The sequence below is a fragment of the Sus scrofa genome, chromosome 1 (genome assembly GCF_000003025.6).
Source record: "Sus scrofa isolate TJ Tabasco breed Duroc chromosome 1, Sscrofa11.1, whole genome shotgun sequence".
Lineage (NCBI taxonomy): Eukaryota > Metazoa > Chordata > Mammalia > Artiodactyla > Suidae > Sus > Sus scrofa.
In genome coordinates this window covers 261,090,143-261,295,089 of record NC_010443.5, presented here as the reverse complement: position 1 = coordinate 261,295,089, position 204,947 = coordinate 261,090,143, and the positions used below count along the sequence as shown (strand labels likewise).

At 40.3% G+C, this 204,947-nt stretch overlaps 2 protein-coding genes across 10 annotated transcripts; one reads left to right on the top strand and one right to left on the bottom strand.

The window, feature by feature from the left end:
- Nucleotides 38,177–66,978, top strand: RAB14 (RAB14, member RAS oncogene family). 2 transcript variants are annotated; one of them, XM_005660403.3, is made up of 8 exons: nt 38,177–38,534; nt 49,042–49,100; nt 50,488–50,541; nt 53,184–53,361; nt 57,708–57,774; nt 62,662–62,749; nt 63,107–63,137; nt 64,087–66,978. In XM_005660403.3, exons 2-8 carry the CDS (start codon nt 49,049–49,051, stop codon nt 64,262–64,264), a joined length of 648 nt encoding a protein of 215 aa, XP_005660460.1. In that variant the 5' UTR covers nt 38,177–38,534; nt 49,042–49,048; the 3' UTR covers nt 64,265–66,978.
- CNTRL (centriolin) lies at nt 67,980–161,514 on the bottom strand. Of its 8 annotated transcripts, XM_021068190.1 has the most exons (45): nt 161,356–161,493; nt 152,813–153,069; nt 150,128–150,258; nt 146,687–146,817; nt 144,651–144,792; nt 141,875–142,061; nt 139,476–139,669; nt 133,474–133,530; nt 131,278–131,397; nt 130,171–130,399; nt 127,674–127,783; nt 125,338–125,532; nt 119,083–119,236; nt 117,863–118,083; nt 114,199–114,375; nt 109,149–109,283; nt 105,511–105,656; nt 104,157–104,364; nt 103,490–103,669; nt 101,507–101,686; nt 100,672–100,788; nt 100,244–100,388; nt 99,352–99,500; nt 98,074–98,254; nt 96,704–97,017; nt 94,602–94,807; nt 92,150–92,342; nt 88,325–88,455; nt 88,045–88,185; nt 87,819–87,945; nt 86,249–86,413; nt 85,201–85,360; nt 83,696–83,811; nt 83,395–83,612; nt 81,054–81,211; nt 79,452–79,525; nt 78,614–78,802; nt 77,962–78,187; nt 75,326–75,531; nt 74,287–74,427; nt 72,435–72,707; nt 72,194–72,256; nt 70,595–70,801; nt 68,951–69,036; nt 67,980–68,416 (listed from the first exon to the last, which is right to left on the bottom strand). In XM_021068190.1, the coding sequence occupies exons 2-44, from the start codon at nt 153,027–153,029 to the stop codon at nt 68,977–68,979; spliced, it is 7,074 nt and encodes a 2,357-aa protein (XP_020923849.1). In that variant the 5' UTR covers nt 153,030–153,069; nt 161,356–161,493; the 3' UTR covers nt 67,980–68,416; nt 68,951–68,976. The 8 variants fall into 8 exon arrangements, with proteins under 8 accessions (XP_020923849.1, XP_020923855.1, XP_020923877.1 ...); XM_021068196.1 differs by lacking the exon at nt 133,474–133,530 and having other exon boundaries at nt 161,356–161,514; XM_021068218.1 differs by lacking the exon at nt 144,651–144,792 and having other exon boundaries at nt 161,356–161,468.

Below are 204,947 nucleotides of genomic sequence, written 5' to 3'. Positions count from 1 at the left end.
AATGCTACTTCATAGTCACTCTCTTGCATCTTCCTGTACATCATCTCCATACACCTCCCTTGCCAAATCCTGTCAATTCTGCCTCCTAAATCTCTTGCGAAATAGTTCCCCCTCACCACTTCCAATTCCTCAAAACTTACCTTATCTTCAGTCTGGAGTGTAGCAACAGTCTCTCAATTGGTCTCAGTTCCTCCTGTCTAACCTCATTCGAATCATCCACAAGCCAGCCTCTAAATGATCTTTCCTACAAATATGTAATCTTACCATTCCCCCCACCTCCTCTGCCCTGTCACCTTCTGAGCTTCTTAGCACCACCCTCACGGTTCTTTTCATTTTAGCAACAGCTTTATCTGCTCTCCTTTCCCTAAAAACCAAGACTTTCACCCATACTGTCCCTACTAGCAGTTCACTTTCACATCTTCTCAAGCGTTTGCTCTCTCTGTTCCCTCTGCCTGGACCCTTTCCTATTTCCACGATCTCCATCTGGGGATGCTACTTACCTTTCAAGGTCTAGTTAAATGTCCTCCCTCCCTCTGTAGTCCCTGCACGTTGTGTTCATCTTTAGCTCTGGTTACATCTGTCTCCCTGCTTTCACAGCAGTAATTGAGCTCATTTATCCTTAAATCCCCAGTTCCAAGCCTTAGAGCCTGACCCACAGTAGGAATCAACATATGCTTCTATGGAAGGATTTAAGAAGGGGAAAAAAGTACAAAGGAATGGGGGAGAGAAAAGGAAAGAAGGGATGAAGGGAACGGAAGGAGAAGGAAGAGAAGTGAAGGAAGGAGGGAGAGAAGCGAGGGGAAGGGAAAAGGAAAGACTAAGGGCTTGAAGTTGCAACACTTATTTCTCATCTATTTACCACTAATTTGAAAGGTCATGGCACTTTCTGAGACTCAGTCTCCTCCTTTATAAAGTAACATCTGTCCAACTAACTCACAAGCATATTGGAGATCAAGACTTCCCGTTGCGGTTCAGCAGTCATGAACCCAACTCATATCCAGGAAGACACAGGTTCAATCCCTGGCCCTGCTCAGCGGGTTAAGGATCCAGCATTGCCTTGAGCTGTGGTGTAGGTTGCAGATGGGATTCAGATCTGGTATTGCTGTGGCTGTGGTATAGGCCAGCAACTGCAGCTCCAATTCAACACCTCGCCTGGGAACTTCCATATGCAGCAGGTGCGGCCCTAAATAAATAAATATATATATAAATAAAATAAAAAATAACAAGCTTATTGGAGATCAAATAAAGGAATATGGGAGTTCCCACGGCGGCTCAACAGGTACCATGACAGCACCAGAATGCAGGTTTAATTCCCAGCCTGGCATGGTAGGTTAAAGGATTCAGCTGCAGGGTATGTCACAACTGTGGCTCGGATTTGATCCCTGGCCTGGAAACTCCATATGCCTCAAAGTGGCCAAAAAGAAAAAAAATTTAAAAATAATAAAAATAAAACAAAGGAATATGGAAGATTGGCATTCCTTAGGATCACAGGGTAACAGGTGTATAAATTTGATGACATTATTCTCCTTCAGATGTTTTTAACTTATTTTATTTTGGTTTTTGGTTTTATTGGCTATGCCCAAGGCATGTGGAAGTTCCCAGGCCAGGGATCGAACCCTTGCCAGAGCAGCAACCTGAGCAGCTGCAGTGACAGTGTTGGATCCTTAACCCACTGTGCCACAAGAGAACTCCTTACCATATTTTGAATCTTAGATGCTCTTTTTCTCCTGAGTGAAATGAATAATATGGAATATCCACAACCATTGGCCATTATTAACAATTTAAATTTAAATCAAACATTTTCTACACACTTTGTTCTCAATCTTCTGGATCAGGTTGGTCGGAAAGTAGCTTGAGCCTGACAATGCAAGAGGAGAAACTGCTTCATTTTGCAACCACTTCTCTGTGTGAATCAGGATTTTCTCAATACTATGTAACCAAAATAGGAGGCAGAAGGAACTTAGAAGCTGCACAGATGGAAGTTTACAGTTGTTATGTTGCACTTGTCGGTCAGGTGGGGCTTGTTCAGGCCTGAGGGCATGGTAAGAACTAGAACAATGATATTTTCTAGAGATTAAAGGTATCCCGCGTTCATGCAAATAATTCCAATTGAAATGGAGAATTACAGTTTTCAGTTAACTTCAATCCTAATCTGTATCTCTAAACGGAATATCTCAGTTCTCAGGAACACCTACGTGATTACTCACTTTTACCCATAATACACTATTCTTTTGTCTTTGGATACTTTCCGCTAAGGATATAGTCAGATGATGACGATTTAAAGTCACTCAAAGCTGGAGTTCCCTGGCGGCCTAGCAGGTTAAGGATCTGGTGTTGTCACAGCTGTAACTCAGGTCACTACTGTGGCATGAGTTAATCCTTGGCCTGGAAAATTCTTCATGATGTGGGTATGGCCAAAAATAAAAACATAAATAAATAAATAAAGTTACTCAAAGCCTTCTCTGTGTGATTATGTCATCCACTGAATCCATAGTTAGGGTCATCTGTATTTTATTTTACTTTTAATTTCGAATGACTGCTTTTTAATTTTTTTTTGCAAATTATATACATTTTTTGGCAATTATATAGAATACTTACCTGGGAGTTCCCATCATGGCTCAGCAGAAACAAATCTGACTAGTATCTGTGAGTATGTGGGCTCGATCCCTGGCCCGAGTCAGTGGTCTAAGGATCCGGAGTTGCTGTGAGCTGTGGTGTAGGCCATCGGCTATAGCTCTGATTAGATCCCTAGCCTGGGAACTTCCATATGCCGCGAGTGCAGTCCTAAAAAGAAAAAAGAAAATACTTACCTGGCTTCAAAGTTAAATCTACAAAACAAGATGGATTTTGTTTTGTTTTGTTTTGTTTGTTTGTTTGTTTTGGTATTTTTAGGGCCACACCCGCAGAATATGGAGGTTCCCAGGCTAGGGGGTCCAATCGGAGCTGTAGCCACCAGCCTATGCCACAACCACAGCAACACCAGATGCAAACTACGTCTGTGACCTACACCACAGCTCACAGCAACACCAGATCCTTAATCCACTGAGCTAGGCCGGGGATCAAACCTGCAACCTTATGGTTCCTAGTTGGATTCGTTTCTGCTGCGCCACAACAGGAACTCCAAGGTGTATTTTTTAAGGTGTAAATTCTATCATATCTTTTCCTCTCTAGTCCTTCCTTCTGCTACAGTAATATTTTAAATTTTTATAGCTTTTAAATTTGTAGATAAATGATTACATACTCTACACATTTTTCTCTTTACTTAAAAAAAATGTATCTTGAAGATCATACCATAGAAATAGAGAATTTTCTTTCTTTCTTTCTTTTTTTTTTTTGTCTTTTCTAGGGCCGCACCTGCAGCATATGGAGGCTCCCAGGCTAAGGGTCCAATCGGGGCTGTAGCCGCTGGCCTACGCCACAGCCACAGCAACTCAGGATCTGAGCCATGTCTGCAACCTATACCACAGTTCACGACAATGCCGGATTCTTAACCCTCTGAGCAAGGCCATGGATCAAACCCGCAATCTCATGTTTCCTTGTTGGATTCATTAACCACTGAGCCGTGACAGGAACTCCAAGAGAATTTTCTTATTCCTTACTATAGCTGTATAGTATTCCATTTGGGGGCTGTGCCATAGTCTCTTCACTTGGTCTTCTATTGATAGGCATTTGGGTTGTTTTCAGTCTCTTGCACTTACAGAGCTGCACTGGATAACCTTGTATATGCATCTTTTCACCTGTTTGCCATTGCACCCCTGTGATAGATATCTAGAAGTGGAATTGCTACCTCACTGCAACCCTATCAAAATGGCCAAAATTAAGAGAGAAAAAAGTAATAATTCCAAATGCTGATGAGAATGTGGAGCAACTGGAACTCTCATACATTAATGGTGGGACAGTGAAATGGTACATCACTTTGGAAAACAGTTTGGCAGTTCCTTATAAAGTTTAACAAACATTTACAATATGACCCAGAAATCCCTTTTCTATATTTACCCAAAAGGAATGAGAACTTATATTCATATAAAAGTTGTCTGTACCTTAACATTTAGAGAAGCTTTATTCATAATTGCCAAAAATTGGAAATGGCTCAAGTGTCCTTCAACTAATGAATAAATTATGACACATTTCTATAATTAAATGCTAAAGAGCAATAAAAAGGAACAAAGTACTGACACACTACAGCATGGATGAATTTCAAATACATTCTAAGAGAAAGCTGTCAGATTTTAAATGCTACATACTTGATAGAGTTCCAGTCATGGCTCAGTGGTAACAAACCCAACTAGTAGCCATGAAGATGCAGGTTCAATCCCTAGCCTCACTCAGTGGGTTAAGGATCTGTCGTTGTGTGGGCTGTGGTGTAGGTCACAGATACAGCTCAGATCCTGTGTTGCTATGGCTGTGGCGTAGGCCAGCAGCCATGGCTCTGATTTGACCCCTAGCCTGAAAACTTCCATATGCAGCCCTAAAAAGCAAAAAGCAAAAAAAAAAGGCTGCATCCTTGGGAGCTCCCACATAGCTCAGCAGGTTAAGGAACTAGCATTGTCACTGTTGTGGCTCTGGTTACAGCTGCGATGCAGGTTCCTGGCCCAGGAATTTGAGCATGCCACAAGTGTGGCCCAAAAATAAGAATAATAAAATAAAATGCTACATACTCCATGATCCCGCTTATATGACATTCTCCAAAATGCAATACCATAGGGACAGAGAACAAATCAGTGGTTGCTAAGGACTGAGGTGAGGGGATAGTTTGATGCTTAAGGGGCTGCATGTTGAACTTTTAAGGAGTGATTGAGCAGTTTGATATCTTGACTGTGGTGGTAATTATTCAACTGTATGTGTTTGTTGAAACTCACAGAATTGTACAAAAAAGAGTGAATTTTACTTTACGTAAATTTTACTGCAATAACACCGACATAAATAAATAAATACACAAGCAATTATGCTAATTAGTTTCAAATCTCCTCTGTGATAGAATGGTTACTGGCTCCCACAGATATCCAGGTCCTAATTCCTGGAACCTGTGCATGTTACCTAATACGGCAAAAGGGATTGGGCAGGTGTGATTAAGTGAAGAATCTGGAGTTGGGGGAGTTTCTTGGATGATCCAGGTAACCCTAAATACAATCATAAGTGTCCTTATAAGAAAGAGACAGAGGGAGACTTTACCATGGAGGAGAAAGCACTGTGAAGACTCAGCAGAGAGAGACTTGAAGATGCGGCATTGTTGACTTTGAAGATGGAGGATGGAGCCCTGTGCCAAGGAATACAGTGATGCTCTAGAAGACGGACAATCCAAGGAATCCCTGTTGTGGCTCAGTGGGTTAAGAATCCAACTAGTATCCATGAGGAGGTGGGTTTGATCCCTGGCCTCACTCAGTGGGTTAAGGATCTGGCATTGCCGTGGCTGTGGCATAGGCCAGCAGCTGCAGCTCTGATATGACTCCTAACCTGGGAACTTCCATATGCCACAGGTGCGACCCTAAAAAGAAAAAAAAAAAATAGCCACCATTTATTGAGCATCTACTACATTCCAAGAACTTCATATTTATTATCGCATTTAATGCTTGAGTCTTCTTGATAAGGTAGATATTGTTACCCTCATCTAATAGATTTTGAATTGCAGGAAAAGAGTGAGTTAGCCAAGGTAAGTGATGGCACTAGAGTTCAAACTGAGATCTGTGAAGACTCCAGATTCTTTGCTCTCAAACTCATAAAGTCCAAAACTTTTCGTTCTGCAGATGGAATATGACAACATAGAGTGGTTGGGGGTGGGTGGAGAAGAGATGGGTGCTGAGGGGACAGTCATGAGCCTTCTCCGGTCATGTGACCAGGGAGTGGCCAAATGAATGAATGACTGTCCCTTGGGTGTAGCAAGCAGCTCACAGAGCTTTTCTCTCTCTTCCATGGGAATCAAATATTTACAAATCATCTTGTAACTGAGTTTTATAAGAGAAAAAGTGTTTGTCTTTTTGCAAATGAGAGCAAAATGGAGACTTTTCTCCTTGTGATTGTCGCATTTATCTGGCATCATTGGGGGATTACAAAAAGATTATAGGTGTAACATGAAGAGTGCCTTACAGTTTATAAAATACTTTCAAATCTTCTCTCTCTCTGTCTCTTGGCTGTGCCTGCAGCGTCTAGAAGTTCCTGGGCCAGGGATCGAACCCATGCCACAGCTGTGACAATCCTAGACCCTTAACCCTGGGCACTATAAGAGAACTCCCTCAAATACTTTTTTTTGTCTTTTTTGCCTTTTCTAGGGCCACACCCGAGGCATATGGAGGTTCTCATGCTAGGGGTCTAATCAGAGCTGTAGCAGCTGGCCTGTGTCAGAGCCACAGCAACGCAGGATCAGAGCTGCATCTGTGACCTACAACACAGCTCATGGTAACGGCGGATCCTTAACCCATAGACTGAAGCCAGGGATTTAATCTGCAACCTCATGGTTCCTAGTCAGATTCGTTAACCACTGAGCCACAACGGGAACTCCCTTCAAATACTTTCTCTTATATGATCCATGCTTTAGCTCTTGAAGCAGAAAGGTATGTTAATCCCACTTCACAGATGGAGAAAGTAAGACCCCAATAGGGGACATTAGTTAACAAGTTCTCACAGATCAGTAAAGGGCAGGACCAGAATCAAAACCTGCACCCTGTCCCTTGTGAAAGCTTGTTGGCCTTGAAGGACTGATGTGTAAAGACAGGGACTTTTCCTGTGAATTTGGACTCATATTTTTGACATTTTTTGGGAGGGAGTCTTTGTTTTTTTGGGTTTTTTTTAGGGCTGCGCCCATGGCATATAGATGTTCCCAGGCTCGGGGTCAAATTGGACCTGCAGCTGCTGGCCTATGCCACAGCCGCAGCAACGCCGGATCCTTAACCCACTGAGCAAGGCCTGGAATCAAACCCGCATCCTCATGGATACTAGTCAGATTCTTAACCCACTGAGACACAACGGGAACTCCCTAGGCTCATTTTCAAGTTTAAACAACTTAATATTTTGATTGGCTGAGGTGATGGGGTAGGGGACTGAGATTTTTTCACTGAATAAATCAATTTACAGAGAGATAACATCCTTTTAATCTCAAGTCTTCCCATCCTTTGTCTTTTATGCCTCCAAGGCCAATCTGATGTTTTTTCTGAATAAAGACCTTTTTTATTTTTTGCTGAGTTTATGCCTTTACAAATTGCCTTGATAGATAATTTGAATAACAGCTTTGGTTCTGTGATGCTTTTCTTCTAATGGATTTCTAATGCATTATTTTTTATTTCCAGTTAGTGATCTGATACTCGGTTGAACATTCCTATTGGTTCCAAGAGCTCATCTGTTGATTCTCTTCAGTTTCCAGAATAGAATTATGCCATCTGCAAATATTTTAAAAAAATAAAACCTGCTCTCCTGATTTCACCATGAGCACTCCTTTTACCACATGACCCGGGATTTTTTCCACAACTCTGCATTTTCCAGATGACTAAGTGGCTCCTTTGGGGTGCCAAAATATTTAAAAATATAACTGCCTGCACTGAAAAATCTTTCTCAAATGAATTACAATGTGTAGCAAACAGCTGTGGTTTTGCCTGCAGAACACATTCCGCCCCCATCTGTAGGTAGCAGTCTCCTCTTTCTTTTGAGGCACTAAGAAAGTTCCTCCCTCACTCCCACAAGGTCCCACCAAGACTCTCCCACCCATCTCAGATCCCTAAAGAGGCCCTAGTTTCACTATAAGCTGACCCAACTGACTCTTCCAAGAATGCATTTCTTAAGAGAAAGGCCACTTAGCCAGAAGGATATTGGAGCCAAATTCTGTGGAAGGCAGATCCCTGAGAGGCCCTTGAGCTTTTACCTGGGGCTGTCCAATTCAGATTCTGCCAAGGCTTTCTCTCCCAATGCCGATTTTTTTTTCTTTTTTCTTTTTTTTCTTTCTTCTTCTTTTTTTTTTTTTTTTTTTTTTTTTTTTTGCTTTTTAGGCTGGCACCCGTGGCATATGGAGGTTCCCAGACTAGGGGTCCAACCAGAGCTACAGCTGCCGGACTACACTGCAGCCACAGCAATGCAAGACCACAGCAACTCACACCACAGCGCACAGCCATGCCAGATCCTTAACCCACTGAGTGAAGCCAGGGATCGAACCCACAAACTCATGGTTCCTAGTTGGATTCGTTTCCACTGCACCATGGTGGGAACTCCCCAAAGCCAATTAAGTGCTCCTTTGAGAATAGGATTGACCCAATATTCTTCTGATATATTCCGTTTGTTTGTTTAGGTTTGCTTTTTTCACAAATGATAGAGATATCAGTGCCCAAGAGTTGGTTGCAGACAATATATCTTATTATAGGTTGAATTGTGCCTCCCCTCAAAAAAGTTATGTTGAGGGAGTCCCCATTGTAGCTTATATCCATGAGAATGTGGGTTCAATTCCTGGCCTTGCTCAGTGGGTTAAGGATCTGGTGTTGTCACAGGCTGTGTCACAGACATGGCTCGGATCTGGCATTGCTGTGGTATAGGCCGGAAGCTGCAGCTCCAATGATTTTACTCCTAGCCCGGGAACTTCCCATGCCATGGGTGTGGCCCTAAAAAGACCAAAAAAAAAAAAAGATATGTTGAAATCCCAACCCCTAGTGCCTCTGAATATGGTCTTATTCAGAAATAGCATCTTTGCAAAGGTAATCAATTCAAAATGAAGTCATTAGATTGAGCCCTAATCCAAAATGATTGGTATCCTTACAAAGAAGAAATTTGGACACAGAGACAGACATATACAAAGGGAAGAAAATGAGGAGACACAGGGAGAAAGCCATGTTTTGGTTTTTTGGGTTTTGTTTTGTTTTTGTCTTTTTTGTCTTTTCTAGGGCCACACCCATGGCATATGGAGGTTCCCAGGCTAGGGGTCTAATCGGAGCTGTAGCCACTGGCCTATGTCACAGCCACAGCAATGTGGGATCTGAGCCACATCTTGCAACCTACACAACAGCTCACAGCGACACCAGATCCTTAACCCACTGAGCAAGGCCAGGGATCGAACCCGCAACCTCATGGTTCCTAGTCGGATTCGTTTCCTCTGCGTCATGATGGGAACTCCAAGAGACAAGAAATTTCTAATATGTTAAGCCACCCAGTCAGTGGTCTTCTGTTATGACAATCCTAGGAACCTAATAGCCTCCAAGGAAATATGGGGTATTGGAATGAGGTATGGAAGAGATTGCTAGCTGTTCACCAAACCCCTCTCCCCCTTTATGCCTGCAAGTGGACTCATAGCCAGTGATGAAAGACAATTCATATTTTATAGCAAGACAAGACAAATTTATTTATTTATTTATTGCTTTGTGGGGGAGCACCCATGGCATATGTAAATTCCCAGGCTAGGGGTTGAATTGGAGCTACACCTGCTGGCCTACATCACAGACGCAGCAACACAGGATCCTGCCCACATCTTATAACAAACACCACAGCTCACAGCAATGCCAGATCCTTAACCCACTGAGCAAGGCCAGGGATCAAACCCTCAACATCATGGTTGGAATTTGCTTCTGCTGTGACACAATGGGAACTCCAAGACAAGACAAATTTAAACATAAAGTTTTCTTTTCTTGTTTGGGCTTCCTCTCTCCTCTTTATTGTGCATCTACATTAACCAGCCCTCCTTAGGAGATAACTTTCTGAATTTTCTAAGGGGTTCTGCACAAAAGTCGTGCTCACTTTGTACTTGCAGATCTGGACTGTATAAACTGTCAATATGTCATTTGATATATAACCCTTTGTCTCAAAAATTTAAATAACTGTGCTTTGACCTCTAAGAGGTAGAACAGTCTTTTTTAAAAAAAATATTTTATTTATTTATTTTTTTGTTTATTTGTCTTTTTAGGGCCGCACCCACCGAATATGGAGGTTCCCAGGCTAGGGGTTGAATTGGAGCCATAGCCACCGGCCTACACCACAATCAGAGCAACTCAGGATCCTTAACCCAGTGAGTGAGGCCAGAGATCAAACCTGCATCCTCATGGATGCTAGTCAGATTTGTTTCTGCTGAGACACAACGGAAAATCCAGTCAGTCTTTTTGAAAGACTGTCTCCCAGGTTATAATCCTCAGGTTGTCTGGAGTAAAATTTTCCATTTTTCTCTTAGATTGACTAGGGGTTAGTTCTTTTGTCAACCTATGAATGGCGGAGTCAGCTGGATATCCCACCAGATACCCATCCAGCCTAAGACACCCACCAGAGGACACCTGGAGTTTACCCTGAACCAGTGCTTGGTCCAGCCTAGGCCCATTGAGCCCCATTAGCTTCCCAGAACTCCTCAGGTGTTCCAATGAGTTCTCCTGATATCTGGATTTCACTGCTTTTGTGTGTGTGTGTGTGTGTGTGTGTGTGTGTGTGTGTGTGTGTGTGTGTGTGTGTCTTTTTGCCATTTCTAGGGCCGCTTCTGTGGCATATGGAGGTTCCCAGGCTAGGGATCGAATTGGAGCTGTAGCCGCCGGCCTAAACCAGAGCCACAGCAACGCAGGATCCGAGCCATGTCTGCAACCTACACCACAGCTCACAGCAATCCTTAACCCACTGAGCAAGGCCTGGGATCAAACCCGCAACCTCATAGTTCCTAGTCGGATTCGCTAACCACTGAGCCACGACGGGAACTCCAGGATTTCATTGCTTTTAAGCAATGATCCTAAACACTTTATTAGAGCTGTTTTTACTTAAGACTTGGAATCTTGGAGTTCCCACAGTGGTGCAACGGGATCAGCGTTCCAGCCCTGCACAGTGGGATAGGGATCCCGCGTCACCCCAGCTGCAGCATAGGTTGCAGTTGCAGCTCAGATCTGATTCCTAGCCCAGGAACTCTATATGCCAAGTGTCAGCCAAAAAAGAAAAAGAAAGAAAAAGATAAAAGACTGGGAATCTTAAAGGGCACCAGCGCATTTCCTAGGCAGAGACCTTGGGGGATCTGGGCAGGAGGTCCAGGGAAACACAGGTGACTGGACTTTTGTTAAATTGGGCTTAAATTGGAAAAAAAAAAAAGTTGGACGTTCCCATTATGATTCAGTGGTTACAAGCCTGACTAGTACCCATGCGGACACAGGTTTGATCCCTGGCCCTGCTCAGTGGGTTAAGGACCCTGTGTTGCCGTGAGCTGTGGTGTAGGTTGCAGATGTGGCTCGGATCCCGCATTGCAGCTCCAGTTAGACCCCAGGCCTGGGAACTTCCATATGCTGCAGGCGTGGTCCTAAAAAAAAAAAAAAAAAAAAAAGAAAGAAAAATAGAGGAAGGAAAAAGAAAAGAAAAGGAAAAAAAAGCAAATGCTGTTTGGTCTGAACAAAACTTTTGCTAGCAAAATGAGAGGCTGAATTATTCATCTCCAGAAAACAGGGGACATTTGCTCCCCTGGCCACAAGGTGTCCTCAGGCAACGGAGGACTGAGCGGAAGTGTCTGAGGATTGATCCCTGTGAGGTGTAGCAGTGCTGCAGTGCAACCCCACTGCAAACATTTAGCAAATACTGCTCTTCCAGGAAAGCACGAGACAAGGTCTCATCATCCAGTGCTCTGAGTCCCCATGGTGGGTTTTATACTGTCAGAGGGAGAAACCAAGATACCATAAGAGTTGAACCTTCCACAGGTAACAAGACCCAGAAGCAGCACACATTCAATCCACTGCACTCTCCTCAGAAAGTTGTTGAGATCATATCTTGTATCTGCATTAGACTACCAAATTAGGAGTTCCTGTCGTGGCGCAGTGGTTAACGAATCCGACTAGGAACCATGAGGTTGCGAGTTCCGTCCCTGCCCTTGCTCAGTGGGTTAACGATCCCGCGTTGCCGTGAGCTGTGGTGTAGGTTGCAGACGCAGCTCGGATCCCGCGTTGCTGTGGCTCTGGTGTAGGCCGGAGACTACAGCTCCAATTCGACCCCTAGCCTGGGAACCTCCATATGCCGCGGGAGCGGCCCAAGAAATAGCAAAAAAAAAAAAAAAAAAAAAAAAGACTACCAAATTAATCACGGGAAATTGTGCCTCCAAGGTAAAACAGCTCCCTGGCAAAGAGCCCCCTTTGGGGATTCCAGCTGGGTTTACCTATGCTTGCAAGAGCTTACTTAGTTGGAAATTAAAAGAAATCCTGCCCCGAAATGGCAAGGATGGGGCTTTTTTGGCATTCCAAAACCGATTTGTGTGTGTGCTGTTAAAGCCAGCAGAAGGTAAATTCTTACCATGCAGTCAGTCTCCTGGAATCCTGCCTGCAGGGCCTATTGGAAATAAAAGTAGCAAGTTTTGGAGTTCCCAGTTTCGACTCAGTGGGTTAAGAGCCGGATTAGTATTCATGAGGATGCTGGTTAGATCCCTGGCCTCGCTCAGTGGGTTAAGGATCTGGCATTGCTAAAAGCTGTGGCATAGGTTACAGATGCAGCTCAGATCTGGTGTGGATCTAGCATGGCTGTGGCGTAGGCTGGCAGGTGCAGCTCCAATTTGACCCCCTAGCCTGGGAACTTCCTTATGCTGTAGGTATGCATATAAAGAAGAAGAAAAAAAGAGTAGTAAGTGTTTCTCTTTTCTAAAATTAGGTTAGCAGGAGAAAATATTTGTAGGTTTAGCTCCTAGGATCCTTCGAATTGGAAAGATGCTGAGGACAGCTCTCCTCTTAAAATACTGTACCAATTTTAACTGGTATGCAGAAGCCCCAAGAGGCTTCATAATTCCGAAATAGCCTCATTGAAGAATTGATTATTGAAGGCTTATGGAAGATTAATGATATAAAAGGTAACCAAAAAAAAAAAAAACCTTTAAGACTAGTGTAATTTCTCTTTCCCTCAATCTTCCTTTATTTGAATACTCATTATAGTAATCCTCTGTCTAAATTGCCTTCCCACTCTGAAGAGACTGTTAAATGGTTACCTTTAGAAATGGGATGGCCCTAGGGTATAGGCAGCCCTCTTCAGATCAAAGGCTGAACCAAGGCCCTAGTTAAAGAATTTCTTAAACCCAGGGAGGATCCTCAAAAGCTTTTGTAAATGAATTATCACAATGAGAGGCCACCAGTCTGACCGTAACTGATATTCAGAGCTGATAGGAATTTTTTTTTTTTTTTTTGCCTTCTCTCCTAAGCTAAAGAGGGAAATAAAAACATTCCAACATAGATGGAAGGGTATGTCAGTTCTTTAATATCATAAGGTGGCAGTCCAATTCTTTGAGGAATTAAAAACAGCTGTCCTGGGAGGTCCCATCGTGGCTCAGTGGAAACAAATCTGACTAGTATCCATGAGGACGCAGGTTAGATCCCTGGCCTTGCTCAGTAAGTTAATGATCCAGCGTTATCATGTGCTGTGGTGTAGGTTGAAGATGCGCCAGGGATCTGGGGATCCGGCGTTGCTGTGGCTGTAAGGTAGGCTAGGGGCTACAGCTCCGATTGGACCCCTGGCCTGGGAACCTCTATATGCCATGGATGTGGCCCTAAAAAGACAAAACAAAACAAACAAACAGCTGTCCTTATGTTACAAATGTAGTTTTTGCAGGACCAGGGGTGTGGCTCCAGAAACAATTCAAAGTCCACCGAGAATTTTAACCAGTCTCCAAATCTTCTCTATTTATCTTAAGAGACTTGTATGTTAAAAAATCTTGCTTTGGGGAGTTTCCATCATGGCTCAGTAGTTAATGAATCCAACTAGGAACCATGAAGTTGCAGGTTTGATCCCTGGCCTTGCTCAGTGGGTTAAGGATCTGGCATTACCATGACCTGTGATGTAGGTCGAAGACACAGCTCAGATCTGGCGGCTACAGCTCTGATTCAACCCCTAGCCTGGGAACCTCCATAAGCCGAGGGAGCGGCCCAAGAAGTGACAAAAAGACCAAAAAAAAAAAAAAAAAAAAAAAAAAAAAAAAATCTGGCTTTAAGGGAACAATGTCTTCCTAGGAGGAACTTGCATTTCTCCTTTTATAGTAAATGTTCTACCTGCTCTTCTCCAGAAACACTGAGCCATCTTTTTAAAATGCGAATTTCAGGAAGATAACTCCTATCTAAAGAAAAAAACAAAAGGGGGATAGGTAAGTTGGAATTTGATTTGTCAAGGTCAAATACAAATCTTAAGTGTCTTCTCCACAAATAAAAAGGCTTTAGTCATCTAAATAGGTAACCTTGATTTGGTCCACCCGCCAGAATCCCAGTTTGGTCCACCTGCCAGAATCCCAATCCAACCTCTTTGGTAACAGATGGGTTTGGTAATATGGTATCTGATTCATGGGCTAAAATTTGGGAATGGAACAATGGAGTCTCTGTGTCTGTTTGCATGTTTGTACGTGTAACCAAGCTAGTGCCCTATGTAGCTCTGGGGCACACAAGCCTTTCTCTGTCCTCCATTTCTTGTTTTCAGGGAGTAAGCTTCACCCTTCATGACCTTCGCTGAGTTCCAAAGGGCGGTTGCTAATCAGAACCAGTCCTAGGGCCACTAAACACCAGCTTTGAAACACCATGCAAGCTTGCCTCTACCCTGATCCTTATCTACAGCCCAATTTTCCATACCCAAATTATAAAATCACCTCCTAATCTCTCCTGGGGTGGGACCGCAGGCACAGTCCTTAAGGCATTATTAGCCTGCTGTGGTCCCCTTTGCCTGGCAAAGCAATAGAGCTATTTTTTCTCCTTCACCCAAAACTCTGTCTCTCCATTGCTATTCAGCAATGGCCAAGAGAGACCGAGTTTTGGCAACGAATTCTGGGGGCTCATTTGGGATCTGCCTGTGGGCAGGCAGCCCCTTGGGGCTCCCCATTTGATCGATCGCTCTTAGGCTTCTCTCCATGCCAGTCTCCCTTCCAGTGAATGGAGGGTTGGAAGGCCCTTTCGGAGGCCAGATTGCTGAGAACTTCCTGTGGCAGGGCCGGCCCCTGAGCAGACCCGATTGGCCATCTCAGTAGTTGGAACTCCAGGGTGGAAAAGTGGTTGGATGGCAAAAACCATCCCAGCAGCTGCAACATTGCTCTTGGGGGAACTCCTTCCTTTCCCTCTGCTCTTGCAGACCAGAAATTTCCACTTCAAGAAAATTTTCTGGGAAGAAGAAAAGTAGCATCTGGGACATCACAGCACCTCTGCCAGCACCTGGGTAAGTCCGCCCAGCCTGCACTCTGAGGCTCCTTGGACCTTGCCTGTCTGGGGAACCTTTGGTTCCCATTTGAGGATTTTCCTTTTGGGAGATGCCCTTTGTAATTCTGTGGCTTCCTTTTGGCTGGCGAGGATTTTGGTTTTGCTTTCAGTTTTGTGCTCCAGTATTTAATTCCATCTGATGGTACCCTAGGAAAGATTTTGACAGAGGTTCTAGCCTAGGCCGGTTTTGCAAACTAAGGAAAAACAAAGCCAATATGGGAAACGTCTCTGAAATTCCATCAGGTAGTTCCCTGGGGAAGATTTCAGGCAACTAGTCAACATATAAACCAAAGACTAAAATATCACGGCTTGCTTAGTTGGAAGAGACTGAGCGGTCTGGGCTGTGTGAGAGGCTGAACTGACGCTTTTCCTGTTTGGCTGCCTTCATGGAATTTGTCGGGATAAAGGTGAAGGTATTAGATGAGAATGTTTGCCCCAAAGAAGAGGGACAAGACTCCTCCCCTCCTGCTTACGGTTTCCTCAGGTGACAGAGAAATTTAACAAGGGTGGTGGAGACCAAGCACTCACGCCCACAGTGGTCCCAGAGGGAAACCCGCTCATTCATGAAAACATGCTCAACCAGAGACGTGAATAAGAACTGGCCATTCGGCAATCTGAGCACCCATGGTGTCCTAGATGCTACTGAGATACCCGAGATACTTAAGAGGGAGCTGAAGCAACTGCTGGCTCTCTTTTGGAAGTTAGCCATACTCAGATTCCCAAGCATGATGCAATTTCCTTGTGTCTCTCTTTCCAGAACTCAGAGGAAGGGCAGGCACTGCTAACAGTCTCCCAGTAGACTTTTCCTACCTAACTTACAGACTTCATACCTGGGTGTATGGCTGCCCAGGCAACATGTGCCAGCCTTTCACTTTTCTAGTGATTAAGTGACATTTATATTTCAAGGCAGGGCAAACAAATTTAAACCTAAAATTGACTCTCTCTGTCCGGGCTCCTCCCTCCCCAACATGCACTGCCGTGAGCTGTGGTGTAGGTTGCAGATGCGGCTCGGATCCCCGTATTGCTGTGGCTGTGGTGTAGGCCGGTGGCTACAGCTCCGATTCTACCCCTAGCCTGGGAACCTCCATATGCCTCGGGGGTGGCCCAAGAAAATGGCAAAAAAAAAAAGTGTGTCACAGAAAGAGCCAAATCTCCTTGACAATTGTGCTATCATCAGGTCTCTAACTATGCTTTTAAGTCTTTTGTCATTTGTAGACAGTTAGTGTCTTACTCTGATGCTTTTACAAAAATGCTTGTGGATGACTTGCTTTTACGCCCCAAAACCTCCAAAACCGAATTCGGTGTGAAAGCAAAAGGACTTCCTCCTTGTATGGGACTATATCAGCAACGGCTCTCTTACCTAAAGGTTACTGAAGAAATAGTAATGGGATGTCCTTTAACTATTTCTTTCCCACACTTGGGTTGAGTCTCTTCTAAAAACTCTCACCAAATTCAGCACTATTATGAATGCTAACCTCTTGTGAAGTATTACTGTTCTCTGCACCTCATATTTGGTTTGATGTAATAGCCTTAACCCTGAAACTTTGCTTCTAGTACCACAGGAAGAAAACAATCACAACTGCATCTTATTTATCAATTATCTTGCTCCCAGGAATGATTTATAAGAAGCTCCTGTTGATAACACTGATCTAATTTAATGTAGATCTTACTTAAGGGACGAACAGGGATATTACTGAGCTGGATATGCCATAATGCCCACAGTGGACATAATTGAAAGCTCTTATTTACCAGAAACAAAGTCAGCACAACGAGCTGAATTAATTGCCTTACCCTGAGCTTGTCAACTAGCTAAGTACTAGGTAACAAATATTTCTACTGATAGTTGCTATGGCTTTGGAGTGGCACACGACTTTGGAATGCTATGGAAACAACGAAGGTTTTAACCTCTCCAGGACAACTTATTAAAAAATGAAAACAGGCTGCAGAATTATTAACCAGTATACAACTGTGAAAACAGCAATTATTAAACACCAGGGCATTTTAAATCTGACACTATGGAAGTTAAAGGAAATCAGCTTGCAGATGCTGGGGCCAAATAGGTAGCTTTAAATACTCATTCCATCCAGTCTCAAAAATGCCTATTGCACTCTGTTAACCCTGCTAACCCAGTAAAGGTTTTCTTTCTATAAGCTCAAGAAGTCACCACTAAAGGAGAGAAACAGATACGGCAACAAAAAAAAGAGAAAGAGAAATTTTGACACCACACAAATGTAGTTCGGACCTCATTTTAAAAACAAAACAAAACAAAAACCTATAGGGGAGTTCCCATTGTGGCTCAGCAGAAACGAATCTGACTAGTATCCATGGGGCCTTGCTCAGTGAATCAAGGATCTGGCGTTGCCATGAGCTGTGGCACATACACAACTCGGATCCTGGGTTGCTATGGCAGTTGTGTAGGCCAGTGGCTACAGCTCCGATTTGACCCCTAGCCTGGGAACTTCCATTTGCCGCAGGAACGGTCATAAAAATACAAAAACAAACAAACAAAAACACCCCCTATAGTGCCTGTCTCTGGCCTCCTTCAATGGATTAAGGATCTGACGCTGCTGTGGCAAAGGCTGGCAGCTGCAGCTCCAATTTGACGCCTAGCCTGGGAACTTCTACATGCTGCACGTGTGGCCCTAAAAAGAAAAAAAAAATTTATAACTGCTGGAGGCAGTTTAACTGATGTTGTATCAGTCATCAAATTGCTCAGTCAATGCAAGGCCAATATAGGCACCTTATAATTTCTGTCAACCTCTTTTCAGTGATACTAAACTGACACCCATGTTTCACTAATGTTACCAGTTGCTTAGATCAACCTACCTCTGGCCTAACCTTCCAGGCCCAAATTCTCCAATATATTAACACGTCCATCCCTTGTCTGACACTATCTCCAGATTATACCTTCGGTTTGGCTGAAATAAAATTCTCTTTTTTCTTCTTAATATGATTTAATGGAATTTTTTTTTTTTTTTTGTCTTTTTTGCCTTTTCCTAGGGCTGCATCTGCGGCATATGGAGGTTCCCAGGCTAGGGGTCCAATCAGAGCTGTAGCCGCCAGCCTACGTACGCCACAGCCCCTCCAGATCCAAGCAGAGACTGCAACCTACACCACAGTTCACGGCAATGCTGGATCCCCAACCCACTGAGCAAGGCCAGGGATCGAACCTGCAACCTCACAGTTCCTAGTCGGATTCATTAACCACTGAGCCACGATGGGAACTCCTGATTTAATGGAATTTTTGTTGATGCTAGGAATTTGGAATTGAAAGTCCTGAGCTTGATCACAATCTCCGAAATATTGTAAGGAGCAAACCATTTCATTTTTCTGAGCCTTGTTTTTCTCTTTAAAATAAGGGTAGGGAGTTCCCTTCGTGGATCAGCGGAAACCAATCTGACTAGCATCCATGAGGATGCAGGTTCGATCCCTGGCCTTGCTCAGTGGGTTAAGGATCTGGCATTGCCTCGAGCTGTGGTGTAGGTCGAAAATGCAGCTCAGCTCTGGCTTTGCTGTGGCTGTGGCGTAGGCCAGCCTCTATAACTCCAACTCCAATTCGACCTGTAGCCTGGGAACCTCCATATGCCCCGGGTGCGGCCCTAGAAAGACCAAAATAAAATAAAATAAGGGTAAAAGGTGAGCCTGGAATGTCTTGTTGTGCCACAAAACAAGAACTGCTCAAAGCTATTGGAGACACACTGAGGCACACAAGAGCTGGCTCAAAGTAGCTCCAACCGGTTGAATTTGGGACACTTTGAACATTAATGGATGATGGATTGCTATATATTGGATGAAAAGGAAAGATAAAAGAACTGAGAGAGCTCTAGTATACAGAAGATTGTCAGCTTAATAAATATAGAAGTTAAATATCACCATTTTGCAACCACCATATAAACAATTGATTCAAGTAAGATCATCAATGGATGCTAGAACCATTGGGTGAAAAGTTGTTGGGAACAGAATAATTATAGAGTCCTTAATTCTCTCCCCAGAAATTACTTATTAATTATAAAGAGAAATATATACCTTTACAATAGACATCTGGTAGACACTCCCTTAACCAAGTTGTGTAAGAAAACTTCGGTTCAATCTTCTATGTCTCCTTTCCTCCTCCCGCAGAACATTTTACTTCTGACATTCTGCTCATCAAACACGTTTTTTCCTCCACCAACTAATTCTCTGCAACACCGGCTGGGTGTCCTATGATTTAACTCAATTCTGACACTATCTACCTGGAGATAGTGTCAGATCCCACAGGTTAAGGGCTCAGTCCCACAGGACCGCTCCTACCCTGCTTCAGATGCTAACGACCTGTACTAGGTCCCCAGATTATTCACAACCTCTATCCAACTTGGCTACAAATCGGAGGTTCCCAAAACCCCCTCCAGAAGTTTGATTAATTTGCAAGAGGAGAGGGGCTCACAGAACTCAGGGAAACATGTTTGCCAGATTATTAAAGGATAGATAAAGAATACTGCAGGAGGAGTTCCGGTCATGTCTTAGCGGAAACGAATCTGACTAGTATCCATGGGGACGCGGGTTTGATCCCTGGTCCTTGCTCAGTGGGTTAAGGATCTGGTGTTGCCCTGAGCTGTGGTATAGGTCTCAGACATGGCTCAGATCTGGTGTTGTTGTGTATAGCTCCAATACAATCCTTAGCCTGGGAACCTCCATATGCTGTGAGTGCGGCCCTAAAAAGACAAAAAAAAAAAAAAAAAAAGAATACTGGGGGAGGGAATAGGAGGGACTGGGAATTTAGGGTTAGTAGATGCAAACTATTACATTTGAAATGGATAAGCAATGAGATCCTGCTGTATAGCACAGGGAACTGTATCTAATCACTTGCAATGGAACATGATGGAGGATAATGTGAAAAAAAGTATATATATATATATATATATATATGCGCATACATATCTGAGTCACTTTGCCGTACAGCAGAAATCAATGTAATAAAAAATTTAAATCAACATAACAAAAAATTTTTAAAAAAATACTGAGAGCCAGATAAAGAGATATATAGGATGAAGTCTGGATCCTGAGCGCTGGAGCTTCTGTCTCCCATCTTCTAATCGTGGCTTGGTTTTTGTGGTGACCAGCCCTCATCCAAGAGCTACCCAGGAGCCTAACCAGTGTTGTGCCTCATTAGAACAAAGCATTCCTACCACCCAGGAAATTTCTGCCTCTCTCATATGCACACTGGTTTCCCCAGGACCTGCACCTTGCCCAACATGCACAGATGCAAAATAAACATTGTTGAATGACTGAATTAGAGGGTTCGGGAAATCTGTAAGTTCTCAGAGAAAAGAATGAAAAGAAAGCAAACATTTAAAAAAAATTGGAAAAATGTAATTGTAATGTATTCATGTAAGGATAACTTGATCCCCTTGCTGTACAGTGGGGAAAAAAAAAAAATTGGCTAATAGGTGTCAGGTTTTGTGCCGGGCAAATCACAATCACGATCTTGTTAATTCCTCAAAAAATCCTGAGCTGTGGGTATCATTAGCCTCAGTTTACAAGTGAGGAGAGGATTTGAGCTGTTATACACCTTGTCAATCAATGGACTGGCAAATGCCAGCAGAGCCAGAATTCAAATCCAGTGTCATCAGACTCAAGGGCTAGGCACTGAGGAAAAGTGATTGCGAGAAACCCCCAGAGCTCTCTTCATACTTGCTCCTGTGTCTGGGATTTTCCCTACAGATTTTGGCTGCATCACTGGAAATCAGAAAGATCATTATGACAGCCATGCTGGCCAACAACTGTGCCACACTGATGAAAAATGCCTTTGCGGAAGCCCCAATCACAGGCACTGTCTTTCTTAATCCAGTAATTGGTCTAATGGTGGGTGCCATGTATACATAGATACATAATGCCTATGTATCCTCTGGTATGTGTTTATTTAAAAGAGTGGGATCTTGTGTAAATTCTCCTTTTGTCTTTCAAACTCATTTGTAGTTGGTTATTGTTGCTTTAGGATTTTTTTTTGGTTTGTTGGCTTTGTTCTTTGCTTTTTAGGGCTGCACTCGAGGCATATGGAAGTTCACAGGCTGGAGATCCACTCTGAGCTGCAGCCACTGGCCTGTGTTACAGCCACAGCAACACAGGATCCAAGAAGCGGCTGGAAAAGAAAAAGACACACACACACAGACACATACAAAAAAACCAATGTTGCATCTATTAGCAGATTTATTCCTGCATTCCTAATTGCCAGTATATACAGTGTATATACTATATATTACATCTATATAGTATATATACTATGTACTTATACATATGCCTATTACTATATATAATATATTTCTATAACAAAACTAGTTCAAAGGAGAATCTGATTAGCAAATATATATTCATTAATTACTGAGATAAATAATTTTTTTTTTTTATCTTTTTGTCTTTTAGGGCCTCACCTGCAGCAGCACATGGAGGTTCCCAGGCTAGGGGCCGAATCGGAGCTGTAGCCACCAGACTACACCACAGCCACAGCAACTCGGGATCTGAGCTGTATCCACCTCATGGATGCTAGTCGGGTTCCTTAACCACTGAGCCACGACAGCAACTCCATTTTTTTTTTTTTGTCTTAAATAAAATCTTTGACAACTGTTCATTTTTTATTTACCTGAGTCCTGATTTTATCTTTAAAAAGTTATACCAGTATTTCTAGTATGATCTCATCTTTATTATAAATATATATGTATATATGTTTATATTGCTTAAAGAAATCCTAGAAGGATGAACACACAAATGTTTATGAAGGATGTCTCAGGCAGGATTAGATAGAGAACATTACAGTTGACTTTTACTCTCTTTTTTATTCATTACTGTATTGTCCAAACATTTTTGTGCTGAACATCTGTTCTATGGCAAGTTTAAAAAAAAAAAAAAAACCACAATCTATTTTCCTTTTTAAAAGAAAAAACTGCAAATTCTCCTGCTGGAACCCATGATTTGGGATGGGAGGAGCGTTATGAAAGTTCAAGTGTAAACAGCTTCCTGAGTCTACAGGGCTTTGCTGTTGGGAATTTAGGTAAGGAGACCCCATGGAAAGCAGGGAGGACAGCTTGCTTTCCAACAAACCTGCTCTTCCTGATATGGGGCACTCAGGCATAAAACAATGTGAAGTGGTCAAGTGGCTGGTCTAGGGGTGGTCAAAGCTGAGAGCTGGATCTCAGCTCTGGCTCTATCGGCCTCTTTGCTCTTGAGCTACAGCACTTGGAAGGACAGCTTGGGGAAAGAGTCACCTAATGGGATCCCTTCCTTTTATCCATGAGAAACCTGAGGCCAGGAGAGGGAACCCACAGAGGTCACCCAGCAAATTAGGGGTCACCCTAGCACTAGACCAGATATCCAGAGTCCTGGCCTGAAGCACTTTTATTTCCCTAGTAATATTGGGCTGACCAATAAGAAGGGCCTGAGGGCCACGTTGCAAAGATTGGCCCAAGAAAAAAAGGTATGTTTGAATGGAACATGCTAGGGCCAAGGTCAGAGCTGCGTTTAGGAAGAATTTTCGCTCAGAGCAGAGAGGATCATAACCAACCCCACCCTCTATCTGGGGGCCAGCCAGGGGTCTAGTCTCAGGACCTGATGCTCTACCAGGCCTTTAACAGACTGCCATTGTCATTTAATTGCATTTTCATTTGAAGGGGAAACTGGCTGCTTTTTTTTTTTTTTTTTTGCTTTTTAGGACCGAACCTGCAGTGTATGGAGTTTCCCAGGCTAGGGGTCAAATCGGAGCTACAGCTGTCAGCCTACACCACAGCCACAGCAACATGGGATCTGAGCCGTGTCTGCAAACTACACCACAGCTCAAGGCAACACCGGATCTTTAACCCACTGAGCAAGGCCAGGGATCGAACCCGAAAGCTCATGGCCACTAGTTGGCTTCATTTCCACTACACCACAATGGGAACTACTGCTGTTTTTGTTTGTTTGAGGAAAAACAGTGTCACGGAATTTTGTTACACAAAGAGCATTGGAAATCCCTCTTGAAATGGAGAAGTTGGAGTTCCTGTGGTGGCGCAGTGGTTAACGAATCCGACTAGGAACCTTGAGGTTTCGGGTTCGCTCCCTGGCCTTGCTCAGTGGGTTGAGGATCCGGCGTTGCCGTGAGCTGTGGTGTGGATTGCAGACGTGTCTTGGACCCCATGTTGCTGTGGCTCTGGTGTAGACTGGCGGCTACAGCTCCGATTAAACCGCTAGCCTGGGAACTTCCATATGCCGTGAGTGTGGCCTTAGAAAAAGACAAAAAAAAAAAAAAAAAAAAAAAAGAAGAAGAAGAAATGGAGAAGTTTAGTTTACAAGGCGGCTTAAAGGGAAGGCTGTTTTCCCTGTGTGTCTGGAGTATTATGAGGTTAACTGGCTTTTGGGACTGGAGCTGGGTTGGGTTGAGGGAAACGAATCCAACTAGGGACCATGAGGTTGTGGGTTCTATCCCTGGACTGACTCAGTGGGTTAAGGATCTGGTGTTGCCTTGAGTTGTGGTGTGGATCGAAGACGCGGCTCAGATTCCACGTCGTTGTGGCTGTGGTGTAGGCCAGCAGCTCTAGCTCTGATTTGACCCCTAGCCTGGGAACCTCCATATGCTGCAGGTTCGGACCTAAAACAAACAAACAAACAAACAAACAATTAAATCAAGAACTGTTATAGGGAGTTCCCGTCGTGGCGCAGTGGTTAACAAATCCGACTAGGAACCATGAGGTTGCGGGTTCGGTCCCTGCCCTTGCTCAGTGGGTTAACGATCTGGCGTTGCCCTGAGCTGTGGTGTAGATTGCAGACGCGGCTCGGATCCCGCGTTGCTGTGGCTCTGGCGTAGGCCGGTGGCTACAGCTCCGATTAGACCCCTAACCTGGGAACCTCCATATGCCGCGGGAGCGGCCCAAGAAATAGCAACAATAACAACAACAACAACAAAAAGACAAAAAGACCAAAAAAAAAAAAAAAAAAAAAAGAACTGTTATAGGCTGAATTGTGTCCCTTCCCAAATTCATATGTTGAAGTCCTACACCCCAGGAACTCAGAAAACGACTATATCTGGAGATAGGGTCTTTAAAAAGGTAATTAAGCTAAAATGAGGTCATGAGGCTGGGTCCTAATCAATGTGACTAGTGCGGTTATAGGAAGAGGAAATCTAGGACACAGACACACACAGAAGACCATAGGAAGGGGTTTATCTGCAAGCCAAGGAGAGAGTCCTCAGAAGAAACCAACCCTTGATCTCACACTTCTGGCCTCTACAATCATGAGAAAATAAATTTCTTTTGTCTAAGCTGTGCAGTCTATGATATTCATTATTGAAGTCATGTTAAAGAAATTCAATGACACTTGTTAAAAAAAAATGTCTGGAGTTCCCGTCGTGGCTCAGTGGTTAACGAATCCGACTAGGAACCATGAGGTTGCAGGTTCGATCCCTGGCCTTGCTCAGTGGGTTAAAGATCTGGCATTGCCCTGAGCTGTGGTGCATCTTGCAGATGCGGCTTGGATCCCACGTTGCTGTGACTGTGGCATTGCTGTGACTGTGGCGTGGGCTGGCAGCTACAGCTCCGATTCGACCCCTAGCCTGGGAACCTCCATATGCGCAGGAGCGGCCCAAAAAATGGCAAAAAGACAAAAAAAAAAAATGTCAATGACAGATGGTAGGGTAGACTTTATTTGGGACCATAGTGATAGGTATAGGGATTGCACTGGGATTTTACACTGTGGGAGAGAGACTGGGCTAAACTCCATATACAGTACAGGCAAGTGGGAATTTATAGTCAGGGAGCAGGGTGGGTTTAGTAGATGGGACGATTACTGGGAGGAAACTTCAGGGGTAAGAGAAATTCGGAGTAAATCAACCTAAAGGATTTATGCTGCAGGCAAGCCAGGATAATCAGATCACTTGAGAGATAGCAGAGGATAAGGAACCTGATCAGATATTGAGGCATAGGGCTTTGAGTTAAACCGACTTACCAGGGTACTTGGTAGAACCAGAATTTACAGGGACGTGCATAGATGTATAGATGTGCCTAGGAGAAAATTCAGAAGGCTGACTACAGTTTAGTCAAGCAAAGGATCTTTGTCACAGCCCTGGCAAACTAATACGAGGATCAAGGTAATATCCAGACTTTTGGGAGCTCCTATCCTTGTGGGAGAAGCAGTTACAAGTACAACCTGGGAGTTCCCCTGTGGCTCATTGGAAATGAACCCCAACTGGGGTCCATGAGGTTTCAGGTTTCGATCCCTGGCCCTGCTTAGTCGGTTAATGATCTAGCATTGCTGTGCGCCATGGTGTAGGTCAAAGACACGGCTTGGATTCTGAGTTGCTGTGGTTGTGGCATAGGCTGGCAGCTGTAGCTCCGATTCAACCCCTAGCCTGGGAACTTCCATATGCTACACTAGCATCCCTAAAAAAATAAATTAAAAAAAATAAATTAAAAAAAAAGTACAACCTCACTATGATACCAGGAAGAGTGGGAGAAGTGCTGCAGAATGCAGAAGCAAGATCCTCTGGAACCTGGGGGGGGGGGGGCGGTCAGATGATACTTCCTGGTAGGTTTCACAGAGGAAGTGGCCTCACAGCTCTGCCTTGAATGAGGAATAGCAGAGAAAACAGGGGATTGGGTTGTTGGTGGTAGGGAGTAGGGCAAACGGGGACTGCTGGAGGAAACACAGAAGCCAGCAGTGAAGGTCTCTTCTGGGCCAGGTTGTTAGGGGAGTTATTACACCTGAGCATAGGTTTCACCAGGGTATGTGGGGGAGATACAGCTGGAAGCGTTTGTTGAAGTATCCATTTGTCAGCTATTGCCCATCATAGAGGGAGTAACATCATCATATCTGCTTAGTAGAAAGACCACCCTGAAGTCCATGAGGCCAGGGTTGAAAAGCGATGGCCCAAGGGCCTTTCAGGTCCACGGAAATGTCTTATTTGATTCACCCAGCCACTAAAAAAAATTAATTGGCCGTTCTAACAGTTCATAAATTATAAATAATTAACTTAGATATGTAACTTATTTACTGATGTATTTTGAATTTAGGTAAGTTATATATGTATTGTTTTTTCCTTTTTCTTTTTAGGGCCGTACTGGTGGCATGTGGAGGTTCCCAGGCTAGGGGTTGAATTGGAGCTGCAGCTGTCAGCCTACACCACAGCCACAGCAACAGGGGATCCAAGCCATGTCTGTGACCTACACTACAGCTCATGGCAACACCAGATCCTCAACCCACTGAGCGAGGCCAGGAATCAAACCCATATCTTCATGGATAATAGTCGGGTTCGTTACCACTGAGCCACAACAGGAACTCCTAATATACTGCTTATAGTATGTTAAATTTATATAAACCAATACATTATAATTATGTTGATATACTTTATTTATAAATATAGGTATTAATAAGTTGGAAGAGCTCAAACAATTTCAAATTTTTTGAAAAAATTTTTTTTTTGTCTTTTTGTCTTTTGTCGTTGTTGTTGTTGCTATCTCTTGGGCCGCTTCCACGGCATATGGAGGTTCCCAGGCTAGGGGTTGAATCGGAGCTGTAGCCACCGGCCTACGCCAGAGCCACAGCAACGCGGGATCCGAGCCGCGTCTGCAACCTACACCACAGCTCACGGCAACGCCGGATCGTTAACCCACTGAGCAAGGGCAGGGACCGAACCCGCAACCTCATGGTTCCTAGTCGGATTCGTTAACCACTGCGCCACGACGGGAACTCCCTGAAAAATTTTTTAACAAGTGTTGTGGGTTGAATTGCATTCCCCTCCCCACAAGATATGCTGCCATCCTAACCCTTGGTACCTGTGACTTCAACCTTATTTGGAAATAGGGTCTTTGCAGATGCAATCAAGATGTAAATTAAGATGAGGTCTTATTACATTAGGATGGGGCCTTAGTCAAATATGACTGGGTGTCCTTATAAGAAGAGAAGGGACACAGATACGAAGAGGGAGAGGCTATGTGACTGATGATGGAGGCAGAGATAAGAGTGATGCAGCGATAGGCCAACAATAGCAAGGACTGACCCCCAGAAGCAAGAAGAGGCAAGAAATGATTTGACCCAACCTCAGTGGGTGCAGGGCCCTACTGACACTTGACTTCAGATTTCTAACTTCCAGAACTGTAGGAGAATACATTTCTGTTGTTTAAGGACCAGCTTGTGGTCCTTTGTCACAGCAGCTGTGGGAAATTCATACAACAAGGAACCTATATGCCCTCCTAGCAACAACTGGCTGGAGCAAGGAAGGCGCCCCCTGGAGGTAAGCCCCAGTCAGGTGACAAAGCTCCTTCCTCCCAGGATGCAGACTCTGTAGTAATAATCTAGGCGAGAAAAAAGGTCACAACTAATGCCGTAGCAAGGGTGTGTGTGTGTGTGAGTGAAAAGCTTTGTTCTTAGAAACAATTTTTCTTTACTTCATGGAAGGGGATAAAAGAATATTTATCATTATATACTGGGTTTTGTACAATTACCATGAGCCAGGCTCTATGTTGAGGGCTTCTTTGTGTTATTTAATCCTCCCCACAATGCTATATAAAATCCCCACTCTGTAGGTGGGAACACTGAGGCTGGGAAAGGTCACATGACCTAGACCTAGATATTAATAAGAAATAACATCGACTAGGTGCCGGGCACTGAGCTGAACACTTTATGTCGGAGCTCATTAAATCTTCATAACACTCTATGAAGTAGGTACTGTTTGATCCCCAGTTATTCTCTCCTTCCCCCACTGAGACAAGGAAACCGAGGCACAAGAGGTTCAAGCAACTTACTCAAGTGAGTCCCCACGGAAGCTAGATGATGAGTTCGTGTTTGGAATGCAAAGTCCTTGCCGGCTTATCTTTTTATTCATTCATTCTTTTTTTCTTTCTTTTTAGGGCCGCACCTGTGGCACATAGAAGTTCCCAAGCTAAGGATCAAATCAGAGCTACAGCTGTCAGCCTATGCCACAGCCACAGAAACACCAGATCCGACTGTGTCTTCAACCTACACCACAGCTCAGGGCCGCTCCGGATCCTTAACTCACTAAGCAAGGCCAGGGATTGAACCTGCGTCCTCACAGATTCTAGCTGGGTTCATTATGTTTGAGCCACAGTGAGAACTCCTATTTTTAAATTTTTTAATTGAAGCATAATTGAGTTAAAAATGTTGTGTTAATTGCTGCTGTACAGCAAAGTGATTCACTTATACATACATACATATAAATATATATATACACATACACACACACACACACATATATATAGACACACATGGTGGTGTTTTTTTATTCTTTTCCGTAATGGTTTATCATAGGACACTGAATATCGTTCTCTGTGCTATACAGTAGGACCTTGTTTATGCCCTCCATGTATAATAGCCTCTATCTGCTAACCCCAACCTCCCACTCCATCCCTTTCCCAACCCCTTTCCCCTTGGCAACCATTAGTTTGTTCTCCTTGTCTATGAGTCTCTTTCTTTCTGTTCTATAGATAGGTTCCTTTGTGAATATTTTAGATTCCACATATAAGTGATATCATATGGTGTTTGTCCTTCTCTTTCTGACTTATTTCACTTAGTATGATAATTTCTTTTCTTTCTTTTTTTTTTTGTCTTTTGGGCTGAACCTGTGACATATGGAACTTCCCAAGCTAGGCATTGAATCGGAGCTGCAGCTGCCAGCCTACACCACAGCCACTGCAATACCAGACTGAGCCATGTCTTCGACCTACACTGCAGCTCATGTCAATGCTGGAGTCTTAACCCACTGATCGAGGCCAGGGATTGAACTGCCATCCTCAGGGATACTGGTCGGGTTTGTTACCACTGAGCCACAACGGAAACTCCCGGTATGATAATTTCTCGTTCCTTCCATATTGTTGCAAATGACATTAATTTGTTCTTTTTTAATGGCCAAATAGTATTTCATTGTATGTACACACCACATCTTCTGTATCCATTCATCTGTTGATGGACATTTAGGTTGTTTCTATGTTTTGACTATTGTGAATAGTGCTGCTATGAACATGTGTGTGCATGTATCTTCTTGAATTATAGTTTTGTCTGGATATATGTCCAGGAGTGGGATTTCTGGATCACATGGTAATTCTATCCTTAGGTTTTTGAGGAACCTCTATACTGTTTTCCGTCGTGGCTATACCAACTTACATTCCCACCAGCAGTGTAGGAGGGTTCTGTTTTTTACCCACATCCTCTCCAGCATTTGTTATCTGTAGACTTTTTTTTTTAATGGCTGCACCAGAGGCATATGGTAGTTCCTGGGCCAGTGATTGAATCTGAGCTGCAGCTGCAAACTATGCTGAAGCTGTGGCCACACCAGATTTTTAACCCACTGCACAGGGCTGGGGAGCAAAGGTACGCCTCCGCAGCAACCCGAGACACTACAGTCAGATTCTTAAACCACTGCACCACAGTGGGAACTCCTGTAGATTTTATTTTATTTATTTATATATTTATTTTTGCTTTTTAGGGCCAAACTTGCAGCATATGGAGGCTCCCAGGGCAGGGGTCGAATTGGAGCTGTAGCTGCCGGCCTTTGCCACAGCCACAGCAACACCACATCCGAGCCGTATCTGCAACCTGCACCACAGCTCAGAGCAACGCGTGATCCTTAACCCACTGAGGCCAGGAATCGAACCCACAACTTCATGGTTCCTAGTCAGATTCGTTTCTGCTGTGCCATGAGGGTAACTCCCTCCTGTAGACTTTTTAATCATGACCATTCTGGCCATTGCGAGCTGACCATTGTTTTACTGATCAATCTTAAAGGTCCCTTCTTGTACCAAGAACCTGTAATTCATTAATTCTCTGGCCTTGGGATTAATTTAGCACTTATTAATAATACAACAGCTCAGAATGTTAACCCATTTGCCAATGTCTCAGTAAATGACAAGAGCCAGGATTTTTGTTTTGTTTTGGTTTTTGTCTCTTTATTTGTTTTGGCATGCCTGGGTGGCAGAGCCAGGATTTTAATCCAAGTCCATCTGACTCCTAAAGCTTCTCCACTTCCTCCTGGGTCAGCAAAAGAGAACCAAGAAAGAAACAGAGGAAGTGCTCCTGAACCAGACTTCCCTGAGCTACTAAGTGGGACCAAGGCCAGGAGTTCCTACAGTGAAACTGGCCTGGCGTGGGCCTGTGACGCCCTCTTGTGGACCAGGTCTGAAATGCTCTGCTTTGCCAGCTTTTTCATTTTGATGCTAGAATAGATGTTGGATTTGGAGGACACAGGAAGAGGTTTTCCCTCTAGTTTTTAAAAACCAGTGACCCCAACTGTTATCTTAAAATGGAGACTGCTTGAAGACATTGGGCACTTAGAGAAGCCCAGCTGCCTATGTTCATTTATTGATGAAACAGGATACTTTCTGTTTCTGTTTTTACATCTTATATGTACTTGTACCAACTATAAAGCAGTAAAACTCAACAGAAACGGCACAACTTTTCTCCTTTGAGCTCAGAATCAGAGAAATCAGACATTAAACCTATAAAACCCAGCGTAACTATACAGGCAGGAAAGAATGCTTCTTCCTTCATAGACCCGTTTCTCTTTCAGTTTCTTTCCAATATCTTGAAGGACAAGAACAAAGAAGAGAAAGATTTTAAGCATAGTGATTCCTTAAAACATCTGTCTGCTCTCAAAAGTTTCATTTTTTCACAGATACTATGCTCTGGGAATTCTAAAATAATTAAATCCTGGGAGTTCCATCCTGGCGGTTAATGAACCCAACTAGCATCCATGCGGACACAGATTTGATCCCTGGCCTCGCTCAGTGGGTTAAGGATCTGGCATTGCCACGAGCTGTGGTGTAGATCGCAGACGCCACTCGGATCCTGCATTGCTGTGGCTGTGGTGTAGGCTGGTGGCTGAAGCTCTGATTCCACCCTTAGCCTGAGAACTTCCACGTGCTGTGAATGCAGCCCTAAAAAGACAAAAGTAGAAGTAAAAAATAAAATAACTAAATTCTCACCTGCACTGAGGCATCACAAGGAAGGGAATACCCCCCTCCTGTCAGTGAAGCCAGGAGCAGCACCCATAATATACATTGAAGGCTGCAGGAGTTTCTTCCAGGAGGGAGCTGACCCCTGGCAGAGAGAGCAGAGGTGTGCCAGTGAGTGGCAGGGTTGGGGGTTTTGGTGGAGAAAGATTTTTATATGCATTTCTAACTTTCATAACAATCCAATAAAGGTGGGACCACCATACCTACTTTACAGATAAGGAAACTGAGACCCAGAGAGATTAAGAAGCATGCCCAAGTCTCCAAGCTAGTAATAGGCTGTAGTGTTGGAATCTGAGTCTCAGAAGAGCAATAGATTAGGAATCCAAAGTCCCGTTTCCAGTTCCAGTTCTGAATACACTTGCCGAGTTGGGCAAGTTAGTTAACATCTTGGATCTGTCCTTTCTCTTCTGCTTAGTGGGGGATTGATCAGAAAGGCATCTACTGACTTTTCTCTTAAAAAGACCTGAGCAGAAAAACCCTGAGGGGCTCCAGTGGGAGGGAGGAGACAGAAGCCCAAGTCCAAGTCCAACTATCAGTCACTGATGAGTGTGTCACTGTTGCGGGACTGCCCAGTTACCTGTGATGTGTGGTCCCCCGGCAGCTCTCCTGAGTGGATCCCACAGCTTTCTCAGTAAGAGAACACTGAACATAAGAGGCCTCAGAGAGTCCCTTACCCAGATGATTTTTATTTTATTTTGTTTTATTTATTTATTTTTAAGGGCCACACTTGCAGCATATGGAAGTTCCCAGGCTAGAGGTCGAATCGGAGATGCAGCTGCTGGCTACACCACAGCCACAGCAACATGAGATCTGAGCCGCATCTGTGACCTACACCATAGCTCACGGCAACACTGGATCCTTAACCCACTGAGCGGGGCCAGGAATCAAACCCGCGTTCTCATGGATCCTAGTCGTGTTCATTACCGCTGAGCTACAATGGGAGCTCCCTCCAGATGATCTTTAAAAGGCTTCATTGTCTCTCCTATTAGACCCTTCCTAGTAATGAAACCCCCTTGTGGGAGTGCAGGACTTGTTTACAAATCACATGCATCTCCGTGGTCTCATTTGAGTTCTTCCCCCTTCTCTGTGAGGTTTACAGGAGAAGTACTACTGTCTCCATTTCACACAGGATAAAACTGAGGCTCAGCTAATAAACAGCTCTCCGTGGCTCTGTCCCTCTGGCACTTGAGTATGGCTGGATGGGGAGAGGGTCTATGGTGGTAGACGAGGCTACCCTTTACCTCTATTTGCCTCCCGAGAGGAGGAGGATGTGCCCCAGCTCTGCCATCATGAGTCCATAACACTTGCTGTGGCCAGTGAAACGTCAGTAGAAGTGATGTGTGTCACCTAGCATGTTGTTCTTATGTCTCTTTTCCTTCTGCCATGAAATCTGGCAATGTTCCAGAGAGAGAGGGAGGGAGAAAGAGAGAGGGAGAACAAGCTCTCCCAGCCTGCATCCTGGAGTAAAGAGCATGTGGAAGGGAGAAGTAGTTGACCCATCAAAGACGTAGGGATGAGCAATAAATAAACCTTTGTGGTTTTACATCACTGAGATTTGGGGTCATCTGTTACACAGCAGAACCTAGCCTGTCCTAACTAATACATCTATAAAGATAGTATCTTTTCCTGGGAACAAGGACTAGTAATGTCAGATGCTGGGTGAGTAATGGCTTATCTATGGTTGTGTGTGTGTGTGTGTGTGTGTGTGTGTCTGGGCTGGCACAGTGGATACAGGAAAGGGGGAGGCCTAGCTGAGTTTGCTCTGGCCCCTATTCCAGTAAGTCTTTCAAACCAGCTATGCCTGCAGGTTGTGTTTTCCATTCTTCTCCTCTCTCTCCCCAATTATTTTTGTTATTCTGCAGAAAAACTTTGGATCTCTGCTGAATTCCATGATAGCAGATAAAGGGTTTTTTTTTTTCTTTCCCAATTTATATGGGAGACTGCTTCAGGAGCTATTGATTGGATCTCAGAAATAATAATTGCAGCTACTGCCTCCCGAGGGCTTGTTCGTGATCAGGCATTCCTTAAGAGCTTTCATTCTTTACCTCATTTTCTTTCACAGCTACCTGAGGAATTAGATCCTACCATTTCCTCATGGTAGAGGCAAGGAAATGAAGAATTAGAGACCTTAAGGAACTTATCTGAAGCCACACAGCTACTAAGAGTCAAGGCTGGGAGGGACTCAAATCCAATTACAGTGTTGGGTAATTTCTGACCTGTCAATTTGGGTCTTTCTTGTTTTTGCAGACTCTATTATAGCTGTCTCCTCTATTATTTCTAAACCTCAGTCTTGGTTCATCATAGATGCAAGAGTAAAATTCCCTTTACCCTTTCAGTGAGGAAGGGTTTTTTTGTTTTTTTTTTTGTTTTTTTTTTGTTTTTTTTCCTGAGCACGTTCCCAGCTCTTCTCCTTTCTTTATCCATTCCTTTTCTTAATTAAAAAAAAATTTTTTTTTCTTTCTGTGGCTGCACTGGTGGCATACAGAAGTTCCCAGGCTAGGGGTCAAATCGGAACCACAACTGCAGGCCACAGCCACAGCCACACTGGATCCATGCCACATCTGTGACCTATGCTGCAGCTTGTGTCAGGGCTAGATCCTTAACCCTGAGAGGCCAGGGATTGGCAGCACCTCTGTAGTACTGGGACACAGGTTTGATCCCTGGCCTGGCACAGAGGGTTAAAGAATTAGAGGTTGCTGCAGCTACAGCATAGGTAGCAACCATGGCTCGGTTCTGATCCCTGGCCCAGGAACTCCAAATTTTGGGGGGAAGCCAAAAAAAATTTTTTTTAAGCTGGAAATGTAATTCTCAAAACCATATTCTTTCTTCCATAGCAAACCATTTACTCACTTTCCACTTCCACCAAATATAATATAAATAACATAATACAGTCTTGTCTCTCCATGGGTCTCTTGTGTTTTTGTACATCTCGTGAGCAGAAGCACTGATTCTTCGTTCCTCCTAGGCTATCTTTACAAGGATGTCTGAGAGCAAACAGCCTTCAAAGATAAAGTGTTTCCCTCCAGAGCAAAGAACAGAAGTGCTTACTCCACACTATAAAAGATTTGGTTTCTCTAAGCTCAGGGTGGGAGTTCCTGTTGTGACCCAGTGGGTTAAGAACATGACTAGTACCCATGAGGATTTGGGTTTGATTCCCCGGCCTTGCTCGGTGGGTTAAGGATTCTTGGTGTTGCCACAGGCTGTGGTGTAGGTCACAGATGTGCCTCGGATCCCACATGGCTGTGTCAGCAGCTATAGCTCTGATTCAACCGCTAGCTCAGGAACTTCCATATGCCACAGGTGCAGCCCTAAAAAGAATAAGAAACAAAAGGTGGACATGACAAAGAATCAGTACCTGCCATGATCCCATGCACCTCCTCTAGGAATGGGTGACCCCTCATACGTGTGTTGTATCGTCCAGCTGACTGCCAGCTTGTGTCAGTCATCACACCTAATGATAAACATCTTTTTGCTGTGCTCCAATCTAGGACTGGCTGGAAAATTAAGGCCTGTGTGGGTGTGGTAGGGACAGTTTCAGTGCCCCTCCACCCAGAGCCCTCCACCATGCCATCCAACGCCTCCTTCCTTGTGGTATCTCTTCATTTGTGTTTTCCTTTACTTGGGAAGCAATGGACAGAGCAGATTAGTAAGCAACAGACACCTGAGAGTTGCCAGTTTCCTCTTCTTGCAGGCTCGCCCAATCTTCACTAGTGATTCTTTTGGAGCCCTTCTCCCTTGATTCTAAGAGGGATACAACCCCCATGGAGAGAGGGGAAGGGATGGGTCTCTTTTCAGAAAACTGCCTTTGCCCACAAGGCTGGCTTCCCTCCTCTCTCTCCACTCTCCACTCTTTCTTTCCACTGCTTAGTGGTGACGGTTTATTTGTGGGGAGAGGGGTGGGAATGGGGAATAGGTGGGGAGTAAGAGGAGGAGGGATTGATGGAAGGGCTGGTAGAAGAATATATATGTGTGTGTGTATGTAAGACAGGCGTATATATATATATATTTGTCTTTTAGAGCCAGACCTGCGATATATGGAGGTTCCCAGGCTAGGGATCCAATCAGAGTTGTAGCTGCCAGCCTATACCACAGCCACAGCAACGCAGGATCCAAGCCACATCTGCAACCTACACCACAGCTCACGGCAATTCGGGATCTTTAACCCTCTGAGCGAGGCCAGGGATCAAACCTGTGTCCTCATTGATGCTAGTCGGGTTTGTTAACCACTGAGCCATGACGGCAACTCCTAGGAGAATATGAATGGCTCTTCAAATGGCCTGTTGGAAAACAGCTGTGGCCAATCACTGGCAGTTCTGTAAATGCAGCATGTGGTCTCCTTATGGACTTCGTGGTTCAAACTTTGGGTTTCAGCAGCAATGTCAGGATAACAGTAACGAAAAGCCCTCTCAATGTCCAGTTAGACAAGAATATATGCCAAATTCTCTCTTATAGTTTAACCAATGTTCGCATGCCATTTATTTTTCTGCATCTTGTGCTTTTTTTTTTTTTCTCCACTTGAAGTATTTCCTAGAGATTATGCCATATCAGGACATGGACATGTGCCTATTTAAAAAAAGCTGCTGCATATATTTCCACAATACGGATATACTAAAATTTATTACAACAGCTCTCTAGTGATAATTAGTCTCTAGTCTTTTGCTATTACAAATAGTGCTATGATGAGAATTTGTGTACACATCTCTTTTCATATTAACAATTTTTTAAAAAAATTAAGTAGAAACCCGGACAGATGTTTGGCATCCAAAGGATGTGCAATTAGTGACACAAAGCCTCTCCCTGTTCTGAAAATTCCGCCAATTATTACAAGAATTGACAATTTCTACTGTCTTCAGTTGCATTGCTTCACATGTGACAGGCATCCTACACTCACAACTATGTTTCTCTTCAATGGCAGATCAAAGCAAGTCCTCTGAGAAGTCCCCAGTCATCGTTGTGGCCCAGCGGACACAAATCCGACTAGGAACCATGAGGTTTCCGGTTTGACCCCTGGCCTCGCTCAGTGGGTTAAGGATCCGGCGTTTTCGTGAGCTGTGGTGTAGGTTGCAGACACGGCTTGAATCCCGTGTTGCTATGGCTGTGGTGTAGGCCGGCAACTGTAGCTCCGATTCTACCCCTAGCTTGGGAACCTCCATGTGCCGTACATGCGGCCCTAAAAAGACAAAAGACAAAAAAAAAAAGTAACTCCTCTGACACAGACTTAAGTAGCATTAGGGATCTACATTTAAGTTGCTATATGTGCAAATAAAGGATGAAGTACAAACTAATGTTAAGGATGGGAGATCGGAGGTCATATGTGCTTGACTTCAAATCCTGATACTGTGAATTTTTACCTGTATGACTTTTGACCTGTACAACACTCAGTTTTCTCATTCATAAAATGGAGTGAATATAGTACTGACTTCATAGGGATCTTGTAGGGATTACATCAGGACAATTCCAGGAACATAATAAGTGTTCAAGAAGCCTTAGCTGTACCTAAAGTTTTCAATTCAGGTGACGTATTTATATATAGAAACTGTCTAGCCAGACATAAGTTCATAGCTGGACAAGTAATATCAATTGGTTCACAGCTTTCTCCTTCATTTGGTGGAAATTTCTCTTTCTTTCATTGTCTTTTGTCTTTTTAGGGCCACATCCAAGGCATATGGAGGTTCCCAGGCAAGGGGTTTAATCAGAGCCCCATCTGCCACCTATACCACAGCTCATGGAACACTGGCTCCTTAACCCAGTGAGCAAGGCCAGGGATTGAACCTGCATCCTCATGGATACTAGTTGGGTTCACTAACCACTGAGCCATGAAGGGAACTCCTAGCAAATTTATTGACTTCAAAAATGTTAAATTGTGACCATGAACAAACTATACTTATTGGCATTTTGCATACATTATTTATTTTTCCCAAGGACTCATGCGAGATAGATGTCATTATTCTTATTTAGCAGAAGAGACTGAAGATCTGCGAAATCAAGTGACATGCCCAAAGGTATCATTACTAAGTTGTAGATTAACACTCAGGCCTTTATTTTCCAAGATTCACATTCAGGTCTTAATTTTCAAATAAGATATTTGAAAATTCCCATACACTTCCCTGATGAAATCTTACTTGTCCGCGGCAGAACCAGCAGAACCAGCTTATGAAAGGTCTTGAATGCCAAAAGCAAGCTTGAATTTCATTTTAGAGGACCGGGGCAGTGCTGTCTTATTCATTAGGCACAACAGGCAGAATGCTTTTAGCGGCCCACAGTACTTTCAGCTGCCTGCAAAAATGTTTGAAGTCCTTTTAAAATCAGAAAAAGGGAACTTTTAGTTTGAAAAAAATGATTTACTATGTAACATTAATATATTCATCAATGCAGTTGTAAAATACGAAACATATTAAATTTATCTATTACATAAATACATATAATACGTATGCAAAGAACAAGGCAAAATTGCCTAGAGCCCACAAAAGTCAGATTGTGGTCTTGTATCCGGGTGCGCTAAACTGTTGGCAGAGGTGATAACAGCAGACCAAGCTGGGCGAGGGGAGGAGGTTGTGGACAAATTGTGAAAAATGTGGTCACAATCTCTCTCCTCTTATCAAAGGCACCCCAAAAGTGAGGTTATAAGGGACAGAGGTGAAACACAGGGCAGAAAGTGTCATTTCCTAGCTGCATGATCTTGGACAAGTGACTTGATCAATCTGAACCTTCAATCAAGTTTCACCATCAATAAACGGGGATCTGTACCTCCTGGGGTTGTTGGACAGGGACCTAGATGTGCCTTGTTTACCGCTGGGTATGAACAGCTTAATACATACATGTTGAATGAATACAGTAAGTGTGTGCTTAGCACATTGGCCTGTGTACGGTAAGTCTCTAGTAAACTGCATTCACCGGTATTAAAAATAGTAAAAAAATCTCCAGAGCCACAAGCCCAAGTTCGGCAAGATCCAGACGCATCTCAGCACGTTCTCCGCGAACGTGCGCAGTACCTTCCCCAGGAGGGGAAGCCACGCGCTGCGCTGGCGCATAAGCACTTTCCTCCGCCCCTTCGGGCAGCGTCGTGACGAGCCCAGAGGGGCGGACTGAGGAAGGGGCGTGGCCAGCAGGCCCGGCCCCGGCCACCTTCTTCCGGGCTCCTCCAGCTGCGCGCGCATCCTCCTCCCCCCTTCTTTTGTGGTCCGACCCATTGCGAGGGTGACAGGAAACCCTGTGCAGGGAGCGCCGCCATCTTGGACCTGCCCGAGGAAGATCCTGAGGGAGCTGCAGGAGCAGTCGCCGCTGCTACCGCCACTGCCGCCCGCACGTCTGCAACTCCTCGGCCAGCCCGCTACTTGCCGGGCCCTTGGCCTACCGCTTCCGCCCCTCTCCTGCTGCGCCCGCCCTCCTCTTCCTCGACCTGACGCCCCCCTCCCGCCCGGAAAGCTGCCCAGCCACCAGCAACCCCCAGGTAACCCAGGCCTTCCGCAGTGTCGGGCCGGCCGGGGCCTCCTCGCCGGGCTCTCCCGGGGGCCGGGGGTGGGGATCACGGCGGGCCCGGGCCGCGGGCGGGCGGCGCCGCCGGGCAGGCTGTGTGAGGCCGCAGCGAGCCCGGGGTCGGCGGTGGGCGCCGCGGCGCCGGGCCTGACAGGACTCCGTGCGGGGGCGAGCGTGTCCCCGCGCGGCGCCCGCCGCAGCCCCGCGTCCTCCCCGCCCAGCCCAGGGCTCCGGGGCGAGGCGTGGGGAAGGGTGTGTTCGGCCTCGCCTTCCCCGCCTCCTTGGCCGGCCTGGGCCGACCCGCACCTCCCGCGGGCCCCGTCTCCTTGCCGCCGCACTCGGCAGTCCCGACCTCCCCCGCCGAGTTTCTCCGCGCGAGCCGCGCCGCCCTGCAGCCCACGAGCCCAGGACGTGGCCTCCCCCGGCCCATAGGCCGCGTCTGTCCCCCGAGCACAAAAGGCAGCAGCCCGCAGTCGCGCCGGCATCTTGGACCGGTTCCGGCGCCCTTGTCGATGTGGTTAGACTGTCTTGGACTCGGACTGGGCAGGGGTCTGGGGGTCCCTGCAGGCGAGGTTCCTGTTTGAGTAAAGTCCTGTAAGGTCTGTGGCATTCTGTGTGGCCCCGATCCCAGGTACCGTCTAGAAATAACGAAGATAAAAAGTTTTAGCATTTCTAGAATTTAAGAAAAGAAGGCGGAACAGACGTGTTTTGGTGGTTTGCACCTGACAGTGTGCCAGACACTTACTTAGGCGTCTTCCTACAGGTTTATCTTGCTTCACATTAGCCCTTGGTAGAGTGTCTGCATCTCACAAGTTGAGGAAACTGAGGCTTGAAGTTGCGATGTGGCTGGTAAATGATGGTACCTGCAAACTCAAGTTAGGCCAAGATGATAGACATAACTATTTGAAATGTAGCTACAACTTAATTCCTTTTGTTCCTGTGTTTGCATTGGAAGACAGCTGATTACTCTTTTATAACCCACTCTGTCGTGTCAGCCACTGCAGTCAACTGCCATTCCTAACTCTCATAACCCCAGAGGAGAGATGGCAAGATTTCCATTTTATATTTGAAGAAGAAGCTGGGGTGTCCAGAGGGCAGATGCTTTCCTGGTGGTCCCAGAGCCAAGTGTCAGAGTTCAGATTTGAAGTCTTGCAAAGTTTACAGCTCACTTCAATACTGTCACAACTACCTTTTTTTAATTTAGATGTGGTTATTGAGAACACATTTGACCTTGCAACAACCCATCTCTCACTCCTCCTTCCTCAAGACTTCCCCAAATTTTTCTTCAGAGTTCTGCTTACACCCTTTTTCTTGGTCATGACTTGAGATTTGTGGTGGTTAGGAGTTTTGGAGGGTTCCCACTCCAGTTACTGCCACTACCTAGACAAGTGACTTTAATCAAGTTACTTAACCTTTCAGACTCAGTGTTCTTATCTATACAAGGGCTAACTACCTACATTTTAGAGTTGTGAAGATGAAATGGGATTTAAAACCTTTAGCACATTGTTGGGAATATAGTAAGTGCTCCATTGTCTCTAACAGTGACAGGCATATTGTGTGTTTTTAGTATTTGTTGAGTAAGTGAGGGGAGCATGGCTTTGGAGAACGGTAGAGTTAGACCCAGGCCTTTGTCTTAGCTTTCTCTTTAATAGTATATGACCATGGATGTATCTTCTCTCTGGTCTGTTTTCCTTATCTGTAATATGAATTAGTTTTTAGGATTAGAGATGGCTTATGAAGTGGCTGGCATATATTAGGCACTCAGTAAATGGCAGTTATTGTAAAGATGCAAAACCTTTAGATTTCAATAACCTAAAAAATTGCTAAAGCTAACATTTTTAAAAGTTTTTGTTTTTTATATTTCATGTTAAGCTTTATAGTTGTATACTTCAGCCATGCATAGAATCTTACAACTGATTTTTATCAGTATTAAATATTTTTGCATAATTTTAATAAGATATAGTACAAATACAGGAAACTTTTGGTTAAAGCAAATGAGGTATTTTCAAACTAAGGCTATTGAGAGGAGTTTTTTTTTTGAAAGGCTTAAAGCTTTTTTATTGATTAAAAATGCTGAGCATCCCTGGAAACAGCATTGAACTAATAGAGGTGTCAAAGATACTATACTTTCAAAAAAGTATTTTTTGTTCTAGACGATTTTAAACATATACAAAATAGAGTAGTGTATTGAGCCTTCATTTACGCATCAGCCAGTGTCAACAGTGTCAGTCTTGTTTTATCTATATGCACCTGTCCCCTCTCCACCAAATTATTTTGAAGCAAATCTCAAACATCATTTCATCAGTAAATTTTTTACTATTGGTAATCCTTTAAACTCTAATAGTAAGTACAGAGTTTTAATCTAGTTTTGTTTTCCTAAGTACTTTTCTTCTTAGGACAGAGGTGCAGTGCAGTATTAGAGTGCTTTTGCAGTACTGTATTAGAGTGCTTTATTCATGGCGTGACATAATTAGCTGGAAAGTTTTGTCTTTCTCTTGACACATAAAGGAATCCAAGTTTTTTTTCTTATCACTTTTTTTTTGGTCTTTTTTGCCATTTCTTGGGCCACTCCCGCGGCATATGGAGGATCCCAGGCTAGGGGTCGAATTGGAGCTGTAGCCGCCAGCGTACGCCAGAGCCACAGCAACGCGGGATCCGAGCCTTGTCTTCAACCTACACCTCACGGCAACACCAGATCCCTAACCCACTGAGCAATGCCAGGAATCGAACCCTCAACCTCATGGTTCCTAGTTGGATCCGTTAACCACTGAGCCACGAAGGGAACTCCTCTTATCACTTTAATTTATGTAAAACTGCAACATAAAATATCTCTTAAAAATGAGGTTTTTTTTTTAAGCAGGTCTCAGAAATGAGTGAATTATTTTCAGAGGTTACATCACTGTTGAAGAAAGGAAACTGACCACTCACTTGATTAGATTGGTATAATTAACTACCAAAGTTTTGTGTTCACTTAATTGACAAATCAAGTGGGCTTGTAAACAAACCAAAATGCTTCTCTTCTTGAGTTCCATGAAGGGGGATGTTCCTGAGATGCACGCACACGTGTTGAGACACACACACACACACACACACACACACACACACACACACACACTTATTGTATTGTCAAAGCCTGGTGTAAATCTTTGCGCTTAGTAGATAATTAAAATATATTTTTATATTGGAATCACAAAAGTGGTCTATTTTGGCTCAGGTGTTTTTTAACAGTGTTTTGCATGTTAAAAAATTTAGTAATTAATCTTAACAATAAGGATCAGAATTTAAATCCCCTGGAATATTTGGGGGTTGTTTTTTTCCTTTGTTGTCTTGAATCAGTTATGCAAAAATTACACAGTAACATCTTATGTTCTAAGTGTAGAATAAAATAGCTATGTAGCAGTTGTGAAAGGATTAGTCAGACATAGTGCATAAGTCAACACAGTAAAGAGTCATGCCATTAAAAAAAAAAAATGAAAAAAATACCCTCAATTATTGGGGTTTTTATTGTTCTTTTTTTGAGTCTGATCACATGAGTGACTTGATATAATGTTCCCTATATTACTGGTAAATGTGGAAGTAATGTTGGAAATGTTATGAAAGGGATTTTTGGTTTTTCTTTGTTTATTCTTGTTTGTATTAGAAATATATAAAAGTGTTTTAAAATATTTAATACCCCTTTGTTTTCTCTACTTTTAATGTTTTAGAGAATTACCAATGAATAGAGTATATGCTTAGTGTCAGCATACAGATATACAAAGAAAGTTAGTAATTTCCCCCCTTTTTTTCCCTCTCAGCCCATGTACTCATTTTTCACAATTTGGTGTGTATCCTTCCATATTGAATGCATGTAGGATTCAATGTGTGTATATGGTTAAAAAATGGGGTATGCTATTTCATAAAACTCTACATGTTTTTTTTTTTCCATTTAAAATCATGGGTATTGGCGTTCCCGTTGCGGCACAGTGGTTAACGAATCCAACTAGGAACCATGAGGTTGCGGGTTCGATCCCTGGTCCTTGCTCAGTGGGTTAAGGATCTGGCGTTGCCATGAGCTGTGGTGTAGGTTGCAGATGTGGCTCGGATCCCTAGTTGCTGAGGCTCTGGCGTAGGCCAGCAGCTACAGCTCCAATTAAACCCCTAGCCTGGGAACCTCCGTATGCCGTGGGGGCGGCCCTAGAAAAGGCAAAAAGACAAAAAATAAAAAATAAAATAAAAAAAATAAAATCATGAATATTATTTCCAGGTTAATATGTATGTCTAAATGGTTTTTAAACTAAATGCATATTATTTCATAGTATGGGTGTACTTTATTCAGTCATTTCCCTGTTGACAAAGGTATAGATTTTTTTCCAGGTTTTTTTGCTGTAGAAATGATGCATTAAATGCATTTGTACCTGTAACCTGTGGACTGATGTTTTTGTTTTTGTAGGCTACTTCTAAGTGAGTTGCTTGGCCAAAGGGTGATTTGGATTGTTTTTAAGATTTTAAGACATACTGATTACTTCCCTAAAATGTGGTCTTTCAGATTCCCCCAAGCAGAGCATATGAAAATGTCTACCTTCACATCTGTATCTGTACATTTCAGAGCTAGTCATTTATATGTATAGTTTTATGTGGAAGATGTCTGATTCAGTATATAGAGACAATGTTATTCTATTTTGGCACAACAATGATTAGTGTTTAATGTGCATTTAGTAACCATTTAGCTCTTATATGTATTTGTCTGGAAGTATATCCATGATACTGTTAAGTGAAAAAAGCATGTTGCAGAGTTTCATGCAATAGCTTATCCCATTTTAAATATATTTGTCACTTTAAAAGTAATATGTTTCGTATTAAAGAGATGAGGTGGAGAAATCCTTTGTTAAAGCATCATTAAGCTAAGTTAATTTTTAAACAGGACCACCCAACAGTTATTAGTATTTAATATGCATTTAGTAAACATTCTTCTTGACAGCCAGGAAGTTAGAACTAAATTTTACATGGACTGATAGTAAAACTATTACCTCATAACTTTTAGTACCTTTTTTTTTCTTCTTTTTGTCTGTGCCTGCAGCATGCAGAAGTCACATGCTAGGGATCAAATCCATGCTACAACAGAGACTATGCTGGGTCCTTAACTCACTGTGCCACCAGGGAACTCCAAAACTTTTAGTATTATCCTCCATCTTTCTCTGATTTTTATTTTTTGCTTTTATTTTATTAACCTACATATATATGCTGTTGATATGCTACTTTAGATAGAGAAAATCACGGGAGTTCCCGTCATGGCGCAGTGGTTAGCGAATCCGACTAGGAACCATGAGGTTGCGGGTTCGATCCCTGCCCTTGCTCAGTGGGTTAATGATCCAGCGTTGCTGTGAGCTGTGGTGTAGGTCACAGACGCGGCTCGGATCCTGCGTTGCTGTGGCTCTGGTGTAGGCTGGTGGCTACAGCTCCGATTAGACCCCTAGCCTGGGAACCTGCATGTGCCACAGGAGTGGCCCAAGAAATGGCAAAAAGACCAAAAAAAAGAAAGAAAGAAAGAAAATCATATTCTTGGGAATCAGGCCTTGGTTCAAGTTCCACCTCTGCCATTTACTGTCCTTGTTAATCAGCCAAATTGATGAATTTCCTCAAACTTAAGTTTCTTCAGTTTTTACATGGACATAATGTTAATGACTCCACAGAGTTGTAAGGATTATATAAGAGCGTATAGGGGAAGATAGTGCAAATCATCACATGGTTTACTCTCAAATGTTAGTTCCCTTCAGAAACTTTTTTGTTAAGTAGATAGAATATGAATTGTTATTACTAGTATTATCATTTATCCATATCTACTCTTCTTATCACAGTGCATCCTGCTTATTCAGAATATTAAGTTAGAACCCAGCGAATGAACTGGGAAGATTGTGTCTCAAAATACCACTGTGTAGTTTCATGGTGCATCTCATAACTGTGGAGGAGATCAGATAGTACAGTGATTAAGAGTTGGTTCTTTGCTGTCAAACCAGTCATAGGTTGAACACTTAGCTGTGTGACATGGGCATATTATCTATTGGGTCTTTCATTATCTGTAAAGTAATAGTCACTATTTTATAGCGGTAGTAGTGAGGATTAAATGAAACTGCATGTAAAGTGTTTAGCACATTGCCTGGCATACGTTAAGTGCCCAGTAAATGGCAATTAGTTTACAAATTCTTTATAATATATTTAATGATGCTTGTTTGAATGTAGAACTCTTTTCTTTAAGAAAAAGGTATTAAGGGAGATTTTATTTCTATGTGAATTTTATTCAAATTTTTTTTTGTAAAACATGGGACAAAGTGCATTTTATTCACACCAGTAGCTGCTGTGCACAAATTACAGAATATTACCAAGATTTTTAAGTTAGTGGGTGTTGTATTGAGTGGACTCCTGTTTTCACTGTTTGAACTGGACCAACATTTCTTGCTCTCCCTCCCCCCTCCCCCCCATTTTTGAGTTTTCAAAGTAAGTAAAGCAGAAGCACCCTTAAGTAATAGTGGAGAAACTTTTTCCACCTTCCAGAGCTAGTTAAAAATATATTCCTCACCTTAATATTGGTATGTTTCATGTTCAAGAAATGAGGTTGAGGAGTTCCTGTCATGGCACAGGCACAGTGGGTTAAAAATCCAACTGCAGTGACTCCAGTTGCTGTGGAGGCGTAGGTTTGATCTGTGGCCCAGCACAATGGGTTAAAGGGTCCGGTTGTTTCTGCAGCTGTGGCATAGGTCACAGCTGTGGCTCAAATTCAGTTCCTAACTGGGGAACTTCCATGTGTCTGGACGGGGCCACAAAATTTAAAAAAAAAAAAAAAAAAAAAAAAGGAGGTTGAGAAATCCTTTGTTAAAACAGTATTAAGTTTAGTTAATATTTAAAAGGAGCCACTTGAACATGGTTCTACTGCAAACACATAATTTTGAGTGAATGATGTCGATAAACTATAGGAGTCCATTTAAACCCAGCTAGTATCTTATTTTAGAATAAGAAAAGGAGGGCCTGTTGTGTTACTGGCTACAATCCTAGATATTTTTGCCTTCCTGTCTGCTGAAATTACTAAGAGTAGTTTTCCTTTGACTCTACTTATTAGGATTTTTGTTAATAATTTTTAAGAAACTTGAACCAGAAAATTGTATGGTGAGGTGGAGACAAGGTGCTGGTATTCAATCTAAAATATCGATCATTCCTTTTTTTTTTTTTTTTTGTCTTTTTGCCATTTCTTGGGCCGCTCCCGCGGCATATGGAGGTTCCCAGGCTAGGGGTCCAATCGGAGCTGTAGCCACCAGCCTACGCCAGAGCCACAGCAACACCATATCCGAGCCGCGTCTTCGACCTACACCACAGTTCGCGGCAACACTGGATCCTTAACCCACTGACCAAGTCCAGGAATTGAACCTGCAACCTCACGGTTCCTAGTCGGATTCGTTTCTGATGTGCCACAGTGGGAACTCTGATCACTCATTCTTATTTAGAAACAGTTTATACTAATTAATGCTTGGTAATTGAAAATATTTCTTCAAAATTAGTCATCTCAGTACATATTTAATTAATGAATGCTTCCGTGATACAAGCATTTGCAAGAACACAAATTAGTACAACTAGGATTGGTTTATAATTTCATGATTAGCTTTTAGAGCATTTCAAGTGGAAATTGGAATTGTTAGAGGCCATTATTTTAACGTAACAAAATGAAGGGAAATAAAGTATGTAACAGCTACAACTTTCAGTTAGAAGAGGGAAAGGGAATAGGAAAATGAAAAGTGGGAGAGCTTAGGAGTAACAGTAATTTAGAGGTGACTAAATAGTTAACTTTTCCCCAAGTTTGAATGGGGAAAAAGAAGTTTAACAGGAGTTAAAAATTAATTAGGAGAGAAGAGCCTGGGAGGAATGCAGCCCAAGAAGAAATTAGTAATCTTTAAATATCTTTTTTTTTTTTTTTAAGGTCCGCTCTTGTGGCATACGGAGATTCCCAGGCTAGGGGTCAAATCAGAGCCACAGCCTCCAGCCTACACCACAGCCATGGCAATGCCAGATCATAACCCACTGAGTGAGGCTGAGGCCAGAGATGGAACCCAAAACCTCATGGTTCCTAGTCAGATTCGTTTCCGCTGTTCCACAATGGAAACTCCTAAATATCATTTTAACTGTGAGATACGACTTTTTTCCCTTGTCTTTAGGATCTGGTTCAGAGATCTGATGAATAATACAGATCAATTTGAGCCTCAGGACCAAGTGCATTCTTAAAAATTTGAGTCCTCTCTTTCTGGAAAAAGGGAATCAAATTTGTATGATATTCAGAATCAGAGTTAGTTTAACTAGAAAAACTTCCTTTCCTGAAAGAAATTAAGGGAGTTTTCTGTGGTGTCGAAGACATTATAAATGTTACATGTCCTACTTTTGTTGATTATAATTCATACTGCTAAGTGAGAAGACTGTATTGAATGAAATGCTTCTCTAATAATTTATTGTAATTAACAACTTCCTCTTCTCTGATAACAGTAATTCACTTATTTTAAATATGTTCTTTTTCTACAGGTTAAACTTTATTACATAGAAATTTTGTTTGAAGTATGACTTATAGTAAGGTGTTAATTTCAGTAAATATATTTCCCCAGTGATATTAAATGTCTGGTTTGTGTATGTGACAGTTGGCCAAAACAGTAAAAACTAGTTAAAAAAAATACTAGAGAGCAAATTTTTTTTAGGGCCGTACTCACAGCATATGGAGGTTCCCAGGCTAGGGGTCTGATTGAAGCTACAGCTGCTGGCCTATGCCACAGCAACGCCAGATCTGCAGCCTACACCACAGAGTCTGCAACCTACACCACAGCTCACGGCAATGCCGGATCCTTAACCCACTGAGCTAGGCCAAGGATTGAACATGCAACCTCATGGTTCCTAGTTGGATTCATTTCCGCTGTGCCATGACAGGAACTCCTAGAAGGCAAAATTTTTAAAATGGGGTTAAACCTTTATAAAGAATTTTTATCTTTCCTTAAGCTGAAAACTGCTTTGAGAATAAACATTTTCTTTCTGTTTTATTGGGGAATAAATTTTATTGTAAGTTATTACCAGTATTAGAATTCACTTCTTGTTTCTCCAGCACCCTGCACTGTGTCTGACGCATTCAAGGCATTCATTTGAATAAATTGGAGAATTATTTTTTAAGTTATTAAAAAGTAGGGAAGAAATTAGAATTCTTTAGATTGGCTTTTCTGAGGGTAAGTAATGGATGGACTTTGATCTTTTGAAATATCTTCCAGTACATAAACTTCAAAAATTTGCAACTACAAGTAGTGTTTTATGTCACTATTTCTCTTGGCTCCTAGAATAATATGTAGCAGGCATTTAGTATGTTGTTAATCTTCAAATCTTATATTAGGTAAAGCCATATGAAATTGTCAGTAATTTTTTTTAATCTGTAAGAACAACAGTTTCAGAGTTCCCGTTGTTGCTCAGTGGAAATGAATGTGACAAGAGTCCACGAGAACTCGGTTGTGATTCCTGGCCTCGCTCAGTGGGTTAAGGATCCACCGTTGCCATGAGCTGTGGTGTAGGTTGCAGAGGTGGCTCGGATCTCTCGTTGCTGTGGCTGTGGTGTAGGCTGGCAGCTACAGCTCCAATTAGACCCCTAGTCTGGGAACCTCCATATGCTGCAGGTGTGGCCCTAAAAAGACAAAAGACAAAAAAAAAAAAAAAAAAGAACAACAGTTTCATGTGATTTCTAATTCTTACATTTATTTGGTTTAGACATAGTATGATTGCTCTTTCTTTGGACGCTATGCTAAGGGATGATTTTTCAAGTAGGATAAAAAGGTTATTTTGTGTTTATGTTGGTGGTCACTTTTTATAACATTCTATTGTAAAAAATCAGAGTTCCAAACAGACCATTAGTAATTTACTTGATCAGTTAATGGGGATAGGGGCCTTAGTAGGAGTAGACTATTTATAATGATGATATTTAACATAAATTTATAAAGATTTCCTTGTTTGGGAGTTCTTTTGTCGTGCAGTGGGTTAAGGATCTGGCATTGTCACTGCAGCTGCTTTGGGTCACTGCTGTGGTGCTGGTTCCATCATTGGCCCAGGAACTTCCATATGCCACAGGTGCCACCCTCAAAAAAAAAAAAAAAGAAAGAAAGGAGTAAAGATATCCTTATTTTGAAATTTTTCAGAGTAACACTTCTTATTGGAGGTTTCCTAAAGTGAAATCTTGGAACTGTTTTAATATACATGGTTTCTTATATTTCTATGGAAAATAAATGAGAATGTTAAAGCAGTGTTCATCCAAGAGAATTTGTGTATTTGATAAATTTGGGAAAAGCAATTTTGCTTTGGTTTATTGTAACCAACATTTTGTTTAATTATAATCCCTGTGCTTTATTATTATTATTATTTTTGTATCTAAAGGATAGCAATGATCAGCTTGGATAACTTGTGTATACTTTTTTCCTAAGTAACATAGTTTTCTTTGTTTTTAGTGCCACCATGGCAACTGCACCATACAACTACTCTTACATCTTTAAATATATTATTATTGGTAAGTTTAACTTAACACTCTTGTTTGTCAAAGAAGGTTAAAATGCAAAATATTTATATGCTAATGCTTAATGTAGTACTTCAGAAGAAGTGAATGATTTTCTTACTGCAAAATTAAAATTCCTTTGCTAAGATTTTTGAATCAACGATGTACCTTTTGTGTTGTGACATGGGATACTTCTAGTACAAAGCTGGGTACCTTTGAAGTGATGTTGGTTTCCCTTGAGGCCTACCTGAAAGCTTGTTAATACTGGGAATGAGGTTAATTTCCTACAAGATGCATTTCAAAAATATCATGAAAGCTCTCAGAGCCCCCTGGATTCCAAAAATTGATAGAGAGCACTGGTCCAAAATAACTGTGTTCAAGATACATACATGGGGGTTCTTGTTGTGGCTCATTGGAATGAATCTGACTAGTATCCATGAGGACACAGGTTCGATCCCTGGCCTTGATCAGTGGGTTAAGGATCTGGTGTTGCCATGAGCTGTGGTGTAGGTTGCAGACACGGCTCGGATCCCAAGTTCCTGTGGCTCTGGTGTAGGCCGGTGGCTGCAGCTCTAATTTGACCCCTAGCCTGGGAACCTCTATATACCTCGTGTGCAGCCCTAAATAGACTAAATAAATAAAAATCAAAGAAAGAATAAATTTTTTAAAAAAGATACATAACATAATGGTGGTTTTTTTCTTAAGTTTCAGGAAGATTTAGCTCAAATTAAGACAATGCTGTTTATCCAAGTATAGTTGGAAGAGCTCAGTTGCAAGTATACGTATTTTAAATTAACAATTTAATTAATATTTTAATTCTTTACATTGAAACAGTTTGGTTTAATGTTGAGCTTATGTGGCTGTATCGTAATGCTTCCCTTCACCAAAGGTTAAATTGCTCTTAGTACAGAGATGATATCTGTTCTGTTATGGTTTTTCATGTAACGCCCATTCTTTTATGGAATTCTACAAGAAATATATGATGGGATCTAGTGACTCAAGCTTCCAAAACTGTATTATTTGTGCTTGTTATATGTTTCCCTGTTGGTCATTCCTAGGAGTCTTTGGCTTTTATGCATTGGTTAGGGGAAAAAATAATACAAAATGTTGAAGTAGCCTAAAGTAAAAAAAATACTATTACAATAGCTTCTCTGTTAAGCTCTTCCCAGCTGGTGTCTATTTATTAACATAGTTCATTAACTAAAGGTTCAGAATAGTCAATTTATATATCACAGTGAAAACTGACCTTTATAAACTCATTATAAATTGTGGAAATAAAACTTCCAAGTGTCCCAGAAATTTGTGATGTGATATGTTTAAAGGGGTATAGTAGTCTTGGCATGTAGGAGTATAAAATTGAGAAATATAATTACTACTTGAAACTTTTTTTTTTTTTAAACAGGGGACATGGGAGTAGGAAAATCTTGCTTGCTTCATCAATTTACAGAAAAAAAGTGTAAGTTCAATATGTAAGATAAAACATAAGTAAATTTTTTATTCTCACTTTCCTACCATTTAAAAAGTGTCATTTGCAGTGTATTCTGTATGTAACCTTTCCCAACATATGCACTTTTGTCTTAAGGGAGTGATTTTTTTTTTTTTAATAGGTGCAGATAAAATGAAATATACCTGTATGTATAGAGTGTTGATTTTTATTCTAATTTTTTTAATATTTTTTAAATTAAAAAATATTTTAATTTTTAAAATTAAAAAAAATATTTATTTTTGCTTTTTAGGGCTACACCTACGGCATATGGAAGTTCCCAGGCTAGAGGTCGAATTGGAGCTGCAGCTGCTGGCCTGTGCCTCAGGCACAGCAGTGCAGGATCTGAGCCACGTCTGTGACCTACACCACAGCTCAAGGCAATGCTGGATCTTAACCCACTGGGTGAGGCCAGGGATCAACCCATGACCTCATGAATGCTAGTTGGTTCATTAACTGCTGAGCCACAATGGGAACTCTTGCAGTGTTAATTTTTATTTGCCATATATAATTTGACCTGTTTAGATTTTTTTTTTTTTTTTTTTTGCTATTTCTTGGGCCGCTCCCGCGGCATATGGAGGTTCCCAGGCTAGGGGTCAAATGGAGCTGTAGCCACTGGCCTACTCCAGAGCCACAGCAACGCAGGATCCGAGCCGTGTCTGCAACCTACACCACAGCTCACGGCAACGCCGGATCGTTAACCCACTGAGCAAGGGCAGATCCCGAACCCGCAACCTCATGGTTCCTAGTCGGATTCGTTAACCACTGCGCCATGACGGGAACTCCTGACCTGTTTAGATTTTTTTTGATGATAATACTATAATATCAAATTTAAGTAATCTTTTCATTCTTTGACTTTCTGTTATAGAAGTTATATTAGGGGAAATTTGCTCATATATCTTTTGCTAATAAGTAAATAATAAGAGATTAGATATTTAAAATGGAATTCTTTCTAAATTCAGGACTGGTTGATTAAGATTCAAAGTACTACTCTATCTTGGGTGGTAAAAGAAGAGACCACTTTATTTTATGTAACTGATAGGCTAAATATAATTGAAATTGTTTTTATATAATTGAAATTTTTTCTATGGCACTTTTTGGCTTAATGTAACATTTTATGAATTATCTGTCAGTCTGTGTACTTGTACAAGAGAATAATAGCTGGTTTAGGTTTTCAGTGGCCTAATTATAAGGAAAAGACTAATGAACTTGTCCTATTGGATTAGACATATGTAACTTGCCAATTTTATATAATTATAAATACATACTAAATGTGGTAACTTTTTTTGAGGCATTGATAGCATTTTCAGGATAAATATTTGACCAGAAATTCCTATAACCCTAAAACCATTGATTAATTTGTTAATATTTAATGATTGTCAGAAGGTTAAATATCTAATGTTGGTGTTAGGAAGAGTTTATTAGGAGTTCCCATCATAGCGCAGTGGAAACGAATCTTGACTAGGAACCATGAGGTTCTGGGTTCGCTCCCTGGCCTTGTTCAGTGGGTTAAGGATCTGGCACTGCCATAAGCTGTGGTTTATGTCGCAGACTCAGCTTAGATCCCCTGTTGCTGTGGCCGTGGTGTAGGCCAGTGACTACAGCTCCGATTAGACCCCTAGCCTGGGAACCTCCATTTGCCACAGTCCTAAAAAGACGAAAGGACCCCCCCCCAAAAAAAGAGTTTATTAAAATTTACAATAAATTTTTTTTTTTTTTTAATCCACACCCATGGCCTGTTGAAGTTCCCGGGCCAAGAATTGAATCCAAGCCACAGCTGCAACCTACAGCTGTAGCAATGCTGGATCTTAAACCTGCCTGGCTGGGGATTGAACCTGCACTTCAGCAGTGACCTGAGCTGCCACAGACAATGCTGGATTCTTAACCCACTGTGCCACAGTGAGAACTCGTAAAATTTTTATTTTTAATTTTCAGATTCTTTTAGTTTAGATAATAACAACCTGTGGGCCAAATTCAGTCACTCCCTGCTTATAAATAAAGTTTTGTTGCAGTGCACCCATGCCCATTTTACATATTATTTGTGGCTGCTCTTGTGTTTGAGCAGATTTGAGTCCTTGTGACAGAGCCCTTTTGGCCTACAAAACTTAAAATATTTATTATTTGGTTTTTTAACAGAAGTTCGCTGACTCCTGTTCTAGTCCAGTCACATCTACGATGTCTTACTTTGGGTTTTTGCTAACTTTTTTTTTTTTTTTTTTTCTTTTTAGGGCCACACCTGTGGCTTATGGAAGTTCTCAGGGTAGAGGTTGAATCAGAGCTGCAGTCACCGGCCTTTGCCACAGCCGCAGCAACGTGGTATCTGAGCCACATCTGCTACCTATACCACACTTCACAGCAATGCTGGATCCTTAACCCACTGAATGAAGCCAGGGATAGAACTTTCATCCTCATGGATACTAGTTTGGTTCATTACTGGTGAACCACAAGGGGAACTCCTGCTTATTTTGTTTTTATAAGTGCAAGCTTTAGTCATATTATAGCCTACAAGCATTAATTAATAAATCATTTGATTACCTAGTGGATTATTTTCCCACTGGCCTTAATTTGAAGCTTTCTGGAAGTTGGAATATTATATTTCTTTTCCTCCTTAACAGTTATGGCTGACTGTCCTCACACAATTGGTGTTGAATTTGGTACAAGAATAATTGAAGTTAGTGGCCAAAAAATCAAACTGCAAATTTGGGATACAGCAGGACAGGAGAGGTTTAGAGCTGTCACACGAAGCTACTACAGAGGAGCTGCAGGAGCACTTATGGTGTATGATATTACTAGGTAAGAGATTAATAATTTTCAACCTTCATAACAGAAAAGAAATCTACTTTAGGCAGTGTGATTTCTTTTTTTATTGATTTAGGCATTCTTTAATTTGTAATTGTGTGAGTATTAATGAGCTTATTTGGGTTTTATGGTTTCTTCTCTAAATTGCTCTAAGGCATGATATAACTTGTCGATTTTCTTTTCTGAAAGTCTGTGTGACTGAAGAAAAACTTAGGAGATACTGGTGGAGCAAATGGAATAATACCATGCTAAGAAGTAATATCAGTTGAATTTGAGGTGAAATAATACGTTACACCACAGTATTATTTTTCCCCTTCAGTAGAAAGTGAGCAAATCTTGAGGATTAGTCTGTTCGTCTATAGTGTTAAATTTTACACCTTTTAAGGCCAAGCAAAGAATTAAGTATGTTTGTTAATCCAACATGGTAGCTTATAAAAAGTTCTCATACTTGCATCTGACGTATATAATTGTACCTTTACTTAAGTTCTTTTTTTCTAAAATGGGTTGAAGTAGCTCATGATACTTCAGCAAGATTAAATTTCTTTCAATTCTACTGTTGTGAAAACTCACCACTTGATACAAAGTAACAAACCTAGATGGAAAATTGTGCCACTTCATCAAGCTCTATGTCTACTGTAAGCTAGAAATAAAGTAGATTACCCTTCATGTTAATGCAGAGTGCCAGCCAAAGCATTGTGACTCTTGTCTCACTTTTTGGGGGGTAGGAATGGGTGAGTGGGACCAAGTGAGGCTTAGATTTTCAATTATGTCTCCTTTGGGGAAAGCTTTAAAATGTTTCCTCTTGAGCAGTCACAATGCACATTCATGTGTTAGAACTTTGAAAAGGAAAATAACTCTTCAGGTTTGTTTAATTTGGTGTTTCCTAAGGTTATCTTATTAAGGAATACCTTTGGGAAAGGATGCCTTGAATAAAGATAGTGAATGATTCTAACTATAGTGCTTGAAGTTTTACTAAATTTTAGAATTGGATGGTCTCAGGCCAAAATAAAGTGAAATAGCTTTAATTCTCTTCCTTGAGCTAGGCAATTAGTATTAACATGATCAGTAAATAGTTTTGTGGGAAAACTAATACCTAGCCATTTAACAGGATATCTGTTTAGGAAGGATGCGTTTCTGAAGACTTGACATAATTGAAAACTCCATGCATTGTTAACAAAATTTACATATGGTGATGTGTGCTTAAAGTGTATCTGTTTATAGTGTTCTGCTTTTTGTGTTTTTTTTTCTTTAATTTCAGCTTTGTTGAGATATAATTGACATAGAACAGTGTGTAAGTTTAAGAATATTTGATATGTGTATATAAAAAGTTTTGCTGTTAAACATATCTTTTTAAGCATGGTAAACTACTTTTTGTAAACTACTTTTGTGTCCATTGAAGTTAGGAAAAGTGCTCTGCTGGAGGAGTTCCTGGTGGCCTAGTGCTTAAGGATCCAGTGTTGTTACTGCTGTAGCTCAGGTCACTGCGGTGGCATGGGTTTGATCCCTAGCCTGGGAACTTGTGCATGCTGCAGGAGTGGCCAAAAAGAAATAAAATACTTTGCTGGAAACAACCCAAATGCCCATCACCTGACAAAAGGATAAACAAATGTGATTTATCTATATAATGAATATAATTCAACCATTAGAAGGAAGGAAACACTAATGCATAATATAAGGTAGATGAACCTAGGAAACATTTTACTAGTTGAAAGAAGCCAGAGTCACATGTCTTATGATTCCATTTATATGAAATACCCAGAGTAAATCAGTTCATAAAGATAGAAACTGGATTTCCAGGGGATGGGGAGTAAGTGCCAATGGGTACAGTTTCTTTTGGGGGGGTGATGAAATGTTCTAGAGTTAGAGTGGTGATCATTCCACAACTTTGCGAGTATATTGAAAACCACTACATTGGATACTTTAACAGAGGGAGCTTTATGTTATGTTTGTTACATCCCTCAAAAACTGTTACTGAGAAAAAAAGTATCAGGCTTTAAGATAGGTACTTTTTCTTGATGAAGTGATTCTTCATGGTGACTTTGATGTAGCAGCCATGGCACAGATTTTTTTTTTCCCCCATTTTTTCCTAGTATTAATCATTGACATTTTATAAACTTAAGTCTCTGCTTTAGTAATGCTTTTTATTCTTGGTATTTACTCTGATTGTTACAGGGTACTTTACTCATTGATAACATAGCTTATGGCAGTTTGCTTGGCTATATCAATTGTTTGTTGTATCTAACATCTACACCAAAGTTAGGGATATTTTAGCGCCTTTTTTTTTTTTTTTAAGCACTAGAAACACCAGTTAATGAATATTTAATCCTGTATTTAGAGATTTGAAATTATGTTGCTGAATTTTAAATTAATAACAAAAGTTATCAGAAGCATTAGTGGAGATGGTACATGTAAATAATATAGTTTACTTGATTTTGATACTGCTTACAAAGGATATGTTGTTTTTCTGTTTATCAAAGTGGTAGTGGTTTGTAATTCACTCTTGCTATCAGCTTTGACATTTTAGATTTCATCAAAATCAGTGCCAGTGTTTTTGGAGTTGTGTTATGTAAGGTTTTGTGCACAAAGCAAGATAGATCTATTGTGTAAAAGCAAGTTATGTTAGTACTACAAGTACTGAGGAGTGATAGGCTTGTGCCTTTTAAAAATTATATTTCACCATTGTTTACTTAGAAAATTTTAAAACATTGGGAAACATTTTATGTGACTTTTTTTGCCACAAAGGTGGTAATTTGTTCTTGTATAGCACAGTAAAAAGAGTCTGAGTAAGGAATTCTTTTCACTTCTCACTGGGAGTTCTTTTCAGTTTGGAATATCAGATTTTATATGAGCAGTGGCAGCTGGAGATCATGGAATATATTCACAAGGCTGAACTTGAAAAACTTTGAAGACACAATATGTGTAAAAGGTTGTACACCTGGCTCTGAAATCATTTAAATCTTTATGGGCTTCTGTTTCCTCACCCGTTAAATGAGTAAGGTAGATTAATGTTTTGTGAGTCTGTATAAATCCGAAATACTCTTTATCTTTCGAAAAAAAATTATTTTGGGCTTTGTGGTAAGTCTAATTAATGTTAGTATACTCTGTATATTATTGTAGATTGTTTGGTTGTTTGCTATCTTTGGTCCTACTTGGCTAGTGCAAATGAGCCCGTGTTTTTTAAACTCTTGCTAGAGGAAGTGCAGAAATGAGGCAGTTATGAATTCCCAAAATGATTAATCTGCTGGAAAATAAGAGTACAGAGAGAGAATAAAGTTAATCTCTGATATACCTGGGATGTGAATTTCCGACCAAATGTATCAATTATTGTTTTAAAGGTAATTTTTATGCTGTTGTAGTTACCTTACTCTTTAAGGTGGATTTTATATCAGCCCACAGTAGTGTCTGAGTTTGTTTCTAATTTGAGATATTTAGAGATAGACGCAAAAATGCTTTCCATTGAGTGTGTCATTAGTTAGACGTATTGGTACTGCTTTGTCTCCCATTTTGTGATTGAAAATCTGGATAATGTCAAAATAATTTTTTTTTTACTTCAGATTGAAAGTTCTGAGTTTAGAATTGTTTTCCATTAATTTCCTCTGTTTTTTCTTGCTTGCATATTGGTTTGTTTATGGATTTGCTTTTATTTTCTTCCTTCCTTCCTACCTTCCTTCCTCCCTCATCTGTGGCATATGGAAGTTCCTGGGCTGGGGGGTTGAATAGAAGCTGCAGCTGCAGATCTGCACCACAGCCATGGCAACACCAGATCTGAGCCACATCTTGCAGCAATGCCAGATCTTTTTTTTTTTTTTCTTTTCCTTTTTTTTCTTTTTAGAGCTGTGCCTGTGGCATGTGCAAGTTCCCAGACTAGGGGTCTAGTCGGAGCTGCAGCTGCTGGCCTACACCCCAGCCACAGCAATGCAGGATCCTAGCTGCATCTGCAGTCTACACCACAGCTCACAGCAGTGCCAAATCCTTAACCCACGGAGCAAGGCCAGGGATCGAACCCACATCCTCATGGGTACTAGTCGGGTTCTTAACCTGCTGAGCCACAACAGGAACTCTTGGATGTGCTTTTAAATGTAAACAATTTACTCCTGACATATAAGGAATTAGCAAAGTTGTTGAATCTTAAGTTATTTAAAAATAATCAGTTTGGCTAGATTTTTGAAAAGTATGTGTTTGCATTTCACAGTTGTTTTAGAGCAACAATCTAGTCAAATCAAAAATACTTCTTTAGGATCTGTTGATTAAAGTGTAAATTTAAAGTATTGATGTTTCTTTTTTTCTATTGAAATGCAACTGTATGTGGCAGTCACAAATGTAAACTTTAATTTTTGCAGAAGAAGTACATATAACCACTTAAGCAGCTGGTTGACAGATGCAAGGAATCTCACCAATCCAAATACGGTAAGTTAAAGTGGGCTCTTTTTGTATTTGGGACTAAGAATGAGAGAATCTTCTTATTCTTAAATTAATTGAAGAAAACATAAAATGTTTTTTTTCCAGTACTAATTAGCCCGAGTTTTGCATCTTAGACTTGGTTTCTATTCATGTTTATGGTTTAAAAAAAAAATAAAAGTTGTGAATGGGGTGGTGATCCTATGTCAAATGGAGACTATGATATCACTAGTTCTGTAAAATGTTGCCTTTGGAGGAAACTGGGCAAAATGTACTAGGGATCTCTGAATTATTTTTTTGAGTGTCAGAATTATTATTTTTCTATTTAAGATTTTCATTTTTTTCTATTATAGTTGATTTATAGTGTTCTGTCAATTTCTGCTGTACAGCAAAGTGACCCAGTCATACATAAATATATGTGTGTGTACATTCTTTTTTTTTTTTTTTTTGTCTTTTTACTATTTCTTCGGCCGCTCCTGCGGCATTTGGAGGTTCCCAGGCTAGGGGTTGAATCGGAGCTGTAGGCACCAGCCTACGCCAGAGCCACAGCAACGCGGGATCCGAGCCATGTCTGCAACCTACACCACAGCTCACGGCAACGCCAGACCGTTAACCCACTGAGCAAGGGCAGGGATCGAACCCGCAACCTCATGGTTCTTAGTCGGATTCGTTAACCACTGCGCCACAACAGGAGCTCCTGTGTGTACATTCTTTTTCTCACATATCCTCAATCATGTTCCAACACAAGTGACTAGATACAGTTCCCTGTGTGAGTTATTTCCTACAGCTACATGTGAGTCTCAATAATTTTTTTTTTTTTTTTTTTTTTGTCTTTTTAGGGCTGCACCTGCAGCATATGGAGGTTCCCAGGCTAGGGGTCAAATCAGAGCTGTAGCTGTTGGCTTACGCCACAGCCATAGCAACATGGGATCCAAGCTTCGTCTGTGACCTACACCACAGTTCACGGCAACACCAGATCCTTAACCCACTGAGTGAGGCCAGGGATGGGACCTGTGTCCTTATGGATACTAGTCAGATTTGTTTCCACTGATCCATGATGGGAACTCCCCTCAATAAAATTTCAATTAAAAATAAAAAGAGTTCCCTGGTGTGTTAAGGATCTGGCATTGTCACCGCTGTAGCTCAAGTCACTGCTGTGGTGCAGATTCCATCCCTGGCCCAGGAACTTCCGCATGTTGTGGGTGTGGCCCAAGATAAAAAAATAAGAGCCCTAAATGCTTTAAAAAATTAACCAGACTGAGAAGATATTTACTAAGATTTTAAAGGCTAGCCTCCATGGTAGACTCTGCAGTATACAGAAATAAATATGAGTTGGCCTGTAAAAGGATATAGTCTATCAGGGAGATTACCTGTGAGTATACAATTATGTACTGAAAAGCAGAGTGAAATATGTGTTACAAAGAGTGATTGGTGTAGTGTGTGGTGGAGGGGCCCAGTGTGATCAGTGCCATCTGCAGAAACCAGCTTTATAGAAGAGGTGGTGTTTGAGCTGGGACTTGAGGTGTTCAAGGTTTCAGTAGATTCTTTTGAGGTTGTTTTGAGGAACTAGTGAGGAAAGGCACCGAGCTGTGATTGATTCTGAGCTTTTCAAGAGTGAGGCCTCTGTCTCATTTAGCTTTGTACCCAGTACCTGGTAGTTTCCTGGTTTAATAAATATGTAATTCGGGAGTTGCGTTGTGGCTCAGCAGGTTTCGAAACGGACTAGTATCCATGAGGGTGCAGATTCTATCCCGTGCCTCACTCAGTGGGTTAAGGATCTGACATTGCCATGAGCTGTGGTGTTGGTTGCAGATGCTGCTTGGATCCTCATTGCTGTGCCATAGGCTGCAGCTGCAGCTCTGATTAGATTTCTAGCCTGGAAACTTCCATATGCCACAGGTTTGGCCCTAAAAAGCAAAGAACAAATATGTAGTAAGTGTTAAGATTAGCCTTTATCAGGGAACAGCAATTTGGTTACACTGAAAGGAGGTCCTGTCATGGCTCAATGGAAACAAATCTGATTAGCATTCATGAGGACGCAGGTTCGATCCCTGGCCTGGCTCAGTGGCATAAGGATGTGGTGTTGCTGTGAGCCGTGGTATAGGTTGCAGTTCGACTTGGATCTGGTGTTGCTGTGGCGGCTACAGCTCCGATTCAACCCCTAGCCTGGGGCCCTCTATATGCTGTGGGTGTGGCCCTAAAAAAATAAAAGCAAAAACAAAAAATTACATTGAGAATCAGTTAACATGGTTTGCCTTTTATGCCAGGGGCTGTGTCTGGATCTTTCATACCCATTGTCACATTAAACCCACTGTAATTATATTACGAATCTATAGATAAATGTTGATAGCAGCCTATTTGCGATAGCCAAAATCTGGAAACAACCCAGGTGACCATTGATAAATGGTAAAGCAATCCTAGTATATCCATACTATGGAATACTCCTCAAAGGAGTATTACAAAGGAATGAACTGTAGGTACATGGCAGTAACTTAGATCTCAGGGGCATTGTGCTGAATGAAAAAAACTCAACCTCAAGAGATTACATACTGTATGATTCCATTGATATAAAACATTCTCAAAAAGACAAAATTATAGAGATGGAGAACATATTTGTGGTTGCCGGGAGTTAGTGATGGGTTAAAAGGTGTGAGTTAACTAAAGAGGGCAGCATAAAGTGTTTCCTTTGTAGGGATAGAATAGCTTTGTATTGTGATTGATGGCACACATCTATACCTGCAATAGAATTGCATAGAACTGTACACAGTCCAGAGCATATAAAACTGATGAAATCTGAGTAAGGGCTGTAGATTGTACCAATGTCAGTTTCTTGGTTTTGAGCGTGTACAATAAGTATGTAGGATGCTACTACTGGGGAAGCTTGAAGGGGTTAGAGGACCTTTCTGCTCTTCTCTAGGCTTTTGTGATTCTGTAGTTATTTTGAAAGAAAATATTGAAAACAAGAAGACAACTTATTATAGAGGGTCCCTAGAGGAATGTAATAAAAAATTAGCCATGTCCTTCCTGCCTCATTTAGGCCCCTTAAAAATCTTACAGATCTTCAGAAGAAAGAAAATCTCTAAGATCCAGCTCAAATGTTACATTTTTTGTAACGTTGCCTTTGATTTCTGAGAAGTTACATCTTCTCATTTTGTTGATGGTATATTTCATACCTCTGTGTTGTTAGCTGGATCTGAAAACCACAAGCCACTTTATGTCTCCCCTTTCATGACGTTGGGAAGCATGAATTAGGAGAGCAAGCAGTGTTTCCATTAAGCAGACAGTTCTTGTTTTGTTTTGCATTTGCCTGCCCCATGGCACATGGAACTCCGGGGCCAGGGATCAGATCTGAGCCACAGCTGCGAACTAAGCTACTGCTGTGGCAACTCTGGATCCTTGACCCACTGTGCTGGACCAGGAACTGAAGCTGTGTTCCAGTGCTCCCAAGACGCTGCCCATCCTGTTGGCCACAGCAGGAGCTCCAAAGCAAACATTTTTTGTTTTGAGTACCTGTCTTATAATGGCCCTTTACTACTGAGCCATTGTGACTTCACCACCTTTAACTTTTAAAAAACTTGATTTCCTTTTTAAAGTTTCATTACCTAATTCTTTAAAGACTAGTGGACTGTATGTGAAAACTTCTTTCCCTTCTCAATGGGTACTTGTCCATACTGATTGAAGATGGCTCACTTTTGTTGTACTACGGAACTGTCCTTGCTCAAGGTTTACATTCTGGTCAGAATGGTTCATTGGACACCAGTTTTTGAAAGTAAAAAGCTAGGGACTGTAATTTCACATGAAACGAAGTTAATGGTGGAAGCCCTTTTAGTTGAAACCATGCATTTCTAAAGTATCTTTATCTGGATTACCACATCTGTTCAGGGGAGAAAGGGGGTCGGGTGGGTTTGCCAGTTGGTGTCAAAAAATATATAGGCAGAATTAATTTATCCCCTGGCCTGTGCCAGTAAAGGCCAAAGCACTGCTACCCAAAGTTGTACACTTTTTTCTTAGAACTTTTCAGAGCTGTCTTTAACTTTGGCCTAACTTCACATGTATAAATGATTCCAAAGTGGATGTGTGTGTAATATTTTGCCTTGAATTTGAAATCACCAAATATGTGTCTTCCAACCCCCACTGCCCCCCATCGTGGATACAGTCATTTGTTACCAGTTGCAACAAACTTAGCCCAGCCTTAGGGATAGTGTAAGGGGAGGACAGTATTTGAAGGTTACAGTTTAGGTTTTCTACCCGAGTTTTTTTTTTTTTTTTTTTTTACCATTGACAGGTCCTTCTTTTGAACATTAATTGCCTTACTTACAGGCTGAAGAAAGTGAACTAGTAGTTTTAAAACTTTCTAAGGGTCTCAGAAACTTGTGAAAATCTGATGAAAGTCACAAACCTTCTCTTTCAGAGAATGTCCTCATTTACAGCATTTTGTACTTAATTTCTTATAGATGCTCTGGAACTTGTCCATGGACCCTTCATAGTCTACTCAGATAAATCATAATCTTTGGCCCAGATCAGATGTATCTCAGGCACACAAAAACAAAACAGGGCTGTTTTTAAATGGCTTCAGAGCGGAGCATGGTTTTTATGTGTTTGTAGGGTTGTTAAAAAAAAAGGTTTAAGAAGTATATGCGAAGAGACCACAAACCTGAAATACATTTTGCTCTTTACAGAAAGTTTGTCTACTTCTGGTCTAAGTAATTGCCGAGATCCCTCTTCATACTAATACCTTCATGAATGCCTTCTGTAGTCCTGTCTGATGGTTAATTGCTAGTTCCTTTTTAGGCCCACATGTTTTTTCCTTCAAGATTTTTTGGATTTCAGAATTTTCATGTTTGATTTAAATGGTTGCGTTTGTTTTAAGATGTGTTTCTTTTGATCACAAACTAGGTAATAATTCTCATAGGAAATAAAGCAGATTTGGAGGCACAAAGAGATGTTACATATGAAGAAGCCAAACAGTTTGCTGAAGAAAATGGTGGGTTTCTTTTAAGACTTTTAATAATGGCTTTTTTAGGTCACACTTGGGAAAATTTCTAAGGATAAGTGGGATTTTGTCAATGCAGATTGACAATTTTTTAAAAATTCAAACTCAAATCTTAGGAATGAGCAAATAACAAAATATGTTTCTATTTGAGATTCATGTAGGGGGCAGTACAATTATTTAATGACAAATATAAAGAATCCCTCCATCTCAAACTTATATAGTCTTTCATAAAATACTGTGGTAGGAGTACTGAAAACTGATGGGAAACTGATTCAGATATTACTCAGGATGTTACTGTCCTTGTGAGTTAATTTGAAATGTCTTTCATAGTCTGAATTTTGTTTTTAGGCTTATTGTTCCTTGAAGCAAGTGCAAAAACGTAAGTATGGCTAAAGTTAGATCATTTTTAATTATATTCAGATTTCTCAAAGTAGGACCATATGTATATAGTGTATATACATATAATATATAAATATGTAATGCTTTATGGCAGGAAAAACAGCAAACATCCCTTTGCTTCCTGTTTCACATTTAAAAATAATAATTTCACGTTACTTTCCCTAAAATAATATACCTTGACTATGCTCATTGGTAATCCAGGTTAATAAATGAAATTAACATTTCAAAAGTGTTTTGACTTTCATAGCCGAGGTTGAATTTGGTATCCCGGACTCAAGGTTTTTCAACCTGTTCATTTAATACTTTTGATCACAGTGAAAAGCACAACTTAATGTCTAAGAATAATTAGAAGCATACTTTCTAGTTGTTTTATGTCCATTATTGAGCCCCAAGATTCTATCATAGTTCTCTATTAAGCCCCAAATTCCCTGCAGTGGTGAGAAGCTAGCCCCCTTTTATTAAGCCTAATCTATACCTGTTAGTCCTAAGAGAACTGAACTGGAGTGTGAACATGGCTAAGCATGCTAAGAACGGTACAGTTGGTGCTTGGCTAATCAGACCCTACAAATCCTAAAATACTTTTCTGCATACATTTGGAGATAATATCATTTCTCTTTAGAACAGCTTCTTTTATTCAAGAAATGGCCTATCTTAATTCTTGTTACACATTTATACATAGCATTTTAATGATTTAGAACACACAGAATTTGTAGAAACAGCTGTTAGTATTGTGCTTATATGCTTTCCATGGAAAATATTTTCCCATGTTATTCTCTTAGCTCAGTCTTGTGGTAATCCCTTATTAGATGACAGTGGCTAAGTTGAAGACACCATGGTAGTTGACTAAAGGTTAGCAGAGGTCATTGTATAAAGTCTCATCTTTCATTGAAAGCTATGTTCCACCAGTAAAGGTGTCGATTGCCTCTTAGGGGAGAGAACGTAGAAGATGCTTTCCTTGAGGCTGCCAAGAAAATCTATCAGAACATTCAGGATGGAAGCTTGGATCTGAATGCTGCCGAGTCTGGTGTACAACACAAACCTTCAGCCCCACAAGGAGGCCGGCTAACCAGTGAACCCCAACCCCAGAGAGAAGGCTGTGGTTGCTAGTGACCTCTTTGCCGTGGCTCTCATTTGACCTTTCACCTCTGTCTGTTGGAAGCAGTACTTTTTACTGCCTCATTGTCTTCTGTACATCTTACTGGGTTTAATTAAAAAGAAAAAAACAACTCTGTTGTAAAAAACAGTTTAACACGATACTAAACTGCTAAACAACTAGATGTAATCAGGTTATCAAAGGCAAGTAGAGTAATAAATCTCTCCTGCATGGTAAATCTAGACTTTTTTTCCCCCTTGATTGTCCTCGTGATAGGTATGTCACCAATACATGATTTAAACTGAGCACTGATGCCGGACTTGATTTTTACCCCTTCCTCTTTTTGGCAAGGCTTTGTCTCATTGTACGGTTTAATTTGATGATGTCTTAAGCCTTTCTTCCCATCTTTAGCTGTTCAAGTATGTCTGTTGTAACCCGTAAGTTTATTGCTGTGAAATGACTTCTGATGATAGAGAAGGGGTTCTTATAACACCTTTTGTTTTTGTTTTTGTTGGATAAATTCCCTGTTGTGTGGGTGGCATTTTTCTTGAGGAGGTTTGCTTCTGTCTTAGCCTTGCACGGGGAAAATATCCATTTATCTTTTCTCTTGTGTTTAATTAATAGCTTTATCTTTTTTTTTTTACACCATTTTATCTTTTCCTCTTTAGCAGAAAGTAAATATGTATAAAATTTGAAGGAACCGAACTAACAATACATTCTGTGTATATTATTTTAATGAAGAAAATAAATTGATTACTGGCATTGGAACAGTATAAAATACCAGTTTGTACAGTATGACCTGTATGTGACCATGTTTCTCCCTTTCATTTCATATAAGGAAATAGACACAACTGCAGTTCACACAATATACTGGCTCCACCCTTTGGTGCTGGCAGTGTTTGGGGACATTATGCTGGAAAGAGCTCCTGGCGTGAGAGGATTAACACTAGCAGATTCTGTTCCATCTTTGCACTGTGGCTTACCTGCTGATTTTCTTAACTGTTCTTGTGCAATCAACAATGTGCTAACCTGCTTTTCTCTTTTTGTAAACGTTTTGCATTACAGGCTGCATTTCTTGCCTTACTGTATAGAAAAAGAAAAAAGGCTGGGTTTATTATTGCACATTTTAAGCTTTTATACCTTTATCTTCCTTGGAATGGTGAGATTCTGAACCAGACAGCCAGAACCGCAGGTCTGCTGTTAAGGGATTTTAAATTGTGCATTTTTTAATACTACAGTGAAATAACTTAAGAGATCCCTTGTGTTCTTAGTATGAGGGGCTATTTTTTGTCATGTTGGCATAAATTGTTTTGTAAAAGGGAAAGTGTTTCTAACGGTGTTTCAATGTTTGTGCTGATATAAAGTAAGTTATTACTTTACACTTCGGTGGTTTGGCCACTGACAGAATACTGTATTGAGCAAGGGAAACAATCTTATTTCTTTAGACAACAAACCTATCTTTTATCACGTTCTGTACTTCTGTTGATTTTTGAGTTTAGGGTTCAGGTTGGGAACTGAGAAGTTATTTGAAGTAGGATAGGTAAACTTCTGTGTATGATATAAAAAATGTACTCCCAGCTCAACTGCTGTGTTCAAAAATACACATTTTAAATCCCTATTTACAGACACTAAAGTAAAAAAATACAGCTTTCTGGGTTGTAAACATGTGGTAGTACCAGAGTATTGTATAGTCAATGTTAATAAAAGCCAAAACTGGAATGTGCAGAAAATAGGATTTGGTTAATTTGTGGACTCATCTTTATGTCTGTCTTTGTTTAACTTTTTGAAAAACAACATACCTGGAGTCAGGTGGTATATTCTGTTAAAGACTTAGACAGTGATCCATTTTGCTTACACTGTTGCATCACAAGGGACTCGCCCAGGGACCATGACCTGCTGGTGTGTGTATATATTTACAAAAACAAAACAAACAAACCACCCATTGGGATATAAGGTAGCAATCACAAACTAAAGACTGCGGCTTGTTTAGGTGCAATACCCTGATTCCCAAAGTTAGTTACAGTGGGTCTTATTGTTTTTGTGACAGGATTTATTCAGACTGCTGTACTCTTCATTTGATGTAACAAAATGCTATTAATCTAAATATTTGTAAATAAAGTACCTGTATCTAGATTAAATTAAAATTGTTTGCGTTATTTTCTGAACTATAATAGGCTTTCATATTTTCTTCAGGCAAACAGTTATTTGGCGTTAAGTTGCCAGTTTTTATTGCAGAATTTTCCTTATTTGTATAAAAAGACAAGTCTACATACATAGCATATAAATCCACATTGCTCAGTAAATGAGCTGCATTTTATCCCTGCGTTCATATCACATTTGCAATGTTTTTCAATCTTTTTCAGTGTGAGATCAGCACATTTGGTGCCTGATAGTGTTCTCCCTTGACTGTACTTGGGGCCAAATTCTGTTTGCACATGTAATTCCCTATGATAAACTTGGGTGCTCAAAAACAGAAGCAGACTGTCATATTGTAACGTGTGCCAGACACTGAGCAAGTACACTTTGGAGAGAATGTGAAATTCTTTCAATTTTTAATCCCTGGAGAGCTTACTACTTTGTGTGATCACCTGCTTTTCTGGGTTACTCCTTGCCCTTGCATCTGTGAGGCCCTCCTGATTAGTAACTGGTGCTCAGTACTCTATGCGTTAGACATTCCAGTATGATGTTCAAGTATTTTTCATGGACAATAAAGTGTTTGATGCAGTAACTTTGATTTTTATTTTTTATCTTTTTGGGGGGTCGGTGGTATTTACACGTTAGTTTAGTTAGAGGTAGTAAAGCTTCTTTGCAAAGATGGCTTTTGGAACCAGGCATTTGGCTTCACACATGCCTCGACTCCAGGATTCCAGAGGACTGGTTTCAGGAACTCTCTTGCCCACACGTTGATCTTAAACGGAAGATGAAGTGATTTCTGTTCATGTGGGACTATAGAGAGGGTTCATGTGACAGTTTAGGAAGAAAACATTTTACCCTCATTCGGCACATGGGCAGAACAGGAAACTGATGGTGAAGAATTTCAGTTGTGAACAGGTCAGCCTTTTAAGCAATTTCCTAATACTTGTGAAAATGAAACAATATAAGTACAAAAGACACTACCAAATCAGTATTTTGGAAGTAGATGCTTTCTAGAACTTACTGTGTGATAAATTTAATGCCACTTTCATTGTCTTTAATCATATTTATCCCGTTATTTTAATGGTCCATTTTGCTCTAGCAAAATGACTTTAGGAATATAAACCTCACTAGACGGTAAGAGATCATTCACCGTGCTGTTAATGGTTCAAAAGCTTGTCTAGGGACCTAGAAAGAACGAGAGTCCCCAGGAATATTTTAAAACCTGTTATATGTAGTTTGATATTTCACCTGTCCATACCACATTCTGTTGTGTTAGTAGTTGCTATTTTTGTTCTTAAAGAAATGTATTTATAGACCCTTGGATTGAGTCATTAATTTATGGCAGTTACAAATTTGAAAGTCAGATTCTCCAAAGTACAAAGTTGTTATTTTCCACCAAAGAACATTTTTGGTTGAGGAAAAGCACCTAAAGTATATATGACAGTTTTATGATACTATTTGCAAATGATAAAATATATTCACTGATACGTCAACCTGCAGGCAAAGGGAAAGCCACTTGAAAGATTGACATTTTCTTAAAATTGTAAAAAATTTTTGGCTTTACTATAGATACGTGAAGTGTACAGTCAGGTATCAGACCCAAATTTGTTTTATTTTTTTATTTTCATATGAAAATAGATTTTAAACAAAATCCAAAAATAACTTTAGGCACTATAAATGAAGAAGGGCTTAAGTGCATTTCATCCCCTAACTATAGATTTTTACCAGTTTATAGATTCAAATCAGCATTGGTTTTATAACAACACATTTCAAAGATAAAAAACCTCAGTCATCTAGAACCCTGGTTTAAATAAGTATACAATTATTCCCATATGTACAAGTGACCTACAAAACCCCTAACAGTAATCGTACAGTTGGAATAAACTACAGTGGAATTTCAGCATCTTGAGTTCACTGGATCTTGGTAAAAACCGAGTGGCATTCTAAGTATGAAGTTGGTGAGGTAGTGGAGAAGGTATTTCCTCATTTATGCAAAATAATCTTCCTCATTTGACTGAGCCATTCTTTTCCTACAATAAGACGAAGATAGAAATGATAAATTCTTAGAAGAGTAAAACAGGTTTTAACTATATTAACTAAGTGATAGTATCATGGCAGGTAAGATATATATTTTATTTTATTATTTTTTTAATTATTATTATTATTTTTTGCTATTCCTTTGGGCCACTCCCAAGGCATATGGAGGTTGCCAGGCTAGGGGTCTAATCGGAGCTGTAGCCACCGGCCTACGCCAGAGCCACAGCAATGCAGGATCCGAGCCGCGTCTGCAACCTACACCACAGCTCACGGCAACGCCGGATCATCAACCCACTGAGCAAGGGCAGGGACCGAACCCGCAACCTCATGGTTCCTAGTCGGATTTGTCAACCACTGTGCCACGACGGGAACTCCAAGATATATATTTGAATACCTCTTTGGATGACTCACTGAACAAAATTATCCAAAAGTTAAAAGGTTACTTTTCTTAAGACTGTGTGATAAGCTAGAATTCAAGATCTTGCTATTTATTCCAAGTACTAGTTAAAAGAACTCTGTAACTGTACCTGTGAGCAGGAAGCTGCGCATGGCATCAGTGGCGGTAACTGTCTAGTGTTTGTGATGGACCTTGCAGAACTTGTTGGCAGGAGCTCTGAAAAGAATAAAGATAAGACATTATCAGAAACCAGTTCCCTAACTCCAACCTCGCTCAGCCTTTTATCCCACATAGACCTAGATTATGACCCCAGAGTCCAAAATAATTCTAACAAACTCACCCCCACTTGTTGGGCCTCTAACACCTCCTCTATTGCTCTCTTGGCTTTACGGTTGTTGTTTTTGTTGTTGTTGTTGTTGTTTTAGCTTTTCTCCTAGGGCCACACCCAATGGCATATGGAAGTTCCCAGGCTAGAGATAAATTGGGGATGTAGCTATTGGCCCACCCCACAGCCACAGCAGCAATGCAGGATCCAAACCACGTCTGCGACCTATACCACAGCTCACAGCCATGCAGGATCCTTAACCCACTGAGCAAGCCCAGGGATCAAACCCACATCCTCATGGGTACTAGTTGGGTCCATTACTACTGCACCACAACAGGAACTCCCCTAAATCTCTTGGATTTAGAGCATCTGAACTCTTGTCTGCCACCATGAGCTGATAACTGAACTTGCTCCTCAAACTGCTGGGCACTCATCCTTCACTACTCTGGGTTGTCTTACCTCCGAAGTCATCTACTTTGCTCTGTGCCTCTGACACTTCCTTAAGGCCTGCCCTGAGGCCCATGATGGTCTTGGCCTATATCTGACTTGGGTCCTCCATCGAAGGTTTTAAAGTAGTCATATTCAGGCTTTGGCTCTGCTGCTAATGAGCTAGCTGTGGGCCTATTAAAGATGCAACTGGCTTTGAATATTCTTGAGGCTCAACTGTATGATATACTGCTCTGTGGTAAAGAGAGATTAGCCTCTAAGTCCCAGTTTTGTCTTTTGCTGTGACCTTGACATCACTTTTCATTTTATACAATTTCCTTACCTATATAGAGGATAAATCCTAAACCTCCCAGGATGTAAAAGCTAAATGAGGTAAACGTGCACACAGTAGGCACACAAAAATGGTAGCTATTATCTATCTGACAGTAATACTGAGTTACTATTTACCAATTCCATGAGTATATTTCATGTTCCTTCAAAACAATTATGAACCTTACCTAAGTCTCACAGTAAACTTTTGTGAAATTCTGCTGATGTAGTTTTAATAGACTCTGGGTTAAGAATTCAAACTCTGCATTCAAACTTTGCTGAGAAGTAAGTGTCACAGTCAGTCGTCTTTCCTCAAAGTACAGGGAAATGAACAGACTAAAGTGGGACTCGAGCTGGCCTCACAGGCCTAAACTCTTTACACTGACCTCGCAGAGGATAAAGGAATCCAGAGTGGGAGGCATTTACAGTAGAATTAACCGTGTTTCTGACAAGTCACCCAGTCTCTAGTTGCAGTCTATTTCCTAAATCATCAGCTTATCATTCTTATCATCCACTGACCAACTGATTTCAGCTTCCCTAGGGACCATGAAAAAACAAGTCTTTCCTAAGACAAGTTTTCCAGAGACTGAAGGTGGCATTCACGTCCTTCTGAGCCTCCTCTAGATTATGGACCCCAAGCTTTCAGGGGCTTTCCATGTATAGTCAGACCCCTTGTGAAGAGCTTCCTCCTACCTGGCTTGGTCCAAGATGGGAGTCCTCTGCAAGGGAAGACTCCAGCTGCGACAGACTGGGTGATGACGTGGACTCTACAGACGTGCTGGTGACCAGTTCCCCTAAGGCATCGACCTGCCGCCTCAGGCTGTGTAAAGTGCCCTCTGTCTGCCGCTTCCCTTTGCTCAGCACTTCCGCCTGCTTGGACATACAGTGTCGAAGCTGGGCCTGAAGGTGTTATGGTAAAATTCAGGGTTTTATACACAGAAGGGAGGTACCAGAACTAATACTCAGTAGCTTCTTCACGTTTAACATTTGATAGGCACATCTGACTGACATAAAATAGAAATGGATGCTGAAAATGCTCTTGTCCTTAAAAAAAAAGAGAAAAAAAGTGGGCAGTGCCAGACGGCCATTGTGTTGTCATTAGCTGGGCCTTTTCCTCAGCCTGTTCTTTGTGCTATCACACGGCACAGGATTTGTGTCCCTGGCCTCCCCATTAAATCACTACCTCTTCTCTCTCTCTTTTCTGCCCAGACTTTGGAGATGGGTTCATACTCGATGTCTCCACTGTCTCTCACAATGTATGTAATCCTCAACCCCACTCGACTTTCTGGCTTTCCCGCTGTATCTCTGAAATGACTCTCTTGCTCAAGTCGACAGCAAGCACCGCCCAACACAACTTCCTGTGATAATGGGAATATTCTCTGTCTGCGCTGTCCACCGTAGCAGCCACTAGTCACGTGTGGCCGCTGAGCACTTGAAATACGGCAACTGAACAACTGATTTTTTTTTTTTTTTTTTTTTTTTTTTAGCCACACCTGCAGCATGTGGAAGTTCCTGGGGTCGGGATCAAACTTGTGCTACAGCAGTGGACCAACCAAGGCACAGCAGGGACAATACTGGATCTTTAACCCACGGTGCCACCAAAGAACTCCAAGAACTGATTTTTTCACCTAATCTAATTATAATGAATTGCCACACGTGGTTGGAGGCTCCCGGATATCAGGAGCCTCCACTCACTCAGTACTGTGTGGGGCTCCCTCGCCGTACGTGGCTGTTCTCCAAAGATGCAGTGTCCTCTCTTGCTCTAAGTCACTCTCATTTTCCAACTCCAACCTACACTCCTAACCCCCCAATTTTTAGGTCAACACTGACCACTAAGCTCTAGACACCTATTTTCATCTGTCTGCAGACAGGCATCCTTGCCTAGATGTCTCGCAAGGCCTTCACTCAACATGTTCTGAGCCAAACTGCTTATCTGACACCCAAGCCTACTCTTCCGGTGTTCTCCGAGCTTCCCCAACCGCAGACCTGGGAGCTGCCTGTTGTTTATCACGGTATCTCTATTTCCTGACCTAACACACAGGTCCTGTCAGTTTTAGTTGAGGCAAAGGAGCACGACATGGGGGACAGAGCACTGGGCTCCACACCCGAACTCGCGGTTTGGAACACGGAGCCGGCCTCGGGTTGGGTCAGGGCTTCGAACATGTACTCTACAAAACTGCTGAGCGGGCTGCAGAGGGGCAGTTCCCCCCACTCTCCTCGACATGCCCACTATCTTAGACTATGTACCCATATCTGTATCTACGGATTTGTGGATATATTTTTTAGGACAACCTTGAGTCGATCTTCACGGTGACGCAGTTTCTCTCGGAGCGCTTCTCCCCGCCAGTGTTCGTCCTTTTTCAGGCAGACAGAGAAACATCAGAGAGTCACCAAGCACCACTATCAGTAACCAACCAGCCTTTCCCTCCGCCTACCCTGCCCCATCCTCAAGGCTAAGTTTCACTTATCTGGGGGGTTGGGGGGCCACCAAATGATTCTTTTATGAAGACCAGAGAATAGGATAAACGCTTACCATTATGTGAACATGAGAAAAATTCAGTTTTTCTTCAAAAGGTGATGGCCTCTCACTTATGGTGAATGGGAAGTTCTCTTTCAAGCTTTCCAACCCTCCTTCCAGATTTTCGTTCCTTTCCAAAATAGCTTCCAGATCGGCTGGTAGTTCTGGAAGGAACTGGTTAAGATTCTTCAGGCTGGTTCTGATTTCATCTTTCACTTCGGATTTAAGTGTCCTCATTGCTTCACTGATTTCTATTTGTCTTCTTTCCAAATCTTTCTGGCTTGCCATCTAAAGCGTGAGAGTCAAGTACCACTGGGTAAAGTCTGGGACTTATTTGGAATTGAACTGTTTAATTGTTAATGTTTTAATTGAATGTTTTAAATACATGTGTCATGTATTTAAAGACTTACAAATGTTAATTACTGTGAGCAGAACCATAAAAATGCCATTTTTCATCTACTCAGAGTATCTATACGCTGCCAAGTAAATGATTTTAGTGGCATTTTGACTAAAGCAACTTACATTTAGAAAAGCATGACAACTGTGTTCCTTGAATGCGCATTACTCTATAGAAATCAGTCTCTTTGGAGCTAGACAGCGGGATTCTAATCTCATTTCCTGTAAACATTCCCAATATGACTTAGGGCAAGTTAGCTAACTTCTGAACCTCTGTTACCTCATTTATACATGAAGATAATGCCTTGCATCCCCAAATGAGAGACTAGGTGAGAACTTATATGAAGCACCTAAGTGGTACCCAAACGAGAAAAGGGCCATTTACTGAAACAAGCTGTGCATGATTAGATTACAATGTTAATGCTGGAAGGGGTCGTAGAAGAGATCTGGTCAAATGCTTTCATTTTCCGGGTGAGAGTCTGGTGGGCAGGCTGGAAGCTTCCTCAGATGGTGCAGATCGTGTTTAGTACCTGAGTCTACCCTCTGCGACTCTCTCCACAGGAGCTTAGCGAGGATACTCCAGTCATACCCACTGCTAACTGCCTCTAAATAAGTTATTTTTTTCTTAAGCCAGAGGGTGTGTGTGGAAAGGCTAGGGTCAGGGTAGTTATAGGCACAGATGTCACTGAATGGCCACATGAGGTCATCCAAAGGACAAGGTGTAGCAGGGTCAACTGAGTGGCCACAGCAGCCTGGCTAGAGAGTTTGAGGTGGCCCAGCCACTGATGCTGGCTAAGGGACACCTGGGACGTCTAGGGTTAGACTCTCCCTCTAGTGTGAACAGCTCTCACGCCCTCAGCCTGGCTGGACTGCAGGCTATCAAAGGTTTCCCCTGGGGTCATTTTATCCTTCCCTGGGAGTCTGGCTCTTACAGATTTTTTTTTTTCTTTTTCTTTTCTATCTTTTTAGGGCTGCACCTGTGGCATATGGAAGTTCCCAGGCTAGGGGTCGAACTGGAGCTGCAGATGCTGGCCTACACCACAGCCATAGGAACATGGGACCTACACTGCAGCCTGCAGCAACACTGGATCTTAACCCACTGAGCAAGGCCAGGGATCAAACCTGCATCCTCGTAGATACTAGGCGGATTCTTAACTCACTAAGCCACAATGGGAACTCCTTTCATAGACTTTTTTTTCTGGCATAAAAGCTAACATTTCAACACAGTTCTCTGGGACATGATTAGATTTTATGTTGAACAACTGCCATTTTTCTTTCAAAAACTAACATAAAAAGCTTGTTGAACTTAAGGGAATTTTAAAAGTGCATTTTTATGGAGGTATATTTCTAAATCTCAAAACTAGAGAAACAGATTTGATTAATTAGCATTTTGCAATTTTCACAAAGAAATACTCCTTGAAAAAGAGCTAAGAAGTTAGCTCTGCCTGAGCCCTTGGGGCTGTGGGCGCACCTGTCTCTTGAGCTCTGTGTACTCCTGCTGCATCTGGCCGAGCTCCTTCATCAGGCGCCTGGCCCGCTCATGGTTGTCCTGGGCCACCTGCTCGATGGTTGCCATTTCCTTCTGCATGCAGCTGTTCTCCTGCTTTTGCTCCTGGCACAAGAAGGGGACAATGACCCTGGGGTTCAGCATGCGGAGGTGTGCGATGCCGGCTCACACCCTCCCTAGCTCTGTGACTTCATTTCCCATCAGGGGAATAATCTACATGCCTTCTTTAGCAGCTGTGGTAGAGCTGGGCACAGACACACAGCCAGTCTGTTAGCCCAAAGTCTGACTCCTAGAGCTGCCATGTTACCAGTGACAACAGGTTACCTCCCTTGTCTGTGAACGTGAACAATACCCACCATCATAGGGTTCCTAGGAGGGTTAACATCTAGACGTCTACATACTCTCTTACGATCCATGCTGCCCGTCACTGACTCTAGGTGTCACCACCCCCTGGGAAACACCCTCGGTGGGAAAGTACCCGCCACACAACAGCACGACGTTACTTCCTCCAGAGCCGTTAGAAAAATCCATTCCTCTGACAGCCCCTATCGCTGCCCATCAGCCTCCTCTCACCATAAACTGTTTTGAACTCATCAGAGTATCATCTCCCAAAACTTATTTCAGGGATTAAGGCATGGTAGATTAAGCTTCCCGGTCTTAAGCGTCTTCAGAAGCTTTCCTCGGCCCACACCCATTCACCCCCGCTGGGGAGGTGTGAGCAGGACTCGCTCGTGGAGAGTGCTCTCTGCCTGGTGCTGACCCGGTCTGTGCATGGGCCCGTCATTCCAGCCGGCCAGCCAGCTCCTCCAGGGTTGTAGCCCAGCCTCAGACAAAATCTACCATCAGCTTCAAGAACGAACTAGTCTTAAATGCACCAAAAACAACAGGTGGGTTAGGGTCTGGGTTGATAGGCAATTTAGTTTCTCTCCACTGAAGCAGTGTTTTAGTTTAAAAATTTAAAAGCATCATTTCCTCATAAACTCCCAGGGCAGTAGGCACTCACAAGAAGGTTCTTCTCTAGCTGGCTCCGCTGGATCTTAAGTGCTTCCTTCAGGCTGGCAACCTGTTTCTCAGCTTTCTTTCTTTCTGTCAAGAACTGGTTCCGCAAGAGGCTGAAGTCTGCCCTCATAGCATCCGTCTCTTTCTGGAGAGCCAGCAGTTCACCCGACTTTTCCAGTAATTGCTGCTCCCGCTCTGAAAGCTGTCGTTCTGAAATGAGCATTTTTAGTAGTTGAGCCTGAGGCCCTGGGCGGCCGAGGGCAGAGCCTTCCTCCCCTTATGGGCAGATTGCACGATGGCATGCCACCCAGTCGGGCGCATCCCTCCACGGCGCAGTCTCCCAAGCTTCCCCGACCCACACCGGAGGCCCAGAAAAAGGCCCAGATAAGGGTGACCCTTGATGAAATTTGTTCCTGGAGAGCCTGATTTCTGAAGTGACAGGCAGCTACTGTCTTCCCTAAAGTCTTTGAGACCAAAGAGAGTAAAGAGCACCAATCCTGAGGCGCAGGGAACATAGAACAAGCTGCTGGAATCTTTTTGGAAGCCCCAATTTTAACAAAGGGAGGCACACCAGTATTCCTTCCTTGATGGGAGGCAGCGCAGTAGAAAGAACCCGGGATGTGGACAAGTATGAGCCCTTATTTTCTACAGAAGGACCTTGTCTCCTGGTGTTTAATGGGAATCACATATGCGAACACCTAGTGCATAGTGAGCACTCAATAAGTAATGCTTATACCTACATCGATATTTAAAACAGATATTTCTAATCACCCTCTGTAAAGTAACACCCTGCCCAGATTTTACTTCTCACACCTGTGGCATGGTCAGACTCAGCATATTTGTTAAGTTTCATTTTCATAATGAAATGACTGAGGGAGTTCCTGTCGTAGCTCAGCGGTAATGAACCCGACTAGGATCCATGAGGACTCAGGTTCAATCCCCGGCTTCACTCAGTGGGTTAAGGACCTGGTGTTGCCGTGAGCTGTGGTGTAGGTCACAGACACTGCTTGGATCTGGTGTTGCTGTGGCTATGGTGTAGGCTGGCACCTGCAACACCAATTCAACCTCTAGCCTGGAAACCTTCACATGCCGCGGGTGCAGCCCTAAAAAAAAGAAAAAGAAAGAAAGGAAGGAAAAAAGAAATAATTGCGTCTGGAAGTGTCAAGAATTCCCAGGGGAAAAGAAAAATAATTTTTTCAGATTCCAGGTTCACTGAGTTCACTCAGGATAGAACAATATTTTCTGAGCATTAGTAAAACCTGAAGCCCATTTAAAAAAAAAAGAAAAAATAATATATGTAGGACTAAGTCACTTTGCTGTATAGCAGAAATTAGCACAGCATTGTAAACCAAGCATACTTTATATTTTTTTTGTCTGTCTTTTTCTAGGGCCTCACCCGTGGCATATGGAGGTTCCCAGGCTAGGGGTCTAATCGGAGCTGTAGCCGCCAGGCTACACCACAGCTCATGGCAACACCAGATCCTTAACCCACTGAGCAAGGGGATCCTTAACCCACTGAGCAAGGCCAGGGATCGAACTCACAATCTCATGGTTCTACTTGGATTTGTTAACCACTGAGCCATGACAGCAACTCCTAAATCAAGTATACTTTATTTGTGTATTTTTTAACGGCTGAAGGTGTGGCATATGGAAGTTCCCAGGACGGTGAGCAAACCTGCGCCTCTGCAGCAAGCCCAGGTGCTGCAGTCAAGTTCTTAATCCACTGTGCCCCAACAGAAACTCCAAATCAACTATACTTTAATAATAAAAAACAGATCCTAAAATGTATTAATTATTTAAAAAAACCCTGAAGCCTAAGAAAAAGTAACCCACTTATTTGTGTGAGAACTATCATTTACCCTGGATTCCCATGTCAACTTCATTTGTGTGTGGCTGAAGAGAGAAAGCAGACCCAAAGGCCAACACCTGTGTCCTGGTACCATTTACTATGTCAAATTTGAATAGAAGGAGAAGGTGTTAATATTGTTTTTTAAAAACTGGTTGAGATGGAGTCCCCATCATGGCACAGTGGAAGGGAATCTGACTAGGATCCATGAGAACACAGGTTCAATCCCAGGCCTTGCTCAGTGGGTCAAGCATCCAGGGTTGCCATGAGCTGTGATGTAGGTCACAGATGCAGCTCGGATCTGGTGTTGCTGTGGCTGTGGTGTAGGCCAGCAGCTACAGCTCTAATTCAGTCCCTAGTCTGGGAACCTCCATTTGCTACGGGCGCAGCCCTAAACAAATAAACAAACAAAAAACTTGCTTGAGATGAAATGGACACTGTTCCCAAAGCTCAAAGCCTTTAGATTTTAGAGCTTTTGGGACCTTCTGGCACTTTTTTGCCTTAATGTCCCACTTTCTTGAGATGGCATTCTCGAGGAAAGCAACACAATTAAGTAGAACGATTTGACAGTCTAGCATCTAATCCCATCCCATGAAGACAAATTCCCTTTGTCCCTCTGAGCCTGTTTCCCCATCTCTCACGGGGCCAGGAGGATCATATGAGGATTGTACTTCCGGCTGTGCTTATCCCTGCTCCTGCTGGGCCATGGCTGGGGGCTGGGACTCTTTTAAACACTTTACAGGACAATCAGCAGATGCCCCACCTCACTGCCACACAGGTGCCACAATACATACGGGTTTGGGACAGCGTCTTCTCCAGGGTCTCAGCCCACCGTTCCTCTTCCTGCAGAGTTCTGACGCGCTCTTCAGCCACCAACACCTTGCTAAGCACCTGGTCCAGTTTGCTTTTCTGGTCTGTTATTTCCTTTTCCAGCTGGTGCTGCTGCTCCTTCAGTGTCGCTCTACTCACTTCTAATTTTTTTTCTTCACTTTCTCGCTCTTTCTGGAGTCTTTGAAACATCTTAACGGAGAATAGCCTGAGTTAGTCATAAAATAACAAATAGTGTTCTGGGGAATCTTCATGGAGATGAGATAGATTCCAGTTCTACAGAAAGCAGAAAACAGCCCATAGTGACAGTGAGTGGCTCTTTACAAAGGTGATCAAGTTGGGACTGGAAAACTCTTTGGCCAGCATGTGAAGAAGGGATTCAAGCAGGAAATGGCACGTGGCCACCAAGATTCTTTTATGGGCTACGTTTTATGGCCTTAATGGTCCATAAATATTACCATCAAGGGAGTCAAAGAGCTGGTGTGAAATCCCCCCAAGTCAGGCAGGGCAGGGCGGGAAAGCTAGTCCCCAGGGGATACTTCTCAGCAGCTCCCCGCCAGGGCAGAAAGCTCACACGAGAGACAAAGTGTTTCCTTTCATATCACAGATGAGCTGTACCATTTCTTGCTGGGCTAGTGTGGCCTTGTTTTCTTCAACCTCATCCTGAAGCACTTGCAGCTGCTGTTGTTTTGCTTCCTCTTCTTTTCGGCAGAGTTCCAACTTCTTTACCCATTCACTGATGTCCTTCTGGAGCCTGGTCTGCTCACTGAGCAGTGCATCCTGACGCTTGGTGGTGTGGAGCAGGTCCTTCAGGTGAAACAACAAATGGAAACTATGAAAAAAGCACCCTTCACTAGATGTGGCTAGTGCCACACCAGCATCTATTAAGTCTGACAAAATGAGAAACATAGAAGTTCCATATCCTTTATTATTTCAGCAAACTTACAAAGATACCCAGAACTCAATGTAATCACTGGCTTCCCTCTTGTTAGTATCTAAAAAAAAAAAAATAACAGATGTCTTAACCTCAGCAAGAGACTCGGTTCCTCTGAGCTTTAGCTGCCTTGTCACTGAGGTGGGAATAAACCACCACCACCTCACAGGATTGCTAAGATTAAAAAAAGCTGAAGCCTCAATTCTGATTAAAAAATGAACCTAAAGTCTTGGTTTTGTTATTATTTGAAATATTTACATAGGTTAAAAAAACTCAGAAAATAATAAATATTTCTTTTTTCAAGGAACCCAAAACTAAGTATTTTTTTAAAAAAATTACCGTATTTCTAACAATCCAGAAAATATTCATAAGAACCTGTGTAAGACTTTTCAAAGGATGGAACACTTTAAGTTTTAAATATCTTAGGAATAAAAACTATCAAAGGTGTGAAAAGAAACCAGCCTACTTGGTTTGTTAACTCAACCACCTGCACACCATTAGGATTATATGTGTTAGGCTTACCTGCTTTGCTGGGTTCAAACGGTCTTGGACATCAGCTAGCTCCTCCTGTAATGAGTTTACCGCTTCTCGTTTTTCTATAGAAGTAACATTTACATAAAATAAGAAAAAAATATATATATATATTTTCCCAGATTCCCATCAGCACCCTCAAAAAAAGTAGAGTGGAAGTGAATTTAAACTTCTGCGGAATGTATGATTATGCTACTCCATCTTACTAATAAGGCCAAAAGAGAGGTATATGCACAATCCAGATCTGGGCTTGGAGCCCATGTTTGTAAAGACTTACACGTTCAAAAACTCACAATAGAAAAACTTACAGATAATACCTAGTGTTGATGACATGCATGGTTTAAAAACATGTACCTTCTACATGTTTGGTAGAAATATAGATTTGGTACGATCATTCAGGAGGACAATTTGGGAATAAGTTTTATATCTATACTGGTTTTGTCACTTACTGGTTGTGAGAACTTAAGCAAGTCACAAGGAAACTAAGCTTAAGTTGCCTTACCTGTAAATGGGTGAGATAAGAGTTTCTATCTCATAAAAATGCTACATTTGCATCATGCCAAAGGCATGATAAGTGCTCAACAAGTATACTGCTAGCTAGAATTACTTAGTAACTTCTATATAAACAATCATGAGGATGTATAAAAAGCTGGTAATAAAGTTTTTTTTTTTCAAGGACCACACCTGTGGCATATGGATGTTCCCAGGCTAGGGGTTGAATTGGAGCAGTAGCTGCCAGCCTACACCACAGCCACAGCAATGTGGGACCTGAGCTGTGTCTGTGACCTACATCATAGCTCATGGCAATGCCAGATCCTTAACCCACTGAGCAAGGCCAGGGATAGAACCCACATCCTCATAGATACTAGTCAGGTTCGTTACCACTAAGCCACAACAGGAACTCCTAAAGATGTTGCTTGCATTTACTTTTAAAAACATCCATATACACATACACACTCCAAAGAAAAATGTGGAAGGGTATTTACTAAATTGATAGTAGAAATTACCTCTAAGGAATGAATTTAATAGTCATCTTTATTTCATTTTGCTATGTTTTCAAATTGTTCTCTAAAGATTTTTTTTTTTTTTTTTTTGGCTTTTTAGGGCCATACCCTTGGCATAGGGAGGTTCCCAGGTTAGGGGTCAAATCAGAGCTGTAGCTGCTGGCCTATACCACAGCTACAGCATGTCAAATCCCAGCTGCATCTGGGACCTACACCAAGGCTCATGGCAATGCCGAATCCTTAACCCACTGAGTGAGGTCAGGGATCAAACCTGCATCCTTATGGATACTTGTCAGATTTGTTTCCACTGAGCCACAATGGGAATTCCTGAACTAGTTTTTTAAAAAACAACTTTATTGAGATGTAATTCACATACCATGGACTTCACCCATTTAAAGTATACTATTTTGTGGCTTTTAGTATATTCAGAGTTGCGCAAACACCACCCCATCTAATTTTAGAATGTTGTCACTTCTAAAAGAAACCTGACGCCCTTAAGCATGAATTATTTCTGTAATAAGGTAACAATTAAAAAAAGAATCTAGCAAGAGGAAGAAAGTCACATCTCTCCGGCTGTGCTGCCTCAGACCTTGGAGCTGCTGCTGCATTGCTGCCATGTCTTTGTGCAGTGACAGTTTGTTTCTGTTCAGTTGGTCTACTTCCTGCTGCAGTTTTCGGACATCCAATTCCAACTTCTCTAAATCTGACTGTTTTGTTCTGCTAGTCTCTTCTGTAGCTGCTAAACCCCTACAATACAAGCAGAGAATAAGTTATACTGTCAAATATAAAATGTTCAAACACAACACCAGACAAGAAATGTTTTCACTCCAGTCTGAATGACTATAAATATTAACAAAATATAAGTCTCTTCAACTCATTTTCAAAAGAAACCTTATTTTCAAGCTTTCCAAATAGAACATTTGGAATGTTCGTCATTCAAAGAATGACTCACTAAATTGAAGTTTTATAAAAATCAGAGATAACATAGATAGCACTTGTTATTCCAAAAATGTGATTATAATGGATCACTCACTGCTGATAAGTGAAAAAGGAGGAAGTACAATTGTGTGTGTAATAGGACTTGTCCAAAAAGCAGGTATGTATGAGCATGCAGCCCTTTACATAAGTGGAACCATACACTGTGGGTTGGCTGTTGTCTAGCTTCTTTCACTGAGCTAATTACTTTGAGATTCATCCATGCTGTTGTATCTATCAATACTCCATTCCTTTTTACTGCTGAGTAGTGTTCCACGGTATTGATATCTGCCAATCCATTCATCAGCTGATGGGCATTTAAATTGTTTCCATTTTGGGCTACTGCAAATGAAGCTGCTATGAACAGCATCAGTCTAGAGTTTCTGCATGAATATATGCTTCCATCTCTAGGTGCGGGATAGCTAGATCTTCTGGTAGGTGTGTTTGAATTTTTAAGTAACTGCTAAACTATTTTCCAAAGTGGTCTTACTAACATTTTATACTCCCACCAATTGTGTATCAAAGTTCCTTGCTAGCATTTGGTATTCTTAGCTATTCTAATAGGTATGTAATATCTCACTGTAGTTTTAATTTGCATTTCCCTAATGGTTAATGATACTTAGCATCTTTTCATGTGCTTATTTGCCATCCATATATCTTCCTAAATAAAATGTTCAAATCTTTTGCCCATTTAAAAAACTGGGTTGTTCATTTTTTAATTACTGTTTTGAAAATTCATTTTATACATACACAAATATAATAAATATAACATATACGTAAACATATACTATTATATACTATTATATACTATTATATATTATATATACTCTAATATTATATATACAAGTCTTTTATCAGATTTCTCTCCCTGTCTGTGAGATGACCTTTCATTATCTCAACAGTGTCTTTTGAGAACCGGGAGTTCTTAATTTTGAAGAAATCCAATTTTATCAATTTACTCTTTATGGATCATGCTCTCAGTGTCTTGCCTGAACAATTTTTTGCCTAACCCAAGGCCACAAAGATTTTCTTCCCCCCTATGTTTTCACCTGGAGGTTTTATATTTTGGTTTTAAATTATGTTTACGAGTCATTTTATTATTATTATTAATTTTTTTTAATGGCTGCATTCAAGGCATATGGAAGTTCCCAAGCCAAGGATTGGATCTGAAGCACAGGTGCGACCTATGCTGCAGCTGCGTTAACTCTGGATCCTTTAACACACTGCACGGGGCCAGGGACGGAACCCGAGCCTCTGGAGTGACCTGAGCCACTGCAGTCAGATTCTTAACCCAGTGCACCAGAGTGGAACTGAAGTTAACTTTCATAATGGAGTGTGAGGTATAGCTCAAGGTTCATTTTTTTATCTTTGGATCTGCAGTGCTCTCAGCAACATTTTTTTGAAAATACCATCTTTTCTCTACTTTGCATCTTTGTCAAAATCAGTTGTGCGTATATTTGTGAGTTTACTTGTAGACCTTCTCTTCTGTTCCATTGGTCTATTTGGTGTCATATTTTAAAAGTTTTATATTCTTTTCTAGATCCTCTGCATTTCAACACCAATTTTAGAATCCGACAGTCAATTTCTATTTAAAAAGTCTGTTGAGATTTTGACTGTGATTGTTTTGAATCTATTGATCAATTTGAAGAGAATGGAATCTTAACAATGGGTTAAGATTAGATCTTCCTACCCACAAACAAGGTATTATCTCTCTATGTATTCATATCTTCCAAGCATACATTATTTTACTTTAAAAAAAAAATCACAAATTACTTTAAAAAAATGCTTTGAGGGGAAAAAACCTAAAAGGAAAGTCACCCCAAAATGCTACTGGTAAACTGTATTATGACACTGAGTCTGTTGCATATTTTTATTTTTTTGCCTTTTCTCAATTTTCCAATTTTTTAAATGCCCTCCAGAAGGGATCCTTCGAGCTTATTTGTTCCTGCTCTCACCGTTTGGTTTGTGCCAACTTCTTTTCCCAGCTGTCACATTTCTCTTCGAGATCTTCCTTTTGTTTGCACAAAGATTCAACACACAACTGCAATGCTCGGGTCTCAGCAGTTATTCGCTCTATTTCTCGTTTGTCCCTCTCTAGGAGCTGCTTTTGCCACTCTATTTCCCCTTTCTGTCGCAGGGCTGTCTGCTGCAAATTCTCTAACTCCAGCTTCTCCTAAAGCAGATAAAACAGGGGTTCAAGCATGCTAAAAGAGAGAGGCCACGATTGGCTACGGGTAAAACAGCCTCATTTATTACCTCCAGCACTTCAACCTGAGTCTTCTCTAACTCAGACACCTTTTGGTCATGTTGTAGCTTCAAACCCTGTAGCTCATTGTTTTCAAGTTGCAACATGTCCAGAATATTCTTTAGCTCTAACAGAAACAAAGCATGGTCCAGGCTATTAAATGCATATGGAAACATTTACAAAATGAAACAGAAAATAATATTACTGGCTGATACAAAAAACAACAGATAATCAAACTGTTGCACTGAATTAATGGACACTAATACTAATCAATTGTATTTTTAATGAAAAATCCTTTAAAAGTATGGTTAGACATTAATTCGTTAAATTTTGTTATAAACAAAAACATTTAACAAAGATCTAGTTTTAAATCACGTACCCTACTTAAGAAAATTCAAATTAAAACAAATAGAAAAAACTTTAAAATGCATCAGGTGAGATTTTATATAATTCTTTTTTCACTTGAAATATAGATTTCGAGATATTAACTATTTTTTCTGATTATAAAATATTTTCTCATTATAGAAAATTTGGTAAAAAGTATAAAAGAAAAAATGAAAACCCATCATTATCCTACCATCCAAAGATAATCACTACTGCAAGAGCACCTGCTGTATTTTCTTCTAGGAGTGTGCATGTTTGCACATGCATGCACACACACACACTTTAAAATAAATTAGGACTACACTCTATTTTCAGTCTTTTTTTTTTTGCTGTTTAGGAATGCACTGCAGTATTATGGAAGTTCCCAGGCTAGGGGTTGAATCAGAGCTACAGCTGCCAGGCTATGCCACAGCCACAGCAATGCCAGATCCAAGTCGAATCTGTGACCTGTGCTGCAGCTTTCGGCAACACTGGATCCTTAATCCACTGAGCCAGGCCAGGGATTGAACCCACATCTTCATGGATACTAGTAGAGTTCTTAACCTGCTGAACCACAACAGGAACTCCTCTATATTCAGTTTTAATCTATTTTTCACTCTTCTCTCATCAGTATTTTTGCATGTCATTAAATGTTAAAATGTAGTTTTTAAATTCATCATTTGTTTCCAAATTTTGTCATTATAAATTTTGCTGCAAGTAACTGACTCAGTCAGCTTAATTTGTGAAATAAGGAAATAAAGGCTTACGTCTTAAAAAAAAAAAAAAAGAAAAAAAATATCGCTGCAATGTGCACAAATGCTTGTCCTTGCTAGACAACTAGAAATGGGCTACCTGGTTTAACAAGTGTGAATTCTAAGAGCCTTAAGACCCTGGGAGGTTGTTCCAATGGGTAATTCAATCCACAGTCTGCAAGTGTTCTTCCTTCCTCACACTCTGGTCAGCAATGAAGATGATTGCTAATTGCTTTTAATCAACCTGAATGGCAGAAAACATCATATTCCTTTTCTAATCTGCTTTTCTTTGATTAGAAATAAGGTTAAAAGTTTATTTGACCATTTGTATTTTTTCTGAGACCTGGAGTACAGACATTCCCAACATCAAACTTTATATAACTGCTTTCCTTTAAACTTACCAGTTTTGTGTTTAGACATCTGCCCTAAAACTACCTGAAGATTTTCTTCTTCTTTTTCAATTTCCTGCTTTATAAGTGAAAGTTGAGTTTTTTTCTCACTAATCTGGACGTTCAGTTCTCCTTTCTGAAAACTCAGTTCTTCTAGAAGAGATTTTACTTCCTGTGCAGAAGAAAGAAAAGAAGTCAACCTGTCCCTACCAAATTATGAATGGAAATTACTTTTAAATCAGTTCTGTTATTAAGTATTTCATTTCACAGAAATTCTCATTTGGAAACAAGCTCATTTTCACATTTTACATCAAGAACAGCACTATATTTTACACTAACATATTTTTATGTAATAGAAGTGACATATTATCTTCATTTAAAATGTATATGCAAGGAGTTCCCTGGTGGCCTAGTAGTTAAGGATCCGGCATTGTCACGGCCAAGGCTTGGGTTCAATCCCTCTCCATAAATTTACCCAAGCTGCAGGCACAGCCCCCCCAAAATACATGTATACATACATATATATGTAATATTTACTATGAGCAAGGCAATGCATAGAAGAGGAGAACGGCTGATTCAGACACATCTCCTGCCCTCAAGGGGCTTAGCACCTTGTGCAGAAGTAATGTAGGGAACATAAACAAGATCACAAAAGGCTAAGACACCCTAGAAATGCGCAGAGTGTTACCAAAGTCAGAAGTGAGAGAAACTCATTGCCGGGTAAGGGAAAAATCAGGCAAGTCTTTTTTAGAGGCATGAGGCTGGACCATGAAAATAGGGTTGGATCTGGACATTGCCAGAAAGGGAATTCCTGGAGAGGAAGTAGTATGAGAAAGGTACAGAGGCAGAAAACCTTGAGAATGTTCTGGAAACAACATGGGGGAGAGCTACGTAAGACAGCCACTGCATGGATACATAAGACAACATCAAGCTGAACTTACAGAGGGGTCAAAATTCAGGAATTTATATTTGCATTTTGGGAGGAACTGAGGAAAATATCTCAAAATAAATCTATAAGCCCTATACTAGGATTCTTACGAAAAACTGCTGAAAAACATACCCTGATGTGACTGCACTTCTCAGCAACTTCGGTTTCTCCCAGTCTCAGTGCTTCCTGGAGGTCAGCTTTGGCCTGGACCATGCTTCCCTGGAGGAGATGCAGCTCCTCCTTTTTATGCCCCAACTGTCTGTCCAGGACAGCCATCTCCTGCTGCTGACCTGTCACCTGCATTAAAGAAAAGGAGAGAACGCAAAGCTTGACAAAGTGCTGAGATGGAGGATAAGAATATTTATTCCAGCTAGAGGTTGTGAGGGGCAACTAGGAGGTAGTCCAATTCTAATTATCCTAGATGCAAGAGTCAGGAGGGCAGGCTGGGAGCGCAGGCATAAAATGCCTAACAAAGGCCTTGATGAGAATTCCCTGGTCTAGTAATTAGAATTTGTGCTTTCACCACTGTGGCCCAGGTTCCATCCCTGGTCTGAGAACTGAGATACCACATCAAGCTACTGCCTGCTATGGCCAAAAAAAGAGAGGATTTGCGCTCACATACATATAAACACTCAAATCAGAACAAAAAAAAAAATATGATAATGGTTATCCCTCACTCAGGATACGGTTTTCAAAGAACTCTCATTATTCCAACTGACAACCACCTTGGCAATGAAAGTTATACAGGGATTTTAAAAATTTATTCATCTTGGAGTTCCCATTGTGGCTCAGCAGAAATGAATCCGACTAGTATCCATGAGGCCTCAGTGGGTTAAGGACCTGGCATTGCCATGAGCTGCGGTATAGGTGGCAGATGCAGTTTGGATCTGTGGCTGTGGCACATGCCAGTGGCTACAGACCCAATGAGACCACTAGCCTGGGAATCTCCACATACCTCAGATGCGGCCCTAAAAAGACAAAAAAAAAAAAAAAAAAAAAAAAAGAAAAATGTTATTCATTTTTTAAGTTTAAAACTAAATATTTTAAGGGTGATACATATTCACTTACAGAATGTAGACATGCAAAAGGAAAGAAATAGAAAATACTAATAATCCCCCTTGTCAGATAACTACTTTGTACTTTGATACAGACTAAAAATTCAAACTTAAGTGTCTATAAACACATTTAACATAAATGATCTCAAAGTGTATCCTGTTTTGAGACTCACTTCTTCTATTCAGTAACACATAGAGTTGAAATCCAAATGAGGGTTGGACTCTACTATTAACCACTAGGATATACAGCCTCATTTATATTTTGTTTTGTATTTTCTAGCCTTTTCCACAAACACGTATTATTATTATTATTTTGTCTTTTTACCTTTTCTAGGGCCGATCCCGCAGCATATGGAGGTTTCTAGGCTAGCGGTCTAATTGGAGCTGTAGCCACCGGCCTACGCCAGAGCCACAGCAACGCGGGATCCGAGCTGCGTCTGCAACCTACACCACAGCTCACGGCAACACCAGATCCTTAACCCACTAAGCAAGGCCAGGGATCGAACAAGCAACCTCATGGTTCCTAGTCAGATTCGTTAATCACTGAGCCACGACGGGAACTCCCAAGTATTATTTTTTATACTCCTAACATGAATGTAGGTTTCAAAACAGCCTAAACTGGTATTTCAAGGTGTCTGCTGCCATACCTGGCTTTTTAGCTTTTCCAGCTCTGTTCTCTTGGCCTGCAGGAGGGTCTCGGACTCCTTAAGAACCTGCAGGTGATGATCCTCCGTGCGTTCTGCGGTCTCGATGTCTCTTTGCAGTTTCTGCAGCCTATGAAGCACCAGCAGTACTAGAGCAGATCGGGAGACAGAGCCCCAAGAGCCATCTTCCAGCACAAGCCCCCTGAAGCCCTACAGAGGCCATACTTACTCTTCTGTCAGCTTTTCCTTCTTCTTGTTTAGACACTGGAAGTCTGAATCTTTTGCCGCAACAACTTTGTTTATCTCCTTCAAGATTTCTTCCTGCTCGATTTTGTGCTGCTCCAAATCCTTGGTGTCAGCCTGGAGCAATCTAAAACACATCACTTTATTTCCCCCAGACTCCCTAGACTTAATGTGTATTACTTATCATAAAGCAATTATCACCCTCTTAGAATCAAACTTCTCATTCATTACATTGACTGTATCAGTGGCTGAGGAAGCCCACCCACCTGAGCTGCTGATCAGCTTTGACAAGATTAACAGCAGTTTCCTGTGCTCTCCTCTCTAACTCCTCAGCATCTTTCTCAGTTTGCAGTAAATTCCTCTTGGCATCAGTGAACTTTTCAACAGCATTTTTTGTCTAGAAAAGAAACTGTCATTAAAAGCAATTCAGTTATGGAGTTTCCGTTGTGGCTCAGTGGTACCGAACCTGACTAGTATCCCTGAGGATGCAGGTTTGATCCCTGACCCCAATCAGTGGGTTAAAGGATCCAGCGTTGCTGCGAGCTGTTGTGGAGGTCACAGACACAGCTCAGATCTGGCATTGCTGTGGCTGTGGTGGAGGCCGGCAACTGTAGCTCTGATTCGACCCCTAGCCTGGGAACTTCCATATAACAGAGGTATGGCCCTAAAAAGACAAAAAAAAAAAAAAAAGCAATTCAGTTACAATATTCTCTCATGGCTATTGGTAATGTAAACTGATACAACTCTTTTGGAAAATAAGACAACAAAAGAGAAAGATTGGGAAATTCCCATGTGGCGCAGGGGGTTAATGATTCAGCATTGCTGCAGCTCTGGCACAAGCGGCAACTGTGGCGCAGGTTCAATCCCTGGCCCAGAAATTTCCACATGCCTTGTGTGTGGCCAAAAATAAATAAACAAATAAAATACAGAAAGACTGAAAAAAAAAATGCACATTCACTTTGGCTCTCCAATCCTCAGAAAAGAATTCAGAAGAACTACTACACAAAAATGCTCACTGTTACTGAAATAATATAAAACTTGACAAATAATAGGTCTGGTAAGTGACAATGCATCAACACAATGGAATACTGTGTAGCCTTTAAAATGAGATGACAATGTAGCAACATGGAAGAACCTTAATGATAAAACGTTGGTTGAAAAAAAAATTTTTAATGGTACAAACTTAATTGTAAGAGCAACTATATAAAACTGTATCTTGTCAACAAAGACAGAAAGGCAGTGTAAAAAGTCATTTGAGTGTGGTGAAATGGTAGATGGTCTTTTAAAATCTATTATTTTTTAATTTTTTAATTATAGTTGCTATACATAGTGTTCTGTCAATTTCTGCTGCACAGCAAAATGACCCAGTTATATATTTATATACATTCTTTTTTTTCACATTATCCTCCATCATGTCCCACAAGTGATTATAGTTCCCTGTATGCTGTAGGATCTCATTGCTTATCCATTCCAAATGTTAAAATATTATTATATGTAATTTTTTTCAATTAAAAAATATCTTTCCTCCTCCAAAAGAAAAGTAAACCAAAGGGAAAAAGAATTAAAAAAGAGAAAAAAATGAAAAAACAAGCAAGCAAAGAAGCAAAATAACTATCCAAATAAGAGGCAATGAAGGCAGTTCCTGTTGTTGCTCAGTAGAAACTGAATCCAATTAGTATCCATGAGGATGTGGGTTCAGTCCCCGGCCTTGATCAGTGGGTTAAGGATCCGGCGTTGCCGTGAGCTGTGGTGTAGGTCACAGATGCAGCTTGGATCCCGAGTTGCTGTGGCTCTGGCGTAGGCCGGCGGCTACAGCTCCGATTAGACCCTTAGCCTGGGAACCTCCATATGCCATGGGTGCAGCCCCAAAAAGATGAAAAAAAAAAAAAAAAAAAAAAGGTAGTGAAGTAGTTCTACCAATATTCCCTCCATAGAGATTCTTCCTTTATATATTATCTTGTCAAACAAAATACCATCAATCTAAGAATGATTTAATTATGGCTGAGAATCACAAATACTTTTGAAGCATTTCAAAATCTTATACAAGATTTGGCAAAAACATCTTTTTTTTTTTTTTTTTATCAAATTGGTTTCTTTTTCAGTCTAAAACAAGAGGCTTAAAACAATGTCATAAGAGGTCCAAAAATAGAGTACGGTTTGCACTTGGTTGAGCAGTGACTCACTTTCAGCCAAAACACTCAGTGTTGCAATTGCACTCAAGTCAGAGGCATTTGTCTGTGAAACTCGTCTAGTAAATACCCCGAGTGGATGCAAGAGGGTTTGGCCAGCTCCCAAGGAGCTAGATATTTCACCACACTTCTTTCCACTTTGGATAGCTGGCTTCTACCATATTCATCAGAAAAGCACTGGACAAAACTCACTACACACTCAAAAAAACAGTCTCATTTCTAAGCAGTTTTTTTTTCTCCTTCTATGCCAGGTTTTAACACATGTAGCACAGTCCTTACAAAATGCAGCATGTTTTCCTTCTCTCTTCCTCCTTAGCAAGGTGCCTCCCTGAGTCATTTCAGGAGGATGAAGGGAGAAGAGTTTACTAGCCTTGGTTCACTTACTATCTCTGCTTACTATTGGCCTCAGCAGTTTTTGTCTTTTTGTCTTTTTAGGGCTGCTCCTGCAGCATATGGAGATTCCTAGGCTAGGGGTCGAATCAGAACTATAGCTGCTGGCCTAAGCCACAGCCACAGCAAAGCCAGATCCAAGCCGTGTCTATGATCTACATCACAGCTCACAGCAACACCGGATCTGTAAGCCACTGAGCAAGGCCAGGGATTGAACCCACAACCTTATGGTTCCTAGTTGGATTAGTTTCCGCTGCACCACAACAGGAACTCCTGGCTTCAGCAAATTTTCTTTTATACATCAGTGATATGTTCGTCTCTGGTCCTGCTCACACTTATTTGCTCTCACAGTAACCTAACATGTGACAAAAGAGGGAACTGATCACCTGAAAAGAGATGATGACACTTTCTCTTATTAAAACCATTACTCGGAGTTCCCGTCGTGGCGCAGTGGTTAACGAATCCGACTAGGAACCATGAGGTTGCGGGTTCGATCCCTGCCCTTGCTCAGTGGGTTAACGATCCGGCGTTGCCATGAGCTGCGGTATAGGTCACAGACGCGGCTCGGATCCCACGTTGCTGTGGCTCTGGCGTAGGCCAGTGGCTACAGCTCCGATTTGACCCCTAGCCTGGGAACCTCCATATGCCGAGGGAGCGGCCCAAGAAATGGCAAAAAGACAAAAACAACAACAAAAAAAACCCCATTACTCACAGAATTTCTTTAATAAATTCTTCATTTCAGTTCCTGGGTAATGGATTTCTATTCATTTAAACTGATCCATGTCGAAATGACAATATAAAAATAATAGTTCCTGAGGTGCTGCATGTGGACATGGGGCTTTTTATCCCAGAATTCTCATCTAATTAAATAAGCTCTCGGTGAGGCAGAATTGTAGCTGTGTGACCCTGGGCCAGACCAGCCTCTCTGAGCTACATCTGTGAACTCAGCTAACAATTATCTTACAGGGTTGAAGTGGCATTTACAAAACAGTAAAGGTGTGGCCATAGAGGGCCTCAATAATAGCAGCTCCTTTTCCTCCCTAACTTCCTCTGTGTTTAGTCTCAAGAATACTATTTCAGATCAAAAAGCACATGATTTTATATCTTTATCAACTTGAAGGACACAGTAAGACTAAGAGTCTTATAAGGTCCATTGTTGTTTTATAAGAATACAAGATGGGTCTACTTAATAAACACAAATACCACAGTCCAAAAACCTTTAAAAAGCTACACACAGGATAAAGAGGAGGGGTATGTTAAGAACTAAATGACATTCAGGAGCTCCAAATATGCTAGTTCATTTGATTCATACGGAACCTAGATTTTCTGAGCCTGAATTTATAGATGAAAGCAAAGCTCAGGGACTTAAGAGACTTGCCCCAGTCCTCACAGATCCTTAACTAGCAGAGCGCAGCCTGTCTAGCTTGGATGAAGGTGCTCTTACATGTTTTCTTTCTAACTCTTCCTGCTGACAAGAGTAAGCTGCTTCACCCCAAAGCCGATAGCACATACTTTCTCCGTTGTGCATGAAAGTTCACTCTCAGCCTCCGCCAGCAGTCGGTCAGCCTCCCTGAGCTCTGCTCGACGTTTCAGGAGCGTCTTCTCGATGCACTCAATTTCATCTACAATGTCTTCATGGTGTTTGAGTGACTTTTCTATTTCTAATTCATTCATAAGACTGTCAACATTTCCATCAATGAAGTCTCTAAAAAAACAGACCAATAGATTTTAAATGTGACATTATAGATACTTGTAGCCTAACTGATAAAAAGATGCACAATGATATTCTAATTTACATGAGAAGGGATGGGATATACAGCTACATCTGGTTATGTTCAAGGCCTATGTTTACCTTTTTATTCAACATGGCATACTGTTTTGTTTGTTTGTTTTGTTTTTTGTCTTTTTAGGGCTGCAACCATGGCATATGGAGGTTCCCAGGCCAGGGGTCTAATTAGAGCTGTGGCCTACACCACAGCCACAGCAACCTGGGATCCATGCCACATCTTCAATCTACACCACAGCTCACGCCAACGCCGGATCCTTAACCCACTGAGCAAGGTCAGGGATCAAACCCAACTAGTATCCATCAATGCAAGTTCGATCCCACAGCATATGGGATCTGAGCCATGTCTGCGACCTACACCACACCCTGAGCAACTCTGGATCCTTAACCCACTGCAAGGTCAGGGATGGAACCTGAGTCCTCATGGATGCTAGTCGGGTTCATTAACCATTGAGCCACGATGGGAACTCCCAACATGGCATACTGTTGACAGTAAGTTCTATGTATAATGTATGACGTGTTTGTTTTGTCCTTTTAAATATAAAGTTTTGTCTTGTTTTGTTTTCGTCAGCACTTGGTCAAGACAATGCTGGTGCAGCCCAAAAAGACTGAGTAAACAAACAAACAAATAAATAAATAAAAATGGTTATCTGATTGCCTTACCGTCCCCCTCAAAAAACTTCAACCCCCCCCTTCCATATAGTATAAAAATGATATAACCATCTCCTAAACCCTCAAACATCTAGTGCCAATCTTTCCTCGGTATGGCCCCTGCTTTTTTCTGCCAGGTCTATTAGTCATTCTTGTGTTTGCTCCTAGAAGGCAGAGACCCTATTTCACTCACCTCTATGAGCTCCACAGGTCTCCCTCCAACCCTGGTACCTCAGCCAGTCCGGCTTAGGGAACAAAAACTGGGCAACTGTCATAATTTATGGTCTACCACAGAGGACGGCGGTCTACCTAAATGACCCATGTGGCAGATAGTATGTTAGCTAACAGACCCTATGCCAGATGCTGGGGCACAGAGAGGGAGACCCAGCTACTGTCTCCCTGGGTATCTTACAACATGGTGTGAATAGCACTATGCATGGCGTTGCCAACTCCAAACTGTGGGAGCCTGAGATGAGGAAGCTTTTGTGTGAGAGGGATCCCTGACCTACCTCTGGAAAGACACAATGGAGCTAGGCAGGGGCAGGGTGGGGAGCCATCTCAAAGCAGTGTGTGCAAAGGTAGGGAGGCAAGAGAAAACCTGGTGCTTGTGGAAACCACAGCAATGTACACTGTAGAGCCAGAATGAACTCTGTGTGGGAGAGAAGGATTAAAAAGAGAGAGGCAGGATTCAGATCTTGGAGGGCAGCATATATTCTGACAGGAATGAGAGTCACGTGGGAGAATGCACATCAGGTCTGTAGCCATGGTGAGGGTAGGAAGGAGAGAGAGACTACACCTGGAAGGCCAGCGTGGAAGCTACCACATGAGGATGTTAAAGGCCAGGGCAGTGGAGATGAAAGAAGGGGACCAGTATGGCTCTCTGTGCACAGAGTCAGCAGGACTTGGAGACCAGCTGGACCCCTGGGGGAGGGAGGGAAAGGAAGGGGTTGAGGATGCCTGGCATATTTTCAGCCAGGGTCACTGGGGAGGCGTGGTGGTTGTGCCATTCTCCAAGAGGGACTATACGAAGAGCTGATTTGGATTATTGGCCAAGAGAATTTAGACTTGCACTGTCCAATATGGTAATCACCAGGTGGCTATTAAATTGATTTAAATTAGGAGTTCCCGCTGTGGCACAATAGGATCAGTGGCATCTTGGGAGTGTTAGATTGCAGGTTCAATCCCTGGCTCAGCACAGTGGGTTGGGGATCTGATATTTTCACAGCTGCAGCTTAGGTCGTGACTGCAGCTTGGATCTGATCCCTGGCCCGGGAACTCTATATGCTGAGGGGCAGCCAAAAATGGAAAAAAAAAAAAATTTAAATTAAATTCTGTCCCTTACTTAATTTCCACTAGCCATATTTCAAGTACTCAATAGCCACATGTGGCTAAAGTTTACTGTTTTGGATAGTACAGATCTAAAACATTCCCAAGATCACAGAAAGTTCTATTGGACAACACTGAATTATCTAAATGAACTAATATCATATTCATCTGAATTATAAAAATAAAATGGCTAACAAATACTTTCGCTGTTGATGTTTCTGAATGGTTCTATGTAATTCTTCTACTTCATGCTCTAAGTCTTTCTTCTCTTGCAAAAGATCATCGATATTGTGATGTAATTCTTCTATTTCTTTCTCAGACTGCCGCTTGGATGCTCTCATCCACCGTTCCCGTTTCTTTGATTTTAAATGCTGCATTATTTCCTCCAATCTAGAAACTTCATTCTCCTGCACAAAGAAAAAAAATGCAGTACTGAAATATCACATGATGTTTCCCCTCTTTCCTCCCCAAACTGAAATTAACGGTGATTAAAATGTTATCTATGACCTGAAAATGGCAGTAGTTTCTCGGACTTCAGTATGAAAAGAAAAATTAAGTCAAGCCAATTTCTCCACATGCCAAAATTAAACCAGTGGGCCAATAAAGCTACCTCTTCCATCAGTCCAGCTATGGTTGATAAACATTCACCAAGCACCTTATGGATAATCTCTGGCTCTAGAGTTCAGCATCTGGCAGAGACATATATAGAGGTCTCTCCCCTGGGCACATAGGAGGGGAGCAGGCTGAGAAAGCAGCCTAGGAGGAGGTGTTTTTGTCTGGGTTTTGAAGAAAAAACAAAATGAGAAATAACTAAGCTGAAGAAATAATGTGCAAAAATGTAGGGAGGTACAAAGGCTCACCGGGGAAACCACAGAAACAGCCGGGTACTGGTGGAGGGGAAAAGAACCTGTTCAGGAGATTATTAGATGCTGAACCAACAGAACTGCTATAAATGGAGTGTGCACTGAAAAACTGCAAGATAATGTGAGTAACTACCATTTTTAACCATGTGAATATCCACAGTCCCTCTGAAACTAGCCTGTTAAAAGGGGGCTGGTGGCTTGGCGCCCACATGTACTAGTCCTTTATCTTCCTCTCAACTTCTTGAGAGGAAAGCAAAAAATAAAGAGCTCCAGGTGTCTTGAATATGAAGGAGCCACTTGTAATGCATTTTGTTTCTTTAGAACCAAAAAGTTATAAACATAAACTAATGATAAGAAAGTAATCATTTCTTGGAATTTAGCCTAGGGGAAAAGTACAAAATACAGTAAAAATTTACATACAGTTAAATGAACATTGCCTACACATAAAGAAATGTGTTATGCAGTCATTAAAATACTGCTTAAAAACACTTGCAAAACCATGGGGAAATATTTGTAACAATAAGTGGGAAAAACAGAATACAAAATCATGTGCATGAGACAAAAACTATGAAAAGAATAATAACTAATCTCAGCACCCAAAGATAAACCCCACCAAAACCTTACTATATGCTGCTCATACACAGGTTTATACACAAGCATATATACGTGTGTATGTGTGTATGCACACATATGCATCTCTGTAAGCGTACAAGTATAGGCACTAGCATGTGAATATATCTACATATACATATTAATACAGTACTTGTCAACAGAAAAATATACAACAAGCTGTTAAAAAATGGCTAATTTCTGGACTGAAAGCATTTTTGTTATAAAATGGTTAAACTGGGTTTATAAACTGGCCTGGTACCTTAACTCTTGTCCCGAACTGCATTTCTTTTTTTTGGTCATGCCCAAGGCATGTAGAAGTTCCTAGGCCAGGGATCAAATCTGTGCCACAGCAGCAACCCAAGCCACTGTAGTGAAATGACAGATCCTTAACACGCCGCACCACAAAACTCCAAGAACAGTATTTTTTTTGGTCTATTTAGGGCCACACCTGTGGCATATGGAGGTTCCCAGGCCAGAGGTCCAATCGGAGCTGTAGACGCTGGCCTACGCCCCAGCCACAGCAACGCCAGATCCAAGCCTCATCTTCGACCTACACCACAGCTCACAGCAATGTGAGCGAGGCCAGGGAGCAAACCTGTGTCCTCATGGATAGGAGTCAGATTCATTTTCGCTGAGCCACAATGGGAACTCCTAAGCTTAGAACAGTATTTTAATAAGAGAATGCTTGCACAGTTCTAAACATCAGCCTTACAAACACACCTTTGGAAGAGAATCCATTCCTAAGAAGGTCAACTCATTAAGCATACAACCTTATTCAGCCTCCCGTGGAAGCAGTGTGGATAGGGGGGCTTACGTCTTTCCACTTACTAAATTATGGTGTTCTGGAACGTTGCAATGCAGCACGCCCACTGGGATGAGAGGGACGGAGAAGTTGGGGGGTGGAGGCCCATATACAAAGGGGACCCCAGCAGGAGGCGGGCCATAAACAACAGTGCCAGGGGTGAGAGGTCGGCTGCTGTTGGGCAGGGGAGGAGGTGGTGCATACAGGGCTGTGCCCTGGGGTACAGGAGAACCATCGGGGAACACGGTGTAGATCAGGTATCCAGGAGGAGGCACAAATGGCTGGTCCTCTTGGTCATCCAGCTCGCTTTCCTCCTGGCTATCTCCTCCACTGTCTGCATCTTGAAACAAATAAACAGAAGAGTGTTTTACCCCATGGCAATTAGGTAAATGAGTTTAACAGAGAATAGCAGCATTCAGACCTAGATACCTGAGGTGGGAAAATAAAATTCTGTGGAAAAGGTTAAAAGCAGTTTTGAAAAGCAGGTGAAAACAGGGATTCAAATTCTTTTCAGCACCTGAACTTGAGTTTTTCCTATCTGTGGGTTTGTTTTTTTATGTCTTCATTCATCCATTTATTCAGCAACCATTTGGGTGCCTGCTTCATGCCACATCAAAGACCAACAGAGAGGTGCCATGAGATCCCAGAGCTCTCAGCTCTACCAGTACTGTGACACAGCCTCTCTCAGGTGCTGGTTCACTTACTTATCTCCCCTATAAGTAGGAACTAGGTTTGTTTATCACTGATGACAGAGAACCTAGCACACAGCAGGCACTCAACAAAAAGCTCCTGAAGGAAAAAATTCTCAGAAGGTAATATCCCCATTTTATAGATTAACAGTCTTAGAGCAGCTAAATAATTTGCCTAAGATGATACAGGTACTTAGTAAAAGAGTTAGGATTCACCCCAGGTCTGACTTTTCCCCCTGGAGCTCTGGGAGACAGATCTACACTACTTCATTTCAGATGAACTAATTAATGCCATGTTACAAGGACCTAAGCTGCCACATTCCAGGAGTGCAGGTGAAGCCACTGCTCAGCTGGCTTGGGTAAGACAGGGAGAAGGAACACTCCACGAAAAGAGTGCTGTTTGAGGACCTGGGTCTTTTTGAAGGAGGAGTAGGAATAGGTTTGGGAGAGAAAGGAAGAAGACAGACATTCCAAACAGAGGATTTAAAACATGGAAGTGTGAGAAACACAGCATGCAGTTGGGTGCAGCTGACCTGTGAGAGATTGAGGACAACAGAGACAAGAGGTCACTGGCAGAGACCAGATCACAGAGGGCCTTGTAGAGAAAGCTAAGGAGTTTGGACTGTGTCTTGTGGATTTCAGGGAATCAATAAAAGGTCACTAAACAGGCAAGAGAAATGCCACTTCCTTTATATGATTTAACTTACCTCTATTTGAAAATGATTTATGTAATCCACTCCTGATGGGAGAATAAACCCAGTATCCTGAAGCAGGGGGAGGTGCACTGCCTTCCTTCCCATCCTGCTGAGGTTTTCTAAGAGGAGTTGAGGCTGCATACTTTAGGCCGACACCAGAGTCCTTGGTGGCCTGGGAACTGTGGCTGGAAACCTAAAATAAATGACAGCAGAGCATACTATCTCTTACAAATAAAATGGCCAATTGTGGAGAAATGTCTGGAGAAAAGCTGAGATGGAGCAAAGCTGAGAAAGATCTGGTTTCTTTTCATGTATCAAAGTTCTCATTTCTCACTGGCAGAAATGAGATGCAATTACATGGCCATGTGACCTGCATGGGTGTTGGCCACCCTTCACCTGAATGCATTCAAATAGCCCCACGCAGAGCTCACCTATTCTAGGTCTCTGCCCGATTATTCTTCCTAAACTACAGCTCTGACCATAGGTCACACCACTGCAGTTTCCCAAGGCCTACATATAATTGACGGCGAGGGATTTTGAGGCCCCCCCCACCATCCTTTTTCTTAAAAAAGCATGACCCCACTCTACTTTTCCAGCTTCACCTTTCACTGTTCCCACCCAACCCTCTAGCCCCACAAGGCTACTTGCTTTGGCTAAACCAATCCTCCTCTTCCTCCCAAACTGTTCTCTTCCTCCTGAAAGCCTATCCCTTGAGGGTTGCTAAGTGCTGACTTCACAGCCCCGCTGTGAAACTCTCTTTCCTAAACATCCCCATGAGATGACTCCTTAACACTTCTCTGCAACTAGAGCACACAGGCCTAGTCTGTGTCACATGTACGTCACTGTTTTGTAACTACATTGGTGTGCCTGTGTTCCCCAATAGCTGTGAGCTCTTTGAGAGCAGGGGCTATAACCCACTAAAGCCAGCACTTGACCTAGACCTCAGTCAGCACGAATGAATGGCTAACAAAATGAAATTAAATCCAGGTGCCTATTTTTCTCTAAGCCCCGTATAATTTTACAGCCATTCCCAAAAGGCTCTCTGGGCTCAGGTCACTTTATTCCCTTCAGAATACGCATTCTGGGCCCCCACAACATTCCACCTGAGCAGGAAGGGGCAACTACCAGATTCCTTGGGAATGTTCTATTTCCATATCACACTGAATACACTTAAGAGTCTTAATGCATGGCTGGGCCTAGATATGTTGTTCTTGACACCTGATCACAGATTTGGGGAAAGGAACGTTGTCACACTTTGTTTAGTGTACATTCCCAACACCAGAGACCTACTTTTGATGATGGCGGTGGTGGCATAAAGTACCAATAACCTCGTCTTTTGAAAGGATCTGCCATGCTGCTGATGTAATCATTCTGATAAGAAACTTCACGTCGAAGTTCAGTAATTTCTTCCAAAACATTTTCAAAGCCTCCTTTGTTATCTGTAAAGGAAAGCCATTCTAGGAAGCCAGGTATGAAATCATCTATTTCCTTTCTCTCAAAATACAAAAGTGATTCCTGAGATTCAGTGACTTTTATCAGTTCCTCAAAGCTGCCATTCAGCCTGTCCTTTGGAAATAAGCTTTAGCTAATGCTTAAAGAGGACAGACATCATACTGCTGTTCACTTATAAAGTGAGCCAGGGAGAGAAACAGATTTGTAAATGTAATTTCTTTTGAAAATACAAAAGTAGGAGTTCCCATTGTGGCTCAGGGGGTTAAGAACCCAACTAGTCTCCATGAGGATGCAGGTTTGATCCTTCGCCTTGTTCAGTGGGTTAAGGATCCAGCGTTGCCTTGAGCTGCGGTGTAGGTTGCAGGTGTGGCTCAGATCCTGCATTGCCGTGGCTGTGGTGTAGGCTGGGAGCTGCAGCTCCGATTCAACCCCTAGCCTGGGAACTTCCATATGCCTTAGGCATGGCTTTAAAAAAAAAAGAAAGAAAGAAAATATAAAAGTAAATCTCTCTCTATAACCAAGTCTCTGAATACTACTGTACTTACATAATTTTTAAAAAGTTCTTTGCTTTATTAAGCTAATTATCACAGCTTTGTATATCAAGCATGGAACTGATCTGTAACAGTTAAATAGATTTGCTAAAGGCAAAAAAAAAAAAAAAAAAAAAAAAGATGATTTGATTTTAGAACAACTACAAAACCACTACCAAAATCGACAGGCAATACTTTACCAGCCCCGGTGAGGTCTAATAAATTCCGCAGCCTCGCAATCTCTGTCCTTTGTCTTTCCATGGTCTCATTCAGTTTTTCAATTTCTAGCACCTGTGAGTTTGTGCCTCTGGTGCCTGCATCTACTTTCTCCATCTCAATTCGAAACTATTAAAAAATCACATACACCACGTTGCCAATGAATATCCTTTCCCAGTTGCACTTATCCTTGCAAGGTGACTATAATTTGGTGATTTTTTACTTAGGCTTTACTGATGAGGAACTGCATTACTCCTCGAATTTAAACTGTTCTATGCCTGGTACACAGTAGAGGATCAAGTACTGATCGACTACTGACTGTCCTTCAAAATTCTTTGAGATGTCGCCTATAGCAACTCAGCAGTTTAGGAACCACTAAGGAGGAGGTCTCAGGGGTGGTACCAGCACTGACCTGCTCTTCTTTATCCCTGAGAAGATTCTGCAGGAGTTCAATCTCCGCTTCTGCTCGGGTCAGATCTCTGGCCGCTTGCGCTGCCTTTCTGCTGAACCTCTCTGTTTCCTGCAGCTCCTATGGGGCCGGAGGTGTGAGAAAGGCACCACTGCTATTGCAGGCTATTTTCTTCATTTCTTTCTTCTTCTCAGACTGATTCCTCTGCTTTCATCAGACTGCCTGCCTGGCTACCCCATGCACACATGGTGCCAAGTCTCACCTTATCTGTGATGTTCCTGTCACTTGGCACCCCACTCCACTCTTCGTGGGGACCAAGTGAGTAGCATGCTGCATCAGAAAGGGTGAGGGCTAATTTTTAATTCCATTCTATAATATTCCGTGACTAGTATCTCTCTGGACTCCCATGGTTAGATTTTTTTCCCTCCTAGGATCTACTGTCTTAATCCCATTAGCATTTGCATCCTATAAAGACTGTAACAGATTTATCTCAGCCAGGAGTCATAGTAACCCATGATAACATAGTGTCATCTGACTGCACAAGATGAAAAAGTTGAGGATCAAAAGGATAAGATGGCAAGCCTTGAAGTTCAGGTTGAGAGCTACCTTTCTAAGCAGATCCCTATACTCTGAGGTAGGGATAGTATGTTCCATTTGATGGTTCCTTCAGGACTCAATACAGTATAGGACCCATGACAGGGCTGTGATTCGGGAAATACAATCTTCAAGTCTGAACCACTATATGGTGGTCTGTAGCAAGAGATCAATAATAAAAGTGGCTATGTTTTTTTGATAGGAACAGTCCTGTCAGAAACTTGTTCTGTACATGGGGACTCACCTCTGCTCGCTCCTGGTTAATCTTCATAACGGTTCCGTGAAGGGACTTAAGCTGGTCTTTGGCAATGGTCAGCTCAGCTGTGGCTACCTTATCAGAGGCAGCCACAGCTTTCTTTAGTTTCTTCAGTTCTTTATCTAAACCAAGAAACTGTGCCTGAGATCTGGCATCTTCAAGTTTCTTCTAAAATAAAAGAAACATTAAAGAGATGAACCATTTGGCAGCAATGAATTAAGATATAAGCTCCATGAGGGCCAGGACTCTGTTCACTGCCATATATCCCACACCTAGAACAATACCTGATACATGGCAGGTGCTCCTGAATGAATAAATACATTAAAACATCTCAAAATTGGATGATAAACTTAGAATGAAATCATTATACTTAGTTAAGAATCTTTATGATCATAAATCCATTCATTTGTTGGAAAAACAATTCTTGGTACCATCACCAAGTGATGGACCAGCCCGTTATGATCCCTGAGTCAGACACTGGGCATATGGCGGTAAACAAAATGGACTTAGCTGCTGCCCTCAAAGAGCTTATGAGAGACATATTAAACAAATACATAATTAGACAAATGCATAATTAAACAAATACATAATTAGACAAATGCATAATTAAAATTGTGACTACTGCTATCTAGGGACAGAGCAAGGCACTTGGGAGAAGCTTGCAGGAGAGAATCAGATTGGTGGGGAGAGAGCCATCAGGGAGAAGAAAGTGGAATGACTTGGTCCAGGAGGAGGAATGGCCAGGAAGGAAGGGAGAACTTGGAAATTTTCAGGAACTGAAAGAAGCAGCAGTGGTTAAAAAAAGGGGGGGGGGGGGAGTTAAACAGAGACAAATCATGCAAGACCTCATGGGCTTTATCCTAAAAACAAAAGAAGCTGCTGGAGAGAGGGGATAAGGAGGGACTGACAAGAGCCCATTCATGTTTCTGGAAGAGCACGGTGGCTGCGCTGTGGAGCAGGGTCATGAGTGAAAGTGGGAGATGCTGGGTGGTCACAGCAGTTGTCCAGCAGTGAGACGATGGCTAGGTGAGGGTGGTGGCACTGGAGAAGGAAAAAGTTCAAATATTCCAGATAAACTCTGGAGGCAGATTCAATAAGCCTTGGGACTTGGTAGGTTCTATGAAGTATGAAGCTTGTCATTTACTGAGGCCGGGAAAGGGTAGGTGTGAGGAGTGAGATAGTATAAAACAGTGTGCAGCATGGGAGTGAGTTTACCAGGGAAAAGGGTAATGCTGCCCACTTGGGTGGGTGATTTTTTTTCTTCAGCCATGGGGATAGGCCCAAAGAAAGCGGAGAGCTGCAGTTTTGTCATAGAAAGAGAAAAGGGCAAGGTCTTTGAGGATATTTGCAAAAAATGGCCATAGTGGGAGACAAGGGAATTTAAGTTGGACAAGGAAGAAAGTAAAGACAGGAAAGCCTGACAGAAAAAGTGGGGCTAATGCATTGGAATTATCGATAAGGTTGAAAAACTGTCAGTGCGAAGGTGCTGACAGGGTAAGAGGTCATGATCAGAGTGGGATGTTTCAGTTTGTGACTTTGGAGATGCTGGGTGCAAGTTCTGAATTTAACAAGGCCTGGGGTGTGACAATGGGAACAAACGGCTGAGGTGGGTTGGAGAAATTCAGAGAGGCCAAGGCAGTAGAAAGAAAAGTGAGGAATCTAAAAGTAATTTCTGACAGATGTTACAAGGAGTTCTGAAGGGGGCAAATTCATCCCAATAGCATTTAAATACCACCACCTAACCAACTCTTAAGCCCTCCTTCCATCCCACTTCTCGTTTCCATCCATCGTGGCACCCCTGCCCCAGGCCCTTGATTCGATGACATGCATCCAGATTTCTCCAGGTCAGGTCCACCCCTAGGCCAGCAATGCAGCCAGAGGTGACTGTGAGCACATTCCTCTCAGCTGCTCAACTGCTGGGAGCAGGACCAAGGCAGCAAGGACTCATGCCTCTTTCCAGGTCTTGCCCACCTTTTTCTCTAACTCTTGGAGTTGGGCCAGAATTCTCTCCTTCTCTTCATCAGCTTCCTGAAGCTGGAGATCTGTAAGGCCTTGGATTTCCTCCATACTTTTTAGATTTTCTTGTAAATAGTGAATTTCACTCTCTAACTGGTGAATCCTTGCTTCATGTTGCCTCTTGTCAAAATTCATCTGTGAGGAAATCAAGTTTCAAAGATGATTTTTAAGCAAAATATGTTTTGGGCAAAATAAAAACCTTCCAGAGAATTATATTTCATTTTACTAAAGAGTATAATGAAAAGTACTAATGAATTACCGGGGATGGTTTTATCACAACTGCTCTCTAGGATCCATTTTAATTTTTGCCTTATCATTAAAATAATTATATCGAAAACTCAGGTTCTGACACCCTAGCAATGTGGTATTATTTACCTGCATGTTAAGAAATACCTCACACTTGCTTCCAAATCAAGGGAAACACTGTCCCAAAGAAGCCTGACTTTAACATCAGTAACCATAACTCAGGGCTGAATTCTAGTCACAACTAGTTTGACATGTCAGGAGTGACAACACCAACAATTGCACTGTATGTACATGAGAAAGGAAGCATTGTAATTTACTGAAAAATATGGATATTTTTGCAACACTTCCCTCCAGCTGCCTTTCGCCCTTCTCTTACTCTTGCTTCAAGGGCTCTCTCACAGGCCTGCCTGAACTCTTCTTGTCCGTTTGCCAGTTTCTCTTGATGCAGAGCCATTTCTTCTTGGAGTTTTCGCTCTCTCACTTGAGCTTCCTCTCTTTCCCACTGGGAGTGTGCAAGGATTTCACTGAATTGTTTCTGCAAATCAGCAAGACTTTTCCCTAAGATATCTGAAGGACTATGGATTCTGATAAGGGGGGAAAAAAAGATGGTATAAATATGACAGTTCATTTAAAAAAATTTTTTTATAATTATTTTTATTTTTTCCATTATAGCTGACTTACAGTGTTCTGTCAATTTTCTACTGCACAGCAAGGTGACCCAGTCACACATACATGTATACATTCTCGTTTTCTCACATTATCATGCTCCATCACAAGTGACCAGACATAGTTCCCAGTGCTATACAGCAGGGTCCCATTGCTTATCAATTCCAAAGGCAACAGTTTGCATCTATTAACCTCAAATTCCCAGTCCCTCCTACGACAGTTTATTCTTGATGCTGGATGCAAACATGCTGGTAACCTTCATGCAGGAGTAAGAAGAGTGGTGTGGAATGGGACTGGTGTCAGTCCACAGCAAATTACTTAGCATTTCCTGAGTGCAAATCACTATTTATCAAATGACTGTTGCCGCTATGAAAGCACAGGCTCCTATCAGGCTAACAATGTGTGTTCAAAGAATACATGTTTATTTCATACATTCAAATTAGACTCAGTTTTCTTTTGGTATTTGTTTTCTATTTAAAATGCATAATGTGGCTCTACTTCTTGATCACATGCAATAAGCTTTCAAGAGTTACTCTTTTTTTTTTTCAGGCTGCACCTAAGGAATATGGAGGTTCCCAGGCTCTGGGTCAAATCGGAACTGCACTTGAAGCCTGTGCCACAGCCACAGCAACACCAGATCTGGGCCACATCTGTGATCTACACTGCAGTTTGTGGCAACACCAGATCCTTAAACCAGTGAGTGAGGCCAGGGATCGAACCTGAATCCTCATGGATACTAGTTGGGTTCTTAACCCACTGAGCCACAATAGGAACTCCTCAAGAGCTACTCTTAAAACCTTTATGTTTTTTGAATTAAATAATACTAAAAAGTATAAAAGATTAAAAATATTAAAAAAATCACTGACAGACAATTTAAGAAATCTGTGTCTCAACAACAGTAACATGGTAAGGGGAATTCTTACAAAAGAAATCCTCCATTTACAATAGTTGGGAAGGTGATTTCATCATTGGACCTCACATCATTGAAAAAATAATACCTTCCCCCAATACTCAGCTCTATTTGCCAATCAACTCTATACATGGAGGTCTAGATATTCCATTACCTCATTTCCCCTGCTCCTGACTTCAGTTTTCTTCTTAGCTCATCCACACGAGCTGCCACTTCTTCTGGACGAATCAAGCCATCGACTACATGGTTAAGGTGGTTCTGGAAATCTTTAAGTTGCTGTTTTAATAGGTTATTGTCATCCTATCAAGAAGAGTAAAATAGAGAAGGGTAAAAGTTACCAAAACAAAATTAAAAATATACCACATACACAAAGGCAGCCTGTATTATTTATCATATGATAGCTCTATCCAACTCCCTTTACCAATTTTTTAAAAACCCTTTTCACTAGTGCTTACAATATCTGAATCTATCGATCAATTCCAAAGTCACAAAAGACACAAACAGCATTATGATGTCTCCTGATGTGATGCAAAAAGAAGTACCTATGTACACTACGTAGGAATGTCCTCTTGTCAAAAAGTAACTCAAATCTAAATAAGCCTCCATATGTGACAGAAGAACATGCTAATCAATGTCATAGGGATGAAACCAGCAAAATCTAGACTAGGAAACTCTACAGGATAAAGACCTGGTTTTCTTTAATATGTAACAGAAGGAAAAAAAAAAGCAAACCTAGAGATTTTACGAGACTTAAGAATGAAGTCAACCAAAGGCAATGTGTGCACCTTATCTGGATTCTGATTCCAACAAAACACCTATAGAAAATTTATGAGATAATGTGAAAAATTTGTATACTTAAGGTATTTGATGATATTAGAGAGTTATAATTTTAAGGTGTGACAATGGCATCTGTATTTATGCTTCTTTCTTAAAGCCCTTATTTTTAAGAGATACATACAATAGTATAATATTTACAGATAAAATCAGATGTTTTGGATTTACTTCAAAATAACTCAGTGTGTGAACAGGTGTGAGAGGTGAGATGTAGAGGGTATTATAGATTAAATAAGACTGGCCATGAGTTACAGATGAAATAAGATAGGCCACGTGTTGATAACTGTTGAACATGGGTGAATATACATGAGGATTCATTCTAGTATTCATTTTTGTATATGCTTGAGAATGTACATAATTCAAAGTTTAAAAAAAAAATAATACCTTCCCCCAATACTCAGCTCTATTTGCCAATCAACTGAAAAATGGAATATCTAATACTGAAGCCTTTCTAATAGCTTCTAGTACTCTGTGGGAATATTTGTTATATGCCAACATATTTTCACTACTAATAAACTAATGAACATATCTAGACTCCAGAATTAAATTCAGACAATGCCTCTTTCAAATAAAAAGAGACTGCTAGAATTTCCCTAAATTGTACAGAAAAAAATAGTTCTACATTCTAACTACTGATTGTATTCCCCTGAATACCTGTTTTACCTCAGTATTAATTTTCTTCAAACTCAGTATAAAATTGTGAGTGTGTGTGGTTTTCTTTTCTTTTCTTTCCTTTTTTTTTTTTGCTTTTTTGGGCTGCACCCATGGCATATGTAAGTTTCCAGGCTGAGGGGTCAAAGCTACAGCTGCTGGCCTACACCACAGCCACAGCAACGCAGGATTTGAGCCAGGTCTGCTCAAATCCTCATGGAATCCTCATGGATCCTTGTCAGGTTCATTAATCTCTGACTCCTCCTCCCCTCCTTTTCAAACACTGTTAACTTAAATTTAGCATTGCAATGAATGCGCCTGTCCCATCTGGAATCTCTTATCTGTAACCTGTCCCTGCCCTTTGACCTGAGGCACCCATTTCTGCTCTACTATCTAATCCTGGCCCCAGTGATCTGACCCAAGGGCAGCCAACCCACTGACTAGCCAGGAAACAAGTTCTCACTCTCTCCAAAATGTGAACCAAGATCCAGTAGAGCAAGCCTATATGAGACCCAGACCTGTAAAGTTATGTCAGCTCAGGGCTGGGATTGATGCTGGGTCAAATCAAGGCCCAGAGAGACACAGAAGGAGAAATGAGAGCTATGTACGCCCTGAAAGACTCAGAGAGCAGCTGTGGTCACTAGCAAGCTGTCTGTCTCCTTCCTTGAGCTAGTGTTAAGTAGGTTTTGGTTCACTGCAACTAAATGATTTCTGACAAGGGAGTTCCCGTCGTGGCGCAGTGGTTAACGAATCCGACTAGGAACCATGAGGTTGCGGGTTCGGGATCTGCCCTTGCTCAGTGGGTCGGGGTTCCGGCGTTGCCGTGAGCTGTGGTGTAGGTCGCAGACGCGGCTCGGATCCTGCGCTGCTGTGGCTCTGGCGTAGGCTGGCAGCTGCAGCTCCGATTCGACCTCTAGCCCGGGAACCTCCATATGCCGCAGGAGCGGCCCAAGAAATGGCAAAAAGACAAAATAAATAAATAAATAAATAAATGATTTCTGACAAGGACAAATGCAGAGTGAGTTTAACTTGTACTGTACTCCATGTCAGGAGGTTAGTAGGCCAAGTAACCAAAGGACGAAGTTTCACAGCATTGACCAGCATTCTGGAAAGCCGATCTCAGTTTCTACTTTGGAGATAAGGCCCCTGAAGAATATATTATAGTCCTTTTCTTTAAGCGATAAACTGAAGTACTTATGGTTGAAATAAAGATGTATGAGATTTTCTTTAAAATAGTCCAGCAAAAAAAAAAAAAAAAGTGGACTAACCAAAACAAGAATGGCAGAATGCTGATAGTTGTTTAAGCTGCATAAACAAAAGGGCATGAGGCTATTTAATCTGTGTTTATTATTATTTGAAAATTTCCATGGTAAAAGTTAATAATAATCAAATGAACACCCAACACACATACACAACTCACAAGAGAATGGAAAACGTGTATATCTTTTGTGATATTTGCTCCAGAAGCTGAAATGATAGCAGTAAAAGTTAAATTCTAGGTAACCAGATTTCCTTAAACTTTGAGGAAAAAATATTCAAGGCACTGGGAGAAGAGAGAATTTGGGTGAGCTTAGTCTTATTTGTCACAAACCCCTCTGCATTACTTTTTAGAGCCTTCCCCCAAACCACAGTAACTCTGCCCCTCCATTTCCAGTAAAGTATAACAGCTGCCGCCTCGGTCAGCCAGGTGGCCCCTGACCTCATAGATCTGGAGACCTGTGTGTTGATTCAGGTACTTGTTTGTTCAGACATCTGTCCTCTTTGAGAGAGCTTAATTACCTGGAAAATCCTGTCCACCCACTTCTGCAGTTTCTTGGGCAGATTATTATGACTATAGCTGTAAAAATAGTCTGCCAAAGAAAACTCCTACAAATGTAAAATGACTGCATTTTTAAGACAGTCCTTCTGAGAAGGGGACTGTAAAAACTTGACAATTAAGAAGTTCTACTACAACCCACTCTAGTTAAATTTCTGGATAATTACAAAGACACTTCACTAGAAGAAGAATGCATCAATCCGATCATTTTAGCTTAGTCTGGTGACAAATCCGCTTTTAGGGGAAATGTCACCCATGAGTTAACATAGTGATCTCTGCTTACTATCAACGCTGCCCCCATCTCTTAGCACCATTGTAACAACACAAAGGATATGCATATTAATAATCTTAAAAAGATGGGCTCGCAAAGGAACAGAATTCCTTTTTTTCCTAATAATTCAAGTTGCTTACTACATGTAAGAGCAGGTTGTAAAGTGTGACTAATAAAGATGTCCCATGTAAGAATGTATTTGGAACCAACAAGTCTCTACCTGCAGCTGTTTAAGTTGGGTGCGGAGCTCACTATTTTCTTGCTCCTTTTCTTCTGAGAGCTGGGCTTTTCCGAGGGCATTCTTGAGGGCTTGCTTTTCCTTCTCAAGTTCTGTTTGAAGAGCTGATTGTTCTAACTATTGCCACAGAAAGCAATGATATGATAAAGTAAAATAGCAGTAGTTTATGATCTAAAAAGGTATAAATAAATATACATACACATGTAATTCCTTATGAGCTATGGTTTTATAGTAACTCAGCTTTATATCTGCATCCCCAAATTCAAAAGCCCAAGGTAAGCTTTCCCACATGCCTCCTTAAACTACTAATATATAAGGATGAGTAAGTATCAGAATCACCTCAGCCCAGATTCACCAAATCAGAATCTCCAGAAGTGAGTCCAGATACCTCCCTTTAAAAGCTCTGTGTTTCAGGAGAGCTCTGTCGTGGCTCTGTAGTTAACGAACCTGACTAGTAGCCATGGGGACAAGGGTTGGATCCCTGGCCTTGCTCAGTGGGTTAAGGATCCGGCGTTGCCATGAGCTGTGGTGTAGGTCACAGACATGGCTTGGATTCCACGTTGCTGTAGCTGTGATGTAGGCCAGTGGCTACAAGCTCCAATTGGACCCCTAGCCTGGGAACCTCCATATGCTGCAAGTGCAGCCCTAAAGAGACAAAAGACCAAAAAAAAAAAAAAAAAAAAAAAGGTCAACAATTACTGCTCTTTCCCTTAGACTACTATTTCTCACACCATGTCCCTCAAATACCTGCATCAAAAGCACTTGGTAAGCCTCTTAAAAATGCAGATACCTGGACTCTTATCTCAGACATGATGGGCCAGAATTTCCAGGGTGAGGCCCGGGAATCTGCATTTAACAAGCATCACAAGTGATTGCATGTAATTAAAGTGCGCCAATCAGAGTTCTGTAAATCAGAGATGTGTTATCCTTCATACTTTCAACGTGTGGTCTGAAGACCAAACCTGGCAGTCCTGAGGCCAAGAAGGGGAATGTCCTTTTCAATACCACATGAATCTGTGAAAAGGCCAGGCTGCTATAACATTTTTGTCAAGACTTATGAGAAAAAAAAAACAAAAAAACAAAGGACGATGCAAGTACAAAGGACAATGGATTTTAAGCTAGTAAGGGCTGGCTTAAGAACTTTTTGTTGTTGTTGTTTTAATTTTTTAAGGCCGTACCCACAGCACATGGAAGTTCCCAGGCTAGAGGTCGAATCGGAGCTGCAGCTGCCGGCTTACGCCAGAGCCACAGCAATGCTGGATCTGAGCCACCTCTTCGACCTACAACCTACGCAGCTTCCAGCATGCTGGATCCTTAACCCACTGAGTGAGGCCAGGGATCAAACCCGAATCCTCGTGGACACTATGTCGGGTTCTTAACCTGCTGAGCCACAACGGAAACTACTTAAAAACTTTTAAAAGAAGAAAATTTATTTGGAAGGCAATGCCAATCAGAAATTTTATTATTGAAAAATACATATTTATTGTTATTTTAACTGTTCTCCTCCCAACCTTCTATTTCCTACACTCTGATCAGGTCAATCATAATCTTGTAAAACTTGGTACACTTGAGAAATATAATGCTGATAACTGTCAAGTGGTCATTTGATATCTAATAAGTAAAGGAATACAAAGTAACATAATTACTATAATAACCAGACCTATTTTTATTTCCTTTTCTAATCATATGAATGCCATTTTACATGAATTCCTGGGATTCAAACTATCATTTTTTAATTAATTATTTTAACTGAAATACAGCTGAATTACAATGTTTCAGGTGTATTAGCAAAGTGATTCACATATATGTATGTGTCTGTGTGTGAATATATACATATGTATACACACACACACACTCTTTTTCAGCTTCTTTTCCATTAGAATTTATTACAAGATGCTGAATATAGTTCCCTGTGCTATACAGTAGTTCCTTGCTTATCTATTTTACATACAGTAGTGTGTCATCTGTTAATCCCAAATTCCCAATTTATCCCTCATTGCCCTTTTCCCTGTGGTAATCATAAGTCTGTTTCCTGTCTGAGTCTATTTATGTTTTATAATTAAGTTACTTGTATCATTTTTTTAGATTCCACATATAAGTGGTATCATATAACATTTGTCTTTCTCTGATTTACTTCATTTAGTGTGATAATCTTTAGGTCCATCCTGGTTGTTGCAAATGGCCTAATTTCACTTTTTTTATGGCTGAGTAATATTCTATTGTATATACATACCACATTTTCTTTATCCATTCTTCTATCAATGGACATTTAGGTTGCTCCTACGTTTTGGCTGTTATAAACAGTGCTGCTCTGAACACTGGGGTGCACGTATCTGTTTGAATTAAAGTTTCCATCTTTTCCAGATATATGCCTAGGAGCAGAATTGCTGGATCATATAATAACTCTATTTTTAGTTGTTTTTTTTTTAAATAATGATTTTTATTTTTCCATTATAGCTGATTGACAGTGTTCTGTCAATTTTCTGCTGCACAGCAAGGTGACTATTTTTAGTTTTTTAAGTAACCTCCACACTGTTTTCCACAGTGGCTGCACCAATTTACACTCCCACTAATAGTGTAGGAAGGCTCCCCTTTCTCCACATCCTCTCCAGCATTCATTATTTGTATACTTTTATTTTTTTTTTATTTTTTATTTTTTTTTGTCTTTTGTCTTTTTTTTTGTTGTTGCTATTTCTTGGGCCGCTCCCGCGGCATATGGAGGTTCCCAGGCTAGGGGTTGAATCGGAGCTGTAGCCACCGGCCTACGCCAGAGCCACAGCAACGCGGGATCCGAGCCGCGTCTGCCACCTACACCACAGCTCACGGCAACGCCGGATCCTTAACCCACTGAGCAAGGGCAGGGACCGAACCCGCAACCTCATGGTTCCTAGTCGGATTCGTTAACCACTGCGCCACGACGGGAACTCCGATTTGTATACTTTTAGATGATGGTGATTCTGACCAGTGTGAAATGGTACTTCATTGCAGGTTTTTTTTTTCCTTCTTTTTATGGCAGCACCTGCAGTATATAGATGTTCCCAGGCCAGGGGTCAGATCAGAGCTGTAGCTGTGGCCTCTGCTATAGCAATACCAGATCCAAGCCGCATCTCCAATCTACATTGCAGCTTGCAGCAATGCTGAATCCTTAACCCACTGAGTGAGGCCAGGGATTGAACCCACATCCACACATCCTCACAGAGACAACATCAGGTCCTTAACCTGCTGAGCCACAACTGGAGCTCCACACCTCACTGTATTTTTGATTTGCATTTCTCTAATAATTAGCAATGTTGAACATCTTTTCATAAGCCTGTTTCAAACTATCCTATTTTATTTCACTTTAATCCAGTTAGAACATATTGACCCTCCCCATGTGCCAGGCACTGAGAAAACAGAAACAGGCATCTACAATCTGGGTATTCACTGCGCTTGGAGTCTAGCATGAGAAACAGGCAATCTAAACAGATGATTATCATACACATGATAAAATGCTTTGAGCACAGGTTAAAGGAAAATCAAAGTAGAGTTCTGAATCCAGATTTTCAGCAGGCATAACAGGAAGGTCTGAGCAGGCTTTCTGGAGGAAGATAAAACCCATCTGACTTACAGCTAAACAAAACTATATTTTATTTATTTATTTTTTGTCTTTTTGCCCTTTCTAGGGCTGCTCCCTCGGCATGTGGAGGTTCCCAGGCAAGGGGTCCAATCGGAGCCGTAGCCAACGGCCTACGCTACAGCCACAGCAACGCGGGATCCGAGCCGCGTCTGCGACGTACACCACAGCTCGCAGCAACGCCGGATCCTTAACCCACTGAGCAAGGCCAGGGATCGAACCTGCAACCTCATGGTTCCTAGTCAGATTCATTAACCACTGCACCACAACGGGAACTCCAACAAAACTATATTTTAATGTGATCAAGAATATACTGTAACTGGCTTCTGTTTGCCTCTCTGCTCTTACCTCTCCCTTACTCCCTACTCCTCTCCTCACTCCTGGCATGTTGGAGGCATACTTTCACTGTTTCAAATGCATCATGCTCTCTTCCCTTGCCTCTCTGCCTAAGAATGCATCCCTTACCCCTACCCCTCTCACACTTGCTCCCTTTGCATAGCCAAATCATTGTCATCCTTTAGGTCTTGGCTGAAACATCACTTCCATAGGGCAGTCTCCTCTCACTACCGCTCCGTTATTACCACACAACCCTATACTTTTCTTTCTCCAACACACCTGTTTCACCTACCACACATCAGCCTCATAAGTACAGTAACCATGTCTTTGCTGTTCCCTGCTGCACCATGGCACCTGGCCCTCAATGGCCAATTGGTAAGTATTGGATGAATAACTATTTCTCTATTTGCAAGTATAATTTAAACTAGCGGATATTTCACTCAACCAAAATTGCAAGTAACAAAATTTATCATCAACTTAAAAGAGGTCTCTTACAGCTGTTTTGAGAAAGAAAATCTAGACTTTATTGATCACCATTCTAGGTGCTTTCACGCCTGTTGTCTCACTTATCCTCACCATCTCCCACGTTATAGATGAGGAGGCATTTGCCAGAAGCTCAGAGCCATGACATGATTTGCCCATGTTCACACAGGGATCTTTCGAACTCGGAATGTCTGACTCCAAAAATATGCTCTTCCCATAATGCTGGGTACATTACATTAAAAAGTGTTTAATCTTTCTTTTTGTCTTCTTGTCTTTTCTAGGGCTGCACCGTCGGCATATGGAGGTTCCCAGGCTAGGGGTCTAATTGGAGCTGTAGCCGCCAGCCTACGCCAGAGCCATAGCGACACGGGATCTAAGCTGAGATTGTGACCTACACCACAGCTCACAGCAACACTGGATACTTAACCCACTGAGCAAGGCCAGGGATTGAACCCACAACCTTATGGTTCCTAGTTGGATTCGTTAACCACTGAGCCACGACGGGAACTCCAAAAAGTGTTTAATCTTAAATTAAAAGAACACTGATAATGTTAAGGGCCAGGCCACTTGGCTGCTAGATGGCTTTATCCTCTTACTTACCTGGCTGAGCCTTGTTATTTTTTCTAACTCTTCTCTGAGCTGGTGGGCTTCAGCATCCCTTATTTTTAACTGCGCCTCTAGCTCAGCCTCATAGGCACTGAGATCTCCTTGGGTCTGTTGCAGGGATGCGTTCACCTCATGCTGCTCCTGCAGGGCGCTTTCAAGCTCTGCAAGGTCCTGCAAGGATCCAGTGTAGGTTTAAGTACAAAACCCTCACTGTCTGCTTAAGCATCTGCAAATCATTATAAGTAACCTGAGCCCGTAAACCAAATGCTGGCCAGCCAGTGCTGGCCTGGCACAGAGAATGTTCATTAGCAATACCATGAAGCTGTAGGCTGTGTGAATCCAGGCTGGAAAACAAAACCCTGACTCAAAGTAATCAGAAAAATCAGTAAGCTGAAACATGTTTTCCAAAGTAACCACTTGTGTGATACAGTAAATGTGTTTAAGAAGAAAAAAAGACAGGATAAAATTTAAGGCCTATTTTCTATTCGACATTGGGACAAAATTTTTTTTTCTTCTTCTTTCTCTTTCTTTTCTTTTTTTTTTTTGCTCTTTAGGGCCACACTTGTGGCATATGAAAGTTCCCAGGCCAGGGGTCAAATCAGAGCTACAGCCACAGCAATGCAAGATCTGAGCCGTGTCTGCAAACTACACCACAGCTCACAGCAACGCCAGATCCCCAAACCACTGAGCTAAGCCAGGGATCAAACCTGCATCCTCAGGGATCCTAGTCAGGTTCATTAACTGCTGAGCCGCGAAGGGAACTCCAGGACAAATGCGTTTGCCTTCAGTATTTCAATAACTATGTAAGGCAAGGTACTATCCCCATTTTACAGATGAGGAAATGGAGAATAAACATCTAAGTAAACAGCATAGGTCTGTGCAGCCAAAAAAAGGATAGAATTAGAATATGAACTGAGATTTCTGACTCTAAAGCCCACATTCTTTCTATTAAACCACAAGATGTTCACTTCCCGGAAACATATTGGGACTAGCACTCTCTAGCATTAAGCATGACAGAGAAACTTGAATGTTAAAAACATAAGTATATATTGATTAGCATATCATAGTATCATTCATTTTAGCCTGTTTGTTTTTTCTAATTAAATATTTCACCCCTTTTGTTTGGGACTTGAAGAATTAGATCAAATTATTCTGGATTAAACAGGAAGATACTGCGATAAGAACATCTATAGAAGAGTTGCTCAATGGATGATCCAAAGACTACCTGGCATCTGGACTTCCCGAGTGGCTCACAACAAAGACTGCCTGGCATTTGAGTTATATGGGTTGCTTGTCCAAAATGCACGTTCCACATACAGCCAAAAGAAGATTAATACCCAAAACATATAAAGAATTCTTGCAAGTCATTAAGAAAAATACAATCCAATAGAAAAAACAGGCAAAAAATATGAACAGGGAATTCACTGATGAGGAACACTGAATGGCAAATAAACAATAAAATTGCTTAACTTTTCCAGCACCCAGGAGAAAACGCAGTTAAAACAAGATACTATTGTGCGGAGCACAGAGGAACAAGTTAAAGAAACCATGAGGAAACAATCAGACAAATCCAGAATGTGGGACACTCTACAGGATTATCAGCTGAACTCTACACACACACACACAAACACACACACACACACACACACACACACACTCTCTCTCTCTCTCTCTCTCTCTCTCATGAAAGGCATTCTTGACACAAACTGGGAAAATGTGACAAAATTAGACAATATTAGGGAATTGCTATTAATTTTCCTGGGTATAGCAATGGTATCATAGTTATGTACAAAATTGTCCTCATTTTAAAAAGATTTTAGATGTGTACTTCATGGAGAGATGATATCACAACATCTGCAACTTTCAAATGACCCAGAAAAAAAAAAACAAAAAAACCCAAATACGGAAAAATAGTTGTTGAATCTAGGAGAGCACATTGAGGCTCACTGAACTATTCTTTCAACTTTCCTATAAATGAAAAAATTTTCATGATAAAAAGACACTATTTCAAACTTAGCAGATTGGCAAACATCAAGTCTGACAAAATGTTAAATTTCCTGAATTTTCCTAAGAACAAGAACAAATGTCCTTGTTCTTAGGAAAAACATACTGAAACACTTAGAAGCTAAAGAGCATGATGTCTACAACTACTTCTGCAGTGATCAGGAAAAATTTTTATATAAAGATGTATATAAAATCATGTAAAATTATATATGAGAGACAAAGCAAATGTGGCAAATTATTAATTGGTGACTCTGAATGGAGGGTATAGTGAGTTACTCTTGTGACTCCCCATAAGCTTGAAATTATTTCAAAATAAAGGCTTACAAAATAAAAGTTAGACAACACTAAGGTATTGGCAAAGCTGTGGTGTAATGGCAGCCTTCACATTGCTGGTGGGAACAGAAATTCATAGGATGACTATGGGCAATGATTTGACATTATCTAGTGAAGCTGAGGACGCACATACACTCTGAGTCACAGTTCCACTGTGAACACAGTGCCCGCGCTCAAGACGTGTATAAGAATGTTACTCTCAACATCTTAATACCAAAAGACTGGAAACCACCTCAATGTCCTCCAAGAGGAGAATGAACAAGCAATAAATTTGTGGTATGTACATACAATGGGATGTTGCAGACATCGATAAAAACAAAGTAGAGCTACATGTATCAAGATGTATAATTCTCAAAAACATAAACATGAGGGAAGAAAGGAAGTGGCCAAAGAATATGCTATGTATTTTGTATATAAATCCTAAAATGATGCAATACAAAACTACATATTGTTTATGGATGGATAAAAGAAGAGAGATGCAGGGAGATAAAACCATATTCAGGATTGTGCTACCTCTGGAAGGAGGTACAGAGAAGGTTTTAAATATGTCTGCATGTTTCTTAAGCTGAGTTGTGAGTACGTGGTGTTAAATTTTTTTATATTCTTATATGCCTGATAAATTTCATAATATTAAGACATATTAATTCAAATTTCCAGAGCCAGCCCTCTGAGGATGAGGTGTGAGAATATGGATTCTCCTGAAAGATTAAGTTTGCCAAACAACTAAAACAGAGAAAGTGAAGTCTCCAAATGAATGGCAACAAATCAGGTATGGAAGGGTATAATCTACCATGCTATGCCTGTATTGTTATTCGTAAAATAATGCTAAAATTATGAAGTGATAGCAACAAGAATAAGAAAAAAATATGTTGTGCTGAATTCTGCTACACAAATAATAAAATATGAACACCTAATACAGCATTTATAACAGCTACAATTTCATATTTTTAGTTATTTGATCAATAATTTTTAGAGATAGAAATTCAGCTAAAATAATCTTTCTTTTCTTAGTAAAGGAAAAATAATGGTTCCAAGTATTTTATCACAACTAAGGGGAAAAAAGCAAAACACTAAATAGCTACTTAGCTACCAATGGACTCTTTGCTCCTGAAAGGATTTTATGCCTTAGAAGTTTACATGCCGGAGTTTATCATGATCATAAAAGGATTACTTGCCTATTGAATGGAAATGACATGATTCACTAGGACATCCATGCAACAATAATAATAACTGCACTGTTGCTAACTTCCTTAATTAACTTAATTTGGACATCATCTATTTTGGAGGCTAAGGAAAACAGACAAGAAGAAACAAGTCATACCTTCCTCATATTTTCTGCATCTAAGGCAACTATTTCCAGTTGGTCCCTTTCCTGCTCAACCTCGGTCAATCTCTGCAGCAATGTCTCTTTCTCATCCTGTAGCCTTCTGCACTCATTCTGGGCCTGAGTTGCTTGGCCTTTGACAGTCCCCAGGTATTCTTGCAACCCACTGATGACACCTTCTAAGTCCTTCTTCAGGGCTTCATTTGCTGCTATTTGGCCTATGGAAGACAGAGAAAGGGAAGGTGATAATGTAAACAAGGAAGTGCTTTCAAGATATATACTTACTGCATTTAATCTCCTTAGCTATTTGTTACTAGTTAAGGATGAAATTCTACACTTTCAATTATTTCTATCTTATATTTCTTTTTTCATGATATAATGATAGCTTTCCCCCATATTATCCATGGTATAAGAGTTTAAGCAGGTATACAATAAAAATAGCACAATCATGGCCACTGCTTATGAAATGCTTAATTTATGATGTAAAAAGCTTAAAGTCATAATTTCCAAATAAAACAATTAAAAAGTGTGCAACAAAACTGAGTTTTTGCTGCTGGATACACAAAACAAAACCACTCAACATATAAGACTTAAACCTGGCAGCATAAATCTGTAACCTGAAGACTTAAAAAAAAAACAAACAAACCATATATTGAGTACCTACTATGTCCAGGCTCTTGATGAACACTATCTCATTTAATCTTTCCCCAAACGAATGATCATGATAGAACTTAATGGCAAAACAAGGACTGGAGTCTTTTTACACCAAAGCAAGGCTCTCACCACCACAGCCTATTATCTTCCTCTTCCACTATATTATGGCGATGTCACAATTTAAATTTGCATTACAAAAGCAGATCCTAAAATTCTTTCAACACTCTTATAAGCAGACACTGAAATGCTTGCTATTAATGGACTCTTTGCTTCTGAAAGGATTTTATGCCTCAGAAGAGAAATCACATACCAGAGTTTATCACAATTGTGAAGGGATTTCTTGCTTATTGAATGGAATGACCTGACTCACTAGGACATCAATGCAATTAAAACAAAAATCAAAAATTGTAATTTTACTGAACATTTTTGAGTATTCTGCAAATATTCCTGATCAAATCCTAGTACTAACAGCTGAAGCATATTCAGCTAATATTTGGATTAATGCCTGTCATTAATGTCTTTTATTAACACTGAAACCTTATAAATTGTACTTAAATTCTTACCTTCAGTAAGCTGTTGTTCAAGGTCCTTAATCTCTTCAGTTTCTTTAGCAATTCTAGAAAGTATCTCATCCAATCGGCTTTCAAGTTGTTTGTACTGCTTATTCATAATGTCAAGCTGTTGTTCTTTACCCCTCTTCTGAGCCTTCATATGGCACTGAATTGGAAAAATCAGAATCTCAAATTCTTTAAACTCTTAAAAAAATAATAATCCTTAACATTTCTAAGGAGGAAAGGAAAAGAATATGCAACAATTTGCATCATTTTATTTCTGTCTCTGTTGTTTCCCGTGAGTAGTTTTCATTTAAGCCTCATGGTAACTTGAGGTGGGGAATCATCTCCATTTTACAGATAAGCAAAATGAGGATCAGGAAGGTTAAGTGGTTTTTTTCCCAAGGGAACAGCTAGTAGGTAATGAAGCCAAGTTCAGTGTTCTTTGCATTGCATTAAAATGCGTCTTTCTAAAAAAATTTTCAAAACGTTATTATACATATATACACATATCCATAGAAAAAGACTATGTTCTAAAATGTTAACAAGGGTTATTTCCGGGTAGAAAGATTACAGGAGGTTTTTTAAATGAGTTTTTTATGCTTTGTCTTTTTCTGGGGGGGAGGCCAAGACCAAGGCAAATGGAAGTCCCAGGCTAGGGATGGAATCGGAGCTGCAGTGCCAGCCTATGCCACAGCCACAGCAACACAGGATCTGAGCCACGTCTGCAACCTACTCCACAGCTCATGGCAATGCTGGATCTCCAACACACTGAGAGAAGCCAGGGATCGAACCTGCATCCTAATGGACCCTAGTTGGATTCATTTCCATTGCACCACAATAGGAACTCCAATAAGTTTTTTTTAATGTTTAAAAAGTTTTATAATACACAATAACATTTTATTATTATTATTTGTCTTTTTGCCTTTTCTTGAGCCACTCCCGTGGCATATGGAGGTTCCCAGGCTAGGGGTCGAGACGGAGCTGTAGCTACAGGCCTACGCCAGAGCCACAGCAATGCAGGATCCAAGCCGCGTCTGCGACCTACACTACAGCTCACGGCAATGCTGGATCCTTAACCCACCGAGCAAGGCCAGGGATCGAACCTGCAACCTTATGGTTCCTAGTCGGATTCGTTAACCACTGCGCCACAATGGGACCTCCAGTAATAACATTTTATTAAGAAAATTAAATATAATTTTTTTGGTCTTTTTAGGGCCACACCCATGGCATATGGAAGTTCCTAGGCTAGGGGGTCCAATCAGAGTTTCAGTGGCCAACCTACGCCACAGCCACAGAAACATGGGATCTGAGTCAGGTCTGTGACACACCACAGCTCACGGCAACACACAATCCATAAACCCACTGGACAAGACCAGAGACTGAATCTGTGTCCTCAGGTATCCTAGTCAGGTTTGTTACCACTGAGCCACCACGGGAACTACAGATATAATTTTTAAAAAGGTTTTTTTTTTTTTGGAGGGGGGGAATAGAGACATGAAATAACACTTTCTTAGAATTTAAGTTTATTTTCAATTCCTTACACAAAGAAATATTTTACTTTTAAGTTCCATAAGCTGAGGAGTTGAGTGAAACCTCAAAGACCATTTATCCCAGAGATTCTCAGGATGGAGGGCCTATGGAGGCACACCTCCGACCATTATTATATCCTGGTGGAAAAAGAGCTTTCACACACCCACACACACTTTCGCACCCCGAACGTCATCACTTAGGGCGATACTGTTAACTAAAAGGATTGTATTGTATTTTCCAGGTGTCCTGGGGGAAATAAAACCTAAAAAACCATTGATCTAACTCTTCCTTTTATACATGGGAAAACTGAATTTCAGATCCATCAAATGACTTGGAATAGGTCTCCTTAGGCAACTGTTCATATGGAGACAAAATAATTCCCCAGAGAATCTGTCCCTCCCACTTACACCCTCACAGCTCTAGTTTGCCCCCACAGGATCAGAGGAACAGAACAATAATAAATCAAGAGAGCGTTATCATGAGAAAGAACTAAATACAGTCAGAATAGCAAACTCCAAGCTTCTCAAGTCTAAGCCCCATTTGATTATAAAAATAACATTTCCTCAGTTTTACTTCTTCTGCCCCCAAAGACAAGAGAGAAAATCTCTTCATTTTTGAAGAATGAGTGGTAGCTTGAGTAGATGGCTTTTATTTTACTAATGGTACAACTTGATTGGATTTTTCAAAACTCTTCTCCTATTCTCCCAAAATACCCACCTGAAATCTTTATGAAAAGGTAACTGCAGATAAAAGCTTACATTCTAAGTACACTTAGAATTTTATGGCTCAAGAAAGAATTTTTAAAAACTTCTGCACTCACATCTGTTATCAATAAATCTTTAAAATTCACCATTAAAACTTCCACTGAAATCTCTACACGCAGGACAAAAAAGTTAGTTCAATACGCCAGCCAATGATCTGCACTAAAAACATGTGAGCAAAAGTAGATTCAGCAATTTTCACTACCGTGGAGCTCACAATAGTGGTATTGTAAAAACAGGAACTTACATCTCTGACTCCTCCTCCTTTTTAAGTCCTTTGTACAGAAAGAGAGAAAATGGTCATACCTTAACTTAGAATTTGTCCTGTTAAAACTGAGCCGTAGAGAACAGAGAAACTGTGGGCGGAACGCTTTCTAATGCTGTCTTCAAATTCATGTGTACTTCCCTCTCTGACAGCCACATTTTTGTAAGTGCCTCGGAGCCTCTGTAACCTCCCAGTGCTTCGAACCACATTCCTGGCAGACACTGAGCGGCAGCCCAGCCCATCCAATCACAAGCAGCCTCTGCAGGCAGACCCCACCCTCCGCACTTCAAATCACAACACAGGAAGCTCCCACAGGGCCAATCACGCACAACCTTTGCAACAGATTACTACAGGCTAGTTCCCTCTAGTATACGGTTACCTTTTGCTTCCACAGGGTATTGCTGGATAGGCAGCAGAGATACAAATCTTTATTATGTTTTGCTCCGGTGATATCTGTTTTTCTAGCTATGAACGTTTTCTATAACTAAAATGGGATTTTATTTTTAAATAGTACATTTTTCTTTTGAAAACTAGTTAAATGCTTATGTTTGTTGAAAACTTAGGTAGGCTTGGCTCTGAGCTAATTTTAAAACTAATGACTCTCTTTAGACTCTTAATTCCTTTGTGAGCAGAAGGTCACCTTAGTAATGTAAGCATGGGCTTTGCCTCTCCTTAAAAGTAGGACTTTGGGAAATCATTTAATTTTTTAAAATACATTTTCATCTTCTGCTAATTAAAGTCACAAATTTCATTTGGATGTTGTAATAAAATAATGTTCCTCACCATATATGCCAAAAAACAAGTACAATACAAATCATTGGCACTTAATATATTTGTTTTCCATCATATCTCAGTCATTTACTGTTTTCTAATCTCTCAAGCTTTTACTTTTGAATTCTATATGCTATTCAGAAAGATATTTCATCTGATTAGATAATAAAAATAAAAGTTTTTATCTGCAGAAAAATAAGAAGGTATACCATACTTGATTCCTTCCCTCTTGCTAAAATGTTCACATTTTGAAGCTTAAAATGGGGTGCCTAACACTAGCCAATAACGTGACTTTGTGCAAATTAGAAAAAGATGATCCTTCTGGGTGAACAAATTAAAAAGAGATATCCTCTGGTGCTCAGACTAATGCTATAACTCTAAGAACTAAATTTTACCAGTTTTAACAATACCAAAAAGGTCTGTATGTTTCATCTTCTAAAACTGATTTTTTTTTTTTTCTTTTTAAAAGGGCCACACTTGTGGCATATGGAAGTTCCCAAGCTAGGGGTCAAATCAGAGTTGCAGCTGCTGGCCTATACTACAGCCACAGCAACACTAGATCCTTAACCAAATGAATGAGGCCAGGGATCAAACCCACATCGTCATGGATACTGGTTAGCTTCGTAACCCACTGAGCCACAATGGGAACTCCTAATATTGATTTTGACTATCTTCAAAACATGGATGCCTTTCCTACTTCTCTTTTAACTCCTTTCTGTATATAATTCTTTACAGAAGTCCAATGAGCATTAGACTCCCTGCATGCCAAGAATAGCGCAGTCCTTTGTTGAAAGCAAAGAGATAATCTAGGTTCTAATTATACTCATAGATTACAGAACTAGAAAAGGCAGTAAAAGAGCTTTGGGTAGTGCTTATAGGCCAGTTCTTTCCCACCTTCCTTGATGCAAGCATTCATAAACATAGCACTGGCCCCTGGGGATACAGTTCCTGTCCTCAGGGGCCTTACATGGGATGGCAGACTTCTGAACAAATAAATGCAACAAAATAAGATATTACTCATCATATATTACTTGAAATCTCTAACTTTTCACGTAATGAAAATTCTTTCAGATAATCAAGACTAGGAAGTTCCTATGTGGCACAGTGGGTTAAGGATCTGGTATTGCTACAGCTGTGGCACAGGCTATGTAACTGGCACAGGTTCGATCCCACACCTGGAAACTTCCACATGCCTTGGGTGCAGGTAAATAAATAAATAAATAAAATAATAAAAATTTTAAAAAAAGAAAATCAAGACTACTTTTGGTTTCAATTTAATTTTTATTTATTTATTTTTGGCTACGCCTATGGCATGCGTAAGTTCCCAGACCAGGAACTGAACCTGAACCACAGCAGTGACAACACCAGAACCTTAACCTGCTAAGCCACCAGGGAACTCCCTTGGCTTCAATTTTAATACCAAGTCTTAGGCTTTTGTTAGAAAAAACCTTATGTCTGTGATGATATAGTCAACCTTTGTCAAAATTAGCTGGCCTGCTAAAAATATCTATAATATTTTACTAAAATGTTTAAAGGGATAATTAAATAACTTGTCAAGTACTTAAAGCAATTATAGTGCATTGTCCTTACCAGGTTAAATTATATGAGTTCTCTTAACCCATAGATTATTCAAAGTATACCAGCTAAATATGCAGGAAATATTTTTACCTCTGTTTTACCACTAGTAAGACTTCAGAGTAGAGAGAAAAAACAAGAACCTAACTTCCCAGGCAACTAACCACATTTGGTCACGTTTTAGGAAGACATGCTCTAGAGAAATGCGTGTTTTTTGTTTGTTTGTTTGTTTTTTGGTTACACCTGTGGTATGTGGAAGTTCCCAGGCTGGGAATCAAACCTGCGCCACAGCAGTGCCCCCAGCCGCTGCAGTGACAATGCTGGATCCTTAATCTGCTGCGCCAAAAGAAAACTCAACAAATATTTTCTTTCTTTCTTTCCCTCTTTCTTTCTTCCTTTCTTTCTTTCTTTTCTCTTTCTCTTTCTTTCTCTCTTTCTTTCTTTTCTTTTCTTTTTTTTTTAACAACCACACTTGTGGCAAATGAGCCACACTTGCAGCAACAAAGATCCTTAACCCATGGTGCCAAAGTGGGAGCTCCCAGAAATGTTTTCTTTTTAATGACAAAACAATATGAAACAACAATTAGCTTTAGTGGAATATTTGCATAAAGGGTTAAAAAGAAGAGGTAGGAAAAGGGTTCTGAACACCCTAAGCTCTTCAGTTTGCTCTTGAGTAAGAAGAAAATAAAGCAAAGAGAAAGAATAATAGGACTGGAGAGCACCTTAAAGTGGTTTCTCTTGATCTGAAATATAATGAAATTCAACCACATACAAATATAAGTGTAAGAGTTCCCCTTGTGGCTCAGTGGTTAACGAATCTGATAGGGACCATGAGGTTGCAGGTTCGATCCCTGGCCTCGCTCAGTGGGTTAAGGATTCAGCGTTGCTGTGAACTATGTTGTAGGTCGCAGACGCTGCTTGGATCCCATGTTGCTGCGGCTGTGGTGTAGGCTGGTGGCTACAGCTCCAATTGGACCCCTAGACTGGGAACCTCCATATGGCTTGGGTACAGCCCTAGAAAAGGCAAAATAAATAAATAAATAAATAAATAAATATAAGTGTATCATGCATCCATCATTCTACTGAAAGCTACTTCCTTCAAGCCCTAGGGTGTTCTGTTTTAATCTCACACATACACTTCACATATATGCGTATTTGTATTATATGCATATATATACATACAATACATATACATACATATAAATGTATATGTATAACATACACACACATCCATAAACACACATACCCAAATTTGTGCTTCAAAATAAAAGAGACTTTCAGAAGGGACTCAGGCTAAAAATGATGAGACAAAATATTTAGAAGTATTGTCCCTGTAGACAAGCCAAAATCTCATATACTTACATGTTTTGGGTCTTTGGAATCCAGGCTATCTATGCCTATTTGCAGGTCCTTGATCTCTCGCTGCTTTTCAGCAATTTCTTGCCTTTGCTTTTCCATCTGCACTTCTAGATCCAGAGCTTCTTGGCGTAATTTATTTAGAAGTTGTATCCTACCACTCAACTGCTTGAAAAGTAAGTCTTTCTCTGCTTCTGAAATCTAATTCCCCCCACATCCCAACACATAATTAACAGAAGGCAGCAACATTGATTTACAAATAGACAGAAAACAGTACAATTTTTAAAAGTATTCCATGCTTTTTAATAAAAGTAAAATGTAGGAGTTACCTAGGCACTCCACTCATATCTCATACTTTTATCCTTATTAAATGTAGAAAATCTTATTTTATAAAAGCTTATGAAAACATAATAGCAGGTAGAAATGAAGCTGTCATCCAAGTATAAATAACTTAAAATCATTAATAATAATAACCATAATATCAAGAGTAGCTGACTTTATATAGCACTTACCCTTGTATTAGTGTATCAAGTGGCTTGATAGTGTAATGAACAATTTAGGCTAGATTACATTTACTCATTTAATTATTAAAATCATTCTTGATAGCTCTATCTCATCTCCCATTTTCAATCCATCTTTACAGCCTATCAATTCTACTGCTTTCTCTCCATGTCCACAACCACCTTTGTAGTCCAAGTCATTATCATCTCTTGTCTGTACTAAACAACAGCCTCCTAGACTGACATACACATCTCCACTCTTTTCCAACTCTCTCACCCCATTTCACTCTCATCAAGTAGCCAGAGCGACTTTACAGCCAGACCACCGCCTAAAGTACTTCAAAGGTTTCCCATGACATTTCAGTATAAAATTCAACCCCCTTAAAATGGCCTATGACACCTGGCATGGACTTTAATCTCATCTTCCACTACACTCCCCGTCACTCTGCAGAGCAGTCTTTAGTCTGATGCCTTCTGGACACAGTCACCTCTGCCTGGCAGACTCTTTTCCTAACTCTGCCTCACTGGCTCCTTCTCATCCTTTGGGTATCAGCCTAAATGCCACCTTCTCAGAGAGGCCTTTGTGGGTTTCCACAATTTACATCCTTTTTTTGTGTGGCTGAGTCCGAAGCATGTGGAAGTTTCCAGGCCAGGGATGGAACCTCACGCAGAAATAACCCAAGACCTTGCGGTGACAACGCCTATCCTTAACCCACCGCACCACAAGAGAACTCCTCTACATCCTTTTTTATTGTCTGTCCCAATTTTCTTTTTTTTCCCCTGCAACTCTATGTTGTTTAAACATTTCTTTTTAACTTATTTTTACTTATTTATTGCCTATTTCTTGCATATGAAGAAGGAACACATATCTGTTTTATTCATTACTTAGGACCTAGCCCAGTCAGCAACTGCTATATAATAAGTTTCAAATCAACTTGAATCAAGTTATAGTTACTATGTAATCTGAAAGTAACAACACAGTAAGCAATGAGGTCCTGCTGTATATAGCACAGGGAACTATATCTAGTCACTTGTGACGGAACATGATGGAGGATAATGTGAGAATGACTGGGTCGCTTTGCTGTACAGTAGAAATTGACAGAACAATGTAAATCAACTACAGTAGAAAAAATTAATATCATAAAATTAAAAAAAGAAAGTAAAAATATAGGGTATCTTTTCAAAAGAATATATAACTTAGACTTTACATTCTTAGTCTACCTACTATGCTATGAATACAGTTACCAACATGATTTTGAAATACTGAATTTTAAAATTTACAAAGAAATATAACCTTTTATATACTTAAAAACTGAAATGTCAAAATACTTCCTTTTTTGAATTTTCTTCCTATGCAATTATATGATGGGTTTGAACTGCTTCCGTCTTCATGACACACTCTTTTTGTATACCATATTTTATATCAGTTACATTTTTGCTGCTGTGACAATGTTCATGTTAGAGAGGTCATGGGGTTCTTAATTTAGGACCCAGGATCTTAAAGGTGGGGAGTGTTTAAGTAAATTCGAGGAGATATATCAGGAAGGAGATTATTACCTGGGTACATCAGACATGTTCACAATAGTGTAGATGGAATATATCTTTTTACATAAATTGTTAAATAGTATATATCTACATACTCTAAAAAATGCTAATAGAATGTCATCCTGAATGGAAGGAAATGTAATTGGAAAATGCTAGAATCATATCTGACTCTAAAATTTGTTACTCCATAATTAATTAGGCATCACTGATTTAAAGACTATTTTACACAGTTATGAAGGGGAAACACATTTCATTTCTGGCATTTCCTCTTAGCAATGCAGCTTTACTTTTACTTACTTTTTTAAGTTGCATAGCTTCTTCCAGTTGTTTAAATTCTTCAGTAGCTCTTAAAATTTGTTGTTCTGCTTTTTCTATTTCATCATGCAGTTCTGATAGTCGAGTTTGTGCTGCGAATTTAAAAATCACGAACACATAGACAAGAAAAATCTTGAATTCTCAAATTTCCACCTTTTTCTTAGCAATAACTTCCTCCCTCCCCAATTAAATATCTGCGATTATAAATACATCGCAGGAATAAGAATAAGTAATTTCTTTTTTTTTTTCTATTTTAGGGCTGCAATCACAGCATATGAAGGTTTCCAGGCTAGGGGTCGAATCCGAGCTGTACAGCCACAGCAATGTGAGATCTGAGCCATGTCTGCGACCTATACTACAGCTCACAGCAACACCGGATCCTTAACCCACTGAGCAAGGCCAAGGATCGAACCTGCGTCCTCATGGATCCTAATTAGATTCAATAACACTTTAGCCATAAAGGGAACTCCCATAATAAGTAATTTCTTATGACAGTTTTCCTCTTTATTGGTTAATCTCTAGAATACTTTCACAATATACTCTAAAGCTGTAATTGATCTTTTTTTTTTTTTGTAAAATTCTTAACATAAATGGGGCTTTACTTGATTCTCCCAACATTAAAGAACTCTTTTGAGAGAATAAGGATTTTATTTGTAAACATGCACTTACATGTCACAGTTATAATGAGGTTTATTAGAGTATTAAATAAAAACCTTGGAAGAGGCAAATGCTTTATGATAGGACTCAGTATCAGGAAATTTACTACTGGGCACTCCCGCTATGGCACAGTGGGTTAAGAAGCCAACCACAGAGGCTCAGGTCATTGCAGAGGCAAGGGTTTGATATCCGGCTCAGCCAAATGGGGTTAAGGATCAGGTGTTGCTGCAGCTGTGGCTCAGACTCAATCCTTTGCTCTGGGAACTTCCATATGCCACGGGTGCAGCCAAAAAAAAAAAAAAAAAAATCAAAGGGAAAAGAAAAGAAATTCACTATGAACAGTCTCTCCCAACTGGAGAGACTCTTACTTTATACTTAAATCAATTACTTTATACCTTAAATTTCTGATTTCTCTCTTCCTCCCTCCCTGCCTTTTGTAAAACCATAAGCCCCTTGAAGCTAGTCTGTACTTACATTCAATTTAGTTTTGCCTTCCCCTTCCAGAATCTTGCATATAGTACATGCAGACACAGACAACTCAGCCTCTTTTCTCCCCTCTCCAAGTCAACTTCTATTGGCCTTCTGTGTTTTTGTTTGTTTTGTTTTTTAGGGCCACATCCATGGCATAAGGAGGTTCTCAGGCTAGGGGGTCAAATCAGACCTACACCTGCTGGCCTATGCCATGGCCACAGCAATGCCAGATCCAAGCTACATCTGCAACCTACACCACAGCTCACAGTAATGCCAGATCCTTAACCGACTGAGCGAGGCCAGGGATCGGGATCAAACCCACAAGCTCATGGTTCCTAGTCAGATTCGTTTCTGTTGCACCATGATGGGAACTCCTGGCCTTCCATGTTTTCCATTTAGTTGCCAATCATGGAAAGATGGGCTACTAATCTCATTGACTGAGACTCCCCCAATGGGCCATGATTACTAGTGAGATACATGAACTCAGGTCTGCTTTCTCCTCCCTCCATATCCATGCAGCTAAGTGAGTAAGTGCAATCAAAGTTTGCCATTTGGATGGTCTAAGGGTCCCCTTGGATTGCTTTCTTCCTCTCTCTGACTTGCCAGGAAGTGGTAAGTTCCTTTGAATTAGATGACTGGGAGGGGAGGAGAAGGTTGAGATGGAGTATGGGATAAGTCAGGAGGAGTTAGGGGCCAGACTTAGGCCCAAGCCTAAGAAGACTACACTGATTCAACTTATCCAAAACACTGCTTTAGGTTTTGGCAACATGCACAGGAATCAATACCTCCTTCAGTTATTACTAATTATATCTCCGAATGTATAGTCCAGTGGTGAGAAGGACCTGATGGCAGGGCAAGATTTAAGTATTCTTGGATCCTCTCGATATGCTGGCATCAAATTATGGACAAAAACCCCATTCTCAGGAGTTCCTGCTGTGGCTCAGCAGGTTAAGAACCCAACTAGTATCCATGAGGATGCAGGTTTGATCCCTGGCCTTGCTCAGTGGGTTAAAGGCTCCAGCATTGCTGCGAGCTGCGGGGTAGGTTGCAGATGAAGTTCGGATCTGATGTTGTCATGGTTGTGGCTGGTGTAGGCTGGCAGCTGCAGTTCCAATTTGACCCCTAGCCTGGGAACTTCTATATGCCGCAGGTGCGGCCCTAAAAAGAAACAAACAAGCCAAAAAAACCCCCACCAAATCTCCATCATAACAAGAATCATTAAAAAATAATTTGCTCAATGAATCACTACTTTTGTTTTAGACTTCTTGTGTAAACAACATCTTCAGCATGTTTAATTAGAAGTAGTCAATCTTTTTATAATTTTAAAGAATTTAAAGTAACTTTTGTTAACCTGCACTTATTTTGTTTTCTTTGTCTTCCAGTTGTATGTCCAGCGGTGTATGGGCACTCAAGTTCACATGCTCATTTCTAAGCTGTTCCTCTTCACCTAGCTCCATCCTCTTAATCTCTACTGCCTGTGCATCATCAGTAATATAACTCTCTGTGGCAAACATATTTCTCTTATATCTGGATTTGCCAATATAAGGGCTTTCATCTGGGGCTTTATCAATGTCGACATACTAAAAACAAAATAGAGAGATTTATGGTTTAGTAAGTGACTTCTATGCAGTCAAGTGACATTATTCATTTTATTAGTGAAGAATGTACCACAGAATTGCCTAAATATTAATCCTACACACATAAAAGTTAAAAAATACATTTCATTCTTTTATCTTATTCTTAATATACTAAAAAGGAACTGGAACAAAAAAAATGGTCTCAAAAGGATTCCTCTTCCTATCTCCAAGGAGTGAGCTGGATTGATTAAGAAAGTGCCTGTAGTTACATGTCTTTTTTCAGCATTGTTGAATCTCTCAAGTCAGAAATCTAGGTGTTTTATTTTGGTTTCTCAGCTGATATATAAGTAAAATATCAGTCTAATAAATTTTAACTCTTGAGTAAATAATTTATAGTTTGGAATCAGTGGATCTTGGAAGTTAAATGGTTCCCCTCTGCAGTAGCATTTATGGCATCTGTACAAATAATGGTTGACTAATAGTGAAGCCAGTGATTATTTAACAGACAATGTACAGAGATGCCCATTCCGTGATCACTGAAGCAGGCGGTGCACTTTTATTGGCAGTATGGATTTAAGGAAGCTGATCAATCACATCTTGAGTGAGGTAACTAAGGATAAGAAAGTTCTTTTGGGTTATGAATATGGATGTGGCCAAATATCGTCTTGGGATTTTTAATCTCTTTTGGACACTGCTCTATTTCGCTGAGCCAAAAAATTTACAGATTCAAGCAAAATACTTTGACTCCACTGATATCCTCATGACAAGAACATGGAATAGTTATTGATAAAATCCTTTGACCATCTCTACCACCCTTCCCTCCTCTGCCCCATTCTATGCTGGCTTTAACTTTGGATTACTACAAAAGTAAAATAACTCACCTCTGATGGATAATAATTTAGTGGCTCAAATTTAGCATCAATTTTATAAAAGGCCAATTCCTGTTCCAGTTCATATTGTTTCTGACATGCTCGTGTTAGTTCCATGGTCTTCTGTCTTAGCTATTAGCCCAATTTGATATGAAACAATATACAGATTCAGTAAGTTAGCATAAAGGTACAGTGGTATGGCAAGTTCTAATCATAATTAATAATTAGATTTTTTAAATCACACAAAAAATAGAGCATTAAGACATTTTTCTTAATTCTAATGTATTATAAAGTATGAAAAAACAAAATGTCATTTATAAGAGATCACATAAAAGACCTTTGAAGTTTGTATGTTATTTCTGGATTCAATGAATAAAACTTTTAAAAATCATTTAAATTTGCTTTATCCAAACATGAAAGTAAAAAGCAACTAGTCTACTAAGTACCTGCTTCCTAATTTCTCCATAATTAGTGCTAATTTACTTAACTTACTCATGGCGGCTTCAAGTCAATGATGAAAACGATATTTAACATTAATTACAAAGAAATTAAAAGGAGTGAAAAGCACGAAAATAGGAGATTAGTTTTCACTGTTGTACTGCTATTGCTATAGTATTTTTGGCTAATGGCATCCCAGTTTTTCATTATTCTTTGTAACGGAGTGTAAGGGATGTGAATAAGCTCAATTAGATCCAAATATGTAATATTAAATTTTTAATAAAGTAATCCTACTGTAATTACAACTTTTTAGTGATTCTTAGAAATGTCAGAAGCTAGAAAAAAAATCATCTAGAACTAATCCTCTGAACTTATAAATAAAATTGAGTCGCAATTTGGTGAACTGACTTGTAAAAAGTTACCTACTGAATTAGTGGCAGAGAAATTTTTTATTAACTATCAGTACCAGCCCCCTTTCTACTAAATCAATCTGTGAGTTCATTTCAAAGGTCCACTAAGTGATTTCTGCCTTTTCATTCCCCCCACTGTCTGATAATAGATATCACACCAAAAAAAAAAAATGCATGCAGAAAAACTTCATTAATATAAAAATGCAAGCTGAAGAGAATGAAACATAAACAAACATGAACATTTTACAAGCCTGTGAACTCAAAGTCGTGCATGATTTAGCTTTCAGTCACCTCCTGATTATCCATCAAAGTGGAAGTAAAACCAGCCTACAATAATAGGTAATCCTGAGTACTCACTGTATGCCAGACACTGTGCTAAGTATTTGACATGTGCTATCTCACTGAATCCTCACAACTACACTATGAGCTATACAGAGAGGTTAAATAATATGCCCAATTGCATAGCTGGTAGTTGGAAGAGGCAGAGTTCAAATCCAAGTTTCCTGATTTCAAATTCAACACTCTATCATACTATAGTGCCTTCAATGTCCTGCTGCAGGGTGTCAAGCACATTACCCACACCACTGATGCTTTTGCTGAGTTACCCACACCACTGATGCTTTCGCTGAGTTGCTCACAAGATCCTGAGTCTCAAGAAAGCAACTCGGTGTCAACTAATCTTGGGCTTCCCTCTCCAAAGATCAGTGGCAGTGGGAACAAACAGGCAAATGTGACTGAACCATGGAGGATTTATGGACTGGTCTCTGCAGGCAAATACAGCTGACCCTTGAAAGTGTGGGTTTAAACTGGGCAGGTCCACTTACACATATTTTTCAATAGGAAATACTACTATACTACACAGTCTGTTGTTGGTTGAATCTGCAGATGCCCGGGAACTGAGGATACTGAGGGCCAACTAGTGGATTAACCCGTGTGTTGTTCAAAGGTCAATTTTAATAATAAATACTCTGCATCTTAAAGTATCTTTGTGTCTTTTACAGCAGCAGGCTTAGCATATAGCGAACAATCAATAAATGTCTATTGAAGAAATGAAGAAATGAGAGCAAACTGGGAGTCAAAGGCCCTGGAAAGTAGGCTAGTTACAGAATTAGCTATGGATAGTCAAGAGATGAGTGCAGTTAACATACTGACCAACTGGAAAAATGATACAAATTCTGTCCCCCACATTCAAATTCATTTTCCTATGTATGCATTCATTAAACAAATTATACATACACACACAAGCACATTTCTCAAAAAGGCAAGCCAGTTTCAAAACTTAAAATATATGTAAGCAGTTAATACAAGTTATCATGCAAACCATGAAAAAGAGTGTACAATTCAGCCCTAAACAAACTACCTTTAAGGAAGAATTAAGAATCGGCAGAAAAGGGTCTGCAAGAAACCAAGACAAGGGCTAAAAGGAGAAAGAAGCAAACAAATACCATCACCTAGTGAATTCCTAGAGAGTGAGGCTGAAACAACATAAGCTGTTCCTCATTGACAACTTACCTTAGGAAGATATGATTAATACCTGCATTATTCTTACATGGACATATTTTATCATCACTCCAACTATGAGTTTCATATTTGCCACCTTCCATTACTTAGCTTGATTAATTTCAAATTATTTTCACATTCATAACCTGATTCAGTCCTCACAAGTCTGTGGGGCTGGCAGGACAGCTAAATCATCCTCATTTTATTTATTTATTTACTTATTTTTTAGGGCCACACCTACAGCATAGGGAAGTTCCCAGGCTAGGGGTCAAATCACTGCTGCAGCACCAGCCTATGCCACAGCCTCAGTGACAGCAACACGGGATCCGAGCAGTGTCTATGACCTACATACACCACAGCTCACTGGATCCAGCAATGCCGGATCCTTAAGTCACTGAGCAAGGCCAGGGATCAAACCTGCGTCCTCATGGATACCAGTCAGGTTTTTGGGGTCTTTTTTTGGCTTTTCTAGGGCCACATCCGTGGTACATGGAGGTTCCCAGGATAAGGGTCTAATTGGACCTGTAGTCACTGGCCTACGCCAGAGCCACAGCAACTCGGGATCCGAGCTGCATCTGTAACCTACACCACAGCTCACGGCAACACCAGATCCTTAACCCACTGAGCAAGGCCAGGGATCGGACCCGCAACCTCATGGTTCCTAGTCAGATTCGTTAACCACTGAGCCACGATGGGAACTCCCAAATCAGCCTCATTTTAAAAATGAGGAAACAAGAACAGCAGTAAAATAACTTGCAAAAAGACAATGAGTAATATTAATATTAAAGTTGAAGTTAATACTTGTCAGTAAAGAAGAGGGGGACTACTACAGGTTAAATGGCCACCAGAAGTTTTCCTTCAATGTTACTACATTTCATTTATAAGTTAGTTGACCTATTACATGAGGAATTACTTTATGAAACTAGAAAACATTATACAACTATAGCTATTATCACCAGACAGTCTATATAAGGTAATGGAAAATGTTTTTTGAATGTAGGCTCTTAGAATAAGGCACAGAATTATTTTCTTTAAAAACTTCAAATAGTCCTTTGGAATAATAAAAGAACAGGCAAAACAACATGGATTTAAACAAGAAATACAAAATAGCTAATAAATACATATACAGTATTCCAATAACTAAAGAAATGTGAGATTCTTCTTTTTTCTATGCTATTTACAAGTTCAAAGTAATAGTATCAAGTGGGGGAGTGGGCTCCTTCACCTACTGCTACAGAAGTATAAAAGAGATATAAGCTTTTTGAAGGGTCATTAATATTTATCAAAATTTTAAAAACTTTTAGACTTATAGTGATTTATCCTAAGGAATCACTAATATGAATGCATAAGGCATATACATGTAAATATTTTTCTCTATACAGTTGCTAGTAACAAAAAAGTGGAATGACCTAAACATTCATCAATAAGAGTAAATTAAATAAATTATGGAAAATCCATACAATGGACCACAATATAGACTTCGAAAAGAATTTATGTATGTGTATATACGTGGGTATGTATTTTTTAACTTAGAGAGCTGTCTGTGAATATATATTGTTTTGTAAAAAATAAGATACAGAATTTAATATGTATAGTAAGATTCTTTTTTACTTAAATCACAAAACATTCAAATATATATCTATTTAATCATATATACATTATATAATTACATAGCTGTTATATAAGCATAGAAAACAAAAAGGATACATATTAACATCCAAGGAATGGGGTAGGGAGAGAGTGAAACGTTCATTTTCTACTACATACAATTTGTTGTCTGAATTTGTTAAAACACATATTAACTTTGTATATTAATGCTTTTAAATTGTTAATCATAAAAATAACATAATGACTCAAAGAAGAGCACAGTCTGTCTTCTAATCAAAAACAGTTACAGACAAAAACCCAGAAAAAACTGTTGACAATTTACAAAACATTTATTTATAACACAATCAACAACATTATAAATAAACATGGGAGTTTGGGGCTGGCATATGCACACTGAGGTATATGGAGTGATTGGCCAATGGGGAGCTGCTATACAGCACAGAGTACTCTACCCAATATTCTGTAATAATCTACGTGGGAAAAGAATCTGAGAGAGAATGGATGTGTGTACACGCATAACTGAATCACTGTTGTACAGCAGAAATTAGCACAACACTACTTCAATAAAACTTTAAAAAAATGAAACAAAAATAAACACTATAAACAACAAAAGAGAAAACTAGGCAACTATAGTATCCATAATTTTGGGATAGCACATAGACATAAAATACAATATTTTGCCAAGGTTTTCAATGGGTTGACTAACAAACACCGGCATATGGAAATTACAATGTTCTTTTATGTCAGTAATAACAGATGAATTCTATACTACAAAAAAGATCAACAACTCAGGAAAATTATGAAATGTTCACAGATGTCAAATGATACCACAGTAGGAACTGTTGTTTGGGATTTTTCTGGTACTTTAAATATAAATGTTAATGGTCAAGGATTTAATTACTCATCAATCCATTCTATTATGGAACAGTGTGCAGCAGATAGATGTATATTATAAGATCACTGATAATCATCAGATTATTAACATATATAATATGCCATCAGAATACAGTAGACATATTTGAAAACTGCCTTCAAGTAAGAGGCATATGAAGGAAGCCACAAGTGCTCTGGATATCTGACTAACAGAGATAGGAAAGCTGCCCCATATTTTATTATATCCCCCTGGCAAAGAAGAGTTAGGAAAGAGGTAGTTAAGTATTTGGATTTCAAGTAATTTCTGGAGCTCCCATTGTGGCGCAATGGGATCTGCAGCGTCTTGGAGCACTGGGATGGGTGGGGTCGATCCCCAGACAGGCACAGCGGGTTAAGCATCTGGCATTGCAGCAGCTGTGGCTTGGTTCATGGCAGTAGCTCTGATCTGATCCCTGGCCCAGGAGCTACATATGCCATGGGGCAGCCAAAAAGAAAAAAAAAGAAAAAAAAAGAAAAAGAAAAAGAAAAAAAGAAGAAAAGAAAAAGAAAGAAAGAAAGAGAAAAAGAAATCAAGTAACAATTTCCCTCTCTATGCAGAGGAGGGAGGGAACATTTTTTTTCTTGCTAAAAAATATAACTGCTTATGCAGAATTCTTGTCAACAAATCAAGAAATTGAGCCTGAATGCCAATCCTAAAAGGGTGTCGAAAAAAAAGAAGACAACAGTATTGAGGATCCTATTAACTGTATGAGAAATCTAATTCTCTAAGTTATGTATAAATCAGAAAAAGAATTGCCAAAAGAAAAAAAAAGAGGAGAGTACCAAAAGCTATTTTTTCCTTCAAGGAAAGTAGATTAATAATTTTACAGAATCAAATTCCCTAGGTTGAGGAATTCCTGTAGTGGCTCAATGGTAACTAACCCGACTGTGTCTACGAGGACGCAGGTTCGATCCTTGGTCTTGCTCAGTGGGTTAAGGATCCAGCGCTGTGATGTAGGTTGCAGAGAAGTCTTGGATGCGGCATTGCTGTGGCTGTGGTGTAGGCCAGCAGCTGTAGCTCTAATCTGACCCTTAGCCTGGGAACTTTCATATGCCACAAGTTCGGCCCTAAAAAGACACACACACACACACACACACACACACACACGCACAATTCCCTAGGTTGAAAAGGCCTTTTTTTTTTTTTTTTTTTTGCTTCCTTTTCTATGGCCACTCCCGCAGCATATGGAGATTCCCAGGCTAGGGGTCTAATCGGAGCTGTAGCCATCGGCCTACACCACAGCTCCCAGCAACGCATGATCCTTAACCCACTGAGCAAGAGGAGGGATCAAACTCTCAACCTCATGGTTCCTAGTCAGATTCGTTAACCATGCACCACGACAGGAACTCCCTGGAAAGGCCTTTTAGGGTAATTTAGTCTATCTCTCTGTGTAATTTTTTTTTCTTTTCCCTAAACCCTGAGCACATGCATGTTTCAATGACAGCAAACACATTCCAGAGTTATCACATTTTATCTCAGAATAGCTATTAGATTTCTTCCTCATTACTAAATGAAAAACTGTTTTCCTATAATTCTATTTGCTATTTCTTTCTTTTCTTCTCTTTTAGGGCCGCACCTACAGCATATGGAAGTTCCTAGGTTAGGGGTCAAATTAGAGCTACAGCTGCCAGCCTACACCAGAGCCACAACAAGGGATCCGAGCCATGTCTGCAACCTACACCGCAGCGCATGGGAATGCCGGATCCTTAACCCACGCTAATCCTTTATCCACTGCTGATTCTAACTCCAAAGCTTCATTTTTTTTTTTTTTTTTTTTTGCCTAAAAGGGCCAAATGTGTGGGATATGGAAGTTCCCAGCCTAGGGGTCAAATGGGAGCTACAACTGCTGGTCTATGCCACAGCCACAGCAGTGCCAGAGTCCAGCTATATCTGTAACCTACACTGTAGCTCACTGCAATGTGGGATCCTTAACCCATTAAGCGAGGCCACATTCTCTTGGATACTAGTTGGGTTCATTACCGCTGAGCCACAATGGGAACTCTATTTGCCATCCCTCAATTTTATCTCTTGGGACCTCTGTCAATAACTTCAATCCTTCTTCCATGACACAGCACTTTGAGGTTGAAGGCAATCATCACAGCTCAGTGGGTCCTCCTCTTCTCCAGCCTAGACATCCCTGTTGCTTTGGCTATTCCTCAGACATGGTCTCAAGACCTCTGAAGCCTCTAGGTCAGGTAACTTCTGAAGATACACTATTTAGATAGTCTAAATCCTTTTCTTTTAAAATATCTTTTCTCTGCTGTGTAGAACAGAGAACTATATCTAGTCACTTGTGACAGAACATGATGAAGGATAGTATGAGAAAAAGAATACATATATATATGTGTATGACTGGGTCACTTCACTGTACAGTAGAAATTGACAGAACACTGTAAATCAATTATAATGGAAAAAATAAAAAATATATCTTTTCTACCAATTTCAACTGTAAAGTCAAATTATTTAAAATTTAAACATTACAGATAAACAGCAATTTGAAAGTGCTCTATAATTCCATTCTCCCAAAATAACTGCTGTCAAGAATTTGGTATACATTCTACCATCTGACCTACTTATACTATTATATACTTTCCTTATATATTGGACCATAGTTGATATACTGTTTTACAGCTTGCTTTTTTTCATATAGCAGTATGTGTCAGATGCAGCTCTACCTTACTTTGATAGGAACACAATTATTCTACCACATGGATATCCACTGAGGGACATTTTAGTTACTCTCAATATTTTTCTAATATAAGCAATAATGTAGTGAATGTCATTATATATATACATGTACTCACATACATATATGCACACATCTACACATATATGATAACTTTACACATTCTTGCTACCACTTCTATAGAATATTTTTTTGGAAATATATGTCATGTATTATACTGTAACTATTATATAATAATAAATAATATAAATATGATATCAAATACTATAATATTTCCAATACATAGCACATAGGGTATGCCCATGTAAATTTGGATAATTTTTCCAAATTGCTTTCTAAAAGTTTTGCCAATGTACAGTCTCACCAATAATGCTGTTGTTAAAAGAAAAATACAGCCTATGGTGTGGGGTTTTCACCTTCCTCCTTTGTTGTGGACACCATACTTCACACAACACAGGCCAAGAGAGTAGTCACTTTGGGGCAGTCCTACCATACAGTGCACAGTCTTCTACAATTTGTAAAACCTTTTGCACATACTTCTGTTAAACCACGTCTTTCCCAATCTATGGTCAGGAGTTGTATTTTTCAGACCTAAGAGCAAAGAATTCTCTATTTCAAGAGAATATAGTCAAAGCAATGTAAAATACAGACTTACCAGTTCATTTTTTGTGTTTAGGTTATTCTCTAGCTGCTCACAGCTCTGTTTTTGTAACATGGCCTCTTCTTTTAATGATTTGTTCAATTTATCTTGATTTTTAATTTCTTCAAGGAACCTTATTTGTTTGCTCTTAAGCTCTTCAGTTTCCATCACCTTCTTTTCCAGGTCTCTTTCCAGTCTTTCTACCTCCTCTGTCAGTACAAATTTAATAGTTTATTGATCCTTATATTTTCTATTTGAAGAGAGTTAAGACTATTTCTCAAATAATAGCAGAAGAAGTCTTAGAATAGTACAAATACAATTTTACTTTTAAATTATTTACTACGGTTTTGGGTAAAAAAACTATCTTGAGTTAGAAAGTAAATTACATTAAGAAGTAAGAAGGCATTATCATTTGGAAACAGAATTTTAAAGATAACACTTTAGGAGTTCCCGTCGTGGCGCAGTGGTTAACGAATCCGACTAGGAACCATGAGGTTGCGGGTTCGGTCCCTGCCCTTGCTCAGCGGGTTAACGATCCGGCGTTGCCGTGAGCTGTGGTGTAGGTTGCAGACGCGGCTCGGATCCCGCGTTGCTGTGGCTCTGGCGTAGGCCAGTGGCTACAGCTCCGATTCAACCCCTAGCCTGGGAACCTCCATATGCCGCGGGAGCGGCCCAAGAAATAGCAACAACAACAACAGCAGCAAAAAGACAAAAAAGACAAAAAAAAAAAAAATAAAGATAACACTTTACTTCCAATACGCTGAAATGGCTACTTCATATGTTCCTCTTTCCTTCTAACCTCTCATACTCCTATTTTCTTTCTCAGCTGATGACCTCATTTTTCATTGAGAAAACAGACCCTTCCCCCCTGCCCCAGTGAGACCTTCCTCATTTTCCTACCACCAAAGCAACAAAACTTCCCCCACTTAACACACATCTTCTTTCCCTTCTGATGGAGAAAGTGTCCCATCCCTGTTATCAAGAGATCATTTTTTTTCTGATCTCATTTCCTTGTCTTCTCAAGGACCAAAAGAAGTGAGCCATGATTTGTCTCTTCACTCTGCTCTTGAATATTCTCTGTTTCTTTCATTACTAGCTTTGAGGTTTACTGTACTTGCTTATGGCCATTTCCTGGTTTGGCAGCTACTGGTGACATTTTTAAAAAACATTTTTCAAAAGCATTTATTAGATACTAGGGGAGAGAAACTGTGGAGGAATTTCAAATCGTCACCCAAATGTCTCTCTCCCATTCCATCTTCAATCTATAATCCTGCGTTTGTCCCAACCACTCCTTAACTGCTCGTCAAGATCATCGTGGTGTTACCAATCTAAAGCACTTCTCTGTGCTCATCTGCCTCCTTCATATCTCAGCAACATTCAACACAGCTGACCACTTCCTCTCTTGAAATCTTCTCTGGGCTTTTGCAACCCACTGGTTTTCTCCTACCCTCTTGGCCTCCCTTTCTCAGTTTCCTTTACTGTCTCCCCTTTCGGCTCTCCCCAAACCCTGTCTGAGTGAGGAAGCTGGTTCTGGTGGAATTAAATAACATTTTTATGCTGATGACTCCCAAGTTTATCCCTCTAGGACAGATATCTTTGAACTCCAGACTCACATCTCTGGGTCTCTTCTTGGTTGTCTCACAGACATTCATGCTCAACATTCTGAGTTCTCCCATTTTCATAGACAATATTACCATCCAACCCCTTACTCAAGACAGAAGCCTGGGAATTATTCAACCCATTAGAAAGTGCTGCTGACCCTACTTCCAAAGTTGACCCATCTACCTACATCTACCAGCTAAATACAGGTCACCAATAACTCTATCCTAGGATACTGCAATTACCTCCTAACATGTCCCTTTATCTCAGTTTTGCCAGGCTCCAAATCATTCTCCATCCTACATCAGAACTAATCTTAATGTATAAACTGGATCATGTCCCCATCCACTTAAAAGTTGTCCATGGCTTTCACTGTGCATGGAATAAAATCTAAACCCCGTGGCCCTGTGGCATCGCACCCCTCCCCATCTCTCCAAACTTTTACTTGAGCTATCCTCTGGTCATATTGAGCTTCTTTCTGTCTCTTGATTCAGCAGGGTCTTTTCAAGCATCAAAGTACAAACTGCTCCCCACATGTGAATGCCTTTCTTCACATGGCTAATCCTCTCTGGCTTTGCCTTCAGCTTATATGTCACTTCCTCAGAGAGCCATTCCTAAACGCCTGGCTCACAGTACAAGTGCAATGAATATTAAATTCATTGATTTATGGTGTCTTTTTCTATGCAAATTTTAATAGCATTATCAAGTTCGCAACAAATATATTTTTCTGGGTAACCTCTGGAAATAAATCCCTCTCCCACACAAATTTAGTTTAGTTTTTTTTTTTTTTTTTTTTTCCCTAAACATCACCTTACCTAAACTGAATCTCTCAAAAGCTTCCTGTCTGTCTTGAGTGGTTACTGGCTGACCTTCCAAACTTTCTAGCGAACGGAGGTGAAAAATGGTAAACTGGAGGTAATGAGGAAGGGTCGCGACTGGATTTTCAGCTAGGATCAGAGAAGTCAAATCTTGAAGTGGTTTCAATTTGCTTACATCTTGGAGCTGAAATGATATGTAACATTATTATTGGTATAACTGAATTTAAAAATCATAAACATACCTAAGGGAAGTAGTAAATCAAGGAAATTTCTACTAATATGGCAAGGAATCTATTCATGAAACTATTACCCAAAAGGAGCAGTTTGAAGGGAGGAATGGAAAGGAGTAGCATCTGAGAATCTATAATGGATTAAGGGTGATATTAGGCTCTTTCTTTCTTTCCTTCCTTCCTTTCTTTCTTTTGATTTTTAGGGCCATACCCGCCACATGTAGAAGTTCCCAGGCTAGGGGTCAAATTGGAGCTATAGCTGCTGGCCTATGCCACAGCCAAGCAGGATCCAAGCCACATCTGAGACCTACACCATAGCTCATGGCAATGCCGGATCCTTAACCCACTGAGTGAGGCCAGGGATTGAACCCGAGTCTTCATGGTTCCTAGTTGGGTTCATTAACCACTGAGCCATGAAGGGAACTCCTAGGCATTTTCCATATGCCATTTCATTCACTCCTCACAAAAACATATGATATAATGAGCATCATCTTAATTTTATAGATGGAAATTGCTGTTCAAAGAATTTAGGTAACTTGCTTAAAGCTCAGAGGTTACATATAACAAAATAGGATTTGAATTCAAGAGTGTGTAACTCTAATCCTATTATCTTTTCATTATATACTGATTGGACCAATCAAAAATAATTTACCCATTTAGGCTAAAAAAAAAAAGTTTGGTAAATCTTCAGAGAACAGTTATAACTGATAGTTAAAAGAAACAGGACACATGGAGATACTCATGGTTCTGAAGTAAGATATTTACATTTATCCAAAGAGGGCTTAAAAAGTTGAGAAACACTACTTCCAATAGCTAGTATAAATAAATCTCTCCCAGTGGATGTGCACTCTTACCGATGCCAATGTCAAATACAAACTGGCATGAGAAAGTCATAAAAATTAGGAATAAAGAATTATCTATTGAATGATTTTCCTGCTAACATTACTATCTAAGGATCAACCACTTTAAGAGCATTTGAGGCAAATTTCAGACAGATTCATGGCAACCTCTTCCCATCACCCCATAAGCCCCAAGAGCCCCAAGGCGATGCTGTGCTACATGGCATGGGGCTTGGGCTCTGAGGCTCTTAGGCTGTCACAGTGAAGTGGTAGAGTCACCTTATCAGATAATAAAGCACAGTCATTGCACAGCATCAAACAAATGTTACTTATTATTATTGGCTTCTACTGGTGAAAGTTTAAGGAATATAACATTAGAGTTATTTAGTGTTTATAATGTTTTTAAAGTGTTTTCACATCTATTATTTCATCTGATTCCCATACCACTTCCGTAAAGAAGCTATAGTGCCGGTTTGATCCCTGCCCAGGAACTTCCACATGCTGCAGGTGCAAAGAAAAATTAAAAAAAAAAAAAAGACAAGTTCTTTATAACAGGATTGCTCCAATTTTAATACAGATTTAAATCAATTAATGTTTTTATTTCACAATGCTTACTGAACATCTAATTATAAATATCACAAGAAAATCATGATATCCTCCAGAGAAAAATATACATCATTATCAGATTATGTGAAGCATGATAACAAATTTGCCCTACTATAAAAAGCTAGTGATTAACTTCCTGTAACATCTAATACTATAATTCAGATTAATTCATAAGTTTGAAAAAAGAACTCTGATCTAGGCATTCAGTGACCTGGATTCTGGCACAAGTTGAGTGACTTTAGCTAAGTGAGTTAACCTCTCTGAGACTTTTGAAAATGGATTTGAAAATGGAAATAAGACAATGGCACTAACTCACAGAATTATAAAAATAATCCCTGAACTATTTCCTTAACAAGAGTATTCTGAGGCTCAAACGAAATGAAAGATGGGGCAATGCTAAGAGCTCAACTCTCAGTTAACATGGAACCATGCAAAACCAGGACTGCCTATATTTAATTACCCTAGAAGAATACTAGGTTATGTCTGAATTTGATGTTTGGTCAAAGAACCAAAAACATTAGAAGTCTCTCTCTCTCTTTTTTTCTTTTCATAGACATACCTACGGCATATAGAAGTTCCTGGGGTAGGGGTTGAACTGGAGCTGCAGCTGAGGCCTATGCCACAGTCAAAGCAACAGTGGATCCGAGCCAAATCTGCAACCTACGCCACAGCTTGCAGTAACTCAGGATCCTTAACCCACTAAGTGAGGCCAGGGATTGAACCCACATCCTCACAGACACAATGTTGGGTTCTTAACCCTCTGAGTCACAACTGGAATGCCATCATTTTTAAAACACTTAGATTTTAAACTTCTGCTTCAACAAATCTAAAATTTTTTTAAGTTTTCTTGGGAGTTCCCATTGTGGCCCAGCGGAAAACAATTTGACTAGCATCCATGAGGACACAGGTTAGATCCCTGGCCGTGCTCAGCAGGTTAAGGATCTGGCGTTGCTATGGCTGTGGGATAGGCCAGCAGCTGCAGCTTGAATTCGACCTCTACCTGGGAACCTCTATACGCCGTGGGTGCGGCCCTAAAAAGACAAAGAAATAAAAATTAAAAAAAAAATAAAAATTTTCTTGCTACTTTGAAAAACTTACCGATGATATCTTGTTCCCTTTCAGATTGAGGACTCGCAAACATTTTAACTTCTTCCCTAACCATATTGGAATATGTTCAATTTCATTTCCTGCAAGGTTTAGCTTTTGTAGATTATGCATATTTTCTATACCTTCAATTTTGCTGAAAACCAAAGGGTAAAATTAAACTTAGTAAGTACAATGATATTGTCCCTCCACTGTAATTTTAAAATAAAAAGCCTTGGTTTTAATATGGAGTTGCCTAATTATAATTTATAAATGAGAATTTAAAAACAGTGGCTAAAAACAACTTTATCAGAACAGCTCTGATAAACTCTTCACTACTGTTTGTGCCCAGGAATTCTACCTATCTCACTCCCACAGTACAGAAAAGATGTCTGTCCATGGCGTTCTCACTCACCACTGTGAAGACTACTAGTGGACAGCAAGGGGAAGAGCTGGAAAATTCAACAGCACACACTGGGCTATGTGCTACCGCCATGCACAAGAGAAGATGTCCTCAATTATCACCTGAAGTCATCACCAAAAGATTAGCTATGCCAGCAGGATGTGGCAGCCATTTTGAGCTGGTGAACCCCCAGAATGATACTGTATTTATGAACATAAATATTTTAATCAGAATATTTAAATGAATAAAACATTTATCACCCATACTGATGAATTTTCATTGATGAAATATTTTCCCAAGTTGATTACAACTCAATTCTTTGGTCATTTCTTTTTGTTTTTGCCTTTTTAGGGCTGCACCCGCAGCATATGGAGGTTCCCAGGCTAGGGGTCTAATTAGAGCTGTTACCGCCGGTCTGTGCCAGAGCCACAGCAACGCCAGATCCGAGCCGTGTCTTCGACCTACACCACAGCTTACGGCAACGCCGGATCCTTAACCGACTGAAAGAGGCCAAGGATCTAACCCCGAAACCTCATGGTTCCTAGTCGGATTTGTTTCCGCTGCGCCACAACGGGAACTCCAATTCCTTGGTCATTTCTCTATAGTGGGCAAATATTTCCAGGCCTCTTTATTTTCAGTTTTATTTTGTTGCAATTATTTTCATCAGGGTCAGTTTTTTTAATACAAACTTTACGTTAAGGATTTGATTTATTAATCACTTTTTCCCATTTCATTTTTACCATATTAGAGCTTCTGCTACTGTTGGTTGTTTTGTTTTTTTGGTCATTACATATACCAAGGCTAATGTGGAGGGAAAATATACAGACATAAAGATTTTCAAGATTTGATATTTGTATTACTTTGTCTATAACAAGTTTTCTGTGTGTATTTTTAGCCACTGTAAATTTTATGTTTATTTCTCAGAGTAATATATATTACGAAGGGTATTTAGCCTGATGTTCTTTGCTCATTGCTCTAAGAAATACACTAAATACATAGGATCAAGATGGGGTGAAATATCTTTAGGATTAAAATGACAGGGTTCAAATATTCTGCTTCATGTCAACTTTCTTAATGTAATGAGGCAGTTAATTACAGACTATCTCTTGGAAAACTTTCTGTCAAAACTGGAATTAAGATAAAATTGGGGGAGTTCCGTTGTGGCTCAGTGGTTAACGAATCCGACTAGGAACCATGAGGTTGTGGTTTCGATCCCGGCCTTGCTCAGTGGGTTAAGGATCCGGCGTTGCCATGAGCTGTGGTGTACGTCGCAGACGTGGCTCAGATCTGGCATTGCTGTGGCTCTGGCGAAGGCTGGCAGCTACAGCTCCGATTAGACCCCTAGTCTGGGAACCTCCATATGCCACAGGAGCAGCCCTAGAAAAGACCAAAAAAAAAAAAAAAAAAAAGATAAAATTTGGTACTCAAAAATATATCTCCTTCTTTGATAATGACAGACAATATTCTGTACTTTAGTAATGCCAAAATATGACAGTTATCATATGTGAAGGGCTAGACTACAAACAAATAACGATCAAAGTGCCTGCTCTTTCATCAAAGTATTCTTTTAGTAACATGGGCAGCATTAATTTACCTCTTTAACAAAGATGACAACCCTGCAATGCCACCCAAAGAAGTGTTTACTTACCAGATTTTATTATATGATAGGTTGAGTTCACGTAATTTTAACAGCTTGTCCATCTTCTCAATCTTCCCTATTAGATTATGACTAAGATTCAGTATTTCGAGTTTAACACATTTTTCCAAATTTTCGATATACTAAATGGAAGCAAATGAATAAATACTTTATATAACAGATGTCTCAAGATAAGCATGACATGTATGCATGTGCATTAGGGACTTTTCTGATCAGTCACCAGAGAATAAAATAAGCCCTTACTGCTCTCCCAGACAATCCCCTGGTGTGGCCCTTCTTGGCCAGCAGTGGCAACTCTCCTCAAGCTGCCAAAGTAGATGGTGCTTCCTATTTACTAAGAAACTGAAGACTATCCAACAAGAATTTCCTCCACCTCAACTTTTCTATGCCTCTCCCCTTCCCCCTACCTTTTTTCAAAGTTCAACTAGGTGCTCAAGCTCTTGTACAACCTCACTCATATCCTCTCCCCATGCTCTTGTATCTTCAATCCCTTTCTTTTTCCTGGATCATCCCCTCAAGTTTAGAAAGAATCACCATTCTACAGATATTCATTATGCATTTATTACATGCCAGATGTCGCACCAGGCCATGGCGATACACCAGTGAACCAGATAATCTTCCTGCAACAGGAGCCTGTGTTCAATCTCCTCTATATAATACAAACCATGGGACTCGTTTCCCATCGAGTTTTCATTTTACCTCCTTATTTGCCACCATCTTCTCATAAAAGTTGTGGACATTACTTGGCTGCCTTTCATTCACTATTACTCTACTGATAAGGCAATACATTTTCCACCCTTATTATGTATTCAGAAAGCTCTCTCCAAGATCACCATTTATTCACCCATTCCAAAAACATTTATCAAGCATGGATTATGTGCCAAGAGCTGTTCAAGGTACTGGAAATGTGGAAATACAGTAGTGAATAAGGAAAACAAGGTTCTTCATTTCATTCACAGAGAAAGCCAGTAAACAGAGAAACAAAATTTTCAGGCACTGAAGCATAAGAAAATAAAGACGACGTGATGTGATAGAATCCGAGGTACCAAGAAAGCAGATTTTGTCTGCTGTATTTACAGTACTAGTGCCTGGCACATGGTGGGCACTAAATAAATATCTGTTGACTGAACAAATGAGAGAAAGTGACTGTGGAGAAGGTGGCTAATTACAATTGGGTGGTAGGAGAAGGCCTCATTGAGTTGAGACCCTAATGATAAGCTAGTTGTATGAATATCAAGAGGTGGAGAATATCAGGCAGAGAAAAAAAAATGCAAAGACTCTAAAAGAATGAATGTGGTAGGTTTGAAAAAATAGAAGGGCTTTTTAGCTGCCAAATCAAATAATTTCTTCCAAGTTTTCATCCTATTTAATGATTCTGTGACATTTTATATCATCCTTTTCTGTCTAAGTTCCCCCTTCTTTGGCCTCCATTCATCATGCTCTTAGGTCTCCTAAATGAACAGCCCCTTCAGACTATCTCACTGGGTCTGTCTCTCCCTCTTTCTCTCTGACTCCCCCTCACTATTTTTCCTCTTAATCCTAGGCATTCTTCACACTAAGCGCTAAGATCCCAGAGATCAGAAACTAAGCTTACTCACCTCTGTATCTATTCCCACAGCCTAATACAATGCCTGGCATATAAGTACACAGTAAAGATTTACCAACTTGATATTTCATTTTTAGAACCTTTAAACTTCCAAGATGTTTTTTTCTTCTTAATCACACAACATATAAATATATTCTAATAAAAAAATCCAAACAAAACAAAAAGCTTCATCAGGTCTCCAGGTCCCTATAAAAATCTCACTGCTCAGAGGTAACCATTGTTAGGAGGCTGCTGTGTATCTATCCAGACCTGTCTATTCATTTACATTTATATATACATAAATAGAAAAACAGCATTTTTAAAAAAATCTTTTAAGACCTTACTATACAAAATATTTTAGAATTTGCTTTTTTCATTAAATATACTGGAATATTTCCCACATTAATACACTGAGCTCTGTTTTGTTTTGTTTAAGAAACTTGATGTATTTCATGGTACACTGCACCAAAATCTTTGTAAGCAATCCCCTATCAACAGATATTTAGTTATTTCCAATTTTTCTATTTTAAATAATGTTTAAAAAGTATGACTACACAGACACTTTTGGATGGGTGTGCAAACATTAATAGGATAGATATCGAGGAGCAGAACTGCTATGTTGGTGAGTATAAACTAAGTAAGTATAAACTCAATTGCTGGATTAAGTAAGTAAATTTGAAATTTCGATAAATACTACAAAACTGTTTTCCTAAACTGCTGCACCAATCTATACATACTAAAACTATATGAGAATACCCATCCACCACACCTTTCTGAACACTGAAATAATCCTTTTAATTCCTGTCCATTAGACATACAAGGCAAAAAATGATATCAAATTATTATTTTATTTCACATCTCTTTGATATTAATGAAGTTGAACAAATTTTCATGTTAATATTAGCCATTTATAATACTTTTGTGAATAAACTTCATATACTTGCACATTTTTCATTTAGTTGTCTCTTTCTATTGAATTGTAATAAGAGCTCTTTATATTAATGTGGCTATTGTTACATATGTTGGAAATACTACCTGCCAGTTTGTTGTTTTTCTCTAACCTTTTAAAAAATATTGTTCATTAAACACAACTTTTTCATCTTTACATAAGGTAAATCTCTCAATATTTTTCTTTGTGGTATTAGGGTTGGTGTTTGCTTAGAAGGGCCTTCCCAACTCTTAAGATTTAAAAAAAAAATTCTCCTATATTCTTTCCTAATATTTTTATAGCACTTTTGTTGATTTTCGTTTTGTTTTCATTAAGATCTTCAATCTTCTAGAATTAATTTTTATGACTAACATAATAGGTATCTAAGTTTACATTTTTTCCAGCTAAAAAATTAAGTTGTCTATTACAATGTGCTCATGTCCCATAGTTTATGAATAAAGTAGTAAATACTCTGGAGCAGGGATTAGCAACCTTTCTCTGTAAAAAGCCAGACAGTAAATATTTTTGGCTTTGTGAGCCATGTAGTCTGTGACAACCACTTACCTCTGCTACACTACTGCAAACACAGTCACAGACAAAATGTGAACAAATGAGCAAAGTTGTGCTCTAATAAACCTTTATTAACAAAAATAGGCAGTAGGCCCAATTTAGCCTGCAGGTTGTAGTTTGCTGACCCCTTCTCTAGAGAGCATCAATAATACACAGAATGACATGAGCTTATGAATTTGAAGATGTCATCCTTCTGATGGAAAACTTTTACTGGAAACAATAAAGGATCTGCTACAAATTAGGTGACATTAGGATGAAATGGTACTGTAAATTTAATTAATCTTTTTTAAATTCTAAAGCTCATAAAAATTAAAAACAATGTCTGTATTCAGAAATGTTAGTAACCTACCCTAAATTTCTTGCCACCATCTTTAGAAAGTGAAAGGTTCAAAGATTTTACCAAGGCCAAATTATCCTGTTTAGTAAGTTTTTTAACAAGGGCCTCTGTAATATATCGAACTCCTCCACGTGAGTCAGCTTCTGAAATTACAGAAATAGATCATTATCAGTAGAGAAAGATATGAATACTTTGAAAAACAAATTGTTTTGATGTTATATAACAAAAAACTGTTAAGCCATGCATACATAAAAACAGCTGGATAGTTCTAATTGCAATATTTTAACAATAACATTTTACTTTATGTAGCATTTCATAACAATGACAGTAAGTTAAAATCTATAAATATTAACTGAGTGGCAAGCTTTGTGCTAATTGCTTTACACTGAAAAATTTTAGAAGTATCTGTTGTGGCTCAGTGGGTTACGAATCTGACTAGTATCCATGAGGATGAGGGTTCCATCCCTGGCATCGCTCAGTGGGCTAACGCACTGGCGTTGATGCAAGCTGTGGTGTAGGTCGCAGACATGGCTCGGATCCTGTGTTGCTGTGGCTGTGGCACAGGCCAGCAGCTATAGCTCCAATTCAACCCCTAGCCTGGGAACTTCCATATGCTGTGCGTGCAGCCCTAAAAAGACACACAAAAACATTTTTTAAATTTGTACAACAAACCTTTGGGATGGAAATTACGATTCCCCTTTATAAAAAATTTTAATAATCTGTTCAAGATCTTAGTACTGTGCAAATCTAGGACTTGAACCTAGGCAGATAAGTCTAAAATTTGTACTTTTCATCATATGCAGCACTAAAGTTTTTAGCAACATTTTCTCTTTCTCTTTTTTTTTTTTTTTTTTTTTTTGGCTGCCCCATGCTATATGGAGTTGCCAGGCCAGGAATCAGATCTGAGCTGCTGTTTTGACCTATACCACAGCTGTGACAATGCTGGATCCATTAAACCACTGTGCTGGGCTAGGAGTTGAACTTGTGTTTTTGGCGCTGCAAGGATGCTGCTGAGCCCACTGCTCCACAGTGGGAACTCCTTAGTAATATTTTAATGTTGGTTATTTTTTTAATTGTTGTTTTAATGCAAATTTATTTAATTGCTATTGGAGGGATTTCTTTTTTTTTAACTGTTTATTTCCCCAATACAATTTTTTTTCCTACTGTACAGCATGGTGACCCAGTTACACATACATGTACACATTCTATTTTCTCACATTATCATGCTCTATCATAAGTGACTAGACATAGTTCCCAGAAATGTTCGTTATTTTTAAAAAAATATACTGACACCTTCTAGTTGTTTTTTAAAATTCTAAAGTTCAAAAACACCAGAATTCTTAAAAATTCTGTTTTCTTTTTTTTAATGGTAGGAAACTCAAACTTGTTGTTTTTTTAGATATGAAAGACCACAACATAATTTTATAGAGATTAAGTACTAGGTTAATGGATAGCATGCCCTGTCTTAAAACACTCCTGGATATTGCAGCCAAAGCTTACTAAAGCTGTGTTAAATTTTACAGCAGCAGCCATAAAAAGAAAATTGCCTCTTGATTCTTTCTTTATGAATCAAAAATAATTAATTCTGGGTTCAGATCCAGGCTGTGGGGCAAAGTTTCTCTGTGATTACTTATAATAAGTTAACACTATATTTATTTTGGTTCAAAATAAAATTTAAAAAATTTTGGGCCCTTCTAAGGAAGAAAATATTCTAAAAAGTTAATCAAATCAGAAATAACAATGTACCTATGGGCAGCAAGGGTGTGTTTAAACTCGATACTGATAAAATTTATTCAGATCAATATTCAGGTCAACAGAGTTTGATGACAGATTTAATGACTTAGCAAAGACATCACAAAATTTTTTTTCACATTTAATCACATTAAACAAATTCCTTTAAAAAAAAAAGATTTTTTTTTTTTTTTTTTTCCTTTTTAGGGCTACACCTGTGGCATATGGAAGTTCCCAGGCTAGGGGTTGAATGGGAGCTGCAGCTGCTGGCCTATGCCATAGCCACAGCAACACAGGATTCGAGCCACATCTGCGACCTATACCATAGCTCATGGCAATGCTGGATCTTTTAACCCACTGAATGAGGACAGGGATCGAACCCACATTCTCATAGATACTAGTCAGATTCTTAACCCAATGAGCCCACACAGGAACTCCAAAAAGAATCTATTTTTGAGAATAGATTTCCAGACGAATAAAATGCTTTTAAGTGGAAAAAACAACTTGGTGAGCTATATACATACACACATATATACATGGAAGTGGAATATATATATATTCGTATTCCTTATGTGGAAGGTGGACCATTCACAGATTAGCAGCTTGCCAATAAGCAGACTAGAACAGCCCCCAAGGGTAGATAGCATTTTTATAGTAAATCAAGGCACTCCATTCTAAAGTGAACAGGTATGCCCTCTCCCTAACCAAGGAAGATGGTAAATTTCACATATAAGCTTTAAGGCACTCGCCTATCACAGGAAATAAAGTTTCCTCTTTCTGGAAACTCCCTTCTCCTAACCCTGTCAGACATCTTCACCCTCACCCACAAGTCTCCATTGTCCTTACACAATTTCCGTCAATAAAAACAATAGGTCAAGTTAATATTTTGGACCAGAAATGTAAGTTCAATATTTTCCATCTGCACGTAAGAGTATGTGGTGAAATTCTTAGAGTAAAAAGCAATACCTTTATGGTCTTGGTAGTCCAAAAGCATAGTGTTTTCACCTATAATTTCGGTTTGCTCATACCACTGTCTTCCAGAATGAAAAGGCAGAGTCTCAGATCCACTTAAAGGTGAAAGTGACCTAGATCTCATATTGGATGTAAGAGATGATGGACTAGGAGGGTGAGATGATGGTGGCATCTTTGTTTGGGAAATTTTTTGCTGCGGACCTTTCTTCATTGCAAGAATAAAGCCAGGTGTCCATCAAAACCTGTAAGAGCTTTTAGCATATTTAACAAAGTTAATTTCTTAGAACTATTAAAACTATTGAATTAATCTACTTCTAGAATTTTCAAGACTACAAAGTTATAAACTCAGAGGCTATAGATACTAGAGCCCATACATACTACTTCAAGCTGATGGGAGCAGACACCATTTCAAACATTGCTGATTATTTTACCAGAGCGAAAAGACCTCCAAAGGGTCTTGGACTGACATACTCCAGCCAGAAGTGTCACCTGTCATTTTGGTTCTCAACTTATTAGCCCAAACTGGTCATAAGGCCCCTTCTATCCACAAGGGATCCTAGAATGTAGGAAGCTGGAAATAGTTGGCAACCAGCAGTATTTCATACTGATAAGCACTGATAAGCACTCTCTGCTTCCTCAGTTTATTCTTTTGGCTTCTGGGAACAAATGCCTGTCCTTAGTCTTTTTTTCTTTTCTTTTTAAAAAAACTTTTAAAATTTACCATCTTAACTGCTTTATTTTATTAAAGTACAGTTGATTTACAGTGTTGTACCAATTTCTGCTCTACAGCATAGTGACCTAGTCATACGTGTTTATAATTCTTTTTCTCATACTATCTTAACTATTTCAAACTGACAGCTCAGTGGTATTAAATACACTCATAATGTACAACTACCAATACTATCTATCTTTTCATCTTATAAAATAGAAATTCTATACCTATTAAACAATACCTTCCCATCCCTCCTGTCCCAGTCCTTGTCAACCACCATTCTACTGTTTTTATTAGGTTTTTTGTTTGTTTGTTTTGTTTTTTTGTCTTTTTGCCTTTTCTAGGGCTGCTCCCATGGCATATGGAGGTTCCCAGGCTAGGGGTCTAATCGGAGCTGTAAGCTGCCAGCCTACGCCACAGCCACAGCAACGCAGGATCCAAGCCTTGTCTGTGACCTACACCACAGTCATGGCAACGCCGGATCCTTAACCAATGAGCAAGGCCAGGGATCGAACCTGCAACCTCACAGTTCCTAGTCGGATTCGTTAACCACTGCACCACGAAGGGAACTCCTGTTTTTATTACTTTGACTCTTCTAAGTATCATGTACGAATGGAGTCATACCAGCTTTTCATGACTGGTTTGTTTCATTTAGCATGTCCCCAAGATTTATCCATGTTATAGTATATGTCAGAATTTACTTCCTTCTGTAGATTGAATAATATTCTACTGTATGTCTATACCACATTTTGCTTATCCAAACATTTGGGTTGCTTTCATGTTTTAGCTATTGTGAATACTATTGCTATAGACACGGGTATACTAATACACCCTGCTTTCAATTTTTTGGGGTGTAGACTCAGAAGGAGAATTGCTAGATCATATGGCAATTCTGCCTTTAATTTTTTGATGAATCACAATGTTTTCTACAGCAGGTATACCAATTACATTCACCATTTACACCCTCAGCAACAGTGTATGGGGGTTCTAACTTCATCACATTCTTGCCAACATTTTTTTTTATGTCCATACCTGCGGCATATGGAAGTTCCTGGGCTAGGGGTAGAATCAGAGCTGCAGGTGATGGCCTATACCACAGCTACGGCAACGCAGGATCCAAGCCACATCTGTGACCTACGCCACAGCTTGTGCAATGCTGGATCCTTGACCCACTGAGTGAGGCCAGAGATCAAACCTGCATCCACAAGGATAGTAGTCAGGTTCTTAACCCACTGAGCCACAATGGGAACTCCTATTATTTTTTGTTTTGGAATGTAACCATCCTAATGGGTACTAGGTGGTATCTCTGTAGTTTTGACTTGCACTTCCCTAATGCTTAATGATGTTGAGCATCTTTTCATGTACTTATTGGCCATTTGTATGTCTTTGAAGAAATGCCTTTTCAATTGTTTTGCTCAAAATCAGGTTGTTTTTTGTTATTTGTCAGTTTCAGAGTTCTCGCTATATAATCTGGATATCGATCCCTTATCAGATATGATTTGCAAAAATTTTCTCCCGTTCTCTGGGTTGCCTGTGGTATTTACTCTGTGATATTGTCTTTGTGTGTATGTGTGGCCGCACCCACAGCATACAGAAGTTCTGGGGCCAGGGACCAAGCCCGTGCCACCACAGTGACTTAATCCTTAACCCACTAGGCCACCAGGGAATTCCTGCGATATTATCCTTTGAAGTTCATTTTTAATAATTTTTTAATAAGTCCTTTTTTTTTTTTTTTTTTTTTGCTTTTTAGGGCTACACCCATGGCATATGGAAGTTCCCAGGCTAAGGGCTGAATTGGAGTTATAGCTGTTGGCCTACACCAGAGCCACAGCAACACAGGATCCAAGCTGCATCTGTGACCTACACCACAGCTCATGGCAACGCCAGATCCCCTAGCCACTGAACAAAGCCAGGGATTGAACCCACATACTCAAGAATACTAGTCAGATTCATTTCTGATGCACCACGACAGGAACTCCCTGTTTTTTCTTTTGTTGCCTGTTCCTTCAGGGTCACATCCAAGAAATCATTGCCAAGTCCAATGTCATGAGGCTTTTGCCCTATGTTTTCTTCTGAGAAATTTATAATTTTAGGTCTTACATTTAGGTCTTTGATCCATTTTGAGTTAATTTTTGTATATGGTATTACGTAAAGGTCAAAATTCATTCTTCTGCATGTGGATATTCAGTTTTCCCAGCACCATTTTTGAAAAAACTGCCCTTTCCCCATTGAATGGTCTTGGCAGCCTAGTCAATAATCATTTGATCAAATTCCTATACATATTACATGAGAAAACTAGCCCCAGAATGGTAAATGACTTGATCAGACACAATGTTAGCCGGTGTAATGACGAGAATCCATTCTCCTCTCAAATTTTAAGAAAATTTTAAGTCAAATCACATAATTAATCTAGTAGAATATAAGTTCCATGAAAGTAGTGATATTGCTCACTGATGTATTCCAGGCCTAGAACAGAGCCTAGAATATAGTAGATAATTAATATTGAATGAATTATTGAATGGATTATTCATAAAGAACATGGAACCAATGAAATGCTATTTAGTACTTCAACAAAAAAGGTATCTTCTTGAGCAGTATTAGTCCTCAATACCAGGAGTCCTAATTTACGAGTCAGGTTATACAAAAAAAAAAAATTTCATGACATGCAATTGTTCTTATAAGCACACTTCGTCTAAAAACATTGCGAAAATTATTAATTTTATAAAATTTTAAACAAAAAAATCTTATAACATGTATAGGTCTTGAGCAAAGTTGCATTAAGAATGATCCTATTTTTGCTCAATATCCATAATCTCCCCTACTCTAACTACTTAAAATGTGAAGACAAAACAAATTCATTTTCAGAAAAGTAACTTGCAATCCAAAGATTTTGGGTAGCTCAAATCTTAAAGCCATAAAAATTGGTATTAAAGAGATATTATCATGGTTGGATGTATGAACATCTTCACATATAATAAATACACTTTCACAAGTATATATATGGGTATTATTACATAGGCAGGGATTATGAAGAAACTTTTTAAATGGTTGGAACACACACAATACATGGACAGTTGCCATTAATACAGCAAATAAATTATCCAAGATTTAGTAGATGTAATACCTTTCAATGACTATACAGTCATTCTAGGAAGGTTGATCTTGCCCAAAACATTTATGGAATTCTTCCGTGGGAGCTGTTTTCAGAATTAATTTATAAGTCTCACAAGAAAACCAGACCAATCACTTCAACTATATTGTTTTCATTTTCCCAGTTTCATTACTAACTTTACCATGTACCAAATATTGTGACAAACTCTTATATGTATCATCATATTAGGATTAACTACAGCAACTACAGAAAATAGTAGATAATTAATATTAATTAATTAACAACACCTAGAAATAGGTGTTATTATCCCCATTTAAAGATCAAGAGGTTATGGAATTTCCTTGTGGTGTGATGGGTTAAGAATCTGGCACTGGTACTGCAGTGGCCCAGGTCACTGCTGTGGCGTGGGTTTGATCCTCCGCCCAGAAACTTTCCTTTTTTTTTCTTTTTTTGTCTTTTCTAGAGCTGCACTCACAGCATATGGAGGTTCTCAGGCTAGGGGTCGAATCAGAGCTGTAGCTGCCGGCCTACGCCAGAGCCACAGCAACACAAGATCCGAGCCGCATCTGCAACCTACACCACAGCTCACGGCAACACTGGATCCCTGACCCACTGAGTGAGGCCAGGGATTGAACCGCAACCTCATGGTTCCTAGTCGGATTTGGCACAGCCAAAAAGAAAAAGAAAAAGAAAAAAAATTAAGAGGCTAAATAATTTTTCAAAGACTCCTAATTAATTGCTAAGACCTGAATATTGGCTGATCTGATTCCAAAGCCCATGACTCCACTACCATGTCATATTGTTGAGTTTTCTGGAGGTCAGGTCATGTTTGATGCACTCTCTAGGGCCTAATATGGTACATTACACAAAACATATCACATTAAATGACCCTGATTAATGGACAACATATACTATTAAAATAATTCCTGAAGGAAAAACAGGAAATTTAATTCAACAATAGTATCACTGAACTTATGATCTAACTTCTCAAGGTGACTAGTCACCTTAAGGGAAGAAAACTTGCTACATTTTTAAAAAGTGATTATTATCTCAAAGTTTTATGTACACATGGCCAACTGCCTTGTTCCAATAGCCTAGGTCATTTTAAACTGCACAAATCTATGTATTTACTTTCTCTTTTGTTTTTTCATGTCAAATTATCCACACAGGTCAGAAAAGCTTTCCTCTAATTCACATAACTGCTATTTATGCCATAGCCATAAGGTTTTGATCTTAATTTCACACGCGTGGTAAACAATTTTTGTGTCACCATTCTGTCAAGGCAAAAAGTCTCTTAGTAATACTACTGATTCTGTATTAAACTGCACTGGCATTCTCTTTCTAAACAATATACTCAAGTTTGACAAAAGCTAAGAAGCATGTGCTTTTTAACAGCATAATTGTAATAGTAGAATTTTATTCATTGCTGAGACAAATATAGTTTTCATAAAGGCAAGAGATTAAAAAGAGGGGAGAAATCGGGCCCAGCTATCACTTCTATATATCTTCCTCTACCCACAGCATAATATAAAATTATAAAATTTATAATGATTGTGCTACATGCTAGAGCAATATGCTTCATATATATATATATATGTGTATATATATATATATACACACACACATATATATGGCTGCACCCATGGCATATGGCCCTATGGAAGTTCCTGGGCCACGGATCAAATCTGAGCTGCAGCTGCAACCTGCAGCATGGGTGCAGCAACACCAGATCCTTAACCCACTGTGCCAGGCTGGGGACTGAACCTATACCTCAGCAGCATCCCAAGCCACAGCAGAGACAATGCCGGATCCTTAACCCACTGCACCACAGTGGGAACTCCCTATTTTTAAAAGATTCTTGGTTAATAAATGCACATCCTATATTTTATGCACTGAAATTATTTTATATTCTGCATCTTAGTCCTATCTCTAAATTCTTACAATACTGAACCATCCTGAATTCCTCTCAGAACATCCTAAAGACCAAGACTCCTTGGACCTCATTAGAGTATCATGAGGTCCTTTGTTACTTCTCCTGATTGGAAAAACTCTGCCTTACTCAGAGTTAAAAAATACATATATTAGAATGGATTCCAGAAAGCTAAATCCACTCCTTCTTTTAATGAACTGTAACATGCAAGATTAAGTGACGGTTCCAAAGTCATAATACATTCTCAGATGCCCTCCCTGGGTTGCCATAGCTCCTGTAAAGCCTGGACGTATGTAGAATAGCTATGTCGGTGAAACGGGCTTAGGGATTTACCATGCATGAGAAAAGTCGGCATTATTTCAGAGACTATCACTTGGCAATAGTGAGCTCTCTCTCCCCCCCGCCCCCTTTTAGGGCCACATCTGCGGAACAAGCAAGTTCCCAGGCTAAGGGTTGAATCAGAGCTGCAGCTGCCAGCCTATACCACAGCCACAGCACCACCAGATCTGAGCCGCATCTGTGACCTAAACGCAGCTCATAGCAATACTGGATCCTTAACCCACTGAGAGAGGCCAGGAATTGAACATGCATCCTCATGGATACTAGTTGGGTTCTTAACCTGCTGAGCCATGACAGGAATTCCGTGGTAGCAGTAAACTCTTGAACCACAATTTTAAGGGAGAGATGGGGATGTTGTTTGACCTAAGGTTGTAGTTTGCAACCATATAAACAAAGACAAGCAAAGACAGAGCTGAGACGGAGTGTGTAAAGGGGCAGGATAAAGAGAAAACAAAACAAGCAAAACAAGTCCAAAGCCGGAGATGCATTTTGAAGGCCCAGAAGGTAGTGTGAAGAGTAAGAGAAATCCATTGGAATGACGTGATTATCAGAATCATATGACCAGGCATTCTGTCATTCTCAGACTCAGATATTTGCCCTGATCTAAAAATTCCTTTCATCACAACTCAGCAGAGACCACACCTCCATCTCTACCCAGCCTTTCCTAACATTCCTAACTTTCCATCTTCTTCTCTGATCTTTTCCAAATAAAGCAGACCTCAATAATCCTCAAACCTTCCATCTCTCTTCCTGGCCACTCCAATATGCAAATATCCATCCCCATTTCTTCACTTCCATATCCCTCTCTACTGCATCCCTTAGCCCTTTAATCAGATCTCAGTACATTCCCTGCAATTCTACTTCATCCCATACCCTCGACCCCATCTAAATACTCTTACTCTCCTTCACTAGTCCTTTCAAATATCCTTAGTTCCCATTTCTTTCCAAAGGCAATTCTCCCACCTTGTGCTCATCAGCCTCTGCCTCCCATCCTTCCTCTCATTCTGATTGCCAAGTTCTCCCACAAATTCTGTTCCAATTCCCTATCACTGTATTAGTCTCCTCCATTTCTCTATAGCTCTTCCCAGTACCCTGCCTCCACACTTCTATATCCATCTTGAGTTCCTACACTGCTCATCAGAGCAAATATTCTAACATCCTAATCCATTCCAATTCTCTGACTTCTAATTATTCCTTCTTCAAACCTCTACCCTTTCCTCTTCATCTCAACCCAAGTGCCTGTCTACCTGCCCTTCCCTTCCAACACTTCGACAGCTGTGTCCTCCTCCATTCTGTTAACATCCTGATGTCCCCTCTCACAACTCTCCCCATTCTACTTAGGTGCCCCAACTCCAAGCTTCCCTTCTCTATTATTTACTCAGTCATTCAATTTTATTTAACAACTTTTATGCACCAGGAACTGTGAGGCTCTAAGAATACAGGGCTGAGATGGTAGGGTTTCTACACTCAAGATGCACAATTGTATTTTATCTCCCTATTATACATGGTCTCTGCATCGAAGAGTATCCTTTATAACAGCTTACAATTAGAATTAAATGATTATTTGTGAAACAACTTGATTACTGCTTGTTTCTTCTAGAGTTTAAGCTGTAAGAGAGTAGGGACTTAAGGCAAACGAGTTTCATCACTTAGAAAATGGGGACAAAAACCTCATGCAAGTTATTTTAAATTCTAATACATGCAAAGGACTTAGAACTGAATTCGGCACACAGTGTACACTCAAAAGTAATTAGCAATTATTCTTTTTTATTATTACTCAATGAATTTATCACATTTGTAGTTGTTAGCAATTATTCTTATAAGTGAGAAAACATTTGCTCAGGAAGGTTAAGATGCCCAGTCACAGAGCCGGTAACACAAGGTGGCAGAATCAAGACTTGAAGTCAAGTTTTGACTTCAAAATGCACCTGTTCCATAACCGTTATACAACAAAGTATTTGCTCTTCCTCTTCTTTTTAACATTTCTTCCCAGTATCCTAATTTTTGTTTTTATACATGTACCATATTCTGCCCAATCCCATGACGACCGTCAGGATACCCAAACCATCCTGCGTCTCTGTCACTCCCCAGCCCCTCCCTCCTCCTCTCGGTGGCCGGACCCCACCTTTCTCAGCGCTGCACCCCAGCGTTCACACTTCCCCACACTCCAGTCCTCCAGCCCAGCTGTCCCCGCACCCCCCGCCGCCCGCACCCCCCGCACCCCCCACCGCTGACCTCACTTCTCAACCAAACCTCCCTCCATCATCCTCCTCCCCACGCCCGTTCCGGGCCCTCCCCTCCTTTCCATCCAATCCCAACTCCCAGGCATACGCCCCCGCCGTGAATCCATCCCGCGCTTGGTCCAGGCCTTCCAGCCTTTGCCGCCGGCCCCCACGGCTCCGTACGGATGCCGGAGAACGGCCTTGACCAGGCCTGGCACTCACCACTGAGGAGCCAGGTGGAGTGGGATCGCTGGACGAGACCGGGCGGAGACACGCAAGTCGTTCCCTTCAGGCGCCCAGCAGCGCGGCGGCCATTTTCTTGTGTTGTGCCGGTTGCTGTGGGGCTGTGCGCGCGGCGTGGGCGGGGCCTGATACGACCACGCCCCTCCTCGGAGCTGGGGGTGGGGCTGGGCTTCCCGCCGTCTAGACCGCCGGCGCGCAAAGGCGCGCGGGAACCCGTGAGGGGCCAGGTTTCCTGCGGCTCCTCCGCCCAGCGGCGGACGCCTCACGCCTCGCTCCTCGAAGGCTGGGCCTCAGGACTGCCTGAGGCACCATTGTAGTCCTGTCACCAAGCTCCCGCACTTACGAGGCTGCCCGTCTGGCCTCTCAGCACGCTCCTCCTTTGCACAGCGCATTTCTAAGGTGAATTTTCTTCTTCAGGGACCAAACTGGCCGGACGTGGATGAACCGCTGAGCGAAAGTAGCTTGGGCGCCAGCTGCCACCCGGTTAAGGGAGGGAGAGCAGCCTGGGTGGAAGCTTTGGCAGAGAATGTTCCTCTGGTTGTGCCAGGGAAGCCGAAGCAAGAAGCAGTTGAAGAAACTTCGATTGGGGCTTGCCTGAAAGGGCTGCGTTTCACCATGTATATTCAACAGATAGTTTAAGAGAATTGAGCGGATACTGCGCCGGATGCCAGGGAAATATACAGCGACTTCTTTCAAAAGACCAAGGACACTTTCCTGCGCTCCAGCCTCCCATTTCCAAGCTGGTACCCTGGACAGTGACAGCATCCGCGGTCACACCATCCCCGGAAATCACCAATGCAAGCATTACCTCTCCTTTACCATAATTCTCCAATCTTTTTTGGGGTTTTCTTTTCTTTCTTCCTTCCTCCCTCCCTCCCCCCACCCCGTCTTTTTTTCGTCTTTTTAGGGCTGCCCCCCTGCAGCATATGGAAGTTCCCAGGCTGAGGGTTGAATCAGAGCTTCAGCTGCTGGTCTACGCCACAGCAGCAGCAACTCCAGATCTGAGCCTCATCTGTGACTTATACAGCAGCTCACAGCAATGACAGATCCTTAACCCACTGAGCGAGGTCAGGGATTGAACCCGTGCCCTCATGGATACTAGTCAAGTTCCTTATGGCTGGGCCGCAAGGGGAACTCTCATAATTCTCCATTTTTAACAGCTTGCTTGCTAGAAAGACCTCGAGATAGTACAGTTAATTCTCTTCGTTGTGACCTCCAATTCCTTGTTCTTACCATTTTCTCACAATCAGTTCTTCCATTCTTCGCCAGACAGTTCATTGTCCATCTGTGTAACACTATTTTAGGAGTTTTCTCTATCTGAGCTCAGTTTCCTCATCTAGGAAATGGGATAATTCTACCTACTTCCGATAGTTACCCTGGTAATTATAAAAGTTCTTTCAGGTGAAAGAACTTAGAACTGTTCTAAGTATTTTCACATGCCCTGTAATAAGTTCTCAGTATGTTTTAGCTATTTTAATATTAGACAAAAGTTCCCGAAGAAGTGCTGCCTCATCCTAAGTCCTGAAAGAGGCAAAGAACTTAGTCAAGGAGTATGGTAATGGGGAAGAATGCACTTGACAAAGGGAAAAACTTGTGCAAATCCTAGGAGGAGGGAAAGAAAAAAAGCTTGGCTGGATGTTAAGTAGAACAGGATGGCAGCCAAAAATATGGAATGTAGAAGCCAAAACTGGAGAAGGGGCCTTATTATAAGCTATATAAGGCGCTTGTAATTTTTTCTAGAGGCGGAGATGGATTATGGTATAGGAAATTCAGGAGACTTCCAGCAGGGGGCGCCACTCACATTCATTTTCATGTGAATGTTGCTCCCCTCTGTCCCACCATTTATGCAAAACGGAAGGAGGGCCTTGGAGTAGTAGAAAAGCCAAAATTCATGAAAAGCTTCACATTTCAAATTAAAAGGAAGATGAATCTTTTTTAAATTCTAAGTTCTGGTGATATTTATTGGTTTGGAATGTGTACATTATTGAATTTCAGTTCTATTTTTTGATTGTTTATCTTGATGCTGGTTTCTTTTTCACTTTTCCAACAGAGAATTGGATATATTGCCTCACTTCACTGCTATGCATCTCAAAGTCTGTAATGATGTTCAGGTGGGATCTATTATCAATCTGATAAGTAGCTTTCAAAAATATACAGAAAATCAAGAAGCTGTTGCAAAACACATTTTTCCTTTGGGTATTCTCTCAGTCCACATCCACTTAGCCCTGGGTAGTTACTCTCCATCCCGTTCTTGGCCAGTTTTCCTCCTTCATCCAGACATAGTGCCCTCTGCTCCGTCTAGCATGGATAGACCTCGGGCCTTAGAGATGTCAGAGGTGAGACTTTTCTTTAGCTAATTTGAGTATTAACTGCCTCTATTAGTATGCTAAAAGAGCCTCTAACCCAAAGCTGGCGTGGATAGGAAAGGAGGCAACTCTTTCATTCCATACTGATTTGTATTTATGTGATAATATGAAGAAGTTGTTACTCTTCTGAGTTGGGTTTGCAGTACAAACTCTAGCCATGGCAGAGTGACCTAGCTGTCCCTCAGTTCTTCTCTCCAAATGATAGCAAAGCTATGCTGTTTGTTTTAACTTGCCTCATATTCACAATCCAGTTTAATCATTTGCAGATTTGCTTTAGAGGAGAACCAGACTAGGTTGCCAGACTCAGCTTCCATTATTGCCATTTCTTTCTGTGATTTGCAAGTGTGACTTTCAAAATTACCTGAATTACAAATATATTTTAAAATAAATGCTTATTTTTAATCTCACAGAGTTTGATGTTAAAAAATTGTGTGCTATGTCTAAATGCAAATTATGCACTGGAAACTTTTGAATATTGATATGGGAAAATAACCTATGAAAGATGTGGGATAATGTGCCACTGTCTGCAAAATACCAAATTCCTCAGACTTGACTTGTAAAGCCCTTGATAATCTTTCCTCAATATACTTAGTTTTCTCTTTTGTTGTTGTTTATCTCTCTTCAAGCTCCTCTTTGTTTTGTCTAAGTATTTTAAAACCCTATTATGTGCCAGGTATGTGGGAAAGCAATGGTAAATGAAATATACAGTTTCAGCCCTCAAAGAGATTGCAATCTGTGCAAAATACAGAGAGTAAGACACTTTCACAATGGACTAGAGTTAGAGATTTGGTGTTTTTCCATGTAAATCCGTATATGGGTTTGGGTCCAGAGTGGGAGGGACCTGTAATGTCCATAATTTACAACAACCCTACTTAGGTTAACTTTGGCAGTACCAAGATTTGTGGCAACACTGAGACTTGAGGATTTGGGGCCTGCTTTGTGAGTTTCAATCTCTCTAAAGAGGGCGAGGACAGGTCTTAGGCGCTCAGATCTAAACCAGGCCCCTCAGGTAAACCCTGTACTTCTCTATCTCTGAACTATACCACCTGAATCCAAACTTATTTATCATTAATCTCTTTAAGGCCAGAGCGGCTCTCCCATGTGACCAAAGAGTATTTTAAGCTATAAATTCCAATAACATCCTTCCTAACTTTAAAGCTTTTGTACATTAATATTTGAATGTCTTCAAAAGGGAAAGTCCCTTTTTTTCTCCCAGAATTCCAGCTAATAAATATAGATAAAATTACTTAATTAGGAAATCACCATTTAGTAACCCTTAATTTATTTGATCCAGACAAAGATCAAAATGGTATTTACTGTTAAATAAATTGAGGGCTACAGCCTGTTATTAGGGTTTCCTGTAGACTCAAGCATGAGTCTACTGAAACTGAGCCTAAGTCAGAATGGCAGACAATGTGCTGTTATCTTCCCAGCTCCATGTAGCTCAGTCAAGGAGCTTGAATTCCCCCTTAGAAATTAGGTCTTAGCTGTCCTTCACTTAGTTTCCAGCTAGTACCTTGAAAGGGTAAACTGAACGAGACGAAACTGAATCTTAGGAGGTGGTCTCTTAGAAGAGAATCTATTTCTGTTTAGTGGTTCATAGCTTTGGCTGTGTATCTAATCATCTGAGGAGCTTAAGAATACTGACGCCTGGAGTTCCTGTCGTGGCTCAGTGGTTAACGAATCGGCTAGAAACCATGAGGTTGCGTGTTCGATCCCTGGCCTTGCTCAGTGGATTAACAATCCAGCGTTGCCATGAGCTGTGGTGTAGGTTGCACATGCAGCTCAGATCCCATGTTGCTGTGGCTCTGGTGTAGGCCGGTGGCTACAGCTCTGATTATACCCCTAGCCTGGGAACCTCCATATGCCACAGGAGCGGCCCAAGAAATGGCAAAAAGACAAAAAAAAAAAAAATATTGACGCCTGTCTACCAAACCCCATCCAGCGGTCTTAATTTAATCAGCACAGGATCTGGCCTAGGACTCAAGATTTTTGAAAAGCTCTTCAGATGATTCTCTTCTCTAGTTGGTGGTAGAAGCTAAAGAATCATCATTGGGCAGAAATCAGCATATGAGCTCTTCATTTCAATTGGTGCAATTCATTTGTTCAGTAAATAAGGCAATATGACTTAGCACGGCCCACCAGGTATGGCTACATTTCAGTAGGGGAATCCAGACAAGTAGAATATAAAAATATAATGACAAAACTCTGTAGGACGTGTTGAATGTCAGTTAACAATAGGGGTATTTTTTCTTTATTTTTTTAAGTTAAAGTATAGTTGATTTACAATATTGTGCCATTTTCTGCTGTACAGCAAAGTGAGCCAGTAAGAATGTATATGTATACGTATATGTAAGAATAAGGTTTTTAAAACACATACAAGAAGAGGCATTTATCTTCTTCAAAGCAGATGAAGGAAACATTCCCAGAAAAATAGGATTTTTAAGCTGGACAACCAGTAGGAGTTAGCCACATGAAGAAGTTGGAAGAGCATCTAAAACAAAGGGAATAGATAGCTTGTGCAAAGACCAAAGATACTTGAGAGAGTATCTTCAGAAAACCAGAAATTCATCATAGGGCTAGAGCAGAGTTGGAACAATAAAACCATGAACTCATCCAGCAGAATGGGCTATATGAGTCAGATTAGGTGTTAAATCTGTAGATCAGTTCAGGTCTTATGTATGGCATTGCCATCTTAACAGTATTAAGTCTTCCAACTCATAAATATGGGATATCTTTCCATTTACTTAGGTTTTCTTTAATTTCTTTCAACATGTTTTTATAATTTTCAAAGTTTTTTACTTTTTTGTTGTTTTTTCCTATTTTCTTTGGTGTTATTGTAAATGAATTGTTTTCCAATTAATTTCAATTTGCCATTGCTGCTGCATAGATTTATACTCGATTTTTGTGTGTTGATCTTGTATTCTGTAATCTTGCTAAATTTCTTAGTTCTAATTTTTAATGGATTCCTTAGAGTTTTCTATATGCAAGATCATATTATCTGCAAATAGAGATATTTTACTTCTCCCCTTACTATATTGAATACCTTTTACTTATTTTCTCACCTAATTGTCCTGGTTATGACCTCCAGTATAATGTTGAACAGAAGTGACAAGAATGGGCATCCTTGGTTGTTGTTGTTGTTTTTTTTCCTGATCTTAGGAGGAAAGCATTTATTCTTCTATCATTTTAGTATAATGCTAACTATGGATTTTTTAAATGATTTTCATTTTTCCATTATAGTTGGTTTACAGTGTTCTGTCAATTTCTTCTGTACAGCAAAGTGACCCAGTCACACACACACACACACACACACACACACACACATATACATTCTTTTTCTCACATTATCCTCCGTCAAGTTAACAATGAATTTTTCATAGATGCCATTTATCAGGTTGAAGCTATCCCTTCCATTTCTAGTTTGTTGAGTGTGTTTGTTTTTTTTAATCATGAAAGACTGTTGAATTTTGTCAAATGCTTTTTCTGTGTTTATTGTGATGATCATGTGTGTTTTGGTTTGTTTGTTTTTTCTTAGGGCCACACCCAAAGCATATGGAAGTTCCCAGGCTAGGGGTTGAATCCAAGCTATAGCTACCAGCCTATGCCACAGCCACAGCAATGCCAGATCTGAGCTGTGTTGCAACTTACATCACAGCTTATGACAACGCTGGGTCCTTAACCCACTGAGCAAGGCCAGGGATCAAACTTGCATCCTTATGAATACTAGTCAAGTTCATTACCACTGAGCTGCAACAGAAACTCTTGGGATTTAGTTTTTATTCTGTTGATATAGTATTTTACACTAATTGATTTGAGGATGTTAAACCAACCTTGCATTCCTAGGATAAACCCCACTTCACCATGGTTTAAAATCCTTTTTGTATGCTACTGGATTTGGTTTGCTAGTATATATCATTGAGGATTTTTGCATTTATATTCACAGATATTAGTCTGTAGTCTTCTAATGATGCCTTTGGTTTGGAATTCAGGGTAATACTGGCCTCATAGAATGAGCTGGGAAGTGTTCCCTCTTATTCTATTTTTTGGAAGAGTTTGAGAAGAATTTGTATTAATTCTTCTTTGTATGTTTGGTAGAAATTTACCAGTGAAGCCACTGGAGCCTGAGCTTTTCATTGTGGGTAGTTTAAACATTGCTAATTCAGTTTCTTTATTTATTATAGGTCTTTTCTGATTTTCTATTTTTTCTATCTCTTCTTTAGTCAATTCAGTAGTTTGTATATTTGTAGGAACTTGCACATTTCATCTATATTTTAATAACACCTGTTGGCATACAGTTGTTCATAGTATTCCCCTATAATCTTTTCCATTTCTAGACTATTGGGAGTAATGTCTCTTTTTTCATTTTTGATTTTAGCAATTTGAGTCTTCCCTCTTTTAGTGAAGACCTTGACTAAAGCTTTATTAATTTTGTTGATCTTTTAAAAGAACCAACTCTTGGTTAGGTTGATTTTTCTATTGTTTTTCTATTTGTTATTTCATTAATTCCCACTCTAGTCCTTATTATTTATTTCCTTTTGCTTGCTTAGCACTTATTTTGCTCTTCTCACTGAGATTAGGTTGTTGATTTGAGATCTTTTTTTCTTTTCTAATGCAGGCATTTACAACTATAGATTTTCCACCAAGCACTGCTTTAGCCTTATCCCATGTGTTTTGTTATGTTGTGCCTTCATTGTCATTCATTTCAAAGTATTTTCTAATTTCCCTTGTGATTTCTTCTTTGACCCATTGGTTATTTAGGAATGTGTTGTCATTAATGTTTAACTTTGCTCCATTGTGATCAGAGAACATATATCATGTCAATCCTTTTAAAATAATTGAGGTTTGTTTTATAGCCCAGCATATGATCTATGTTTCATGTACACTTGAGAAAAATGTGTATTCTTTTTGTTGGTTAGAGTGTTCTACAGATGGTGATAGGTCTAGTTGATATATGGTGTTGTTCTAGTATTCTGTTTCCTTGTTGATCTGCATGGTTGTTCTTTGCATAATTGAAACTATTATTAGTGAATTTTCTATGTATCCCTTCAATTTCTGTTTCTCCCTTCAACTATCAGTTTTTGCTTCACATATTTTGGCGCTCTGGTGGTAGGTACATGTATGTTTATAATTGTTGTATCTTCCTGATGGATTGTCCCTTTTATCATTATAAAAATCTCTTTAGTAACATTTTTTATTTCTTTTTATTTTTTATTTTTTTATTTTTTGCTGTTTCTTGGGCCGCTCCCGCAGCATATGGAGGTTCCCAGGCTAGGGGTTGAATCGGAGCTGTAGCCACCGGCCTACGCCAGAGCCACAGCAACACGGGATCCGAGCCGCGTCTGCAACCTACACCACAGCTCACGGCAACGCCGGATCCCTAACCCACTGAGCAAGGGCAGGGACCGAACACGCAACCTCATGGTTCCTAGTCGGATTCGTTAACCACTGCGCCACGACGGGAACTCCACATTTTTTTATTTCAAAGTCTATTTTGTTTGACATAGTATAGCCGCTTCAATTTTATTTTTTAATTTTTTATTTTTAAATTTTATTTATTTATATATTGATTGGTTGATTGATTGATTGATTTTTTTTTTTTTTTTTTTTGGCCACACCTGAAGCACATAGAGGTTCCTGGGCCAGGAATGGAACCTGCATTACAGCAGTGACAACACCAGCTTCTCAACCACTAAGCCATTAGGGAACTTTCACTCCAGTTTTCTTTTTGTTTGTTTGGTTTTTGTTTTGTTTTCTTTTTTTATATTACTAAATGAATTTATTACATTTATAGTTGTACAGTGATCCTAAAAACCCAATTTTATAGCATTTCCATCCCAAAACCCCAGCACATCCCCCCACCCCCAACCTGTCTCCTTTGGAAACCATAAGTTTTTCAAAGTCTGTGAGTCAGTATCTGTTCTGCAAAGAAGTTCATTGTGTCCTTTTTCAGATTCCACATGTAAGTGATAGAATTTAATGATGGTGTCTCATTGTCTGACTGACTTCACTTAGCATGATAATTTCTAGGTCCATCCATGTTGCTAAAAATGCTGGTGTTTCATTCCTTTTAATGGTTGAGTAATATTCCATTGTGTATAAGTACCACATCTTCTTGATCCACTCCGCTGTCGATGGACATCTAGGTTGTTTCCATGTCTTGGCTATTGCAAACAGTGCTGCAGTGAACATTGGAGTACATGTGTCTTTTTGAGTCATAGTTTTCTCTGGATAGATGCCCAGGAGTGGGATTGCTGGATCAAATAGTAGTTCTATTTTTAGTTTTCTGAGGAATCTCCATCCTGTTTTCCACAGTGGTTGTACCAATTTACAATCCCACCAACAGGGTACTAGGGTTCTTTTTTCTCCACACCCTCTCCAGCACTTATTGTTTGTAGATTTTTGGATGATGGCCATTCTGGCTGATGTAAGGTGGTACTCATAGTGGTTTGGATTTGCATTTTCTAATAATGAGTGATGTTGAACATCTTTTCATGTATTTTTGGCCGTCTGTATGTCTTCTTTGGAGAATTGTCTCTTTAGATTTTCTGCCCATTTTTCGAGGGGGTTGTTTGTTTTTTTGGTATTGAGGGGTAGGAGGTGTTTATAAATTTTGGAGATTAATCCCTTGTTAGTTGATTCATTTGCAAATATCTTCTCCCATTCTGTGGGTTGTCTTTTCATTTTGTTTAGGGTTTCCTTTGCTGTGCAGAAACTTTTAATTAGGTCCCATTTGTTTATTTTTGTTTTTATTGTCATTACTCTAAGAGGTGTATCTGAGAAGATGTTGCTGTCGTTTATGTCAGAGAATGTTTGGCCTATGTTTTCCTCTAAGAGTTTTATAGTGTCTGGTCTTATATCTAGGTCTTTAATCCATGGTGAGTTTATTTTGTGTATGGTGTTGTTGCTTTGTAGTATAGTCTGAAGTCAGGGAGCCTGATTCCTCCAGCTTCATTTTTCTTTTTCAGAATGTCTTTGGCTATTCTGGGTCTTTTGTGCTTCCAAACAAACTTTAAAATATTTTGTTCGAGGTCTGTGAAAAGTGTCCTTGGTGATTTGATAGGGATTGCATTGAATCTGTAGATTGTCTTGGGTAGTATGGTCATTTTGATAATATTGACTCTTGCAATCCAAGAGCATGGTATGTCTTTCCATCTATTTGTGTCATCTTTGATTTCTTTCATCAGTGTCTTATAGTTTTCAGAGTATAGGTCTTTTGTCTCTTTAGGTAGATTTACTCTTAAGTATTTTATTCTTTTTGATGTGATGATAAATGGGATTGTTTCCCTAATTTTTCTTTCTGATATTTCATTGTTGGTATATAGAAATGCAGTTGATTTCTGTGTATTAATTTTGTATGCTGTGACTTTGCCAAATTCATTGATGAGCTCTAACCATTTTCTGGTAGTGTCTTTAGGATTCTCTAGGTATAGTATCATGTCATCTGTAAATAGTGATAGTTTTACTTCTTCCTTTCCAATTTGGATTCCTTTTATTTCTTTTACTTCTCTGATTGCCATGGCTAGGACTTCCAAAACTATGTTGAATAGTAGTGGCAAGAGTGGACTTGTTCCTGATCTCAGTGGGAATTCTTTCAGCTTTTCACCATTGAGAATGATGTTAGCTGTGGGTTTGTCATCTATGGCCTTTATTATGTTGAGGTAGTTTCCCTCTATACCCACTTTCTGAAGGGTTTTTATCAGAAATGGGTGTTGGATTTTGTCAAAGGCTTTTTCTGCATCTATTGAGAGGATCATATGGTTTTTATTCTCAGTTTGTTAATGTGGTGTATCACCCTGATGGATTTGTGGATATTGAAGAATCTTTGCATCCCTGGGATAAATCCCACTTGATCATAATGTACAATCCTTTTAATGTGTTGTTGGATTCAGTTTGCTAGTATTTTGTTGAGGGTTTTTGCATCTATGTTCATCAGTGAAATTGGCTTGTAGTTTTCTTTCTTTTTCTTTTTCTTTTTTTTTTGTGGTATCTTTCTCTGGTTTTGGTATCAGGGTGATGGTGGCCTCATAGAATGAGTTTGGGAGGGTCCCTTCCTCTGCAGTTTTTTGGAATAGTTTCAGAAGGATAGGTATTAGCTCTTCTCTAAATGTTTGATAGAATTCACCTGTGAAGCCATCTGGTCCTGGACTTTTGTTTGTTGAAAGTTTTTTAATCACAGTTTCAATTTCAGTGCTTGTGATTGGTCCGTTCATCTTTCTATTTCATCTTGGTTTAGTCTTGGAAGATTGTGCTTTTCTAAGAATTTGTCCATTTCTTTGAGGTTTTCCATTTATTGGCCTCTAGTTGAATATAATAGTCTCTTATGATCCTGTGTATTTCTGTGATCTATGTTATTACTCCAGTTTTCTTATTGTAGCTACTTGCATGTTATATCTTTTCCCATGCTTTTACTTTCAATCTGTTTTTAACCTTTGAACCAAAAGTGTTTATCCTGTAGATAGCTTGTAGTTGGATTTTTTTTAATCCATCCTGACGGTCTCTAGCTTTTAATTGTACAATTTAATTTACTCATATTTAATGTTATCATTGATCTAACTCAATTTACAGCTGCCATTTTATTTTTTGTTCTCTATATGCTTCATGTTTTTTTCTTTCTCTAATCTTCCTATAGCTTTCTTTTACATTAAATGAATATTTTCTAGTGTTAGCATTTTAATTCACTCTTTTTTTAAAACTTATTTTCTTAATGGTTGCCCCATGGCTTACTATATATACACCTTAAATTATCCAAGTCTTCATATTTATACTAATCTAATTCCAATCAAACATAGAGTCACAGAAATATATTTATTATCTTTTTCTCTCTCTCTCTTTTTTTTTTTTTTTTGTGTCCTTTTGCCTTTTCTAGGGCCACTCCTGGCATATGGAAGTTCCCAGGCTAGGGGTCTAATCAGAGCTGTTGCCACTGGCCTACGCCAGAGCCACAGAATGCCAGATCCAAGCCGCATCTGCGACCTACACCATAGCTCACGGCAACACCAGATCCTTAACCCACTGAGAAAGGCCAGGGATCGAACCCGCAACCTCATGGTTCCTAGTCAGATTCATTAACCACTGAGCGACGACAGGAACTCCTCTTTCTCCTTTTTTTGTCCTATTATGCTTATTACCTACATATGTGTTACACCAATGCTTTGTTATAAGTATTATATAGCTTAGGTTTATTAAAGAAGGTGACAAAAGAAAGGACAGCATGTAAATATTTGTGAAGTATGTTTATTTTCCATTTAAATTTTATTTTTATGTAAAAAGTCCTCATCACTCTCAAAATTCATATTTATTCTCTTACATGACATTTATTATTTTATTTATCATGTATACAAAAGAGGTTATGAAATATATAACTTAAAGAATATTAACAATGAGTACTTGCATACCTACCACCCAGATTGAGAAACAGAAGCCCTCCGTGTGTCCGCAGTGTAGCTCTTCCCTGTATCATTTCCCACCCTCTTTCCCAAAGAAGGATGTCTTTAATATTAGTAATTCTTATTTTTATTTTAACAATTTCCTTGTCTTTCTCTACAGTTTTTCCATATATATATGTTTATCTTTAATTAATATAATGTTTAGTTTTTAATAACTGAATAGGAAGCCAAACCTAGCTGCATAAGTAAAGGTCAAGATCAGAGTTCCCTTCATGGCTCAGCAGTTAATGAACCCGACTAAGATCCATGAGGATGCGGGTTCAATCCCTGGCCTCACTCAGTCGTTAAGGATCTGGTGTTCCCGTGAGCTATGGTGTGGGTCGCAGATGCGGCTTGGATCCTGTGTTGCTGTGGCTGTGGTGTAGACCTGCAGCTGTATCTCTTATTCAACCCATAGCCTGAGAACCTCCATATGCCACAGGTGCAGGCCTAAAAAGCAAAAAAAAAAAAAAAAAAAAAAAAGAAAGAAAAGGTCAAGATTGCCATTATTAGGATCCTTAGAGTAGATAGGTGACTAGTTTCTGCATCACAACCTGGTTTTATCTCCTGAGAGTGTACAAGAGCTGCTTCTGAGGATATCAGTGTACAGGGTCATGTAGTGAGTAGTACAGAAATTGCTGCAGTTTGGCATCTGGTGGGGGGTAATGCAGATCAGGAACAGAGAGCAGGAATTTCATCAGAACATGATTAAAACAAGCCAAATACAAATAAGAATCTGGGTCAGACTCACGTGGGTATTACAACCTTAAATTAGAAAGATGACGTAAGAGCAGCACGATCCAGATCTTTAATATATCTGTCCATTGAGTATCAACTGCTCCAAGTGTTTGGATTTTTCTGTAAATCTTGTACATGGCTGTCATCCAGGATTTTCCCTTTATTATCCTATTGAGAAATCCTTTTGCCTCATTTATGCATTTTATCTCCAATTATGTATATCCCACATCTTTATTTTCTTGAAATATTCTCTTATTTTGGCAGAGCCCATTCTCTGGTTGCAAATTGAAATAGAGTATATAAGAGAAAAAATTTTTTTGAATCTTGCGTTTTTGAAAATGTCTTTATTCTCTTACAGTTGATGGCTACTTTGGTTGAATGTAAAATTCAACATCAGAAATAATTTTACTTTTGGAGTTCCCATCGTGGTGCAGTGGTTAACGAATCCGACTAGGAACCATGAGGTTTGGGTCCCTGCCCTTGCTCAGTGGGTTAACGATCCGGCGTTGCCGTGAGCTGTGGTGTAGGTTGCAGATGCGGCTCGGATCCTGCGTTGCTGTGGCTCTGGCGTAGGCCGGTGGCTACAGCTCCGATTCGACCCCTAGCCTGGGAACCTCCATATGCTGCAGGAACGGCCCAAGAAATAGCTAAAAAGACAAAATAATAATAATAATAATAATTTTACTTTTGAACTTTGAAGATAATACTCCATTATCTTCTTGCTTCTCATGTGGCTTTTGAAAAGCTCAAGCCATTCTTTATTCTAACTCCTAATCTTTTCAACTCCTACACCTTTATGTCACTTCTCTCTTTCTCACTCTCTAGAAACTAGTAGGATCTATTTTTTGTCTTCAGTGTTTCAGAAGCTCCAAATGATGTGCCTTGGTATCAGTTATTTTCATCTTTCTGCTTGGCACTTGGAAAGTGCTTCCAATCTGATAACTCATGTTCTTCCATTCTGAAATTTTTCTTATTATTTAATTGATGAAAACTCCCTCATTCTTCTCTATTTCCTCTTTCTGGAGCTCCTATTTCTTGTTATTTGCTGGACCTCGTCGTCTGGTCCTCGATCAAGATCTTATCCTTATTTCTTCTACTTACCAGCTCTTGGTCCTTCGGCTCTACTTTTTTTTTTTTTTCTTTTTAGGGCTACACCCATGGCATATGGAATTCCACCCAGGCTAGGGGTGGAATTGGAGCCACAGCCACCAGCTTATGCTATTGCCACAGCAGCACCAGATCCGAGCCATAGCAGCAACCTTGGACATAAATTGTAGCAACGCCGGATCCTGAGCTCGCTGAGTGAGGCTAAAATGCTAAACCAGGAGTTCCTGTCATGGCGCAGTGCAAACGAATCCGACTAGGAACCAAGAGGTTATACTTGAAGTAATGATTTTCCTCCCTATGAGGGAAACTGAGGGAATTACAGTTTGTGATGGTAACTTAAAATAGTCAAACATCTCAAGTGAAAAAACCTGCTGAATTCTATTTCTTTGATAGGAACACAAGTAAGTACTTTCCTGCATGTTCAATCCCTGGCCTCACTCAGGGTGCAGCATTGCCGTGAGCTGTGGTGTAGGTGGCAGACGTGGCTCGGATCTGGCATTGCTGTGGCTGTGGCATTGGCCAGCAGCTATAGCACCAATTAGACTCCTAGCCTAGGAACCTCCATATGCCGTGGGTATGGCCCTAAAAAGCAAAAATAAATAAAGAAATAAAAAGCTAAACCATACAGCAATCCACTGATTCTCAACCAAGGACCATTCTGCCCTGCCTCCCCACCCCCACCACCCACCCACTAGGGGACTTGGCAATGTCAAGGACATCTTATTTTTATAACTGGGAAGTTTCTACTGACATCAAGTGGGTGGAGGGCAGGCATGGTGCTAAACAGCCTACGTTGCACAGAGCAGCCACAAAAAACAATCTTTCAGCCCCAAACATCAGTAGTGCCATGGTTGAAGAAACGTGAAATAACCTCAGTTGTACAATTTTTTGTTCCCATTTGTCACAACGTAGGGGAAGAACCTCTGAAAGTTTCAGTATTAGGGAATGTCAAATGTTTGTGGTCTATATAAGTTATATCATATTGATAATAGTGTAAAATTTGGCCAGAAGCTCTTTTGGCTGCAAATCTTTGTTACTGTTTGTTCCTCCTTAGTGATAATTTAAGTCCATGCATGGGACTGAGTACAAAACAAGAAACACAAATTGTCCTATGTGGCCAAAATTTTGAAGCCAGTGATAATTTAAGTCCATGCATGGGACTGAGTACAAAACAAGAAACACAAATTGTCCTATGTGGCCAAAATTTTGAAGCCTCTGTGAGAAGAGTTGACATATGTTAAATATGCCTTTGAGATAAAGTTTTGTTTTTTTTTTTTTCCTTCAGATGACTTCATTACTGAGACCCCTGGCCAAAAATTAAAACACAGCTACAATCACTCTCATCAGAGATAAGTGTTTCTGACACTCTTGGTCTGAAAATATTCTGGACTGAATTGATGCCAGACTTATCAGTTGCATCAGCTGCAATCTAAAGGTCCTTTTACATTAAATCATCCTTCCCAGTAAATTTTTGCTTAGTGATTTACCTATTATTCCTCCTGCTTGATGTAGTTCAGAACTCAGTGATTTAAATATTAGCCTTCTGACCCCAGTCCAGAAGAAAGTCTTGCAAAAACCTGTATGTCAGCAGCATCATGTCCATGAGAATGTTTATTTACTACTTATATAATTCCTTTAGTCTAAACAAAATGATGATGTCTAGCTTTGCAATTATGAGACTCCTGCTTAAATACTGTCAAAATTTAATGTTTTTATGGTAGATCATTTTTTAAAGTGTCTGTTATGAATGAATGTTTGTCATCACAGAATTTCAGCAATTTCTACTTGCATTTTACCTTAGAGAACAGTTTTCCTAATTCTTTGCATAGCATGTACTACCTGTTTGTTCTTTTCATGGAACGGAGAACACTAGCATGTCATAAAGAGATGGCAACATCCTCTAGGGTCAGAGCAGCAAGGTGAAAATGTCCCTCATTTCCCCCCATTGCATACAAAATGAAACCTAAACTCCTTAGCATGGCATTCAAGGCCATACATAATTGTCTTCAACCTACCTTTCCACATCTTCCTTAGCCCACCTGATGACACAATCATTTATTCATTCATTTAACAACAAGTGTTAAATGTCTATGTGTTTTTTAGGGGCTATGATAAATTATAAGTGTATCCCATTGTATTTGTTAGACCCAGTACCCATCATGGAACTATTATCTAGAAGAAATGTCTATGTGTTTTTTAGGGGCTATGATAAATTATAAGTGTATCCCATTGTATTTGTTAGACCCAGTACCCATCATGGAACTATTATCTAGAAGAAAAAAGCAGACAAGTGGAGAGGTAATTACAAAACCCATCGTCCTAACCACCAGCCATCCTGACTAAGAGATTTATAGTTCAGGATGAATCTGTGCATGCAATTGAATGCTGACTTGAGGAAACTAAGATTGGTATAGCTTCACAGTTTCCTTGCCCAAGTCCTGGTCATTTATGGGTCATTCTAGTCACAGAGTTCCTGGGAATACCTCAACATCTGGGAGTCTGCCTTGGGATTTCAGATCTGCTCTAAAGTGCACTAGTACAGATCTCATGGGCCCAATTCAAATCAAACTCACTTCAGGGAAGTCTCAGAACCATCTCCACACCTGAGATTCCACGTGGAGTCCAGGATGATAGTGCCCTCTCATGCTCCTTAAATTTAGAATGATTTCCTAGAAGCAGAGCCTGAGACAAGACACTCTCAAGCAAGTGGTTTATTGTGAGACTTTTCTCAAGAGAACCTGTAAGCAGTGAGGGAAGCAGGACAGGGCAGGAGCGAAGCTATGCAAAGATGTGATTTCAGCCAGGGTCTACCCTCAGCCTGATCCCATGAAGGGTTCTGTAGAATGGTACCAGAAGGTTGCCTCACCTTGGAAGCAAGGGAGCTAGGCTGTTGTATTTCTCGAATCAGATAGTTATTGACTATGGGCCAATCCCAGGGAAAGGATGTAACTTCCCAGGTATTTCTAGACAAGCTGTCACCTGTGGCTGAGGTGAATTACCTGAAGTAATGAGCAATTAGGAAACTTTAGCAGCCAATACTCATAGCATCTGGAGGATGGGTATACCAGGCCCAGTTAGGAGATCTGGTCAGCATATCAAATAGAAAATGGTCAAGACCAGAGCAGTCACCATATAATTTGTATCTGTGTCCAGCTTTGAAACATTTTCCTAGAGACTCCCATTTGGGTTTCTCTTCTGCTTTAGTCATCAAAATCAACTTTCTCTGTTTTGAATTCCAAAATTACCTGTGGACATTAAAAGGTTATCATTTAAGTTCTTAGGTTTCTTTCTCAGTGCTCCCATTATCTGACATTAATAATTAATCTGAAGACTTATTTAACCAAATTCCTCAAGCCAAGTACACAAAAAAGAAGGGCAGTTTCAAGGAAGGTTGTATCAACATTTTAATCCTAACCAAGCCATGGACATTTTAAGCATAATATGTATTTTTTTTCTGCTTGGGAAGAAGTTGGGGACAGGAGTAAATGTAAGTGAAGCATATCATTTTCATTTGCAATGTATTTTGGTTATATTTTTATAGAAAGCAGAACTTAATTCTACATGAAATAAATTTTTTTAGTTCTGAAAACTAAGTGAATTTCCTCTTTATCATCTAATGCCTTTATCCTGTTTTTTAATATGAGTACTTCATGAGCTAGCATAACTTGGATTCTAAGACTCTATATTTTCCCAGGCTGTTACCACTGCCCTGGGGAAGAGTAATTTACTGATTGGTATTTTGATTAAAAATTCAAAAGACAGAAGCGTGAGCCCTATTTGTACTTCTTATAGAGAAGTCTATTCAAACATTGCCCTGGCTGCAACTGATCAAAATCACTTCCATCTGTCTCTTTGAAATTTCATCCTTAGGATGATTTCAGCATGCTATCCTGGCTTTATCATGGATAATATAATCTTGAGAAATTTTAAAAAGTATTGCTAAATGTAAGAAACATTGCTAATTTGAACAAAGTGAAAAACATTAAAAATATGTTGTGTTAAAGATTAACTCTATTAATCTCACTGTTTCAGCAGATATGTTGTCTTAGCACCCAAAGTATTCTATGTGGGAGCCTCTGAAAATATAGTAATTTAAGTTTATGGATACACAGAATCATTTCCAGTGACCATTGCTATTAAGTTATCTTAACAAAAGTCCTACATATTCTGCTGACCAAGTTAATTTATTTCCAGAAAATGAATTGCAAAGCTCTGCAAAGTTAACTGTGTGTATTTTTCTCATATTTTCTTTTACATGCCGAGTGTTCTTTGTAAAACATACATGTAGGTGGTATATTGATCCTTTTTGCATATATGGATAAAATGTGATACATCACACTATTAAGTGATTTCACCAGTTGGTGAGAAATAAGTGCCATATGTTTATACATGTAAGTGGAAAATGTTAAACAGAGAATCTGCTTCCAGATTTGGGAGCAATGTAAGAAAATGTGAAAATCTAAATAAAGCAGATAAAGGTTGTTAAGGTGAAAAGATTTGGTCACATGAGCTGAAAACTAAATTAACCACACATGTACCTGCTTCAAAATTATATGATAAATACTAGAAAGAGATAATTTAGATACTTAAATTTTATTTATTAGGAGGAAAATAAATATTAATATATAGAGACATAAAAATAGGTTTAATTCTGTTGATTTAAAAAATTCAGAGAAGGCATTCCCGTTGTGGCTCAGCGGGTTAAGACTGACATAGCACCTGTGAGGATGTGGGTTTGATCTCTGGCTTCACTCAGTGTGTTAAGGATCTGGCTTTGCTCAAGCTGCAGTGTAAATAGCAGGTGCGGCTAGGATCTGGCGTTGCTGTGGCTGTGGGGTAGGCCAGCAGCTGTAGTTCCTATTCGACCCCTAGCTCGGGAACTTTCATAAGCTGCAGGTGTGGCCATAAAAAAAATTTTTTTTCATAAAAAATAAATTAAAAATTCAGAGAAGTAAATGGAGAATATTCTGAACATTTATTTTCATAACCTCTATGCAACATTCTAGTCCCATGGTTTTCTAGAAAAATTAATTTTTCCATAAAATATACACTACAGGTTTTTAGTACTTTCTATTTGGACTTAAACAATTTGTGAATGATGTTCAAGGAAAATTAGAGATAGGTCCACAACTCTATTACCATAAAATATACTGACTATGTGCAATATATTTGAAGAGTGTTATATGCTAATTATATAATGACCAATAGACATGAGAAACAGCAAATGAAAGGTTTCAACTTTTGGTGTAAGTCCAAATATAATTACACATAAGAGATATTTTGTTCATTTATGGTAAATCATTTAGTCCATTCTCCACTCAACATCTGAATCCCCCCATTCTTCTACCTCTCCATTGCTGATTATTTTTGAGCTTTTTATCTTTCTTAATGACTTTTGGTTCATTTATGTATTAAAATTGATTTTTTTCAGTAACTGCCACTTTTATAGACATTTATTCTGGATCAACTTTTTTTTTTTTTGTCTTTTTATGGCCGCACCTGCAGTATATGGCTAGTGGTCGAATTGGAGCTGTAGCTTCTGGCCTACACCACAGCCACGGCAATGTGGGATCTGAGCTGCATCTTCGACCTACACCAAACCACCATATCCTTAACCCACTGAGCACGGGCAGGGATCAAATCAGTGTCTTCATGGATACTAATTGAGTTCATTATTGCTGAGCCATTATGGGAACTCCTGGATCAACTTTTTAAAAGTAATTTTTTTTTTTTTGTCTTTGTTGTTGTTGTTGTTGTTGTTGCTATTTCTTGGGCCACTCCCGCGGCATATGGAGGTTCCCAGGCTAGGGGTCTAATCAGAGCTGTAGCCACCGGCCTACGCCAGAGCCACAGCAACGCGGGATCCGAGCCGCAACCTACACCACAGCTCACGGCAACGCCGGATCGTTAACCCACTGAGCGAGGGCAGGGACTGAACCCGCAACCTCATGGTTCGTAGTCGGATTCGTTAACCACTGCGCCACGATGGGAACTCCTAAAAGTAATTTTTCAAACTAAGTTTGATAAGAAACTGAAATACAGAAATGTCCTGGAAAAATATATTTACTATTTTATTTTATAAATTTTTGTTTGTTGCATAGTTATTCAAATCGTTTTCATAGATACCTGAAAGATTTATGCGTTCATTATCTTAATACTTTGAATTAAGATATAATTAGCTAATACTATATAATCTATATATGTAATACTTTGTATTAAGATATAATTAGTTAATACTATATAATTAATATATGTAATACTTTGTATTAAGATATAATAGTTAATACTATATAATTAATATACTCATCATAATTAATGTAGTAAGTCATATTATTTTAATATCTTATTTATATAATATTCATCCATTAATTTTTTAACAGATATAACCAAAAGATTTATCTGGAAGACCAAATGCAGTTTCACATGTATATTTAGAAGTTGTATCTGCTCATTTTTCAAAAGCAACGAAAATCTCACTACGCTGTGACAATGGATTTCTCTTCATTGAAACGACAAATTTTTTTTTTTCCTGCTTTTTAGGGCTGTATCCATGGCATTTGGAAGTTCCTACGTTAGGGGTCAAGTCGGAGCTACATCTGCTGGCCTATGCCACAGCCACAGCAACTCAAGATCCTTAACCCACTGAGCGAGGCCAAGGATCAACCCGTATCCTTGTGAGTACTAGTCGGATTCATTTCCGCTGTGCCACAGTGGGAACTCCCAAACAGACAAATCTATTTACAATTCAGATCAGTCAGGGATAATAAAGAGGGAATTGTAATTTCTAGGAGAAAAGTGGGATGGGCTGATTAATGGTATTAGGATAAATAGCTTATTTTGTGGGAGGAAAATGATGTTAATTCTCAACTTCACACCATACACAAAAGTTAATTGTAAATTACAAAAACAAAAAAATCAGCAAATCTGAGGATAATTCAGAAACAGAAAGACCTTTCTTGGAATGATGCCAAGGCTCTTTTCAAAAAAAAAAAAAAAAACCTTGGGGAAAAAGCCTTGAAGTAATACATTATAGGACTGGATACACAGGCTGAATTTTAGCTTTAAAAAAATCTGATGTCTAACTCTCAATATCATCTTCTTTTATAAAAGTATTTCAATTTCGGAGTTCTCGTCGTGGCTCAGTGGTTAACGAATCCGACTAGGAACCATGAAGTTGCGGGTTCGATCCCTGGCCTTGCTCAGTGGGTTAGGGATCCGGCGTTGCTGTGAGCTGTGGTGTAGGTTGCAGATGTGGCTCAGATCCCAAGTTGCTGTGGCTCTGGCATAAACTGGCGGCTACAGCTCCAATTCGACCCCTAGCCTGGGAACCTCCATACGCCGAGGGGGCGGCCCAAGAAATGGCAAAAAAGACAATCAATCAATAAGTAAAAGTATTTCAATTTCATGGTAACAATGAAAATGGTGAACTAAATTGCAAAGTTCACCTAGCTACATCTGTCTCCTTATGTTCCCAGTTGGAGACAGTTAGTCTTCTTTCAGGAAATCCATCTTATAAGCTATGTCAAGGGTGGGAAGGAAGGTTAGCTAATGGAGGTGTACTTAATGCAGTTGCACTTTACTAATGACCGTTGAAGATAAGGGTGCTGGTGATGATGCTAATCAGATAAGCATTATTTAATAAGATCACCACCACAACTTTAGCAACAGGTCAAGGTCCCTGCCAATACACATTAACCTAGGCTTCAACACTCAGAACTCTTTCTTGAACTCCTGATTAGAGGATGACTGTGTGTCTAAGGAGAGGGGTGATACCTTGAGGCTCTTCTATGCACTCCAGTACTTATTTATACCTTGAGACATGTAGATTTTTGCCTGCATCTTCCTTCTATTAGAGAATGTTTCACTGGATTCTGTTGACACAACTTACTGCTTATATTATTCCTCCTCCATGATAAAATCAGACACCAGTGAGCTGCAGTCTTTCTTATCTATCAGTGCTTTGAAAACACAAAAGATTGTGTAAAATACTTCTTAATGAGCTGAAGCATATTTTAAATGCATAAAGAAAAATATTTAAAAGAACTCCATTCAGGAAAAGAATTTTTCCACTTTAATATAAAGTTCATATTCAAGATCCTAATTTGTCTTTCCCCTTAAACCTGGGCTTTCTTAACTTTATTTTTAACTTATGGCCCTCATATTATAGGGTTACTGATAATGTCAGATCACTTCGACTTGAACAGAGTGTCTAATAATGACAATTCTTTTCTTACAGTCAAAGTTAGAGTTTATTCATTGGGTGAAGACCGAAAGCCAGCACAAAGAGAAGTTACCTTAACTTTTATAGTGAGTGTGCCACTAATTTAAATGAAAATTTAACCTTGGCATTTTCATTATATGAATAAAGAATTTTCATTATTAAAAAACTAGTCAAATGTGGCATTAATTTATTCGTTATTAAATAATAGGCATTTGTTTAGCATCTATTGTGTATATAAACTGGTATCGTCTGTTATCCTGACTGACAATTTTTTTTTTTTGTCTTTTTAGGGCCATACCCTCAGCATATGGAAGTTCAGGCTAGGGGTCAAATTGGAGCTGCAGCTGGCAGCCTACACCGCAGCCTCAGCAATGCAAGGTCTGAGCCCCATCTGCAACCTATACCACAGCTTGTGGCAACGCTGGATCCTTAACCCACTGAGCGAGGCCAGGGATCAAACCCACATCCTCCTGGATACCAATCATGTTTGTTACTGCTGAGCCATGACGGGAACACCTAACTGACAATTTTTTGGTATAAATTTAATGTTAGTTGAAATACATTTCGATAGCCCCATTAAAGAACACCATTTGGTGACTCCATCCCCAAAATGGGGCAGTTAATTAGTTCATATCCTCTTGCTCTCTGTGAAGCTTTGGCAGATGTGGTGAAGGCTGTAGAAGTATAAATTGTGGTATCTCTGAGAAGTCCATGGCATGTGTCATATCATCATGACAACTTTATAGGATCAATATAATTATCTTTTTTTATAGGTGAAAAAACAAAGGGTTAGAGAAATTAAGTAACCACTGAGGTCACACTGACAATGATTAGCTGAATCAGGATTCAAATCTAACTCATATTTCTCCAAAATTTCAGCACTTAGCCTTTTGAGGGATTGTGGGCTGTTTCCCTCATAAGCATTTGAGTTAGAAGGGCAGAGAAGCACACCTAATACATAAACCAGGTAAGGGATGATGTAGGACCAATAGCTGACTAGCTCAAAGGGAAGGCAGAGCTGGAGGTGATTACTAAATTACTTGAGGGAATCACAAAAGGATGAGGGCAGGTACTGAGCTTGGTCTTAAAGGAAAGCACAGAGAGGGTTTGATAGAAACTGAACCATGGCACAGGTGATGTGTAGAAGGAGCAGAGGTGACCCTGAGTGACATGGCTATAGCAGACCAACCTCAAAACACTTCATGGAGGAACCGTTGCAGCTCTAATGGATTATTTTATATCTAGGGAATTGCAGAGGGGAGGACAGGCTCATGTGAACCTGCTATAGAGGGGTGAACCCCCAGACCCCATTATTCCCTTGTTAGAGTTCTTCATGGAGAAGAGACATTTACTATATCAGAGGCTGTTGCTGTGGCATATCCCAATGTGTTCAGGTTTGATCTTGAAGACATGGGGAGCCAAGGAAATCTTTGGGGCACGGTATTAGATGGGCCATGCCCAAAAGTGTTTGAAGAAGATTATCTCATAGGTCCTGTTAAGAAAGGAGGGAAGGGGAGTTCCTGCCGTGGCGCAGTGGTTAACGAATCCGACTAGGAACCATGAGGTTGCGGGTTCGGTCCCTCCCCTTGCTCAGTGGGTTAATGATCTGGCGTTGCCGTGAGCTGTGGTGTAGGTTGCAGACGCGGCTCGGATCCTGCGTTGCTGTGGCTCTGGCGTAGGCCAGTGGCTACAGCTCTGATTCGACCCCTAGCCTGGGAACCTCCATATGCCGCGGGAGCGGCCCAAAGAAATAGCAAAAAAAAGACAAAAAAAAAAAAAAAAAAAAAGAAAGGAGGGAGGTAGAGAAAGGCCCTGGTGGGGGGTTATTTAAGATATTTGAAATATTTAGCATACTAGTTATGTCTGTAGAAAATGTGCCTTCGTGCCTCAGAAATTAGTCTTTGTTAACAAGCCTGACCAGTTGACAATCATTGCCTCAAATCCACTTCACCATCACACATGTGCTTAGTTTCAACAAACTTCTTTAGAACTTGGTGCATTTTTTTTTTTTTTAGTATTTTATTTTATTCTTTTTTGTCTTTTTGTCTTTTTAGGGCCACACCCTCGGCATATGGAGATTCCCAGGCCAGGGGTCCAGTCGGAGCTGTAGCCGCCAGCCCACGCCACAGCCACAGTAATGCAGGATCTGAGCCGCGTCTGCAACTTAACACCACAGCTCACAGCAATGCCAGACCCTTAACCCACTGAGCGAGGCCAGGGATTGAACCTGGATCCTCGTGGATGCTAGTCAGGTTTGTTAACTGCCGAGCCACGACTGGAACTCCTAGAACTTAGTGAATATTTTTATAAGAACTATCAATTACATATTACTCTTATGTGTGATTTCTGTATTTAATATTCCAGTAAGCTCCCATGAAAAATGAACAGAAGAAACTATAGGTTAACTATTATTAAAATTAAGTATTTCCAAAATAAGTATATTTTGTAATTTTCTGACCACATCATCAGTTTTTAGGGCTGATGGGAAGGAGCACTGGCTTGGATTTCAGAGGGGGCATAGAGCATTCTCATTCTTAACCTGGACAAAGTGGTTGTGAGAACCTAGACAAGTCTCCCCATTTCTCTGTGTCTGACTCTTTTCACCCAGACTCATCTTTTGATGCATGGATGGAAAGCAGAGAGGTGTTTATAATTAGGAGAGAACAGCAAGCATATGTGAAAATTTGAAATATTTAACGTGCTAAAACCACAGCCACAGAATACCCTCTGATGCAATTAAACTCAGCTTTGGAATTGCTTTTTTTAATACTCTTGGCTGCTGTTCATATTTACAAAGTCTATGCTCTATCTTTTTGCCAGTACACTAGAGGGCAGTACACTGACACAGAATGAGGCGGCCAGAACAGTGAGACATTCACTTTGCCCTTGTACACTCAGCCCCTCACCACCTGCCCTGGTCACCCTGGAGCCAAGTCTTCCTTTTCTCGGAAGGGCAGCCTTCTCCCATTGGGTAATCAGCCTGTAGAGCAGTACATAATAAATCAGATTGTGAAACCCAGAATCACTTCTTATTTAGACATAAGGAAAAGACGAAGCCCTGTAAGCAGTCAAAAGTATTACTTGTGAATTATAGCTTCAAAGAGATGGGAAGTCTAAAACTTCCCTTTGTTCTTAATCTTTTTTTTGTAAGAAAGTTATTTTCTATAGCTAAAAACTAGAAGACATCTCTCCTATGTGAGAGTTTGAGATTGATGCTCCTATTTTGGACACTGAGTGGAAGAGAACTGCTAAATACAAGGTACAGAAGAAGCAAGACATTTTCAATTTAATTAACATTAATCAAACACTACTATATGAAAGACACTAGGGGAAAGGTTTACACAGATAAATAAGATTGGGGCTTATCCTTACAGAGCTCATACTTGGACGGTAACACACATGCTTTAATAAGGACATCACTACTGGAGCAGAGAGATAAGATTGATCCCTTATTGGAGGATAATGAGGCTTCCCAATGGTACTGATGGTTCTCATGATGAAGGGGAAGGATATCTGTTATTGATGTTGATCTCTCATAGTACCAAAGGTTTCCTTGCTTAAAATATAGCTACAGTTATAGTTTAAACTGTCTAATTTTTTTTTTTTTTTTGCTTAGGTTTATATTTGGTGAAACCACACTTCTTTATCTTAGTAGAACCAGAGAATTTCTTCATTGGCCATAAAAACTTTGAGGAATTCAAGATTACTATAAAAGCTAGGTAAGAAAATTATTATTTTCAGATTCATCAAAGTTGCCTGAATGGCAAACAGGTTTCATTTCAAGAGTGAAAATGAGTGACTGGTAGTGCTTGCCTGGAGTCCAATGTTGAGGAAGACTCTGAGGTTCAAGGTAAAAAATACCGTAATTAATAATACCTGCCGTAGGTGTAGGAAGTGCGTTCAAGGAAATTTGCCTGAAGTGTTTTTTTTTTTCTAACTCCAGTCTTATTGTTGTGTTATAATCCTGTAAACAAAGAATCGTAAAGGTTGAATATCATAGTGACTATTCAGGTGACCTCAACTGCTTAGGTATTAAAAGTATGATGTGAAAGCGTTCACTTCTTATTTGTGACCTAGTTAATATTAATTGACAATACAACTTCATTATCAAAAGCCATTTATGGAATTGACTGAACAGGCCTAGAAATCACACTTGGCAGACAAGCTAGGGGGACACTGGCTTGCCTATTTAAATAGAGAAAGTTCATGTTTTTCTTTGACTCAAAAGACAAATATGAGGCTAAACTGAAAATAACTTGCCTCTAGGACCTTGGGATGGAGGTGATGTTGTCCCTTTTGCTGAAAGCAGAATTGAGGAGCCATACTATGCTAGTCGTAAAAGAAGTGTGACTCCTCACAAGTAAGAGACCTGGGTTCTAAATCCAGTTCTCAACTAACTTTCCATGAACTTAAAAACTATGGGAAATTGAGCAAGTTCTTTTTATCCCCCTGGGATTCAATTTCCTCATTTGACAATAGGAATAAAAATACATACTACCTTATCTCTACATCTGCAGAATGCAAGGACAAAATGTAATACAGGATATGAACACTGTTTCAAGAGTAAAAAGCAAATTTCACATGGTTATATTGTATCGGTATCTCATTACTATAATTGCCTTATCAAAAAAGAGGGTAATTCTATTCTCTTTTAGCAGATATTCTTATAATAAGAATGTAACTGAGGCTAAAGTTTCTGTCCCCTTTGGGATAAGAGAAAATTTAAATGATGGTAGAAAAGAAATGATGCTTGAAGCAATGCAAAAAACAAAGGTAAGAAGAAGTCGGAGTTCCCGTTGTGGCGCAGTGGTTAACGAATCCGACTAGGAACCATGAGGTTGCGGGTTCGGTCCCTGCCCTTGCTCAGTGGGTTAATGATCTGGCGTTGCTGGGAGCTGTGGTGTAGGTCGCAGACAAGGCTCGGATCCCAAGTTGCTGTGGCTCTGGTGTAGGCTGGCGGCTACAACTCTGATTTGGCCCCTAGCCTGGGAACCTCCATGTGCGTGGAAGCGGCCCTAGAAAAGGCAAAAAGACAAAAGAAAGAAAGAAAGAAAGAAATATCTATGTATTTGAACATATTTTGTTCATTTAATAACTTTATAGGCTGTCATGTTGTGAGCAATGACTCAAGTTCCCACTTTCCTAAAACCTTTTGATTTGCTAAAGTGTTGAGGTAGGGGGCAAAAGTAGGTCTCATTACTGAGTCCTCTCCCAAGTTATGGGTAATAGTGCAAATCAGTACCATTTGTAAATTATTTTTAAGAATAATTATTTGATTTTTCACAAGTCATTATTTTCACTCAATAAGTGGGTTCCATAATAACAAATGACTTTTTTGCTACATTGAAAACTAGGCCTGGTACAGACTGCTAAAAAAGCTATGCAGTTTTGTAACCAGAGCACTAACAAGAGCAACAAAAGAGCAACAATCTGATAAAATTAAGGAGATGTTAAGTTCATTATTAAAAACAATAGAGTAAACACAGTACTTTATTTCTAAAAAGAAAAATGTAAAGATAGTTTTATGGAAGGTGATATGAGGCAGGGCTGCAGTGGCTGAGTTGTGAAGACAACAAAAGAGTGTATATATGTATGTGTGACTGGGTCACTTTGCTGTACAGTAGAAAATTGACAGAACACTGTAAACCAACTATAATGGAAAAAATTAAAATCATTAAAAAAAAAGACAGAAAAATGTACGAACATCTAGGGGAGCTGATAGTCAAATTGAGTCAAGATGAAAAATGTAAGGTAATGTACATCATATCATAATGCTATATTTCTCATCCCTTTGCTGGATTCAGCTGGGGAGTATACTGTGTGTTCAGCTACTATTATGTGGTAGCAGAAAATTTTCAATGCTGGGGAAAAAATGCATATGAATCATGGGATATATTGCTACCATTCCCTTATTTATCAGTGATTATGAACTAAGTAATATTAGGGCCTACTCGAGTAGCAGAACAGACTATACCTAAAAAAAAGTGTTGTGGGTACATAATATTTTTATCATAGTGCCTTAAAAGAAATTACTCTAGGGGTAACAGAAGTTACTCTATATTCTGTTTTCTCTGTTGTTTTTGTCGTTTGTTTTTAAGTGCATGAAATATGAACATGACTGGATACTTGATGATATTAAAATTTTATTGTTTTGGGAATTCCTGTTGTGGCACAGCAGAAGCAAATCTGACTAGAATCCATGAAGATGCGGGTTTGATCACTGGCCCAGCTTGATGGGTTAAGCATCTGGCCTTGCTATGAGCTGTGGTGTAGGTCACAGATGTGGCTTGAATCCCACGTTGCTGTGGCTGTGACATAAGCCAGCAGCTGTAGCTCTGATTTGACCTCTAGCCTGCGAACTTCCATATGCTGCAGGCATGGTCCTAAAAAGAAAAAAAAAAAAAAAAAGTTTTGGGTGTGGGGTTTTTGGTTTTTTTTTATTTTTTATTTTTTGTTTTTACAGCTGCCGGCCTATGCCACAGGCACAGCAACTTGGGATCCAAACCACATCTGCAACCTACACCATAGCTCATGGCAATGCCGGATCCCCAACCCAAGGCCAGAGATTGAACCCATAACTTCACAGATACTAGTTGAATTCGTTTCTGCTGCGCCATAATGGAAATTCCAGGATGGGGTTTTTTAAAAAGAAAGTTGTCTTAGAGATATAAACTGAAATATTTATAGATGAAATAATATAATGCTGGGATTTCATGCAAAATAACCCAGGAGTTCTAAGTGAGGTATAGAGAAAACAAAACTGCATGAGCTGATAATCACGGAAGCTGGGTAATGGGTATATAGGAGTTCATTATACCATTCTTTGTACTTTTTGATAAATTTGAAATTTTCTTTAACAAAAAAGTTTTTTGTTTGTTTGTTTTTGTCTTTTTGCCATTTCTTGGGTCACTCCCATGGCATATGGAGGTTCCCAGGCTAGGGGTCTAACCGGAGCTGTAGCTGCCAGCCTACACCAGAGCCACAGCAACGTGGTATCCGAGCCGAGTCTGCAACCTATACCACAGCTCACGGCAACGCCAGATCCTTAACCCACTGAGCAAGGCAGGGATCGAACCTGCAACCTCATGGTTCCTAGTCGGATTCGTTAAGCACTGCGCCATGATGGGAACTCCAGTTTGTTTGTTTTTAATAGCCATACCGAAGCATATGGAAGTCCTTCCACAGCTGCGGCAACGCCAGATCCTTTAACCCACTGTGCCATGTTGGGAATGGAACCCACACCTCCTCAGCTACCCGAGCTGCTGTAGTCAGATTCTTAACCCACTGTGCCACAGTGGGAACTCCAAGAGGGTGTTTTAAAAAAAAAAACTTTCAAATAATCACAGGAAGTATGGCCATTATTTGAATGTTCAAGACAAAGATATGTCCCCCACATACCCCCGGCTCACCCTCTCATAACTCTCATGGCTTCATCCACCTCTGTACACACTCTTTCCTCCCATTACCTTGCCTTATCTTTTTTACAATATTATCAATTCCTGATACCTTATATATTTGTTTAGGTTCCCCGACAAGAGGAAAGATTTTGGCTATTTTGTTTGCTATTGTTATCTGAATTGGCTAGAACAGGGCTGGCCCATGGTAGACTCTCAAAATATTAATTAATTAGGGAAATAAGTGTCACTAAGTAGAACTTTCAAGAAGAGAGAAATATAAGGAAAGCAAGGAACTCTATTGTATTTTTCTTTCCCCCCAAAAAATGTAAGAATCTAGAGAAGGTGAACACTCTGGAAGCCCCCTAACATGCGTCTCTGAACTGTCACCTCTTGCAGGTCTGTGTGTGGCTGATGTGCTGCAGTTGCAGGTATACAGCGATGATTTCCTGGCTATAAACAATGTTACAAGCATCAATTAAAAGGGTCGTCTCCAACATGAAAACCCCAGGAACTTGAGTGAGTAAATGTATGGCACTAAAATCAATGGCTGAGAAATCTAATGGTAAAGCTCTGCACATGATTCATTTCACTTTGATGCAGCATGCCCTGAGCACTTAGAATGGGAAAGGCATTGAGTCTGGGAGGGCTTGGGTGAGGGAGAAGAAAGACACAAAAACTCACATTGCCTGTGACTAATGTTTCATTAAGAAGCTGAATGGAGATTTCGGTGAGATAAGTTCATGTTTTTTGTTGGGAATGGTGGGAGATGAGAAAATCTTCCTTGAGTAAATCCATAGAAACACAAAGCAGGCTGGTGTTTGCCAGTGGTGCAGGTGGAGTGGGATGTGTATGGAGTACCTGCTTAATGGGTAAGAGGATTTATCTTAGAGCAATGAAAATATTTTGGAAGTAGATAAAAGTGGAAGTTGTACAACATTGTCAAGGTACTAAATATCACTGAATCGTTCACTTTGAAACGGCTAATTTTAGGTTAGTGAATTTCATCAAAAAAGGAAGACATGCTAATGTCGGCGGCAAGGAGTGCAAGGCCTGCCTCTGTAGAAATAGGAAGTTGGCAGATAAAATCATCAGTGAGTCGATGGCAAAGCTAAAACTAGAACCTTGGTCTTTCGATTTCCAGGCCTGTGTTCTTTTACTACCAAAAAAAAAAAAAAAAAAAGTTACAGATGCTGTGGACAAACAAATAGATCTTAAGTTAATTGTGCTAAGCATTGCAGTGTATTAATCATGAATGTGTAATCCAAGAGTTCAGGAATTAAAATCCCAAATTCCAGTCTTGAATGCTCATGTAGTTAACACCAGTTTATCTCTCAGAGCCCCACTTAGAGCCATTTTCTAAGAGAATCTTCCATGGGCCCCAAGCCTAAGCTCTGATAGAACTGTTACTTTTCTTCCAATTATTTATGTAATTTATCATTACACACTCACAACTATGCTTATTTACTTATGTCTGTCTCTCCTCTGAGGACTTACTCAAGGTCAGATTCTGTCCTAAACTTTTTATAAGAATAGATTTATCACAGTGCCTATTGCGGCTCAGCAAAAACAAATCTGACTAGTATCCATGAGGATGCGAGTTCAATCCCTGGCCTTTCTCAGTGGTTTAAGGATCTGGCATTGCTCTGAGCTGTGGTGTAGGTTGCAGGTGTGGCTCAGATCTGGTGTTTCTGTGGCTGTGGTGTAGCCAGAATCTGTAGCTCTGATTCAACCCCTTGCTGGGAACTTCAATATGCCTCACCTGTGGCCCTAAAAAACAAAAAATTAATTTATCTAATTCTCACCACAACCCAATGAAGTGGGTATTTTATTTGCCCCCATGTTATAAATAGAAAACCTGAAGCACAAAGCAATTAAGTAATTTACCTAAGATCAAACAGCTAGCCACAGTGTCAGGACCCAGTCTAACACCCTGATTCCTGAGCCCACATACTGAAGCTCCTGAGAGCAGTGACTGCATTTACTTCCTCAGGACCTGGTACACACTGAATATCTGTCAAATAAATGCATGATTTAGACTCTAGCTCAAGGATTGCTCATACTCGGCTATGTGGCCCTGAGCAAGTCACTTGACCTCTCTAAATTCAACGTTTATCTTAGTCTCCATGTTTAGAGTTATAAAAACCAAATAAGATTAAGGATGTGAAAAAAACTTGAACAAAAATGAATTTTTATGTAATACAAATGTAGAGGATGACAAGTATGTTTCATAAATTTATTCTTTTAAATACTTTTAAAGACATTTGTTGGAGTTCTCTTGGGGCACAGTGAATTGGGGATCCAGAGTTGTCACTGCAGCAACTATAGCAGCTTGGCCACCGCTGTGGTATGTGTTTGATCCCTGGCCTGGGAACTTCCATATGCCATGGGGCAGGGCCAAAAATAAATAAATGACTCATTTGTTGAATACATATTAGCAGAAATTTTCACTTTTTTCCTCTAAAATCAAGGTCTTAAACTGGAATATTTAAATATATTTCTTGGGAGTTCCCATCATGGCTCAGTGGTGATGAACCTGACTAGTATCCACGAGGCTGGCCCAGTGAATTAAGGATCCGGCATTGCTGTAACCTGTGGTGTGGGCCAGTAGCTACAACTCTGATTTGACCCCTCGCCTGGGAACTTCCATATGCCTCAGGTGTGGCCCTAAAAAGACTATATGTATATTTTTTCTTTATAAATTATGCCTTCTACTAAAAGAGAATACTATTTCCAAAAATAATAATCTTTGGTAGTTCTGCTAGAATTCAACATCATGTTTCTGAGCATTCAGTCCTCAATATTCATGAGTATCACCTGCAAAGGATGAAAACATCGTGCTAGAGACTGCTATCTAATGCAGCCTTAAATATTTCTTTCCTCCTTTTTATCAAAACCTGAATTTTAGCTGGCCACATTGCTGCCCAGTTTCCCTTGAATTAGGGTACAACCAAGTCCAAGTCTTCCAAGGAAATAGGACTTCCAGGAAGGCTGCTCAAAAGAAGTTGATTCAACAGAAGTGGGTCTCTTTTTTTGCCTCTTTTTTGCAGTCTTCAACTCAGAAACAATGGTTGGAGCTCCACAGCCATCTTGGAGCATGAGGTAACACTGAAGATGGAAGCTGCCAGATAAAACAATATGATAACAGCCCCTCCTTTTAAGATATGTGGAACTGCCATTCCAGCCTTGGACTTCTTTTATGTGTGAAAAAAAAGAATGTTTATCTCATTTAAGCAACAGCCTAATATCTGTTATATGTTGCAGAACCTAATTCTAATTACTATGAACCATTTTCCTTCACTGGCCTTGTCTTTTTCCCTCATCATAATATTCATCATAGTTTGGTGTAACTGTTTGATGATCTATCTTCAGTGCTAGACTCAAGATCTTTGATGTCTTGTCTAGTTCTCTGTTGCTGCTCTACCTCTAGATCAGTGTCTGGCACAGTTTAAGTGCTCATTAAACATTTGAATGAATGATTGCTGGGGCACCGAAATCTCAATTCCTTAACTTTTTTTTCCCTTCCTTCTCTCTTTATATCTCATTCCAGCTGCCAAACTTCATCTGATTGAACCATCCTTTATCTCTCTCTATCCCTAAAAATAGTCCAGCCATCTTTCCACCTCATCTCAGCATCTCAACTCCCCCCTCCCCCACCCCCAGCAACATTCCTATCCCTTTCCATCACAGCCATCATCCCTAAGCCAGGGATGGCTGGATGTGCTCTGCCATCACAACGGTTGAGGACCTGACTCTTAAAAGAAGGCTGGAGATCTGGGATGCCAATGTGGACTTTCTCTCCAAGCATACTTGAAGCTAGATCCTACTTAGTTCCTGGGGCTGGGATTTCAAGGCCCCTGAAGGAATTCCAAGAAGAAATTCAGTGCCTAAATTAGGACCTTAGAGCCTTTAAGATGTCCCTTAGTTGTGGCCTGGGCCAAGGCCTGGTGCACATGGCAGAATTCACCCTCTGCCTTGCCCACATCCTGTGGTCTCGGCCCAAAGTCCATCTCCAGGATCAGGCACAGTAGCTACTCAAATGAGGAAGCCTTCCCAGGCAAGTAAAGAGGTGTCCATCTCAAGCTGCTTTGCTTCCTCTTCTGAGAAAAGAAGAGGTGTCTTTAAGAGCCCCTACCCTCACCCCATATATGTACCCCAAGGTATATATACCTTAATTCTAATCTTTGGATCTCTGTTCCTTCCTTGGTCTGGTAAATCTAATACCCTATTCTATTTTTTTCCAGAGTCTTTTTTTTTAAGTATAGTAAATACACATAATATAATGCTTACATTTGAACTATTCACAAACGTGCAACTCAGTGACATTCATATTCACAATGTTGTGTAACCATTACCAACATTTATACCCCAAACTTTTTCTTCATCCACAACAAAAACCCTGTACCCATGATAATGACTCTCATTCCTTGTCCATTTCTTGATCAGAGACCCTGCCTCCATTGTAGCTGTCCCCTGGCCTCAGCCTTGTAGCAGGTCCTACCAGTTGGCAGATAGACCTCCTTGATTGGACCTCCTACCTGGCCTTCTGAGGAATATACCCCAGGATTGCCCTGCCTCTTGTAAAAATGCTTTATTGGACTCGTGGTACTTGTTCCTTGCTTCTCTGGCCTCACCCCTTTTTGAAAGTACTGTATAGATGCAGGCTGCCAAAATGAATGCTCCCTGAACATCGAGAGGTTAAGATGTCTGTCCTACCCTTGGGAACTGACCTACTTTTAAGTTATAATCTCTGCCAGTCTATACATCTGCTGAAAATAACTAGGCTGTTCTATCCTTCTGACAGTCATGTTCTTCCAAGCACTTCTTTCTACCTCCTCATCATTCTCCTCCCAGGTTTTACTTCCTTTACCCCTTCCCATTCTCTTATACCTCAGTCTTTTATCGTCTTTAGGAACTTCTCTAACCCTTCTAGAGCCAAGGCCAGCAGTTCAATGTTGCCTATTATGTAGCCCCTGAAAACTTTCTCATCTTCTTGGCATTCTTTGTCACTCTGCCAATGCCTTGCCCTGTGTTATTTGAGTTGACTCCATGTGACGTGTTAAGGGACTTGCCCTGGAGTCAGATATGAGCTCTTTGCTCACTTAGCTACTCCAGAGCTGGCTTTGTGAGCATGCAGCAGGGCTCAGCACTTAGAAGGGCCCCACACTTACTTTAGTGCTCTTTTGTTGCTATCTTGAAATTATTAATAATTTTATCTTTGAACTTGTGTTTTTATTTATTTTAAAAAATGTTTTTGGCTGTTCCTGTGGCGTGTGGAAATTCTCAGGCCAGGAATCAAACCTATACCACAGCAGTGACCTGAGCTACTGCAGTGACAACACTGGATCTTTAACCCATTGGGCCACAGGGGAAATCCTAAACTTGTGTTTTATAAGCAAAGTCTGATGGGACAATGGAACATGCACGTGAATTAGAGGAGATGGCTGTGATAATGTATTCGTGCAAGTTCCTGTGCCCAATGCACTTTGGAACTTCCTGAACCAAATTTATAAAGCTTACTTTCCCCTTCTTTTTCAGCTGCACCCACAGTATATGTAAGTTTTCAGGCCAGAGATCAAATCCAAGCTGAAGCATGGCTTATGACACAATTGCAGCAATGCTGGATCCTTAACCCACTGCACCACAGCATTTTAAAAGCTAGTGGAGATGGGGGGGGGGTAGTGTGGTCTCAGGGTAAATGATCAGCTCGTGCACAATTCTGATTGGCTGATGGTGAGGTTACAGGGCAATGTCACAGGAGTTACCATGATCAGTCCTTAGGCTCCAGGAGGCCTGGGGCTTTATATGCTCATGTTCATCGAGTTGTTAATATCTTCCATTTGGTTGAGGGGTGGTGATTTTCACATTTGTAAAACTACTCAGGAAATGCACATCAGATACTGTTACCTAGGTACTTCAGAGAGGAGCTAAAGCAGAGGATATGGGGGAAGGGCCTGCCCCAGGGAGACTCCACAGGATCCTGCTCCATTATACGTGGGCCCACCATCCCTTGCTGCCCCCTTCCCATGGAGCATTCACAATACCCAATGAATACAGGATTCCAGGGGAACCACCATGTGCAGAAGTTTATTGAAACTCCAAGTGAGTACAAAGTATGTCGTGCCTACAACTGAGCAAGCAGGGATGCTGACAACACCCTAGAGGCCACATTTTCCATTGGAACCAGGACTTGTTCTGAATGCAGAAAGATGGCAATGACATTCAAAGCAACATAAATGACCAAGGAATCTCATCATATTCTCTCTTGTTCCTGTTCTTAGGTGGAGAATTGGACATGACTTGCTAGGCACCACCAAAACTCTAATCAGACTTATAGTCTAGAAGGCTAATCCCTCCCCCAACAATGAACTAACTGCCTTGGAGTTAGCAGTCATTTGTCACTGGATGTTTCTTTACAATTTACCTCTATCTCCTACCCAAAATCATTCCTAAAGAGATTGCCTCCCACTTCCCCTTGAATACTGACTTAGCCCAAGAACAAGAACAAGAACAAACCTGTGCTACCCCTTTTTCTATATAACTAACTTCTCTCTAAGGAGCAGAGAGCCTGAGTTCTCTCTCAGTGCTTCTGGCCAATCTGTTGGTCAATAAAACTCCAAGTTAAAGTCTCAGTGCTCGAAGTCTTGGCACTCTGGCGTCCTGCCTCGTCTTTGATTTTCTGCTCTAACACCTGTTGCTATACTGAATTAGCCAACCACTTACATTAAATATGACATAAAGAAAAGGGAAAGATAGATTAACCCATAGTTCCTTTTCCTTTCAGGGTTTTCTTATTCATCAATAAGCAAGGTAGAAAGTGTTGGTAGAATACACACACATCAAGAAGTAAAATAAAAACAGTTGAGTTAGTTCTGTGCAGCATTTCCACTGTTCTTATAAGAATGAAGTATAGATGCATACATGCGCTATGAAATACCAATTGTGTGATTTTGGTGATTCTACATATGAAATAAATGCTCTTATATTTGCATTTAAAACTACCATTGCAAGAATTCCCATTGTGGCTCAGCAGGTTAAGAACCTGACATATTGCTGTACAGTGGGAAAATTAAAAAAAAAAAAAAAAAAGAACCTGACATAATGTCCGTGAGGATGTGAGTTCAATCCCTGGCCTCACTCAGTGGGTTAAGGATCTGGCATCACAGCAAGCTGTGGCATAGGTTGCAGATGCTCGGGTCCCGAGTTGCTATGGCTGTGGTGTAGATAAGTAGAGGCAGCTCCAATTCAACCCCTAGCCCAGGAATTTCCATGTGTCATACATGTGGCCCTAAAAAGAAAAGCAAAAAACTAGCATTGCAAAATATAAAGATGAATGGCAAAATTCATGCCATTAATTTAAAATTTTAATTTCCCTTTACTTGGAATGACATTAAATAAAAATTAAAACAAACAAGTACCATGGCAAGTTGAGGGAGAGACCACAGGAGAAGGGAAAAGGCCTTGTAGTTTAATACCTTAAACAGCACTTTTTTTTTTTTTTTTTTTTTTTGTCTCTTTAGGGCTGCACCCATGGCATATGGAAGTTCCCAGGCTAGGGGTTGAATTGGAGCTGTAGTTGCAGGCCAACACCACTGTCACAGCAATGCAGGATCTGAGCCATGTCTGTGACCTACCCCACAGTTCACAGCAACACTGGGTCCTTAACCCACTGAGCAGGGCCACGAATCTAACCTGCATCCTCATGGATACTAGTCGCATTCTTTACCGCTGAACCACAATGGGAACTCCTTTTCTTGTTTTTCAAACAAGCTGCCCTACATTTTCATATTGCCCTGGGAGCCTCAAATTGTATAGCTGGTCCTGGTTACCTCTTTCTGAGTGATTCTAACCTGTCTGATTTGCTTGCTTCCTTCCTTCCTTTTAACCCTTTCCAATAATCAGTTTCTTTGTAAAATGAGGATGATACCAAATCATGCCAACCAAGTCAAGTGGCTTCTCTTGTTGAGCAATTATTTTGTTCATTTCTTACCTAACTTTCATGGAAATGTCCAGGAAGCAGTCTGTGAATTTTATGGATAAATGATGGAAATTTTATATGAAGTTGGGGGTGGCAGACTAAGCCTTTGAGAGGTTTGGCAGTGATGGGGTGGTGGTGGGGAAATCCATTGAAAAGGGTTTTTTTTTCATATTTGCTTTTTTTCTATTAATGGATACTTCTGCATGTTTGCAGGCAGAAAGAAATGAATTGGTAAAGCAGGAGAGATAAGAGGCTAGAAAGTATGATCATTAGAACTCCTTACATGTTTATATGATGTTCTGTGTTCAGGGGTATCATATTTTAGCATTCCTGTGAAGAAGCCAAGGCAGGTGTTGTTATCTCTGGGAATTGAAGAAGCTAATTCTCAGAAGAGGCATAAAATAGGTAGTCAGGGTTTACCTTGGAAAGGTGTCACAGGTTAGCACTGGCCGTCAGCAACGATTATTCCAGCCTGCTTGGGATGCTAAAAGTTGCTACCAGCAGGTGGCACTTCAAGCAGACCTCTGAGCTCACTGTTCCTTGAGAACATTAAAGTGCACTTGCAAATTTAAGGGTTTTTTGGAATTGAAATATAGTTGATTTACAATATTGTGTTAATTTCAGGTGTACAGTGTTGTGATTCAGTATTTTTGCAGATTATACTCCATTATAGGTTATTACAGAGATATAGGTATAATTCCTTCTGCTATACAGTATATCCTTTTTTTTTTTTCTTTTTTCTTTTTGCCATTTCTCGGGCCGCTCTCGCAGCATATGGAGGTTCCCAGGCTAGGGGTCGAATCAGAGCTGTAGCCACCGGCCTACACCAGAGCCACAACAACGCAGGATCCGAGCTGAGTCTGCAACCTACACCACAGCTCACGGCAACGCCAGATCCTTAACCCACTGAGCAAGGGCAGGGACCGAACCCGCAACCTCATGGTTCCTAGTCGGATTCGTTAACCACTGCGCCACGACAGGAACTCCCCTACAGTATATCCTTATTGCTTATCTATTTTATGTATAATAGTTTAGGCCCATATGGAAAGGAACCAAGGCCTCCTGCTCAGAATCATGTGAGTGAGCCACAGTGGAGATAAATCCTCTAGCCCTAGTCATGCCTTTAGGTGACTGCAGCCCCAGCTAAAAATTTGACTGCAAAATCATGAGAGAACCTGTCAAAATTACCCAGTTACGCCATTCTGCTCATTCCTGCTCAATAAAACTGTGAAGATAATTGTTTATTTGAAGCCACCAAGTTTTGGGGTAATTGATTACACAGAAATAGTTCTTATACACTAGCGTAGCTGGTTTTGTTTGTTTGTTTGTTTAAAAAAAAAAAACAACTCTCATGAAAGCTCCTTGCATTCGCTACCACCCCTGATGGGCAACTGCTCATTAGGAATGGCTTAGCTAGATAATTTTGGCTTGGGTTCGTTCATGAGCAGTCAAGTTGTTAGCTAAGGCTGCAGGCACTGATAGGTGTCATCAGGATTGAGGGATTTACCTCCACTGTGGCTGACTCACATGGCTCTGGGCAGGAGGCATCCGTTCCTTTCCACATGGGCGTCTCCATAGGTTTCTTGAGTGTCCTTACTACATGGTGGCTGGCTTCCCCCAGAGCAGGCAGTTACAGAGAGAACAAGGTGGGAAGGGCCATGTCTTGTATGACCTAACCTCACAGTCACACACCTTTGCATTTGTTTTTTGTTTTATTTTATTTTTTATTTTTTTATTTTTTTGTCTTTTGTCTTGTTGTTGTTGTTGTTGCTATTTCTTGGGCCGCTCCCGCGGCATATGGAGGTTCCCAGGCTAGGGGTTGAATCGGAGCTGTAGCCACCGGCCTACGCCAGAGCCACAGCAACGTGGGATCCGAGCCTTGTCTGCAACCTACACCACAGCTCACGGCAACGCCGGATCGTTAACCCACTGAGCAAGGGCAGGGACCGAACCCACAACCTCATGGTTCCTAGTCGGGTTCGTTAACCACTGCGCCACGACGGGAACTCCCGACACCTTTGCATTTGTATATTCTATTGGTCAAATGGATACAGTGTAAGAAGGGACCACACAAACCATGAATACCAGGAAGGTAAGGACATTGGAGGCTATCTTGGAGACTGGCTACCACATCCAGCCATTAGATAGGTGGATGAGTATGGATGAGTTATGAGCATTAGATAAAAGAACTTAAGTAAGTAAGATTGTCTGAAAAAATATGGGACAGTGAAGCCAAAGGCGGAGGAGCGGGCAGGGAGCAGGGTGGTTTAATGGGCTAAGCCTCATTCTTAGAAGGTCTAGTGTATAGGAAAAATAGCTTCAGTAAGGTTATAAAATGGAGAGATAAAGGGAGAGTGGGCACCTTCTTTTATTTTGTTTCTTTTTGTTTCCTCTGAAGAAATGTGCTTTCCTGCATTCCATCACAAGCAGCTGGTTTTCTCTTTTGGCTTTATTATTTTCTACTTCCTCCACATTCTTTCCTCAGAAATCATCCCCTATTCCATTACTAACTTAAGAACCTGTAGTGGCTTTTTGGGACATGCTATCCCAACCCCCTAGTCTGATGATTGAACAAAAATAGTTTGAACAACGGATTTCCTCATCTTTCTTCAGTTACCATTTGGGACTTAAATACAAAATTATTCACCCTTGGGTTTGAACTACTGTGTTCCCTATAACATGGCTTATCCAGTTTTTCTTGGCTCTCCCCTCCTCTTGCCTTTTCAGGTAATCTCCGCAGTCTGCCATCTACCTGGTTGCCTCTCCAGCCGGTCTCAACTCGACACCCTCTGAGGAAGAGAGGCTCAGCCGTAAGTGAGAGTGGTGCTTCGTTAATGTCTCACCTGTTCCCATCTTGTACCTTTGAACCTTCACATAGAATGTACAGCGGTATCTAAATAATAATTGAAATGTGTGGACCAGATAATAAATTCTTACAGTGTTTATAAAATGGAGAATAAATCACAGACAAAATAGTTGGAGATGGTGTCAAAGAGAAGGTAAGACTGTGCACAGCCTGCTATCGTTCCCTTCTTTTTTTTTGTCTTTTTGCCATTTCTTGGGCCTCCCCTAGCCTGGAGGTTCCCAGGCTAGGGGTCGAATCAGAGCTGTAGCCACCGGCCTACACCACAGCCACAGCAATGCCAGATCCTTAACCCACTGAGCGAGGCCAGGGATCGAACCCGCAACCTCATGGTTCCTAGTCAGATTCATTAATCACTGAGCCACGACGGGAACACCCATTCCCTTCTTTTTCCTATTGATTCCAATGCAGCCAAATCGCCATCTCTACAAATTACTAGACGTGTTCCCTGAGGCAAATCAGCATATTTCCCTGAGCCTCAGCTTATTCATTGGTTACCTAAGGTTAGAGACAGTTTATGTAATTTAATTATTATAATACCTGTCATCAGAGGCTAATAACTGTTATTATTTGGATGAGCTCTTTAAAGGTTGAGAATGTGTCCTCCATGTCTGGATCTTGTAGAGAACCCGGTAAAATGCAGTAGAGTTTGTAGGTTTTATTGAGATAGTGAATTAACATTTATGGCCTTTTTTTTTAATCACTAGACCTATTCCGGGGAAGTGAGAAAAATACTTCAGACAATATCCTTTGTCACAGAGAGAGGAGAATCCTTTTGAGCATAGACCTTTTACAACTTATGAGATAAAGTAGGAGGGAGCACATAATCTACTAATGGCAATCAATGCCATGAACAAGAAAAAAAAACCAAATGTCTTCGACAAAGCGTTCTGGTTCATGGGAGCCTTTTTGTGCTCTTTCGTTAAGTCAGAACATCAGACTCTCAGGAGATAGCAATTAGATGGACTCTTAAGAGGTCAGTCCTCAAATCCCAGACCTTTAGTTGACAGCAAACAAACAAATCAGAAAGGAAGTTGGGGCACAATTCTGCTGGGCTGAATGATAAAGGGATTCTTCCATCCCGAGAGCCATGAGACTGTTAGTGTTATGTTCTAACTGCTCCCAGGAGGGTAGAACTGTATTAAATACAGATTGATATGATCCAAAGCACATATGTTTTTTTAGAAGTAGAAGATCATGACTATGTCTTAAAACAGTAGTAATAGGGAGTTCCCACTGAGACTTAAGAACCCATTTAGTGCCTGTGCGGATGCGAGTTCAATCCCTGGCCTTGCTCAGTGGGTCAAAGGATCCGGCATTGCCGTGAGCGGTGGTGTAGATCACAGACGTGGCTAGGATCTGGCATTGCTGTGGCTATGGCTTAGGCCAGCAGCTACAGCTCTGATTCAGCCCCTAGCCTGGGAAATTCCATATGCTTCAGATGTGGCCCCAAAAAGAAAGGAAAAAAAGTAGTAAATAATAGTGACTGTTTTCAGGTTCATGCTGTGTGCCAAGGACTTTATATACGTGTCATTTCATTCTCCTATCAGTGCTGTGAGGTATTATTGCTTTGATTTTATAGATGAAAAAAGTGAATCTCAAAGAGTTTTAAGTTGTCAAAAATTATATAGCTAGGTAGAGCCAGGATTTAAATTCAAGTCTGCCTCCTGCAGACCATATTTTTTTTCTAGTGAAATAGTTCAAACTTTTAGAAAAGTACAGTGACTGACTTATCTAACTCCAGTATAACCGCCACTAAACTTTACTGAATTATTTGGAAGATATTGCTACACTAGCTTCAGATGTTCCTTTAAAACAAAAGGTAATGGATACAGTGGAAGCACGTACCTCTTTCCTGCCCCAAACTTCTTCCCTTCGCAGACATAACTACTATTTTGATTTAGTATTTACCTTTCACAATCTATGTTTTTGTCATTATTGCTGGTTTAAAAATCTATAGGTAATGACATTGCTGTGTATATTTTTAAACTTGCATAACTATAAATATTAGGTTTTTTCTGTCATTCTGCAAATTGGTTTTACCAGCCAGCATTCCATTCCATGGTATGAATATAATGTATTTATCACTTTTCTGTTGTTTTAGGTTCCTGCCAAATTTTTGCTATTACAAATAGTGCTACAAAGAGCATTCCTGTACTAGCATCTAAGCAAATATATGAAAGTGTTCTGGCGTATATAACTACAGCATCCATTTCCCATTACCCACTGTCAGGTTTCCTACAGTCTGTGGTGAATTCCTGATTCAGTTGTTGGTATATCAGGGTCTTAGATGTGGGATACAGGTATAGGATTGTGGAGAAAAAAAGAGGCTGACTTTTCCTTTGGCCTCATCAACTGAAAACTAATTTCAAACTGGCCTTGGGGATGTTGGAAGAGGGAAATAACAGGAATGGACCGAGTGAAACAGGAACACCTGAAAGAGGTAGTTTCGTGTTCTAAGTTAATGGTTTTTCAACCATGTGTCCAGGGATCCCAGGGTTCCCATAGAGCCTCCTCAAGGCCACCTGCGGGTGCCCACGGCAGAGAGCTGGGCCACTTACTCTGTTCACATGGAGCTCCTCTAGCTAGTTTCCACATTGGACTTCCCTGTAAGACTTTGTTTCAAAAAACCTTTTGTAGCTAAATGCTTTTTAAATTGATTTAAATATATAGAAAGGCAAGTAACTAGTGAGAGGCTTTTACTTAAAAAGATTTCCCAACTGGACATAGTTCACATCCAAGATTCCCTTTCTCACCGGTGTTATGGGCGAGCACTTCAGAAGACTCTGCAGTAACTGTGGCAGTAACCCATATATAACCTATGTTGCCAAAGACACACAAAATTGAAGGTATAAATAGGTTATTAATAATAATAATAATAGTATTTGGTTGACTGTTTATTACCCTACTAGGAGTGCTTTCATGTCATGGCGACTTCAGAAAATAATATTAAGTAGTGCAGCTACTTGGCTGCAGTGAAGAAGGGGAGCATTGAGGCTGGAGAATCAAGCAGGACCCAGATCAGGAGGGGCATTGTTAACTAAGTGAAGTCATTTAGGCTAGATCCTGAGAGTGGAAGTAAGGTAGCATTAGCAGGAGGGTCAGATGATCACCAGTTTCTGCCAGGCCCGGATTCTTCTCTTTTAAAAATGGAGTATTTGCATAAAAACCCAAGAGTCCTCCAAATGTCAACACTTTAATATGTAAAGATCCATCTTTGAGCTATGTTTAGAAGGCAGATAAAGAATTTTTAGTGAAACGCAATTGAGAATCTATAAACTATTGAACTTCAGTTCATTGAGAACCTTTGAGGTCCACCGTTTTTAAAATGTTTTCCATGAAAGAAACATGCCGATGGTTTGCAAATATCACTTATCAATATTAATTTCATAATACAAGCAAATTTCCTTAACTTCAAATACAAATATTTATGGTAATTCTAGTGTTCTCGCTTTCTCTTAAAGATCTTTTCCCGA

Coding starts and splice junctions, on each gene's coding strand:
- RAB14 (XM_005660403.3), top strand. CDS start 49,049: ATGGCAACTGCACCATACAACTACTCTTACATCTTTAAATATATTATT. Junction 49,101..50,487: donor CTTTAAATATATTATTATTG/GTAAGTTTAACT, acceptor TTTTTTAAACAG/GGGACATGGGAGTAGGAAAA. Junction 53,362..57,707: donor ATGGTGTATGATATTACTAG/GTAAGAGATTAA, acceptor TAATTTTTGCAG/AAGAAGTACATATAACCACT.
- CNTRL (XM_021068190.1), bottom strand. CDS start 153,029: ATGAAGAAAGGTCCGCAGCAAAAAATTTCCCAAACAAAGATGCCACCA. Junction 133,531..139,475: donor TAAACACAAAAAATGAACTG/GTAAGTCTGTAT, acceptor TTCTCCTTTTAG/CCCTTGTCTTGGTTTCTTGC. Junction 100,789..101,506: donor TTAACCAGGAGCGAGCAGAG/GTGAGTCCCCAT, acceptor CCGGCCCCATAG/GAGCTGCAGGAAACAGAGAG.